The sequence below is a fragment of the Simochromis diagramma genome, unplaced genomic scaffold, assembly GCF_900408965.1.
Source record: "Simochromis diagramma unplaced genomic scaffold, fSimDia1.1 OVJJ01000545.1, whole genome shotgun sequence".
NCBI classification, from domain to species: domain Eukaryota; kingdom Metazoa; phylum Chordata; class Actinopteri; order Cichliformes; family Cichlidae; genus Simochromis; species Simochromis diagramma.
Window position 1 is genome coordinate 1,606,906 of NW_024387371.1, and position 248,823 is coordinate 1,855,728.

The 248,823-nt window shown below is 40.4% G+C and overlaps 9 protein-coding genes across 13 annotated transcripts; 5 read left to right on the top strand and 4 right to left on the bottom strand.

Annotated features, from left to right (window-relative positions):
• The first annotated feature begins 1,257 nt into the window (after positions 1-1,257).
• On the top strand, positions 1,258-2,466 carry bhlhe23 (basic helix-loop-helix family, member e23). The gene has a single exon (XM_040008365.1). The coding sequence runs from the start codon at positions 1,679-1,681 to the stop codon at positions 2,360-2,362; it is 684 nt and encodes a 227-aa protein (XP_039864299.1). The 5' UTR covers positions 1,258-1,678; the 3' UTR covers positions 2,363-2,466.
• A 26,279-nt stretch (positions 2,467-28,745) lies between these two features.
• On the bottom strand, positions 28,746-40,712 carry slc17a9b (solute carrier family 17 member 9b). The gene is made up of 13 exons (XM_040007830.1): positions 40,024-40,712; positions 39,287-39,484; positions 38,668-38,807; positions 37,327-37,426; positions 36,919-37,049; positions 36,703-36,799; positions 35,891-35,987; positions 34,342-34,429; positions 34,203-34,237; positions 33,917-34,032; positions 31,750-31,805; positions 31,642-31,671; positions 28,746-31,257 (listed from the first exon to the last, which is right to left on the bottom strand). Exons 1-13 carry the CDS (start codon positions 40,152-40,154, stop codon positions 31,079-31,081), a joined length of 1,398 nt encoding a protein of 465 aa, XP_039863764.1. The 5' UTR covers positions 40,155-40,712; the 3' UTR covers positions 28,746-31,078.
• A 1,639-nt stretch (positions 40,713-42,351) lies between these two features.
• On the bottom strand, positions 42,352-45,131 carry LOC120719015 (glucose-induced degradation protein 8-B homolog). The gene is made up of 5 exons (XM_040007832.1): positions 45,014-45,131; positions 44,517-44,646; positions 44,174-44,370; positions 43,877-44,074; positions 42,352-43,413 (listed from the first exon to the last, which is right to left on the bottom strand). Exons 2-5 carry the CDS (start codon positions 44,632-44,634, stop codon positions 43,240-43,242), a joined length of 687 nt encoding a protein of 228 aa, XP_039863766.1. The 5' UTR covers positions 44,635-44,646; positions 45,014-45,131; the 3' UTR covers positions 42,352-43,239.
• A 693-nt stretch (positions 45,132-45,824) lies between these two features.
• On the top strand, positions 45,825-71,776 carry dnah12 (dynein, axonemal, heavy chain 12). Its single transcript, XM_040007825.1, has 74 exons — positions 45,825-45,982; positions 46,111-46,335; positions 46,469-46,556; positions 46,656-46,682; positions 46,782-46,971; positions 48,052-48,121; positions 48,227-48,385; positions 48,482-48,677; positions 48,864-49,052; positions 49,160-49,313; positions 49,401-49,492; positions 49,589-49,767; positions 49,865-50,000; positions 50,099-50,224; positions 50,318-50,452; positions 51,428-51,621; positions 51,701-51,941; positions 52,032-52,217; positions 52,311-52,511; positions 52,638-52,832; positions 52,919-53,040; positions 53,129-53,264; positions 53,350-53,496; positions 53,648-53,767; positions 53,912-54,068; positions 54,181-54,353; positions 54,466-54,618; positions 54,704-54,943; positions 55,092-55,337; positions 55,436-55,555; positions 55,654-55,763; positions 55,908-56,091; positions 56,191-56,331; positions 56,430-56,513; positions 56,718-56,906; positions 57,001-57,120; positions 57,269-57,457; positions 57,536-57,687; positions 57,909-58,047; positions 58,345-58,511; positions 58,641-58,896; positions 59,014-59,310; positions 59,451-59,629; positions 59,799-59,991; positions 60,125-60,286; positions 60,373-60,567; positions 60,808-60,941; positions 61,024-61,186; positions 61,285-61,365; positions 61,473-61,649; positions 61,739-61,870; positions 62,047-62,136; positions 62,221-62,361; positions 62,451-62,692; positions 63,432-63,579; positions 63,702-63,847; positions 63,941-64,155; positions 64,252-64,444; positions 64,534-64,726; positions 64,828-65,000; positions 65,137-65,277; positions 65,396-65,554; positions 65,646-65,941; positions 66,056-66,309; positions 66,400-66,540; positions 66,634-66,771; positions 66,854-67,087; positions 67,206-67,394; positions 69,653-69,756; positions 69,850-70,054; positions 70,167-70,304; positions 70,410-70,501; positions 70,858-70,925; positions 71,106-71,776. Exons 2-74 carry the CDS (start codon positions 46,127-46,129, stop codon positions 71,297-71,299), a joined length of 11,919 nt encoding a protein of 3,972 aa, XP_039863759.1. The 5' UTR covers positions 45,825-45,982; positions 46,111-46,126; the 3' UTR covers positions 71,300-71,776.
• Positions 71,777-72,276: 500 nt separating this feature from the next.
• Positions 72,277-76,106, top strand: asb14b (ankyrin repeat and SOCS box containing 14b). Of its 2 annotated transcripts, none has more exons than XM_040007828.1 (10): positions 72,277-72,588; positions 73,088-73,265; positions 73,365-73,417; positions 73,505-73,636; positions 73,724-73,882; positions 73,990-74,235; positions 74,323-74,491; positions 74,592-75,126; positions 75,243-75,396; positions 75,473-76,106. In XM_040007828.1, the coding sequence occupies exons 2-10, from the start codon at positions 73,141-73,143 to the stop codon at positions 75,646-75,648; spliced, it is 1,749 nt and encodes a 582-aa protein (XP_039863762.1). In that variant the 5' UTR covers positions 72,277-72,588; positions 73,088-73,140; the 3' UTR covers positions 75,649-76,106. The 2 variants fall into 2 exon arrangements, with proteins under 2 accessions (XP_039863762.1, XP_039863763.1); XM_040007829.1 differs by having other exon boundaries at positions 73,141-73,265.
• An 884-nt stretch (positions 76,107-76,990) lies between these two features.
• On the top strand, positions 76,991-90,533 carry tasorb (transcription activation suppressor b). Of its 2 annotated transcripts, none has more exons than XM_040007826.1 (23): positions 76,991-77,437; positions 78,796-78,941; positions 79,064-79,156; positions 79,268-79,340; positions 79,636-79,727; positions 79,821-79,955; positions 80,182-80,306; positions 80,440-80,471; positions 80,836-80,941; positions 81,156-81,259; positions 81,506-81,615; positions 82,026-82,098; positions 82,219-82,293; positions 82,454-83,332; positions 83,702-84,012; positions 84,127-84,229; positions 84,328-85,280; positions 86,664-86,786; positions 87,588-87,747; positions 87,851-87,959; positions 88,074-88,252; positions 88,368-88,502; positions 88,769-90,533. In XM_040007826.1, the coding sequence occupies exons 1-23, from the start codon at positions 77,134-77,136 to the stop codon at positions 90,007-90,009; spliced, it is 5,661 nt and encodes a 1,886-aa protein (XP_039863760.1). In that variant the 5' UTR covers positions 76,991-77,133; the 3' UTR covers positions 90,010-90,533. The 2 variants fall into 2 exon arrangements, with proteins under 2 accessions (XP_039863760.1, XP_039863761.1); XM_040007827.1 differs by having other exon boundaries at positions 88,772-90,533.
• Positions 90,534-94,390: 3,857 nt separating this feature from the next.
• Positions 94,391-103,434, bottom strand: LOC120719271 (amphoterin-induced protein 3-like). Its single transcript, XM_040008364.1, has 2 exons — positions 102,518-103,434; positions 94,391-100,841 (listed from the first exon to the last, which is right to left on the bottom strand). The coding sequence occupies exon 2, from the start codon at positions 100,797-100,799 to the stop codon at positions 99,438-99,440; it is 1,362 nt and encodes a 453-aa protein (XP_039864298.1). The 5' UTR covers positions 100,800-100,841; positions 102,518-103,434; the 3' UTR covers positions 94,391-99,437.
• Positions 103,435-133,010: 29,576 nt separating this feature from the next.
• Positions 133,011-210,342, top strand: LOC120719099 (metabotropic glutamate receptor 7-like). Its single transcript, XM_040008008.1, has 11 exons — positions 133,011-137,184; positions 137,315-138,644; positions 166,820-167,036; positions 174,076-174,211; positions 174,790-174,944; positions 179,374-179,511; positions 181,287-181,487; positions 187,973-188,112; positions 192,822-193,757; positions 203,842-204,094; positions 209,518-210,342. The coding sequence occupies exons 2-11, from the start codon at positions 138,141-138,143 to the stop codon at positions 209,565-209,567; spliced, it is 2,730 nt and encodes a 909-aa protein (XP_039863942.1). The 5' UTR covers positions 133,011-137,184; positions 137,315-138,140; the 3' UTR covers positions 209,568-210,342.
• A 12,003-nt stretch (positions 210,343-222,345) lies between these two features.
• Positions 222,346-234,108, bottom strand: LOC120719157 (dystroglycan-like). Of its 3 annotated transcripts, none has more exons than XM_040008149.1 (3): positions 233,932-234,108; positions 226,895-227,461; positions 222,346-225,826 (listed from the first exon to the last, which is right to left on the bottom strand). In XM_040008149.1, exons 2-3 carry the CDS (start codon positions 227,315-227,317, stop codon positions 223,520-223,522), a joined length of 2,730 nt encoding a protein of 909 aa, XP_039864083.1. In that variant the 5' UTR covers positions 227,318-227,461; positions 233,932-234,108; the 3' UTR covers positions 222,346-223,519. The 3 variants fall into 3 exon arrangements, with proteins under 3 accessions (XP_039864083.1, XP_039864082.1, XP_039864081.1); XM_040008148.1 differs by having other exon boundaries at positions 233,649-234,108; XM_040008147.1 differs by having other exon boundaries at positions 233,773-234,107.
• Positions 234,109-248,823: the final 14,715 nt, after the last annotated feature.

Genomic DNA, 248,823 nt, shown 5'->3' on the forward strand with positions numbered 1-248,823 from the left:
CACTTTCTCTCCCCATGAAATGAAGGTGCAAACTGCTGTGATTGAGCTTTTCACATACAGTGAATCATTCTGCATCATGAAGGTCAAACATCTAAGTATCTAAGTGAAGTATGAGCCCTTGGAAGTATACACTACTCTTCAATGCAGGTATACTACGGGCATCTTCAAGAGTACTGCATATATAGATATATATATATATTTACACCTCGTCAAGCTGTCGCGCTAGAGCATTTTTAAGGCATCTCCACAAGGTGGCACCATCACCTAAACAAAAATATACACTAACATAGGGGGAGCTGAATGTACAGTGTATGGCTTTAGTGAGTTACGGAAGGCTTCACCGTGGTGTAATGCTCTACAGTGAACTCAGAGTGGCACCGTTATCTCAGCTATCAACTTAGTGACAGTCAGGACACCTGTTCCTCATCCTCAGGAAGTGTCTGACTTGCACTCTAACACCTACAGATATATTGACGTTTTAATTCTGGTGATCGTTTGGTATATAATTGTATTACAAATCTTTATTTAGCAGATTTAGCAGATATTTAGAGATCTCAAGTTGACGCTGAGCTATTTTCTTTAAATTCTATCAAAGCATCCTATTGTCTCTTCTTGCAAAGAAGAGTATTGGCCTTTAATATTATCGCAAATTGTGACGATTTTCATGACATTTGGTTACTGATTCTTTCACTAATCACTGACTGGATAGTGTAAGGGGCTATAACACCTGATGTCTGAGTGTATCTGCCCACGAGCTTTTGTTGGTGCTGATAGCAGAGTGCAGGTGAACGGCGGTCAGTAGGACTGTGGGTTCATTGTTAGGACTATCAATCAGAGAAGGCTGCACAATTGAAACTGATGCCCAAAACTGTCACTGCACTGTCAGCTTGTCTATCTATCACATTCACTTCAAAAAGCAAAACGCTCGAACCTGGAGGTCACATTCCCAAACCTCACAAAATGTCCTTTACCCTGATCCCTCACTATGTTTCTGATCTAGACTTCTTCAGATAGGTGAGTCCTTTTTCTCCAACGACCTACAAATACCTCCAACTTCAAGTTTATTTAAAGTATCGGAAAGAACAGTTTTGTTAAATTTGTATTTATTCGTGGAGAGTGCCGGCATACACGCGGCTGTGTCAGTTTGTGTTGCATTTATCGCTTTGTGATTGAAATTGGGAGCAGACCTGCGCTCTTCCTGAGTTAATTAAAACGCCCCCCTGATTGGACGGGCAGATAATCCCGACGGGCCTCGTGCTCCTACTAACTTGCAAGCAGGGCAGAGCGCCAGTCACAATCTGCCCAAGGCGAGGGAGGGCAAGAAAGACGCGCGAGAGGAAACCGACCGTACGAAAGGGACACGAGCGCTCCGGTCTCAACGAGCACAGTTAGAGAAGTGTTGTTGAACGTGGGCTATGCGCGCAACAAGGGGGGAGCGCAGTGTACAGAGGAGGTGAATGCATGTAGAAGCTTCAGATTCACAGCCTCCTTCTTGAAGAGTCACTGCACTGACAGAGGAAAGGAGTGAAGAAGGAGAGGAACTCCTTGGAAATAGCAACTCTTGGAGAGAACTACGCGAGAACACGCTACAGTTTCCAAAACAAAAGCTAGGATAAAGGATAAGGATAAAGGAAGCGCGGTAGACTTTTCCTGGTCAAAACCTGCTCTGGAAGAGAAAATGAATGTCAACGAAGAGAATCTGCTCAAGTCCATCAGCAACGACGCGCTCCTCGACCTGACGCAGCGCTACGGGCAGTCAGCCTTCGGGTTTGGCGCTGGCCATGGTGCTGGAAGCCCCGGCCGGTACCCGCTTACACCTGCCACTGATTTCCTCTCCGGGCAGACCGCGAAGTCCAACGAGAGCGGCGGGGAACACACGAGCGACGACGAGGATGGCTTCGACTCGCTGGAGTCCCGGAAAAGGGGCTCGTCATTTGGGGACGACAAGCCCGGAGGGGCCCTCGCTAAGAAGAGCAAGGAGCAACGGTCCCTGCGGCTCAGCATCAACGCCCGCGAGAGAAGGAGGATGCACGACCTGAACGACGCGCTGGACGGCCTGCGCGCCGTTATTCCCTACGCCCACAGCCCCTCGGTGAGAAAACTCTCCAAAATAGCCACTCTCCTCCTGGCCAAGAACTACATCCTCATGCAGGCGCAGGCTCTGGAGGAGATGAGGCGGCTGGTGGCTTATCTGAACCAAGGACAGACCATAACCTCACCGATCCCCACCGCCCTGGCACCCTTTGGACAGGCTGCCGTATACCCCTTCTCGGGTTCCGCACTCGCCACCTGTGCCGAGAAGTGCACTACTTACTCTGGGGCACCGTCGAGTCTCTTCAAACACTGTAACGACAAGCCTTGATTTGCTTTAACTCTCTTTCCTGAACTTTTAGCCTACCTATACTGCACCCGTGTCGGTCTCTCACCCACCCTAGTTATTTTAAAACCATTCTGTGGAAAAAAAAAAAGAAGAAAAAAAAGAAACGATTTTAGTCTAATGCATAATCTTAAGATATGGTTAAGTGAGCATATTGCAATGTTTCATCCAGATTTAACTGACGCTACATAGAAACTGAACTGCTTAGGCCTTCTTATAGGATGACGTCCCTGTTACTTTGTCGCTTGTACTTTACAAACACTTACAGGCCATGTCCAAATTTGGGTAAATTTGAGAAAGCTTTTGTTATCAGCTCATTTGTAATCTATGCAACATTCAGTAACAACAACACGAAACGAGGAAACGGGACCCAATGCTACAACATTTAGATTTGAAACCGCAATTAAGACTTCCCCCGACTGACTATATGATGCTATGTGGGAGATAAAAAAACACAACTTTATGTGATTCTGACTGATATTTTCTGATACCATGTGTTGACAGGTTTGTTTTTATTTTACGTTACTGCACATCTCTCATGATTGTATTGTACAACTTAAAAAAAAAATCACTTGCTTCAAGCCCGGTTATCTTAATGGTTATACGACTACAGCCTATCAACTGAAGAAGCGTTTTGGTTGTGTTGCAACATGGATTTCATATATTGTTTATATGTCTTTATAATTAAAACACATATCTATGCTCGGACTCGGTTTGCTTCATTTCAACAACAACGCCACAGCTTTAAAACAGTTTTACACGAGACACACCGCTGACATGATATTAAAACTTCAGGCAGTGTAAAAATACACACTTTACTTAATTTAAAATTTCAAAATTTTCAAATGCATTCTGTTTATATTTACGTTCCGGACACAATGCCGTGTTTTTTAGGAAACCCTGAAAAAACTGACACACTTTTAACGCAGCTATTTTTCAAGGCAAACAAATGGGAGAATAACGGTGCATTGTAGCCACAGACAAATTCTATATGTGAAAAAGAAAATAAAAACTATCACGCTGCTAAAATGATCTCTACTTCTTACCCTCTGAGTTGAACCCCCCCACTCACCCCACAAAAAAATGAGTTGGCATTTTTCTGTTCTTGCATTTCAAGCCTTTGACATGAAGAGATGACTCTAAACGAGCTCAGTGGGGCTGGTGAGGCCTGTTTGGCACGCAGTGGGGTCGGTGGCGCTGAAGGGAAGTACGCAAGAGCCGCCCGGGGCACCCAGGACCTGTCTCTGGTTATTTGGGTGATTGTATGCTTCCTTGGCGGGCTCTTAAAGCCTGGACAGCTATTAACACGATTTCTGCTCCTGTCTCTTTGGTAGACAATTCACTGAACGTTACAGGGCCAGCTCCCCTTTGCAGGTTGGGCACTGGATGAATTTAGAGCAAAGTATATACATATTTAAAAAGAAATATGCTTGGTATTTGTACTGGTCAGAGAGAAGTGATATTCACATTCCTGAAAACAAGCATTTGTCTTTGTTTTTGATCATCTCTAACTGTCTGATAGTATCTCTGTTTGGCACACTAATAACAAGTCCATGTTATCGCTAAGTGTACATATCAGTGCTTTATTATTTCTCTTTTTAGTTATAGTAGTGTACATATGTTAATGTAAATAGTCCGATTTCCATTTGTGGTTTTGGGGTGTAAATAAAAACATCTAACATCACAAAATATATTACATATTTAACGTATTGATCTGGAAATTAACACTGAACAAAGATCCACACAGTAGTAGTGGATTAAACAATGCTTCCATTAGACTGATTACAATTGTAAACCGTTAGGTAAATGTGCTCTTTTTCAATCACCACCAGCCTGAAAAGTACTTTGATTTGTAAGAAAGAACTTAGAAAAAATGAGTAACACCAGAATAAATGTTGCCTTTAATCTCACAGGTGCTTTTCCTACACTGACATATTCACACTCATTTGTGTTCTTTCTACTTGCTCCGATGAATACATTAAACCAGACATTTGTTCTTGAGCAGTCTGGTAAATCTAGTCAGAGACTAAGTGATCCACCACAGTGTGTCTCTCTTACAATTTAGATACATGTCACAACAACAGGCCACCCATGGCATCTTAAATGGGACCTTTGATGACACATGCCTTGTCTGAGGCCCCGTGAGACAGTTAGGACAGCGGAGATGAAATGTGACAAATGCTGCCAATGATGTGAGGACTGGCCCTGCGCTTCATCAGTCCCTGTGCAGCCTAATAGCCATAAATGAAACTGTTGCTTTTTGTGTACCGATGGTTGGGTGGTCACTCTTCCTCCCTATAGGCCTCAGATGTCGAGCTAAAGAAATATATGTTATATTTTGGCACCTTATTATCTTAATGGCCATCAGCGTGCGTAGTGGTAGTGTGTTATTTGACATGTTGGCTATACATTAAAACAGATTTGTGGTCTAATGTTGGTCACATGATGGTGTTCCCCGATGCTTTAGCCAGTCAGCAGTGAATGAAGTGTGTTTTAAATAATCATTTATCTTCATTTTTCTGTATAACGAGGGCAATTTTGTGTGTTTTACAATTTTTGTAAATGTAAATCAGAATCTGAAGATGTGGGAAGTGACAAACATTCCTTTTTCTTGTTGTGTAACATGTTGACTGCTCATTTAATTTGCTGATAAATGGACTCAAATTAAATAACTGTTCTTAATTATCCATGTAATAAATTTATAATTACATGGATAATTCATGTGACTTAAAGTAAGTGTCTAATGCAATATCAGAAAGTACAATTTGGTGTTTAAAAATATTAAAATTGAGAGAAATGTACATATCTTTTTTCACAACATACAGTAAAAAAAAAAAAAAGGAAAGAAGAAAGAATAAGACAAACACACGTAAAGAATTTTTATCCATACAACTACAATTATACAAACCCATTGATTTTGGATGCAACACAGAAAATAGATACATTTCTGGATATGCTCCGGGCAAGGTTAAAAACAAAATCTGCCACATGTTTGTGAAGGCTACAATTATAAAAACAAGATTTAAAGTCATCATTTAAAACTATGAATGAAGTACAGTGAAAGACAGTTATGTGTACTTATATTCCTCATCTGGACCTGTCTGATCTGTTCTACCATGACAGATTGTGGAGTCACCTCACACACAGAATTTAAAAATAGTCATATTAACCTGCGTCATCACTGTCCTCTCCTCACAAAACACACATTTTCAAACAGGTAGTGGGAGTACTGCAGTTGAACGTAGATTCATCTCTAAATATGATATAATCCAGGTATTTCAAAGTGTTGAAAGAAAATATTTTACTATAAATGCATTGTAGTATTGTATAGCATATATTAAGATTGCAAACTATTATTGCTGCCTTTTCTCACCTAGTTTCTCTTGTTGACAGTGTATTTATTCGGAGAAATCCTCGGTGCTTTACTACTCTCACAGCCCAGTGTGGTGCAGGAGTACGGACAGACTGTGTGATGTCTGTAAACATTTGTGTTTGCTCTCGGTGGGATAGAAAGGGAGTGATTTCATTACCATGGCTCAGAGCTTTGAGGTATGTTTGTGTGCTTTTCTCCAACCCGATGGTATAGTACTAAAACCATATGCCCTTAAGTGCGTACCTCTGCCTAATGCATCTGACAGCGCTGTTTTCTCTAATTAAGTTCTCTCCATGTGCAAGCTCATGTGTCTGATGCACATTGTAGCACTCCGTTTCACACACACATAGCCCAACACACAAACTGTACTTACAACAGGGGCCTTGAAGGAAAATGAACACCCTTCGACTCTGATTAAGCTTACTGCGGGGGGACCAAAGGGTTTATTAAACATTAGAGATTTTTTGTCTTCATTAAAATGCGCTCACAGAAGCATAGTTGAGGCTTTGTATGCAAAGTGGCATTGAAGGCTTGTTTTTATGCAGGTTCCTGAGAGGGGGAAGGGGCGAGGATGTGAGATAGAGAATAGACCTAGGCAAGTGGATGTGTGCACGGGGGGTTCATCAGTGTGTGGAGTAAAAAAGAGGGCACAGCACATGGAGGAAGAGATGAGGTGCTGAGGAGATGAGAATGCCAGAGGTTGCACTGTAAGGATGCCCCACATTCACCCACCCAGCCACCCGTGGACCTCCAACTTCTCTGCTTCACTATGACATCACACTTTGTCGTCCCTCCCAGCCCCGCCTTGTCGGAAGCGATAAGCGGGTGAGTCAGTTGGTTCCGAGGAGCCATGTGATTTGGGGCGACGTTCCTACAAGTGTAGCGGGGACGGGCCAGGGCCTTTCATTCGTTAATCAGATGTCTAAAGGGGGGTTGGAGAGGGGATGTCTGTTTGTATGTGTCTGTGTTTTTGTGCATCGTGTGAATGTGTGTGCACGGATGCCCGTGTTTTGTGCTCATATGGCTGAAAACCCTTGAAACATGGCAGCCATGCAAAGCGTTTTGCCTATCGCCACAAGGCACCTGACACGACGCATGGTAGACCCAGACAGTGTGGCAGGGGCCAAATTGGGCCTGGTAGGGGGGGGAGAGGAGCTGGGATAGGCAGCACTTGATGACAACAGTCTGAGCCATTGTTGAAAATGATATCCTAGGCCACAATTACCCTCGTTTTTTGTTGATCCCAGGACATTTTGATTCTCAAAGGCTCAATTTTCTTTCAAGACCTCTTTTGCACTTTACTAAAGCTTTTCTCACCCCTACATTCTCCTGCTAACTTGCCTCTGTTTCTCCTCCTCCTGCAGTCCCTCCCCCTTTTTCTATCCCTGTGCTCATCACACTCTTTCTCCTTTAGCTTGTTGTCTTGACAGAGGATATGAGCTGACAAACGGGGGCATCCGTTATTGTAGCATGGCCTAATCTCTGTAATGGTCCCAGACATACATAACTGGTGGTGGGCAAACACTAGACATACACAGACACATAGACACGCAAACACACCTCAACTTACTAGACAAATGTACATGAATGCCCTGGAGTCAGCAATCAGCAAACCCTCCATCACACCGTATCTCCTTCTAGTCCCAAAGACTTACCCTAACTTTAAACACTTCTTGCCTAGCACTAACCAGTACTCCAACTTTAAACCACATCTCAGCCATTGAATTTGAAGAATTATCGACAAGGCACGTAATGCAGAAGTAAAGTATACACCCATCTACACGCACACACACACACTTTCACACACAGGCCCCAGCACCCCTCTCGCTGCTCAGTACCAGCTGAGGAGCACCATGGTTTTGTGGGGAGCAGGGGGAGCTCGTTATCCTCATTAATTAATGACAAAAGCGATGTAATTGGCCATCCATAATCCTCCATGCGGAGACGGTGTGACAGGCAGGGCCGGGACCATCCTCTACAGCGAGTGCTACTCATAAACACACACACCGAGGGTAAATGAAGACACATTTCATCCTGTTTTTGTGTGTCAGTACTTATGTGTGGCTTCTGATGCACATTAACTGAAAGACATGCAAAGTGATACCAAAGGTTGCAAGAAGAGGGAAGCGTGACTCTGTGTGTTCCCACAGTTTCGGTGTCATTTTACACAAATGAAGAACATTTCAAAGTGTGTCACTTGGTTTTTAATTCTCATCTTATTGTACTGTTTAAGGCTCCACTGGGCCCAGGCTGGAGCACCACACTGCAACATGCTGTAACCCCCCCACTCAGGATGAAAAGACAAGATTAATGGCACTTCCTGTCGCTGACGATCTTGCACTAGCCTAATTAAAACCACTGGAACATGCGCGTAGCCAAGGATCAGTGGCTTTTAATGAGGAGCTTGTAGGCTGATTTGGGCCTCATTTTCTGCTTAATAAGGCCGGTTTAAAAAGTAATTTTGGAGGGATGTGACTCCTTTAAACCTGCTCATTATCAATGATAGCGCTTCACTTAAGTACTTCAGGAAACGCTGTGTTTAATTAATATTGTGTCGCGCACGTGGATTAGCTGACAGGCTGGAATGGTGGAGTGCAAGCAAGTGAGCAAGGGAGCTGGAATTGATGAAGAACTTTCAAGGGCACTGATTTCATTAAGCAGCTTCATTACAGCCCAAATAACTCTTCATGTCATTTCAGTGCTCCAGTCACTCTTACTGTGCACATACACACACATACACACACACACTCACACACACACAATAATCCTTTGCCGAACAAGGAAGGCACAGCAACAACTTTTACATTTTAAGTGAAAAGAAAGACAATGACAGTTTTGCTTCAGGTGATCTTGATGACACCCATTCTCAACCTGACAGTGTTTTTCTATTCTTTCTTTGTGCAGTGCTGCCAAACAGAATTAGCAACACTGCATTTTACCATGTTACGTGTTTTGTTTTGTTTTTTTCATTTTCTCCGCTTCCCACAGCTTTTTCTTTGAAAGCTCATAAACATTAAGGTCAAGCAGTTTAAGGGCTTGTGAGTGCTGTCACAACTTTCATTGTGCATTTCTAACCCACCCACAATACAGAGGCTACACAAAAGCTCTTACAGCCTCTTTATCCCATTGTGTTAATCTTCTTAGCCCCCTGACTTCACTGTTCAATATGTATAGAGCAGAAAAGAGCTGGACTTGAGGGGCTTTGAGTGTCATACAGCTCAGCCTCTGGGATTTTCTTCACTCTAGGACTAATAACCACAAACAATCAGTCGGAGGACCCTGCTCTGTTACAGTAGGCTGTTAAACTGAGACAAGTGTACATCAGTCATTCTAGATTCCAGCAGCTGATGGTGTTCATTTTGTTTCATTTGATGTGTAAAATTTGTTTTGGTGTGGGCAATGTGTGAAAATGTGCTTAGACAAAAAGACCCTGAATGACTTAGCGCAGTGGTTCTCAGTGATTTTCTGGCATGCCCCCCTCACTTCTCAGTTCACTTCTCACAACCCACAATTTTTGTCAATGATTAACAATAACAAAAGATCCAAGCTAGCTTCTAGTTGCATAAATCTCAATCTGATCACATTAGCAAACTTTTTTTGTTTAAAAAGGTAATTCATTCATATTTTTCCGCCGATCATCCATGCCCTTCATGCAGTGGCTTCGTGTCCTGCCAGTGTGGCCATCCCACAGTTTGAGAATCATGTAGTTTGTGATTTCAGGAGGGAAATAAACTCGCCAGCATCAAAGGAGTGACAACACCAACATCAAATGTTCAAAATTTCATAGCAATCACAAGCTGGTGAAATAGACCAAAGTCGTGGCCTAACTGACACAGTTAGAAATACTTCACTCATCACAGCTGAAAATCACAAATGTGTAAAATCCTCAAAGCTAACTGAAAAAGTGAACCCAAAATTATGTTTCCCTAATTAATCCTTTTATTGGAGATATAGTAAATAACTTCTGTTTCTTTAAGCTGCATGACAAAGAAAAAGAAACTGTTTATGACTCATTCTGGGCAAGGAGAGAGAACTTCAGCGAAAAAAACAAGCTTTACATTCTGGGGAAGAGAAAAATTGGAGAAGAGACATGCTCGGTTTAATCTCCAGAATGGGAAACTGCTTACATTATTTTTCGCCATGCCTTGTTGATAGTATTCACACTGTACAACATCCTATCAGGTAATATCACAGTCTTTGAGGGATTAGCGGGAATAAGAGGGCTTTTATTCTGTTTTGTGGAAGGGATAATTCCTCTGGAATTTTCGAACATTTTATTACTAATATGAAAATGGATTGAAGAGTATTTGTTTATTTTGTCCATGCTTAGGTTTCTCTGGGACAGTGTAGTGGACAAGCAGGGTGATTTTAGTGATTGACAGCGAGAGGAACAAACAAACAGACAGATGCTTTATTCTCAGAGAGGCTGGGTTTTAGCATCACTGTTATGCAATAAAGCCTCTCTCTTTCTCTCTTAGTAAGAAAGAGGGGTTTTCAAGGCTTTTGATTTTTGCCACCCTCTTGATGTAGCATCTTGAGCTACATAACCAAGTTAGCTTCTGGCTGCTAATGCTAATCCCACAGTGGTTAATACAGGAGCTCTAGATAAGCCATGGCCCCACTCTATTGTTATTCCCTTTTCATACAATACAAATAAGAGGATAATAATGCCAGATATGATCCCCGGAGACTGCTATTGTTTTTGATTCTGAGTCAAACAGCAGAAAAACACCTCTTGTTTGTTTCTCCAGTATCCCTTGTTGCTTTTGTTTTGCTATGGTGAATATCTGGAAGGAGATGAAATCATATGTGAGACCTACTAAGCACAGCACTGAAAACATCATCTTGTTAAAAGACAATATTGTTCTCAGCTAATGAATCAATCAACTTATCTAACTGCTAAGCTCCTGTATATAAATCATTCATTATCAATGCTCTGGTAACCTTCCGGTGTTATCTCGGAGGTCCAATTGTCATCCCTCAGGTCTCCTGTCTCAAGGTTGATCTGCACAGAGGATGGACAAGAGACAGCTGCCCATCAGTCTCCTGCTACAGCAGGTCATTAGAGCACAGCCTGTGTTTGTGTCTATGTGTTTGTCATTTACAGGTTTAATTAGACAGTGCTGTTAATGGAGGAGATGACTTTGGGGCCGTGGATGAATGACACTCCCTCATCTCAGGCTGCAGGGCTACAATATGTTTTGCTAAGAGTAGAGGAGGGGAGCTCAAGACGGAGAAATGTGTTAGAGGAGTGGCGATAAAGCAGAAGGAAGGAGGGACGAGTGGGTCATATTGATATTATTTATGAATGGATGACTCTGTGTGTGTGAGTATGTGTGTGTGTGTGTTTGGTAATGGAGCCCCATACTGTATCACCGTTGGTCCAGGTCACCTGCCGTTCACTCTGTTGTGTTAAGGATTATCCCAGGAAGTGAACTGGAGCAACAATAATGTGAAGTGTGCCTCTTACTGTAAGCTCGCCCAGGAGTTGCTGACACACACACACACACACACACACACACACACACACATTTTCTGGTTAGGACAGCCCTCCCCCTCTAACAAACACACAAAAATTACATAGTTCATCTGCAACTCATGATGGTGATTTGAATGTTCCATGTTAGGAGGCATTACATGATTTAGACTGTTGCCCGCAAATCATGTATACACAGTATTACTGGAGATCAATATTTTTAAATCTAACACATACAAAACTATCTACATATAAAATATACAAATAAAGACAAGGTTAAGCCACTCTATAATACAGTATGGACTTCAAAAAGTACAGAATAATAAAGATATCAAGATTTTATTTTCTGCAAATTAGCATGAACTTGAGTTGGATGTTGTAAAGACGGTTCTTTTCACCAAGGAACAGAATTATGCCATCATCCACTATAGTTAGTCTGGTGCTTCATACTTGATTTGGTGTTGTTTACTTAACAGTAAATTCCTTTCACCAATTACTGAACTTCCTGTGTTTTTTATGTTAGTGAAGAAAATGTCCTTCACTAACATCAACCTGGACTTCATGTTGACAACTGTCCATGAAGTTGCTTACCAATCAACAGTCTAAATATATTTGAGCCACGAAAATGGGATCTTTATTCCTAAATTATTTACCCGATACATTTGTTAAAGACCTTGAATTAAAGCTTGATGTCTGCAATTCAAGTATTTATTGCATCAGAAATCCTTTGTGCTGGTGGCAAAAATTTGAAAACTGCATAATTTTCAAAATACTCACGGAACTGAGAATATCCTACAGTATAATTCATTTAACGTATGAATAAATAAAGAGATAAATAAATAAGCAGATTAATTGAGCCAAATCTTTGTACCCAGTGGTTTATTTCATATTTTGCCATTTCATAAGAGTCATAATCCAAAATCCCACAGCACATTTGGAATATGTCCATACAGGTGACTCTATGTTGAATCACATTAAAAACATGTTTTTGCTTCAAACAAACTGCACATGAATAAATTAATTTATTACTACTAAGAATGAAAACAATAAATATCACCAATCCAATGCTATCAGTTAGAATTTATCTTCTGTTAATACTGCAGACAGTAAAACCCTTTTTTTTTTTTATAAAAAAACAAACAAACAGGAAATAACACGGGATACATTTATCTTATCTTCCTCTTTTATGCACACACACACACACACACACACACAAAGAGCGAGACAGAGAGCGAGACAGAGAGAGAGAGGGCGAGATAAAAAGTCCTGCTTCCTTCACTTCAGAGGACAGTACATTGATTTAATTCATTCACTTGTCGTCACCATAATCAGCAAATTCCTAGAAGACTTAACCTACACAGGGTAACGAGGTCCTCACATTGACTTAATAAACATGTGCGTCCTCACAGAGCCAGTAATACGAGTACACACACACACACACACACACATTTCTGATCTTCCTCATAAGGTGAACATGGGATTTCTGGTAATGTCCCAGCTCCATTTTCATTTTAATCACGACAATGGGATCAGACAAGCTAGTGGGACGGGCTTGGCCTGGCTTGGTTGATTGTTCTGATTGAGTTTTCTTTGTTTGGCAGATATGTAATGCAGCTTGCTTAAGAGGATTTGATAAGGGGAAGGAGGTTATTGTGTGATTTAATCATGTTCACTGAGGTGAACCTGCACTTATCTACTTCCTGACAGGCAGAAAGTGGTCTTAATATTTCAGCATAGACAGGGACAAGTTTGTTGGTATTATCAACATTCTGCCGCTATGCTACAGCGTGCAGCAGTGCATAGTTTATGATAGGATCTTTCAGCCATTTTTCATATGGTTGTACATTACTTTAGGACAGCATTCCTGATTGTGTAGGATTAGAGGTAGGTGACAGAAATAAAACAAAAGGGATTGATATTGATATAGGTTCAAAAGTATTTAAAATTGTAGGTTAGCAATATTCTATCATTTTCAGAGAAGAGACAAAATAAAACATATTTGATGCCCCAACCCTGTCTGACACAACAAGCCTGTTCATTACAGACAAAGATCTAAATAAATAAGCAAATAAATTTCCTGAAATACCTGGAAACTCTGTTTTTAGGAAATGTTAATTAAACAGAAGTAAATGGTACCTTTGTGTGAAATTATCTTCAGCTGTGTATGTGATGTTTAACTGAACATTTACACACACAGTGCATGTCCTACTGCTGTAAATATAATCTACCATACTCTCTTTCATCATCACCCAGTGTGGTCATGCAGTTCACTCTTAATTTCTTTTGATAATAATGCACGTTTATGACCTAGGCTGTGGTGACACAAGCAATATTTGTCAAGTCAGTACTTATTGTGTTGACACTAAGGAATTTTAAAAAAAAATCACTTGAGTTATGCTTTAAAGTTTTGCCAAAAGAAAAAAAAAGTTGAAAATGTAAGTGTAGGAATTTAGAAGACTGAAGGTCTGTTTGGTTTATGTTTTGTGTTTTTGGGGGTGGGGGCATCTTTAACATTTGACACAGCAAAGATGGATTACTTAGCAATCCCTAGACACATAATAGACAGATTATGGTTAAGCAAATGCTATGAGGATAAACTATGTCATGAACAATGTGCAAAAGATTAAAAGAAATGCAAAGAGTTAGTGTGTCACAAAGGATTTTTGAGGTAACTGGACTCATACATTCCTACATATTTCTTATTAAACTGCTTTTTGTGCAAGCTAAATTCAAATCCAGGGTAATTTATATATAAAATAAACATGTTTTAGTTTCTAGTCATACCTGTCAGATTCACATAAATTTCAAGTGTACATCAATATCAATGTGTTCATATAAAATCAGTGCTCTTAATATATCCATAGGGGTCCCCTGATATCTAAATGGTGTTCCCGTCTGCCACTGGGAGGATTAAAAAGGCTAAAATGGGGGGTGATCTTCTCCTCCTGATGTTCACTCTCCATCTTACATTTTCACCCTGTGCTCTTCATTACTATCTGCTAAAATAATCACCTGAGGATATTTTTTTTTTTACCAAAAGGCAGATTGAACTACACTAACTAATGTCTCTGCAGTATTACAAATGTAAAGACTTAAAATACAAGGCTGTCTGCTACTGTACTGCATGTGTGTGGGAGACAGAGGGGCAGAGAGATAGATAAGCCGAGCATTAGCTTTGCTCAGTTAGTGGGGTTTCCTCCATCAGCAGCAGTATTATTTACATGAGTCCCAGCAGGGTGCCTGCTCCTGATCCAACATTTTACTTGGTTAGTCTGTTGATATTTGACATGACAGTTTAATCTAGATTGAGAGAAACACGATACAGCATGCAAATTCATATATTTTTACTTTACTATGAATGACATAGATGTATCTTTTTTCAAACAAAATTATTGCAGGAGAGATCATCCAGTGCGTTTGGATTTCCTGGATATAAGCATTACAATATTAATATACATTTTTTAACAGTGTACACTTAATTACTTGATCCTCTTATGGCTTCTCCAATTCTCTGATAAACAAGGTCGTGTGAAAATATAGAGCATGTGTATGAGAAAATGATATGACCTAATGCAAAGAAATTGCCACACCCAAAAACACTGCGACACCATGACCTCAACAAACATTACCATTCAGCCCCTCCCTTCACCTCCTGCCACCCCCCTCACAAACACTCAGACAGGCCCATCTCATTATAACCTAATCAGGATTTACAATATGTAGGTGCACACGCACACTATTTATTAAAGCATCTTGAAACTCGGATATTATCCTGATTTCCTTTATAAACTCTTTATTCTGAGATTTAATTTAATTGTGTTTTTGTTTTTCCCCCTAATCTGGCACTTTTTTTTGTTATATTCTGCATTTGTGCAAAAATATTTTAAGCTTCCTCTAAAATGTCTCCACCGTCTCCTGTCTCACATCATTTTTAGGCCTATACTTGCACAGAGGCTTTGTGGCTGACTTGCTGGCTGGTTGAGTGTGACTGGCTGGCTTAGCGTCAGCTGTTGGCCCAGCCAGGCTCAACTCAGATTGCTCCAGATTAGGAGATGGGGCACTCTGAGAGCAACTATGATCCATATTAAAGCTGCATAAAATGAAAATTGCAAAGATTTAGAGGCGGATCATAGGCCACAGAGAATTTAATCACAACCTGGCAGTGTCTCTGTGTGTCTGTGTGTGCGTGCGTGTGCAACTCTGCATAATACAGAGTGCGCAGTGACATGAGGATTATTGATGTAGGCTGTATTTACTTATCAACCCAGTGTTTAAAGATGTATCACAAATGTTTTATCTGTGCTGTATTTTTTTCTCCTGTAAAGGCTCCCCGTGAGCATGGTGATGATGCATGAAAAGTGCAAGGCTTCTATGATTTAAACTTTGGACACAAATATAGTGCGTTCATGGACCAAAGAGAAAAAGCTAAGTCTTGTATTTGTTCTGTGTTGGTGTGTGAGTGGGCGAGAGAGTGTGTGTGTGCTTGAGCACAGCCGGGGATGATTCTGTTCCGGTGTCCTCAACACTTGTAATCTCCCTAAAGCTTTAAATACTGTATTCGAATTGTAGTCTGGTAATAGATAGCTGCACAAAGGTCCTAAATTTAGCCATGATATTTACCTGTATTGTGTAATATTTTCTCTTATCTGCCTACCATTTAAAACTAAAATTAAATATTTCAGTTACTTTATTCGTATGAAGTCATCACATAACATAAGATATTGTGAACAATACATATTAAATCCACAGTCCTTCGAGTCATTCAGAAGTCTGCCTGGTGTATCTGGACTAGTGGAAACATACAAATAACCTTTTTGGTTATCTTTTTGTTGTTTGAGTATTGTTATTATGTGCTGCTTGCATTTCAGAATTAAACATTATACAACAGATGGCTATCCAGATTCAAATAGACAAAACATTAAATCTGTTCAGAAGCCTAAAATGTTAAGCAATAGCTCTGATTCAGACAGCCCATAACCGTAGAAAACACTTTCTGATTTGGTTCATCAGCCAGCTGCATTTTCAACATTTTTGGGAAAGATTATATAACAAGTGCAATTCTGCACAAATATTTTATTTACTTTAAAACTAGCAGCCAATGTCATTGCTGTTGCTTACATATAATTTTATGCACTTTTTATGGATCATGTTGTTACTCCAGCAAATGTTCTGTAAACCTATTTTACTCCTGTATATTCATGGATGTATACATTGTTTTCAGCTTGGACAGTGTTAGTAATAAAACAACAAAAAAAGTATTTTTTTTTCCTTTACAGTTTTCTATTTTTTGCAAGTGTGCTTTTTTTGCATGTTTGCTTGCAACCACAGGCTAGATGCGCTGAGGAAACCTGACAGAATTTGTAATTTGTGCCCTATTTGTGCTCACCTGTATTTGTGTCTCTGCTGTATCTCAACACATATGATGTTACCTACATGAACATTTTTTCAGACTCTCTCCTTATATCACTTTCATTGTTTCTTTCTTCATGTTAGCACAGGTTTTTGTTGTTCGTATCTCCTCTGCTAGCTGTTTCATCCTCTCTTTCTTCCTCCCTCCTTTTTCCTCCATCCCATATTTCCAAATCCCTCTCCAAGAGCACATTGTGTGTGTGTGTGTCTGCATGATTGTCATACACACAAATGTGCACACACACATGCACAGAACGCAGACTTAGATCGAGCAGATGGTGACCGTATTCATTTTTTCCCCGACTAACATTAACCATTCATTATAGACAGCAGACTAAGCCAATCCCACATCCGCCCCCATGCAACACGTACACACACATCCACACACGCACACACATAATGTCCAATAATTTTGCCATTAGCTCAGTGATGGTCCCAAAATCTTGCATGCCCCTCCGTCAGTGTTGATACTCTCTCCTTCCAGACGGTCCCAGTTCTGCTCTGACTCAATCTGTTGACATTTCTGATTCCGTCTCTGTGACTCAAATTTCTTCTCCTTCACTTCAGCAACCCACAACAGGAATGAGGAGCATCTGACGATTCCCTCTGCCTCCCTTTCCATCCAATCCATCTATTTTTTTTTTCTTTGTTCTTTCCACTTTCACTGTCTGGCTTCTTCTGGCAAGTTCCCCACAAGTAGGAGACACAATCACACAGTCACTCTGCTTCCTTCCTTTGTTTCTCTTTCTGCCTCATTTACATCCTTTCTTCTTTTCTATCTCTCTGAAATTAAATAGAACGAAACTAAAACCTGTTAGGCAGTAAATCAGGTTTAATCTGTGGCTTGAAGAAAAGATGAACATTAATCCACATCTGTCCATACAAATGTTTACTGCTTATATTTCAGACGTGATTAGGTTCCGCTGTTAATCTGCATGCTCACGGTTATGTACAGTACACGCATGGCTGCAAAAGAAAAAAAGGAAGAAATACGTAGGAGTGCTATTATTTGCATACACAGTTTAGCTTAAAGACATGCACATTTGCTTCTGTGCATCCCTCCCTTTGTAGAGAAAGCCATCTGAGGAGATTTTGGCCCTTTGCTGCTTTGTGCAGTCAAAAGGCTGCAGAGGCAGAGAACTCTCACTCTCACACACTTAAACTAATGAGAGTTGTAGCTGCACCCAGAGAGCAGAGTGAGTTAGTGTTCCTCAGCTACCCGTTGGACATCAATTGCCCTGAAAGGCCTGAAGGCTTTACTCAGTTCCCTTTGCTAAACCACACCCATCGCTGCCCTTTGGACACAGCCACACAGACCTGCCCACACGGACAGTTGAGGTATTTTTCTTGAGTAGTCTAACTCTTTTGTGGTCTATACCAGAAAGGGGTGCATCATCACAGTGAGCTCCTCTGGAAAAGCAGGTATAAAGACAGATGACTCAGCTCTGAGCTCTGATTCCACACAAGCAGTTGGTACAACAACATAAAGTTTAAAGGTGCCCTGTGGAGATTTTGACTACCATGGTATACTGTTATATGGAGGGGATCCCTGTTGTTATACAGTGCATACAGGCCAGCATTTGAATGACGCAAACTACTGCTTCTAATTTCAGCTATCCTGCTGATATTTGACAGTGACACACAAAGAGTGCACTGGACCTATGAAATGGGAATTTTAAAACAAACAAACAAAAACAACAACAACAAGAACAACAGGATTTTATTAGGAAGAAAATACATTTAGCATCTTTTAAGCATCTTTTTAGTGCTTGATGATACACACAGTAGAAATCACTTTAGCATTGTTCTGAAACTGTACACATATTGTGTGTACTTTCATTAATCAACAAAATCACATGACTTTAAAGGAGCAAAACAGAGTTCACGGTGACAGTTTATGATATTACCTGTACAGCAGTTGTTTTAAATTGTATATTAAATTGCACTTAAGCTTACTATATTTGTGTAAAAAATACTCCTTTTTGCAACATGAAATGCAGTGGAAAACTTAAATATTTGCTTTTTTGTTCTGATTGCTTTATCGGACATTAATTTGCCGTATGTCACAAAGGCCACGAGTCCTTTATATTGCACGGTTTAACTGTGATTCCTTTTCATTCTTCAGTTGGATTTTTTCTATGTTGGTGGTTAACCTGAGTAAAGCAGTGCAAGTGTCTGCCTGCGTAACGCAGGTGTGTCAAAATACATTTGATTGTCCGGTGCAATTTATTTTGTCTGCTCTGTCCATATTCCTTGCAAATAGGACCCATCCCCCCAAAAAAACACACCACAAAACGCGTTGACAACACTCCTCTCCCTCCTTTTGTCTCCTCTCCGTCCAGCTCCCTTTCTGTCAGTCAGTCGGCTGCCCTAAAACTGTCCTAAATGACTTAATCTACAGGGCAATAGTACTCCAGAGAGGCTGGTGAGTGAGGACAGTCTCTGTGTGCTGTAAGGGGATTGCTGTAATTACTGGGATCTGTGCACCGTATTTATCTTTTCAAGGGATGGGTGATCCTGCCATAAAAAGCCCAACATTTGGCAGTTAACTAATGCACACCATTAGATTGATTGTGCTGGATTTGTGTCTGTGTGTGTGTGTCCCATATTTTCCTACTGCTGCCATGGTCTGTGATGTGTGTTAAATAATGCTTGGTTGTTCTCTGTAATCCTGATTAAATGAGGGTTAATGTGTGTCTGTTAAACTTTTTCACAGATCCCCCAACCGTGACCTTCTACAGCTAAATAGTTTGCATAAATGAACTGGCTTATGAGATATAATTAGATAGACGGAGACACAGGCAGACAAGGAAGAGGTACAAGGATCAGGTAATACCACAGGCTATGTCTGTTTTTCTGCCACGATGTCCACTATTCCATTTCAAAAAATAAATAAAAACCATTGTCTGATATGCTCCTTCCTTGAACATAAACCTCAGCAGCTTTCAAAATCTGACATTAGGAGTAAAATAAAAGAGAGAAAATAATGAAAGAAAATGAAATTATCACTCTTCTTGGATGTGGCAGAGAAACAAACAGATTGACCACGCTCCTCTTTCCAAAATCCTCCCCCGTGCAAGCAACATGTTCCTCACGTCCATCTTGGCTGTTTTTTTCTTTTCTTTTTTTTTTCAGATATTTGGTGTCAGTGTGTGTGTCTATCTGTGTGTGTGTAAATGTGTAAATGTGTGCATTGGTTTGTGTGTGCTGGTTGTGAAGACGGAGGCTGCACCAGGCTGTCCAGCCTACACACAAACCGTCCCGTCGTTAAATCACCTTACTGTTCCATCCACCATCCACTGCCCTGAGCATGTTTTTCATTTGATGTATGTTTTGGTCGAAATGAAAGACACACGGGGAGAGAAGAGAAAATAAAAATGCTGGGGTATCAAGACAAGATGCATAAACATTGGATGTCAAAGTGACTAAAGACTGTCTTCTCCTTGCATTAATAAAACTAACTTTTGCCATCTTTTAAACTCTCGCACACTCGCTCTCTCATTTAATCTCTCTTCTCTATCCCCTTTCTCCCACTTGTTCCTCATTAATTTTTATGTTTCTGACCTCAGAAACGGGCATGAGTACACAGATATATTACAGTAATTATCTAATTTTACAGTGCCATTAAATGTCACAGAAATCCAGAGTTATGACATTAATACAATAAAGAGGTTTTGGGCCAGAGGGATGATAACTTACTACTGCTCCAAAGTGTCTGCTGTGGATTTTTGCCAGTTTCATTCTACCAACATCAGCAGTGTCTTTCATAGTTAAACACACTGCATACATTAGACAATTCGTTTATTAATATCAGGTTAAATGTTAAATTGCATGTGTGGAAATCCGTTTTATCTTTAACTGAATATTCAGAGAACAACCATAGTGTGATATGATTGCCAAAGCATACATTCCACATCTTAATTTCTGTATTCTGAAGAATTTTCCAGTAGACATCAGATTCACAAAATATTATATTTAGATTCTCCTCATTTTCCCGGATTCTGGCCGGCAATAGTGTTATTTACTGTGGCTCTGACTGAGGCACATTTGGGAGCAGTTCAAATTCAAAGCTGTGCCAATCTACTCATTCCTTTTTTGTCTTTTTTTTCACCCCCTCAGTCTCCCTCTATTTCTCTCACTTACTCTCCACTCATTTCGGTGTACCTCTGTCCCAGTAGATGGAGATGTGAAATATTTAAACACACTTTGTTGTTTGGGGACAATGCACTTCAGCAGATGGGCCATCGCTGCACAGACCCCAATGTATGCAAATCTCCATACAAAGCAGCCCAGGATGTTTTCAATATAACACAAGTGCCTCAGGCCTTGTTTTAATCCCTCTTTACCCGCAGCCAATGCACTGTTTCATCCAGTCAAACGCCTTAAGCGCTGTGTCAACTTGGACATCTGGCCACATAACTGAACCCAACAAAAGTGTGCATGTGTGTTAGGAAGAGAACATGTTTATGCTGGTTTAGAAGTGGAGGAAAAGGTGATATAGTGCATGCTATTGAACTAAAATACCCAGAAATAAAATCATCAGTGGTGTTATTAGAGTCAGAGTACATCAAAGGACCAGTCATTGTAGTTTCTGTGGTGGATTCTTCGCCCTCAACACCAGGGGAAACAGGTGCCAGTGTTGCTTTCTTCATTGTCTCTTAACTTGTTTTGCTGTTTTTCTCACTTGTTTTTCTCACCCCCACCCTCTAGGAACAGGCAACCAGAAGTACACACATGCAAATGCGTGCGCAGATGCACCAACACACATGCACGCACGCTGGTGCTCATGTACACAAATGTGGCAAGGTAACACACGCATGCTGCCTGCAGACTTTCTGGTCAGAACACTGATTTCTGTCGTTGTGACATCTGAAGGGCGCTACAGCACAGCCAGACACCTGGATACACATGGCATCCTTCACTACTGTGTGTCAAAGTCCACGTGTGTGTGCGTGAGGGTTTGTGTGCTAGCTAGGTGTGCATTAGGTGTGGGGGGAAGGTTCCATAGAAGGCAGCATCTCCTGAGGGTAACTCATGAGCTTTTCCTGGATGGACCACAAGTTCAGACGCTTAGAGCAGTGCTGCATGTCCTCACTGACCTACATGATACACATGAACACGTATGTACTGCATATGTACAGTGTGCATACTGCAAGACTCGTGTAGGAGGAGGAAGCCATATTTACTCATACTGTCAATAACTAGGTTAGCACAATTCATTGAGCAAAATTTTTAAAAAAATTTAGCTAAACTTTCACTGAATGACAGTTTAGTGTTTGGCTTGGAAAGGTTGGAAAAATACACTTCAGTGTGAAATAATGAAGCATTGTGTGTTTAAAATGTTTTCTGATTTATTTGCATCAGATATAAATTTTCACTTAAGGAACACAATCGAAATATTCTATGTTTTTTTAATTATAAAATGTGCGGGATAAAATGTTCCATTTAATGGAATGAAGCTAACATTGCTACTGACAGCATAAAATCCTTGCACAATGAAACTACATGGATCAAAGTATAGAGCCATGGTTAGAAATACTGATTGAAAGTCAGAGTTTAATGGATACATCTCTTGGATTTTAACATCTCTGTTTGCAGATTTTTATCAAATTGTAAAAATGTGTTCAGTGAGCAGCCACTATAAATTGGAGCTCTGTAAGCATATTCCTTTTGCGCCGTGTTTGTAGCTGGCATGAGAGAGACTGCCTGCAGCTTGTGTGATGGTCTGTGGATATGTGTGGATGTGGGGGGGCTTATGTGTGCATGTGTACTTAAACCTCAGGCCATGAAAGTGTGTGCGTGTCTGTGTGTGTGTGTGTCTGTGCGCGCGTCTCATTATGTGTATGCGGTTGCATGTGTATGGATCAGTACGTGCGTGTTCAGGGGGAAGAAAGAGTGTAGGTGAGTGCAGGAGACAAACCTGTCAGTTTCACAGCTGGTTTCTCTGGCTGCAGGGCTCAGGCCGGAGCAGGGTGACACTCAGCATCACAGCACCACAGCACAGGGCCTGGGGTAAACACACCATCATATACTGTAGAGGCAAACACATACACACATACACATACCTTGGTTGGCTGCCCTCACCCATAAGACCAAGAGACCAGTGAAACACACCACCTGGGCAAGTCATCATATCTTGTCAAAGATTTTTTTTTTCCTTTTTGGCTCGTCGAAGGTGTGAACAACATCACAGACCAGATTGCCTGGCAATGGACTGACCATCATGTTGTAAGGAAGGGGCGGGGGAGGTTGAGAGGAACACAGAGTGAGAGAAATAACAAGAGAAAAGTATAACGTAAGATGAGAATGGATATGTCTTTAGTAGCTTTACCGAAAGACGGAGTCGCTTGTCTCCCCGCATTATGAGCCCCAGTTGCTCGTTTGCAACTATCACGCTCACTCTTGACGCCTTATTGATGATAGAAGTTGGCGTGGACTATTAGCTGGGTTGTCGCTTCCTACGTCAAAAAGAGATGGCGCTTCCATCCTTTGGTCTCATTTCAGGACTTGTTTTATAAGTGCGTTCCCGAGCGGAGTGGACTCTGCGGATGAAAGAGCCTAAGGCAGTCTCCCCCACACCCTCCCCACATCCTCCACCATCACACATTACCATCTCCGAGTAGATGGAAGTGATGGCAATTTCTTTAGGGTATTAGGAGGATGCTGGCCCTTTTTAAAAATATTTTTAGTTCTCATACCAAGTACAGTTTTGAAGAAAAATGATCATCAAGGTAAGAAATGTGTTACATGAGTTAAGGTGATAATTATAATTCTGTGCAAAGCAGCTGAGCAACAGAACGCAGGTATGTTCAGGAAAATAAACAGCCCCACTGTGAATTCTGTTGACATTTTGCAGAGAAAGAACCCAAAGTGAGTCAATTATAAAAATAAAGTAAACATGTTGACAGGAGAAACGAAACTGTGTTTTGACTGCTCCTGTCGAGGGAGGTTCCCCTGTCTAAAGTTTACATAGTAAATGATTATGCTTCACTGATTTTGCCCTGGATATGTGTGTGTGCGCGTCTCTCTCTGTTTGAATGTGTGCACTCGGCGATCAACTTCTGCTAAATACTAATTACTGAATACTTAGTACGGATGCCCTTTCTATTGGGTCCCTTTAGTATAAACATTCATTATAGTGCTTTTTCTCCTTTGTAGCTCCATCATCATTATTCCACCACATCCCCTGAGGAGTGAGACAGAGCCGAGGCCGGGGCCGGGGCCGGACCAGGCTGGGAGAGAAAACACTAGAACCAGAGCGCCAGGACCTGGGAATGCACACAAGTGATATTTGTGCGAGGAGATCAAAAAGCGTTTACCTTTAGATGTTTCCCTGATATGAATATTCAACATCCTTATTGAAATCTAATTTGGGTCTCCTTGTCTCAGGGGTCTTTTCATCAGTGCCTGTTGCCTGAGGCCACTGCTGATTGACAGCCAAACTTTAGTAAAGAGCAAGCAGGAAAAAAAGGGGAGATCTGGTGGTGTTGGAGATGTGAGCGGTGTGAAGCTGGGGAGAGCTGGAACAGATGAGTGGAGGGGTACTGAGGGGGGGGGGGGGTGGGCGAGAGGGCGGCGGGGGTGATTTATTTAACCTCCTGGTGTGCATGCACAAACAGAATGCAGCAAATTATTGGGAACATAACAAGCAAAACAGAACTATTTCACAATATTTTATGATTTCAGGCTTTTTGTTCTCTAACCATGCTGTCCACATGGACACAGCGGTATGTGAAAAAAGAATCACTATACTGGCATTTCTTTTCTGAAAAATAAGCAATTGGATTAACCACTTAATTGATGGTTAATCAGCAACTAGTTTGAAAAGTGACAATTTTAAACAATTTCATGAAACAGCTTCAAAATATCCCCTGAAGCCAGATTCTCCAGTCTGAGGAGTTGCTGCTTTTCTCTGATATGTATCAATGCAAATCAAATATCTTTAGGTTTTGGACTATTGCTCAGACATAACAGTCAATCTGACGATGCTGACCTGGACTCTGTCACTGATGAAATGAAAGTATGTTTATTCAAGCCTCATACTTTACATAAAAAACGTGGAAATTCTTGCTCATTTTGAACCTACTACAGTGATATTGGAGCTTTAGTTTAACCTTATATTTTAGGATTATAATTTTTATACCATTCCTGTCCATCTAAAGCCATGTATCTCTGAATATGATTATCTTAAATGTGACATTTTTTCTGATTAGATTAAGTAGAAACTGGAAGTTTGTTCATTTTAAAGAAAAAAGGTAAGCAATGTCACTAATCTGAATACATGGCTGCTTCTGCGGGCTCATGAAAACTTTAATTTTAAAAACACAAAGGCAATTACAGGAATGGAATAGGCATATGCGACATCGTAGCATATCATACACTACTGTACTGTGATTAAACAGTATTAAAATCAGCTCAGCCTTAAACATCTACTGCAACAAAAAAAAAAAAAATGCAACAAGAATATTAATCCAAAATGCCACACACTGTATCTGCGAGGGACTATTTTATATAATTACCTTTACTTTTCATACTTTAATTACATTCTGCTAAAAATTGTTAAATACTTTTGAATGCAGGTTTTTAACTTGTACTGGAGTAGTCTTAATGTGTGCTGTTATTCTTACTTCGGTAAAGGATCTAAAAGCCTCATTCACCCAATCACATACATCGCCTTGACCAACACTCCCACACACACCATCCAATCAACCCCACTCGGGCCAACTCTAGGTTCAGTAGCAACCGCTTCAGAATGCACAGTGGAGGAGCTGGGGATCAAATCCCTTACCCCCCCAATCAGTGCACAACCCGCTATTCCCTTCTGGGCCACAGCCACCCCCAGAAAGCTAAATCCAAATCCACCTTCCCCTGGTCTCCACTTCTGGACTTAATCGGGATAATAAATTTGAGATTAATTAATAACACAAATAAACCGCAACCCTAGATCTGCATACCTGCTACACATAGCAAAGGGGCTGTGTTTATTTGTAAAACCTCTGGACCATGAGTCAGTAATAATAAAAGACTGAATTTACTGCTCCAGTCACCTAATTTATTCACCCCAATATTCAAGTATTCAATTTTTTCAAGATCATATAGCAAGAGATGCACTGAATGTTGTAATTCAAATTTGCTTGTTTCAGGTGAGATGAGACGGTAAGATAATTCATCCTCAACTGTTTGATATTTCTGATTAATTGATGATTTTATGAGCAGTAGCAGAAAACATTTTGCGATAAGAGCCTCCCATTTTTGGTTAATGATTTTTCTATCTCTTGCATTAGTAAACAGATTTTCTTTGTGTTTTGAATTGTTTGAACAAAATGTACAAAACAGATTTTACTGGCAAATGATTTATGAAAAAATAATGAGAACACTGGGAGCTAACAGAAATACTTTTACTCGTCTTAATATTAAAAATATTAGGAGAAGTAAAGTCATTCTCATTAACAGCAACGCACAGACATTCATGTTTAATAAATATACTTTCATTTGTTATGGGTGAACTGAAAAGGCGTGCTATATTTACCCCATCAGTGTTTTATCTGTTCTGTTCTTGCCTTAAAACCAAGCATCTGACACTCCGTGCCAAAGGCGTAGCACCATATTGTTTTCTAAAATTATATTTCTAAACATTTGTTCAGATATTTGTCTCTGTTTCTGACTAAGGACCTGTGAACTCCATAACCATTCATTTGGCAAAAGAAGAAAAATCTGTACTCTCACTCTGACTGCAGGGGAGAGCTGGTTTGCAGTGATGGAGTGCATTTGTGTCTTTGCTTCTCAGGGTTATATAATAAATATTAGACTCTGAAAACAGCCTGAGCCTCTTTTCTGCTGTTGTGGCTCTGAAAACAGAAAACATATCGCTGCGAAGGATTCAAACCAAACATACCTGTGGGTTCTAGGAACAGACCAAACAATTGCAGGTGAGGCTGAAATGAGATACAGTAGAGCCATGTGCATGTATCCACACACACACACACACACACACACACACACACACACACACACACACACACACACACACACAAACCAACACTGTCCTCATCTGGCCAGTGGGCTGAGCATGGTTTAATGTTATTATCACGCAGGTGTGGGTCTTGTCCCTCAGGGTTCCATTAAAATGATGCCCCTCTCAATGGAGGCTCCATTTGCTCTTTAGATTTAACACGGGCCATATGTCTAGCAGGAGGCAAACAGCTGATGGGGTTTTAATTGACAGAAATCAACATATTTGGTTGTGCGCATGTGTGTGTGCGATGGTGTGCTAATGGTGGATGAGCTTGGGCATCAGGGGATCCCTTTAAAGGGTCAATTATCTATCAGAAGAAAGAAAGAAAGAAAGAAAGACAGAAAGAAAGGGATGGAGAAACGCTGCAGGTCTTGTTTAGCATTGTAGGACATAATCATGCACATCAGTGAGTGATTACATTTCCTTCATTTTGGAGCTGACATTCATTGTCCATCCCAGGAACACACTGGGTGTACAGAGCACTAACTTCATGTTTCATCCAGCTCCACAGAGATAATGCACCAGGCTGCAGTCAAATCATGTAAATTACCTCTGTCACAGAGCTGCTTTAGGCTCAGGAGGGGACCCAAAACCAAAGACTGTGTCTGCTGTTGTGTTCAAACTCAATCGCTGCTATAACAAGAGACTGAAATAACAAGACATAACATACAAAACCATTTTACACTCACTTAAATGGAAATATTTCTTGGATGATTGGTGAAAAATGGTTGAAAGTAGTTCGAAGTCCTGAAGGATAACAAAACGTTAGGCTAAAAGGCGCAATGCAATTAGCACATAAAGCCTGTCAATGGCCTTCAGTATCACGGCCCTCTAAGGAGTGGGAGACTTGTAAAGCCTCCTGATCTATTGCCACAAAGTGATTAATCCTCCCTAACAATGACCAGTCTTAAACTGGGCCTCTATATTATTAGGTAGTCCTATATAGCATTTTAGCGTTTCACTAATTAGCATTCAGATCAGGGACCCGAGAGACAACCCCTCCACCACAGAGGAAGGACATAGGATGAGATGGCGACACAGTGAAATGTCATTAACTTGATGTTAATTACTAATTAATGGGGCTATTTCATTTACATGTATCTCTGGCTCTCTGATGGGCCCTGCGTTTACTGGGTTACTCCTACCAGCCAACAAGTAGAGAGGAGGTGGGGAGGGTTTATCTCCCCCTCTCTCCTCTACTCTCCCCTCAGTGTTTCATCTCTGCTAATTAAATAGTGGGCCACTCATCATGATTATGTCTGCTTTTACAACACCATTTTGTGTCAGTGAGAGCACTCCAATAAGTGACTGGCCACCTCTTTAACACCGACGTGTTTTCTTTTTTTATATGAACTGTACATCAAAAAGCTAAATTCACTGCCAACCCGCTCCGCTCCTCTGACTTTTATCTGACTTGTTACTTTCACTCACTTGTGACCCCTCCTTTTTTTTTTCTTTTCATCGCCACGCGGCAGCCACAAGCCATCCGTCTCCATAGCAACCCGAGCCATTCGGTCCCATGAGGGGGAGTGACTAGCGTCTGGCCATTCGCACGTGGGTAGTGCCAGCTAGCCAACATGGCACACAGCATCCTGCCATATGGTGCCACCACATAAGTACTGCTGGCCTGGACTCGGGATCCGGGGCTGTAGTGTGGCCGGTAGTGTGAACACGACGAACCTGCGGTGGAACCTGCTTTGGACTGGTCTAAATAATGGAGTCCAAATAAAAGGTTCCCAGGACAAACCTTTATGGTTTTTGAAAAGCTTGAACGCTTTGTGTATGAAAAGGCTCTTTCGTGCAGAAGCTGGCGATATTTGCTGCAAATCGACATTCATGAAAACTTCATGGGTATGCTGTTAAACAGGAGGACCCCTTTATACATAACAGGAACTGTGGAGTATCTGGAGATTGGGAGGCACGCCGCGTGCTCGCCTCATTACTGATGCTGCACTGCCTCTCTGTGGAGATGCAGAGAAAATACACGCAGTATTTTCTCTGTGCAACATATTGAAGAAACTCAAAATAGTTGACAAAAATATATATTTTTTTATTCAAACTCAAGAGCTTTTAAATACAGTATATCTGAAACACATTAGAATACTGCATTTTATTTTATTTTATCTAACGTGTACATTACAGGTTATCAAAAACTATTTGACAGAAGGCTTTCAGCAACCTGTAGTAAGATATGTTGGCGAAAACTATTTATAATGTAAAAGGTTTACATTTTCAAGATGTGAACATAACAAAAAAAAAGAGGCATGCGGGCATTTGTAAATAATGCAGTGCAAGCAACTGTGAGATCCAGCATAAGAAAAAAAAAACTATTGAAGAGTGATTATTTTGTACAGTAGTCTTATGTAAGACACAAACACAAGCATGATCTGATGTCCCCGCATTTGTGTTGTTGCTGGATCATCAAAACCTATGTTGTGATGTCATCACAAGCTCATAACCATAACTATAGCCAGTAACACTAACCCTAGCCCAAAATCACACCCTAACGAACATTAATTATGATGATCCCGGAACAATACCAATACGTGGATATCGATACACCCAAGCAAAACACACTCTGTGTACGGCCACACTAAAAACATAGTGTTGGAACAGAATTTTAAGAGATTTGGGGAAAGATACTCGATTTTAGATAAGAATTTTTAAAACGGTAATCATAATTTATAGCTACTTAGGATTATGTTTTTCTACCAAACACAAAAATAAATAGGTAAAGAAAAGTTCATTTCATTTTACTCTGAAAGACGAAGAGCTGCGCTTTAAATAAATCCAATGACTTCATTCTTTTTTGTAACAAGTGACAATGCCAACATCAGAAATGCACTTCATGTTACACCTCCAAGTATACATGGAATAAAATCCTAGAAAATATAAGCCAATGTGGAGTTGTATGCCAATAACAGTAACAAAAGACAAAGAGGCAACAAAAATCCAACAAATAAGGCAACTATCAGCAATGTACAGCAATCAGCAATTGACACTTTGTTACCACGAAGGTGCATGTCTTGCAGTTTTCTTGTTGCTCAACTGAGGCACGAAACAATAAATGCATAGATTTAAGGTATCAAATAAGCATCTGGACCTAACATGAAAACAGAACTTGAAAAACTGTGAACGCCAAAGATAAACATTACATTTACCTAAACCTTCAGACGGAGTTATGCAGCTAGTTTTACGTTGCTACATAGGTTTCCAGTTCGATTGTACTGAATCCGATAATTTATCGTTATCTCGCCTGTCCCCTAACATTCATAACGTCACTGTGTAACTTGGAGACTATTTCAAACTGCCTTAGTGACAGCTAGCACTATCTATCATGAAAAGTTAATGGATGCCCTCCCAAATACTGATGTCACTTCCTGTCTAGTGCCTAAGTAACAAAGGTATTAAGTGCGATGATAATAATGCAACCTAAAAAAGTCTTCTTGAAGAATCGTGTTGTCTGCATGTGTTGTTTTTACATTATTATGATATCACACTGGTGATTATTTAGATATATTTGTTGTTTGTCATCTAACCTGTCTATTTAACACAATTTAAAAAAAAGTCTTTCAAACTCTATCCATATAAATATAAAATTACTCAAAGCAGTTAGGTGAGGTATTTCTATTACATGCAATTACAAATAATGAAAATACAATTATTTAAATTAATTAATAACCTTTGGTCTTTCAACTTAAAACAAACCCTTGGAGACAACGATCAGCGAGAGCGCCTAGGCAAAGCCTTGCTGCCATAAAGCTCTCGGTGATTCGAACCACAGAAGGTAAATTGTATAGGACATTAAACCGCCTTTAAAGTAATTAGTGTCTGGGTAATGAGGTGTCACTCAGATCTCTCAGTGACGGCTGAGTGAGGTGTACTAATAAAAGACTTCAGGTATGAGAGGCTGGACTCTCCCTGTGTCATCCACGCCGCCTAACCCATCCCTGCAGGGCAAAAACAAACCACCTCGGTCTGTCACAGCTCTCACTCTGGAGAGTGACACATCCATCACTCTCACAGCTCCTTCGGCACAAACACAGCAGAGCAGTGGGCTATGGCTTTCAGTTAACAATCTGTTTGATTTTCTTATTCCTAAGTAACACAGTCTGTACACATGTTAAGTGTAAACTATTTTCCATGGAGCCTGGAGGTAGCGTAGTCTTTCCTACTTCCACGTTCTTCCTTAACTAGCACAGCACCCTTTAACACAGTTGTCTTCTTTCCAGGATCCAAGGTTAAAGCCCGACAAGACTTTTCAGTAACATTGTGCAGGCTCTGCTGTGTGCTGCTGTTGCAGTCAAACAACCACAGAGCCAATCAAACTTTTCATAATTGATGTGTGCAGTTCCATCTATGCGCTGGATAATATCGCAGCTGCTGGTTGCCCGAGGTCACATTCAGGTCCCTCCAATAACTGACGATTTAGATGTGTATGTTGTGGTGGCGGAACTTAGTAGAGTCAATGTCAACCCGGCGTGCCTCAGCGAATGCCAGGAAGGTACAGAGGCCAAGCAGGTTGACCGTGGTGATGAGGGCAAACACAGAAGCCCATGAGCCTGTCGCCTCAATGAGATACCCCGAGAAGTACACCATTAAGACCCCTGCACAGGAACACAGAGTAGCTATAAATAGCAAAGCAGCACAAAGAGGGTAACAACATGTGCAGTGTCTTTTAAGTGGCAAAACTATTCAATTTGTCCCACATCTAAATTTCTACAGAGAAAATGTCAATCTTTTCTGTGTCCCTCACAGGACCACTAACTGTCATCCCCTCATCCCTGTATTATTCATCTGACACAAACTTCATCATGGTCCCTTGATGAAATATGCATGGGACAAAGAGACAAGCGGGACTGACATTCAGCACATCACCTCAAAGTTTGAATTTAGAGAAGTGAATCAATGATTTCACTTGAAAGCATGAAAGCAACTACTGGTAAAAGATTAATGACAAGTAGATATTTTTTTAATTAATACAAACTCACCTGAGAAAGCACCGCATGTATTCATAACGCCTGGAAAAGAAATGTACAGTAATTACTCGTAAGGTGTGACATTTTGCCATTGTTCTAAAACACATTTTTAGAACTTACCAAATAAAGCGCCAGCACAGGACGGAGCAAGATCTTGAACATTTACAGAAACACCACTGCAAAAGAAAAACATGTCATTGTCAATTTGAACTTCAGAAATGACTCTAAATACATCCCAAACCGCAACAGAGTATAAGCCTGACTCTGAATGGCATTCTTTCCCATAAAAAAACAGATGGAGAGAAAATCTGTGTCTGTACTGTGATACTGCTGAATGCATATTTACTGGTTTATTGTAAACATATCTATATCAATTCCACTCTCTTTTAGTCATCAAGGCTGGAACCAGAGTGAAGAATAGATTTTCTTTAGTGAGTTCGAAATATCATTAATGGAGCCACATAAAAACAAAATGAAATACATTTTTTGTCCACATCATAATCATTAAATTTACTGATTATTACTACGAGGTAATATATGTATATAACCTATACTTTTTATTTACACCATTCAAATATGTATCAAATGTAGTATTAGGGCCACAGTAAGAAAAAATCTATATTGATGATTGTTTTGAGAATAAAGTTAGAATTTCAAGAAAAAAGTCAAAATGTGGAGATTACAGTTGATTCAAGACCAACTGCCACGGTTGCTGTACCTTCTGAGTTAGTGAAATCATACTTCAGAATCAGCTTTAGTAACAAGGAAGGAAATTATTTTTTTCTTTAAGCACATAAACACTATTTTATCAAACAGAAAAACCACATGGCTGGTAAAAGGCTGCTAATGAACAGATGCAAAGTCATTGACGGTTACCATGGTCATTGTTCCTCAAGCTTCCCCTTTCAATATGCAACTGAATACACTAAAAGAAGTGCACTCACAATTTCATTTAAAGGATATCTGATTATTTTTAGATATATTTTTGATAGGGCAGCACGGTGGCACGGTGGTTAGCACTGTTGCCGCACAGCAAGAAGGTCCTGAGTTCAATTCCAACATCAGGCCGCGGTCTTTCTGTGTGGAGTTTGCATGTTCTCCCCGTGTTTGTGTGGGTTCCCTCCAGGTACTCCGGCTTCCTCCCACCGTCCAAAGACATGCAGCTTGTGGGGATAGGTTAATTGGAAAATCCAAATTGCCATTAGGTGTGAATGTGCGAGTGAATGTGAGCGCGAATGGTTGTCTGTCCCTGTGTGTTGGCCCTGCGACAGACTGGCGACCTGTCCAGGGTGTACCCCGCCTCTCGCCCTATGACAGCTGGGATAGGCTCCAGCGCCCCCCGCGACCCTGAAAAGGAGAAGCGGAAGCGAATGGATGGATGGATATTTTTGATATCTTATTGCTTTGAACAAATCCCTTAAAAACCCCAAAGAACTGATCATTGTTTTCTTATTCTTTTTTATCCTTTTCTTTAGTCACTCTTTTTTAAAATGTTCCTCTGTGCCAAAGAGCTCCAGTGTTGTTCACAAGTTTATTAAATACACATCAATGAATCATACCATTGTAGCGGCTGTACCTTCATTACCATAAACCCAAGTTGGCTTGCATACTTATTAGCACACCAAACATGCATTGATGCATTCTTTAAAAAAATGCAGTATTTACTTTGGAAGTTATTTTAACTTATTATAATTAAAGTCGATGTTTATGCCCTGTTAGTAGCTGGGATGACGAATTCCAAGACAAACCAAATGTAATAAGGCACTACTAGGTAAAGTGGTTAAAACATAAACGCTTACAGACACTGATCCGATACAATGACAACTAGACAAACTGCATGCATAATAAAAGCTGAGATCTGCCAAGTCTTCCTTGGTTATGCCTGAGCCAAGCAGCATGATTTAAGACTTTTTCAAATACAAAGTTGTACACTGGGGGGCGGAGTGGTGAAATATTTAACATTTAATTTCTAAGCAGCTATGCAAATAAGGGTAATATTCTGAAATTGTATCATCAAGTTTGAGTGAACAAAACACAAAACAATCTCTCGGGAAACACCACATTCACATGTAAAGCTAACCTCACATCTGCACAAATACCCACAATGGGGCAAAACATTTCTTACTAAGGAACAAGCAGGTTAAAGACCATTTAATATTTGATCCAGTCACGTGGGATCAATGTGTTCTCATAAGCACCTCTGTCGGGTAATGTTTAGAAAAGTTCAGGGCTGCAGCATAAGTGTGAATACAGCTACAGAGTGTGAGGAAACAATGGGTGGCAGTACCTGTGACTGAAGGTGGTGAGGCCCATGGTGGCAGACACAAATGCTACAGCCCAGGGGAAGGTAGTTGTGCCACACAGAAGAAGGGTAAACACACTGGACACACCCATGGAGAAAAACTAACACAGAGGGATGGACACATTAAAAAACCCCACATCAAACACAATTGTACATAATTCATTGCATAAGCAGTGTAAACAGGACAGTCATGCACTTTGTACTGGGAAGAAGAATCACACTAAACATGCAACATACAACAGAATAACTAAACAACTGAGAAATATCGTACCTGCATCAACTTCCTCACTGATGCTGTATCGAAGCCTGAGGGATTCAGAAGAGAGATTATGGAAGTCCAATGTAACGATATCAGTGCACTAAACATTTAAAATAATACTGATGTACAGTTTATTTCTCCTATTGTTTACCTTGACTAATGAGGTGGTCAGAGAGACAGCCACTAAAGAGGGATGACGGTATGGCCACTAACCAAGGAATGACATTGAACACCCAGCCCTGGAAAGATAAAATATTTTTGGGCTTTATTTGACCACATACAGCAGCCAGCTTCGTGTAGTGTATCAAGGACATGTGCTGTTTTAGTGACCTGTCTCAGTGATGATGATCCTAACAATTAATGACAAATAACTGTGACTTAATGTTGCTTTAAAAAGTCGACGAGTCTTAAAAATTATTTTTAGAAGATGGATGTAGAAACCCAGTGGTTTCTTGACTGCATTTTAAAGCCTAAGCAATAGCATTTTAGTCACTGTCATGCTTTTAAGGAACCAGAGGAACCCATGTTTAGGAAATATGGCAGGGTGCTAAATATACTTGTTCTTCAAGTATGTTAAATACAAATATACCTGACAAACCAGCTGCCTACATCACCAAATCTGGCAATCAAAGCGGCCACAGCTAAAAATCTTAGAAAAACCAAAACACATGAGTTAAAACAACAAGAAAACCCACCAATTGTAGAGCTGTTATGAATTTGGGCCATTTTTGTGCTAGGTTGTAAACATGCTTTGCAGTGGTGTTTGTTAATTTGGACATTTTAGCATGCAAATCTATGGAGATTGCCTCTGTTTTGCAGCCAGGCTCAAGTGGCCCCTTCAGGAACTATAGTTCTTGTAATTTTTCCAGCTGCTTGGTCAGACAGATTTTCAAGTTAAAATGCTCAACATTGTACCATAAGTAAACATGTTTGCAGCCTAGTACAAAAAAGGAGGTTTTGGCCAAAAAAAACACCTAATATCTACTTCCATAACAGTTCTGGGAGGTTGATTTTATTTTTCATCCTTTCTTGTAATCTCCTTCTTAAATTTCATTAAGTCTTAAAAGATGCAGAATAAGATGTCCAAAGCTAGTTCACCTCAGCTAATTTGAGTCACTGAACCAGATGACTCAATTGCACTTGTGTTACTTGTGCCTTTTGGAGCCTGTTTAATGCAACTACCTGACATATAATATTGCTGGCACCATTTTTGCTGGTTATTTTTTCCTACAGCCTATATGTGAATTCTAAAGAGTCAAACTGTAGTATTTTATTCGTATGTTATTCAGCAGATATCTGTGTCTGTGCAATGCAGCAATGCAGTCTATGAATCCTCCACCATGTCATTTAAGCGGTCACTTCTGGTTCCAAGAAACCAGGATGGTGATGGTCAAAATTCTAAAATCAAAGCTTCAAAACAGGAGTTTACAAAAGAGTGCATTTTTCCTTGACTTTTCCTCAAGCGCCACCATTTGGTCAAAATTTTAACCTATTCAGAGTTTTGATTTATATAACTGCAAAACTTAGAACATAGTTCAAAGCGCCTTTATATCTAATTCTACTTTCACAAAGTCACTCACATGGCTGTAGACTCTAAGTCTAGTAAATAAAGGTGCAGTATTTCATATTTTTATCCCTTAAGCCCTTTTTTTATTGATTGGTTTCTCTAATAATCAAAGGAGTCATGAGAAAATAGTTACCTTGGCATCGGGGAATGTGTCTTTAAAGAATGTTGGCAGCCATGACAAAAGAGTAAAGAAGGTGCTCGCCGTGCAGAGGTGCGTCACTATTACAGCACTGGTTATTGAATGAAGAAAAACAAGTCTCAGTGAGCCCATTATAATTACACAACTACTCGCTCTGGGTTTTTTAGCACACAATGACACATTGACTTAGATACTGTTTTTCCTATTAGACAAAGGTTTGTATCTGTGCTATTTGTTATTAACCGATACCTCTATGAAGGTATGATGCATTATGTTAAAGTGAGTCAACAGCATAGTAATACTTACAAGCCTAAACTATCATGTAATATGTGGAGGTGTCAACAGGGATCAGATCAATTAAGACCACACATGTACTCTGTGTCACTGAAAATGGAGCACATCAGGTGTATTACAGTGTATAAATATCTAGGTCATAGGGAGGGACTGGAAGGAAAAGACCTCAGAGACATGATTCAGACAGTTGAGGAACACCAACATAAATCCGATAATAAGATATTTTACATATTTCCACATTCCTCCACCTTTTTTTTTTTTCTTCTAGCTCAACACACATGCAATGGTTACAATTAGTATTCTGAAATTTTGAGGTTGCAGTAAATCAGCCGAAGCATTACATCAGAACCTGAAGGCACACAGGCAAGATTATTGCTGCTTATCCATCTGAATATGAAAACAAGCATGCAGTACTGCACATGTGCACAGAGCATAAAATATGTGTGCAAAAATTATAGGTGCAATTGCACATAAAGTCACACCCTCATAAATAAACACAGGCTTTATCTCACCAGACAGCAGGTTGTTTTAAGAGCCGTAACCAATGTCTTTTGGTCAGTTTGGACTGGGCTCCACTGCTGCCCAGGGACTCCAGGGTGATTATCGGCCCTACAAAACACAGATAAAATACAGGAACATGAGCACAGAAGAAGGTGCTGACTCCCGCTGAGCAGGTACAAGATAAGAGACAGCACAGAAACTACTGACACAGCTGAAGCATCACTTGCCTTCTCCTTTGAGTAGATATTTCCACATGCAGTAGGCCCACAGGACTGAAAGGAGTCCAGAAACATAAAAAACACTCTGCCAGCCGTAAAGATCCAACATGAGGGAGCCTGCCCCCCCAATTACCAGAGTGCTGGGAAATAAAACCACAACAACATGACAAGTTAAAACACAACCCTGTAAAAAGACATTTCCGCATGTGATTAGTATGACAGAATTTTATTGTGAAATTTCCTTATACATTTTTACAGAAACAATAAAATCACCATATTTAATAGTAACTGCTATTAACATCAATAAAAGCACAAAAAACCTTCTTGTTTTGCAATAAAAACACCCAATAATGAACTAAGAAGGAACACTCAGCCTTTTCTCACTACTACCCAGTTATTGCATAACACTTGACTCACCCCAGATAGGAGCCACTACCCACGGTGCTCATGAGGAAGCCTCTTTCACTTTCCACCACCTTTTGTGAGCACAGACTTGCAAGAGAGGGGTAATGAACTCCTGACATGAAAACACAAAGCATAGCCAAATTTTAGAAGGGCTTAAGGTTCAGCGGAAGAACGTTACACATTATTGTCTAATAAGACAAACATAAAAATGTGACAGAAAATAGAAACAGAGTAGCACATATGATACTGTGCTGGGTTATTTGAAATAAAACAATGCAGTCAAATCAATTTAAGGACACTTTTAAATGACTAAACTTAATCGCTGTTCTAAAGCCAAACAAAGCAAAGTACAAATGTCTGTTTGACAAATCGAACATCCCACCAGCAGAGGTAAATATGTCTTGATTGCTCAACAAATATGAGAATTATTATTTGTTTTCTATATATAAAGTAGCCATGATGAATGTAGGATACTCAAAGATCTTGGATTCCTGGGATCCCACATTTTTAACATTAAAAGACTAGCTAGTGCAAGGGTGTTTTTAGCATTTCTTTGTTGTCTCTGCAGTGGACACGTTCAAGTCACATTCCTTGTAAGTGTGACTGACAAATTGAATCATTAAACACAAGACAAACGTCCACAAACATGAACCAACAAGGACTTTAACAAGTGCCTGCACGAGTTCATGTGGGTCAGATAGATTATTTCGACTTCCCTGATGCAGACAGTAAGCAGATGCATTGCAAACAGAATTTTGTAAGAAATGCCACAAAAAATAAATGAAAGACCATTTACTGGCAAATGCTCTTGAGGCATTAAAGCCAGCAGCAGTTGTGGTCAGATAAATAATGTCTGATTGCCCATCCCTACTGTTCTTGTGCACAATATCTTTAGAGCACACTGAGAAAATCTCACCAAATCTGGGGCAAACATTCACTTGGACTCAAAGAAAGTCACTCTGACCTCACATCGCTTTGTTGTCTCTTCAGTTGTTGTGAAGATGATATCTCAAGTAACCCTAAAGGAAATTTTGTGTCTTCAGGTTTGGCACGAATGTCTTCTTGGGCTCAAAGAAAAGGTCTGAAAAATAATCAAAAAACTTCTGGCCCTCACTCAACACTGTATTTCAGAAGTCTTCACAATGTGAGTCCATTTAAACGGAAGCATGACTTTTTGGCAGGGACATACGACTGAAAAACAGCAATTACAGATGCAAATAAGTCTGGCAGTTATCGGGAACCCGAAACTGCGACCGATGGGAGTACTGTCCGAGACCTTTTTCATTACCTGGATCTTACACCTCACTAATGTAATCTCAAGTGATGATTCATCTTGCACACCGCTAATCTCACCTTGCAGTAGGCCCATGAGGAAGCGAGCTAGTGTCATAGAGAGGATCGGCTGGGAGCAGAAGTGGGCCAGGATTGGGGTGAAAGCTGTCATTGAACCCCAGGCTGCTGCAGACAGCAGGAGGACCTTCTCACCTCCCACCCTGTGAACAGAGCACAGATGGGTTGCATTAGCTTTAACTTTTGCCTACTAAGATATCAGCTTGGAAGAACACATTGAGAGGTTTTAATCTTTTGGATAACTTTGGCTGAAAATATAATCATAGAGAATATTTGATCTAAATAAGGTGAGCATTTAGATCAAGTATTTTGGACTGTTAACAGTTTCTAGAGTGGGAAAAAAAAAATACTGTGCAGACACCCATGCAGCTTATCTGTTAATGACACTGTGACTTAGCATGACATTACAGGGCAAACATCTCGCTCTGTAGACTGAGCAAACACCACTGGGCTGCTTACGTCAGTGCCAGCACGGTTCAACATAAAGCGACTTGATTTTAATTACAACTCTAAAACTAGAACAGATGCCAACTGAAGACCCGCTTCAGAGTTCTGTAGACTCAAGATGATTCTCAATCATAAACCCAGAGCCTACCAACATATAGAGCATGCGGTTTCTTACCGGTCACTCACGTAGCCTCCGAACACCTGAGTGAAGCAGTAGCCCCAAAAGAAGCTGCCCAGTACCATACCGGACTCCCTCTTGCTCCAGCTGAACTGCTCTGCCATGCTGACGGCACAGATGGGCATCGCCACACGGGCGCAGTACAGGAGGCACGTCCCCAGCAGCAGCACCACTGTCCATATCCTTGCCACAGGCCTGCACCGGAGGAGAGCAGAACAATTTGAATTTGGCTGCACATCCCCCAACAGCTGGGGACAAACTTTGACCTTGTTAGACCAGTTCGTAGGGGCTGTCTTATCTACAGTATGTGGCGGAAGCAAGTCCAACCTGTAGGGCATTCAACAGGGGTTAGTGGTGATGGGTTCTAACATGGTTTGGTTAGATTTATACATAAGATACTAGTATTCAAAATGTACATCATAACTTTATAATAGTTCATGGCAGTCTTTTCATAAAGGCAGCACTGTTATTTCCTTCTTTTTTAGCCAAAACAGCACTGCATAAAAACACTGAGCCATGAAAGGCCAGAAAAGATACGTGTCACCAGCAGATACAGCACTTCAGAAACCCTGAGAGGACCGGCAGGCATTAAGCGTCATTAACGATTTAAAAGTTAAAAACTCTCCCCCCTCCATATGGCCTCTGTGAGCCTTTTAGGCGGTGGGTTTGATTTAGTAGAGTTGTTAAAACATGGTTAAAACGAGCCCCGATGAGTTGGTGTTACCAACGGTTACCTTGACCAGCTGGTGTTGTGTTCAGGCCACTTCTTATGACACCCGGGGACGATCTTAGCGGGCGGGTGGTTGTCCTTGTGACAGACCAAATCTGGACTATAGGTCTTGCCATGTTTTTGAATAACTGCCATTCAACGTGAGGTGACGGACGGCAGCCTCTTCTCAACCGCTCCGGGTATACTGCACTTTCTTCCCTTTCCGGTCGATCAGTGAGAAAAGTAAGCGTTCGGGTGAAAAGGGGAAATCTTCTCGTAAAAGTATGCGCGAAATCACATCATAGGATCCTGACGGTGAATTCCATACCCTGTAAAACTGGACTAACAGAGAGAGAGGAGGTGATCGCCGTATTCGAAACAGAGCTAGAAGGGGGGGCAGTCTGTTTTTCCTGATGCCCTAGGAGGAGTAATCCACGTGTCAGTTTCTCTCCCCTGCCTCCTCCTCCAGCCAGCAGCCACGCAGCAGTTCTTCTTGTCGTCGCTAGGGTTAATCAGGAAGTGGTTTAGCCCGGCTGCTTCATCCGTTACCTTATCATCTGAAACGTCAGAGAGACGCCTGTGACTCCGGGCTCTCGGCGATGATGACGATGCAGTACTGCAAGTAGAAACAGAGCCTCCGCGGAGAACCAGGATGGGCTCTGTCGGTGAGCTGTCCTTGCCGGATGAAGATGTGATTCTCCCCGTGCTGAGATGCAGCTGTCGGGATGGGGCACCAAAATGCGCAGTACCTAGAAGGTTGCTGAAATGCTCCCCCGGCTATACTGAGTTAGCAGGAAATTGTTACATAACACGTCACAGCATGTATGCTGGTTGCCGGTGGGAATTAATGTACGGCAACAGTGTAAAGTAACAAACTTTTTGATAGTAAAATAAGAGGACAAATTAACAGCAGACTTCACCTACACACACACACACACACATATATATATATACACACACACACACAAATTTATGTGTGTGTGGGGGGGGGGGGGGCGAGAGGTCAAAATGGATTTGACCAGCTTTTTCCGAGGAGGAAGATGAAGATGGCTGTAGTGTTAGATGTAGCTATGAGTAATGGTAACATCAGGTAGAAGGAATTCTCAGAAGCTTGAGAAATACCAAGGGCTGAGAGAGGTACTCAAACAGATGTGAAGGGTGAAGCCAACAGTGACCCCCAGACTGGTAGAGTGGATAGACTGGTAGATCTCTGTTCAGAAGAGTGCAGTTCCAGGAACAGCAAAGACCCAAGCTTGAAGGATAAAGACTGCCCGCAGGGGCAAGTTAAGAATTTAAGATTTTTTAGTTGCATATTTAGTCACCGTTTAGATATCACCGCAGTGTGTTGTCTGTCTCTATCTCATCCAATCACTAGCTTACTCTTCTGTTACACCAATCCTTTGAATATCCTTTGAATTTGAATCCTTTGAATACATCAGTGAATTTTCTCTGTGTTCTTCCTCTTTTTTTCCTGTCTGGCATCTCCATATTCAACATCTTTGTCCGGCATATCCATTTTCCCTCCTCTGCACATGTCTAAACCATTACAACCTTGCCTCTTTATCTTTGTTTCCAAAGCACTTAACCTAAGCTGTCCCTTTGATATACTCATTTCTAATCCTGTCCATTCTTGTCACTCCCAATACAAATCTTAATAGCTTCAGCTCTGCCTCCTGTCTTTTTGTCTGTGCCACTGTCTCCAAACCATGGATCCATACAAACACGCAGAGGCCTCACTGTCACCTTATAAACCTTCCCTTTCACTCTTTCTGCTGTCCTTCTGTCACAAATTCCCCGACAACCATTTTCACCCAGTCTACCCTGCCTGCACTTTCTTCTTCATCTTTCTTGTGCACTGTTAGTTGCTAGGGATGACAGACCCCAGGTTTTCAAACTCATGTCATCTCACTAGATCTCCTCCCTGCATGTTCACCTTTCCACTTATCTTTTTCCTATTCATTCACATGTACTCCATCTGGCTTCTTATACTCCAGAACATACCTCCACCACTCCAGGCTCTCTTCCATCTCTCCCTACTCTCATTAGAGATCACCTATACATGAATGCATCAGTAATAAGTATGATTCACAGGCAGGACACTTTCTAGAGTTAATAAAGTGAACACTTGTTTCACAGCATGTCATTCATCATTGTGTCTCTTTCAGTGAATTCCTATAAGTGAAAGTATGATATTGTTTGTTTGGTAACAGTCAGTATAACATGGTAATGTTTAATGTAATTGGTAAGCTGTCATATACCAGAATTTTAATGGAATTAAATATACTTGATTGCTCTTTACCTCTACAGTTTGAAGTCTCTAGAATTGAAACACACCAAGTCTTTCAACACTTGCCCAGTTTAAAAATCCCACTTTTATTGCAAAATAATATCCCAGCAAAAAAAGAAAAGCACATTAAATTTTGCAAAACAGCGACTGGTTTCATAAATGTAAATAAATCCATCTGTAAAAGTGCCTCCATGTCTGCGGACACATTATCCATTCACATCTTTAAACATTATCAACAGTATTCAAAACACTGAAACTGAGGCTGCCTTTACACTTGATGGCATTCCGGTAATCTCCTAGATTTTCCCTCTATTGCTAATATTACATTTAGTCTGAAAGTCTTTGTGGGCATCTTTTTTGATAATGCCTCAAGCAACAATACAGCATAAAATCTGAAGCAGATTTTAACTTTAAAAGGTAACAGTAGCTTCAAACACCCCAAGTATCAAGTTGTGGCTACTGTCATCACACAAGAGTAGTAGCTGAAAGACCAACAGCTTAGCTGAGCAGACTTATTTTCTAGGGATGGAATATATGTTTATTTGAAGCAGTGCACACTAAGCCAACCATTTATCCTGATCAAACTTTTCCTCCTCTAAGTGGTTACACACAGAAAGTGATAGCCTAATTTAGGCTTTATTCACACATTCCAATGCCAACAACATTCCCTGCCAAAAGACAGAAAAACTAGTGTAACTTAAGTATACTAATTTTATATAAACAAATATGTAAATTAGAATACCAAGTGAAATACTTGCACGTCACTTTAGTGTGAGAGGTCATTTTAAAATGCCATCCAGTTTCCTGCACATTCTGAGTTAATAAAGTATCAAAAAGCAACCCTTACAAAAAGAAAAGGTTGTACTCTATATGAGTCAGTTTGTTGCGGGGTATGAATAGATAAAGGAAATGTGTCCATCTTGTGATGCTGTGGTACTTTTTTCACTTTGATCCTTATTTTGGGTCTTCAATGGTTCCCTTGCTGAGGTCAGTCATTTTAGGATACTTCACTTTCTTTTGGTCAAGTTCATTTTGAGCCCACAGCAGCAGCTTCAGGAGCTTGGCCAGCTTCGGGGTTGACTCTCTGTTTTCATAGTCTAGTACACACTGATTTACTTCACTCCACACCTAAAAAAACAGAAAGCAACATATAGAATAATGTCTTGTGTATGAAAATGAGATCACTTCATTTGATGTTCTCAGATTATAAAAATCCATCTTCAGAACTACAGCAGACGTCACAGGTCACTTCCTGTTGATGGGAGTTTTTATCTCACACCATCACTAGCTGCTGCTCATAAGGGACTGTCTGATTGTTGGAGTTATCTTTGTAATACTGTTGGGTTTAAACCTAATAATATAAAATTCCCTGAATTGACTGTTGTAAATTCGCACAACATAAAAAAAAAGCTGAATTGAACTGAACTTTACAAACGCTCACTGGGTGAGAGTAGTACTGATAATTTAAATTTGCTTCTTATGTAAAACTGCTAGAATGTTCCCTTCAATCAGTTAAAGGACACTTTGCCTATACAGTAAATCAGTTTAAAATTATAATGTGTGTATAATAATTATAATGTGCTGATTCTACCTTTTGCCTCTGCATCATGTTAAGGAGGTCTCCGAAAGGTGACTCTTCTGGGTTGTCAAATGCCAGCAAGGCCAGCGTCCTCTCCATCTCTGTCAGACATTCTCGGCTTTCTTCCCCCTGTTCTGCTAGCTGAGACTGAGCAAATTCAAGGGCAGCTTCAGTCTCCCTCAAACGAATCAGCTCAATAAGATGCTGCTGCTGCAAAAACCAGAAAGCCATGGATGCAATCAGGTGTTAAAATAGCAAGGCATACATAACAAGAAGCAGTTATTAAAGTACAAAGCTGAGATGTCTCACCTGGAGATGAAAGTAGAGGTAACGATTTGTGTCCAGCAGCTCTGGGTGCAGACTGTTGATTAGGGCGATAGCATCCTGGATCTGTCCTTTCAAGATCATTTCTCTGATCTTAATTCTTTCATCTAAGGAGTCCAAATCCACACTAGGCTCTATCCCAGACTCCATCCTGAACTTCTCTGCTGCCTCCTTAAAACCCTCTGTTGGACAGGGAAAAAAATATATACATAAGAAAAAATCTGCTCCCAAAATCCACACTCACAACTGTACTTGGCTTCAGATGTCTGTAAGAATAGACATCTGAAACCAAACTTTCTGTAACAAAAACCACAAAAAGATACCTCACCTGTCACCAGGTAGTTCATAATGAGTCTGTTCATATCAGCCCTCTGGATGTGGACATTGTTGAGTTTTTCCATCCACTCCTCCCTTGTTATATCCTCCGGCTTCTCTGCATAACTCATTATGATAAGATCCTGCAGGAGTGCATCGGGGTTATGTTTACAATTTAAAAAGATATAATTTTAGACACCGAGAATATTGGCTTATGTAGTATTAACGGTTTATGTAACTAACTGTAATTCCTTCAGTGTGACTGCAACATGACAACATGACAACATGACATATGAAATTCTACGTAACAATAGTTTGGGCCTTCTCTGAAAAACACAACACTGAAGCCTGACTTTCGTCAACACGAATCAAAACAAAGATAACCTGCACCTTTAAAAGCATATACTTCGGATAAATGCATCAAGGACGAGCCTTAATATATCTAATTATATTCTATTAGTATTTATATACTACATAATGTCCACATAATGGGTAGTTTTATCACAATACCTGAATATTTTGTCGCTACTTTCAAGCAGTAGCTAGGTAGCTAACGGAGATTAAGCCTCTTCTTCTTCCTTCGTCTTCCTTATTTCCGGTAGCAGAATGTGCCGCAGAGAAAATGCTGCCCCCTAGAATAAATCCGAAGCACAGCAAATGCACACTCTGTGACAAAGTCCATTGTGCATAAAACATACCGTTTTCAGTGCGGTTTGAAGAGGACCACAGCTGTTGAATAGGAGTTAGAACAATCTAAAAATGTCTGTATTCATGTCTCTTCTTCAAAAAAGAGTTTTCCTCAGTAATTACAGCGAAATTAAGTTAGTGTGAATATCCTGATAAATCCGAAACCTGATACTTTACTCTGAAATCTGTTCAAATTATCAACTGACCAGACTTCCCTTTGTATTGTATTACAGCTATTTAAACAATCATTTCACTGGTGAAGAAAATATATTATAAATGCATGAGCCACCCGTATTTCTTTCAATGTTGCTTCCAGGGAACCAGATTTTCTTGTAATTTTGTTAAACTGTTCTTGTATGCTTTTTTTTTTTGCAAAAAACCCCCAAAACATTCTTAGTCAAGTTCATAGCCATTTTCAGAGAAATATATATATTTTGTCTCTTAAGGCACTTAACAGTTACCAATTTATCATTCAAGCATAAAAAAATCACTTAGTTCGAGGGATGAACCAGTGCTGTGTTTACACATACCAAATAAATTGGCAAAAAAATAAAAAATAAAGATGTAAGTATCTTTATGCACTTTGTTACTAGCGATCTGCCATTTGTTTCACGGATGGGAACAATAAACTCCGCCTCTTCCTGTGGCCTGTTAACTGTTTCTATGGTAACGACGCCGTTAAAGCTTCACAAGTCGGTTCAGAGACTAAATTGTGATTATTTATGAGTAAACTAAGCAAAGCGTAAATGTATTGGAGGAACAAACAGGTGAATCGACAGATTTTCACTGCAGGTAAACACTGTAATAAATAATGCAACGTAACGTTTGCCTGTTCACGGTGAAATGTTAGCAGAACACTAAAGTTAGTTAACCAAATAGCTTGGAATCTTTCAGCTGGTTTTTCTTCTGGTTCTCTTCAGTTTCTTGCTGTCAGGAATGGCCACCTCTCCCGGAGTGTTCAAAAACACACAGAAAAGGATGTCCAACTTTCCAGTCCTGCCCCCTATTGAAGGGGCACAACAGCTTGGAGAAATTGAGCAAATCATAGCCAAGAAGGAGGAAATAGCGGAGAAGGTAGCGGTCTCCAAGAAGCTGCTGAGACACAAAAGGAGCAAAATGGAAGTAAAGCAACGCCTAAAGATACTGTATGTCCTTTCTTCAGCTATGATTTATTTAATTTTTTTCTGTGTTAAAATAGTCCATATGTCTGACATATGCAGGTATTTATATTGGTTTCTGTTTCCTGAAGTGTGGCAGTTTGTTGCTTGAATTTTTTAGGGTCTCTAAAGCAGCGGAGGATTTAAGACAGAGCAGAGAGAGGGGAGCTGTCCGCAGCTTGTCCCCAGAGCCACAGCTTCCACCTTCTGTATGGCATCTACTTATTTATGCATACATACATACAAGTACTAGCTAAATAAGAAAATATTCCCCAAAATAATGGTATATTTCAATCCTTACTTTAAAGATGCTTGGTGAGCAACGGAAACAAATGGTATGTGTACTTTTAAGTATTAAATTTGATATGTGAACAGACAACCCCATTAACATCTATGTTAATCCTTGACTATTTAATGTATTTCCACTTTTACAGATGAATTACAACTTCCTTAAGCAGTGTGTGGAGAGACGCGAATGTCCAGTTATTCAGCAGCAGTGGTTAGACTCGATTGTAGATCGAGTCCCAGCAAAACTAAGAGGCAGCCCCGAGTCAGAAAAACTGCTGCAGGAGCTCTGCAAGGAAGTCAGCGACAATTTCAATAGTGTAATTGTAAAGTACACAGGTATTTCCAGTTATTTATGTTGTATGAATGTAATGTTGATTCGATTGTGGTTTGTGTGTGTTTGTTAATGCACAACTGGGTCTTTGCAAATTTTTAATTGTTTTATTTTTGACCAAGTGTTAGCTGTTGGACAGATGGCCTCACATTTGGGTCTTGAATACTTTGGTATTCAATGGTGGACTCAGTAGCTCCAAAACAGTGTCAGATTATTCAGTGCTGTACTTCACAGCTGATGTGAGGTGTTTCTGATATGCTGTGTTTGGGTTTCATCCAACAAGACACTGTGTGCCATGGCCAAACATCTCCACTTTGGTCTTGTTTGTCCAAAGGACATTACTCCAGAAGTCTTGGGGTTTGATCAGATTCAACTTTGCAAACCTAAGCTGTGCTGCCATGTTCTTTTTAAAGAGGAGATGCTTTTCTCCTGGAAATCCTTCATAACAAGCCACACTTGTTTAGTTTTCATGGTTCTGGCTTTAAATAGTTAACAGGTTATAGTCTGAGCTGCACCTCTTACTTTTTTTTTGGAGCGTCTCTGAGCATTGCACAGTCAGACTTTGGCGTGGATTTGCTGGGATGTCTACTCCCTGGGAACAGTGTGGCATTGCATTAAAACACACCTGAATCCTCCGGACTAGCAAACTACCAAGATGTTTTCCTTTGATAGAGGTGGTCACACAATCAGTTGATTTGACTGCAAATCAGATCAGTCACTTATTAATTTCAATGGAAGCAGAAGGGGTGTGCAATTCAGTGAAAGTTTTCTTTTTCAAATCCATATAAATGTAAACATTTGCATGGTCTTCCAAGCAGCTTAGACACCATACCTTAGTTTTTCTGTGGCTTTATACTTCTCCAAAGTGATTTCTTGTTAAAACTGGGGCTCTGGGGTAGCAGGATTTTGCAGAACTTTTTGTTGCAGGTTTTTTCAACTCACTTTAAGTGTTTTATGGCTATTGTTATGTTGCACAATGACAATATCTGATGATCATATAGATTAGAGTCATCTAATCTAGACATAACATCTAGATTGTCTTAAACTAACCAGATATGTATCACTGGTATGTTGATCTCCTATAGTGGGCACAGTGTTAAAGAATCCACAGGCAGATGGATTGAACTCAGAAAAACAGAGCGCTACACAACCAAAGTGAGTCCTTAGTGTGCGTTTAGATTTGTGATTTAGACATAATGACTAATATTCATCAGTCTTTTTATGTTCCCATTTTTAAACTGTATTTTTGATCATTTGCAGAATTCTCAGTTTCTCCCGTCCATGGCATGATAGTTTTATCAGAAGCCGCAAGATGATAAAGGCAAACTTGCATATTCTTAATCCTGTAATGCAGACTCTGTTGGATCTTGGAAACACAACATTCTCTTCACTGGTCCTAATTGAGCTTTCATCATACAGGTGAGGGATGTGGACATAAAGGCAAACAGGCAAATTTGACCTGTCTCAGCAAATATAGACTTCTATTTGATTTTACTTTGGCTTCTGTTGATATAGAGCTTCAGGACCCGTGGATTCTAAGAGCCTACAGAACAAAATGGCTGTGGAGTGTAAGAGGACAGAAGATCGCATCATGAACACCTGGTTTCCCAAAGTCATCCACCTTTTAACAAATCAAGAAACTCTCAAGGGAGTTAAAGAGGAGAAAATTGATTCCTTTTACAATTGTGCTTCCACCCTGATTTCCAATCAGGTAAGATGATGCTCACTATATTGTAACCTGAAGAATGTCATAAAGACCATTTCATAATTGGCGGTTGACAGCTAGTGAAATCAGTATTTCACAGTGTTTCATTTAATGAAAAGCTTAAATATATGTAAAATGTGTTTCTTAATTGCACAGTTAGTCTCATGCATATGTTTTTCTGTAAATTCTTAGCTGAAATCTCTTCTTCATGGAAGTGTGGAGGAGTTTGTCAGTGTATTTGTTCCAAGCAATCACCACCGCTTGCCCATCTTTCGGATGGCTTTAACCTTTGACGATGAAAAGATGGAAATTTATCCCGCTTTACAAGATCTGGAAGCTGCTGTTCTTGACATTCTAAGTGCCATAACAAACACTTTTCAGGTGAAATTATCACTTTTTGCCAAATGTGTCAAATTTGCCAAATTTATGCTAAATTTGCCAAAAATGCATTTAGAGCTGGTAATGATATCTATGACATTGTTCTACAGAAAGTACAAACTGTTCAGTCGTGGCTGGCACAAAACACATCTTTATTTGTGGATGCCAAGGTGACTGATCAGATCCATGCTTGGGCTCAGGCCACCGTGAAGAGTGCTGTGCGCAGAAATCTAGAGGAGCCTGAGAAATATTTCCAGAACTATGGTAATGTGCCATAATATGGTCATTTGTAATCTGCACTCCAGTAATATTACTTCAGTTTATTGGTGAAATTTGTGGTTTATTTCGTAGTTGACAGTTACGACTGGCTGGTTAATGGAACTGCACAGGCTAAAGTAGAGACGTTTATGGAAGAGGAACACTCTTTTGATGAGTACACTAAGGTAGCAAATCATAAAGTTGAATTCAGATTCTTGCCTTATCTTGTTTTATCTTGTTTTCTGGTGACTGTCATTGTGTAATCTCACTGCTTATTAAAGCAAGTGGAGGAGTTTCGTGCTCTGTCAAAGGAGATTATGAGCCTCCCATCAAAAGCCCGCTTCACAATGGTCCATCTGGACTGTGAGGAGCTGAAACAAGGGCTTGCCAACAAAGCCAAAGCTTATGCCGAAGTACTTCTGAAGAAATTAGTCTCCAGGCACCATGAACAAAATCTAGAGTAAGTCAGTTCTTATAATACTACCAAACAAATCTGTCCTTCTATGCTTAAATTGGTCACATTTTAATTCTTGTTTGTGTGTGTGTGTCTGTAAAAGGATTTGCTCTGAGTTTGAAAACATCAGAATGAGAGCTTTGAAAGTTCCAGAGAATACAGAGGAAATGGCTCAGATGCTTGACTTTATACATGAAGCTAAGAGTAAAGGTCTTGCAGAACTTAATGAAAAAATTAAGGTAAATAAACCAGTAATTGCTTCCACGTGTTATAAAAGCATACAAATTTTTGATGTCTTGCATCAATTCTAACCTGGTTTGCTGTCTCGCTTTGACAGGAAGCATGCTGTAGACTAATCTACCTCTTGGAAGTCCACGTCATTGAAGCAGAGGATATGGAGCTTAATTCGACTGTTTTTCTCTGGCCACAAAACATCCTTCATATTTTTGAACTCAGTGATGAGGTAATGCGGTAGCGTGTGCTTAGTTCAATATAACATGAGTGTTTTGTTTTGTTATGAATAATCTTGATTCTGGACGGCTCTATTGTTTTCCAGTTAATGGAGAAGGCCAAGAAGAAAGGAGAGGATGAGTTGGTTGCTAAAAGAGAAAAATTAATGGTGCAGCTTGAAAAGTTGGGACGCAGGACTGAGGAGTTTTCATTTCTCTCTGAGCTGGAAATGATGCAGCAGGTAAAGCATGGTTTATGTTTCAGAATACCTTTAATGAAAGAGTTTTTTCTTCCTTTCTTTTTTTAGGAAATTCTGTATTTGTATTCTTGCCTGTCCCATCTGTACAGTAAATATGTTTGTTACATTCTTTGAAAGTCCAGTGGATATGGGGAAGCAACAAAGGAGAGTCTAGGTCAGGGGTCTCAAACTCCAGGCCTCGAGGGCTGGTGTTCTGCAGGTTTTAGATATCACCTTTTAGATATCACACACCTGAATCAAATGATTAGTTCATTACCAGGCCTCTGAAGAACTTCAAGACATGTTGAGGAGGTAATTTAGCCATTTAAATCAGCTGTCTTGGATCAAGGACACATCTAAAGCCTGCAGGACACCGGCCATCGAGGCCTGGAGTTCAAGACCCCTGGTCTAGGTTGAAAAAAGAGACAAGAAAGCAAACTTGGCAATTAAAGTATTTTAATTGATTAAACTGAAGAAGACAGTCAAAACACTGTCACCATTACTATCACCTTAAGTACTCTGGCCTATTGCTGAGTAGAGTCAGCTGCACAGAAGGGTAGCGCCTAAAGCTTGACAGAGAGCAAGACACACCCACATGTTCAAAATTCACAGTAGGCCATGCTAGGGATGTAGCTTAGCTTAAGAGACAGTCTGTCCAATATATGCCATCGCCAAGCTTCAGGACCTATGCCTGGCCGGGTTCGGTTTTTGCATAATAGTGATTTACTTCTGAACAGAGTAGATTATCCGTTGCTCCAGCCTAATGCTAAAAACTTCAATTCTGAAAGAACTGTAAAATTGAGCAAAAAGTGATACAACTTTATACTCCTGGCCTAAATTGCATGTTATTTTGACATATTTATTACACAGCAACAATAAGACCGTATTATTTGTTTTGTTATTTCCAGCTTAGACGCTAATCAATAGCAAAACATGTCAGCAGCATTGCTATAACTGGTATCTCTTTTTTTAAATCAGTATGTTGCAGATGTCCGAATAGTTCAGAAACTTCTCCACGAGGCTGAGGAGGCTATTACACTCATTAATAAGGAAGAGGCCTTCTACAAGTGGGACCTGACATGTTTCCCAGAAGTTGAGATCATCAAAGAGAATATCGAACCATATCAGAAGCTGTTTGGATTTGTCCTGAACTGGCAGCGCACAGAGAGCAGGTCAGATTCCTATTTGATGCATGCTGTTCCTTTTTTAAATTTTTAAATCCTGCTAACCTTTTGTCTCTTTTGTGCCTAGGTGGATGGATGGCTCCTTCCAGGACCTTAATGGTGAGACGATGGAGGTAAAAGTGGATGAATTCTATAGGGAAATCTTCAAGATGCTCAAGTTTTTCCAACAGAAAAAGATTAAGGCTGCGCAAGAGATGGAGAGGATCTCTGAGAGGAGGCGACACCCTACTGAGGATGATGTGACAAAGGAAGAAAGCCCAACTATCAGTTTGTGTTCGGCTGTAATGGAGCAGATTAAAAACTTTAAGGTATTCTACACAACTGATATTTAAAAAGAGTTCATTAACAAAGTGTTGCTTTTTATGGAATGCCATTAAAAGGAATGTGTTTGTGTTTAGAAACATATCCCCCTGGTGTCCATCTTGTGCAACCCTGGCCTCAGATCTCGCCACTGGACCCAGATGTCACAGATAGTTAGCTATGAAATCACCCCCAATGGTGGTACAACGCTACGGAAAGTTCTCAAGCAAAATCTGACTCCATACCTGGAAGACTTTGAGTCCATCAGTGCTGCTGCCAGCAAAGTGAGAAGATTTTGAAAGTCTGTGTGTGTTTATACAGGTTGCACTTTATTCTTTGTGTTAAATTATATATGTCCACTCTATTACTCACTACAGGAGTTTTCCCTTGAGAAGGCTATGAAAACCATGGTGGGCATTTGGGATAGTGTCTCCTTTCACCATCAACCTTACAGGGAGACTGGCGTTTCCATCTTGACCGCCTTAGATGACATTCAGACAATGTTAGATGACCAGATTGTGAAGACTCAGACTATGAGGGGCTCACCTTTCATAAAGCCCTTTGAAAATGAAATCAAGGTTAATATGAGTTTTATATTTGCATAACAAATAAATGCTGAATTTGCCTAATTTGGCACCTGGGAGTATTTTTTTTTAACCTCCTACATATAGAGAAAGCTTTAACCATTTGTTCTGTGATGTTAGCAATGGGAGGAGCGTCTGCTTCGTATCCAGGAATCCATAGATGAGTGGCTGAAAGTACAAGCCCAGTGGCTTTACCTGGAGCCCATCTTTTCATCCAAGGACATCATGCAGCAGATTCCAGAAGAGGGGCGACTTTTTCAATCTGTTGACAGGAACTATAAAGAGGTTATGAGGCATTGTGTTAAGAACCCTAAGGTAAGAAAAAATGCATTTACATTTACAGAAAGTAAATCTAAAACTATAATTTTTTGGTTGATTAACTGGATAATTTGTTAACATAGATTCTCCCAGCAACCTCGCTACCTGGTTTGCTAGAGAAACTGCAAGATTCCAACACCCTTCTTGATAGCATTATGAAGGGCTTGAATGCATATCTGGAGAAGAAACGTCTGTTTTTTCCTCGGTAAAAAGATTTTTTTGCAGATTTTATTTCTGTCCAGATCTTTCATATTATCACAGATTTTAATATTTAATGCTAACCCTGGTGATAGGTTCTTCTTCTTGTCCAATGATGAAATGCTGGAGATTCTGTCTGAGACCAAGGATCCACAGCGAGTGCAGCCACATCTGAAGAAGTGCTTTGAGGGTATTTCCAAACTAGACTTTCTGCCCAATTTGGATATCCAGGCAAGGCAGTCACACATGTTGTTTTCATTACATAATGGTGTGGATGATTAAGCCTTTGACTAAACTGCACAATGTTCTTGTTCAGGCCATGTATAGCAGTGAAGGGGAGCGCGTTCAGCTCATCCAGCACATCTCCACGTCCGAAGCCAAAGGAGCTGTGGAGAAGTGGCTGATTCAGGTGGAAGACGTGATGCTTCGGAGTGTTAGAGATGTAATAGCCCGGTCCAGGGTGGTGAGATCACTGTTCTTTGTACCTAATTTGAAATAGTATTATGGTTTACTTACAATGCTGTCATACTGTGTATGATCCTGTGCATCAATATACATATATATGCATGTGAGTCAGTGACAAATGAATGGATGTATATGGGTGTCTTTGGCAGGCATACGCTGAGACTCCACGGAGCCAGTGGGTCACGGAGTGGCCTGGGCAGGTGGTACTTTGCACCTCACAGATTTTCTGGACATTGGAGGTTCATGAGGCTATCAGAGCACACCCTAACGTGGGTCATTTTACATGTTTCTAATAAAGAAGTGATGTTTCTCACTCTTGATCAAGTGACCTGAGTATCTTTTACAATGAACTAGACACCTTAAAAATATCACCTTGGGAAGAAACTAAAATAGTAGCCGGCTGTTCTCTGCAGGGTTTAAAGAACTACTATCAGAAACTTCAGAGTCAGCTGAATGACATCGTAGAGCTGGTGAGAGGAAAACTGGCCAAGCAAACACGGATTACTTTGGGAGCTCTGGTCACAATTGATGTCCATGCCAGGGATGTAGTCATGGAGCTTATTGAGAAAGGTACTGCAAGAACAAAACAGGTTTATTAGTATTATGCATTATTATATAAAATACCTTTGAACAATAAAGAGAAAATGCACAGCGATTAAAATGTTTTCTGGATTTTTAATAGGTGTATCACAAGAAGCTGACTTTCAGTGGCTGGCCCAGCTTCGTTATTACTGGAGTAGTGATAATGTTCGTGTTCGCATAATCAACTGTGATGTTAAGTATGCCTATGAGTATCTGGGGAACTCGCCACGCCTGGTCATCACTCCTCTGACTGACAGATGCTATCGAACCCTGGTAAGAAAACATTTCTTAAAAATAGTTAATTAAATATGTTTCAGAACTTGCATACTTTTGCTTTTGCTGTAGGAGTGATAACTGACATCATATTTTAACTATTCTTTTTGAGATTGGAGCTTTCTACATGAATTTGGGTGGCGCACCAGAGGGTCCAGCTGGAACAGGAAAGACAGAGACGACTAAGGATCTGGCTAAAGCACTTGCTGTGCAGTGTGTCGTCTTTAACTGTTCAGATGGACTGGATTATCTGGCTATGGGAAAAGTAACATCCACAAGTTGAAAATTTTCCTTTCTAATGCTTTTTCAGACATTCAAAACATGGTTTACTAACTTGTAATTTCCTATAGTTTTTTAAAGGTCTTGCTTCATCTGGTGCGTGGGCCTGCTTTGACGAATTCAACCGTATTGAGCTGGAAGTGCTGTCTGTAGTGGCCCAGCAGGTTCTCTGTATTCAAAGGGCCATCGAGCAGAAGCTGGAATACTTTGACTTTGAAGGGACCATGCTCAAACTCAATCCCAACTGCTTTGTGTCCATAACAATGAACCCTGGCTACGCAGGACGATCAGAACTCCCAGACAACCTCAAGGTCTTTTACCAGTAAAATATTTTATCACACATAGCATACACATTGCTGTTCTGTTTCAAATCACACATGCTGGTGCTCTACACATCCTTAAGTATAATCTGAAAAATGTATGTTACTGTTCAACGTTTTTTATATTTTCTCTGTGCAGGTGTTGTTCCGAACAGTTGCCATGATGGTGCCCAACTATGCACTTATAGCAGAGATATCTCTGTATTCATATGGCTTCTTAAATGCCAAACCTCTCTCGGTGAAGATTGTGATGACCTACAGGCTTTGCTCAGAGCAGCTCTCCTCTCAGTTCCATTATGATTATGGCATGAGGGCTGTCAAAGCTGTCCTTGTGGCTGCAGGAAACCTCAAGCTCAAGTATCCCAAGGAGAATGAGGACATTCTGGTATTTACTAAACATCAATCTATACTTTGTGTCCTGATTGTGAACTTTATTGCCAGTTTTTGATCCTTTCAATTTCTTATTCATGTTGTAACATTCAGCTCCTGAGATCCATAAAGGATGTTAATGAGCCCAAGTTTCTCTCCCATGATATTCCGCTGTTCAATGGAATCACCAGTGATTTGTTCCCAGGCATTTGCCTTCCCGAGGCTGATTACCAGGTCAGTGTTGATTTGGGTCCATATTGTTTTGCCCAAAATCTAACAAAACCCTTTATTTGTGTGGTTATGTGTGTTAGAATCTGTTTTTTGTTTGTCAGCTGTTTCTAGAGGCTGCTAAAGAATGCTGCAAAAATCACAATGTACAGCCAACAGACGTTTTCATACAGAAGATGATCCAGACCTATGAGATGATGATTGTTAGGCACGGGTATGTTATGTGTTTCAGTTTCCATGCTGGTGTACTATATTATGATTTCCTTCTTGATATTCACATGATTGGAAAATGGCTTGGAGGAAATGATCTAAAATTCAATATGGATTTATAAATATTGTTATAAATACTGTTTTTAAGATTCATGCTGGTGGGAGAGCCTTTTGCTGGAAAGACCAAAGTGCTACATGTTTTAGCTGACACTCTGACTCTCATGAATGAGAGAGGACACGGCCAGGAGGAGAAAGTCATCTTCAGGACGTTAAACCCAAAGTCAATTACTATGGGACAGCTGTTTGGACAGTTTGACCTAGTTTCTCATGAGGTAAACCCGTGCCATCGATCTTTTGTTTTACAGATAAATAAAAGCGTGTTTACAGTATTAACATAGAGGTGGCTTTAATTTTTTTATCCTCGTTCTTAGTGGACAGATGGGATTGTGGCTAACACATTTCGGGAGTTTGCATCGGCTGACACTCCTGACCGTAAATGGGTGGTGTTTGATGGTCCAATAGATACACTATGGATTGAGAGCATGAACACGGTGCTGGATGACAACAAAAAGGTACATGTTGCACAGTAAAATAATGTTTCGTGTATAATATTTTAATTATATATATTTTTCTGTCTTTCATACCTTTTTATTTTTTGCTTCCTTGACAGTTGTGCCTGATGAGCGGTGAGATCATCCAGATGTCAAGTCAGATGAGTTTGATTTTTGAAGCTATGGATCTATCACAGGCCTCTGTGAGTTGGATGTTTGCAGTTAATAAAGTTATTTGCTAATCCTGTTTTAAAATGTCAAATAATTTCTAGTTAATTTGCTAAATGATAACTTTTCTTTTATGAAGAAAACTGTCTTTCTAAAAGGTGCTTGATAAGACTGTTACTGTAGCATTACTGTAGCTTGAATTGATAGGATGCTTTTTTCTGTATTTTCTCCAAATGAAGCCAGCCACAGTCAGTCGATGTGGTATGATCTACATGGAACCATCTCAGCTGGGCTGGAAGCCCTTGGTGCTCTCCTGGATGAACACTCTTCTTGATGATCTTCAGACTCCAGACAACCTTTCCTTGTTACTGGAGCTTTTCCACTGGCTCCTGCCACCCGCTCTCACAATGCTTCGAAAACATTGCAGAGTAAGTGGCCTCAGAATCCAGGGAGTGTATGTGTTATTCACATTATATCAGTACAATAATTATTTGACATGCTAAATTTTGGTTTGGTTTACAGGAAGTCGTTTCCAGGAGCAACAGCAACATTGCGGTGTCTTTGTGTCGACTGTTTGAGATGCTTCTCACTAAACCTGTGAAGACGGGTCAAAGTGATAAAAATATCCGCTGCTGGATAATGGTAAAAGGGCTTATATCTTTTAGAATTTGATATAATATTTGAACTTATTTATTCAAAATACTTGTTAGGATCTGCACCTTGCAAATGTTTTGCAAATATGTTTTTTGTATATGCACTTTGCACTGCTACTTTTTCTTTTTGCCCGCAGGCAGCATTTGCGTTCTCACTCGTGTGGTCTGTGGGTGGGAGCTGTGATGCAGACAGTAGAGAGAAGTTTAGTAGCTTCTTCAGGTTGATTGTTGCAGGACAAAAAAAAGAACATCCTATCCCTGAAACAGTGGGAAAATGGGAGTGTCCATTTGAGGAGAAGGGGCTAGTGTATGACTATTTCTATGAGGTATTGTGTAATTATGTCACTCAGAAGACTTTAGCTTGTGTTATACCAGAAAATCATAATATATTCTTTCATTTCCAGTTTAAAGGGAAAGGCAAATGGTTTCACTGGAATGAGGCCATTAAAAACATCAACCTGGGCGACAAAACCACCAAAGTGCAAGAGATCATTGTACCCACCATAGACACAGTTCGCTACAACTACTTGATGGATCTTTGCATCAACTACGAAGTGTCAGTATTCTCTGAGGGATTGGTCAAAACTGTTTTAGTTGTTCTTTGCATCTTTAGTACTATGATAATAGTGCATAGCCTGAATTTATATACATTTAATCCAATCCAATCCAATCCAACTTTATTTATATAGCACTTTAAAAACAAGAAAGTTGACCAAAGTGCTTTCCAATAATCAAACATAATACATTTAAAAATATATGTTTTGCTTTGCCTTTAAGTCCTTCCCTGTTTGTGGGTCCTACTGGAACTGGAAAATCTGTGTATGTGAAGGAAAAACTCATGAATAATCTGGACAAAGACCAGTACCTACCCTTCTTCATCAACTTTTCAGCCCGTACAAGTTCAAACCAAACTCAGGTCAGTGTGAGAGACATGAGACATACAGTTCTTAACAAATGTATTAGACCACCTGTCATACAAACGAGAAAATAAATATTAACAATTTTACAAGAACAAGAAACATTTTATACCCAAATTTGAGCTGATGCACTGGTCAAGAGCATAACTTTCAACCAATAAAAATATTTTTTATTTCTGTTCAGGAATGCAAGTAAATAACTGTAATTTGCCATCTTAATTCCAAAATAATAATGTGCTTCAGTAATTGGTTATAGTTATTTAAATTCTATTTATTCTGTTTATTTCATCATGTAGAATATCATCATGTCCAGGTTAGATAAGAGAAGGAAGGGCGTGTTTGGACCCCCCATGGGAAAAAAGTGTATCATCTTTGTAGATGACATGAACATGCCTGCACTGGAACAGTTTGGAGCACAGCCTCCTGTAGAGCTTCTTCGACAGTACATAGACCACGGAAACTGGTATGAACCACCTACTATTACAGGACAAATTCATATTCAAACGAGAGAAATATAAATATATGAACAGGACTGAATTCACTAGATTAGAGCACTGTTCTTCAAACAAACAGACCTCATCTACTCTTGCAGGTATGACCTGAAGGATACCTCCAAGATCACTCTTGTTGACCTCCAGATCATCTCAGCTATGGGCCCCCCTGGCGGGGGAAGGAATGCTGTGACTTCACGCTTCTTGCGGCATTTCAACATTTTTAGCATTAATCCCTTCAGTGATGACACCATGGTTCACATTTTCTCCAACATTGTGTCCTTCTATCTTAAAAACAATCAGTTCCCACCTGAATATTTCACTGTTGGCAACCAAATAGTGACAGCTACAATGGAAGTGAGTGCTGTAAAAATAGACATTGGGAACACAAAAACCAGAAAGCTGGATAAATTCATTTTGCAGTTGTATAAAAATCTAAATCATCTTTACGTTTACGTTTTTTATTTTCCATAGGTCTATAAGAAAGCCATGGAGAACCTGCTTCCAACTCCAGCCAAGTCTCACTATACCTTCAACCTGCGGGACTTTTCACGTGTTATCCAAGGTTGCCTGCTGATTAAGAAGGGATCTCTGGAGAGCAAACGCACTATGATACGGCTTTTTGTCCATGAGGTCTTCCGTGTCTATTATGACCGTTTGGTAGATGATGACGATCAAGTGTGGCTCTACACGCTGATGAGCAGCATTGTGAAAGATCACTTTAAGGAATCCTTTCACCAGGTCTTTGATCACCTGAAACAAGGCAGCAAAGTGAGCTGATAGTCCCTTATCCTTACTATTTCATGTGCTTTACTACTTTTAAAATTAAACAATACAGCAAAGAAGATGTGCTTGCAGAATTACATCTTGATGTGCCTGAATCTGTGGCATTTAAATTTGTGAATTTCTAGCTGGTTGAAGAAGACATGCGAAATCTTCTGTTTGGTGACTACATGAACCCTGACCTGGAGGATGATGAGCGTTTGTATGCTGAGGTGCCCTCAGTTGAAAACTTTGCCGTGGTGGTAAAGTCCTGTCTTGAAGAATACAACCAGATGCATAAGAATCGGATGAACCTTGTCATCTTCCGGTAAACAGCTTTCAAAGAGGATATAGTTTTCATAGATTTTCTTTCTTTCTTTAGCAATAACTTTACAAGTTGACTTGACTTTTGTGCAGTAAATGAATGAGATGTGTTTTTATCTGTAACTTGTAATTTGTGTTTAAACTTAATTAACTGAAAATAAAATCTTATCTAGCTATGTCCTGGAGCACTTGTCCCGCGTCAGTCGTGTGTTAAAGCAGCCAGGAGGAAATGCCCTCCTTGTGGGAGTGGGAGGAAGTGGACGCCAATCCATCACCCGTCTGGCCACATTCATGGCCCATATGACCATGTTTCAGCCAGAGATCTCCAAGAGCTACGGTATGACTGAGTGGAGAGATGACCTCAAGGTAAGCTGTAAAGGCTTCTGTTACTTCTGTTTAATACAAGTGTGTTTTGGTCGTATTATTCTCATTAGATTCTGTGGCTTTTTAACAGTCCTCGCTGCTGTACTCTGTCTCACTGCTTTCCTTTCAAATAAAGATGTTGCTAAAAAATGCTGGGGTGAAAGGACAGAAGACAGTGTTCTTGATAACTGATGCTCAGATCAAAGATGAAGCTTTTCTAGAAGACGTGGACAGTGTCTTGAATACAGGAGAGGTTCCCAATCTTTTTGCCATAGATGAGAAACAAGAAATCATAGAGGTAGGATATTATAAGCCTATAATCTTATATACATACCTTATGAAATCGTATGCAATAAAATTCTCATTTCATCTGTTTTTCCCCAGGCAGTACGTCCCATTGCCCAAGCTGGTAATAAAAACTTGGAGCTGAGCCCTTTGACTCTGTTTGCCTTCTTTGTGGCACGCTGTAAAGAGAACCTGCACGTTGTTGTGGCATTCAGTCCTATTGGAGATGCCTTTCGAAATCGGCTGCGCCAGTTCCCAGCTCTTATTAACTGCTGTACCATCGACTGGTATCAGGTAGGGCACTATAACATGCGTGCATTGTAATATACTACATATAAAAATGTCTGAATCACTGAAAACTATATAGGTATCTGTTAAGAGTCAGCTGTGCTCTTGGATCTGGAAATAAAACCAAAGAAAGAAAATAGGACATGTAATTTCATTAGCAGACCCTGTTCTGTGTCTTCACTCTTGTCTTTGTATGCCATCTTTGATCCTGCCCTTAGTATCGCTTTCCTCTCTGTACTTTGACAGTCATGGCCTGAGGAAGCTCTTGAGCGAGTAGCCAACTCCTTCCTGGAGTCACTGCAAATGAATGAAAATGAGAGGCAGGAGGTCATACCTATCTGCAAGACATTCCACACCTCTGCCAAAGAGCTTTCACAGAGGTATGAGGGCTTTATTCATACTTTTCATAATGAAAGGCAAAGTACATTTCTAATCCTTTAATTATGCTTTTTTCACTTGCAGATTCCTTTCTGAGCTTGGTCGCCATAATTATGTGACACCCACATCCTACCTGGAACTAATTGCAGCTTTTCGTCAACTTCTCACTCAGAAAAGAGACACTGTCATGAAGGCAAAACAGAGGTACACCAATGGCCTGGATAAGCTAGCCTTTGCTGAATCTCAGGTATATGAAATACTATTTTCACTGGAGCTGTTTTGTCTATTCTCTATTTCTTGTATTATTCCTATGCAGTAGTTTATTTGAGCAATATATTTCCATAGGTGGGTGAGATGAAGAAGGAACTTGTAGACCTACAGCCTAAACTGGAACAGGCAAAGATAGAGAACACCAAAATGATGAAGGTGAATACATTTCACACAATTGATCAACATCAGTATCCTCCCCAAAGTACATATGTATCAGAACATACATAAATCCGTACTAAATGTAAACATGTATTAATTTTCAGGTTATCGAGGTGGAGTCTGTGGAGGTGGAAGCCAAGAGCAAAGTTGTGCGGGTTGATGAGGAGGCAGCAACCATAAAAGCCAATGAGGCCCAGGCTTTGAAGGATGAGTGTGAGAGTGACTTAGCCGAAGCTATCCCTGCCCTGGAGGCTGCTCTATCTGCCTTGGACACTTTGAAGGTGAGCGCCCTTCAGCAAAATATCTTTTTTTCATTACATATCATTGCAGTTAGATAACTGAGCAAGTCAAGCTGTCCATTTCTTTTCAGCCCTCTGATGTCACAATTGTGAAGTCTATGAAAAATCCACCTTCAGGGGTGAAGCTGGTGATGGCAGCTGTGTGTGTGATGAAGGAGATAAAGCCAGATAAGATAGCTGATCCAGCTGGGACTGGAAAAAAGGTTAGACTGAGTACAAAAATTAAAAGAAAAATTAAATCATGTGAAATGATTAAAGTCTGGTACTTATTTTTAGTCTTTTAAAACACAGCTAAACCTCATTCGAATGATATAGTTTTTCATTCTGTTAGAAAATAGGGCATAAACACAGTGAGTGACATGTTTTCTTTATTATCTAGGTTTTTGACTACTGGGGTCCAAGCAAGAAGTTGCTGGGTGATATGAATTTTTTACGAGATCTTAGAGTATATGACAAGGACAACATTCCTGTGAGTGTCAAAATTATGTCACAGTTAAAAAAAACATTCAACTTGCACTTACCCCTAACTTACTCGTCTGTCTTTGGGTTGCAGGTCCATGTGATGCAAAAAATCCGAAGTGAGTACATGACTAATCCCGACTTTAACCCCAGTATAGTGGCAAAGGCGTCCTCTGCAGCAGAAGGCCTGTGCAAATGGATCCAAGCAATGGAAGTGTATGACAGGGTGGCAAAGGTGCAGTGTCTTTGGATATTCAAACCACTTGTAATCATACCTGCACACTTACTTTTTCACACATTTCTTGATTTCGTCTTTGGTTTCAGGTTGTGGCTCCTAAGAAGGCCAATCTTGGAGTGGCACAGGAGTCCCTGGCAGCTACCATGGCCCTTCTGGACCAGAAGAGGGCTGAGTTGAAAGAAGTTGAAGATCGCTTAGCAGCTCTTCAGAAAACTTTTCAAGAGAAGACAGAGGAGAAAGCCCAGCTGGAATTTCAGGTGGATTTGTGCGCCAGGAAGCTGGAAAGGGCGGAAAAACTCATCGGTGGTCTGGGTGGAGAGAAGACCAGGTCATGAAGACACTTATAAATATTTCAGTGCCAAGCAGTGAAGCTGAGGAGACTTGTTTATGCGTTTACTTACAGGTCTTCTTCTTCCTCTTTGTTTTATTATTATTCATTGGACTGTAGAGTAAAACATTTGAAAATTTTGTTCACTGACTGGGAGCAGTTTGCCAATTTCTCTAATTAAGACTCACGTCTGAAGTACTATAGCACCACCAATGGGTGGAAGTTGGAAGTATGTCCATGCATGCAGATTTTTAACTGTTAGCCTGATTCTTTTAAGGATGTAGCAATGGATTCCTTGAATCATTCAGAGTTCAAGCTATATTTCAAGAATTTAAGCTATACTTAACTTTCTGAAGCTTTTTTCAGCCTTCACCAAAATTGGCGCAGATGAAAGTTAAATACCAAGCTTGAAAGACCAAGTATCACAAAAGCAAGCAGTTGGCATTTACATTTTCAAAACTGTTAGAACCAATAAAAATTAGCAGTTAAACCACCAGACAGCAAGTCATTTCCTGTAATTATAACCACTTAAAAGTTTATCTGCGTCACTCGGGTAGCTTCAAAATGAAAATGTGTTTTTACATCTTATAGCTATGCTTTTATCATAGTTACATGAAGTTGCTATGACAACTATGCCCAGCTGACCTGCTTGGCCTCCTTATTGCCTTGTTCTGTTGCTTGTTTCCTGCAATTTGAAGAATAACTGCATACCAGTGACTGAATGTGACTATTTACTCAGATGGTCTAAAGCAGCAGACGACCTGCAGAACACGTATGACAATTTGACCGGAGATGTTCTTATCTCTGCCGGTGTCATCGCTTATCTGGGGGCTTTCACAGCTGGCTTCAGACAAGAATGCACCAAGTTGTGGACCAAACTGTGCAAAGTACAAGTTCTTCCTTCCCTCCTCTCATTTTTATGAATCTTTGTCATACATATGTATTTCTATGTCTATATCACTTACCTTAGTAAATAAATATCTGTATTTGCACCTCCCTCTATCTCTAGTCTAAGAACATTCCATCATCAGATGACTTCTCACTCAGTAAAACTCTGGGGGATCCCATTAAGATCAGGGCATGGAACATTGCAGGGCTTCCCAGTGACACTTTCTCTATTGACAACGGCGTCATTGTCAGTAATTCACGCAGATGGTGAGTTTGTATTTCTGAAAGTTGTGAAACTTATGTTGAAATATTTGTGAAAAGATCCTTTTCATTTATTACCTAATGTTAATGTTCTTGTAGGCCCTTGATGATTGACCCTCAGGGTCAAGCCAACAAGTGGGTCAAGAATTCAGAGAAAGATAACAGCCTGAGTGTAATAAAGCTAACAGATGGGGACTATATGAGAACTTTAGAAAACTGTATTCAGTTTGGAACGCCACTGCTGCTGGAAAATGTAGGAGAAGAACTGGACCCTTCTCTGGAGCCATTGCTGCTCAAACAAACCTTCAAACAAGGTGCTAGAAGTATAAAATGGATGCCAAAGAATAATTTTGAATTTAGAAAGAGTGACAGTTCTTAGCTCCCAATTATTATTTTTTTGTTTCTCTTAGGCGGTGTTGATTGCATCAGGCTCGGGGAGAGTGTGATTGAGTACTCCAATGATTTCCGTTTCTACATCACAACAAAGCTCAGAAACCCCCATTACCTACCAGAGCTGGCCACCAAAGTGTCCCTGCTCAATTTCATGATAACCCCTGAGGGCTTGGAGGACCAGCTGCTCGGGATTGTTGTTGCCAAGGAGAGGTAATACCTGCAAAATGGTTACTTATTTTATTGACTGAAACGTTTTTTTATAGCTCTTTTACTCATGTCATCTACTTGTATTTCCACAGGCCAGAACTGGAGGAGGAGAGAAATGCATTAATCCTGCAGTCAGCTGAAAATAAGAGGCAGCTAAAGGAAACTGAAGACAAGATCCTAGAGACACTGCAGTCCTCTGAGGGAAATATCCTGGAAGATGAGAGTGCCATTCAGATTTTAGACTCAGCAAAGATCATGTCCAACACAATTACCAAGAAACAGCAGGTGTGAATTACACATAAAATCAAAGCCGAATTGTGAATTTGATGTCTTTTAAGTTAATTTGATTGTCTCGTAGTCTAACCTAATGTTTACATCTTTCCAAGATTGCAGAGAAGACAGAGATCAAGATAGCAGAGTCCAGAGAGGGTTACAGAGCTATTGCAAAACACTCGTCCATCCTGTTCTTCAGTATTACTGATCTGACCAACATTGACCCGATGTACCAGTACTCTCTCAGCTGGTTTGTTAATCTCTACATTAACTCCATACAAGACAGGTAAGTGATCCAGGAGGAGTAAACCTGGTTAGTGGTATGGTGAAGTAATGAACTATGACACATCTGCCAGAACTAATAGCTTTTAGTTTGTCTGTGTTATTTGGAAACTTTATGTATTTTGCCTTTTGTTCATCAGTAACAAGTCCAAGATTCTGGAAAGAAGGCTTCAGTTTCTTATTGATCACTTCACCTATAACTTGTACTGCAACATATGTCGTTCTCTGTTTGAGAAAGATAAACTCCTCTTCTCCTTCCTTCTCTGCTGCAAATTACTACTGTAAGTTAAAGTTACAAGCAATTTTGACTCTTACTCTCATGCTTAGTGCAAATCTATGTGGATGTTTACTTTTATATTTGATGCTATTTTTTTTTTTTTATCAATGTTTTCTTCTAAGAGCAAAAGGGGAGATTAAACACACTGACTTTATGTTCCTGCTGACTGGGGGAGTGGGCCTCCAGAACACCACTGCTAATCCCGACCCCACCTGGCTACAGGACAAGAGCTGGGATGAAATCTGCAGAGCCAGTGAACTCCCTGGTTTACGAGGATTGAAGTAACAAGCTTTAATCACTAAAATAAAAATGGCCTCATCATCATCATCATCATCACTGTTTACCCAATGTGGATTGTTATTTATTTTGCAGAGAAGCTTTCATTAAAAATCCAGATGACTTCAAGTCCATTTATGACAGCAAAGATCCATGCACTATTGGTTTGCCTGCTCCGTGGTGTGAACAGCTCAATGATCTGCAAAAGATGATCATCGTTCGCTGTCTCAGGCCTGATAAGATACTGCCAGCTGTGACTAAATATGTGAAACGCAACCTAGGGAAGAAATTTGTCCAACCACCTCCCTTTGACCTGAGTAAGAGCTACCTGGACTCCAACTCTGCCATCCCACTCGTGTTTGTGCTGTCTACAGGTGCTGATCCCATGGCTAGTAAGTTCTATAAATCTGTTTTACTGATTTTCAAAGGGCCACATAAAGTTAGTGTCAAATCCTGAAACTAGGAAAACTAACTCTTTTAGAAAAACTAAAACTATCCTTCCACAGGCTTGCTGAAGTTTGCCAGTGACAAGAACATGGGTGGTGCCAAGTTCCAGTCTATCTCTCTGGGTCAGGGACAGGGGCCCATTGCTTCTAAAATGATATCCACAGCCATGCAGGATGGGACATGGGTGTGTTTACAAAATTGCCACTTGGCCGTTTCCTGGATGCCCATGCTAGAGAAAATCTGTGAGGACTTTAGTCTTGCAACATGCCACCAAGACTTCCGCCTCTGGCTCACAAGCTACCCTTCAGCCAAGGTAAAACCCATAAATGAACAACTTTAAGGACTAAATAGATATAACTGTCATCTGAAAGAGCCTTCAGTATAGTAAAAAAAAATTAATCAGTTTCCAGTGACCATCCTGCAGAATGGAGTGAAAATGACAAATGAGCCCCCAACAGGACTCCGTCTCAACCTGCTCCAGTCTTATTTGTCAGATCCTATTTCTGATCCAAACTTCTTCAGCAACTGTCCCAATAAAGAGCTGGTGAGTCAGGAGGAAACCTATTTAGAATTTTTTATGCATAATTATGTATTAATTCTATAGGTGTGTAACACAATAAATGAATTTCCTAACTAGATCTGGGAGAAGCTCCTGTATGGACTGTGCTTCTTCCATGCTCTCGTTCAGGAGAGGAAAAAGTTTGGTCCTTTGGGCTGGAATATTCCGTATGGCTTCAATGAGTCTGACCTGCGCATAAGCATCAGACAGCTACAGGTATTTACTCAAAACACTCAGTTGTTGTGTTTCTACCCTGAAAAAAACATCAAAAACTCATTTAATTTCTCTTCCTCTTTAGCTGTTTGTAAATGAATATGACAAGGTGCCCTTGGAGGCCATAACATATCTGACTGGAGAGTGCAATTACGGTGGCCGTGTGACAGATGATTGGGACAGGCGGCTCCTGATGACTATCTTGGCTGACTTCTACAACAAGGACATCATTGAGACTTTTCGCTATCCTTTCTCACCTAGTGGCGATTACTGTGCCCCACCAAAATCTAGCTATCAGGATTACATTCTGTTTATCAAGGTGCAGACACTCCAGAAGCAGTAGTATATATAATTTATATAAAATAACTGCATATAATCTTTAATTTCTTTCAATTTTATGGTATATTACTGACAGCAGTGTCTTTGTTGTACTCTAGGAACTTCCATTCAGCCAGCATCCAGAAGTGTTTGGGATGCACGAAAATGTAGACATTTCCAAAGATTTGCAGCAGACAAAACTACTGTTTGATTCACTGATACTCACCCAGGGTGGAGGCTCCGAGGGCGGAACCCATTCTGAGAGCGACAACATGCTGTACGACATAGCGAATGACATCCTCACCAAGGTACAACTTAATCAAACTTCCTCTTCATTTAGGAGTTTTTAGCCATACCAATGGCATGGTTGGTCCAAACAAAAACATTTCAAATACCAACAGTTGGATTTCCATAAGTTTTTATGCAGAATAATCCTATTAACCTTTGGCAATTACTCAATGTTCCCTTAAGCACCATCACACATCGAGATTTCACTCATTCTGTGAAATACAGCATCTCAGCGTCGGCTAAATTAATTGACACATTTGGGGTTTTTTTTTTAAATAACATTTTTCAGTTCCCAGACACTACTTTCAATTTTACCGACTTTGGTCTTACTTTGTCTCCTCTGTTTTGACTGAAGCCAAATTTCTCAACATCTGTTCAGTGGATTTCAGTAACTGCAGTGCAGGTGGACATATTCCTGCTTCTCCTGGATGAATTAATTTAGGTTGATAACCTCCCTTTTGATAGAGAATTATTTTTATTCTCTGTCATTAGTCAAATAGTTTGGTTAATGACTAGTTTATATACTGTGTAAAAGTCTTGAAGCACCCCTAGTTTCTTTATAATTGCTCCCAAGGAGCCACAATGTTTTGAAAATTGGTCTTCAGCAATAGTTTTTCAGGTTTTTGGAAAGTAAGTCAGTTTTTCTTTGAATGTTGACTGCTTTTTTGTTTTCGGTTATCTTTCGTTCAGTTCTTAAGCCCGACCATTTTCAGAAGAATGTTTTTTGTTTTTTTAAGCCACACTGACCTATGACTCATTCAAGCATAAAAAGACACCTAACTCAAGGGATAAACCAGTGTTGTGTCTACACAAAGCAGACAACTTAGCAAAGAGTCCTTTGGCCCTTTCACAAAAACACAGATTTATTTCCCATCACTTTAGTGGAATTTATAAAAAGTGCCAAAGTCAACAGAGTTTGAGTGCCATAAAATTGCATTTTTGCACCAACAAGGTGATTCCAAGTGAGCTATCCCATATGGAAAAGAAATAGAAAAGACTTGCATCAGATGTGGCCTACTTCATATAGTGAATCATATAAGGCTTATATGATTTACTCATGAAAGTGGCCACTTTCATAGATTGTTTTAGTAAGTATCCAAAACATACAATTTTTCTAGGGATCTTATATCTGTTTTCACTCTTGTATGCTTTTCATACAAGTTTCACACAAGACAGACACAAACTTTATAAGATTTATATATATCTTTTCCATATGGGATTATCCAAATTGTTTCACAACTTGGCATAGTGTGCAGTGTGTCCTTAAAACATGTGAGGAAACTGGAGAAGTGGAAGTCAAAAAAGAAGTATCAGACCTAAAGAAAAGCCCTACCAGACACCTGAGAGATACATCTGGCTCCATACATATTGGTTTGAACCAATATGTATGGCCAGTATGTATGGAGGAAATGAGTAGATAGGAGTAAGCATCTGCAACCATCTGAGAAACACAGTGGAGCCTCTGTCATGGGTTGGGGTTGCATTTCAGTCAGTAGTGTTGGGGATCTTGTCAAATTTCATGGCATTATGAATGCAGAAAAGTTCTGTCAGATTTTGATCAACCATGCAGTACCAATGGAAAATGTCTGATTGGCAACAGCCTCATTTTTCAGCATGACAATGATCCTACACACACCTTGCCAGTGCATTAAAAGCATACTTGGATAGAAAAACATACAGTAAAACACAATCAGTCATGGATTGCCTTTGCCTGAACTCAGAGGTCAACATTAGTAACAGAACACAAAGCAGCCAACATCCAAAGTGGAGCTCTGAAATGTTCTTTAAGAAGCCTGGAGAACCATTCCTAAAGACTGCGTGCTTATGTCATTTATTTCTATGTATGTTTTCATACTTCAGTATATTTCTGAACCTATATCACATTGTCCAAGCAAAAAATAAAGAAATGAGTGATGGCTCAAAACATTTGCACAGCACTGTAAAAAAATAGCATCCCTATTAAACATACATGTGCTTTGTGTTTACTGCTTTGCGTTTCCTCTGGGTATTCCAACTCCCTCTCAGAGACAGTGTAAGGAAGTCCTACTCTCCAGCCATATGGTTTTGGGGGCCAAGTGGTAAAGAAAGTTGATAGATGGATGTATTGTGAGCATGTTTACATATTGTTACTAGCGTATTACGTACATTTACTTTTTATTGTCCAGATAGCACCAGTATATCTATAACTCTCTACGTTGTACAAACGTTGAAAGTTGTCTGTGCTCTGTGTCCACTTCATCGTGTGTTTATAACTGCCACATTTGCTTATTTCCCTAAGCTCCCAGCTAACTTTGACACAGAAGCAGCTCTCTTGAAGTTTCCTGTGCTCTATGAAGAAAGCATGAACACAGTCCTTGTCCAAGAGATGGAGCGCTACAACACGTATGAACAGACAGCTCTCCACCCTGTTTTAAGCTATATAACCATTGCAACCATTTTTCTTTCATGACTTAACTGCTGTCTTTGCTCTCTCAGGTTGTGTAGTTTGATTCGTATCAGCCTGCAGAATTTGCTGAAGGCTATTAAGGGATTGGTGGTGATGGATGCAGAGCTGGAGGCAGTTGCAGGCAGTTTGGTAGTTGGAAAAGTGCCAGAGAAATGGGCCAAGCGCTCTTACCCCAGCCTCAAACCCTTGGGCAGTTACATTAATGACTTTCTGTCAAGGCTCAAGTTTTTGCAGGTAAGACTAGTGAGCAAAAGTGATTTGAATGAGCAGTTTCAACTCGGCATATCAAAGCTTTGTGCACCTTTTCAGTCTCATTATATTTTCACTTTATTTTGTGTGCCTGTAGGTTTGGTTTAACACCAGCAAGCCCAATGTGTTCTGGCTGTCTGGCTTCTTCTTCACCCAGGCCTTTCTAACTGGGGCCATGCAGAACTATGCCAGGAAATACCACATCCCCATTGACCTGCTGAGCTTTGAATTTGAGGTCTGGAGACTCACACTTTTGGATCTCTCTTCACATGTAAAGATCTTGTCATAGCCCTTAGACATTACTAATTAGTGGTTTGTCGTTTATGATTTTATCTTACAGGTCCTTCCTTTTGACGAGATACAAACAGCGCCTGAAGATGGTGTTTACATTAATGGACTGTTTCTTGATGGAGCTCGGTGGGACAAAGAATGGTACATGCTCACAGCAGCATTAGGAATACAATATTGACTATATGCTTACAGCAGTATAGCTTATAAGCTATTACTCTGCAGGAAAAAAGTCATTCACTGTACTTAAGCACACATTTGAGCATTTAATGAAAATATTCTACTTTATGTTGCTTTATATTACATTTCAAAATTAAATATTTATAATACTTTTTATTGGGCTAAATTTATATTTTTTAATATCGGCCCTTTACTTGTAATGGGGATTTTTTTTTATATATATACAGGATTTATATAGGATTTTTTTTACTTTGTTCATCACTAGTGAAATATAGGGAGACCTGATAAGGATGGGTTTGTTTGTCTCTCTCTATTATCAGTGGAGTTCTGGCTGAGCAGTACCCCAAAGTCCTCTTTGACTCAATGCCAATCATCTGGGTAAAACCCAGTAAGTATTGCCTGACTTTGTACACTTCTAGAGCTGGTGTTCCAGATCTGCAACAATCTGGATGCAATTAATGTTTTCAGATATCTCTTTCAAGTACATAATTGCTTGTTTCCTTGTATTATTTTATCACCATCTGTCTCCCATTTTCTGTGTTCCTTTGCTTTCATTTCTGCCCAACAGCTCAAAAGAACAGCGTCAGTCAGCCTCAGAAGATGTACATTTGTCCTCTATACAAGACCAGCGAAAGGAAAGGCACGCTGTCCACCACAGGCCACTCCACCAATTTTGTCATTTCCATGACGCTGCCCACCAACAAGCGCCCACAGCACTGGATCAAGCGTGGTGTTGCCATGCTCTGCCAGCTTGATGACTGAGATCAGTCAGCACATTGCTTTAAGAATCAAATGCTTTACTGCAGCTATTCTCAATCCTGCTTGGATTAGTTTAAACTCTGTGTTCCTTAATACAATAATAAACACAATGTCTATGGCTGATGTGGAGATCTTAATGTAATATAATGTTGGTATTTTCAATTCACAACTTTGTCCATTAACTACTTACAAAATAAAAAAGCTGCTGTGCTTTCACCAGAAATGTTACAGTGAAAGATTAAGCGCATCAGATGTGCTGTTTTCTTTTTTTGAACAGAAAGACATGGAAACAGGTACGCCTCAGTGCTCAGCTGGTGCTGTGTGAGTCCTGATGGAAAAACCTGTCAAAAATTAATTGCAAACACACTGGTTTCAAAATATTTGGCTCTCATTTTAAAAATATATTTCATGTAGGTTCTTATTTTACTTAATACAACGTTTGACTGCAGTACACAAGAATAAGCCAAGAACATCGCAAACATTCTTCGAACGCTTAAAGGATAGTTACACCTATACGGTATATCATTGCGGTTATACCTTTACAGTTTTTACAGTGGGCATTTAGCCATGTGTCTCCTTGGAGTGACTTTTTTCATGTGCTGTAATACTAAGGTGGACACAAGCCCAATAAAATGATCACTCTAAAGATAAAAAACATGGATTATACTTAGAAAACCTACTGACGGAGAGCCTCAGCTTCCAAACTAGTTTTGCTGTCTAGACTGATACCTTATTATAAACCTTTTGTCCTTTTTCTCGCTGCTCATTTGCCTTCTTAGTAACCTGTTTGCCTCCTTTTCCCTCAGTGTGAGCTGATACCATCTATAGACTATAAGCTATTAATGTGCAGCAGCAATAACAAATAGAAAATAAGTCTTTTAGGGTGAATCATACAAGATTAAATATAATTGAATTTAGCAGTGTGTTATGCACAAAAAAAACAATCTTGTTAAATCTGAAAAATTGTATTTTACATGTTTTATAGAGGGGATTAACTTCCAAAGTGAACCAACTGTTGGTTTGTGTTTGAATATTAGATTTTGCATTATGAATACGATTGCTTATGAGTTGAATGATGGCAGTTGTTGCAGTTGCTTAGTGGGTCAAACTAGAAACTGGCTGTGAAGACCTTGTGATCTGATATTTATAGTGTGTGTGTGTGTGTGTGTGAGAGAGAGAGAGAGAGAGAGAGAGAGGGCAGAATATAAATAGCCCCAGTATGTGTGGCTGCTAAGGAACCCCCTGGCTATACTGGTGTTAAAACTACACAGAGAGCAGCTTTTTGACTGAAGGTAAACACCACGCGATGAAAAACATTTTTATTTGGTTAAAAACTTGATTAGTGTGGAGCTTGAATGCCAGGCTGTCATATTATACAAACTGTTGCAATACATGTGGCATTTGAATTTCCATGCTATAACTTTGTGTCGTGTTGCAGTCTCTGCTCTCGTAACAGCATTTCCTCTGCTGCTTTATATATTCTTTTTAAGAAATGTCCACTGGAGTCATTTGTGAATCTCCATTTGTTTGTTTTGGCGATGCTGAAAGAAAAAAAAACCCTGCAGCTTCTCAACTGGAGATTTGCTTTTGACATTGAAAGTTATTAGACTAAAAATTGGGACAATAAGTCCAATTAAAGTCATTAGATCCAATATCCTGCATGTATTATGGTGTCAGTAAAGTAAAAACAATGAGACTGACTGCCACATTTCCTGCTTAGCTGCACTGTGTTGCAGTTGTTATTCAGGACTGTGAGTGGTGTGTGATTTAATGCTCTTGTTTACCTTATAGCTGTGCCTCCTCAGAGTAACCCCTTCTGCACTGGCTCTTTTTGCACTTGTCAGATGAGCATGGAAACAGAAGATGACTTTTATCAATCAGAGGAAGACTTGGACGAAGATGAGGCAACGCAATATATTATTGAACAAAGTCTAATTCAGTATAGAAAGCTAAAAGGATTAAATCCAAGGTTTCTATCTACTCACCCAGCATTCAAATATAAGTATCTATATTATGAATGTCTTGTTTGTTTAAGTGAATCCTTATTCTGTGCAATAACTTTAAATAGTGATCTGAAACCTTGCGAAGACCCTGATGAGATTTTTAAAGCAATTAAGGAGGGTAAGCTGATGACCTTTAACCTCAGCGCTGATTCAGACAATTCTGAATCTTTCTCAGAGATCTGATACGTCCCGTCTACATATTCAGGTGATGAGAATGCCCTGAACAGACTTGCAGCCCAACCGGAGACTCTGTCCAGAGTTGATACACGAGGATGGATCCCGCTGCACGAGGCTGCGGCACAGCAGAATAAGAAGGTGCTAGAGATTATCTTTTCAGGTAAATGTAGCTGTAACTTTTGACTGGCACAGGCTTGTTCATTTCAACCCTGAGGTGTTGATCGGTTCCTGGGTGTTTGGGTTCCAGCATCACCCCCGGGTGCAGCCCAGTGTCGCACTCTGAAGGGTGAGACGCCACTGTTTTTAGCTGTGGTCCACGGGCTCAGAGAGAATGCTACATTCCTGTTACAGAATGGTAGCAACCCAGATCTCCAGAATGACGAGCAGGATTCTCCATTAGTGGCAGGTATCTCGCGCTATGTTCGTCTCACTTCAAACACATTTTATTTTAGAGATACCTCAACATGTGTGACACTTTCTCATCCTTTTCTCTCCTGCTCCTTTTGCTCACAGCTCTTCTAAATGATCAGTATGATTTGGCCACGCTGTTGCTTCGTTACAATGCCAAAATAGACCAAACCGGACCACTGAACAGGACAGCTCTACATGAGTCCGCGTTTTTAGGCTTGGAGAATTTTGTGTATCTGCTCTTAGAGTCTGGTGCTAATCCAAATGCATGTGACGTTAAAAAGAAAACTCCACTGGCTCTGGCTGCACAGAATGGACATCTAAATGTGGTGGAGGTTCTGTTACAGAAAGGTAAATGCAGTGATTTAACCTCCTTTTGTTTTTACTTATGCATATAAGTAAATGCGTGTTCTCATAGTGCTTTAATTCATTTTTTAGGTGCACAGGTGTGGTGTGAGTCAGAGTCAGGTACGATTTTGTTTGATGCAGCGGCATCAGGAAATCCTGACATAATCTCCTTGCTGCTGGAACACGGTGCAGATCCAAACGTACCCCTTTATAGTGGGCACCTGCCAATTCATCGAGTGGCATACCATGGACACAGACTGTGAGCATTATCTATACTTATTTTCCTGAATTTTTAAATAGGGTTTCAACCAATATCATGTTCGCACATAAAGATTTTTTTTGGGTTGTTTTTTTTACAGAGCACTGGAACATCTCATCCCAGTGACGAAGCTGCATGCTGTAAAGGAAAGTGGGATGAGTCCTCTCCATTCTGCAGCTGCTGGGGGACACGCCCAGTGTGTGGAGATACTGCTCAAAGCTGGCTACGATCCAAACTTCATGCTGCACCCAAGGATCCGCCGCAACTATGATGATGACCGCAAGTCTGCCCTCTTTTTTGCTGTGTCCAACAATGACCTCCAGTGCACCCGCTTACTGTTAGAGGCTGGGGCTCTCGTGAACCAGGATCCCATCAACTGTCTACAGGTGGCTCTGAGACAGGGCAATTATGAACTGATCAACATCTTGCTGAAGTATGGGGCAAATGTCAACTACTACTCCCGTGTCAACACCACTCATTTCCCCTCAGCGCTGCAGTATGCCTTAAAAGATGAGGTTATGCTGAGAATGATCCTGAACCATGGTTATGACGTGAAGCGCTGCTTTGACTGTCCATATGGTGACAGTTCCCATGATTACACTGCTTGGACGACGACAGTCATTAAAGACATGGTGGTGAGACCATCTTTATGCTAAAAAAAATGATAAAGAGTGGAACATGTGAAGTGCAATGTAGTAATGCTATTCTACAAAGTTTCAGATTGACTGTCACATCTCTCTTTCCTTTCTAGTTCTGTGAGGTGATAACAGTGTCCTGGCTGAAGCACTTATCTGCCCAGGTGGTGCGCATCATGCTTGACTACACTGACCACGTCTCCTTCTGCACCAAACTAAAGGACACACTGCAGGAGCAGAAACAGTGGCCAGAAATCTGCCACATTCAAAGTATGAACTGCTCACTACCTGTTGTCAGCAAAAATGTGGGCTTCATCTGTAGTTGCTGACTTTTTTTGTCTGACAGGAAATGTGCGGAGCCTGAAGCACCTGTGTCGCCTGCGGATAAGGGAGCACCTTAGACGCCTGCGTTTGAGAGCACCAGCTTTTATCAACTTCCTTCCTCTTCCTCACAGGCTGAAAGATTATCTGCGTTACAAGGAGTTTGACATTTACAGCAGGGGCAGTATGATCATCCCCTGATGAAAACACATTTATAGATATCAAAGATGTCACTCTTTTATAGAAAGCTTCCTGCCTTAATATTATTATGTGTGATTAAAATTACATTACTTATACAGTCAAAAAATGTGAACATAAATTGTATTCACCTTTTAAATATCTATCAGAGACGTATATATGAGAGCAGCGGGACATTGGTGGGTAACAGTTTGTTTACAGATGACATGGCGATCTGTAGTGAGAGGAGGGAGCTGGTGGAAGAGAACCTGCAGAGGTGGAATATGCGCTGGACAGAGGATGAATGAAAGTCGGTAGAAGCAAGACGGAGTACATGCGTCTACATGAGAGGGAGATAGGTGAAATGATGACGATGCCAGAAGTAGAGGTAGTGAAGGTTAGATGAGTTTAAACACCTGAGGTCAACCATCCAAAGCAACAGACAGAGCACAAAAGAGGTGAAGAAGAGAGTGTAGGTAGGGTGGAGATGAGTGTCAGGGCTGATTTGTGACAGAAGGATAGCAGCATGAGTGCAAGATAAATGGTGGAGACAGTGACAAAAACACAGGCCAAATGGAGGAGGCAGAGTCTAAAATTTTTGATGGGAATGACCAGGATTAGTACAAGATTAGTAATTAGTATATCAGAGGGACAGCTCAGGTCGAGCGGTTTGGAGACAAATTTTCAAAGGCTGACATTGTTTGTACATGTGCAGAGGAAGGATAGTGGATACACTGGACAAAGGAATCTGAATATGTTAGCATCCAGCCAGAAGTCAAAGAGGAAGACTGCAGAGAAGGGTCATGGATGCAGTGAAGGAGGACAAGCAGAGGGTTGGTGTGATCCACTATGGCGACTCCAAAAAGGAGCAGCATAATAATAATAATAATAATAATAATAATAATACCCTTTAAATATCGATTTTACTTACTGTAGGGGTTTACGTTTATTGAGTCATGTATGAAGGCAAGTGTATTACCGATACACATATGAAAATCACAGCCTCTCTGCTACCATCTAGTGGTAGAATGGGGGTATTACAAGCGTGATTGCTCTGTATTTAGTTCTACACAAGATTTTAATACATTTTTAATACATAGCAGAGCCAGTACTAAAAAAAAGAAAAGAAAAAAAGAAAAGAAAAGAATCGGTTTGCATAAGTCACACTGTCAGGGCTTTCACAGCTCCAAAGCGGTGTTTCACATCCTCTTTCTTTTTCTCTTTTATTTAATGTGAGAAATAGTTTCACTTTTGCTACCCTGTTCCCTCCACACACAGCCAATCAGACGGACGGTCACCGCGTCATGTGTTGCAGTACGCCTATCGGTCGCTGGGTGGCGCGGATTCCCTCGTATGTAAACAGTGACGGCAGCGTTTTGCAGTGGTGGAGAAGACCGTGTACGTCATTTTCACAATGGCGGAGGCTGGGTGAGGAGGAGAGTGTGTGTGTACAGCGGCGTCGTAATCGTCAGAGCTACATTGTCTTTAATACGTGCACGGTGCCCGAAAATGGCCCTGAACCCCAGCGCGGTGGGAAAAAGGGACTCAGACTATACCGAGACGACGGATCTCCACCCGAAAGGTGGCGAACCCCAGAAGAATTCAGCCGCCACCTCGGCCACAGCCAACCAAAATGGCGATCAGCCTGGATGTGGAGACAGTGTAATGCCCGAACAAGAAGCCCCTGAGCGGCGGAGGAGCATGCAGGCGGACGCTCGGAGCTTCAGCAGTTCTCCTCTGCCTGCCCAGAGATCGACCGATGAGCTGCCACGGAGAAATTTCCAAATCCCGAGGAAGATACGCGAACGGAAAGGTGGTGCCATATCGCAGCTATTTTGAACAGAGCCTGTCCTGTCTTTCATAATTCTGCTGCTGCATGTTGCTAGCCTGCTAGCTAGCTACCTGCTTTCACCAGTTATATTGGTTTAGCTAAAGGTTTGCGAACATTTCGGCTTCGGGCTAGATTACCATGCTGCAGTTTGAGCAGGCGAATAATGTCGGTTGGCGTAGCGTTTGTTTGCAGGCATGCCGCTAGCTGTGGTAGTCCAAGTTAACCAGCGGGCAGCAACGGTGCAGCGAAGGCGCCACTTTGAAAGACTGGCCATCTGAAAGCACACCTTGTTCCGTTTCCTCATCCCTACCCGGCACCGTAGTACTGTTGAGTAATACAGCAGGAGTCATGAGTGGTTTGCAGTCATCACCTGACAACATGTGGGTGTCTCTTTGACCTCAGTGAAGGGCACGGATTTAACCACCCCACACGTCCATCCCGGAGTGTTTTCATAGCACCATGGTTCATTTGGTGGGGCTGCCCACCCCTTAACCCAGCTTGATGTCGCTGGCATTTCAGAGCATCAGTTTTGCACTTCACCTGAGTACCCCTGAGAGCATTACTCTGTGCATCCACCTACCTACGTTACACCCGCCCTTCCCCTTCCTTCTTGCAGAAAGGTGGATGGGCACTGTTGGTTACATTTTCCACAACTATGCTGTGGAGCATCTGTTATTTGGATATATGCAAAGTCCTGTTGAAGTGGAATTATTCTAGCACTATAGGTTGCATTAGTAATTTATAAAGTGTGTTAGTTTCCTAACAGCAATGAGGTACACTGGGCTGCCCCAGTGCCCCGTCTCCAGCCTTTTTGTCATTTTGACTTACAGTGGAGAGGTTTACTGTTATCACACAGGCTTGAGGCTGTTGACATTTCATTCAGGTTGTCTGCTAGTCATGGTTTCACTTCTTTGCATGAGTTTGGATTCACTTGATAAACCTTATGTAAATAAATGCAGGTACTAGACTTCATCCACTGTGTCAGTGTAGCTGCCAGGATTGTAAAAAAAAAAAAAAAAAAAGCACTGGTCACTGGTATTACGTGCACCATCGAATGCCCATGGTTATTTTGTATATTTAATATTTCAAATGATAACACGTGACATTCATATTCAGCTAAAGCCTAAGAAGGAACCGTATGCTTTAGACTTAAAGTCTTACGGCGAGGTTGTCTTTTAAATGAGGGAAATGGTTGGTTATCAGTCTGATGTGGCTGCCTCCTGCAGGTTAAATTTCAGTTTAAAATGTGACTTTTCGAAGGGATCGTCCTCTGCTCATTCGCTCAGTCCTGCAAACTGCAGATGGGAAATGCTAATCCGCTGATTCGCTTCTGTGTGCAGGCTTGTACCAGTTTCTCCCCCCCGAGAGCCGGGAGTTTGAGGACCTCGTGAAGATCATCTCCTCGTTTTACCTGGACGCATCATCGCGAGGAACCTTCACCTACTGCAAGGCCAGGCTAATTCACAATGAGCTGCTGGAGAAGGAGGTCAGTCGTCAAGTTTCTGGATAAAATGGCAGGCAATTTAAATAGCTGTGCTGAAGAAATGTTAAATGTTGCGAGGTTGCCCCCGTGTCTAATTTACTGTCTGCTCGCCTTTTCTTCGTCAGTTCATAGAAAAGCGGAGAGAGATGAAGCAAGAGGGGCGGACCGAACAAGAACTCGCTGAGTCGTACTGCTTCCTTTTCCCAGACAAATCCAAGGTTGGCCTGCTGGCAAAACCTCACTCATATATGCAGAAGGATATTGACAAATTGGGAAGGCGCGGCGGTTTTTGACTTGCTTCTGAGCTTTGCCTGTTCTGTGTTTTCCAGCTCCAGTGGATCTGTGAGAAGGGTTTATCAGTTGGACACTGTAAGATTAATACACTAGGAAATCCATCAGTGGGTAAGCTGGGTGCTCCCATGTTGCTGTTATATGAAAATGGGCTTTGCAGAATAATTAGTCGAATTCCTTTTTATTTTACTTATCTGCAAGTTTCACAAGCATTTTACAATTGCCTCTGAAGTCTAAGGTAATGGCTCTTACATATGCAATAATATATTAGTCCAATGTTTATTACATACTTTGTTTTCGGATACATCGTTTCTAAGTAATATTAACAAGCATCAGCAAGTAATTGACATAAACGTAGCCTATTAGAAATGTTTTCCCTTAATTTGTTTTTTTGTAATCCTTGTAGGTGTTTACCTCTCCAAATATTCCGATTTGTTACAAATCAATCCTTTTGAAGTGGGCGCGTTTGGAGACATGATCATTTTTAAAGTTATGAGGGTATGAATACCTTATCTGTTTTTTGCATTAGAGCTTTGACAGTTCTCTGTTTCCATTTGGACTTTGAGTCAGTAGTTGCATTTTGTCTCTCAGGGACGAATAAAGCACATCCACGAGAACACGCCGAAGAATGCAATCGAATCTTCACCCAAGTTTGACTGTCACTTGTCCAAAAGTGCCAACAGGGTTACATCTCTGCTGTCTTACAGGGCTTTTGAGCTCACGCAGGTAAGTGCTGGTTCCTCTTTATTACCCTGTTTATTTAATCTGGTGTTCTGTCGCGCATTAGCCAGGTTCTCTAAAAGGTCCCTTCCTGTTAAAAGAAAGTTCTTCCTCCCCACTCTCAGCAAATGCTTGCTCGTAGTGGGTAGCTGGGTTCTTCCTGTGTAATCTTGCGCAATTGTTGTTGGGATCTAGTGCTGTGTTTTAATCCATCTTCATTTGTGTGTTGCAGCAATATTTTTTTGAGTTTGCATTTGATGAGATCAAAGCGCGGCCCAGGCACGTGTGCCCCTACGCTGTGGTTTCCTTTCAGTACAAAGGCAAGGAAGCTGCAGCAATTCCTATGGCTGCACACAGGTACGTAATCCCGCAGGAAATGGTAAAACCCAGAAAGCATTTCTAGGCCGCTGAAGTTTTTAAAAAGAAAAAAACAAAAGTATTACATCTCCGCTGAGTTTGTAAACAGCCTCTATGTTTTGCTCTTTAACAGGTTTAACACTATTTCCTCTGAAGGGAGTAAAGGTAATGGTATTTAAGCTTTTCTTAAATGTAATCAAAGAAATTGGCTTCTTTTGTGTTGTGTTAAAATAGTGCCACGTGTGTGTAAACTTAATAATATATGAAGTGGGTCTGTGCTATAAGAGAAAAATCTATGATGTGCTATTACATGACTTAGGCTAAATAAACAAATACTGAAGTGGGGCTATAAGATATATGGTTCATGTGTCTTGCTGCTAGCTTTTAAGACACCAAGTGTGTCTTGAAATGAGGCAGCAGTTACAAAAAGTTATGAAGTATCATGCCTGATGTCTGTGTAGGTTCTCAGTTATCCAGCTCACGTTAGTCTCAGGAAGAATGACTGATGTTTGACCTCTGCCTGTTGCAGGGAAGAGCTGCTACACTGTGTGGAGTGGTCCACTAGTGAACAAGGGCCAGGAGTTGTTCCCCATCTGTTTACGATCCTCCCTGCGTCCTTACCTTCCTTTCAAACTGTGAGTAAACTTTTTCCCCTCTCATGCAAGTCTTAACAAAAGGTCCACAGAGCTACTGGACTTTTCTTTGTTAATCATTAAGGACACTCTTTGCTACACAAGGTTGTTTATGTGCTGAACTTCAAGTCTTTGCACAATTTGTAGGAGAGGAGAAAAAGCTACAATGTCCTGTTTTGTTGTTCTTGTTGTTGTATGTTTTTTAATAATGTAACAGGCCTGAGAAGTTGGAGGTGAATCGGGGCATGCAGCTAGAGCAGGTGAAGCGAAAGATTCCCTCAGTGCTCTTTTCATGGGACACCTACAGCGTCTCACGGGAAGGTTAGTCCAGAACACACATTTGTTTCTCCCTTTTTTTTTCTCTCATAATGATCATAATGGCCCCTGGCATGTGGGCGGTTGTGCATTACTTGAAATTCTGTAAAGCTTTTCTAAAAGCATTCATGCATCATGAAGCCCGGCTGTCTCAGTAAAGTAGCTTTTGTGTGTGTGTGTGTGTGTGTATCATAAATGATTACATGTTGAGTTCCGAGTAACGCATTCCCGCCTGCTTATTTCTGTCTGCAGTTATGAAGTGTGGGATGTCCTGCAGCCTGTTTGAGGTGGTGGACGGGAAAGGCAAACCAACCAGCGGCAGCTTGGCCGCTCTGGTCAACAAACTGGAGAGAGACCGGATGGTGAGTCACATACCTGCAGTTTATCCAGGTTCTCTCAGCAAAATAAACACAACATTCTCAGGTTGTACAATATTCAGGTAAATAAAATGCTCCTTTCTGTTTTGACAACTTTGCATTTCTGTGCATTTGTTTGATACAGTTAAGGAGGATCTCGTTTCATAAACAGTTCCATTTTCTCATTGCTTAGAAAACAGTGTAGGGATGTCATCTGTCAAGCTGCCGTGCTAATCCTGTTCTATTTTGTTCAGTAATTTTAAACAAATGGCATAAACCTGTCAGTTTAGCACTCATTTACACACTGAGCAAATGAAATCCTGTCCAGAAACAGACTGGTAATATGATTGCTCCCATTGTGCGATAATGATCTATTCCCTGATGTTCTGACTGCAGCTTTTGCTTTTCTTCTTCAGGTGCTGGTGAAGTCCTTATTTGATAAAGGCTTTCTCTTCCTGTTGTCCTCGGCTCAGATGGTTGAATCCAAAGGTGCCAGAAAGCTTTATCTGCCACTCTCCTCTTGTAATTCTCTGTTGTGTGAGTTGAACACCTACTTGTTGCCTCCGGTGAGAGTTTGGGTTTTAAAAAGGTTCTCTGTTTGTTTTCTAGAGCGGCGGGGGCGGGTAGAGAAGAACCTGCAAGCATTATTCATCTTTCAGGAGCCAAGGATGATCGTCAAGTACTGTAAGTCGTATTCATTGTCTCTACATGCATTTTCTGACTGATCCCAAGTGCCAGCATCTCCGTGCAACGCTAAAGAATATTTCATTTTTGTTTATCGCTGTTATCTTTGTCATGCCGGTTTTTACACGATTCTGATGCATTTTTTCCCCCTCATTCTTAGCATCGAGGCTGTTCGAGCCAGAGCCGCTGACGGTGGAGCCTCATCCGGCTTTCTTGTCATCCATGGAGTCTTTCATCCCCGCAGTGCACTACGGCCTGTTCAAGTTGCGCCCAAACCCAGGCAAGGACCTGAGCTCTGGGGTGGAGCGTCAGGCCACCGATTACCTAACTCGTATGGATTCGGGCACAGTGCGTCCATTCATCCTACCCGACTACAAATATAATGTAAATGAAAGGACGAACCCCGTCACAGCACCCAGACCCAAATGTAACATGGATGCTGTGCTGCGATCGTACGTTCACAACCCCGCAAACTATATTTTACCTCTGAACAAGGCAAAGGACATCATTGAACGAATACGGAACCCTGCACCCGTACCCGCACCCGCTCCAGCCCCAGTGGAATACAGCCCTGTTTCTGACTGGGGCGGCTCGGACAGGGGCTCGGACAGAGCAGAGAGACCCTCAGAAAGGCTGTCCCAGGAGAGGGCGCCTTCAGAAAGGCCAGTCCAGGAAAAACCGCCGACTGACAGCAGCAGCAGCGGCAGTAGTATTAGTGGCAGTAGCAGTAGTAGACGGAGGCCAGGGGTGGCCCATTCAAACGGAGCCCAGCTGCAACACAAGCCCCACGATGAGTCCCAGCCTCAGCCGCAGAGGTTGCGGCTGTCCCAGAACGAGTACGATAAAGACAAAATGAAACAGCTGCTTAAGCTGATTCAGCTTCATAAGAAGGCACTCGTGAAGGATCCCGGGAAGGATCGGGGGGAGGACGGCGCCTGGGATGCCAACAGTCTGAAAAGGAAATTTGAAGGGGACGAGAGAGGAAGCGCGAACAAACATCAACGCACAGATCAGCTGAGCAACGGGGAACCCAGCAGAGGTGAGGCGCGCTGCAATCACCTGTGGAGCCGGATTTCAGTCGTAGAATTTAAGTCACAGCCAATTGAATGAATGAATGAATAATTTATTCGTTTCACAACACAGTCTGATTAGTTCTCAGAAATTGAATAACTTAAATACATTTTTAAACAGGTTCATTTCAAGATGCATGTCTTTTTGTCGCTAACCCAGGGGGCTGTTTGAATATCTGTGCATACTGAGAAGAACATCCTAAAGCTGAAAAATAACCTATGTGATGAAATGATGAGAGGGTTTCTGAATAACCTCAAGTTTTATTTTGGCACATCTGTATTGCAGTTTCAAAACGTGCACTACTGTTAACTTATCTGCCTTACTTGTGCCCCACTAGGTGCACAAGGGGACGACCTTGTGGATGAGGGTGGGCAGAACGAAAATCTGACAGCAGTGATGGAGAGCATGGGGATCTATGACACCGACCTAAGGGCCCGTGGCAACACCAATACCTCAGCCGTCAGCGAGACCCAACGCCTTCTCAAGATTCTCCTGGCCACACTCAATAAAGCTGTGGCTCAGGGTTCAGTGTCTGCAGACTCGAACCACGGTGAACCATCAACAGGTTCAGGAAGGGTGGAACCCGTTTACCATGACCCGGACCATAGGAAACAAAACGAGCCTGCATCACAAACGAACTACGCCGAGGTGAGATGTAAACAGCTGATAGGGTTGTTATTTTGGAATATTTTTTCCTATCCAAAGATGAATAAGTATTTTATTGTACTTAAAAATATCTACTGGTGTGTTCTCTCTGTGCAGGAGGACATGGACTGTAGCCCAGGTAGTCCATTCAGCCCGGGCTCCCCACCAGAGCAAAAATGCACATCAGAAAACACAACCTGGGATATCCCCGCCAACGAAGGTACCTGAAAGCAATGAGTTCACACAGTCATCAATCTTTGAGGCATATTTGTGCTAACAAGGCATCACCGTGACTAATTTCATATCTGGCTTCCTCAGACAAAGCGCAGCCATTTAATGAGCAGAAGCCCGAGCCGAAGCCCGAGCCAAAACTAGAGCTGAAGTCCGAGACGAAGCCTGAGCTGAAGCCTGAATTGAAACCCGAACTGAAGTCCGAGCTGAAGCCTGAGCCAAAGCCTGTGCCAGTGGCTGCGCCAGCGGCAGACATTGACCCAGAGCCGAAAACGCCTGCCGTTGTGGAAGTAAAAAAGATGCCTAAACCCACGCTACCTGCTGTAGAGGAAGTTCCATTCAGGCCCTCCATCAGCTTGGACACAATACTAAATCAGGAAATCCATAGCCTATCTTCTGACATTAAAAATATCATGCACACACAACACATCAACTATACCTCGCAGCTGCCCCCGCGGTTGCCTCCTCGCCACTGCTGGGTGCCTAGCAGCTGCTTCTCACACTTCGTTGTGCCCTACGTCTCCCCTGTCCCCATTCAGGGGCACGTCAAAGCACTGTGCGAGAAGATGGACAAGTTGATCCCAGCCCCACCTGCTCCCTCCAAGGTCACTTCTCCACCTCCCCCATTGACACCATCTAATCTTACTACCCCACCCCCTGCCCCCATCCCGACCACCAAAACGAAAGCAGAGCCCTCCCTGTCAAAGAGCACCGCCTCCTCACAGAGCAGTAAAACAAGCGCCATCAAAGAGATGACATCCACTAAGATTAAATCGGAAGCCCCGTCAGCAGAGATGGGGGGAGAGGTCTACTCTCCTTCTCAAGTCACAGCGGAGTCTCCGGAGCAGAACTCACAAAACCCAGGCGCAGCTTCTGGCAGTGGGCCTGGGCTGCTAGCTGGCAGCCTGATTGGTCAATTGAAACCTGAAGTTTTCAGCAGCCTGGTGGAGATTTTTAAGGACGTTACCAAGAATACAGTTAAATTTTACATCTATTCTGGAGACGAGGGGGAGGAGAGCGCTGTCTGCAAGGAGATCAAGGTACAATGCATTATGTCATTATGTTTGTAAAGATTATTGATTAACCACAGGATTCTATAAATAATTCATTGCAGCTGAACCTGTTGCAGCTACAATACAGTCAGTCAGTAAAAAGCCAGACAGTAATAAAAATGACGCTGAGGAAATTGAGTTGAAAGATAAAAGCAGAAATAATCTTTTTTTTGTTTGTTTTTTGTTTTTGCATCTGTTTTGGGGGCATCTCAAAATATAAATAAGAGGTGGAAAGAGTCTGTAAATCTGCAAAGGTTTAAAAAACAAAACAAAAACAAAACAGTGGCATAGTTATTTTCTATACAAGTCTAGGATTTCCAATATTTCACTGCTTAAATGTCACAGCCATCATCATCAGTCATAGTATAAAAAGATGGATGTCATTTCCAGGTCAGCAAACATCAGCGCTTTAAACATGCATTTTCTCTAATGACCAGCAGAGGGCAATTCTTCTGACTGCTAAAAGATTACATGCTGTGTAGAAGTCAATGGGAAAATAGCTCTTGGCTACATTGCTCTGTGACCTCAGATGGGTTTATCTGTTCAGGCACGATTTCCAGGTCACGTCTAATAAACTGTGAAGTTCATTTTATAAATTATGGTCATTATTAGGGTCAGGAAGGAGGATATCCAGGGTTTGCTCATTGGCTAACGACTTGTGAGTAGTCATTAACTAATGAGTGCACACTGTCCTCAATCCTTAACACCCCTAGTTGACATCTAAAGTGCTACCATTTAGGAAGAACTACTTAACAATGTTACACAGAGCTCCAGCGGTTACGTGATGATTTGATAATGAACAAAAAGTTTAGTTTTTTTACTCAAAAATGCCAAATGTTTTCAGAAAAAGGCATCTGCTGTTTTCATTGTCGTGTGTAATAGTCTTCAGATATCATTAGCTGCTGGAGTGTGAATCAGACATATAACAAGCAAACTGCACGCAGTGTGGGCTCATTAAAAAAGATGGAAAAGCACTTTTTCAGGTTTTTATGGCTAAAACTAATATTTTGGAGAAAATTGTAAGAATTCAGCAATGAAAATCGTAATTGGTTGCGGCAGTAATGGTGTTGTTACTGCCCATTTTACATGTTTTCTTTCACTTTCTTCATTACTTTTTTTTTTTTTTTCCTTTTACTGGAACCAGAGAGCTCATGTTTATTCTTCAGAGGGGATGCATACCATGAGTGCAAATACAGGTCATTGTGGGAATGTGCAAGGCTGCAATAGCTTCTCTTTGTCACTGTGGGTTCATGTCTTAGTGCTCAGCTCTTTCTGTATCTGTCAGTCAGTCAGTACTCGTATGTGTAAAAGAAGAAGACACATTCATCTGTCTGTCTCTAACAATCTCATCCTCTCCTGTCTGTCACAAAGGAGTACTTGAAAAGTCTTGGCAACAGCGAGTGCAGCCCGCAGACATTTTTGGAAAACAGCAGCAGTTTGGATAAGCTCCTCATCATCATTCGGAACGAGGACATCGCAGCACATGTGCATAAGGTACAATCGCCGCCCGTTATCCTCCCTCCAGTCGCTCACATCCAGATTGTAGTTCGGATTAATCGGCACCCGCTGAGGCAGGTAGCGATAAAACATAAATAATGGGAAGTTTTACATCTCCCGCAGAGTGCTGTTTTTCGTCTTGTTGCCTGTTATTTACACGTTCTATTTAGTTATAGTGCTGCGGAAAGGTTTTAGCGCCAATAGCAAAGCGAGGATGCTTTTAAAATATTATCATGAATTATTTCTCTTTAATTTACTTCACACAGTGCAGTAAACAAAACTACCAAATAACTGAGGATCAGTATTCGCAGTGAGCACCCTTTTCCTTTAAAACAGCACCAGGTCTCCTACATATACATATCTATAAAAGAACTTTACCAATTTTTTAAGCATTTCATATATATATTTTTATTTTTTATTTTTTTTATTTAGGCTCTCAGGTGCTTCTGTTGCTTAACTCACTCAGCTTTTAAGTTTTGGGTGTTTTTTTTTTTTTTTTTTTTTTTTTTTTTTTTTTTTTTTTAGCTTGTTTATTGTTTATTTAGTAGTGTCCCTAAAATCTCAGGCCAGTTGCTAACAGATCAAAGTAAATAGTTCTTAATAACACTGGCTGTCTGTTGTTTTGGGTCTCAGTGATTCTGAAGAATCAGTTTGGGATTAGTCAGACACTTCCCTGATGCTAAACGATTTAAATGCTGGACCTTATATTTCAAATTAAAAGATGTTTAATCTGGAAACTATAAAAACAACTTAATGTTTGGGGAATTAAAAAAACTCACTCTTTCCTTTATTATGCAGATCCCGGCTCTGGTGTCTTTGAAAAAGTTGCCTTCAGTGAGCTTTGCTGGAGTGGACAGTCTGGACGATGTCAAGAACCACACTTACAATGAGCTCTTTGTGTCTGGCGGCTTCATGGTGTCTGATGAGTTTGTCCTCAACCCTGATCTTATCACGCAGGGTAAGTCGTGTTTTTCTTTGTGTGGACTGTACAAGGTCCAAACAAATATTACTCGACTAATGCTTGTATTGCGTGTTGAACTTGTATTGTGTGTTTTGTCCAGATCGTTTGCAGGGACTGCTGAAGTTCCTGGAGGAACAGAGCACCCCTGAACACCCCTGGCAGTGGAAGGTTCACTGTAAGTCCCAGAAGAAACTTAAAGAGCTTGGGAGGTCAGTATCTCAGTAAGAGATTAGCCATAATAGCTGTATCCACATCAAAATGTTTGCCCATACTGGTTTTAACTGACCTCTTTATGGATCTGCTTTTGCTGTTGTTTCTTAAAGGTTAAACACTAATGCCATGGGGCTGCTGAATCTTCTGACAGCCTATCAGAAAAAGCATTTAGTGGAGTTCCTCCCGTATCACGAGTGTGACACGCAGTCGCGGCAGGCTCCAGATCTGGACTGCCTCATCAAACTCCAAGCTCAGCACACACAACAGCGACACCTCATCTTCCTCACAGGTAATCTCACTTCACCCCCCCCAAAAAATCACCATTTCCACATGCCTCGTTAAGATTGTATTACTGTTGTGTTTAGCAAATGTCTTTTACTCACTGAAAACGCTCATTTTTACAGAGAGACCGTTTGAGATGTTCCTGCAGTACTCCAGAAACGGAATTGTGATAGCGAGCATCGACGATGTTATGAGCGGTTTCCACAGTCTCATCGGATCCATTAATCAGAACGAGCTTCCTACACCTCCTTCTACTGGTGGGTAGCATCAAAAAGGGCGCAGAACACAGAAACAGCAGAGTTCATGTTTTCTGTATAATCTCATTGTTTTTGCTAAATTGCCTTTTTCTCCAGCCATCTCACCAGTTAAAGATTTATGTTCTGCCAGACAGTTTTTTTAAAGCACTGTTGTTAATGCACCCATAACACATTTGTTGATTATATCTTCCTTTCCACTTTTCCATTACTCTCCCACTTTCTCTCTCTCTCTGTCTCTCTCTCTCTGCCCTCTCCTGGTCTCCCAGTAGTGAATGATGAGTGTGTGGAAGAGGAGGACATGTCATTAGACTCTGATGATGGCGAGCCACCAACCATATTAGATCCTCCAGAGCAAAAGCAGCAAGTTGCAAAGAAGCCTCCGCAGCCACCCCCGCCAGAGAACGAGTTTCGTCCTCCGCTCCCAGACCAGCAGACCACCCCTGAGACGACGCCTACACTGTCTAACTACAGTGCTTTCAAAACAGCTATCTCTCAGTTCAAAGCCACGAACCAGATAGGCATGGGCTCTTCAGACATTGGCAGCTTGTCACCGGGAGGTTTCCCTGTGAATCCCCACCAGAGCTTCCTGTGCCCTTCGGCCTCGTGGTCATCATATACGGGTTCCTCTAGCTACACGGCCTCCCCAGCCTATCCCGCCTCCCCCTGCAGCGGCACACAGGAACCTCCAACCACAGTTTCTTCCGGAGCCCCAACCCCGCCTGTCATGCCCCCAGCAGGACCTCTAGCTAACCTGGCCTCCCTCCCCTTGGAGGTCAAGCCTCCCCCTCCCCCTCACCTCATGATGCTGGGTCATGGATATAGCTCGGACGCTGGAGGAGCGGGAGCTGCTGGGACCTCTCCCCTCACCACCACAGTCCCCCCCTTCACAGACCATAATGACGCAGCTCAGCCAGGTTTCATTGCTGGGACTCCTAAGAATGCTAGTGGGACCCCCAATCAACCGGACAGGACACTCAGTGGACCTGGGGACGGGGTATGGGGGACTGCAGGGACCACAGCTTGTGACAATGCAAGCAACCCGGGGGTGGTCCCACCTGCCCCGGTGGATCCCAGTGGGCTCGCTAAGACTGGAGAAGCCGTTATAGGCAGCACCCCTTGTAGTCAAGGGGTCAGGACTCAGGTGAATTGCGCTGACGGCCTTGGTGCATCTGTGGGTATTCCCACAGTACCCACAAGGGGGGGCTCTGTACTCAGACCTAAGCTGCCTCCACATCCAATGTCTGGTGTGGGCTATGGCAGTATAGGTTGCATGCCTCCACATATGGATCACAGGCCAATGATGGGTGCTATGGGCCCGGGTTCTTTAGGAAGTTATCGAGGGAGAGGAGTCCCACCTGTAGGACTATGGCCTCGGCCTGGGCGAGGGCACGAACGAGGCGGTGGGACTGGAGGTGGACCCTGCTCTTGGGGTTACCCAGCAGGCAGGGGTGGGCCACCAAATTATTACACAGACTATTCATATTCTCACAATTATGCCCCTGAATAGACAATCAACATGATTCAAGAGGCAACACAAACACCATACACCAGAGACTATAAGTGCTGGCTGAATGTATATATTTCCTTGTCATAAATGCATTGATTTAAAGCAGAAAATAGGGATCCTGGTTTTCTACATTAATAAAAATTGATACAGGCAGGGTTGAGTGTCCTACTGTCGTGTAAACTGTCTGTACACTCTTTCCATGTGAGCTATTTGAGACCCTGTTCAAACCACTATATTTATATTTGCCAACAAATGTTAATGGCCTTCCAGCTTCTCCGAATTAATCATGTTCTGTTTGTCCCAGTTTGGAAACGGTTTGTGAACAAGGGGAAAGGCTGATATTTTTTTAAAGAAAAAAAAGAGTGAATGAAATTTCACTTTTGCTGTTGGTTTTCTTTTCTTTTTTTATTTTTATTTACACACTTGGTTGTCCAGAATTCTATGAAAAATAAAACATTTCAAATCTTGTGTGTGTGATGGGTTTGATGACGGTGTCAAACAAACCATTAAAAAGATAAATCCCAGTTGTCTTACTATTTTTTTTTTTCCTTGGAACTTCTCACCTCACCAACCAAACAGTTCAATTTTCAGCATGGAGGTGGATGATGGAGTTAAAGTGTAATATTGACAACATTAGTGTGTGTAGAGTACTGTAATGGAATTAAAATACTGACATCAAATGTTATTGCTTGTGCTGGTAGATTTAGAGGGTTTTTAAAAAAAAAAAAATGCAGTAAGAAACCATTTCCTGACATTGACATAACATCAAATAAATCTATATTCTCCAGCACTTACATCCTTTGAGGCTCCATACGGAGTGCGACCAGCTCTTCAACTCTGTCACAACCGAAAGACTCATTAAGAGGGTCGATGAGTGAGTTGTGTCATCAGCTATTGATAGAGGGGAACGCCAGGGGGCGCTGTTTGCTTTTAATGTAAGAAATGGGTTAGCAGCACCTTTTTCTACAGAACCTCATTCCAGTTGTGCAATGGAAGCTTAGGGAAATGTGAAAATAAGTTCTTCCTGCTAAATCAATTATGGTTAAGACCCGTCACACAAATGCTGAGCAAGATGTATTTTTATTATTTCTTTTAGCAACCTTCTCCACATGGTTATTTATACTTAAAATAACCACTATAAATGCAATATTGAGCGGAGTTCTGAGGCTTGTGTGCCTCATAGAGGTATGCTTGGTTCTGGAGCATGAAGCACAAACAACAGACTGACTTCTACTGATTTTTAAAGGGACATACACATTACGTAAAATAAAAAATTGACTATGCAAGTTATGGAAAAAATGCAATTGAATATGCTGCTGCTGCTAGCCTTTGTTAGTTGCTGCTAAGAGTTGTAACGAAAAAAAAAAAATCAAAGATGATAGCTGAGGTTTGTAAAAATGATCATTTCAAGCAACTCATAGAGGTTAAAAAATTAAAAGGTTTGAAGTTAGGTTTTTATTTTGAAAATAGGACATTTAAAGCACGGCCTAAAAAGTAGCTTGAGACTTTTATTTTGAAATCCCCACAGAAATAGTTTTTAAAAAATAAAAAAAAACATGACATTTTAAAGCATTAAATTGGATATTTTATTTTAAAACATTTTTCATAATTTTAAGCATCTACTTTTCTTAGAATTGGACACCGTAATAACAAATTTTAAACTGTGCTAAAGCTAACAGTAGCTGCTCGTTCCTGGCTAATCGATTCATGTAAGTCTTTACTCACGTTCCCTCGTTCCCCTTAGCTTGTTTGTTCGAGGAAAAAATATCTGACTCTTAAGTTATCTGCACAGAGAGCAAGTAGAGTAGGTCTTGGTGCATTTTCTTTCAAAGAATGTGGGCAAAACAATGAATAAACCTGAACAGGAAAAAAAGCTTTTGGCAAAAACAAAAATAACAGGTTAGTTTTAGCTGAAACGTGTTAAAATGCTCTCATCCACTCTGTTTGTCGTATTTTTCATGAGTTTGTCACCAAGAGGCATTTTGGAGCGCAACTATGTGCATTTAGTCCCTAAAGTAGAGCCTGTATGAGGTACTTGACTGAAGCACTTCCGTTTTATTCTTCTTTATACTTCCAGTCCCTCCACTACATTTGACAACTCTCATTGCTTTTCAGACGAAAACAAAGCCTGGTTTCTACACCCTGTCACATTCAGAAAATCTAGGAGTGAAGTCTCCACCACCCAGAAAAAAGATATTTCCACTCTCAAGCTGTCAGTTGGTTTCCATTTAGATAACTGTTTGAGAGGCAAAGATGTAAGAGGAGTCAAAAAAATGAACATAAACTTGGATAGCAGAACTTTGCTACCGCATTAATCATCTCTCAGCACTTCAGCTTTATCAGATAAAACTACCCAGCCTTGTATAATAAAGTAGCACACTGTAGCAGGTTCAAGAGTAAAATGTTTGGTAAAGCAGTGATGCATCAATATTAAAAGTCATAAATAATAATATTTCTGTCAGAGGAACCATTTTTTTCTGCAGAATCAGGACTTCTGCTTTTTCTACCTTTTGGTGCTTTCAGTATGTCGATTTAGGTACAATTCAGAACGGAAGAACTTTTACTTAGTATTTCTTAAACTGATATTTTATCACCCAGCGCAGGAAGAACATTTCAGATCTTTTATTTAAGCTAAAGTGCCTGTACTGTACTACACTTAATATTATTAATAAAATACTTTACAACTAAAAGTCCTGCATTGTCGTAGTTACAGAAATAAGAAAGTAAAAATAAAAATGGATGTTAAAGTGAGTTAATGATGCATTTTATAATATTGCTTAATATTTTAATTTGAATGTGAAGCCGTTCTGGTGTGTTTGACCATAAGAGAAACTTAACACCTGTATCTGGATAAGCAATAGATGGACCTAAGAATAAAGGAACTGCACCAAATCTATGCTAAAATGTAATATTTCTCTCTGAAATGTAGTTAATTTGAAAAATAAGTCATCTTAAATTTGTACATTCTTGAGGAAATGTGCATCCCACCTCTGTTGGTATTTCAGTTGAAAATTCTGATCTGAATAGATCTTTTACCACTAAAATGTGATCATTTTGAACATAATACACTTGATTCTTTAAAATAATTTTCATTGGATTATGGGACACTGTGGAAGAAAGAACCAGGTCAAAAGAAGTATGTATTTCCATTGCTTTAAAATTGGTCCTGTGGGTTCAGTGAGCAGCAGAGATCTCTGGGTTTAGGTGTTACCTTGTAGATGTGCCTTTGCAGGATGTAGGGATTTGGGCCAGAGTCAAACTTGCCTCTGTTCATGAGCAAGTGTAACACCAGTACCCCTTCTCTCATTACCTGACATTATGGAAGACCCATTCCTCCTTCCACTGCAGTTTTTCTTGTCTTTAGTTTGCAGCCTAAAGGCAACATTGCAAACATTACATTAGAATGCAGCTTGAGCAGAGAGAAGTAATGTTGCTTAAAGACAGCTTTTTTTATGAAGCCCTTTGAGGCGATGCACAAAACAATGTAAACAACACAGCAGAGGAAAAAAATGTAATCCAGTGCTCTTCTATGAGTCTCCGTCAATCACATATAGCTACATTAAGATTATAAATGTAGCCAACATGGCGATACCATAACGACAGCCTTGCAGGCAACACTATGAGGCTGCACTTGGACACAGCAGAAGTTCTAGCTACATTCATGTGAAAAAAAAAAAGTTTTCACACTATTTTGCGCAGTATTCTGAAAATCTAAACACACTCTCACTGCATCCTTAGGATCTAAGTGGGTAAATAGCAGAGAGGGGGCTGCCAGCCCTTTTTCTCACATGACTGTGCATGCTTACAAAGATAATGCTAGCTCGCTGACGTTAATCATTTCAAATTCAAACATCACTCTATTATTTGCTAATTAACAAAATTGAGTGTGACTGTCATTGGTTCTTTAGAAAATTGGTAAGAAACCAAATGAAACATACAGTCGTGCCTGATGAAAGATCAGGGGATCAGAAGAGTTATTCCTAAACAGACTTGGATGTGTGCAACATTTTTCTATGGCCATCCATTCAGTACTTGTTTCTTTCACTCAAAAATCGAATATCTTCAGATTTACTTCTTCGAGGTCTGTACAAAAAGTAATGGGAATCCATTAAATAATAGCTGAGATGTTTCAGAGTTTTAGACTGACCAACACTGCAATCCTCAGAGCCATTGTGTAAGTATGGTAGCAAATAGTATCATAAAGCACAGTTGTGAGTGTCTGCCACCAGTGACACTGTAATGTATTGCAGATTGGGTAGCGCTAGTGTCTCTGACAGTTAAGGTCTTTTTTTTAATAGAAATAATAAAGCCAGATTTCATCAAAGTTTATTGTTGTCTTTTAGTGGACAAGTATGACACGTTATAACAAAAGAAACGGTACAGCATGATACAGGTACAATAAAGCCAGTGGGAAAAAAATACAACTGAATGCCAAGGAAGAATAAATAGACAGGACAGTGTTGTAAAAAAGTAGTCATGGGCTGCGGTATAAAACTTGAAACATACTGGGTCATTTTGATTGTCAGATCCTATAATGTCCATCTAAATTCTACTTGGTGAGACACAGTGAGCCAGGAGACTGCTCCAAAATATGCTGCTTAAGAGCATATACTCATTTGTTTGCAATGAAATGTGACGGGCCTGTAGGTCTGATTAAGGAAGTATTCATATGCTATGTACTCCACAGTGCTCTGATTGAGACCAGATCCCTGCTGGAAATCCCGCTGCTTTTCACTGCTTTGAAAACACAGAACGTGGCTTGCATTCGCATTCAGCTCAGAGGTATGATGAACAGCCTGTTGTCTGGTGTAGCAGTGTGCATTTATTTTAGGCTTTTTTTGGAAGCAACTGACCTACCTCCTAAAAAAAGATAATGTAGCCTAGTCAGTAGCTTTTCACAAGCGCATATTCCAAGTTAGGTGCCCAGTTAGAATAAAATAAGGATTGTAGGTGACACAGGGAGTGTGTGTTTGTGGGTGTCACAGCATTTGAAAAATGAGTATGTATCTGACACAGCTGGATGCCTCCACTCTTGCCTGATGACTGTTTTGACAGTTCAGTAATAGCCTGTGTTGACAGTCAAGGCTGCCTTCCACGAATGAAAGCAATTCAACCCGTGCTATTCAGACTAAAACTCCTCTTTCACAGTAATTAGATTCTTGACTAAGATGATTTCGAATCCCTGGGAGCCCAGTCGAACTTGGGAAAACAATTAATCTGGAAAGGGGAAGTACATGCTTTAATTTGGGCCTGATGGAGTGTTTCGCTTTGGAGAAGGACATCTTTTCGAGCATTAAGGAGTTGCTTCCTTTACATCTGGGTGATTTGTCAGAATGCCTCGGGATGATTTGCAGGGAGCAAAAAGACTGAGCTGTACAGGGTTGCATTTTTTTTTGTATGCTGGAAATTAGCTATTTATTTTACAGTGTTATTATCAGGACTTTCCATCAGCGGTTAAATGTTAGTATAAACAAAACATGAAATGCTGGAAGGGTCCTGATTTCGGCAAACCAAATCTGCCTCTTGACTACCTCCTCATGTCTGAAATGAACTGGAAAAAGCACAATAATCATTCATTCCATTTTTGCAACGCAGTGTTGAGGCCTCCCATTATCAGTTAAGTACTTGTTGTCACAAGGTTAAAATAAAATGCTGGATTCCAAATAGCTTTAGGATACCAGCTTCGCTCATCCTGACTCTGACATCCTGCCTACACTGAGGTTGATTTCCTAAAGCTGGAGTGAGCTTGCATAACCAGGATCACCTGTGGACCCTCGGCGAAATGGAAAGCCCTCCATGAAAAGCTCACAACATGTCCTCTTTGTTTTAACCTGTTAATCTAATCTAATCATATGAGAAAAACAATAAATCCCAACCCAGCTGTGTTTGCTGTGTCAGAGAGCGGATTAGAAGGATTTAAAAACAGTGCAATTCACCAAGAACCTGGTTTTTTATCCTTGTGGTAATCTCCTGAAATCTCACTCCAACTCATCGCACCATTTAATGTTTCTAGTACACTGTGTCTGAAAAACAAGATACAAGACGTTACATCATACAGGCGCACAGCAGCGTCTTATGTAATCTTTGTTGAGAAATGATGCTTACCACACTGAAAACGTTTGATACTCGATCAGTGATGGTGTCATGAATAGAGTAGTGCATTATAGCACGGTGATCTATCACGGCTCATCGTTTCTGACTAAGGTCCACACAGCATCATCAATAAAGGACCCTTAAAATTCAAACTTCAGGAAACGCTACTGACTTTATTTTATAATTAGAAAAAAACCCCATAATTTTATAAAGTTCAGGTGCTACTTTGAGAATAAAGTGGTAATGTCAAAAATAAAGTCAGCTCTCATAGATCTAGTAGTTATTACCACACTTTATGTGCTAAAAGTGAAATAATATCCCCATTACTAAGTCTAAAGTATGATTTATCTTAATATATGCAAGGCATTTGGCAGGGGCAATCATGACAAAGTTAGTGAGGCAAGGCTGAGATGGTTTGGACATGCACAGAGGAAAGTTCATGGATATTTTGGGCACAGGATGGTTATTATGGAGCTGCCAGGCAGGATGAAAAGTGAAAGACCACAGATGAGGTCCATGGATGCAGTGAAGAGGGGCATGCAGAGGGTTGGTTGCTAAGGATAAGGTGAATTGGGGGCAGATGATCCACCATTGTGACCCCTAAGAGGAGCAGCTGAAAGAAGAAGACTATTTTGTAGATGTTGCCAATTACTAGCAGGTGTAGTTTGAATCTAAACAACTTTTTTCTAACTTGTTATACTTTATTCTTGAAATGTTACAAAATTTTGACTTTATCCTTATAATAAAAAACCACAAGATAAAAAAGTCCTTTAAATTTAATACTTGTATTATTTTGGCCCTAATTCTCCTAATCCCTCCTAATCCTTCGTAGGTATCTGGGCAGGCAGAAACTTTACGATTACTCTTATTGTAACCTTTTACTGCTTTGTCCATGAACACCATATGCTCGTGTATTACTTTCTACCTCATCATCCGTCAGTTAAAAAAACCTTTCCCTAACTTTTCCCCGCTGTTGTGCATCCTTTTCAGTATTCTTCTCCCAGCACCCAGTCCTCTCCTTCCTGTTTACGCTGATACACACACGCCCATGTTGTGAATGCACAATATTATGTCCATTTACAGCCGTGTTAGTATATTCAGAGATTATTTTGTAAGCTGTTCTAAAACCAAAGTTATTTTCATTGTTCTAAAATAAAACAAAAAAAGTGTTATTATGGATGCAGCCTTAGTCTCACGAATTTTTTTGGGTTAATCCCTGTGAGTTTAATACTGATGAAACTCATCGCTGTCAAAGAGCCAGTCTGTTCCACTTTCATGCACCGTTGGCCATTTGATATCAGATTTCCCACCTCCTTTTGAACTTGAATTTACATATAAGCTGCACAACAATATTAGTCGCCTCTATCTTAAAATGAGTCATGTTTTAATTAAGGATTTCAAAATAATCAAAGGCCCTAACTCCAATGACAAGCTCTGCTTTGTAAAACACGCAGTTACTGATGACTTGTTCCTGACATTATATGAAGGATTACATCTGATCCTTTTCAATCTTGATGCAATCCCTAGTCCCACCCAGTGTTTTTATTAAGATTAAGCTACAATCTTAAAACATTATGGATGCTTAGACTTGAAGAAAATTGATTTGTTTCTTTTGAGGCTGCTGTTTGTCTCGGCAGGGTTCCCTTCATCATCGACCAGCTATATGCTGTCTTAGCTCTTTTATGCAGTCAACCTCAGGGTTTTTTCTAGGCTCTGAAACGGCCTTTGTGGGGTGACTATACGCAGCAATAAAGCCTGATTGATCTACATACGGTAGAGGCCATAAGTCATAAGAAAAATGTGCATTTTCAGGCTTTTTTCCGACCATTTGATAAAATGCGGCCAATATGCTGATGCAGGGTTGAGTAAATGAAATCCAATGAACAAAATTGGTTTGAATGAGTTCTAAAAGATTGTAAAGCTGTGGACTAGAGGGGACCTGACCCCTGGAATTCAAAAGACACGTTGCTTGTTGAGTAGTTGTTTGATAAAGTGTTATTAAGCTCTTTTAGAGAGGATTTAAATTGCTACTTTTATTCTCAGTCCCTTAATCATTTGGTGCTGGTTGATTTTCCTTTGGGGGCTGGCTAAAAACCTCTGCGGGGGGTGTGCCAAAAATGTCTTTATGCAGGAAAAACCCTCTCACCCACGTACTTTATGTTCCTTCAGTGCGGCGCATGGGAATCTTTTCTTTAGCATCTTTCATCTCTGTTGTTGGAGTGTGTAATTCTGTCATTTGAAGCATGTTTTGCTGAATTAAAAAAAAGAACAAACAAACAATATTCAGTCACTTCAGTCGAAACAAAAAAAAAAAAAGCACGCACAAAAACACAAAACACCAAACAGTAAGAACAAAGCTATACAAAGTAATGCCACCTTCAGGGTTTGAGTCACAGCTGCTTGAAGAATTTGTCACTTCAGTCAAAATTTAGTGGTTGTGTTTATTCTGCAGTGTTCAAAGTGCTCTGCTGTGTTTGATCAAAAAAAGATGCTGTCTTTGAAGAGCAGGCCAGTTGCTGCTTTTTGTCTGGGTTGTTGACACTCCTGATTTCTACACTTTGCTCTTTGCCAGATAAGCAGCATGCAGATCTTTTTTTCCCCTGCCAGATTAATGCAACAGGTTTATATGAAACATGTATATTTATGATGGCTCACTGCAGGATGCACCTCTGTTTTGAGCTAGATAAGATTTTTAAATTTTTGCTGTAAGCTATGGCTTCTGAAAAAAAAAAAAGATTACTAAAATAATAAAAAAAATCAGACATAAGCAGTTTAGGAAAATGAGGATATGAAGTTTTCAGGAGCTGGTGCTACATGTTCAAGCTACACATTAGGGGATATAGGGTGTATATTGCATTTCATTTTTAAATTTATCTTTAGTTTATGCAGTGCTAGCACTTATCTGCTCTACACTATCTATAAAACCTCAATCCAGGTAAGGTGTGCAAACTGATCTTAGTTCCAGCAGTCAGTACAGTCATTCACTTGCATTTTTTTTTTTGGGAGTGGGGGGAACTAATCCATCTTCAAAACTTTGAAAGGGAAGCCAGATTCATTCTCAGATCCCATGAGAAATATTCCCCCTAGTGCTGTAGCTGAGCACGGAGAAATTATTAGCTGATTTTAAGGACTGATAATGGCTCCGCTGTGATTTGGTGGTGTCAGTACGTTGCGGGTATAAAGCAAAGTTGAAACTTTCATTCCGACTACCTGGCCACATGGCAGAAAGAGGAGAATTGAAACAGGAGATATTGCTTTTTTTCTCTTTCTTCTTTTTGTTCAGGATGCCTCTTAACTGCATCTGACAGATGGAAAGGAGATGTGGAAAAAAAACTTCAGCTTTCCAGAGACCAATCTGTTCCTTCTTCATTCATCACCGGGTCAATGAAGGCTACGTGTTTATTAGTTTGGCTTTTGGTCTGGTCTCTTGTAGAGTGGAAGAGGGTAGAAGATAGACTGCTTGACTCATACTGCTTTGACCGTTTGCAGTAGATGCAGCGACATGGAGTCAGATAAAGGTAGATGAAGATAATCGTTGTAGTCACCATACAGCCGAGCAGCGTTGTGTAGCCGGTGTTGAATAACTCTGCCGTGGGCAGCAGCACCGTCACGTTCACCTCCCGAGTTGCATTCAGTGCCTGTTTAATATCCACAGCTGTGCACACATACAGTCCCGAGTCATTGACCTTGGTTGCTCGGATCTCCAAAGTACCATTAGGAAGCAGGTTAATTAGATTGTCATCTATGTTGGCCTTGGTGATGTGCCCCTTGCTTGGGGAGAGCCACGTAAAGGAGAGATCTGTGCTCGTCAGGGATGTTTGGCAGTCTAGACGCATCCTTTCTCCCTCTGAAACCAACACGTTGGAAAGGAGAACTGTTACGGGCTGCAAAACAGGTTTTTCCACAGTGCAGTTGAGGAAGAATCGGTTCTGTTGTAGAAATTGGATAGACGATCGTAGGTCTCCGTTAATGAAGCAGATATGCTCCTCCTTAAAGTCCCTCACTGAGTCATAGCCCCTCAGGTCCCAGTGCCAAAACACGCTGTACATGGAGCAGTCACAGATCAGAGAGTTGTTGTAGAGATACAGGCCCCGCTGCACCAACCTGGGTAAAGCTTTCACATCCTCCCATTGCAGATGGGTCAGTCGGTTGGATGAGAGATCTAACATGCTCAGGAATGGATGAGTGTGATCTTGGATTGAGAAGAAAGGAAAGTCTGTGATTTGGTTGAGGCTGAAATAGACCTTTTTTAAGCTGCTCAGGCCACTCAGTGTGCCGGCCTCTACCCGTGCAATCTTATTATTGAAGAGAAGGAGCTCCTCCAGCCTCCAAAGCCCCTGAAAGTAGTGCTGCTCTACCGCACGAAACTTATTGGAGGACAGGTCAAGGTGCCTGAGACCAGAGACGTTTTGAAAAGTTCCAGGATTCAGGGCTTTGAGTTGATTGTGCGCCATCAGCAGGTTTTCCAGCCTGGACATCCCGTTGAAGCAGCCTGGACTCAGCCAGGAGACATGGTTGTGGCTGAGGTCGAGACTTATAGAGAAAGAGGGCAGGGAGTGAGGTAGCTTGGTAAGTCCGCTGGAGCTACAGCTTACTGCATCGGATATACAGAGGCACACGGAGGGGCAGGTCTCCTCAGTGCTGTGGAGAAAACAGAGCAGCGCCAAGAGAAGGCTTGGACTTAGTCCGCAGGTCATGGTTTTTGAATCCTTCAAGGTTTCTAATCCCTTTGGTTCTCCCTGAAAAGATAAGAATCAAATGAGAAACAGGGTGATATATGAGAAGGGTATCCTATTTTCAAGTGTTTCAGGCTTTGAGCTGTTCAGCCATACTGGAGCTCTCAGTATCTGTGGTACAGTAGAAGATGAAATGGTTCACTTTAGTGACCATGAATCCTTTTAACTCTATATAAAATATCTGGAATGCTTTGGAATAAGAAATCCTCATGCTGGGATATTTTCAAATGTTTCAACAGTCAGATTCATGCAGACTACTTATTCCTCTATTTAGTGATTATGCCTCTGTAGATCAGCAAAAGGGGATTTTAAATGACAAGAACTTCATCTTTTTATTCAAAGGCTCTAGCAAAGATATTGCAAATATGAAATCTTTTCCATAGTCATTCTATTTGCACAGACCCCTAAAGTCTTTGAATAATTAGACATTTTTAAATATGAAGACTGTTTTTGACTGCCTGAACTTGAAGACATCACCATGCATGTTTGTTCGGTCTTTATTTTGGATAGAAATCATGTTTAGGTGAGCTGAGATCAGGGACTTCTTTCTCAGTATATTATATTATTCAGTTGTGAAGTTCCATTCTGCAGCATTTCACTGATCTTGCGCAAAAAGTCCAACCAAGGTCGTTTTAGAAGCAAGTCTCGCCAGCCGTTATCTTAAAACCCCTCTGGGTACCTATTTTGGAATATTTTAAAAATTTATTTAACTTTCAAAATAGAATCAGTCAGTCAGAACAGATAAAAACACGTTTAAAATCAATGCTGAGTTTTCCCGAAAAGTATTTTTTCTTTAAAAAAAATACTTTTCACTTGTACCACAGTCTGTATTACTACAGAAATCGACTATAGTTTTCAGCTATTTTATAAAGTCTCTGTTACACCTCTATACACTTACAGTTATTTACTCTTATTGTCTTGATAATTTGTTTTGTTTCTGTTTTTCGAGTCTAATGATGACCTCTTATTTTCCATGTTCACATCTTTTCAATAAACGGCTACACAATAAAAATACTTAACCCAAACCAAACACTTAAAATCAGTTTCTTAATTTGTCATGAATAACGTGTAAACTGACCAACCATGAACTGCTCAGTTGGCTCGCTTAAACCTAATTCTTTGAAAAAGGAGGACTGTGTATAAAATTGGCTGTAATTTCTAAATGGTTAAGGCAATGTTTTTGCTTACACCCTTGAATTAAAGCTGAAAGTGCAGTGCAATCACATCTTGATTGCTTCATTTAAAATCCATTGAATGTGCACAGTCTAAATTGTGAAAACGGTGTTCTTGTCCAGCTACACGCGGACCTGTATACACAGTAATCACTGTCTCTAAATGACAATTATTTTTATTGTTTCTTGGCACGTCGATTGTTGTGTTTTATTAACTGAGCATTCAGCAGCTAACAAAGAGGCCAAAGCCAAAACTTTAAAAAAGGCAGACGTAAACTGAGATTATCTGCAATCACAGCAGAAAAGTGTCTTTCAGCCTGCGACATAAAGCTTTTTTCAGTTCAATACCTCTGAACTCTAACAACTCATCTATACCAAACTTACAGAAAATAAATGCCAACTAATTTCCCTTTAATCACCAAATTCATAAACTGACTAATCACCACAGCTCTATATAATTAAAAACTTTTCAGCACATTGTGAAAGCATAGTGTGGACATACTTTACCTTCAAAAATGTTTTTAAGTCTTTATGAAATTAAAAGCTCAAAAGGAGAAAAGTTCACACTACTCCCAGACAAGTGAGCAATTTTGTTCAGATAGTTAATCTCATTCTCCCTTCCAAAAAAATAAAATGAAGAAAGGAACACACGGCCAAACCACAAATCCAAAATAAACTGCTTAGCGACAATACGAGACTCCAACTTTCTTTCGTTTTCCCGCTTTCAGAGTTGTATCCCCATCAATGAATACCCACAACATAGCTGTCTAATCCTTATCTCCTTTCGGATCCTCCTCCCAAGGCGCTCAAGGAATAATTCACGGCTCCCGCCGTTCTCCTCAGCTAACTTTAAGGTCCCCCTAGCAGGCTTTTTCTCCTCTTCCCAAATGAGAGTGCCGCTCGAGAAACATCCTGCGGTGCTTTGCAGTGTATAACAAACAGCACAGAGCTCAGTTAATCTCCCACAATCCCCCCTCCTTCTCCGTGTCATTTAGAGACCAGTCTTGTGTCTCCCTCTCTCATCATTAAGTAATCATGCTGGTGGCTGCCCTCCTCGTTCTCTCTGTCTCTCTTTCTCCATTTTTAACCAATATCAGTTTTCCCACACTGATCTGTTAGTGTGCTAGTAGATTTGTATGATTTTGCTTACTAACATATTAGCAGAGCCCAGGAGCTTTACACATGAATATTGCATGTGTTATCCGGTAACCTTTCACCAGTAATCCCAGGGGCATGAAACTTGGCTGTGCTCGATGTGTTTTTGTTTTTTTGTTTTTCTTTGAGTATGTGTGACTGTGTCTTAGTGCTGGTTTTCTTAATGCTGTAAATACACCTGTTTTTTCTGTGAGCTTGGAAACCCTCTTCATCTTTTGGTGTATTTTGAAGGCTTTCAGGCTCATCGGGTCTTTTCCTCACCTGTGTGCTCTGCGTCTATTTGAGTGGTTTTAAGTCGATCGACATTAGCTTCCTCCTGCCCCCGAATATGCACACATTCACTCTTCCTCTAAGTGCCTTATGCAGTACATCCTCTGCTTTCTTTCTGAACTCCAACATCGCTCCGTTCCCATCTCTTGGCTGTGGGTTTGACTGGATATATGCTGTCCATGGTGCTTGGTCATGGTGGTCCTGACAGCTCTGGTTTCTGTCACAGTGAATTAGCTTTGCCTCCCAGCAGCCACCTCCTCTCTGCTAGCCCCAACCCACCACCTCCCTCTGTGCAAGTGCTCGGGGCTTTAACCGACTCCCACTCACTCACTCACTCACTTTGCAGAGGCACATAACCTGATTCCCCACGGATTCAAACTCGCTGGATGGGCTTCACTTCTCAGACGGTGGGGTAATGGAGAAAGATGTCGGTGTCCACAGAAATGTGGATGAGAACGACTAAGGAGGAATGTTAAGTTCAACAAGAGATCGATTTAAAAACCTGCTCCTTAGTTTGTTTGGGTTTTTTTTTTTTTGTTTTTATAAATGGGTTGAGCATGAAGAAAACACATTTGGCTGTGTTTGTGCTGAAATGAAAAAGCAATGACACAATCTTGTCCCAGGGCTAGTCATCAGCTTGGCTGCAACATGTAAGAAATACATACACCCACACGTGTACATTTGAGATATGTTAGGAATGGATTCTAAACAGGCCCTTCTTGTAGGTGTTATGTTTACGTGGGCTTGTAATGTGGCTCAAATGGCTCTCTTAGTAATTTGTCTATTTGCCTGCAAATTGAACCTTGTCCTACTATAAAGAAAGCCTTAATCTCGATAGCTTTTTAAATATTCACCTTTCATTGATTGTTTTAAGGTGTTATGTAACACTCCTAGCACCGTTTGTTGAATGGGCTGCTGAATGTATTGCTGTAGTGTTAGTCCCCAAGTCCCTGATTATAAGGGGATCACACATGACCTATAAACCAGAGTGTGCATAAGCTGATAATGATTCATGGTTTTGGCATATGAGGCTTTAAATTAGGTGCATGATTGTGCCAGTGTGATGTCACTGGCAGCATTTGGTTTTAGCTTCGGTGTAACTGTGTGGGGAACGTATTCTTTTGCTCAGGCAGGCCCTTGTTTTGCTGCTCTTGATGTGGTTTGAACAATTGTGGTACCTTATTATTTTTGATTTTGACTCCCAAGAAGTAAAACGACTTCATTGTTTGCACTCATTTATCACTGTCCTCCAAGATCAATTCAATCAAAGCATGACGAGGTAAACAAAAGAAAAAGAGTTGAGCGTCTAAGCAGCTTATTCTCCTAAATTGCAAAACAATTATTTTTGCCCTTTTCTGCTGATTGTCTCTCATCATACAGTAATAGTCTGTGTACTTTTAACAGAATGTCCCCTGGAATGTCACTTTTAGCACCTTCTTCATCTCTTCCACCTTTTTTCCACTTGACATTGCCTGCAGATCTTTTTGGGAGTCTTTATTTGTCTCTGCATGTTCCGGTGTGCGTCTGTTGTCAGGCTGGTGTCTGTTGCTTCAGCCCGCTGTTCTGTAAAATCCCTAATCTAATCAGTATCTTTGTATCCAGCTGCTTCGCAAATCCTGCCTCCCTCCTTCTCATATATGTGATTGGACTCAGCCAATGCAAAATACGCTTGTCAAGTCAGCCAGGTTCAGAGTGGACCTCAAAGCTTAAACTCTGACCCTGATGCATCCTGCCCCCAGCAGAAAGTGATTTTTTTTCTCTTTACCATCTGCTGCAGGGAAGGGGGAAAGGGGAAAAAAAAGAAACGCAGTGGTGCACAGCGAAACGTCTGCTCTTATCTTGCCCTTGAGAAACTGCAAAGCTCGCTAAGAGTCGATAATATAAAGCTTTAAATTCTCAGATGTAAGAAGAATATTTTTGTTGAACATTAAAGACATGCGGGGATGTAGAAAAGACTATTTCAGACTTCTTTTGTTATTATACTTCCTCTTACTTAAAAATAATACCTTGGTTCAGAAAAACCTCGCTGAGATTAAACATCTCTTTCAAGAAAAACCTGACAAAGATAGGCAAAAAGAAAGATGAACACAGGTAAACAACATTACACAAACAACACAAAAATAAAACATCTCTCCGAAGGATATGTCACACTGCAGAGCGAAAAACACTCCAGCGTGAGTCCTAAATGAAAAATATGTTAATATCACAAAACATTTGGTGATGTGATTTGAAAAACAAGCTAAAGTGAAGGAAAATCAGGTGAAATAAGTCATGTCAAACTGAGAGTCAATCGCTGAATAAATGACTGACATTGTGACAGGTTAGGTTGAGACACAAAAGCAGGTTTGACTCTCACATTATTGCGCAGGAAAGTCCGACATGACCTCCCAAGTCCCGCAGATGAAGTGTTTCCACTACCTCTGTGTGCCAGTTGTGAACCTTTGAACCTGAATAGGTGCACCCTTGTTCAGTGTCTTTCAACAGCTTTTTGTTAGCATGGCTGGCAGCCAGGTTCTCAAATATAAATGAGTCAGTGCCTGGGTAAAGATTTGGAGCGTTGTATTTTATTTCTTTTCTCTCCCCGGGCGAATTTGCAGTCTGGATGAGTTCTTTGCTGAAAAGGAGTTGCAGGCAGTATGAGACTGTTTGCTTGTCACGAGGAGCTGCTCAGATGCTCCATATGTTCTGTGTTCACTGTGATTGCAGTGCATTATTCAAGAATATCTTACTCAAAGCTCCCACAACCTGGTGAGTTTTCTTTTGTTTCACGTTGCATAATCTGAATCACAAACACAGCATACTTAGGCACAACATGACTATCTCCACTTTGAAATGTTCTTCATTCATCCAGTCTCTTGCATAAAGTGACTGTAACTGTGAAGAGACAAGCACCCCATCTAGTGGTTTAAGACTTTAACATTCCAGTTACAGTATTTTTGTTATGTTTTCTTATTAGAATTAACACTTCTACAAATTAAATAACATTGATTGAAAGCATTAATCTGTAGCATTTACATGATAACACTGAATAAAACTTGATAGAAGACACACAGTACTTTAATAATGATGCAGTCAAAGCAGCCTTTATGTATTGGTTCAGTTCTGGATAGTGACTGTCTTGTGTATATTTCGTGCATGTTGCCTGAATCAGCAACAGTTAGCTTAGTTTAATGGTGAAAAATTACTAGCCTTGCCTTGTGGAAACTCACTCATTTAATTCATTTAGCATATTGTTTACTTCATATCCAAGCTGCACATATTAAACACATGATGGATAACTTGATAAAACAAGGTGGTAATCTAGCCTTGCTGGCTCCCAGTGCTTCCAGCGCTTTTTTTATGCTAAGCTAAATTACTGTGTGCCTGCTTTGGCTCCGTATTTAACAGACAGTTATGAAATTAATATTGATCTTGTTTTAATAGTGCAATTTTGTTGATTGCATAAAAAAAAAACCACTGACAGTTCTGGACATCGTTCGATTTTTAAACCCGCTTGAATCTTGCAGAGTGTGAGGCGGGCGGAAAAGAGAACAAATTTAAATTTGAAAAATTATCCCTCACTGAGGTGAAATCTCACCTCACTGCTTTCATGCTCAGATGTTTGGTGTTTACACGACCGTCGAGTACAAGCGTAACTATCGATTATCATAATAACACGTCTTGATGCGTATCAGTATATGAAGAGCAGACAGAGGGCTCGGGGTGTGAACTGCCCATGTCTCCTCAGCCTCTATTATCTCTGTTGATTGTTAACGGATTTCAATTAGGATTCGCAGGAGTTAATATGATTGCTTGCTGTTTACCCTTTCTTGCTTCCTTCCATGAAAGCCAATTATGCATGAGTAGCAGCGGATGACTACTGGACACTGCTAATAGCTCTGCTTCTCCCTTTGTGTTCACATTACTGAAGGATATGGGTTGTGAAATGAGATCGCTACTGACTACTGTGCTATCAATGATTGTGCTATAAAACATTATGGGCCAGAACATAGTAAATTGTGTGACGTGACTGTGGGGTGGCTGGCTCTCTGCTCATCCCCTGCTCTTTTATCTGTTATCCTCTCATCCCCTTCTTTTTTCCTGTTTCTGTCATCTCTTGTTTCTCTCCTCAGTTTCCATATCTCCGCTTGCCCCCCCTCCTCCCCGCTCTCCTGGCAAACCTTCCTTCTGTTCCATTCCTTCACTTCTTGCCTCATCCCCTCTCATCGTTTATTTCTCGCCTTTCGTTTATCCTCTCAACTTTTATCTCCATACATCAGTTCTTTACACCTTTCCTCTCCGCCTTTCATCTCCAGCCCCTTGGTTATCAACCCAGACAGACAGGACATGAGTCAGGCCTCTAGCCTTTTACCCTTCAATATCACTTATGAGAGATTGACATATCTTAGAAAATCCATTATACCCAAATCAATGAGGATTAACCTACATAATATAGACCTCTCATATAAATCACAGCCATAGAATTAATCATTATCTCATTACTGAGGGAATCCGCTGCCCACTTATCTAAAATGTCTGATTGCATGTATGGGTGTGTTCTCATGCATGACCACTTCTGTTCTGTAATGAATGACTGAAGTTGAGAAACGCCGGGGCTTCATCAGACCGCAGCTTGTGTTCGCTTATTAAGAAAAGAGATGGCAAGTGGAGAAGTAGAATGTTGCTTCACGTCAGTGAAAGATGGAAACAGCAATGTTTATTTGGAGCAGATTTATCTGACTGCACTCCACAGTTGAGCTAGTGTGATGGATCCTGCGGCCAGCTGTCCGTGCCACCTGAGCCACGCTGCTGATGTCGCCATGTCGCTGCTCTCTGCTCAGACAGACACTGGAGGACATGAAGGGTGATGAGCAGTTAGCAGTTCCATCAAGGCTCTCCGGGGCCATCCGTGGAAAATGAAACCATCTCCGAACAGGTAACTCAATTTAACTCGTGGCCGCCTTCTCTGGAGCTACAAGCACAAATACTTTCCCAGCTGATGAGATGAGGTAACAGAGCATGGCCAGAGTCACTGAGTGCAACAGGAGAGGCCCTCTCTGACCAAATTGCCTGGACATGGTCAAGGTTTTCCACCACTTTTACAGATGGAGAAGTGGAGACTGAAATGTTGAAAGGTTCTGGGGTTTTTTTCTCCTTCCACTTCAATCGATAAAATGGACTGGCTTTAATCACAGAGCTATTGAGTGCTGAAGCTAGCAGAATAGATAGTTGGTCTTCTGGAACCATTTCCAACTTTGCCCTGGTTCAGAAGTATTTCCGTGCACAGGAGGGGGAAATACTGAATTTGGACTTAATTTGTAGCAAAGCAGATGAGGTGTCAAAACTTTAGAAAGGGTCTTTTATTCAGAGTTACTTTGTGCATTTTGCATGGAAATTAATTACTTTAAAAAAAAAAAGATGCAAAAAGACAATGAATATGTTATGTGAGTCTGTCTTGTTTTAGGGGTTTGTTTTCAAAAAATACTCACAGAAGGAGAAGTAAAAGCACTTATCATGCAGAAAATGGCTCTTAAAACCCACATAATATATGCATGTTAGATGATTATTAGACTGTTTATACAGGGTTTCAGGCTTCTGTAAAGAAATCTACACACCAGTGACAAAAGCACCTGACGGCACTTATTTCTACGGTTTTACAAGCCAAATAGTTTTTTGAACCCACTGGTTAATTTCTAGAAGCATAAACAAGAATTTTTTAAGCACTCACATATTTTAAAATCCAAGGTGTTAATCTGTAAAGAAATAAGCAATATAAAATGGCATTCAATGGAATTAAAAATGCTCTATTTTGGCTTAGTATAAATAAACAAAACTATAATTGAGTTGCTTTAGCAGTCTCAGTGTAGGTACCACAAACAGCTAAAGGGAGAGTAATCCTGAAATGGATGTTCACATTTTGACAATGAGATAGATTAGCTGCACCGAGGAAGGGGTGTCACTCTCACATTGCTCACATCGCTCATTAGAAATCACTCTTATTAGACCATTTCATAATTGTTCTCCAGCTAAATTATATAACGATCACATTGACCTTTCCACAGTCCTGCTTAGTAGTCTGAGTTGGTACATTCAGGGAAGTCAATTTAATGAGTGCAATTTAATGTGTGGCTCAATAATGGTATCTTCTACTCTATTATTAATCACAATAAGAAAGTTAGCTCTGTTAATTATTGCAAATGTGTTACAGTGAAAATGCCAATGTGGCCTGAAAGCCTTCAGGTATTCCAGAGGAAGTGATGCAGGCTTCGTGCTTCTGGAGGAACTGTTAATAAAACGTCTGCTGCGAAAGTGAGCCGGGGCAGCAGATAGATATGACTCTGGATGTAGCCTGCTGTCTTTCGGTAAAGTATGTATGACTCCATTAGAACGCATTTGATGAAAGTTTAATGTTGCCGGTGGGCAAATGGGTCATTACGCCTTCATGTTGGGTGGTGTTGGGTGGAGGGGAGTATATAACCTGTACTGGCATCATACATTTTCTATATTTCTTTCAAGCAGGTGCTACAACAACCAACCTTTCTGGCTGAAGTGACCTTGGGCTGGACAAAGAGCCCTTACCTGCTTCAGTTATGCTGTTCAGCAGCTGAATCAGAGGCACAGTGGAGCCACAGAATAGACATAACGAGAGGACAGACTGGCGTTGATCACCTGCAGTGATTCCCATTGATTATTCACTAAAGCAGACGCTAATTCAAGTTGAAAAACAAAATGCATGGGAAAAATGACGTGCTGCTGTGGGTTCTAAAATGGAGAGATGCAGCCATATATCATGCTTCTCTGTCAGCCGCACGCTGTGAAAGTGAGGCAGAAGATGAAAAAGAGAAGGGGGGATGGGGAGCGGTGGGTACGAAAACAGGATTGAGTGAGACTGATTGTCGCCTGCAGAGGGAAACCATTAAGCTCACCAAATATCATTATCAGATTTTCAATAAGGTTGCAGCCATCAGATAGTGAATACAGACAGTGCTGCTGCTTCTCTTTCCCATTCTTGCTGCACCAGGTGCAACGTGTTTTTGCAATTCAATCTGGCTACAAGGCCACGAGGAAGCTTTACTTATTGCTTAGATCCCAGAACAAATCACACGCCCAGCAACTATCAGGGGCTGGGCTGCCCGGGGAGTGGCTGGAGGCTCAGGGGCCTCAGTGTGTACTGTTGTTTGAGTGATTACACAATGATTACCACCTGCTGCGTACTGTTGTGCTGTGTATACTCTGCTGTACGGGGGCACTTGGGGGATTTACAGTGTTCTTCATTATAAACATTTAAATAGCTTTGCTGATAAAGTCTTTCCAAAATGAAACCATATTTCAATAGATAATCGCTCCCCTGTAAAGCCCCAAAATTCATCACAGGCCAAAGCTAATGAGAGATAAGAAACTGGAGATAAGGGAGTTTGGGCTTGCGGAGTGTTCTTTTGCTTTATTGTGGACTAAGCTCTAAAGTAGCTGAAAGGTTATAAAAGACAAAATATTCTGCAAAAGCCAGCAGATATCAAACACGCATTGGTTGGTTTGGATAAAATAAGAGAGGAGGGTAACCAAAGAATAAAAGTAGGAACCCATCTGTCAGTGCAGTCTGGCTGAAGTAGTCCCTCGCCTCTCTGTTTTGATTATTTCCTTATCTCTCTCTTTTACTGGCTGGCGGTGAGTAACAGTGACCCACTGGATTGCTTCCTAGACCATATTTCCTGGTCTGACTGTGGCATTGCAATTTATTCCTAATGTCAGTAGATTTTTTTTTTCTGAGGCATTTTCTGTAATTAATTCATGATAAAATAAACTTTATGTTGGGCATGTAGCTTACATGCTGCCATGAGGAGGCTGAATGTGACTTGGCGATTAATGGTCGGTGAAAGTGAAATGAAAACAAATAATAGACTATGGGTTAGCTCTAATGAAAAGTCAGACTTCAGATATATGTCTGCGTGGATTTAAAAGTTTTCTTGTTCTTTAAAGTCTTGAGAAAAGTTAGTTTACTTCAACTCTAAGACCAGTTAGGACAGTATTTTAAGCTAAAGAACATGGAAGACTTAGGAATCACATCATATTCCTTATCTCCAGACAATTGAATTTAAAAGTATAACAGTCACAAAAAAACTTGACTAGGAAAATTCATGAATAAGGTCAACAAACGTCCAATAACATAAAATTTCAGTGAATTGCAGAGATTCTGCCTATTTGTAATGTTCATGTGGCAAAAGAAACAACAGACAACATCCTTGTTGCTTTCTGAGGGGAGTTTTGCCATCTCTAATGATTTTATTGTTTCCAGGTCTCACTAATAGTTACCATAGAAACAGTCTTTCACAGGTGTGAGTGATTATTATTGTTGAAACACAGCTAGCGTCCCCCCGTGTCACAGAGAGCCTAAAAAACATGGAATTATGTCCATCTAGAAACAGATCTTATCACTCTGGAACCATTTAGGAAATACCTAAATGGCATTTATTTGGGCAATAATTAAAAAACCCAATTGGGGAGCAATCCATCCATCCATCCATCTTCTTCCGCTTTATCCGAGGCCGGGTTGCGGGGGCAGCAGCCTAAGCAAAAAAGCCCAGACCTCCCTCTCCCCAGCCACCTCCTCTAGCTTATACGGGGGAACACCAAGATGTTCCCAGGCCAGCCGAGAGATATAATCTCTCCAGTGTGTCCTGGGTCTGCCACGGGGCCTCTTCCCGGTGGGACGTGCCCGGAACACCAACCCCAGGAGGCGCCCAGGAGGCATCCTTGTCAGATGCCCGAACCACCTCAGCTGGCTCCTTTCGATGTGGAGGAGCAATGGCTCTACTCTGAGCCCCTCCTGGATGGCTGAACTTCTCACCCTATCTCTAAGGGAGAGGCCAGCCACCCTTCGGATAAGCTCATTTCCGCCGCTTGTATCCGTGATCTCGTTCTTTCGGTCACTACCCACAGCTCGTGACCATAGGTGAGGGTAGGGACGTAGATCGACCGGTAAATTGAGAGCTTCGCTTTTACACTCAGCTCTCTCTTCACCACGACGGACCGGTGCAGTGTCCGCATCACTGCAGCACCAATCCGTCTGTCGATCTCTGGCTACCTTCTCCCGTCACTCGCGAACAAGACCCCGAGATACTTGAACTCCTCCACTTGGGGCAAGAACTCATCCCCGACCCGGAGTGGGCACTCCACCCTTTTCCTTTATGGAGCAATCCATAAATTTTATTTCAGTGGTCAAAGACACATGAAAACTGCAGTTTTACAACATAGCAGCTTCATAAATGATGTGTCGACACAATAAACAACACTGAAAAATCCATGTGCATACAGGTAGTCCAGAAAAAAAAAGTACACTTACCTATATATTTACCTATATGATTCTTGGTCCAGCTTTTGGTTGGCTTTGGTAGCAGCTTCATATTCAGGATTCACTGACTGCCATGTTTTGTCCTGTCTTTGGTTTCATTAGTGGATGGGAATGAAAGGAAGTGTTTATGAATGGCCTCTCCACTGTGGCTTTTTGAGGTTTTGAATAGAGTAGAGATATTTGAGTTTTGAGAACATTTAGTTTCATTTAATTTCGATAACACACAACTTGTTTCAGGTACGATTCAACAAAATCTGTACTGTGATAGTCATCTTTAAAGTAGACCATTACTATTGATGCGTGAATACATATTTGTCAAAAAATATCATCAGGGAGGCATTTTTATAGATTTGCTTTGATGTGACATTGCTTTTTTTATTGCTTTGTTACAGTTATGTTGTTTATTGCATTTTATTGTTAGCATTATTGCTGTTATTTGTTTTATTTATTTTAAAACTTGTTGGCTGTGTTTTTTAAATCATTTTTATCTCTCCCTGTTGCTCTGCTTTGCCCTTAATTTCATGAATTTTGTCTTTATTTTTTTTTTGTTTATTGTTAAAGGTGATAAATATGTAAATAAGTAATTCGTTATTATTATTAATATACCAATTTTCTCTTCAAGGCAATCATTATAACCCAGAGTCATGAGAAATATCTTCAGGGACAAGGACAGCAATTAATCCTGCAACCGATGATATTGCTTCTGGCCACATGGACAAATAAAAACATTTTTTTTTAATATATTTATGTTTTATATGCATTGTTAAGTCTCACTAAACTGGTGTCTCCTACTCTGCCTATTATCCTTTGTTAATGTGTTGGGTGAGAAAAATAGGAATGCGGTCTACAAACTTCTAAATGCTCTAAAAGTTGTTTTGTGTAATTATGCGCCAGCTGTTCCAACCCCAAGATTTGGAAATGATTAAGAAAATTCTCTAACATAAGAGACATTTTCCCCAGAAAAATCACAATTTATAATTAATATATATTAAAGTTTTTCCTCAACTACTCCATTCAGGAATACTGTCAGCTGTGATGTACTGCATATGAGTTATGTGTAAATAGGTATACTGCACAGCAATGCACGGCACTTGCCATTTATCAAGCAATCCTTCTTTGCCTTGTTACTCTGCGGATGATATTTTCTTCACCTGGTTTGTGTCTTGTCCAAGTAAACAGCGTCTTTGAAGTATTCTCCCAATGTTAATAGCCATGGCACCTTTAATGATGAGGCAACAGACAAGGCCTGGGAGAAATATTAGCTCAGCAAGGTCATAGCAGACAAGGTCCCATCTGTCTCTTTGCAGCCTCGGTGGATCCCAGGCCCTTACATTACTGTGGCCCCGGGGCAGGAAAAATGGATCATCAATCTGATTTAGAGAGACTCTGGCCAATGCTGTCATTTCCAAGCTGAATAACACTACTTTCTTTTCCCATCACCTTTTGCAGGTAAATTCATAATGGCTAGAGATGTTAAATTGTCTCATATATGGCATCGTTGAGCCCTAGACCTTCAAAGAGCATCACATCACATTACATCACACCAACAAACCTCACCACAGCACGCTGCAGCAGACACGAGTATCTAAGTTTAGTGCAACACCACAGCCAGAGCAGCAAAAAGAAAAACGAAGTAGAAAAAACGGTAGCCTAAAAGCCTTTTCTTTTTAAATAACACTGAATATACTGCTGCAGTGGATTCACGGGTCATTCCCTACCGTGGTCCTGAAATTAAAGTCTGGGTGGTAAACTCAGTGGCTAGTCACTTTGCTCCAACTTTAGAAGTGAGACATGGTGTTAAACTGGATCAGCCATGCCTTTAGTGTAGCCACTTTGTTTAGACTGTGTTTTGTACACACTCACATACACAAAAAAAAAAAAAAAACGCACACCCTTTGATACTCCCCGGCCATGGAATTCCGTGTTGTAGCTGACACAGTGGAAATGTGATTTAAACGACAGGCCTGTGTGGCCACGCAGAGGCCTGTTGATAATGAGTCTGTAATCCATTTGACAGCCAATAAACAGGGTGAGAATCTTATGAACCTCAGCCAGGAAAAAAAAAACCTCAGCCAAACAGCACCCTGGGGTGGATATTACCATAAAGAAATAAGCTTGAAGAGGAGCATCAGTCTGTGGACTGGCAGGTTATGACTCCTAAAACCTCAGATGGTTTATGGATCTTTACATAAAGGATGTTTTGAAATGAAAAGGCCTGGAGAAATCCAACCTCTCGGCATCTCTTTTTCATGCTGGTTTTCCAGGCTTTCCAATCCCAGCTGTCGTCTTATCAGCTTTGCCCACCTATGATACCTCCTCTTAAGCGCTTCCTGCACCAGCAAAAAGTCACGTTTGTCTGCCAGTGTAAATTTGCTTATCTTATATAGAATGGAACCCTTGAGAGGGAAGAGGTTGTCTCCTCAATACGAGACCTTAGGGGATCTTTTGAAACCCAGTTCTTTTTTGCTCAGCATCCCTCTAATGTGACACAAATCCCTCTGATGGAGGAATGGCTCTCCTATCCGTAGGTTTGCTTCAGGTGTATTTACTTGCATATTTGTGCCCTGTGTGTGACGCGTTTCCTACAAGCACAGCTGAGAAGCAGCAGGGGAAGCCTGAATGTCACCCCTGGCTGTGCTCTGAAGAAAGGAGAAAAGAAAAAAAAAACCTTGGCCACATCCCAAGACGCAAGTGGGTGGCCTGGCTGTGCTAGCTGTAGTCCCACAGTCTTTGAACCTGATTCCTGCAAATCTAGACATTGTTATTCACCTGGAACTTACTGTTTGGTTGACTTCCAAACCCAAACAGCATTGTAGCACGTCTGCACTACTCTCTCTAGCATTCATCTCAGCATACCCCAGGTCTTTATTCTCTGCATCACATCATGCTTTCATACTGAGTCCAAACATCCCTGTAGTATCCCCTCCCTCTGCACACTGTGTGAGTGTGCTTTGTTCTCTCTGGCAAGGTGAATATCGTCAAGGGATCATTTAATAAGAGAAGGATTGCTTGGGAAGGACAAGAAAGGGCCTCAGGTGGAGAACCTCACTTTGATGAGGATTAGTTTTTATTCTAAATATGCAAATGACATCGATTAAGCCAAAGAGAGTGCATCCCCTGTTTTAGTGTAGCATTCCTCTCCTGCAGGTAATCTCTTGAGAAAGTACTGCAGTTCAGCCTTGGGAGACAATAGTAATAGCCAAAGATGAACTGCCATCATCGTCATCATCATTTGTGACTCACAGACAGAGAGGGGTAGTCGCAAATTACACAGACATGTAATTGAACAACTGGTGTTTGTTTTTCCTGATCTGCATGCTGATTAGCACGATAACATAGTTTTCTATTCCCTAAAATACACTGGATGACTCTCACAGTCCATGACTATACAGTCTTATCGTCTTTCCATGTTGGGACTTTTAACGTCTTAATCCCTCAGCATATTGCAGGAGATTATCTTTCTAAAATTAACTAGCCCCTTGAGACTGCAGAGATAGCAGCTGCTTTTTTGCCACTTGGCGAGTTTTCAACAAACAAAGTGGCTTATTGCATACGGGTGAGCATGCCCACATTAGCTTTTTAAAAGCTATAAGACTATTATGCTTGCTGCTTGAAGCATTCAAATAGAGGAAGTGTTTGAATCCAGGTTGGAGGATTCTTAAGATATTTCGTTGTTGTTGCAAAGGCTTCTTGGCAGCATATGTGCTCTGCATGTTGCTGCTGTGCAGGGAAATGAAAATGAAGGAATTCTAAAAGGCTGCCAATCCTACTTCAATCCCAGTGTGTCTGGCATTTATGAGAGGTAGTCAATCTAGGTTACTCAGAGGGAAACTTTAGCTGTATCCTGTGGATAAAAGCTCACTGGATATTCTCCGAAACAAAATATAGATTAATCATGTTTATGGCCCCAAGTAAACAAAGATTTAATTAACTCACATTGATCATAGCGCTACTTTATATTTTGCCAAAGAGCATCAGATAATCCTCTTTGAAGCCAGGTTTTCAAGAAAAAGAAGCGGCCTCTCAGCACGTCTTTGGTAAATTTCCACTCGTAAGTTTGTCATGAGCCGTAGCACTGAAGACTTGATGGCTTCTCTGAAAAGCAGTGAGTCATTAATACTGTACATTTTCATGAGTTTCTCACTTTATAATTCATCAGGTGTCTGAAGCTAAATGTCCTCTAGTGTACGTCATCCTATCTGGAATTATAAGTGTTTTTTGGTCGGTCATAAATTTTTGGACTTTGCAGGTAATTTAAAACAGAAAATGTTTTTGCAGCCTGTTAACTCAGAGACTGTTTCTTTATTCCTGTTAGGGTTATAATGTTCCCCTCAAAAGTTTAGTCAATCTAAAAAATCATTAATATTTCATATTCATATAAATGTAAGCCAAAGCTGTGCTGCTATGTTAAAGTGCCCAGATTAGTTGTGGGGTTTTTAATTTTACTTTTGCATATATATTGTTTAGATTTCATGCATTTACAAAGTGGAAAAAAAGGTAAAAACACCCACTTCTCTCCCCCAGAAACTGCCTTAAATGCCTTGATTGTAGTCCAGACTTTCTCCTGTTTTTTCTCTGTATCAACACATAACACATCTGTATCAAGCCTGATTAGCAGCTAGTTATTGGCACGCCTTCGAATGGAGAGCAGCTGCCTTACAATCCATCATTATTCCCTCGCTAGAGCTGCTTCTGCTCTTAAAATTTCTCAGCCATGAGCAAAGAGTGCCAAATATTCTGTTGTTGGTTGCCAATGCAAAGACAAGAGTCTACATGTACTCCAACCGTTTAAGTAACCAAAGTCCAAGTGGATTACTTTCTTTTTTTTATGTCAGTGCACCCCCAATAGTGTTTTAGTGTTAAGATTTTGCAACACTAAATATAGAATAGAATAGAATTCAACTTTATTGTCATTGCACATGTCACAGGTACAGGGCAACGAAATGCAGTTTGCATCCATCCAGAAGTGCTTTAGCCATGATATAGATATATTACAATATATATTAGCAATAATATAGATATGTGAATATATTACAGAAATGGGTCTATTATGGTATGTTATAATGTACACGGTATGAAGTATGTTATGAATATTCTATAACTATAAGTATGTACAGGCTATAGTGAGTACAAGCTATGTACAGGCTATGAACAAAATATAAATATGAAATAAAAAAACTTTACAGAAATCTGAGATATACAGTTATACAGAAATGGGAACTATGCAGGTTATAAATTCAAATTCAAATTCAAATTTTATTTGTCACGTACACAGTCATACACAGTACGATATGTAGTGAAATGCTTGGACAACTGCTCGTGACCTAAAGAAAACAAAAAAGGAAAAGGCTATGAATAAGATAGGAAATAAATATGAAAAATTAAAAAGGGTAAATTTAACTAGGAAGGAATAAAATATAAATTAAGGTTAAAAATGAAATAACTGTACAACACAAATTAGAATGAAGGGTAAATTTAACTGGGAGAATAAGATAAAATATATAAATTAAAGTTGAAAATAAAATAACTGTACAACAAAATACACAATATAGAACTATATAAGAATGTATGAAGAAATATAAATAAATATATACACAATAACAGCAGCGTGATTTAAGTAATGAAGTGAAACAGTTGTAGGATTAAAAATTATTGTGTGTATATATATATAAATATCATCTTTTGAATAAAATAAACAAAGGCTGGATGCACAGTCATAAAAACAGAGCTCTATTAAGTCATAAAAAATTATACTAATTATTCAGTAGCTTTTAGAACTACTTTTGGCAACAAAAGTGTAAAGTAGTTATTTTCTGTATGACATTATCAACCTCTCACATCATTGTGGACTAGTTATAGCTCACTTTCCTTTACAGTGTTGCTTTAGTTTATTAAAGGGTTTGCAGGTTTATGCACAGCTGTCTTCAGGTCCTGCCAAAGTATTTCAGTCAGGTTAAGGTCTGGCCTTTGGACCATTGCTACAATTAGATTTTTTTTTCTTTTTCAGCCATCCTGATGTGCTGACGTGCTAGGGATCATGGTTCTGTTGCAGATGAGTTGAATCTAAAATGCTCTCTATATATGGTTATATATAGTTCATGGTCAATTCCATGACTACAAGGTGCACACTGTGAGTCCTGTGGCTTTAAAACCAGCCTAAATCATCACCACTCCGCTACTGTGCATGATAGGCTGTATGTATATGTTTTTGTGCTGATATGCTGTGCTTGGTTTCTGCCAAATGTGGCGCTGTGCATCACGGGCACACATCTCCGCTTTGGTTTCAAATATCCAAAGGACTCTGGGTTTGTTCACATGCAACTTTGTAAACTAAGTAAACGAAGATTACAGAGAATCCCATTAACGCTTTCTTTTTCATGTGAATGTGTCTCAAAAGGAAACATTTTTATGTTGTTGGTTTTTTTTGTTTGTTTATCTCTTTAGCATTATCTGATGATATACATGTGAAATATGAATGGCACTACTATGGCATGAAAGCATTGCACACTGTGTACTGTAGTCATTTCTGCAGGAGTCCCTTCTTGTTCTGGGTCTGTTTCAAACATGTATGCTTGCTTGAACTCAATGGTTTTGTGTAAAGCTGACAGCTGCAGGGTTATGCCTAGTCATAATTTTCACATGATGTCACATCTTTATGGAGAGCCCCACCTGCAGGGCAAAACAAGGCTTTCCTTTGCTGCCTCTCAGTTAATTTTATCAGATTCATTTAGCACAAATTCCAGATAGTTTAGGTCTGATGTTTCAACAAGAAGCCACAAAGCACTGGCTCTTATCTAATCTTCTACTAGTGCACAGCCCAAATGGCACCTATGACTCTCTGCTGCAACTTAATTTGTGGGTTGTGTGAACTGCAGGGATTGTTTATCTTGCACTGAAAATACGTTTTTGTTACATTTGTCATGTTGATGCACTTACCTATGGCCACAAACTCGTGTGTAGTCAGCAAACGAATAAGACTGCAGACAAAAGTGGATTGTGACCTAAAGAACATATTAGTGCCTTATCACCACTGCCTTAGAGCACTGACTGCAGTGACCCTGAAGATTAACAACCCACGGATTGACATTAGGAAGCTAGCAAGAATTTCTTGTCCTTTGTGTCCCAAAAGACAGCATTATTGACTGATCTAGATTGAACAGAACTCATCCTGGCAGCAGTGAAAGAGGAAGAATTCATCACAAGATAGATGTAAGCATTGCCAAAGCGGAGCTCTGTAAGGGGCTTGGCTATTTTTAGTGATTAAAATACTGTGGTTTAAGCTGCATATGAATTAAGTGTAAATATATCATAATATATGCACTGTGATGTGAAACTACAGAAAATTAATTCAATTTCTCTAACTTGTCATTCTGTAGTCAGGGCCTGGGGAGTCTTTTACGCCATTCATTGGAGTAAAGGAAGAAAAACAACCTGGACAGATTTCAGAGTGATCACTGACTCATTTAATAAGCCACACTTAAATCTATGGGTAATTTAGAGTCATTAATCCCCCTGATTTCATTTGCATGTCTTTAGGCTGTGGGAGGAAAGGGACTGTCGGGTCATTTAGAAAAACACTTTTTTGAGATTATAAACTTGACATCCAGGCTTAATCTAACAAATGTTATCCTATCCTATAATTTGCCCACTCATTTTCCAAGTTATATTATTTTTCTTTTTGATTTACAAATGCAAATCTACTTAACTAAACACCGTGATCACTTCGTTAGTTACACCTTCACCGGATGCCCTTTTGGCTTCGGAAATGCCTTAATTGGCGTAGATAATCACACAGATTCAACAAGGTGCTGGAAACATTCGTCAGAGATTTTCGTCCATATTGATATGATAGCATCACACAGTTGCTGCAGATTTGCTGGCTGCACATTCATAATGACAGTCTCCCATTCCACCACATGCCAAGGAGGCTCTAGTGGATTGAGATCTGGTGACCGTGGAAGCTATTTGAGTAAAGGAAACTCATTGTCATGTTCAAGAAACCACTTTGAGCTGATTAGAGCTTGGGACATTATTCTGCTACAAGCAGTACACCATGATTCTAAAGTAATGGACTTGGCCAGCAACAAACTCAGATAGGCTATCGTGTTTAGAAATGCTCAGTTGGTTCTTAGGGGTCCACAGTGTGTCACAAAAATATCCCCACACCATTAAACCACCCACCAGCCTCGTGCTGGGGGGTGTAATGGATTCAGGCTTTCGTGTTGTTTAAGCCAAATTCTGGGACCATTCTCTGTAAATCCTAGTTGTTGGTTATTTGGGAAAATCCCAGTAGATCAGCAGTTAGTCAAATACTCAGGTCAACACTTTTGACATCATCAACTGTACCATGTTCAAATAATCTTAAGTCACCTTTCTTCCCCATTCTGATGCTCAGTTTGAACTTCAGCAGGTTATCTTGACCATATCTACATAACTAAAATCATGGAGTTCCTGAGATGTGATTAGCTGATTAGATATTTGTGTTAATGAAGATTTGCTCACAGAAAGTATATAGATATAATGACAGGCTGTGCAATGAATCTAATTTTCATTTCTAGTACAATTTTGCCTTTCCAACAATTATTACTCCAAGATAATAATGTTAAAAATGATTATTATGCTGTTCGAGTTTGCAAGTAACGCTCTCTTAATGCTTCCCCTCCTGTTCTGTAAAAATGTGTAGTTCCTGTGGCAGGTTTAGGTCAGCTTATATTTGCAGGTTTATTTATTTTGCTCATTTCTAAATAAATTCAAGGAAAACCACTCAATTAAAAAACAAAGCCACTCTTTCCCACATCTGATGTCATGTCAAATAATCCCGATTAACAATAGAAATAATAATAATATGATATTATGATTCTGATCTCTCCTGTTCTGAAATTAGCCATATTATAAACAGACCCCATATTACACCTACAGTCTCGCTGTGGACTAGACTTGTATCCTCCATCCACTTCAGTGAACTCCAAAATGAACCTCACCCTAGCTGGTGCACGGGCAGAACTGTGGTGAACACAGGGGAAGGAGAAAGCAACTGAAATTCACACAAAACGACACGTTCATAGGAAGAGTAATGAGGTCGTGTATGGCCTTTTACCTGTATCAATGTTTGTTTGTGATTTTGTAAAATTATGCTCATTATTCACTATTTGGTGCAGAACCGTGTTCCGCTTCAGCTCACTCTCTGGTAATATAAGCTATTTCATAGAGTGCATCTATTATCTGTAATCTGATAAAGATTTCACAGCAGTGTATGGTTGCTCTGCTCGTGCCTCCTTTGTGTGCAGTAAAGCTAAGAGTCAGACAAGTGAGTCATGTTGCAACTGACAGCAGATATTTATCACTGCCACTGTTTATGGTGCAGCCTTCATGAACACTTTTCTATTTTTTTATAATGTCAATCTGGAGCCCTAAGCAGGAAAGTTAAGCACTAATAAGACAGCTTCAGTGTCCATCTCACACACTCCCCTCCCTCCCTCTGTCAGATGAAGAAGGAGATCAGAGCGCATCCTGGAGAGCCTCCCCGGTGATCACTGAATGGAAATAAAGCTCTTTTCTTAAATAAGTAAGAACAACCACATCCAACTGACTGGCTAGTGGTATAGTTTTGCCCCAGGCTGTATTTTAATGTATGAAAATCAAAACCAGTTACAGGTTTTGCATCATGTACACAGAGCATAGGGAATTGGGTTGCTGCTGAATGCTGGCAAGTACTGCTTTTCAAAATTAGGGCTCGCTCCCATATCAGCATGCCGTTTCCCCCCTCAAAACATGATGAATAATTAAATAATAAATAGTGGAAGCAAGGAAAATGGCATCAATGCCTCAACTTGATTTATACGGTATCCCTGAAGTAAGAAAGGGGAAAAAAATAAATTCCACTATTGAGTTTGTACAATTTTTTTGTTCTTTTCGAACTTGAAATATCCCTCTCTAACCTGTTTTTCTTTTATCTACGTCCCCCTCCCAGCCCCTTCCTATTCGTAATTGGGTTTTATAAGCAAAATTTAATAAGGAATGATGATGAATGATGTTTACCTGAATTCCTCTCGGAGCAGCCTTCATGCCACGAATGTCCTTCCTGCATAATATGTGAGCAACTTGAAGAGGTTAATAAAAAAAACATTTACCGCAAAATGAACCGCACACAAATTCCCTGACCCTGAAGGGAATGAATTTTTTGTTTGCTTTTAGTCTCAGTCTGTGATCATGATATACACACATCCCTGCAGCGGCACTGTGCACTTGCTGAGGTTGTCTACTAATTATTGGCTATTGGCTTTCTACACACTTCCAAATCGCCTGTATCACTTTGTAAACTTCAACATGCTTTCTAAAAGCATCGAGGGAGAAGGCTGAAGATGTGGCTTCGCTCAACTCTGCCGGTCCCTTGTACACTGCCATGTCTCTGAGGCCTTTATCAATTATGTCCTTAAGGCTCAATCTAACAGCATATTTCCGCTTGCAAATGAGTGGGATTCTCTATTTGTTAGCTGCTAATATGGCTCCTGATGGCCCCTAAAGTCTGACTGGATGGTTTTGTGTTTGATGCCTTCCTGCACTCTAGATCAGTGCTGACGTAAAAAGAGGCCTACTCTGGCCACACTGGTCATTTTATCTGTTCTCCTCGTTTCCTGCTAGTTGCATTAGCTTGTCCATTGGGGTTTCTTTTGGCACATTAAAACAGATTTGGGTTAATAATTGATGCTGCGATTTATGGACTCCAGTGCCCGAGGTTCAATCGTAAGCCTCCACTTAAAAGGAAAGCGTGCCTTTCATTCCTGCCTTTACCTCCGAGTGCCATGATTTATAACGTTGGTTTGATGGTGTTCAATTTATTGTATGGGAGTCTATGAAAGAAAGAACTAGAGGTATCGTTTTTCATTTCAGCAGTCATTTTGATGTGATTATGTTTGAGTTTTGGATTTCTCATTCACACGTCAACTCAAGACAATGAAGAAAAAATATTGATCTATGCACCGCGAGCAGTAAATCTGTTTGTATTTGAGCAGAGCTGGACTGCTGGCCTTTCTTTGATTGAGAAAAGTTGCCTGAAATGAATGTTCAATAACACCAATTTTCTGAAAAGATTTTAAGGATGTTAATCAATAGTGTTACTTAGGTGATCACAGCGTGTGTGACGTGTGTGTAGGTATTAGGCTTAGCTTTAATTAAAATTCAGCAAAGAGGCTGTCAGGAATTACATGAGTCATCATGTTTGCTTGTGATAGCATTTCGTCTCCACAGAAGCGGGAGTTAGAGTCATGTTGACTGTGTCATTCTCAGTTTCTAGTAAATGTCTGAGTGTATACCATCTAATATCCTTTCTGGAGGAAAAGCAGAATTATATTTCTCTTAATTGGGCTGTTAAGGCTTCCTTGGATACATTTTTAAACTGCACATTTTATTCATGGCCATATGGCTCTAGGGATTCTAGTATGCAGTATTCAGTATTATTCATTCCAGTAGGCCTGAAATACCGCAACATCTTTAATCTGAATTGTTAGGAAGTTATGCCCAAATATTTACGTTCCCCAATGGTTGAACTTGAGTGAATATGACAATTTTCTTTTCCTGTAGCATCACTATGATGTCGACTTTTGTGCTAATAGTTGTCTCATAGTTATCTGAACATTAGAGTGCCTATAGAAGTGTCACCATCAGTTAGATAGACTCAAATATGATTCAGAAAAAACAATCTAGCCTAGCTTAATCTGTAATCGGCAGACAAACATAAGTAAATGGTGCTTTATTCCTTATGTTAAGTTTTTTTTTAGTTGTTTTTATTTGTTATTTTATTTTTGTTTAGTGGATGTAGCTTTGTGAAGAAAATAAGAAAAAAATCATCTCATCTGCTTATGCCCAGTGGGGGCTTAACCTACAGGCCAGGTGGACACTGGGCTTGTAAAATATTGGCAGAAACCTTTAATGTTAACTGAAATTTTCAGTGGTTTTCCATCCATTTATTTTATTCTGCTGATCTAATTCAGGGTTAGGGTAGGTGCCGGAGTCTATTCCAGCTGCCATAGGTCAGGAGGTGGGATACAGCCTGGACAGATTGCCAGTCTGTCGCAGGTCTAACACAAAGAGACGGACAACTATTCGCACTCCCGGCCAATTTAGAATCACCTGCTAACCTAACACACTGCTTCTGTGGTCTGTGGTAAGAAGCTGGAGTGCCTGGAGAGAATTCACACAGTTGTTAGGAGAGCATGTCAAGTCCCTAGAGAAGAGCCTCAGCCAGCTAGTAGATTCAAACCCAGGACCTATTTGCTGACAGTGCTAACCACTGCACCACGGTGCTGCATTTTCTGTGCTTATGTTCAGAGATGGTGTAATCCGATTACTTTTTTCAAGTAACGAGTAAAGTAAGAGATTACTATTGCAAAAACGGTAATTAGATTACCGTTACTTTCCCGTAGTAACGCTGCGTTACTGCGATACTAAAACCGTGATTTTTTTTGCGAGAATGTCTCATGACAGTGACGTAAGCAAGTGCGACGTTCGTGACAACAGCTGTCTGCAGATCAACAATGGATAATATATCGAGTGCGGGAGAGAGTATGAGCATGCAGTGTTTAAAGCGTGGAAGTACTGACCTTACTTTAAGTTTGATTCCATAAAAAGTGACAAAAACATTAGTGTCCGTTGTGCGTGGGAAGAAAACTTCTTTTTACAGCAAAAAAACCCCCTAAACTTCCAAGCAAACACTGAGTGCGCTACGACATAATGGGAAATTCACAGAGAAACTCGCAGAGTCTTCCACTGACCGCTGCGGCACACCTGCACCAGGGCAAACCTCCGCCTACCCTACTCCTGCTTTACAGGTGAAAATAGAGCAACAGGACTGCTAGTCTTTGACTTTATTTACTTTCTGCTGTGTTTTACTTGCATCTATTTGAAAGAGTGAGTGTAAACACACACAAAAAAAATTATTTTATGTGCTGGAATGTGCAGAAAATAGGTTTAAATATTAAACAAATTTCTTCCAGTCAGAGAATGTTGCATATAATTAAATTTTTGCTTGATGCATAAAGTTAAAAGATTAAAACTAATAAAACAAGTTTTAAAAAGGGACTTTTCCAATTTGATTACATTTTGTATGATGGATTATGTAGAAAAAGTGGAATCGGGCTGAAAGATCTATCGCTTTATCACCTCTTCAGGTTGTAAATCGTGTTTTTAAAAAGTAACTAAGTAACTAAGTAATTAATTACTTTTGAAAATAAGTAATCAGTAAAGTAACAGGATTACTTTTGGGGGGAAGTAATCAGTAATTAGTTACTGATTACTTTTTTCAAGTAACTTGACCAACACTGCTTATGTTTATGCCAAAATATCAGCTCCATTCTTATCTCATTATTGATTGTGTGGTGTGTAGCAAATGCTCGCATGCTAACCCGCTAAGCTAACATAGTAAACATGTAATCCTTATCTACTCTAGCATTTAACTCAAAGCACTGCTGTTCATAGTGCCACAGATCTTAACAGGCTTGACTGTGGACACCTGTTGGCACAAGTTTGGCCAACAGGTGGTAAATTATGGTCACCTGCTCTCTCAGTCATGAACACAGCCAGTGCTTGTCAAGTGTGAACAAATTTGTTTTTGCAGTGGTGGCTGCACCTTGTCTAATCACAAGCTTTTATGCAAATGAAGTTTGCTCTGAAGGTCAGCCAACAACTTTGTTCTGCAGCAATATTTCAATAAAACACACAGCCAGGTGAGCCGACATGGTTATAGGCTATGTTCAACCTGATAACTGACATGATGTAATTTAAGAGAACTTTGAAACTGGCAGCTTTTTTGCACATTAGGCGTGACAGCGTTTTTCGTGACCTCCTCAAATCTTTTTCAGCAAAAAGCATCAGTTATAATTTTTTGACGCGTCTGGCATTTCTCCGAGAATTTAATCATTTCTTTTTGTAATGAATTTAATAAGGGTTGGGAGGCTTCATTCCCAACAGTACTTAATATATACCAGAGAAATGCACCTGGTTTCAATCTCCTAAAAAGAGGGTTTTCTACCATTTCCAGCTTCATTTTAATTTCCTGTTTATTTCACTCTCTGAAGCTTTGGGAACTCTGAAAGGATTTAAATGCCCTTCAGTCCTGATGTCTTTCTCCCATTGCTTTTGATTTATAGATTTGATTTTCAGCTTGAAAGCAAGAAGGGAGAAATTCCAAAAGGAGAAAAAGCACCACCATGACATGTAGGAGCTTAAAACGAGCTGAAAGGTGGGGGAAATAGGAAGGATATAAAACGCCCTTTGCCAGCTGCACGGATGAAATATGAGGAATTGTCGGAAACCATGTAACAAAACGTGATATGCAGCAAATGAACTGGGCTTTATTCAATCCCCGAGCAACCATAAGAAGTCCCATTCTGCTCTGTCGGTATTGTGCTGTGCCCTGTGCCGACAGGACTCGCTTTCACTTGACACTGTCGGGCACCCATTAAATGCTACAATACACAATTATTCCTCCTTCCAAACTCTGTAAACACTGTGCTTGCTGATACTTTCTCTATGTTCGAGCACAGCAGTCACCTCCACATAGGGACCCTGACTTGACCGTGACTCTTCTTATCTCCATATTGTCACCAGTGCGTAGCTTTGTGTAAATATATGCATCTCTCCACCACTTTTCCTCTCATGTGAGACATCAGCTGTGATGGCTACAAAAAAAAAGCACCCAGTGTGCCAACAGTAGAACTGCCCTTGGGATGACGCAGCTTTTGTGACCCAAAGTTCCAGCCACAGTGCTCCAATGGGACCACTGGGCCATGGGGGACAGACCGAGCCTGAGAGACAGGAGGGATACTTGGGACCGTGAAGCACTGAGCTCACTGAACAGATAAACCCAGGGGATTACGGTCAGGCTGCACACTCCTCAGGCTTGCACATGGTCAAAATGGGGAATGGTTTAACTGGAACTTCTTTTAATTGTGTACAGTCTCCAACTAAAAGGAGGCGACAAAAAGTGTATGAGGCAGCAACCATTAGTGTCGACTGAAACGCGTGGCTTTTATACATATAGGCAGTGATTTATAGTTCCACCTTATGTGATATCCACATGCAGTAATTTGTTACACTGTTAATTTCCACCTAATGAGTGAGCGAGATTAATTCATGTGCATGATGAATAGCACAATAGCGAGCACTCTTGCAAACTCTTGTTGAAAATGTGTGTGTGTGTGTGTGTACCTTTTGTGTATGTGCTTCCAATTGCGGTAAAGACTGCAGGGGCACTTATCTGAAATAAGTAGGCCTGCCCTCCACCGCAGTCCTTGCTAGCAGCTCCATATGGTAATGAGCTGTGTAAGATGAAGGAAATATGTTTTTTGCAACACAAACAGCACTGCAGTTAATTCAAGAAGCATGGGCATATAATCCACTCACATGGTTTTAATGACAACAACAGTTTTTAAAATATAAAGTTTGTCTGAAAAATGGAACATTGAGCTCATTTGGGGAATATTCCAGTAAGCATTAAAAAATAACATAATTCAACATCAGACTTGTGCATTGCAAATATGTCAAATGCTAACTCGCTACAGTGACCAGATGCCAAAACATAAATTTAAAAGAATAACAAATTAGCATGCGTGCCTGCCAAAGTGAAAGGGTTGATGAGGGTATGATATCCATCTGCAGTGCAATATGTGCAGTGTCTCAGTATTGTCATCTTTATTAACATGAAGATAGTTTTAATCTGGAATATTTGGCCCATTTAGAAGCACTGCTGTTTAACACTTGTGCACTTCTGAGCCGAAAGAGGAGAAGGGAGAGAGAGAGGGCTTGTAGGTGTCGAGATTGGAAGCAGAGGTCTCCTTTGTGTCACATCACAAGTGCAGTGCTACAATTTATATGGAGCCACAGTCTGCACTTTGCAAAATGCCTTGTACTGCTGGACATTTACCTTGGGGACAGAAATCAATTCAAAACAAGAACAAGCCATTTTTGAATAAAAATGGTAATTGTAGATCAAAACAGTTCAGCCGTGCATTGTTTTGAGAAAATGTCCCGATTTTTATCACTGTATGTTTTATCTCTTGTTTTTTTTCCCAGCGCTCTTCACAGTTGTTATAAAGGAACAACTGTGAGTAATGGTAAGGTGATCAATATGTAAAGTGATCTGGTGTGAGTCACCGTTTAAGTGAGAGGGGCAAGAAAATATTGACATTTTTCTAATTAGAATTTATCAGCAGTTATTAGTTTTCAGTTACTCACCAGCCGACTCGGGGTTATTCGCTAAAAGGGCTGATAATATGTTCATTCACAGATATTAGGGAGGTAATCGTTATATAGACCCTCATTAAAGGAATAATTCAACATCTTACACTTAATTGCTTTCTTGCTGGGAGTGAGGGGAGAAGATCAATGTTAAACATTGATGCTTAATTCTGAAAACTAAATTAAAGCTTTTTCTCATACCCATCATTTTGTGTTCCTTTGAACAATCATACAGCAAAAAATCCTGATATAAATCGAGTGCAGTCTGAAACTGGAGATATTTTACCACAGACCTTAAGCCTTGGGGTTTGTTTTTTTTAATCTCTGGTACTTATATCGAGTAGATTAAGCAATCCGGTCGTTAAGTCTGACGTCACTAGCCGTGTCTGGACCTAAACTCCGCTGCAGGTCCATATATCAAACGATCACTATGGCATTACTGAGAGTTGAAAAACTGTCTAAAGTCTTCTATCTTTAATAAAATGATCAGCGTTCTGCTCTACCAGGTGTAACAATTGAGTTTAACATCCAGGCATCCGTGAAAACGGAATTTATGACATTTAACGGAATTAGAAGTTAGCAGGAAGTTAGCTCTCTAGCTTCTATCTAAATACAATATAGCATGTCCTGACTGCGGGGTTTAGGAAACAAATTAAAACGTACAGCTCTGTCATCACTTCCAACATAAATGAAGACAGAAAACTAAACAGCAGTGACGTTTGTAGGGTTACTGAAGTTTGGCTAGCTGGTATATAATGATGTGCTACGTGACCGCTAGCGACACAGCTATGTTAGCATAATATAAACAAGCTAAAATTTTTTCTACTCGATAAAAGTTGAGTGTTCTCGGTGGTCAGGAACAAATGTAATCGCATGGCAGGATGCTGTAAAAGGACCAAACTTCAGCCAGGAGCACAACTGAGATAATCCATCAACAATACGAGGTTAGTCATTCATATACTGCTGCATGGGCTGGGCTGTAGTTACATCCTAAGGTTTTAAAACTGAGCTTAAATAAATGATTAGCGGTAATAAAAGCAGAGGGAGGTCAACAGTGATCACTGACTGTTTTAGGAGCTTTTTGAGATTAAATAGAAGAAAATACATAACATTAAACATGTTAACAACACAAAAGCCATATTAAACGCAGACTACTTTAGGCCCGGAAGTAGGATTCGTCACGTCATCACTTAACGACCGGATATGATAAAATCACACGGCTCATAAATACTGTTTGTGAGCACACATACTCACAAACAGTGATTGTCGTATAATTGTGCTCAAAAGTGTTTTAGAGGCAGGCATGAGTGGACAGATGTGGCTGTGGTATTCTTGTGGGAGGCTGTTAGCTAAAGCCCTTCTGTTTCTGGAAAATCCAAAAACTTTCAGCTTGTGGCGTCTTTTCTTCAGCCATGTTCGCAAATGTCTGTTTTCTCTCCAGGTAAGCGCTCTTTGTGAGATCCTCTGCCTTCTCACGCTGGGATATCACAAAAAGAACAAACTGAGTGTTTGTAGCTGGAGGGTTTTAAATGTTCAGATCACCATTCTGTGCATGAGCGTCCTTATTCCAGTCAGAGTTTCAAAGTATTTGGAGAATTACACGATTTTCGCACAAATCATCGAATAAAGATGCAATTGAAGTGAGACTTTAAGCTTTAATTAATTAAATTAAACACTAATTAATTTAAAAACGACATTAACTGTTTAGCAATTACAGCCATCACTTTTTCGGAGGCTCAGAAGTAATTGGACATATTAACATAATTTTCAATTTAAGCATTGTTTTTCATACTTGGATGAAAATATTCCGCAGTGCTGTGCTAAGCCTTTACTGTAGCCACTGTCAGCTGCTGCTTGTTTGTGGGTTGCTCTGGATTCAGTTTTGTCTTCAGTTATTAAAAAGCATGTTCATTTGGGTTGTGATCAGAGGAATGACTTGGCCATTGAGGAATATCCTATTTCTATGCCTCGAAAAACTCTTTGTTTGCTTTTGCAGTTTGCTTTGAGTCATTATCCATCTATCCATCCAGTTTTGCAGCATTTACCTGAATCTGAGCAGGGATTCTTGCCCTGCACACTTCAGAGTTCTGATTCTGCTGCTTCTCTGAGCAGTCACATCATCAATAAACACCAGTGAACTGCTTGCATTTGCAGTCATACACACCCATGCCATAACATTACCTCTACCGTGTTTGACAGATGATGTGGCATACTGTGCATCATCTGTTTCTCTCCTTCTCCATATTTTTCTCTTCCCATCATTCTGGTACAGGTAAATCTTGGTTTTCTCTATATATTCTTTTCAGAACTGTACAGACTCTTTTAGATGTTTTTGAGCATAACCAGTTGTTTGCACCTTAAACCCTTTTCATGAAAGAATCGCTTAATTGTAGACCTTGATAATGATCATCTGACCTCCTCATGTGTTTACTTAACATGGCTAAATGTGATGAGAGGTTTGTTTTCTTAAGTAAAGAAAGAATTCTGAAAGAATTTAGTTTGTTGATTTTGCCACGTAATGTTTTTCATAGGTCTCTTTTCGTTTTTCAGCCTAAAGATGCTAAAGACGGGCCGCTTCACTTGTATTGATGCCTGGAAAGCTTGGAGTGGACTGCAAAACCTTTATTCACTTAATTTGTCATGGAATGACAAGGGAACCGACCTCACTTTGTAATGAAAATGCTGGATAATCAATTGTTCATTAACCTTTGAACCTCTGAAAATAAGGGACTGTGTATAAAATGTCTGTAATTCCTAAACGGTTAATGAAGTACTTGTGTTAAACTTCTTGAATTAAAGCTGAAAGTCAATCATATCTTGAGAGTTTGATGTGAAATCCACTGTGGTGGTATATAAAATGTGCCATTGCCCAAATACTGGACCTAAATGTTGTTTTACTGTGTTTCTTTTAGTCTTTGGATTAATAAAAACTCACAAGTGACAAACTAATTCTTCATCTGTAACCTTAGGCAAATGCATTAAAGAAATAGCTGCACTATGATAAATCTAAAATCCAGATGTTCTTACCATGATGTCTCTGTGATATTAACCAAATTTAAAGAGTTTCATTTTCATCAATGTGGTTGCCCAGCAACTATACAGCAACAACAAGACTTTACTAAGCATCGTCCTGACTTTATTATCAACACTAGTCTTTAGAACGCACGTCATCTGTCCGCATCATTTGTTTGCAGCAACAAAGCGAAAACCCAGTCTTAATTATGCCAGATCTTAGCGATGCATTCATGTGAATACCCATGTGACTACCGTGGTTGCCTTGCAGTATTAGTTGCTAGGGTGCATTAATAACAGCCTGTTGTTCTCTTGCTGATTTTTCACTTCTGATTTGCAGTAACTGTTGATAATAGAAGTAGAAAAGGCACTTTCACTGACATTGAAAGAAGAAAACAGCACACTCCCTAGCAGATCGTTACATGGAGAAACCTTTGGAATACAAGCATGCTGATCCACACAGGTATGCACACAGGTGTACACACGGGTGTTCACAGACGCGGACTACACCTTTCTTGGCTGCTGCCTCAAAGCACATTGTGCGCTGTCTATCTTACGTGCTGCACAATATCGTTTAATATTTAGTATCTACTGTTATCTACTGCTAGCTAGTTTATTGTGATGGTGCTGTTTTTATTATGTTGCTCTTTTTTTGTTTGCTTTCTCTTCTGTCTTTTTTTTCTCCATACAGGTGATCCAGGTGTTTTGTTTGTTTTTCTTTCTTTCTTCCCCCCTTTCTCACCGTCTCTTCTCCCCTTTGGTTTTCTTTCTCTCCCTCTCTTTCTTTCATTCTTTCTCCCTGTCCTATCCCCCAGTCATGTCTGTCCTGTTTGTAGCAACCGAAAATAAAATAAATTCATAATTATAATAAAGGTCAATCAAATGGACCAATATGGCAAGGCCATGATGATCCACTTGGTAAAATAAATCCACTTGGCATCTTTCTTGGCCTTAAGACAACAATTCTGATGGCTAAAGATCCAAACGGGACACAAAAAAAAAAAAAAAAAAAAAGAAAAAAAAAAGAAAGAAAGAATAAAACAGCTATAGTCAGCACAAGAACACACTGACAGTCTAGCAGTACTAGTTTGATAGCTTAACCAGAAAAAGCACTCAACTTGGAGTGTAGTGAGTCAGGCGCCCCGCTTTGAGAAGAAAGTGTAAGGTAAAAGTGGAAAGACCTCAGCAACACAAAGAAAAGCACAAAATTAATCAAACCTGATACGATTCTCCACTGAAAAGGTCAGTACATAGCGGTATAACCGTTAATGGTTTTTGGAGAGCTTCACCTGCTTTCACTGATTTGGTTGATGGGAAAACCGATCAGTGGTACAAACCAATCTTTGGATTGTGTCCAGCAAGAATTGCAACAGCTTCTCAGCAGGTTTAAATAAATCGCTTCTACGGAATCGAAACCTCTCTGTCAACTCCTCATCAAGTGCGCTGTATGTCCATCGCCAATAAGTATACATCATCTAAAATCCTGCAAGCTGTACAGTCGATACCTGGAGCTTGCTATTGTCTTTAGTGTTACAGTGTTACAAGCTGTGTAGTCTGAGTAGCAACTATAGGAAAACAAACTAGATTTTGACTTTAAGCCTGGCTATATCATGTTTCCACTGACTTTATTTTAACCCGTTTGTGTCTTTACCCTATAGGCTTTTTGTTTGTTGGGGGGTTTGGTTATTTTTGGACTAACCCAGCCTAAATTTTGTCCTTTATCCTTTGGTAAGATGAGCTAAACAAATGCCGGCTGTAGCTTTTTATATTCTTTCACAGGCCTGTCGTATCATCCCCATAAAACAGAAACACAGATGAAGAGGGGCTGTAATGACTCACTGACCGAGACTGAGGATAAAATCTCCTCTTTCACAAGGCCACGTAAAAACACTTGAGATGAAAAAAAAAGAAAAATGTCACAGAGCTGCTCAAAGCATTGGCTAATTAACGGACGTACGGCAATAGGCATTTGTTATCACAATCACATTTGTGGCTAAAGTCCTCCTGGCTAACTAACACAGCTGCACCCACTTACCATGTGAGTCCAGTGGAGCATGACGTTAGCCATCAAAACAAAGGCCCAGTTACCCACTAATAGGGTCTCTGGAAAATTCCTGGCCTCTGTGGGTGGAAGGTCAGCACCTTTGGATTCATTATTGTCACATATAACACCTATAGTCATTATCACAACCATGCTGGCTCACAATAAGGAGTAGACACTTGTCTTATATAAGAAAAACAGCTATAGTTTACATTAATATTATACTGGGTTTCCATTTTCTCACTTTATATTTTTGCCAATGTGCACTTATAATGTAAGCAAACTCAAACAGGAGAAAACCAGCTGTCACCAAGCTGCCCACTGCAGTTATGTATTCCAGTGGTCACTTGTGCATTATCTGTCTATCTTTCACATTTCAGAGTGTGAATGGGTACTGAGCTCACAGCAGCAGCTTTACAGAGACATAATTAGAAGGGAGAGGGTATGACAGATGGATTACAATCGTAATTGAGAGTGTGGAGAGTCTATCGTCCTAGCTGCACTGCACCTGCTTTGTCTTTGGCATAAACAGCAGAAGAGGTAAGAATTTGTCTTCTCGTGCAGCACGCCTGTAGGATTACAACATGTTTTTTTTTGTCTCCTTACAGGCACTATTTCTGGTTACAGTGGTACAGAAAAGCTTGGATAGCCCTGATTTTATTATTCCAAAGCAGATGGTACAAAATGAGACAAGGGGGCCCAGCAGCTCAGTGACCTTCATGTTGCTAATCTAACAATGTTCCTACATTGATCTAACATTAACACCTCACCCCTCGCAGAATATGCATGACTCCAAACAGGCTGGTGGCCTGTGTGCTTTCGAACAAATCACCTCGACGTGCAATTACCTCCTGCTCTGGAGTTATTTCTTTCCTGTGGATACCGTCGCCCTTTCATTCGAGTCTGGGAATTAAACAGGTTTCCAGGTTAATTAATTTGACAGACAGAGCCCATTGTGCCTAGTGTCTGCCCAAAAAGAAACCTTATTGCCTCTTGTCCTGGATGTTGACTTTTTATTGTTCTTGGATTCGTCGTTCTTTAGAGGAGCACACAGTGCCAGCCCCTGTAATTGACTTGAAAAAGACCGTATCGAGCAGACAAGTTATTGAATGCTTGAAACAAAAGCTCTGGCTTTTTCAAAGGAGACCATAATTTATCTGGCAGGATGCCTGTTAAATATTGTGCGCCCCTGCCATGTGAAAACTATGACTCTATTTGTTTTTTTGGTCAGCTGTGTATTAAACATAAACCTCTCATTCCTCTTTCTTGTTGCTTTCTACTTCATCCCATGATGAAAGTGAAATGGAATTTGTTTGAGTGCGCAGACACGTGACTCTTTGTCTGTATAAAAGCGAGGAAGGGGAGAGAAAGAAAGGATCCAAACCAAAGTGTAATCTCAGTCTAAATCACACTGCCTCCCCGGGGAAAAGGCCCCTCTTCCTGGGGTTAGTCAGTGAATTAAATCACGGTGAGGGCCCCATTTTTCAAAAGTAACCTTTCCATTGACAGTGTAAGTGGGAGTCTCACCGCCGAGTCCGAGCTGGGGAATTAGTGTCGTGCGTTGCGACACCAGTCTCTCCGGGTGTCATTTGTAAAGGCTGTTGCTGCATTTTTCCAGTCCTGCCTTCCTGTCTGTCTCAGTGTGCTCACTGTGGAGGTGGCCATCTGCCTCCCTCCCCTCTCACATCCCTGGTTTCTCTCCTCAGCAGTCTGTTCCCTGCAGTTCCCACACAGTTTCCTTAAATGTATTTTTAGTGCATCTCATGAATTTTGGCCCCAGTGTACAGTATGTACACCCAAAACTACATTGGACATGCACGAGTTGCCTGTTGAAAGATATTCATGTACTCAGCGTGGCTAATGAAGATAAATACACTACATGGCCGGATTAGGCTCGAATTAATCTCAACTTAATTAATTAGAAATTTGTCCATCCAAGCCTGTAATGTCAATAGGACATGTTTCAATTAGAACTACATCGCCTTTTCTAATCTTTTAATTGAACAGAAACTAATGGAATGAACACGTTCATAAAATGGGATTCCATGCCTCATAATCATTTTCACGATAAAGCAACTCTCTGAGGCTGCTTATTGTTCAATGATAAACCAACTTAAGGGACTTATCCTGTAATCCACTTCCTGTTTCCTGTTTCCCAGAGTGCCGCTGTACTTTGCTTTTCCACCAACAACGTGGATGCTGTTGCTGCATGTGTGTTGGCTGGCTCACGAGTGGTCAGTTTCTAAGGTTACTTGAAAATGAAGGCTTATGCATGAATTATGTATTAACAGAGTGCTCAGCGGGCACCTCTTCTCTCGCTCCCCTTCTCTCCGCGTAACCCACTGAACATGTACTCATTAGCAGAGACTACAATGATTATTGTTGTTATTTTGAATGTGCGATTTACTTTGAATGCAAAGCAGAAACTACCTTTTTAATTAATGCCTCAAATTGCCAAGTGAGTCCCTGGCTAATGCATGCCCACAAAAGCAAATTATCATAATCTGCTTGTTTGTAAAAGTACCATCTGTGCAATTAAATAGTTTGGTGATGATAGAGTTTTGTTAGGAAGATGTGAGGCCTCCGTTCTCCTAAAGGTGTGGGCAATTTTCACCAGTCTGTGGACCAGTATGTTTATCCAGGATGATGTTGATGATGTGTGTGTGTGTGGTGGGGGGGTGATGATGTGCGTGTATTTGTGGGGGCAGGAGGGTTGCACAGGATGAATCAGGAGTCTTCTGAAGAAGGGTTGCCTTGGAGACCAGCCTGGACCCCTCCAAACGTGTCTGCTATGCTCTCTCTCCCTCCCATACCTCCCTCTCTGCTCCGTTTTAAAGGTGCATCAGTAATGAATCCAAAACTATTTCAGGAAAGCCACTTTTTAGTCGGCGGGTGAAGCCCTTCATACCTGCAGCTCTTCTGTGTTTTCATAATGCCACAGATCTCTGTTCCATGCCTGCCACCGTCAACATCAAAAGAAAAGAGGGGGGGGGGACACTTTTGTGTCTATGTGTGTGTGTGTGTGTGTTTCAGGGGGATAACGGAGGGAGGGGAAGTAGGGAGACAGAGATTATAATGCTGAGATGCAGCCACTGAAAGGCACTCAGAGGAACAATTGTCTTATTATTCAAGTCTGTAAGTGCATTTGTTTGCCTTGTTTACCTTCTCTTCTGTCTGAAGATAGCGAGCGCTAACTTCCTGGAAACCTTTCCACAAAGTGATGCTAATCTTTTTTCTCCTTTTCCTTTTTCTTTTTTGCTGCCAGCTGAATGACGTCTCGCGTCGAAAGGGGGCTGAAAACTCGGCGCACACAGTGAATCCCTCGCTGTGACTCATTCATTTTGTATAAAGGCGACCGGTTGCGGAGACTGAGAAAGAGCCGAGGATTTAATTAGCTGGTTTTTCTTACTCCACTGCTTAATGAACGCACGTTTGCGTTCACACTAACCGTTTTTTTCCTTTTTCTTTTAACCCACCCCCCCTCATTCCCTCCCTCCGTCATTCCCTCCCCTCCTTTGGAGACTGTGGAGATGATATGCACCCCTGGGAGACAAACACCACAGCCGAGCGAGCCATTCCTGCGCTCCCGTGGAGTTGTTCTGGGGAAGGAGAATGTCACCCACTTCTGCCGGTCCTAAGAAGTATTGATTTAAAGCGATAATTCCTACTACACGATACTTAAATTCCGGGCTTTGGGTTGTGAAGATATGCCAGTTCCTCGCAGCGGTTTCATTATGTTTCTATTCGCTCTTTGGATTTAGCATAAATGGACAAAATTAGGCCAGATAATTTGCTGCGGGTTTTCGTCTCCTTTCAGTGATATTCTCTCTAACTAATGGATGTAGCCTCCCTTCCTGAGAGCGCTAAATTTCCGTTAGGGGCTTCACTATTCAACAAGCTTAACCGCTCACTCCTGGCTGTAAAACGATGGGCGCAGTTCGCCTGAGTCTTCTGCTGCCCCTTGGTTCCTCAGCCCAGCTTGTTGAATCTCCTCCCTGGTGACAAGAATGGGTTCGTTTTAGCAAACTTCTTAGCCTCTTCTGGTCTCATCATCGTCGGATCGCAGGCTTCTTCCTTCCTAAAAGTTGATCATGGCTTGTCCCGGTGTACGCGTGAAGCTGAGCTTTATATGGAGGGTGTTTTGGCTTATGAGGACTGTGATAGATTTCGCGCTGCCTCAGGAGACTTATGCACCCCATTCGATACGGACTGAGGGACACCTGACCCTCGGCGGACTCTTCCCGGTGCATGCCAGAGGAATCGATGGTGCGCCGTGCGGGGACCTCAAAAAAGAGAACGGCATCCAGCGGCTTGAGGCCATGATGTACGCTTTGGACCAAATTAACCAGGACGAGCAACTCTTACCCAACATCACCTTAGGCGCACGGGTGCTGGACACTTGTTCGAGGGATACTTATGCGCTGGAGCAATCGTTAACTTTCGTGCAAGCGCTGATCACGAAGGACACCTCCGACGTGCGGTGCACTAACGGGGACCCACCGGTGTTTGTCAAGCCTGAAAAAGTGGTGGGAGTCATCGGAGCCTCGGCGAGTTCAGTATCGATTATGGTTGCCAACATCCTACGCCTCTTCCAGGCAAGTCTGAGCGTGTGCACTAGTTTTGTGGCTTTAAGATAATCGCATTTTTTTCCCGCTATTGCAGCAGAAGTTTGTTGAATTTGGAGGTAATAATGCGCTTTAGAGAGGGGTAAACACACTTTTTTGTCGCCCAAAAGCAGCTTGAAAGGACAGCAAAAGTGAAACAGCTGAAAACTGTGTCTGAGAAAGGACACCAAAAAAAAAAAAAAAGAGAGAGAATCCATCATGAGCAAGAATCTATTTTCAGATGGTGGTATTGGATTCGATGTGTTCTCACTGATGCCTCTCTCCATCTTAAAACATGGGGCACAAAAGGAAGGTGAAGTGAGTTTGGGTGGTTTTTCAATCCACTAGACTGTGTGGATGAGACAGCTGAGAGTGCTGTTGCTTGTCCCCGGTGGTGCTGAAAGAACAGCTCCCGTCTGTTCCAGCCTCACTCCGGAGTCTGGATGAGTGGGCACTGACAGCCTGACACAATCACACCCAAACTCAACAACCCCCTCCTGAGAATAAAAGGCCTGTTTCATATGATTGCACATGATTATATGAACCTCTTGTACGTCAGACTGCAGGCGGTTTTATGAATTGTTTTGAACCTGAAAGCATTGAGTTATGCTTGAGTTTCCTTTAGCTTTTACCTACGGGGGAAGGGGGGGGGGGGGGGGGGCTTTCCTTCTGCAAAATAAGCTTGTTTCCATCGCTTTGCAGCCTGATTGAACTCGATGGCTGCAAGTAAATGAAAGGAATTCACAAGACTAATTTCCAAATGGCATAGCTTGAGCATATAGGAAAACGTCTCTATTTCTGTTGGCTGAGAGTCAACTGATGATGTTGGCCCACTGCTGGTGCTGCAGTGAAATGGGAAATGCAGCAAGGCACCAGTACAGAAAGATTAATTATTTAAAACACATCTACATAGCAAAGTATTTAATTACTCGAAAAAACATGTGCATGCTTTTGCATAATTCTGTACAGTTTTTCCTGTGCAAGTTTAAAGTGGCGTTTAAACTGGGGAGGAGCTGCATGCAGTGTTGGTGCTAATGATTTGTGGTTGCAGATTGTAACTCAGAGTCTTGTCAGTCATTGTTTTTGTTCCAGCTCAGTTCGACAAATTGTGTAAGTAGCTGGTTAATTGCATCTGTAAGACCGTCAGAGTACTTAACAAGCTTTTAACCCCCACCCCCACCCAGTCGTCTTCCCTTTCTACTCTACAGACACTTACACATGCCACACATTTGTGTACATATATATATATATATATATATATATATATATATATATATATATATATATATATATATATATATATATATTCATTTTTTATATCCAGGGTTTGTGGTTCCTTTTGCCGGACTGATCGTCCCCACCACAACACCACAATCTTCAGCCTAGCTTTAGTTCCTGTTCTCTCTTCGTAGGCTCACTTAATAAATTAAATTTTTATTATTACAAGATCTTCAAAACCCTGCAGTTACGCTTTGAAGCATAACTGCACTTGTTATTTTGTTGCACGGCGCGAGGGTTGCAAGAGTTCCTCAGTTTCGTGCAAGCTCTGTAACATGAAAACCTGTGCATTTGTGAAACTGAGAGGGTTTAAAGGGAAGCCAGATTAGTCCCTAATTCTCTTTATTCTCTCCTCCTCACACCAGGTGTACCAACACGTCTGCAAGTGTCAAGCTGTCAGAGTGTAGGCGTGGTGTTGCTGAAGCTCAGGTGTTGTAATCAAGCTTGTGGATTGACAGCAGTTGTCATGCAGACCCATCCATCACTTTGCATTTGTTCTCATTTCCTCAAAGTGCTGAAAAAAAGGCATATTTCTTCGGCGCACTTAAATCCAAATACCTTGAGAAGTTTGATTCAGTCCTCCTTTAAACCTTTTTGCCTCTGAGCACACTTATGTTTTCAGTGGAACCAGAAGCAATGGTATTATGGATAACAAATTAAATTTGAGGCCACATGATACAATATAATCAATACATACCCACTTACTTGCATTAGTCACACTGTGTTTGTTTGGTAGGTGGCAGCAACTTTAAGTTTCTGAGGCTGCTTTGAAATAAAATCTATATACTACTCAGTGAGTCTTGTGAAAAACATCAAATGCCTGAGAAACCCCCATTCAGATATAATTAAACCAGCAAATGGGGGGGGGGGATTCATATCAAAAAGATCAGACCTCAGTCAGACGGACTCTCTACAAAGCGTTCAGTTTCTTCTCTTAGTCAATTTCAATTAGACCTCATTATTGGTTGAGCTCCATAATCAAGAAATCCTAGTGTAATCTTTATGCTTCAAGACTGTGAATAGTGACAACCGATTCCCCGCATTGTTCTCAGTGAAAATCATCAGGTCATTTTGTATCTCACTCCTGCGATAAATGAATCATCAGGGAAGCTAAATAATGATTGTAGGTTTTATTACTAGATTCTAAATATCATGCCTGTCTATTCAAGACGTGAGTAGCTGCTGAACTGTTAGTGCTGGGAAATTGACATGAGGGATAGATTTTTCTGAGGACCCAGGAGAGGTGATCAATACTGTTGCCATGGTGAGGCCGATTTGCTGCTAAGATGTTTTTATTTCAGTGCCTTTCATGCTGTGTTGGAAATGAGAAGCAACAATGCCACAGGAGGAAAAAAAATCAATCAGCCAAACTTTTGAATTGTTTGCATGTGTGCGGAAAATCGTCGAGTCCTTACTCTGCGAACGCGAGCAGAGGTGGGAAGATGACGCTGTTATTAATTTAAAAAAATTAATAACAGGTAACTTTGTACGTTTTAAAGTTCTGGCCTCTTGAATGAATCATGAAATTGATTTTGATCCTGATGACATTTACATCAGGGATTGCAGCCTGCTATGCTCCGTCGCATCTCTTCTCCCAAAGGCGGTGGCAAAACTTTGTATTGAATGCAGGTGAACTCCGTCTTGTCCTCTTCGTCTGGGGAACCGGCCCCTTCAGACTGGCTGTCTAAGTGAGGCATTGACGTCCTCTGCTCTCATAGCCCTGACAGGCTCCGGTCGGCTTTTTATCTCCCCCCTTTTTTTCACAGAATCATCACTGTGACTGATTTGAAGGAGATTGAAGCCTTGCAGTGTGATCTATTTAGCTGACAATGGTAAAGACGGACACCAAAGGAATATGAAGGAGCTGTGTGTGTGTGTGTGTTTTGGAGAAAGCTCTAAAAGTGACATCGGACGGCACAGGTTTAATATATCTAGTTTTCTAAACATGGTAACGGTTGCCATTTGTACGTGGATGCTTGCAGCAGCTCAGGTCCATTAGTCACATCCCTAGTACTGCATTCAGCCATACGATAAAAGACACCGTTGGTATGTTAAGTAGCCAGCATATGAGTAGATATGCACATATATGCCCACAAATTGGCCTATTACCAATGCTGAAGGGATGGAAACACAACTGTCTTGTGGATATCTAATGATCCACACCAGTGGCTTCGGCTTTTGTATTTCCTCTCCATCACTTACTAATTGGCTTTTATTCAGAGTTTGACATAGAAAGCCAACTCAGTACATTTTAACTTTATAACAAGTGCTTGAAACGTGGATAAAAAAAAGAAAATTAATTTCCTAACTTGACAGTTCTTTCTCAATTAAGGTTCAGCATTTAACTCATAAGTAAACGTTTTTAAGATCACAAACAACAGAGTTGGATTTGTTACTGAAGAGGACGGTGAATGAAGTTTTAGTAGTGCACATTTGACTACTGACTATAAAAAGAAAGTCAGCTGTGCCAAAAATAAAATGAAAAATGTTTTTAACAGCATAAAAAACAAGCAGAATTTATACTGTATACGAGAGATGAGATAAATAGGTTAGATATTTCCAAATGTTCTCTTTTGAGAAATCAGTGGGATTTAGCATGCAGATGGAAATTGAAAACTCGACTGTATATGGATGACTTTAATAAGCCATCAAACCCATCCAATTATATCCACCCTTCTTTGCAGTCGTGACTTATCCACAAAAGAAAAAGGGAATTACTGAATATTAGATTATGAGATCACAAAATGTACCTGTGTGGTTTAGTGAACCTAAGCCACACAGGTACTCTCAAATAGAAAGAAAATCACCATGCGATGTTAATTTAATGCAGGCAGCATGCAAACATCAATTTTTCCTGATTATCCACCATGGTAGACTCTGGACAGGTCACCAGTCTATCGTGTAGAGGCTGATAGCGATTCACTTAGATACACAGCCAATTTATACTCACCAATAAGTCTAAGAAGCGTGACCGTGGGAGGAAATTCCACACAGAAAACCCTCAGCCTGCTGGTGGATTCAAACTCGGAAAATTTGTGCCGGGGGTGATAGTGCTAACCGCTGCACCACTGTGTGTGCAAAAGTAAACAAACAAAAGAAGCATATTTTAGGACAGAAAAGACATCTTATTCATTCTATTTGGGTACACGACCTTTAGATTAAAATAAGGATGTGAACATGCTTCTATGTATAGATGAGATGTGATGACACATCATCTGTGGATTTAGTCACATTTAAAATAGGGTGATGATCCTAAATTGCAGGTGGCTGTGGCTCAAGATGTAGAGCAGGCTTTCTGCTGAGCGGACAGCTGGGGGTTCGATCCCTGGCTGCTCCAGTCTGCATGCCGAATGATTACTTAGACACAGAATAAAGTGTGCGTGTGTGAAGTGGATTTGAGACGCGTTGTAGAAAAGCACTATCTGAGATCCAGGCCATTCTAAATATAAACATTGCTTTAACAAAGTGTAATACTTGAGAGAGAAACGTTGTAATAATGCTGCCATGCATGTGAAGACTGGGGTTAATAGCTTTACGTGATTAACTTAAAAACAAGTGACATGTTGCGGTGGTGGCTGATTTTACAAGTTCTATGGTTTTGTTGTTATGGCAACATTAGATAGTATACTTATTTTAGAGCTGTAAGAAGAAAAAATAGAAAAAAACAAAACAAAAAAACAAAATAAAATAAACATATGCAGAGAGATGCTGTTGAACTTGAAATGAATCTGTTGCACTTTTATTTATGATTCTGAATGCATTGTCTATAGTTCGGTGACATTCACTTCTAGTTGAGACTGAGAGCCCTGCTGGTTTCCATTCCAGTCGTTTAATCAAGTGCTGACTTATGGGCAGTTTAAACCCGAATTGGCAAGGTGAAATTTGCTCACACTCTGTGTTAAAACGCATGAAATCCAGGAAATAATACGGGCAGGGATACAAGCACAGGCTGCAGGTATTAACATCATTAATAGGCTAGCAAGAGTTTCCAGAATTTGACAAATATACACCATTTTTTATCAGTTTCTATATACCATAGTTTTTTGTACTTGCATCCCTGCACTCGTGTCAAGCCATCCAGGAAGAACCTTCCTAAGCATACAGTTATACAAACAAGGATTCAGACAATCAATACTTATTTAAGAAGAGGTCAATTCCACCGGCTCTTTTAAATTGGCTGGATATTGGCGGGACTTGCCATTTCCCAGGCCAGAGTTCAAACGTGTTGAACTCTGGACGAAGTGAGAAAGACAGGAAGATCAATATACGACGAGAAGCAAATGTATCTCACCTTTCTTGGTGCATCCTCAAACAATGTTATCTGTTCCGAGAGGATTTCAGCGGGACTGAGAACCGCTGATCTTGTTAAGCAATAAATGTGCATGGATTTGATGTGAAAATTGGATTTTTTTGCACACATATTGCCGTGTTTACAAAATGTTTTCAGATAATGAACTGTACTCAAGGAAAATGCATCAAAGAGTCCACCAAATCCTGGGTTCAGATCTACACAGACAACCGCCGAGACAGACGATGCCTAATGACGATGTCTTTTGAAATTTCCTTCCTTCCTCTCTTTTTAGTTCAAGCAATGTTGTGAAGGAGTGCCGTTGAGCAGACCAGGTATATATTCACACACCCAAACACAACACATGGCGAGCAAGTAATGCAATATTAATAAAATGAATAAAATATCCCTGTTAGACTAGTTGTCATTTCTGTTGACATAAGGCCATTAGGTCAGTAGACTGCCACGGGAAGAATATGAAAAACCATCCAAGCCCTTATATCAAGGTCTTGGTCATTCCCTGCAGGCCTGGGGGGGATGCTGTACCCTATTATTAAGCTACATAATAGCTTGCTACATGAATAAATGTTTCTCAATGAAAACGCAGCCAGTACATTTTTATTCCGTTCTTTGTTTTCAATCATAATGCAGCTTGTTTATTGCATTGTGGTTCCATTTATAGCTGGAAAATGTTGATATGGTGTCTTTAATGAGGCGCCATCCCTCATTTCTACATGGGTTTTTGGGTCTCTTCTTGACAATTGCTGCAGTTTGACTTCCCCAGAGGGGCTGTTTCCCCTATTTTATTCCACTGCCCTGGAGGGTGGGGACGAGGCCACCTGCTTAAAAGCTTAGCTCCGCTCACAATGAGGTCACAACCGTATTCCGTCAAAAGTTATTGTTGGAATGACTGTAAAATGTGACAAGAATAGCGCTAAGACTTTGTTGGAAGTTTGCTGCAGTTTATCTGGTGAGCAGAAGGAGCCATGGAAGAGGAAACCCCATTACGTCCAATCTCCTTACGGGGATGAGTGGAAAAGCATGAGGAGGTCTCCGCTGGCTGCAGGCCGGCCTCTCACTCATCCCTCCAAAAGGAAAAATTGTCCCCATTGCCTCAGCAGAAAATGATCCAGCACGGGCTGAAAAGACTTATCAGAGGCCTCATTGTAGTTTCGTTTGCACGCAGGAACAAACTACAGCAAACTACAACAGTACAGCTAAGAGGCTGGACCACTTAGCTACAGTGGACTTAAGTGCTGTAAGGCTAAGCACAGGATATCTGAATGAAATTTGCTTTTTAAATATGATCTGTATTTTATCCGGCACCTGTCTCAATCCTAGTAAATGAATTAAGTGGAACTGTTAAAAGGCTGCTTTTAGTGCTGTCTGTGAGAGCGTGTGCTTCTTCAAAAGGGTGTGCCGTGGGGTCCTCTCAGACCTGGATTGTGTTATTTGTTCTCTTATGTTCTTATCACTTGCTCTCAACACATAAAATATATCCTTTTTTCAGGAAAACGGTGAAAACAGGAGGAAAAAAGAGGAAGGCATTACTTTTGATGTCCTTATTAACATTTATGAGCAGTATAGAAACATTAGTAAATGGTCAGAACATGCTAAAATGTAAATATGCAGCTATGTGTATTAATGTATTTATTAGCACGTTCCTGTGGACATCCAAAAGTGAAGTAATGTCTGTCAATAGATGAAAATAATAGTAAAAGCCTCTTAAATCTACTTACAAACACATTATGCTCATAAGTAGTGTACGAAATGTTAGCAAATATTTCAGTATGCTAATGTTAGCATGTTCGCTAACAAATACACGTTGCCATTTAGAACTTAAATCTAGCTAAGGTTGATGGAAATGAACCTGAGTTCTGTATGTGTGTGTTTTATGTAAGAAATCATTCAACAGTGAGAACATTTTGCTTTTTCATTTTAATGGAGAGTAAAGTGAAGCGTTACAACAAATGGTTAAAAGGTCTGAAAACAAGGAGTGTTTGGCTAAGGGTGCAGCAGGAGGTAAACAAGTGTTGAGAACACCAGTCATCCTCTAGAGACCAAGATTTTCTGCACAAAATTTCCACCTGACAGATAAAAACAACAACAAAATTAAATAATTAGAGACCAAAATGGTGGCTCGGCCTGCTGACTGACAGATCTGATCGTCACTGTTGTTTTGAAGTCTCCATCACACACTTCATTTGGTTGAGGGTTAATAAAACAATACACTTAATACACTTCCTGCAGCGTGACTTAAACTTAAAAGTGACAGGAGATGCACTGTTCACATGTCTGTCTTGCCGTCCCTGGAGGCTGGTGGCACGAGGCTCTGCATAGACTGCACACCCGTGTGAGGGCTCTGATGTTGGCATGCCACTGAAGAGCGGCAAGAAGTAGAGGCATGCCACACGGCAGTTAGGACTGCGAGAGAGGAAAGAGAAAACACAATGGCCCTTCTGCTGCAGTGTTTATATTTTCTTAGTTTCCTCTTTAATTTAATGTGCCCCAGATTTGCATTTGCTTGTGAGAAGAGATGTTTGTTTTTGATGATTTTTAGTATATTTCAATGTTTAATGCAGTCACTACCATAATTAATATGTCTTCCGCTTTTATGTGTTAATTAGTCAGAACCTTTATTTTAGTTGAACTAATACAAAAAAAGAAAACTGCTGCAGTGCAACAAATGATTGTATAGTCCAGATTTCTTATTGAAGTAAAAGCATATAAGCATTATCAGCAAAATGTACTTGGACTGTGATTCGAAATACCCTCATAATTTACTAATCAGAATGAGTGCAGTTTGTATGATCCTTTTACTTATGACAAATATCGGATAATTATCCTGAGGCATTAATTTGTGATTAATTTAAGTAGAACAACTTTTAATTACTTTTTAAAAAATCTGGCATAATAACAAAAATGTACACAGTAAAGGGTTTAGTCTTTTTGTGTGTAAAGTGTAAATTTAAAGTGTAAACTTTTAACAATAAAGTTGTATGAAAAAGTTGAGTAAATAAATTGTATACATGAGTACTGCATGTATACAATTTTATTTGAATATGCCTGTTTTAATGTGTACATTCACCGGCCAATGTTGTTAGATACATTTGTTCAACTGCTCATTAACGCAAAACTCTAATCAGGCAATCGCATGGCAGCAATTTAGCAAATTTAGGCATGCAAGCGTGGTCAAGATGACATGCTGAAGTTTAAATTGAGCAACAAAATAGAAAAGAAAGGTGATTTAAATGACTTTGAACGTGGCATGATTGTTGGCGCCGGACAGATCTATCTGATTATTTTTGGAAACTGCTGATCTGCTGGGATTTTCTCACACAGAGAATGGTCCAAAGCAGAGAAAATATCCAGTGAGTGGCAGTTCTCTGGACGAAAATGTCTTGCTGATGCCAGAGGGCAGTGGAGAATGGCTACACTTCTTTGAGCTGACAGAAAGGCAACAGTAACTCAACCACTTGTTACAACTGAGGCATCTCTAAACACACATCAAACCTTGAAGGCAGCAGAAGACCACACCAAGTGCCACTCCTGTCACCTGAAAACAGGAAACTGGGGATATCATTTGAATGTGCTCACCAAACTTAGACGGTAGTAGATTGGAAAAATATTGTCCAGACTGATGGGTCTCGATTTCTGCTGCGATGATTGGATAGCAGGGTCAGAATATGGCATTAAAACGTGAAAGCACAGAGCTATCCTACCTTATATTTGGCAGATCAGGGTGTGGGTGGTGGTGTGCTGGTGTGTGGGATATTGTCTTGGCACACTTTGGGCCCCTTAGTACCAATTAAGCATTGTTTAAACAGCACAGCTTACCTGGGTATTGTTGCCGACCACAGTGTATCCATCTTGTGATGGCTACTTCCAGCAGAAAAACGTGCTGTGTCGCAAAACTCAAATGGCTTCCACAGTCAACAAGTCTCCTTTGGGATATGGTAAATTTACATTGTGGATGTGCACCCGACAAATCTGCAGCAACTGTGTGATGCTACACAGCAAATTCAAAAGTGTTAAATGTTTTGGTGTTAATAGTCTTCTTGCAAAAGTAGAGTTAATTTTACTCTAAGCAGAGTCACATTCTTTTAATGTAACTCTGAGGTGTAAAATGATAGTAGTTAAAATCGAGTGTTAAAAATGAGTGTTTCTCTGTCAAATCTGGAGGTGTTACAATGGAAACATTAACTCTTGACGTCTTAACTCTGAACTCCTAGAGGGGCTATGACACCAACAGAGTAAATTCACAGACTCCGCCCTCAGCACGGCTCCAATCGAAGCTGAAGTGAAGCCGTTTCAGAACATTTTGCTCTACATATTTGAGTTGTTTGCCATGCTTGGTAAGTCATTTTTTCAAAGATTGTTTCAATTATTATTATGAGCTTTTACTTCTGTGGCTCTTTGGAGTTGAGACAAAGCTGTGTGAAAGGCATTAGCCATGTTGCTCGCTGATAGCATAATATTCTGTTTTAGCTAGCTGAAAGGTATTGTTTGCGGGCAAATACCACAGCCTTGAAAAAAAGCTTGCATGTGAATTTTCAGTCAAACTTTTGGTCAAATACACCTAAAACAATGTCTAGAATGTGAAATGTTGGTATAATGGTGCTGCTTGAAGCCTGAAAACGATCGCCCATAAAAAAAAACAAAAAACGAGCAAACAGCAGTAGCAGACGTCCTGACTGGGTTCGACGTTAGCATAGATCCCTCCAGAGTTTTGTGCACACGGTTTAGGTAAAAATTAAAAAGGTTGAGGTTTTACATTTAGTTCAGTATTACCTGTTGCCTGTGTCTTTGTCTTTTGGGAAAATACTTTACACAAGTAATGGCTCAAAGAGGATTCCTTTTTTTTTTTTTTACTGTGCTGCAATTGTTTACTGGATTATTTGTGCCATTAATTAGTGTCAACTAATTTTTATTCAATCTCCGCACAGGATATGCTTGTGAAGATGGAATATGGGGGAGAGCAGAAGTGCGTTGAAGTTCCACAAAGGGATGAATGAAGGACATGCATATTGTATTGAAGAAATAAGTGTTGAGAATGCTGTTACTTGCATTTACCATGTCAGACCTTTTGATAAACACAATTCTAATGAAAGTGAGAACATGTATACTGTTACAGCTTTCAGAAAATGTTTTGAAATTGTGGTGCACAGTTCAGAATAAATGTTTTTCAAAAACCATTGCATCTTTTTAGTAAATGTTTATTTCCAAAAGAAATTTCTAGAAGTTCAGAACAGTAAAATTCCCGCTTTTTAGAATGAATTAGAAGATAACTCTTACGTAGTTAAACTAAAATACTCTTTGAGAGTTAATATATAAACTCTTAACACCAAGTGTTAAATTATCAACTCCAGACAGATTTGGTGTTTAACACTAAATCAGAGTTAACGTACCAACTCTCCAAAAAGAGTTAAATTAACACTCTCTGGTGTGGACCCATATAGACACTTTAATAGTGTTGAAATCAAATCTGACAGTGTTAATTTGGACATGCTGGATTTGCTGTGTATCAAGTCAGTATCTGAAAAAAATATCTGAGGAATGTATCCAGCACCTTGTTGCATCTGTGCCATGAAGAATTAAAGCAGTTCTGAAGGCAAAACACAGGGTCCAACTCAGTGCTAACAAAGGTGTACCTAATAAAGTGTCCAGTGAGTGTATGAGCATGTTTGCTCTTTGTATCAGAGATGTCGAGGTCCAGTATTCTCTTCTTCACAGCATACATAATAAACTGTCACTGGGATTCATTCCTTGTCCTTCAGTTGTGTTATTACAGCAGGGCCTCGGGGTGCATCAAAACATTCATTCAGACAACACGCTGTAATATACGGTATAGCCATTATATCAGCCAGCACGCTGTGGCCTTTATTGGGGGACTAAATTATTAGAGTGCAGCATGGGCCCCAGGTAGTTAAGCTAAAATACCTGTTGATTTTACATGTGAAAATAGAAGAGCGGAACTCCAGAGTTTCATTAGCTTCAATTTCATTTTGTGTGTATTTCCCTCGAGATAATGTTTGGTGAATGTTTGTTTCCCTCTTCCCTCTCTTTCTCTTTCTTTCCCTCTCTCTGCTGGCTATGCAGTGGAGTGTGAGTGCTGTTTGAACGTGTTTGTGTCCTCTGTTCTTTTGAGCTTGAAAAGTATACTGTGCCTCAGCAGCCAGCATACATAAAAAATCAGTTGACTGGATTACTGTTTTCACATGCAAATCCTGTGGGATTTCAAGGGCTCTCTGAAACGCCCGTTTTTGACAGGTACATTGATTTGGGGGAAGACCTCAATCACCATTGACATTTTACAAATTATGGAAGCTCTTTGCCTTCAAATAGAGGATGCTTAAACTGCAATTGTCTCCTGGACAGAAGCTATTGATGACCGAATATAGTGTTTTTTAACTGCCTTATCAGAGCTGAAGCACTTACATGTTACCCTTAATGAGGCTTGGTGGATCAATAGCAACAATGGATTATGCATAGAGGTGTCATGTGCTCACTACCTGGAAGTTTAAGTCCTATGAAATGCGATACATGCCAGCATAAATTTGCTCCAGCTTTTGTGTACGATGCATCATCTTGTCAAAGACTATTCTCGCCACTCTTTAGTTTATGAGGCTAATTATAAAAAATTTATTTAGTACCGAAGAAATCTAACCACACTGTATTTCAGAGTTAGTATTACAGCTTGTGCACTATGTGCCTGGCAGCTTATGTTTTAATATCTATGTCTGCTTGTATTAAGTGTGTTTGTTGCTACTGAAATGCCTATATTCATTCACATTAAAGGGACAGCTCACCTTAAAATCAATTTTTGACTTTTCTCTGGCCTGGAGTGCTATTCATCTATGTAAAATGTTTTGATATGAGATGCCCAGTTTTTGAGATATCCACTGTAAAAAGCTGTTTTTAAAAAAGCTGGATCTCCTTCCAGAAAACTTCCTAAACCTGATGTTAGCACTTTTATTTAGAAGCTGTACTTTTTGTGCTCTGCTTTCTAGACCTGCCATCTGAAGGAAGCATGCACCTAGCTACATGCTGTGCTGAGGGAGGGTGCCATTAATTTTTACATCCTTCCACACTGTCACTAACATGAGCTTCTCGTTAAAAGCTAGATGGGCGCTTTCTTTGGCAGATCGTTACGGTTTGTGGTTATCGGTAGCAGAGCTCATTTGAATTTTAATGACTTGCTGGCTGAGTCTTCACATAATTCTTGATGTGTGGTTTACCACGAGGTTAACCGCTGGTTGGGATGGGGGCTGAGTTTAGGCATGTTCTAGTTATGGCTAAGATTGAGGTACTGTATATCTGCAGGGAGTTCTTGTACTTTAATTTAATGAATTCCTAGATGACAAATACATGTGTGTGGGGGTTTTTTTGGGTGGCAGTAATCCTTCCCTCTCAATGCTCAATTTTCCAGCTCCTGTGCACAGTTGGAAACACATCACACCTTTTTTTATTTGGAGAAACCATCCAAAAAAAGGTTACGGAGCACCCAAGTTAACCACCGACGCTTTGAGGTGTCCTTCTACTATAATGTTAACACTTTACATTTAGGCCATGTGCAATTCACATAATCCTGTCTTTCTTCAATGCCGTATTCATATGTTTAGCTTCACTAATACCGCTATAGAGGAATTTTCTGTCTCTGAACCCTGTCATCATTTTTATATAGGGATTTGGATTAATGTCTGAGTCTTTAAAAGTTACTGAAAACACAAAAATATATATATATATAGAAAAATCCGTCTTTATGAAACGCATATGAAATTTGTACAAAAATACATCAAGACTTCATACATATTGTATTTTGAATGATCAATGAGCCAAAAAGCTCAATATTCAGCTTTTCAGATCTTTTATACGTTCAAGTTTTTTTGTTTGTGATATTTCAGCTCGTTTGACAGATTGTGTTATTAGCAGGCTTGAGATCCACATGAGCTGTTCTGGGAGAGATGCATGTTCGCGCTCGTGTTGAAAATAAAGATAACCTTTCAGTAGTGATGTGTGACAGTTTCATTGTATTTGGCAGGACTCGTTCCTGTTTCGGCTGGTTAACTTGTCTGGGGGTAATTGTCTGATCTGGCGTCTGTTGCGCATCTTTGATTTCGGCTCTGAACTACATGACAGCGTGTAGCCTTCTTACACTGCGAGTAGAAGTTGTGTGAAATGTTCATGTCACAAAAACACATCGCACATAAATTTTCTCGGTCCATTAGTTGAGACACTCGCTTTGATGAATCGTGATCTCACTTAGAATGGAGTCTGTTTACACAGAATAGCTTTGCGTGAAAGACCGTGTCCAGTTCTTCCACTATTGGCAGGTTTTCAATAGATCACTGGAAAAAGCTTCTTGGGCTCACTGAATGAACTATTGTCCATTGTTCTGCTTGTGCAGGGATTCTAGTGTGTTGCTGACATGACTGGCAGGTCAGATGTCCTCAGTGATGCATGACACCCGGAGCACAAAGCAGAACAGAGAGCCTCAGGGCCGTCTGGCCATGATTGAACAAAGGGTTGTTCTCATCAGAGTATACTGCAGAATCTACAGTGCTGTGAAAAACTATTTCCCCCATTCTGGATTTCTTTTTTTTTCTTTTTGCATAATTGTCAGACTTACATGTTTCTACCCCATGACTCTGACAAGGGTAAGCAGAAGAGAATGGTGGATGGGTGTACAAGTTTCAGATCATCAAAAAAAATCATATTAGACAAAGATAACCAAAATGAAATACAAAATGGAGTTCTGAAGTTATGATTTCATTTATTAAAGGAAAAAGCTATTCAAAACTAACACTATGTGAAAAATGATCTGGTTAAGGCTAAGGTTGAGGTACGTTAAATCTGCAGGGATTTCTTGTACTTTGATGGCGACCGTGGCTCAGGGGGTTGGGAATCGCATCTGTAACCGGAAGGTTGCCGGTTTGATCCCTGGGCTCTCTGTCCTGGTCGTTGTGTCCTTGGGCAAGACACTTTACCCTACTTGCCTACTGGTGTTGGCCAGAGGGGCCGATGGCGCGATATGGCAGCCTCGCTTCTGTCAGTCTGCCCCAGGGCAGCTGTGGCTACAACTGTAGCTTGCCTCCACCAGTGTATGAATGTGAGAGTGAATGAATAGTGGTATTGTAAAGCGCTTTGGGTGCCTTGAAAAGCGCTATATAAATCCAATCCATTATTATTATTATTTGATTTTCTAGATGACAAACACATATGTGTGAGTGGGGCAGTAGTAGCAGTATGGTTCCAAGGCGAAACCCACTGCTGACAAAAAAGAACACAAGGATGATGATCCTTAAGACTTTTGGAGAACATGTTCTGTGGATTTGAAGGTTTTTGGAGTGGCCTAGTCAAATCCAGGCTTAAATCCAGTTTAGATGCTTTGGCATGACCTTCAGGAGGTTGTTGATTCACAAAAACCCTCCAATGTGGCTCAATTAAAACAGTCTTGCAGTGAAATGTGGGCCAGAGACACATTGCAAATTTTCTCAAATGCTTGATTACAGTTCTTGCTGGCAAAGGTAGCACAACCAGTTAATAGATTTAGGGGGCAATTAAATTTTTCACACAGGGCCAGGTAGGTTTGGATATCTTTTTTCTATTAATAAATTAAATCAGTGTTTAAAAACTGTATTTTGTATTTCCTCTTGTTGTCTTTGTTGTTAAATGTGTTTGATGATCTGAAACATGTAAGAGTGACAAATAAATGCAGTGTAAAAAAAAAAAGAAGAAAGAAGTCAGTAATAGAGCAAATATTTTTCACACCATTGTTCAGCCAATATAAATTTCATGATCTTTCCTAATGATAAATATATACCAGTAATAGTGGCCTCGGTATTAGCAGTGGTGTAGTTATTTTAAAGACTCATTTATGTGGAATAGATGGGTCAAAACATTTCTTTTTATTAACATTTGATATCATAATAATTTAATCCACACGAGTGATTACAACATGTTCGTCATTGTTGTGGCAGCGATTAGCACTACAGAATGAAGGTTCCTGGTTTGAACCTTCTGGTTGACCGAGGGCCTTTCTGTATAGAGTTTTAATATTTGCATGTTTTCCCATGCCTGCATGACTTTCCTTGAATGATCTAGCTTCCTCCCTCAGTATTTCCTCCCTGCATAATTCTGATACTGTCAAATATCTGCATTTAAATTGGCCACAGGTCTAGATAGAGGGTTCACTCATCTTCTTCTCCAATACCAGCTAGCGCAACCCCAAACTGGATAAATGCTTTAGAAGATGGATGTGTTGATGTTGTTCACTGTGATGGATTACAAACAACTAGGGCAACTTTCAAGAGTATCCCAATGTCATGTTCAGAAATGATTGTGTACCTGTAATGGTAGAAAAATACATTTTTGAATTTTAAAACAAAACATGATTTAAAGTGTTGGGTGAAGGAACAGGGACTTTGTAAATGCTTACATTTAGTCAGGTGTAGTTAGCAAAATAAAATTTAAGATTAAGCAGAAAAACAGACAAATATACAACAAGACTTAGTGCCCAAAGCTGTGCTAGAGTCTCTGGAGCCTGTACTTACTATGTTAACCATCTCTTCAATTAGCATTAAAAACACAGAGTAAAGCTGTGGTTCATTCTGATGTAATTAGTAGTGGGTAAATTACAGTAAAATGTTAACTAGATGCCAGCGCTGGAGGAAAAAGTCATGGATCAACTAAGTGATTATAAATTGTCTTTAGAGGGCCATGAAGCATGTGTGCTGAATCTAATGACAATCCTGCCATTTGTTTTTGAGACATTTCATCAAAAATAGCAAAACTCAGTCTGCTGGTGGGCCTAGAAAAAAAAGTAACGCAATCACCAGAGGTATTGGATTCAACCTTTGGACGTGATGTGTGCAAGATATCACTGCAACCTATCTAATGGAAATCGACATATTTCAGTCTTGACCAGAGTGGTGGATTACCCGATCATTGGGTGGGTATAGATTTATAAAACCATGAGAGTAGCACCACAAAAACCAGCCTGAAAGGAGAAAATTTTAAAGCAAAAAACCCAGAAGGATATCAAAAGTAGTCCTCATTTTTTAGAATTTTGTATCTATTTGGTAACCTCTAATGGTGTTGTGTATTGTGTAGCATTTTTAGAATATGCATCCCTAACAATGGCATCAACTCACTTTCTTACAAGACTTAAAGATAGTAATTTATTGACAGCTCAGTCACATTGAAAGCATATTGCTGTTGTCTGCCTCCCAGCAGAGCTTTTATTTTCTCATGAGTCACGTAAGCTGAGATCTTGAGGCTATTCTGGCTGACCCCTGTCTAGACAGAAGAAGAAAGGTGAATGGGCTTTTGCCGTGAGGACCCAGAAACCGCTGGAGAGAAGAGACTTTATTGACCTGAACTGAACCTCCCGGGGCAGTGTACATCCACCAACAAGTTCTACCAATAAAATGCCTCGTGTGAAAGACAGTCAATGTGAGGCCCAGTTAGTCTGGAAATCCCTGTTACGATTTTGTACATAAAGGCCTGGGTGGAAGGTCTTGGTGTGCAGCTAAACCCAAAGTAATAAGGGCAGTAAAAACCTCTACAGTGAAGACTTAAAAAAGTGGGGGGGGAAACCTCAGTTGCCTTTTAAATCACTTTTATTATGGGCTTTATACTCCACAGTTTCTAGTTTTTGTTCACTTTTGTTTTCATGCAGCTCTATTTTAATTGTTTATCCGTTTCGGTATTTGTTTGTTCGTCTATCCCCTCATTTGTTTTTCATTTCAATTTAACTACAATTCTCGTGTTTGTACATTTTTATTGCCTTTTTATAGATTTGAATTTTCATTGTTGTTATGCAAATTTTATAAAGCCGTGGTCGATGACTGTGAATATCTTACTGAGTGGCAGTTTAAGCAGCTAAGTCTGCCTATTTCTTGTAACACGAGGATCTCAGCGCCGTAGAAATTACACTACACACTGTGACTGCAGACAGTCTGTAACCGCTACAGTTACCACAATGTGGACATTACCTCTGTTTTAACTCATGTGTGTGAGGAAAGTGCATTCGTCTCCATGCTCTTTCAACTACTCTCAACATGCAGATCCACGAGGGCTGACAGGGAATTTGGTGTGTGTGTGTTGTGAATGCAGGTGTTGCAGATAATATACTACAATCTCAACTCTGGGAGAGGTTCAAGGCAGCACTGCAGGCAGTGCCAAGCAAGCAGATAACTGCTTATGAAAATGTTCTGTGCGCCTTCCAAACCAGTACATATGTCTCAAGTGCATGGCATCAAATAAGAGCTCAGAAGCACTAACACAAGGAATAGGATAGCTGTGATATTTTCCATGCCTGGGATCAGTCTGTAATTATATGGCCCTGCTAAAAAATTCTTTGTGAGCAGACAGGGACGATAAGATCGAGGAGGCTCACCCGCATTGTCTGCACTATTAGGGGAGAAATGGGCCTGGTGATGATGCTCTGTCGAGTCTGAAGAGAGAGCTACATAGGGAGAGAAGGTGGGGGGGAGTACAGAGGGATTCATTGGGATGCAGGTCAGAGTGTTGCAGGTGCACGACTGACAATGAATGTGTCAGACCCAGCATGCTCCAGGTGGAGGTGGGAAAAACATGAACCTATGCTCGCTCTTTGGTGAAAAATATGTCAGAGCGATATTAGGACTGGACGAAGCAATGAGGCCGAGCAGCGGTGTCGACGTGTGCCGCACACTCATAATTCCCAAAGCACAAATATGGACATTTGTATTCAGATGTGTCACATGAGGAATAACGACATGTAGATTTCAGCATTATTGAGATTTCCTATTTTTCCAGCCGAAGAAATGTAGTCAGCATGCAGGCTATAAAGAACACAGAGGGAAAAAAATGAAACTGCGTCCAGTGCACTTTACAGCTGGGAAAAATCAATACAGCCAACTGTAATGTGAGATCCCGTGGATTTAGAGGAATACATTTGATAACACTTAGTCATAAACCTGCAGGCTGTGTTTTATTCTGTCACACCTGAAGAAAGCGCACAGCACAGCCTCGATGATCAAGGCTGTTCTGTTGAACCGCATTGTTCTCTGCAGGGCCTTGCTTTGTCTGAATCCTAAGTCAAAAGAAGCTTTACGGAATGACTTGAAGAGATACTGTATCTGTACAAAATAACTCTCATGAGTGACAGGATAAAAGCTCGACTGTCATGCCAGCATGAAAGGCAGGATCCTGAACTCACTAGGCTCTATTTGTGACATGTGTTTGTAGCAGCAACAAACACACTACACCTTTACGATGCACTGCATAGATGCTGAGCTTCTGCTCAATACACACTCTTCTCTGATGAGGCTTATAGGCAGCTATTTGGTGTTGGGAAATTATTATTTCTTTGAAATACCGATACAGTTGAAATAGCAGTCTGTTTACCAGATGGAAAGATGGAGGTCGGTCAGGTTCCCTTTGTGAGCTATCCACACTTTCCTCCCACGCCTCAGCTTTACTCTACTGTGTGGCTCTCCTGGTCAAATATCTGATTTGTGAGTCATACCTAGCCTCTATACCCATGGAGAAACATGCTGGTTGTCTTAAAATACACTCTGGCAGGGCAGCCATGCAAGAGCTCAGGCCCGGCACAGAGCACGGGAGCTGCCCAGGGGACTGGCATGGAGTGAGCGGGAGAGACAGAGGGTGAGGGAATCGACTGGGAGAAAGAAAAGTGGGCGGAAAGAAGGAGACGATGGAAGGTCGTGTTAGATAAAGGATTATAAAAGCCTAACTTTCTGTCATGTAACACCGGGGCTAGTTCAACGTGTGGGCAACTCTGAAGGGGTGTTGTGATTTCTCTACAAGATGAAGAAGGCAAAAAACCAGCTGCTGCAACAATAAACATCCCGACTGGTTAAATAGTGTTCAAGTAATGTCCTTGTTGAAAAGCTGCCGGGAAAATGGCAAAACGAGCGATATGAGGCTGGCCTTGGAGAGGAGAGAAAAATAAGAGTAAAGACATTAGTGGTGGAGGGATTAAAATAAGTAACCTGTCTCCCAACCGCTGTTAAAACCTAATTTTCTTTGCCAACTACAGTATCTTTTAATCCAAGACTTGAGACACACACCACACTTAGGAAGGATGTAAATGTGAATAGTTGGGTTTGTGACTGTAAACTGGAAATAACTGCAGGCTGCAAGATGGCTGGCTTCAGCCATGTAAGTCACAGGACCTGTGCTACTCATGCTTCATTTCACAGCTCCATCACCATGTTAGCGTGGCGCAACGTTAATTGTATTCGCATTTAATTTCAATTCAGTCTATGTATTGTAATTGTACTTAATTATAATAACCTACAATTACACACTTTACTTTCTGTTCAAGGTCAGACGCAGGCAGCAACTAGTAGATAGCGGCACACTTAAGTGTTACGGTGCAGTCACACTAGCGTAAACAGTGATTAGACACGGTCAAAATGATTTCTATTGTGCAACGCACTTGTGATCTCGCTGCGTTTGAAATAGTTGCTTTGGAGACAAGGATCAGGTCTGTGACCGCTCGCAGTCAGTTTCCGTCTTCTAAGTGGCTAAAAACAGATGGAGTCAGCAAATCTATTGACTCCATTCAACCTATTCATTTAAAACCCATTCAATTGCTATCAGTTTGCAATTGAATGGGTTCAAGTTTGAAATGACATCATGTTTGTGATAATAAAGCAATTATCTACAAAAAACAGGCAAAAATTGCAAATCTATTCCCGTCTGTTGCAAATCTTTTGACATCTATTTATCAAAATCAGAATCAGAATACTTCATTAATCCCCAGGGAAATTATGTTTCATTTTTTGTTTACACAAAAATTAACTACTTATACTTATAGTCCATCCATAAAATCAGAAATATGAATCAGAAATTCATAAATACTTCCACAAATAGTGACACAGTCGCAGCAGGACAGCAATTTAACTGCAAAATGACATAAATGCTCGGCAACCGTGCTAAGAATAAAGTCAGAATGCAATCAGTTCCAAACCAGTTAAATCTCTGTTGCAAAGAGACACAAGTGACTGATCGCAACGTCTTAGCAATCTGTCTCGTTTATAAATTAGACAGCGGTTTCCAGGCAGCAATTATCTTTGCCAGTCTGTTTGAGTGCGATAGCAGTCAGTCAGAGTTGGACTGAGACTGTCTGGAGTCCGGTTCACTTTCATCAGATGACTTGACCAGTTGCTTTGTGATCAAAAGTGGTCACCCAGAGGTTGTGGTTGTTGCCGTCTCAGTCTGAGCAACTATGAGCTTCAAATGTCCTATTTTAACTTTAGTGTGACTGAATCATTAAAGAGACTTTCTTTGGTCCGTAGCAGCATATTTGGTAGAGACCAAAACCAGAGCTAATGGGAGAGTGAATATCAGACTTTGAAACACAATTTCAAATATACACAAATTCTATTTTAATTGTCGATATTTGCTAAATGCATAAACAAACAAATGTTTAATGTGTCAACTTTAATGTCGACACTTGACGTTTCATAAACATTATCATTAAAATGTATGTAACTGTATGGAATGATTTTATGAAACGTTGGTGAATATATATGTTTGAAATAAAAAAAGAACTGAACTGAACTGAAAAGAATGATCTCTTTAAGTTGGCACAGCATTTGTTGTGAATGAAATGACCTCCCAGTGAACCTTCTACATTCTGCTTTTGCTTTGGTACTGACAAATTTGCAGATGCATTGTTGATAGAAATTGTAAAGATAAAATCCCAGCAGTTCTATTTGCTTTTGCAAATTAATTGTATGTGGGAGAATTTTGGAGCGAGGGTTAAAATGAAAAAATATGGAAAGAGGAGGACGAAGGACACCACGAAGGGCAAAGTTGGCTGGCATTCGAGCAAATGACTGAAGGCAGATTGTCTCGGGTTGGGGGGAAACTGGCAGCCTAAGGACCTCTCTGGGCAGGAAGTGTCTGCTGATCATCTGTATGGGCGTGTCTGCATGCGGACAGCCGACAGGGAGGAAGAGACGCACAGGAAGATGAAACTCACTCGTCTCCCTTCAGCTGGTTTGAAATACACCGAGGGGCGGAGAACAAGGGAGCGAGACTGAGAGTTACAGGTTGTATGGGGGCACATTGATGAGACAGAGCCTTCACAAAAGGAGAGTTTGAGTGAGAATGAGAGACACAGATGGGCAGGAAGAAAGAGGGGGAGAGGGTGACAGATAGAGGGAGGGAAAGCTGTCAGTTCCCCCCACCCTTCCTTCCCTGCCTCTTCGGCTGTGCTGGCAGTGCCACGCTCTGGTAAAGAGAGATTACCAAAGCCCAGCCTGAGGTTGCATGTATGGACACAGTCATTACCTCTGCCCTGCTTACAAATGGCACTGCTGTCTGAATACAAACCCGTGTCTGTGTGTTCCCCTCCCGACCCCACCCGCCATGCACCACAGCTTTCGAGACTTGATTTAGCGGGAAAGTTGTAAAACTTGATAACAGCTCAATATCTTTACAGGCCTGTTTATAGTGCTGCATTATTTTGTTTATAGAATATCGACCATCGTTGTTTTACAACGCCAGGCAGCGGAGCTACAAATAAATCTAGTGATGAGAGATTTTTTTTTTTTTCCTGGCAGCAATTATTTGCTCTATTACGGCCAGGGTGTGTAGCTTTTTGGTTGGCCAGTTTGGAGGATCACGCTCAGAGTTTGCATGTGATTGCGCTGGTGTCATGTGGACAATCTGTGTGTTGGCGCTCAGCCTCAGACAGCATGGGGTTAGAGTTCAGTCTGTCAGAACCCGCTGTCATTTCCGCCATCACTGTGGAGAATTGTTACCAACAGCCGAGTGGAGCTGACTGATGTCAAGATATACTTAGAAGCTAATCATGCAGCAAATAGAGGCACAGGGATTCCTGCAACAAGAATTGCCTGGATGCCCTTGCTCCAGTTAGAGCCATCCATGGGAAACATTTCAGCCGTGTCACTCACAGTTTATTTGGAGCTGTGTTTTTGAGAGTTGCTCTTGGATTAATGGATAGAAAGCCCAGCCTGGACAATATTCCAGTGTTCTGTGCCTAATTTTTGAGTGATGGAGTCAGAGTCTCGTTTTTGTTTTTTTTTAAGAGAAATTCTGACTTTGAAAGATGGCCCTTGTTTTTAGTTTAGAATCCATGGACTGTTATAGCCCTCTGTTTTGTACAGAAGGATATGTGTCCATTCATATCTTCAGGGATAGATGTTTGCCATTACCCCGCCTGAGAGTCGTGCCGTGCCATATGCTGCATATTTCTCTTCAAATAATCACACATTGTGGCACGAGAGAGAGACCATGCAGCCAGCAGCATCTGCAAGAATTGCTCTCAGCTCATTAGAATTATCACCTTCACATTAGCAGAGCAGGACAGTTTAAGCACAAACATTACAGTCTCTCACCTTTCTTTAGAGCTGCCCGTGGTGCTTGTGGGCTGCCGTATGTGAAAATTCAAGCGAAAGGCCACGGTGCTCTAATTAACTTCACCTGGCATTCCCACTAACTGTGAATGCGCCTAACCTTTACACAACCTCGCTTAGTCACCTCTCCACTTAAACACCCAGGTTGAAATTCTCATTTAATGTCAGTAAGCAGATTACCACCCTTCTCCCACCTCCCACCTTCAGTCTCTGCCGTCCTTTTCTTCTTTTTTCCCCCTCTACTTTCGTTAAGCTCCACCAACAGATTTTTATTCAGGGCGGCTACGGCACTTTGTGGTGGTAAATCAATAAAACAGTGTCCCCTATAACAGACCTCTGTGTTTTCCCTCCATCGATCCTGTCAGCCCAGATACATTCAAGAGCAAGCCAACGATTACCCTCAGCAATCCTTCCCTTGATCTATACTGCAGATGACAGGTGCCAGACATCAGCTTTGGGTAATTGTGATACTGAAGGGGGGCATCATTAATCATTCTTTCTTGGCCTGACTTTAGTTGCTCATGATCAGTTCATGGTTATTGTAGTTGTCATCGACACAGACTGCTTTCAGGCATCGGCGTCATCTTTTCACCTTGTTGGCACTGTAGCGTAAAAGACGTCGTTATGAATGTTGTCATCTTTCACATGTAATAGCGTCAAATGTCTTATTGAAACATGCGACTCACAAAAAGTATCAAGTGCAATATAGATAAAAGCAAATTAGATGGAAGGACTGAGGGAAAACAAATCTTTTACTCCAGATTGTCATTTGCGGAAAAACAATTCAAAAGTGTTGATGAAATATCTGTTCTCCTTGCCTGATTATGTCTGCATTATCAGCGTCTCTAAAGACATTCAAATCTGCTGCAATTTGTTGCAACGAGAGCTTATTTGTTTGACGGATTTGAGAATCGGTCACGTAACTGTGACCAAAGTGGAAACGTGAAACTCGGTTTCTTCTAATCTACTGAGAAAGATAATCAAGTTAAGATTTTAATTTAATCCACTTATTTCATACAGGGAGCTAAATTAATAACCGCCAGATAGGAAAATTGAAAGGTGTTACAATCTTGTCAGCATCAGTTTATACTTTTAGCAGGTTTAATCTCGGCAACCGAGCTTTTCCTCAATCGGGGTTTTGCACTTTTGTTACCTGGAGGTCAAAGTGCTAATTAAAAAAGGACCGACTGAATGTGCGAATGTTTGCGCTGCAATTCCTGTGACATAGGGAGTGGAGAAATTATATCAACAGGGTGCAAGCCTGAGACAAAGTAAAAAGACATTGCCATCTTAAATGTTTCCCTGCAGCGAAAAGCTCCTGAGAGCCAAATGTTCAAGAAGCTTTTGGTCCCAGCTGGAGCGGAGATAGGACGTGATTCAACAAACCTATAACACCTTTTGACTCCACGGTATTACTACAGCAGCACTGATAGATAGAACCCTATCAAATGTTCCAAATAGGTGCTTCACTTTCAGGAAGAAGAGCCTTTTTAAATTCAAATCACTGTTGTTTTTGCTTTTCCATTACTTTGTTGTACTTCATCTTTAACCCAGTACACTCAATTTAGGCAGATTTGGTAGTATCTAACTTGTGATGCAACAGCATTCCCTGCTCATACATTGACTTAAATTTGGCATTGGATTTGGATTTCTTCTTTTTATGTGTTTATTTGTTTATTGCTCGAAACACATTGAGCTACCTTGAGTCTAACTCCCACCTCTGGTCCTCCATTTGTCGGTTTTGTGCAACTGACCCTTTGTGAGTTGTGGGTCAAAGCTATAGCTCACACTGTGTGAATTGAAGCATTCTCATCAGCGAGCCGCAGTGTCCTCATTCTTGTGTTTCCCCAGTGTCCGACTGCTTTTGATCACGCTAACAGAAATGAATGCCATTCACACACTGCTTTTAATGGACTGTGTAATGGGCTACTTCACTGGGTTCAAGAGGACATGCTGTATGTCCCTGCTTGTGCACCCACCTGTCTAATGGAAGCGGAGGGGGAGGGGGGCTTTTTTAACCTAAAAGTGACAGCAGATGTGGTTATGGTGGCAAATCCCGAAACACACTGGCTAAACACTGGATCCCTTTGTTGTCTGAGGAGTTTGGATTTTTTAGTAGCTAATACAGCTCATGTGAATAGAAGAGAAGAGAAACACTGTTTTCAGACACAGAGAGCATAGCGTCGCCTCGTGTCATTTGTGCAAATTTAACAGCTGGATTATTTGTGTTTATTCACCCCAAACAGCCAGATGCACAGCTACAGCTAACACTGGGTGCACTGCATGTGTCTGTGAAAGTTTTTTCTGCTCTCCCATTCTGCCATTCTTTCCCACTCCATTTAAATCCCTAGGTTATGCACAGACTTCCATTATTACACACTGATGTGTCTTGGCATCAATTTGCACCTTTCCAGACAAATTCGTGCACACTCTTGTCCTTGCAGTGACTTTAAAAGTGACTTAATTTTCTGTCTGAACACACATAAAGTAGGGGTGGGTGATATAAACGATATACGATAGAAACGATATAAATTTAGCCGACGATAGAGATTTTGACTATACCGCTCTATCGCGATAGCACATGTTGATGATGTCATCAAGCTGCGCCTGTTTTGGTCGAAAGCATCGCAGCGGCTAAAACCATTATCATCTGCAAATTATGCCGACAGTCATAGCAAAGAAACTTTTGAAATATGGGGAAAGCCAAAAACTGCGCTTCCTCCACTTTCGTAACATTGATTCATTAATGTTGAATTCTCTCGCAGCTGCTCTATTCCCATGTTGTTGCAGTATATTAATAATTAATCTTGTATTGTGGATGAATGATCTCAGTTGTTCTCCTGACTGAAGTTTGGCCCGTGTATAGCATCCTGCTATACGATTGCATTTGTCCCTAACCACCAGAATCCCTCACGTTAACTTTTATACACAAGAAAAGAATATATCACGATATATATCGTTACCGCGCATGCTTCGAATTATATCGCGATATGAATTTTAGGCCATATCGCCCAGCCCTAACATAAAGTCTATTCCAGGAATACTGTCAGGATGAAAGTATTTGGTTATAATCAAAGTACTGGACAGTTGAAATGTTTGATGTGTGAACCATGCAGCCTTGTGAAAAGTTTCATGGCATAAAATTGTTTAGTTTTAATAGGTAATTCTGGACCAAAGTGGTGGACTGACAGAATGAGTTTCCATCAAAATCTGAACCACTCAAAGGGTACTCAGAGAACACCTGCAGACTATTAACCTTTTTCTAAACATTAGGAAAAATGACTATCTTGCATCTTTGTAAAGAGCTTGACCTTATTGAATCAGTTTTATGTTCTTCTGAGACACTCTTATTTATCTGCTCATTCACTAAATTGCACAGTAGCTGCGTAGATTGGGGTGATAATTAAGTGTGATTATGTTGCTTTCTTTAACCCATTAAGACCGGATGTAGCACGAGTGCAGAAGGCACCTCAAGTCTTAATGAGGCAGAATGAAAGCACTGTTTGCAAGTTTTAAATAACATGTTTCTTGTCCATTCAGCATAAAAACCTTAATAATGTGAATATTAAAGTCCATTCTTGAATTTGTAAACAGGGCTTTCACAATGAAGGATCCCCTAGACAACTGGAAAAGAAAAGAAAAGCACCTGATGGATTTATTTTAAAATGTTAAACTCCAGGTTTTTGAGTCATCTTTTTTATTTGTATTTTTTTCTTGGTGCATGCTACCTTACTTCCTTCACTGAGAAATGCCTTAGGATGTGATTGAAAGTCTAGAAGGTTCTAGAAATGAAATAAAACTTGTCTTTCTATATGCATAGATGAGGTCAGTAGCACAGTTATATTGAGTTCTTTAAGTTCTAAATTTGGCTATGCTAAAGGATGATGGAGACAGATTAAGGTCTTATTAAGGGGTAAGTGTTACAGAGTACAATCTGTGCTGCTGTTTTATAAAAAGTGCTGCAAAGGCATTTTCTGCAATAAGTCTTCATTGATATGCTATAAGAGTTGAAAGTGACAGCTCTGCATATGGCCTGGGTAATAGACCCAATATAGGCCTTGTAAAATATTGCATAATGTGAATATGTACTTGATCAGTTGATGAGGTAATATGAAATATAAGGAAAATAAAACGCTCATTTATTTTACACCCCAATTTGTCAAAAACATTGATCAACATCTGGCTATGACACAGTGAAAGGAGATGAACAGTGTTTACATTTTCTGCATTAGCCACTGTGTTAGCTAAAGGTTTGCTATTATGTTTTCCTTCATTTTCTATCATAGATATGCTGTTATAATGGTGGAACGTATTATTTAACATGACCAAAGTTACAGACAATGAGTTGAGTGTATGCACAAGTAAATCAAACGACCCAATAACTTCAGACTGCCCCAACCAATCAGTTTAAGGTTTTTCTACTCTTGTATGTAAGCCAGCAGTCCCACCCACCTACTCTTTAAACGTTCTGCTTGCAGAGTTAAACCAATCAGAAAACTTAACTTAAGCTGACAACTCAGGTGCTGCCCCAAGGCTCAGTTTAAGATATTTAAAGACAAGTTTGAACCGTTGGAACCAGATATTTTCAGTCCCATTGCTGCAGGTGTACAAAATTTAAGCGGCAGACTCTGCCTTTGCAAACATTTGTGACAGAATGGGTAGTGTTAAAGAACACTAAGAATAAAGATCCCCTTTGGCTTAAAGTAATATTTAAACAAAGTATGCTTTAAACAGATGATGTGTAGTAAGCCTTAGAGATGCTTGTCTTCTTATAGAGCTGTTTCTCCTCCAGTTTTCTTAGTAAGTGTTGCTGCTGGAAGTTGCTTTGTATTTAGTTTTCAAAGACATAAAAGTCTTCTCACCCATCTCGAGGCAGTTTAGCCTCAAAATATGGCTGACCTGGGTAAACACTCTATCAGTCTCTGAGAATGGTAGAAAAACATACTCTTACTGCGTTCTACTGCGGGATTTTTTTTTCAGAGCGCCGAGCCGAGGGTATATAGCGCATACATTTCACACTTTGAATACTAAATTGAGAGCACTTAAATAAAATGACAGAGAGCAAATGTAGTGCACCGTACAATAAATAGTGCGCAATTTCAAACACAGGCATTCAAAAAATGTGATTTGTCCAAGTAGTCACCACGGAAACTACCTTTTGCTGCTGCACCACAATAACAGCCGCACTTCTTCTCTTTAAGATCCCGCAGATCAGCTACGCGTCAACGGCCCCGGAGCTGAGTGATGACAGACGCTATGACTTTTTCTCTCGGGTGGTTCCGCCAGACTCGTTCCAGGCCCAGGCCATGGTGGACATTATCCTAGCGCTGAACTGGACTTACGTCTCCACCATCGCCTCGGAGGGCAGCTATGGAGAGAAGGGAGTGGAGGCTTTCACACAACTCTCCAAAGAAGCAGGTAAAGAAAGGTGACCCGTCCACAAAGTTAAGTTCCAATTATTTTCTGAAATGTGTATTTACAATTTTTAAAACGCACTTGCACTTGCACCCACCCAGAAGATGATTAGTTTTGCCTTTCCAATTCATTATAAAATCTGTTTTGGGTGGATGAATTATTGATCTGTTTGGCAACTTCTGCTTTCTCTCCCCAGCCAGTTGTGGAGTGTTACTAGAAATGTAGACAGAGAAACATCTTGTAGAGAAGATGCCGCGTCACAGTAATGAGGAAAGCCCGAACACATCTTACTCTTATTTAAATGCAATCATTGAGTATTTTGCTGAAGCAGAAAGGGTATTGTTTGTCTAACTATTCTATTTGTCTAACATGTTCACTTTATCCAAAGAGGAGAAAAGAGAATAGTCCGGAAACTGGTCATTTGGGAGAGTTTTGTTTTATATTCTGCCATTGTGGGTTTTTTCTTTTTTTGTTGTTTGTTTTTTACCACTGGAAGTGAGATTGCACGAGTCTGAGCAAAGATGGTCTCTCTGAGTAGTCAGCTCGAATCGCTCTGGTCTGTATGTAGCAGAGAGGTTTAAGATATTTAGTCTGCTTAGTAAATGAAGTCGAGCTTCTTGAATGTTTTTAGGCTGTTCTCACAAAAGCCATATAATTACAAAGAAAATTAATGGTCGATAAAGTTCCCTATTAGAAACAGCTTTGTTTGTTTTGTTCTGATTGTTTAAAGCCGCGGTGATCCTTTTGCTGGGTAAACAGGTGATTATGTTTAGACTTGTGTCCAGAGAGGTTAGGATCTTACAGCAGAGCTTTGCATTCACACAGGTGAGGTGGTTTCTGGCTGTAACTGGGCTGAAAATTGTGCACACGCGTGACTCACCAGCTTTTTCCACATTGCTGCTGTTGTTGGCACATAGCGGTCTGTGTGAAGCAGCGGTCGTTACTGTCGCCAGGAGATGCTCAGTTGGTATACAGTACAACGGGTCAACTAGCTTTATCAAAAAATTGAGTTTATTGTGCTGCGCTTTACAGGGTCTGCAGAGATTTTCTGCAGTTGCTGCTGCCGTTTGTGTGTGAAATTAGGACAAGGGTACATTACTCCACATTTTCAGTGCCCTGTGTATTCAAACAAACATGCTGAATGATTGCAGAAAGATCTTAATGCACAAGAGGTAACAACAGCTGGGCTTTTTGTAGCTTCTCTGCCTTTTTCTCCTTTGTGCAAAGAAGATGAATGTCATCCAGGTCTGGGAAAAATTATCCTTCATCCATGATAGGACACAGCCATGCCACAGAAGTACTTTGCTGCTTCTCACCTCTATAGATCCCAGTCCATTTCCTGTAATTTTGAAGGGAGTGATCTCTGTCTCTTCTTCTAATAGACTAATGCGCAGAAACCTCTAAAATGAGCGAAGCTAATGATGTCCCACAGGCACCGATCAGAAGTCCAGCATGCATGAATATTTTATCTGTGTGCATTCATGTCCAGTGTGATCACTCATTAAAACTTTAAGAAGCTGTTTGTGCCTGCGTAATATGCATCGACAGATAGACGGGGCAGAGGCAGAAGTAAGAGAGAGAAAGTAGCCTGAATAGGAACAAATAGGGAAAAGACCTGATTTAAGACTCATTTTGGATATTAAATTTATCCTAAACAGTATCCTGAGATAAACACAGCTTCTTCCCACTAGTTTTCTCATTTCCTACTGATGTCTCCTTTATTCTTATGCAAAGAGCAGTAAACACTGTGATATTATTATGACTCTCTAACAGCTACATAAGGGCTATGGAATTATAAGCCATTGTTGTTCAGTCACACTGTTGCAACTGAGCTCCAGTCGCTTTGCACTATTTTGTATTCATACACAAATGGGAATTATTCCCTATGACGGAAAGCTTCCAGTACCCAAGGCATCTTATCTTTAATAAACACATTAATTATGTAATAGCGTGAATGTACAGTCACAGAATTCATTCAGGGGCACCGGTTCTGCACCAGAACTAACCGCAAAGGTATTGAATTAAATAAGAATTATTCTAAATGGCTGACTATATTTCCTAAATAATCACCGGGTTCTTTATTTACCTCAACTTCAGGACGTAACAGGCTTTTGTTAGAGGCAGGCCTTAGTTGGAGGCAGGCCTTAGTTTGTAATATCCTCCATTTCATCTCTATAAGTAATCATGATTAGGTACTAAGCCTCGTTCCAATCTTCTCCCACTTGCCCTGTTAAAGTTACTGCATTACACTCTTAATACTGTGGCGAGCAGTGACTCAGTCTTAAATTAAATCAACAGGATTGCCTGAGTTTATCTGTTAAACTTTTTATTTTACTTTAACAACAAGTAGAGCATCACTCTGATGCACAGATCCATAAACAATGGGCTGCCATCTTGGTTTTTTTTAGAGCTAAAAGTGTTTATTTTTGGATGGTTAGAAAGCTTTATTTAAGGATGCATTGAACAGATACCTAGCATATAAAAAAACTACAATGCTTTAATTTTAACTTAGCAATAAAATTAACAAAATACTACATCACAGGCATCGTCAGTGGTCTTTTGGTACAATTAGCCACACAGCAAACAAGATTAGTCGGATAATTGTATTAAAAGTGCTCCAGACAACAGAGCTGAGCTGATGAGCAGCAGACAGCTAGCAGCTATAGCCGCCTGTTTCCCATCTGCCTGTCACTCAAAGCGGAAACGTCTCTAATAATGCATAACTTTGGGCTCTCATAAAATTTACTCTGGTGAGTTATTAAAAATGTACCCCCCGTACAGTTTTCATGAACAGGAAAATTAGCAGTGCCGACTAAAAGCATTTTTTGTAACTAGCTGTCGTGTGCACGTGGGAGTCTTTGGGGGCTGACTTGCATTTGGATCCAGCCTCAAGTGGCTATTTGAGGAACTATAGTCTCTGGCACTTCTGGGTTGGCTTCGCCTTTTAAGCCTGGAGGATCCCGCTTGCCCTCAACACATCGATGTGTGTCAAAACGAGGATGGTGATCAATCCAGCTACCAAATGCACTCGTGCTCTGCTAATTTCACAAGGTGTTTAATGAAGCACAGCATGAGCAAATGAACTGTAAATATAATAGAAGAAAAAAAAAACCTAACAATAGCAGAATATGCATAACATTGTAGCTTCCATGGAAAAACTTCATATTGCAAACCTGGATCCTCCCTGACGCACTCCCTGAGGACACTGAAACGTAACACTTCCTGCAATTGTTTAATTTCTTAGCAGCCGTGTTGCGAAACATTTTCAGGCAGAGGGGATTGTTTCATTTCCTGGCCTGTATTAAGGGGCTATATTTATTTGTTTCTGTGATCCACACCCCCCCGGCCTTGATCGGAGATAACAAGTGGGTTTTATTTGAGGAAATACAGTTAGGTTTTTTTTTGTTTTTAAGAGCTGCACAACAACAACAACAACAACAACATTGCTGGGTGGATATTGTTTCAGCATCCGTGCAAGTTGATCTTCGAGGCCTTGAGAAATTTCTTTGTGGCTGCCGTGTTTGGTTGCATTGAAATGTCAGATGCATTAGTAGGATTCTCGCTTCACCACTTCAAGGAGAACTATCTAGCGGACTAATGCAATATGGCTGCCCATTACCCCAAGCTGAGACTAGAGTGATGGCCAGCCTGTATTGATCTCTTCAATTTTTTCCTCTCCTTCTTTTTTTTTGTTTCTTTTTTTTTTTGTTCTACTTTCTCTCTCCTCTGCAGGCACTATCTTATTGTGCACCTTCATCCTGGCTTCAGGTGAAGTTGGCAGAGATAACTGTAGTTTGTACTTTCCTGTCTGTCTGGACTCAAGCCAGAGCGATGGGTTTTAGTTTCCCCATTTGATAAAACGACTTGGATTTCAGGAAAACCTCCCACAAAGTATCACTGTGGAATTGATCGCAGTAAGTTGCCAGCACAATGAGTTTTACATCTAGTCTGAGTTGCGAGGGAGGAGAAATTGGCCTGTTAAGGACAGGACTCATATTTAGCTATAGCAGGAGCCGGGGATGAAACCGGTCATAAAATAGACCACAGTACTTTCGCAGGACTCTCTGACTTTGCCAAGTCCCAGACCAGCAGTGAAAAGGCACGCTGGATTAAGAAGGACACAAAGATGTAGCACGTGAATGTCAGCTGTTTGTCAGTCCATAGTGATGTACTCCCAAGTGTTCAGCCAGAGAGACTGGGGGGAAGAGGGCCTTCCTTTTGACTATTGAGGTGATAAATATAATTGCAGCATTATAGATGCCCTGGGGGTTCAGGTTTGGAGGGTGTTGAGTAGTCACGCGGGGGGTCGAATCCATCAAGAGCCTCTAATTTAAAGGGATTTATATTTCACCAAGCAAAATGGCAATGCTGGATTCCTCACCCTGCCGTGCATTTCCAGAACCGAGGGCAGTGAGGATGAATAATTGAAGCAGTTAATGCAGTGCATGACCTATGGCACTCAGACAGATAAGTGCAGAACTTCCAAGGGCCTGATGAATTTAGCCATCATTATCATTAAGCTGACTTTAACATATTAATCATAGTTGGAGCAGAGGGTACAGGTTCATGGTGTATGTAGTCTTATTATGCTGTCGTTGGATCATAGGTAAACGAATAAGTGAATAAGGTAAAGCTTTCAATGTCACAAACCAATTCACCTCACTTTGACTTCAAGAAATTTCGAGTCTTTTGATATATTTTTGAAAAATCCACTTCCCGTCCTCATTCACCGACTGTAAACGACAGCTTAAAAGACCCCCATCTCTATCTCTAGTCCTTTTTCTTGAATTGACTTCAATTAGTTGTAATAAGACACTTTCTTCTCTCAGAACTTGACATTTATCTGTCTCACATCACACAGACACACGCTCTCCTCTCGCTTAAATCTTCTCTTTGAGTCGAGGACTCTTTCAAGTCCACACGGCTTCCTGTGACAGGTGAAAACGGCCCGACCCAACGCACAGTACTGTGGAACCACTGATACAACGCTTGCTGTTTCATTGCGCCCGCCTTCCAAACTAACTGACTGACCATCTCACTAACTGACAGATGAGGGTTTCTGCAGCCATTCAATAATTTAACCACTGTTGCACAACTACCAGCCTGCAGCCTTTAGGGTGGTTTCAAGCCTGCAGCACATTCACTTCTGGTGCTCTTTATTTCTGAAAATGGGATCTGCTCCAAATGCTTCTTTATCTTAATCAGTGGCTCCTGTGGTATCTGTCTGTATAATTGACTGTTGTGACCTATAGTACATTGCTGTTGAAGACTGTTAAACCATCATGACTCTTTACACAAGCCCCCAGGTTTCTTTTTTCTTTTTTTTATAATGGAGATAATGGATTTTCAGCAGATGTATGTTCTCTGTTTTCTTTTGTTTTTTTCCCCTCCCTGCAGTCACTATATGTATCCATGTACCTGCAGCCACACTGCAACTGGGAACTAAGAGCTGCAGCTAATATGAATTTAACCAAATCAGTCACTGCACAGAGCTAGAGGTTCCTGAGGAGAAAAAAAGGAAAGAAAGATAACAAATACAGTGTCATACTGTAGATTCAGGCTGAAATGATCTGAAATCTCTCCGTTGAAACAAAGCTTTAAATGCCGTTCCTTTGAGACCAACAGCGCTGGCTAGTCTGCACAAATGACATCAAGCACGTTTCACTTTAACAGGATACAACAAACCCTTAAGCAACAACCAGTACATTGGCAGTGTCTCCATGTTTAAGTTTAGTCCATGCAGGGAGGATAACAGCAGCTATCCCAGAGGTCTTTTGGCACATACTCGATTATTTCTTATATCAAGGAAAAAAATCCACAATTTTTTGCTTGCTGATACTAGAAAAATGGAGAGTAAAGAGGAGGTTTAGCTGTTGTCATTTTCTTATCTTCTGCCTTCAGAAATTGCCACAGTAAACCTTGACTGGAGACGTGTGATCTCCCAGCGAAAAGCTGTTTATATTAAAGTAATGAGGCTGAGGAGAGTGGCAATTAAGAGATTCCTTCCACCTCTCTAACTATGCAGAGAAACTCAAACTAAAAGGTTATTCGGACTATTAAAATGCTTGAGTGGGAATAATTTTAATTGTTTCGGTAGACGTTTGCTGTTCACCGGGGGACAAAAGCTGCTGCTTCAGTCTAGGGCCACAGTGGTTAAGATGTTCTCTGGCACAGGCGATCATATTATCTGTTTATCCAAAGTGCTTAAGAGGTTATCTTATCCTCCACACCTGTAATTACCACACCAGAGTAGGCCAAAAATCTTATTTATTTATTTTTAAAGCTATAGTTTTGCTTCTCTACTCAATAACTGGCTGATGAATAAAAGAAAGCAATATCTAGTCATGTGCTAAAAGGCAGTTCTGATGATATACTGTGCCAAATAAAGTATTTAGCAACTGCTGTATTTAGTTAGTCTCTAAAGCAATCAGCGCCCTCCATCCAGTACAAACTCATTAGTGATGACCCGTCGGAGAGTGATTTATTGTCTGTATTAATATGCTCTCTGTTTGTTATTGCCAGCTGTGCTATCTGATTGGTTCAGGTTCCAGTAAGAGTTGTTTGATAATGACTTTAAATGAAAATTCAATGACAAGCTGCTGGATTTTCCCAAATCCATAATATAAAATCTGTAGCTTTATGTCCCTGTTGGTGTGGATTATTGGATTTGTTATAGCTGATATGTTTATAATTCCCTCACTCTGAGACTGATGCTCGGTTAGAAGGCGCAGTGTGAGCTTCATATTGCATACTATTGTGGTTTGCAGATTATAGTGAAATGCTACTGTGGGCACAGTAAGAATATACATAATCTAGACTGTGTAGCACGCATGACAGCTTCATTAAAATCAGCAGAGTCTTCAGCTCTGTTTTCAATTTCCATGTAGGAGAGATTTTCATAGAGGATAAGAAAACAAAGCAAATATTTTGACCTTGGGCTTTTTCTGTGTGTTTGTGCGCATACATCTCTGTGTAAGAGCGGGTGAATGGGTGAGATCATCCCAGAGGCCTTATCATTTCTTACTCCTCTCCCATTAAAAAGGTGGAATCTGCATCGCCCAGTCTGTAAAAATTCCACACAACCCCAAGCTGGAAGATTACGACAAAACCATCCAACAACTGCTGGAAACGCAGCACTCGCGGGCAGTCATCATCTTTGCCAGCGAAGAAGACATACGGTGAGCAGCGCCGCACATTCTGGCTTCACCCATGTCTGTTCAGGCGTGCTGATGATTTGCCATGTCGAGGTCTTTAATCTCTAAGTAGCAGCTCCTGAAGAAAGGCTAGAGGCACAGATTTACCATGTGCACGGGCTGTGTCTGCAACACAAACATACCTGTAACAACACAAACACAAGCATGCCTCTGAGGAGAAGTGGGAATACAGATCACAACAAAGCAACAGAGATATTGTTTCATTTACAATGCCCCATGGGTAGAGTTTACGTAAAGAAACACAGAATCAAACATTTACTGTGGTAACTGCAAATTCAGCTCGAATGACTAAAAAGTGGATGTGCAAGTGAAGGAAAAAGGAAAACAGACAGGAAAAATGTCTGTTTTCTTTAAGTAACAGATAAACACGTACCCACAAAACAGCTGTCGTCTCAGGTTTAATGAGATAAACCGGAGAACTGTGCATGAGATGGCTGTAATGTCCAAACAGCTCCTTAAAGCTGGCTGACGCTCTGTGTAATAGATATTAGATTGCACATGCCTTTTTTGCTTTCTCCTAATAAACATGAATGTTCTTGCAGGGGAGTTCTCAATGCCACCAAGAGAGCCAATCAGGTGGGCCATTTCCTGTGGATTGGATCTGACAGTTGGGGGTCCAAAAGCAGCCCGATCAACCAGTTTGAGGATGTAGCAGTGGGAGCAATCACTATACTGCCGAAACGCTCGTCCATTAAAGGTGGGCACACAGATATTCACATTACAGTCTTCACCGGATCTTTTGTTACGTTGCTTCGCTCATTAAGGGTGTTTTCCCCCCCCGCTTGATTCATTTGTTCATCAGTTCAAAGTCAACAATGCTAAAAACAAGAAAGTAAGATATCAATCTAAATACTGTGAATACAATGCTGTCATTGTTGCCTGTTGAGTTTATGAGGCATAAATTTGCCAACAGTTGCTCATTTACACAGCAAGCCAATATAAGAAAACAATGGTGTTCACAGGAAGCCTTTATTTTTGGTTATCAAGTAAATTTCAATTCATTCATTAGTTTAGGATTGGAATAAGTACTTTCAGCTTCACCCTTATTTTAAAGTTCTCACCAGGAGACGGTGGATTCATGCATTTGATTTTAAACACTTAATCCTCAAATTTTTCAGTTTTATAATAAAAGGATGGATCCATTCTGAAATCTATAAACAAAGACGTTTATGTGAGTAAACCACAAACAGAACTCATCATCCTAGCTTCTCAAAAATGACAATAATCAGTCTTCATTTATCAGAACATTTAGAAAAGAAACTAGCAAACAAACTCTGCAGCCAGATGGTAGATACATTAGGTCTCGAGTAGTTCAAATAGGTTTTCCAAATTGGTCTGCTTTTGAATGTGATATGTTTGTGAGATATTCTAACGACACTCTATGCCAAACATTAATACTTGGTTCTTTCTCACTAATCTACTTCAGTAAGAGGTTCTTCCTTTCAGAATAATACAGTACAATCCTCTCTTTCTCATTGGGATGAATCTACCAGGGAGACCTAAAATAATAGACTTTGGTCCATCTCCATTTTCAGCCCAGTATATATTCTGTCTGATAATACATTAGAATGGTGTTTTTGCAGCTTATGACATGACCAAAGGCAATGAGTTAAGGTGCCAATTTCTCTCTTGCATTTCAGGCACATTGGTGAAAAATTGGGGAGGAAATTATGTCTACAGTTGGGAGATATATGCATTCTGTATAACATATTGAACTGTACTGCTCTGGCACTATTACACACTGAAATTGATTTAGCATGTCCATATATATATTCTCATTCACTATCATTGATTGTGACAGAAAGAGCCCCTTTCCCATTTATCCATAAGGTCTTGGAAAACTAAAGGTGGCGCAGCCTGCACATTTATCCTTGTAGCTGTTTGAAGCAATAGCTTCACAACAGGGCGTATTTCAGGATTTCCAGTTAAGGTTGTGCTGTGCAATATGTAATGTGTTATTTGTTGATGGTGAAAGAAATCCTTTCTGAGGTTACTGTTTGACAACCTCCCATTTTACAGGGGTTTACACTAGCTTGTCACCCTCCCCCCAGTTTGTGTCTGTTCTCAGTCTTGAATCTGGGATCTTTTACATGTGAGGCAAACATGTTGACTGCTATATTACGGAGTAAATGATTACGGTTTGGCAGATTAAAAATATGCATTAGTTACTGACTGAAACATTCTGAAACACATACAGCACATAACACATTTATTGGACCCCCTGTCGTAAAAACAAGAAAACACAAATATTTTAGAACTCTGTCAAAAACACTAAAAATTCTATTATTATATATTTGGCAAAAAATAAAGCCAAATTTGAGCCGGCACACTGGACTTCTCTGAGACATCAGAAATTAATCAAGCATAACATTCAAAACTAATTTTTCTATTCAGGAATGGAAGTAAATAACTGTAATTTGGCAACCTAATCAAAACATAATGTGATTTACAATTTTTTTACAGAGTTTTTGTTAAACAGGAAATTTGAAAATGAATGGATAACAACAATAATTATATTTCAGCTTTAAAAATATCATTTTGATTAAAGAGCTTGCACATGCTGCAAGATTAACCATCACAGAAACATGAAAAAATGATTTTGGTAATTACCAGTACTGTTAATTTAGGACAACTGTGGTGTAAATCTTACATTTAATGGTGGTCCAATAATTTTTTTTATTGTTTTAGCACAGTGTATTATACATATTCATATAACATATACATATTCCTTGTGCCATTTAACCAGGTCGTACATTTTTCCCCACTTTCCTGTCTCGTCTTTGCTGTTCTGTCACATAAAGGTGAAACCTTATTAAGTTCAGATGGTGCATATTGCCTTTTTCTAGGATCGTGGCTCTAACCAAAGGTTGGTTCAGTGTTCAATCACTAGTTGCTAACGGCTGCACGAGTACTCCTGGGTGCCTCACGGGTAGTGTATTGTTGTTTTTAATGAAAATGAATTCATCTTCAAAGGCAAAAGTCAATATTGAAAATAATAAAACCCAAGTAATGAGCTGAAAAGATCTTAAAATGCTCCAGAATCATAGTTCTTTGTTGTTTGATCAAAGTGAACGATCGCTTTTACGTTTAACAGTCGTGTCATCCAGCAGATTGGACTGCAGTGAAAAAAGTATGCTGTAGAAATCCTGTAACATCATTGAACATATACTGATCAAAAATCTGCAATCTTCAAAGACTATTAAGAACAAGGACATATTTTTATTTACTTTCTTTCTACCCACTTCACCTCCCTCTGCATCATGTATTTCTGCTTCAGCAAACAATTTCCTACATCTCTCTGAATGACTTTTGACATCCTGCAGAGAACCAGCGTGTCCTTGTTCCCATCTTTGGCTGTGGATTGCACAAGACCAAACTAAAGTCAGTTAGAATAAAATGACTTTTTTTTTCTTTTCTCAAACACAGAAATAAGTGACTGTAAACTTTTTCATCTCTGGAAGTCATCACAGGTATTAAAATTATTATAGAAGCACTGCCTCGTTATCAAAAGCGACGCTTAATGGTGGTTTGGAGAAAAACCTTAATAGTACACAATTCTTTTTTTGGACTATTTTAACATTTTATATCATTAATGTCTAAATGAAATGTCATTAACGACTCTGTTATTCTTTAAAACTGCAGTTTGAAGAAGTCTGCCCTGAAGAAAATGGAAGCGAACAAGGAAATTATATAGCTTCATTTGCCAGGACATGCAAAATTTACCACAGAAATATTCACAGCATGTGCCATCTATTTTAAGTTCTGTTCAGTGTCACAGGCCTAATAACCACTCATCATTACAATTGAGGAAATTTGAAAGGCTGGGTTTTATGAAGCTTTCCTTAATTAGGGGAGGTCTAGCCAGGACAAATGTACACTCTGGAGGCAGTGAGAAAATTATTAATCCACCATGCATTATTGATGGTCTTTGAAAGGAAAATCAGCTGAGTCATTCAGCTCTGATTAGCCATTATTACCTTTACCCACAACTCAGCCAATGGGACTGGATAACAAAGAGTGGATACACAGTGACATTAAAATGGGGAATTCAGACTCTCCTCCAGTCATTTGGGATGCTATAAAATATATCAGACGACATCAGCCTGTCGGCCAAATATGCTGACATTTAACAGTGGCAATGACTGATATTTATCTGTGGCTTTGCATCAATTTGATTTTAAATGTTCGAATGTGGCATTATGAAGAATTAAAAGACTCTGAAACAGTGAAAAGCAATATTTTTGGAATGACAATTTCTGGATTTTTCTGGCACAAAAGGGGAAATAACATCCATCCATCTATTTTCTTCCACTTATCCAATGCAGGGTCACAGTGGGGCTGTAGGTTATCGCAGCTGCGACTGAGCGACAGGCGAGGTACAGGTCACCAGTCTATCGCAGGGGAAATGACAACAAAAGCAAAACTAAGGACGTGACTATGCCCATTAGAGATTATCCATATTGTTATTTTAAACATAGATATCAGCTCAGAATTCCAGAACTGGTTCAACCCCATTGTAGATAGAGCTGTTTGCTCAGAAACAACAGTAAAAAATGACTGCACCATGGTGCTTGTGGGGGAGTTTTGTCCCAGCTCGCTTCGCTGACCCACATTGGGTGGTAAAGTTTCACAGAAAAGAGAAAAAAATCACCACACAGGCTTTCTTTTTTTGTTTGCAGCAGGTTATTTCTCATAAAGATGATTCTTCATACAGGCACCAAAGCCCTGCTGAAATATGTGTTAAGTTAATATATCACGCCTTCAATCCATCTCCGTTGTAATGGATTTTATGAAGTGAAGAAAACCTGCTCAGCACCTACAGCTCCTCGTAGCCCGAGGAAGCGGGCTTTGGCATCACTTACTATCCCTGCGTTATTTATTCCGCATCCTGGTTTTTAATTAGTGTAATTTCCTAGATGAAAGAAGTGATTAAAGTTCCACGGGGCTTGAGAGGAAGAGGAACCACTAAAGTCAAATTTTGATGAAGTAGTGTTGTTCCTACACCTAGCAACCAGCACTACTGCACCACCACCACCGAGCTAAAAGTTTCAGTACATTTCCTCTAGCCCTGAATTGGTTGGTAATTGGTCCGGAACTGAGGCATTCTCCTCTTTCCTCTCTTCCAGGGTTTGATGAATACTTTACTGCACTCACCCTCGAGAACAATCGCAGGAATGTCTGGTTTGCCGAGTTTTGGGAGGAAAACTTCAACTGCAAGCTGCTGAGCGCCTCAAAGAAAGAGGATACCAGCCGAAAATGCACAGGTATGCGCGCCAATTATGAGCATCTCTGCAGTACACTAAAAAGGTGATGCGTAGTTTCACTCTCCCACGTCAGCGCCCGGTTGATTCGAACTTGACCTTTTGCTTGCACTTGAAGCTGCAGGTAAACGATTAGGGTTTAGTTTTTGTTTTTTTTTGTCTGCTGTGTATCCAGAAAGTCTAACACCAGGTGTTTCTATCCAGCGGGTGCAGGACAGGCAGAGTTTATTATTAGAAAAATAATGCACCACGTGTCTTTCTACAGTTGCAGACTGTCTCCTCTTGTGGCTAATGTCCTGTAACTCTTTAATCCCATATTCCCTCAATTCCCCCCTTAACACAGTCACCTTGGCAGCTCAGCACAGTAACTAAGCCAGAGAGTAATTTATTTAGCTTGGAAAGTGACAGAAAACTATGTCTTCTGCTTTAGTACTAGTAGTATTAATGATAGGCTTGTTTCTTACAGTGATGCATGCTCGTTTTACCTAAACTTGCCTGCCAACGGCGTGACAGGCATTGCACTGCATCTATTATCTATGTGGATGATGCCTGTGATGTGGGATGCTCTATTAATCTTGCTTGCATACGTGATGATGGTAATAGCAGCGTGACACAAATTACTGTTTCCTGAAGGATTTTGTTCCCTTTATAATCGCCTGTTTGGTGTCTTTTATCATGTGTCAGAGACAATACTCTTCCACTTAGTGAGCCCCACAAAAGCTCTGTAAAATGACTGTAAATGCCTTTTATGTTTTCTTCAGTTCCCCTGAAAATGGCTGTACAAATGTCTATATATTGGCTCTTTTCAAACTGCAAGCTGAGTTGATATTTATGAATATTAAATACTAACAACAGGCTTTTTTTCCCTGCAAAGACTGTCCATTGAGCAGCTTGTACCGAGCGCAGAAAATCAAAAAGGTCATGTGTGGGCAGAAATGTATGTTCTTAGAAATGGGCTAGAATGTCAGCGCAGATCGCTTTTGAGCTTCGTTATTTTATTGAAATATTCTGCATTCTTTATATACTTATGCTGTATTGCCAATTATCATCACTCAGGTCTCCTGTGAGTAGCTATAACTGAGGAGGAAATTATCTTTCAGTCTCCTTTTTGATGGTGCAGGTTTTTTTTAATTTATTTTTTTGTTAAGTAGGAGTGTGAATATTTCGATTATGATGATAATGATGATGATGATTATCATCATTAAAAGGAGATGTAGTATTTTTGTTGTTATAATTTCCATAATTTCACCCTTTGAAATGCAATTGAGTTTGCAACAACAACAAAAATCCTGTCGAGCTTGTACGTTACATATTCAGTCGGTGTATCGGCAGCAGGACGAGGCAGAACCTTTACGGCAGCCTGCAGTGAAAGGGCAGTCCACCGGGGGAGGGGGGTATCAAAGGGCGGGGGCCCCTGTAGAAGAGTCTAAAGTTCATGATCTTCATCACCTTTCCAATGGGACAAATGAGGTCAATTATTAGGCGCTTATTACTTTCTAATGCACTGCAGTAATTAAATGTATTTGCTGTATTTGTCATAAACACTTTCTCATGATTCAGCTTCCACGTGGGAATTAAATGTGTTTTCTTATTTCCTGAGCCACATTGTCGCTTTAGGTGCAATTCCTTCAGAATCAAAACTGAAGTAAGAACAACAAACGGCAAATTGAGGAATGAAAAAAGGAACTGGAGATGACAGGGAGAGCTGCAGGAATGTAACGTCTAATGGTTCATAATGCATTTGGCTCTTAGTCTTCGTCTTCCTCTTCCTCCCTCAGGCCAGGAGCGCATCGGGATCGACTCCAAGTATGAGCAGGAAGGCAAAGTGCAGTTTGTGATTGACGCAGTGTACGCCATGGCCCACGCTCTCCACAAGATGCACCGGGACTTATGTCCTGATCATCCTGGCGTTTGTCCGCGGTTGGAGGCAGCAGAGGGAAAAACTCTGCTGAGCTACATACGCAACACCAGCTTCAACGGTGAGTGACACGCTGTAAAAGTTCGGATGTTTACAGGCGGCGCGGGTAAGACAAACAAACTTAATTATGGTATCGCTTAAGTGTTTAGAATTTTGGACTGCATTTAAAGCTTGTACGCCTCAGAGTAAACCATGTCAAAATTCAATTATCAGCTACTTATCAACATTGCAGCTGTTGTCTTACTTAACAGCACGAGCGGTTTCTGTCCAGCATCTTTCAAGCTCTCTTTTTGAGCGAGTGGATAATAGAATCAGCTGAAAGAGAAGCTGTGCAAACATTTATTCATTAATGGATTAATCATCTTTGAGCATATTGTGGTTTTAAAAAGCCAGGTTCCTCTCAGTGTGTGTCTTTTTTTTTTTGTTACGGTTTTGTGGATTACTGCTAGGCCATGAGGAGAGACTATAGAAAGTCTCTGGTAGATAACAAAGCAAAAGCAGGGTCTGCATTGTTCACTTTACAGGTGCTGGTAGGTTTTGGACAAAAACAAAGAAGCTTCCTCTTTTTTCACTCTATATTCCAACCAACTGTCCAGCTACATTCTCACTTTAAAAGTTGTGACACATGAATTTCAGGCAGTGTTGGGAGAATCAAGTCTGATTAGTTTTGGTTTGACGAGGGGACCTGCCCGGATAGAGAAGGCAGGAGACAAAACACATGGATTATTGCATATTTATCAGTACTGTTCGCACCAGAGTGCAATTAGATAGTTCACTGACTTTATCCAAGGAAACTCGAGACCATTTAGTATCCTATCTGACTCAGTTGGACATTTGCATTTCCAGCATACAGCCAGTATTGAGAAAGCAGTGCATGTGTTAAAGTGGTTATAAAGACAAAAAATAATGTTGGTATTTTATTAGAACTTTTAGCAATAAGAAGACTAATTATATTTAAAATATGAGTGTCAGATTGTTCCTTTAATTAACACTTAATTCCTGAGTATTTTAGTTGCTTTGTGTGCACATCATGTGAGTTAGAAAGAAAAAAACTAACTTAATGGCCATAAAAGCCATTTCAGGCTACCTCCTCTGTTTTTATGTGTCAGATATGTAACATTTTGCATCGATATGATACTTAATGGGCCTACCTGTGCTTGAATAACTACATTATTCATCCCTGTGCAGAAATCAGAGGATCCTTAACAATTAATGCCGAACGGCTTTTAATGACAGCTGTTCTAAAATGCAGAGAGCAAAGGAAGAAGAGAGACTGGGAGACGAATTTAAAACATAGAAACCTTTGTCATTACAAATCTGCTGGCATGCATGTCAGCCTGTGATCATTAAAGGCTCTTTTGAAGTACACAGTGTCTTCACAAAATGTTCTAGATAAGATTCGGCTAGCTTTTAGATCCTAGTGATTCAAGCACGGCTATAATCTTCTCTCAAAACTTTAGAAGTGGACCCAGATAAAAATGTCACTTTCCTTAAGTAGTATGACAAAATCCTGCAGTGTAGTATATGTAGGAATAGTGTACCCCTGGCTACGTTACTCAGAAGGCACATTGTACTAAGGATTTACCTGAGATTGCAGTATTTCCTTTCCTTTTCTTTTTTTTTTTAGGAAGGGCATATCCTCTCCTGTGGATTGTAGGTTCAAATCCACAGGCTATCTAGCTTGTGAGGGGGTTCTCTCAGGGTACTCAGGCTTCCTCCCCCAGCCCAGAGGCATGGTAGCTTATTTAGTGAATCGAAATTGGCCGGGTGTGAATAGGAGCTGGTAACCTGTTCAGGGTGTACCCCACCCTTCACCTCACGACAGGCACCAGCACCCCCACGACCCTAAACTGATAAGCATACGAAAATAGATAGATAGATGTATGGATGGATGAAGACCCAGTCTTTTAAACATGTATCTTATAACTGAAAATTAACAGGAACATTCGATTCATTTATTTAAAAGCATGACTCAAACAGTAATATGCGCATATTATTTTACTGCAACATTAAAGTAGATGAAAGTTTCACAAGTCTTTTTTCTTTCAGATGAATGCATTCATTACTCTAAAACAGAGATCAACCCTCTGATTTTCCTTGAACCTGCAGCGCATATTTACTGCTGTTATTAATTCACGTGCAGCTCCAGGAATTTGAACAATTAAATTTCTAGCGTGGTAATCAGACTAAATTTCCATTTCATTTCATTATTCGCTCAGAGATCCTGTTGTTCGTGTTAGTTCTATCTATTCAAATAAGGTTGTTTGTTCAGTCACATCCCATCCCCCCAATGTCATTTTCAGTCAAAACAGAAGGCGTGTGTTAGGGAAGAGTTAACAGTTTTCACAACAATCCCATAATTATGCAGTGTTTTGTTATTTAAGTAGTAATACACCGAGCAACACAGTTCTTTCTTTTTTTCTTTCCCACAGAGCTCTGATTTTCTTTGCTTTTTTATCCCGTGCATTTCAGTTCAATTCAGGTTTATTTATGTAGCCCCAAATCACATCAGCTGTCACGTCAGGGTGTGAGTTAAAGACTCTATCTTGTAGAAAACCATATCAATTAAGAAATATAAGAAAGCACTTATAGGTATATTGGGGATATCGGGAAGGAAAAACTACCTTTTAACAGGAAGAAGCCTCTGGCAGAACCAGGGTCAGGGAGGGGCAGCCATCTGCTGTGACCGGTTGAGGGGGGAGGGAAAGACAAGAGGAAAGAAAAAGAGAGCATAGAGAGAGAGAGGACAAAACACTAACTAAGGTAGAGCGAAGACAAACATTTAATGACACACTGCAATCATCCAGGCAACAACAGACCAAACTAAATTGCTTTAAAAATTTGTTATTGCAAATACGCATTCATCAAAACTTTGAGAACCAGTTTTAATGAATGAGTGCCAATTTTGGGAGGCAGCATTTGACTGAGGGCTGCACAGGAAAAAAGGGAATCGTCAAACAGTTTTTGTTAGCATTTGAAATGTGTCTATTCAGAGGATGGGTTTTTATTTTCTGCTTCTTTATAGTTTTTTAACCATCAGTGAAATGGCTATTGCAGTTTTCAATACCGGTTGTATTTGTCAGTGTTAGGACGATTGAGTGTGCTATAGCTGCTGTATCAGAAGAAATTAGTCCTGTCCTGCATTGCTGTGTAAAAGTATGACATAAACAGTGGGTGAATAAAGTAGTATGGTCACCAAAAGGACCAACTCTGACCTGTAGGCGTCACGTAAAGAATCTTTTCTGTAAATAATTTTTGCAAAACGATGAAATGCAAAAATTCAACTCGTAGGATATCACCAAGCTCACTGTTGTCACTGAAAACATGCGATTTTTACAAACTTTTAATGTTTTTAAGAAAATATCTATCTATTACATATATTTAAGGTACTAAAGGACTAGTATTAATTGCAGATGGATGTATGTTTGGTGCTATAGTGAGTATTTACAGCAGCAGGCTGGTGTATATAAGATCAAGGCTCATCATAATGAAGCAACATATTCAGTGCATTAAAAATAGGCTTTGGTAAACACTGAGGAACTGAAAAAAATGCAAGGCTCTGGCTGCAGAAGTTGATTTCAGTATGAAAGCTGTGATTTCAGATAATACTTTTTATTAAATCAGTGCTTTATTTTCTTCATATTTCTTAAATTATATCAGTAGAAATATTAAGGGTAATATGTGATATTATGCACTAAAATTATCCCGATGCATTAAAAGTATGTATATGTGAAACTTGGTTGACACTAAGCATTGCAGTGATGAAATTTAACAAGGTTAATTACACCATATAAATACTTCTATACTAAAAAAGTGTGAAAGCAAACTTGTGTTATTGAGCTAAAGGCTAAAGAGCCGCCTGCCTTTCTTTAACACTGTCGCTATGGCAGCAGTGCAGAGTTCCAGCAGGCAGGAAGCCCTCTGAGTTTAAGGTGGAACTAAAGCAGCAGACTATATGCAAACGACAGAGCAATATAAATATTTCAAGAAGGCCTTAACCAAGTGCAGATTCATGCACTGGATTGACAAGCTGTTGCCCAACCTCGATAACCATCTGGATTCATGCTGCTGACTTTTCTGTCATTTGGCCTTAGAAAACATTTCATTTTGGTAATGACGAATAAAGAAGTTCATGTGAACCAAAAATAAGATTTTCCATTTTCAGTCTCCACAGCCTCTTCCTGCCTTGTTGTATCTCACACCTTTTTATAACTGGTTGTTCTGTTGGTGCTCTGTCAGGCGTATCTCGCTGCCCCTTATTGCATTTAGACTGGAACCATGCACATTATCCTGTGTGTGTGTGTCGCTGCTAACGCGTGTTTGAGAGCCAAGGAGTGTAAACCTCCTTTGTTGATCTCCCCACCGTGCTGGAGTCACAGAGCTGAAGAATGAGAGGCAGAAGGGAAAAAAAAGAGGAGAGAATAATGATGCGAGAGAAACACAGCAGTGGATCCCTAGTCCACCCACACTGCTCTGCACCGCACAGCAGCAGTACACTTTTGTCATGTCTTAGTTCAGAGCCACATGCAAATGCATAAATCTTTCATCATAGACAGCATTCTCGCTTAGGATTCTACACAAAGCATTTTGTCCCCTTGAAAATATCAGGCAATAGAATATAAAAATGAATTTCTAATGTCCTTTTATCTGCGCACACAGAAACGCCACTTAATTATTTGCTCTGAAGCCGAAACTGAGCGCCAAGTGCCCAATCATGCGTGTGACTTTACTGAATGACTGTGTGTTTGCGCACGCTATATATTTTTGCTGGGGCGTGCAATAAGAATGTTAACCCTGTGACAGCTTTTGCTCACTGGTGTCAATACCTTGTCAACATCTTTATACACTGTGTCAACAAGTCTACTCTCTGTTTGGTGGAAGCCGAAGTGACAGGACGGTGACTGCCGCCCACCCGGTTTGGGTTTGGTTTTCATATCGACAGAGTTTTCAGTACGCCTTTGACAATACACTTGAATTAATTCTGAACACCCGTCCCACTTCATTTTCTGTGCTGACACACAGATGCCTATGAATTAGTGTTCTACTTTTAAATTGAAACATCAGTGGGTCAAATGGCTCCACTGCTGCTATTTCTGTAGTGGTAATGTGGAATATATGGTGCTGTCACTTTGCATAACCGCAAAATGGGAGAGATTCGTGTCTCTGCATCGACACTGTAAGGGCCACAAACTTTCATTTGTAATACACAATCGTGTCACAAAGTCAAAAAGAAAATTTGGGTGCTTGTTCACAGTATTTTGTTTAAAAAGCTGGTTATTTTGTTCTCTGAAATTGGATTTTCTCTCGCCTCGTCTGCCTTTCTTGTTTAACAAGAGACTTTTAGCCTGAAACTTTTGTAGAGTGTTCAATGACAAATGTCCTTGGAAAAAAAAATAAACTGGAGGGAGATGAAATTCCCTTCTGGCTGAAAACTAAGGAGAAGGTGCGGTGGCCTTCCATCCAAAAGCCACAAGCTCTGTTCTAGTTACAAAAACAACATGTTCCCAAAGTGTTGTGGACATATGCTCGTGGTCCATTCTCTTCACTTATTATAGCCAGAGCTATTAAAGTACTTAATTCCCATGCCAAGTGTCATCAGCCTCCCCCTGTCCCATTTCAAAAATGGTATCGCCATCCGTGCATGTGAACCACTGTATGCTTTGCCAAGGTGAACAGACTTGTGAAATACAGCAGTTTTTTTCATTCCCTCCTGCATTGTGAGGTGGTAGAAATGACCTCATCAACAATGCAGACCTCATGTATGAAATAAAGTACAACCTTTATTCTGCTAATGTCATTCAGTGCTCCCTGCTGTAAAGGAGAACTCACGTTGACTGGCATTTGCATTAAAATGTGCAAACATTAACACGTGTACCAGTGTTAAAATAACTGACAGGCTCGAGAGCCTGCAGAAGTTCAAATAAGGAAAACCTTAGATATTTAAATGTTTCAGATGTCCACAGTCATCCGGAAGGTAATTAGTGAAATCTTCAGGGCACCGCTTAAGCCTGGATGCTGCACACTGAGAGCGGATGGGGACTGGAAGATGCTTTGGCTGACCTGTTTGTCCTCCTTACGTCCCCAGTTGTTGACCAGAGTGTGACTGAAATGCAGCACTACTTTTAATCTGCGGAGGTGTGCGCTGTTTTTAAGGAGCAGCAGCCAGTTCTTGATATTAGAGTTGAGAGTCCACATGACTAACCATGTTTTAAATGTGAGAATATATTCTGCCAGTGGGCATTGTGCAGGCGTGATGATGAATAGGAAGCAGGTAAGAAAGTGTTATAGTGGTCAGTAGGGAGCTTAGTAGCTTTCTAGACTTTTTTTGTCTGTTATTATCACAAAGGTTCAAGATATGCGTCTTTGTTTTTGGAGGTTTATATTTGGAGAAAGGCACACAGACTCCTTTGCTTTGTCCTTGTAGGCCACCAAGGAGTCGGGAGAAACGAGGTAAAGGGTTTTTTGTTTTTTTGTTTTTCCACACCAACGTCTAACACTTTTTCTTTCTTTTTTTTTGCATCTTCTCTCTTGCTCTGCTCTGCACAGGCAGTGCCGGCACCTCTGTTGTGTTTAACAAGAATGGCGATGCTCCGGGACGCTATGACCTGTTCCAGTTCCAGATGACCAACTCCTCTACCCCAGAGTATAAAGTGGTAGGGCAGTGGGTGGAGAACCTCCAGCTCAGGGTATGATGATTTACAGCCACTGATAAAACAGACAAGAGGCATGCGTTTGCAAATGTTGGCATGCGTGATGATAAGGGATATGTAGGTGCTGATTCTACAGCACGAGGACTTTGTGTTTTCCAAAATTGAAATCTCTCAAGGTGTGCATTTTTTTGCATCTCAACTATGGAAACAAATCAGGTGCAGACATTTTTACTTCCACTCTGATTGATGTATTTCAGGTGGAGAAAATGAGCGTTTGCAATTTAACATGCAAAATAAAGTGTTTGCTTTACCCAGCAGACAATATTTCATCATTTTCAGGTCTTATATTTTCCTCCAGCAACAAATAGAGAAACGCACACACATTTCAACTGATGTGTTGCTCTCCAATGTAAGCCAAATGTTAAACATATTCCAAAGTCCTACACAAAGTTACTTTAGACTTAATAAAAAAATGTTTATAACCATAATTGAAACTTGGTTCTGTTAAAAGTTATCAAATATCCTGAAAGCTGCTTTTTTAATAGGAAAGAAAAAATATGCAGGGAAACCAGACTATTTTAAATCTAGTGCATGAAAAGGGATAAAAGGATTTTAGTTGGTCACATTTAGTATGTTATTAAAAAGATCTGATATGTTTCCACCAGTGAAAGAATGTTTGGGCAAGACTAATACATCAGAAGCAACACGATTTGGGAGTTCAATATTAAAAAAGAAGGAAGGAAATAAAAAGAAAACCAGCTAGCTGAGCTCTCACTGATGTTGCATATCATTATTCTTTCACTGCATCTTCTGGAGGACTGAGGGTGTACAGTGGAAGCTAACTTATGTCAGTCCGTATACTCTGTGTTGTGGCAGCAGAGAGCTACCAAAGATGTCGCTGGAAGGTGACACCTGAAATACACACCTTCCGTGTTCCCACTGCAGCTCGCTAGCTTTCCTGCACTACACGATGAAAGTCTATGATCACATTTTATCAGATGAAATGAAAGTACAAGTTAAACCGTATGACGGCTCTGGGTGCGTTACAGGGAAAGGGAAGGATATTAATCTAAAAATATGTGGATGTGTGAGTTGTTTGACATTTTTGGCACATCCAAATGAAAGCTGAACCCATGGAATAGCAACATGGATTTTGCATTTGGAACTTAAATTCACCTACTGTCTAATATAGGGTTTAGGTGCAAAGCTGGAGGCTGCAGCTGCTTTTTTAAGTGCAGGGAGTTGGTTTCATGCCACTGTAATAGATCTCACTGTCACAACACGAGAAATGGGCTCAGGTGATTCATGTGGGCAATAAAGAAACTGATGAGTTCTTATTTTTTCAAGGCAAACATGGCTCGACATTTACCATATGATAGGATGAAACCTGAGCTGAAATTTCTTTGTAACTCAGATTAGGAAAAAAAAAAAAAAAAAAAAAAAAGCATGACATTTACATACCGATGAGTCAACATTTGCATAATGGTTCTCGGGATGACAAGAATTAAACTAAACCAAATGCATTTGATAGAACAGGTGGAACAACGTCTGCTGCTGGAGATTTCTCCTTCGTTCTGTTTTAGTGTGATTACAAACCAAATGCTGTTACAATACAATTATATCCTAATGCAGAAAAAAAAGAAAAGAAGGTGTTACTGCGTTCTGTAAGCGCCGTCTAATTTAAAGGTTTCGTTGGAATGAGCACCCTGATACACTCTGCGATGATCAATAAAGAAATTCAATGCGATGCTGTTCCAGCTCACAGAAACTCAAATTAACTGTAAAATTAACAAATAAAACAAAACCCAAATAGCAGCCTCCATAGCAAGTCCAAGGTGTCAAAAATCTTGTTTCTGGTCTCCATGGCAACAGAGCTGTTGGTCTCATTACTGTTTCCACACTGTGTGTAATCGGGAGGTTTTCCAGAGAGCACCATTCATTGTCCAAATAACAAGTGGCACCTTCATGCCCTCAGATAAATGGCAGATGATAATCTACCCAGACAGCACAGAAACAACACATTCGTCATACAGGTGCACACATCGCAAACACACTGCAGCTGTGTGAGAGTGCAAGTGGGGTGCATATCTGCATGTGCAATTAATGGCAGTTGCCACATGTGGAGGAGGTGATGCTATCACCTGAGGTGATGCCAGACTCATGTCATATGTGATGGTATTTGCACCTGGTGCAATTTTTTAAAACCAATCCATGTTAATCTTAAAGAGTCTGACTGTAAAGCCATAAGTGTTTGAAGTTTGTAACAAGTGTTTTTTGTTTTGTTGATATGTTAAAGCCCATTTGAGTCTACAGAAAGACTGCAACAAATAGTGTATTTTCAAAAATGTCAAAATATTTCCTTAGAAATGTTTGAGCTGCAGGAAGCAAAGACAAAAAAAAAAAGATTTCACTAACTGTCTCATTATATCTTGTTTCTCTAAACCTTACAAAAAAAGAAAAGTAATGGTACATTTGATAAATTGATGTTTGCGGATGATGAAGGATTTCTTGTGTTTTCCTTAAGTCTGGCAGTCACATAAGTATTAGATGTGATATCTCTGGTTTAAGTTAAGATAACAGGCTGCAGGCTCGATCTTCATATTTATTGAGCAGGTGAGGCAAAAATAAATATGTAAATAAGAAAAAAACAGATCATATTTTCCTAAATGTTGCTGGTCTTTCATGCTGCCTTGTAGAGATTTTCTGTAAAAACAAACATTCAGTCCGACGGACTAAAACGCACTGTGCGTATCACTGAAGTCTAATAAATGGCATGTCAGTGATAATCACCCTCATTGTAATGCAGATATTATTATCTTATTAAGTCAAGCATCAAACGCATTCTTGTTGATCAAATGGTTTAAAAAACAAACCACAAAAAAAGGAAAATATGTTGAGAGAATTAATTTGACAGCGAGGTGTCGCAAAATTATGGGAAATGACAACGGCAGCATTTAACTATGACTGTCTCGATAGCGCTCACAAGTTGAACATTTAACCAAACATAGTACTAACTTCTTCTACAGTGAAGAAAACCATTTTAACACCATCAATACCACAACACCAGCAAAGTCAATGCCTAAAAAAAAGTAAATCTAGTAAATCTTTCATTGTTAGCTCGCGCTGCACTGGCATCAGTACTCACGAGCTTTCTCGGTAAAAGCTATTGGATGGCCAAGCTGACAGCCATTGAGTGTGAGATGTGTGCAGTTCTACACACTCAAATTTTGACAGTTATGATTGCACGAGCCAGGAAAATGTGATGCACTGCATTTAGCCTTACTTCTCAGTGCGAAAGCACTTAAGCAGTCAAAATTGTGACTCTGGAAGTAATCGCATGATTTCTGGCACAGTTATGGCCAACCCTGAAGCCCCGTAATGGGCCAGGAGAAAAAAGTCTGTAATGTATGTGCATCTCCCTTAAACAACCAATTGTCTTCTTTGCCATCATCTGCACCGGATAAGCGAAACAGTGGGAACACGTCGGCTAAACTACACATACATATTGGTGTGCGTCTTTATGAGTACACTTGAGACAAACAAAATGAGGACACGCAACAACAAGGAAGTCAGAAACTCGACAGGGAGTCTTTAAGTCATGAATACACTTAACATCAAAGCACGCTACAAAAAAAATCACTAAATTCAATCCCTCTTCATTTTCATGTGATTGTTATGTTGCTCTATACACCTCGACACATTGATGTATTTCAGGCTTAAAACTTGCGCCCCAGAATACGAATGCCTTTTGTTTTTGTTGGACTCGGTTTAGTTCTGTGATACTGCTGATGACTGATATTGCCGCGAAACCGTGTTGGTGTATCTTTTATCTTCTGCTTCTTTTAAAGTCACGGATCAGTACACTTTCATAATAAATAAAAAGATCAGCTCAGAGTACTTTGAAAGTTTTTCTTTTTTTTAACTCCCTAGCAAAATATGTAAGAGTCTTAAAATTCTATTTCTTCTTGGATTTTTTTTTTTAAAGGGCTGGCTTGTACATCGAAGCTATAGTTTGAGCTTGAATCATGAAACACCTTTGGGCCTCTTTGGTTTAGACCTTCAGATAGTGTGTCTGTATACTGCACTTTTCAATCATAACTAGAAATGGCTGTGCAAAGTCTAACCGAAGCATTTTGCAATTCCAAATCCCATTCTCCTTCCTTCTCATCACGTATTTCATACCTCACTGGCTCCTGTATTAAAACATAATGTCTTTTGCATTTCACATCACTTTATTTTTATTTCACTGAACAAAGGTAGGCTCTGTTGCCATGGTGATTTCAATTACTTTCAAGTATTAGAAAAGGCAATCCCTCCAAGAAATTGGCAGGAAAGATGTTGTGCTGTATTAGGTTCATCGTTTTTTTTTTCCTACACATTTTCCCCCCCTACCGTTTAGACTGCATTGAACTTTGTTTTTGCGATGCAACTTCATAAGCTTGAGAATATAGCAACAAGTGAGAAGTTAATATGATGCGATAAGACACCTTATTAACTGTTTCAATACATCAAGGGGGCTTTTAGTTCAGGGGATTACTTGAACAAAAGCTTTCAAACACTTTGGCCGTGTTTATTATGAGTATCCACCCTTGTAGCAGTGTATATGTATGGCAGAAAATAAGGAAAATCATAATTTAATGTTATGTTGCCTCAAAATACAGCTGCTTACCAATACCCACATGGTATCACTTGCTTATCTCACTGTTGCTAACCCCTTATCCTGTGGTGTCTCACATTTTTCCCAGCTGGAGGAGCTTCAGTGGCCAGATGGGGAGCAGGAGGTGCCTATCTCTGTGTGCAGTCTGCCCTGCAAAACTGGAGAGAGGAAGAAGAAAGTAAAGGGCATGCCGTGCTGTTGGCACTGTGAGCTCTGCGATGGCTACCAGTACCAGTACGATGAAACTTCCTGCAGACTGTGTGCCTACGACATGAGGCCGGACTCCAACAGAACAAGCTGCCAACCTATCCCCATTGTCAAGCTGGAGTGGCATTCCCCTTGGGCAATTATCCCCGTCTTCCTGGCCATGCTTGGCATCATCGCCACCATCTTTGTCATGGCAACTTTCATCCGCTACAATGACACGCCTATCGTGCGGGCATCGGGCAGAGAACTGAGCTACGTCTTGCTAACTGGCATCTTCCTGTGTTACATCATTACGTTCCTCATGATTGCCAAGCCTGACGTAGCCGTGTGTGCCTTCAGGAGGATCTTTCTGGGCCTGGGCATGTGCATCAGCTACGCCGCACTGCTTACTAAGACCAACCGTATTTATCGGATCTTCGAGCAGGGGAAGCAGACAGTGACAGCCCCTCGCTTCATCAGCCCCACCTCCCAGATTGCTATCACTTCCAGTCTAATCTGCGTGCAGCTGCTGGGGGTGCTGGTGTGGTTTGCTGTTGACCCTCCAAACACTATCATCGACTACGATGAACAGAAAACCATAAACCCCAGGCTGGCCCGCGGAGTGCTCAAGTGTGACATCACAGACCTACAGATAATCTGCTCACTGGGTTACAGCATCCTGCTGATGGTGACCTGCACTATCTACGCTATCAAGACAAGGGATGTACCAGAAGACTTCAATGAAGCCAAACCCATTGGTTTTACTATGTACACAACTTGCATCGTCTGGCTGGCCTTCATCCCGATTTTCTTTGGCACAGCACAGTCAGCGGAGAAGGTGAGTCATTTCTCTCTCTCTCTTTGTCACCAGACTTCTCTTTTGTCTGTCTCTTTCTCCCTCCTCACACATTTCACTTTCATTTCTTTGGCCCCGCTATCCCCAGTAGTGGAGTTAGGTTAATTGGTGAATCTGAATTACCCATAGATGTGAATGCGAGTGAAAATGGTTATCTGTCTCTCTGTGTTAGCCCTGGCGACCTGTCCAGGATGTACCTTGCCTGTCGCCGTATGATAGCTGGGATAGGCTCCAGCCCCCTGCGTCCCTGATAATGATAAGCAGAAGAGGATGGATGGATGGTTGGATTTCTTTGGCCCCGTTTTTATCTTGTTCAAACATATTCATGTATGTGCATATTCGTGCAAACACACATACATTTAGTGACTACGTGATTTATGGATTTCTTTTCTTCTTGAGTTCATATTTACATAGCTCAGACATTCAGGGAATAGACATGTAAAGACAAAGGAAGGGCTGATGGTAAACACCAGAATCCTTGAATGCCTGAGAGGGATACACAAGGGGATGCTGGCAGCTCCAGATGCTATTTTGGCTCTCATGCCTGGGGCCCAACATATACTATTATGCTTTATTCTGGAGAGGGAGACAAGCAGTTTGGGCAGGTGGAAAGGTGGAAGACGAGAACGATGAGGACCAAGAGGAGAAGGAATGCAGAGAGAAATGAGGGGGTAAATAGAAATTTGATTCAACACATTCCATCTCTTGACAGCTGCACTCTACTCAACAAAGCAGTTGACATTGTGTGCTACTGGAGTTGATTGAGAATATGACACTCCGACCTTCTCTGCTAGTCATTGCTTATCTGGCCAGCGCTGCGCAGAATACAAATACATTCATCCGCTGGACGCGCGTGCTTCTCAGCAGGCCCGTGAGTACGAGACGAAGCCAAGGAGAAGTTTTCCACTGACAGAATATCGATGCTGACAGGAAAGTGTTGCTCCTAACCTTTTGAGAGGCACGCCGTTCAATATCCTTCCTGCTAAGCTACCACATGAGATGGATCAGAAGCTGATTTTCCTCATCTCAATTTGCTGCTGATTTCATAGATGAATTACACCCTCAGCAGCGATTAGGAGTTCATTATGTTACTTGCGGCGACTAGCGAAGCAGTAATGTGTTTATCTTTCCCCCTTATGCAGTTAACTCTTTCCTCGCACTGGATCATTGCCTCGCACACACCTCCGGTTCACACTGCAGCAGCTTGGCGTAATGGCCTTTGAGGGTGCATTTCTGCTTACTCCCCAGCCACTGCTAGTGAGAAGTGCCCGAGCATGTCTTGATAAAATCCCTTGCAAAAGCTGCAGTGAAGTCAAGTTGAAGGGATGCTAACTTTTCTGTCTTTTCAGCCGACTTATGCTTAAGTTTTCAGCCCGCTTTCCTCACATCTGTTACTGCTTAAACTGTACTTACTGGCTCAAAGGATGCCTATATGATTATCTCCCTGTAAGTAATGTCAAAATACAGAAATAGTGTAATTAGGGGATTGGATTAGATCGGTGCCATGTGTGTAATTGCTTGTGTTTAGATATGCATGGAAATATACAATTGGCGGCTAAATGAGTCTCAGCGTGACTCATTTGAGCGCATCCTCACTTTCTAATACCTTGCCCTGTTGTCTTTTCATGTGCAGATGTGGCCACGCAACCAGTCATATATGACTAATCTCTCTTTCAAATATCAAATGCTTTCTAATAATACCAGGCTGACATGACACCAGCTGATAGTGCCTTTGACTCTTTGACCTAATGTTGTTTTGCAGCAGGAGTGGAATTTCTTAAAGCCCACACCATTTAGATACCCTCATTTCCCACACCTGTGACACCCCCTCCCCGTGTTTGCCCATTCAGGCATCGTAGAGAAAAACCACGCAAAAACACTAAAGATCACTGAGCATCTACTGTGCACCTGCATGTGCTCAGATGGATACTCACCGCTCTCAAGTTAATTACTATGAAAGTCACCTGCATCCAGATCAAATCAGCATGAAACCTCTCCAGTTTATTATTTCAAAAAAGTGTATTGCAAATAAGGGTTTAAATATGTAAACGATGCATTATCTATTTACATATCTGTTAATCTGCGGATATTACCATTACAGCTACATGAATATTGGATAAAACCTACTTATTCTTGTGACATTTTGTTGACATATTAGAGTCAAAGGTTTTTACTGAGGGAAAATTAAGTTCATTTTTTATCACAGCATAAATTAGAAAATATGCTTTCATGTTAAAGCAACATTTTTCCAATCTTCTCATGTCCAGTTTTGGTGAGCTTGTGAAAATTGTAGCCTCACTTTACCTGTATTTAACGAACAGGAGCAGCACTCATGTGGTCGTCTGCTGCTGTAGCCCATCTGCTTCAAGGTTTGATATGTTGTGCATTCAGAGATGCCCTTCTGCATACTCTGGTTGCAACGAATGGTTATTTGAGTTATGGTTCTCTTCCTATCCATTTAAAGCAGTCCGACCGGTCTCCTCTGCACCAACAAAGCATTTTATCCCTGAGAACTAACGCTCACTGGATATTTTCTCTTTTTCAGACCATTCCCTGTACACCCTAGAGATGGTTGTGTGGGAAAATCACAGTAAATCAGCAGTTTCTGAAATACTCAGACCTGCCTCCCTGGGAACAACAACCTTCCCACATTCAAAGTCACTTAAATCGATTTCTTCCCCCATTCTGGTGTTCTTCAGCAGGTTGTCTTTACCGTGTCTAAATGTCTAAATGCATTTGGTTGTTGTTGTTGGGTTCACTAATTAGATGTTTGCATCATCAAGCTGTTGAACACGTCTAACTAATATAGTGGCTGGTGATTTTATATACATTTTTATTTGAAACTGTTACATAGGTATAAACAGTTCAGGTAATAGATATGATCGGACTGATTCTTAAATGGCGCTTTTCTACTCTGCCGCAGTGCCCAAAGCACTTTGTACAATATGCCTCATTCACCCATTCACACAAGCTCTATTTTATATGCTTAAGTGCTTCTATCTACCATTCAAATGCATTCATACTCCAGTGAATGCATCGGAGAGCAACTTATGATCTTGCCTAAGGATATTTGGCATGCAGACTGGAGGAGCCAAGGATTGAACCACAAACCTTCAAATAAGTAGATGATCTGCTTTACTTCCTGAGCTACAGACACCAAAAAAAGAAAAAAAAAACACTTTTTGCCTGAAGTGCCTCACCGTAAATGTTTGCTCTGAGCAAAGGACTGATAAATAGATTTAATCTATTCTGCCAATAAACACGAGGGCTGGTGTTTAAACATAGAACATTTCTTGCAGTTCAGAAGAGTAGGACGGTGATATAATGAAACATTTATCCCGAGGCACTGAAACACTCTAATAAAACACCTACAAGACTCAGTCACGCTTAAAAGTGAACTCCATGTACTGGAAGCTTATATGCCTCAGTACATGTGTGGAAACCTCTTAGGCTCTTGTAAGATGTCCCCTGTAATACATAAACTTCATGGGGACGGTTCGTCCTGACAAGCATCATTAACAATGACTAACTATGCTGCGGAAAACTTTTTCACTTCAGCTTTCAGCAGGTAAAATTGCATCTTCTAAAACTCCTGTCTCTCTGCAAACAGCGGCGTTTGACAGGAGTTGGATGTGACACTTAGTGCGGAGATGTGGAGTCTTTTGAAAATAATATGTGAAATTCCCCTGCCTATCACTTGTTTTATGCATGAAACCTTGAGTAGATTGCACCAGAGGCGGACTGCAGGCGAAAAGCTAAATGTGGTCAAGTATAATGGAAAGAAAGAAAGGTTGTAGTTGTGATTTTAACTTTAGTCCATTATTTTTTATCAGGGAGAAGGGAGTGTGACATCAGTTTCACACTCTGTGCACAGTTAAGATGTGGAGTATTGCCATTACATATTGAAATGGGAAGACACAGAGGTGTGACCGAAGATGAAAGAATCTGCGAACATTACGAGCTAAATGAGACGGAGAGCGGAATTCACTTCATTTTATCTTGTCCTTCATATCATGATTTATGACAACCGTTGTATAAAAAATGTTAATCTTTCAGTTTTAGATGTGAGGCAGAATGAGAATGGAGCTTTAATTAAACGCCTTCTTCATAATGTTTTTGCATTTTCTTAATGCATTTCTAAAGCATGAGAACGCAGGGCAAAAGTGGCATATGGCTATATCAGAGAGTGCGTTATATGGGTTACAGACTGCTAGATATGAACTTGGTCACATTTAAAACATTTGGCACTAATGGATGATGATTTGTCTGGATTTATTTATGCCTTGGGTTTTAATGGGCTGTGCTCATGTGTTTTTATGTTTCCATAGTGAAATATCTCCTTGGGCGTTATATTCGAGGAGCCTTATGCGTACGTTTGTTTGAGCACTTACGTCTAAGTCTGGTTGATCCGGATGTTAGGTGACATTTGGCTTGTTGTGTCTGATAATCCCATGAAAGATGGGTCATATAAATGTCCAAACACAGAAATTAAAAATTCATATATTTATTCATTCATGCAACACCGGGAGCTACAAAGCAGAAGCTGCTCGTAGCTTTCCTGACTGTTGTGATACAAAGAAAAAATCACAAATGGAGAAAATAATGTAGGTTTTATGTATATTACCTTTTACACTTTTAAGGCTGGGCTACTGATTGATTGAAATCTTTGCAAGACTTTGCTTGAAAAAACATGCATGCAAATTCCAATTGAATATAATCTAGAAGAACAGTCTGCCACTACTGCCTTGATATCATCTATATTGTAGGTGGGGAATAATTTATTTTGGTAATGTCAACCAGTCTCAGAGAAGTATCCAAACAATATGAACACATCGTTTATTATTTGTAGTTCCGCTATCATTTGGAATAAATATATATAACGCTATATTAGATTTTACCTGTTGTAATTCAGTTGAGATACTGTTCATGACAGATGCCATCCAGCCAGAGGCACTTGACTGCATTGCATTGTCACTGAGGAACTGTGTAATGCGCATTATCTCAGAGTATGTGATTAAAGTTTGATTGAATGTTGTCAAAACTGTTGTTGCTGACAGAATCATCGCTCTCAATGTCGAATTTTCTTCATTGTGAGGGAGCATCAGGCCGCGAGGAGCTGTGGAGGATCCTCAGCTTCTCCGCAGGCAGTGTGTGTTCTCCTCTAGTATCTTTTAATAGGCTTGTGATCATCAAACTTTACCAAAACCTGTCTCTCTCACAGATTATCTCTTTCTTTGGAACTCCTCTAAATATTGGCCAAGGTTGAAATGATTTCCCAAATTCAAAAGTTTAAAAGAGACCTAATACTCTCATTTCCAGCACCATGTTTTTTATTCTTAGACTGCACTAGGGTAGCTTTGCATAATTCACAGTAAAAAGTTTCTTATTGATTTTATCCCGTGCCATTGTGCAGCCTCTTATTTTAAAGCCTCTTTTTGAAACAAGGCATTTTAGCTGTCCTCCATTTAGGGCCATCCTCCCCTTAAGCCATCTTTATTCCAATTGGTTGCCCCAGACAAACAGAAGGTTGGGTGGAATAGCTGTGGCTGAGGTGACCATATTAAGGATAGCTGCCGCTACTCAAAAAAAAGTAAATTATTACACATTACTAGTACATGCCTATGCTACAATATTGCTATGCCTTTGCTTGCAAAGCAATAGACTTACATATACTTACTTACCCGCATGGAGAAAATTGAGGGAAATAAAGTGGGTCACTTTAGCCAGTTGCTCTGTGGTTGCTAGGCATGTATAATTCATCATTTGTGGATATAAATAAGATGTTATTGTCACGAAATTAAAATGATAGGATGCTTTCATAAGGTTTTGTAGGTGTACAAAGACTTTAACTTTATTGCTAGACGGTTGCCAGGCAACATGATGGCATTTTAATATATTGTACATATTTCAGCTTTTAGGGGTATAAATTCGATATCACTGTCATGAAAGAAAAATGATGCGATGTTTTCATAAGGTTTTATGGGTGCATAAATGCTATAAACTGGTGATGTTAGCCTATTGTGTGGTGGTTGCTAGGAAACGTGATGATCTTTAATCTCTGACATGGATAAGAACCTTCAAAACCTACCTGCGTGGCAAGTTTGGTCACTCAAACTCCTGATCATGTAGGAGGAGTTTGCAAACTAACAAACACCTAGACAGACTTAAATTTTGGGTACTGCATTACATTAATTACTTAATTACTACCTGGAGAAAGTAAGGCACTACACTACTTGTTAGATTAATTTGTCGTTACTTTGTAACATGGCCTGACGTGAATTGTCACATAATGAATAGTAACAATATAAACTTTAGGCTACAGGTTCATACACTGACACAAATCCCTGTCCTAATCACAACACACAAGAGCAGTCCAAATGTAAATAACTACAGGTAGAAATGGAGGCTACGATGCTTCAAGCCTGTCAGCTCATCACTTTTTGGTTCCATGCTGAAGATCGTCTCTTGCTGCTGGGCTGGGGTAGGCATTCACTCAGCTTTAGCATCACTTTCAGTTCTTCAATACAGGCTTTGTGTTAGCGTGATGTCTATGCAGATTCTTGCAAAGATCAAGTGCTATGTGAGCAGAAGCTGATCATTCCTACTGTCCTGGACACAGTTGTAGCTTTATCATATTTTTGTCCTTTCATGCAATAAAAAGTTATAGACTATCCCACCTTTTTCCTCCTCCATTCATATGAAGAGAAGTCAGCTAATTGCAGCAAGTACCTTCTTAATATCCATCCATTGTGCAGAGCACTGAAGAACCTTTGTAATGAAAGTAACAACATGACAAAAACATGGTGGTAACACTTTGTAAAGTGTTAGACACAGTCTCACTGAGAACTGTCTGAAACAGAGCAATTACAGCAGTTTGAAGCATGAGCTTCTGGTTCACAGGGATCACTTGCACATAGACGTTATTGTTTGAAACGTTGCCCTTGTTAAATATATATGTGACAGAAAATAGTCAAAACACAATAACTCTGTTTTTTTCAAAGAGTTTTATTCTTAGTCGTGTAGGACTTAAATTATGTCACTTTTTCACAATTTTCCTGCCGACACACATGATGGATCCTGAACTGTATTTTGACAAATCATGTCAAGGAAACATCAAAAATGATTTCCTCTAATTGTTGTGACAATTACCACATGCAGAGTGCATTATCGGTCACAGAGTTGAAAAGAAGCAAAGGCCATCAACATACAGAGCTACAATACAGAATCAGGCTTTGGAGCACAAAGCCAGACAGAGTTATTCATGACATGAGCCAGGATAGAAAGTAGGCCACCCCAAACAACAAGAGACATCCAGGTAGTTGAGGGGAGACTGCAAATCCCCTGGATTCATTATTGAAGGCATTCTCTAACGGGGCAGAGAGCATCCTAATTGTCACTTACTGAATCAAGTTCTTATCACTGTGTGCATTTATAGTACTCATCCATACACAATTAAATTGCCTTTGCAGTAAGTATATCCCTGGTGGGTATAATTATGAGAATTACGCTCAACAGCTTTTTGTCTAAATAGTAGAAACATCGTCTGTTGTGACTGAATGTTGGCATTTGGCTTGTCAGTGAGATGTAAAATTCAAAAGCAACCGTTTGATTCCTGATGAGCGCGTTAATAAATCATTACGGTGGTTATAAATAGTAAGTTGCCAAGCAGTTGTGAAAATGCCTTCATGTATTTATTTATGTTAAAGCAACAGAAGCTAATTATGACTGTTCTGCGACAAGCAAAGCATTTGAGTGGCGGGTACGAATTTGGGTCAAGCTCACAGAGATGCACAATGGAAAAACCCTGTCTCTGCGGTTAGAGATGGTTAGAAAAAGGATTTGTTTTGGTGTGCTTATGTGCCTGTGTGTGTGTGTGTGTGTGCGTGCATGTGTATTAGAAAGCATGAAAGCCCACATACCTACACATGCTTTGTGTGTGCGTATGAGCGCACAAAGTGCCTATTACAGCTTATTGTGAGCCTGCTCCCGAATCAGCTCTCCTGCATGGTCAATAAATCAGTTGTGATAGGGTCAGCATTGCAGACTCTTTGGTATCAGAATCTCATTAAAAGCTTATTCCAGGCATCTTTAGTTGCTTGCACCAAACTCTGTAGTGTTGCTATGGATACCAGACAGGTTACCATCTACCAAACATGGAAGCGCAGCAGCACAGGCTGAAGATTCTCTGGCGATTATGTTTGATGCCACGTGCGCTGCCCCACAACGCTTTGACTCGTGGCCCCAAAAAAATCTAGTCATCAGCCCTGCAAATTTGCAGCTGAAACGACATTCCCCCAGCCCAGAGTGACAGGGAACAGAGTGCGCTGAGAGTACTGTGATATTCATACAGTTATTAATGCATGGTGTACCAGCCAGATCGCTGCTTCTGATGCTGCTTCACAGAAAAACTGGAGGGTATGGAGGCAATTGAGTGCATTGGTGTGTTGATGATATCAGGCATCTGAATGATTTTTGGAGATTAGAAGACAAAGGCATGACTAGCATGGAAATGAGTGAAAGAAATTACCGTTTCCGAATATTTACCGAGAAAGATTGTATGCAAATGGTGACATTTCCTCCTCTCACTGATTCACTGAGCATTTTGCTTCTCCACAGACACGCTGTGGTGGATAATGTGTTTACAATGGTACCCTCTCCTAGTGCACATTACCAGTGACTGACTGAATGGCAGTATGTAAGTGACATCTGATGCTTTCAAGTGCAGTAGATTAGAGAGGAGGCTATGGTGATCGGCTCTTCAAACAATAATGTCCCCTCTTGAAGTGATTATTTCTCCTCCAAGACCCTTAAATGAAACAAAGAGCTCTTAAATGTCCTCTGATTTACTGACTTCACCACCTCTTAGAAAAATCACTAGATTCTAATGAAGTCAGTGTTTAAAATTTGCAATCCCTACATGATCTGGGTTATGCAAGCTCACAATTACAGGCTGACAGTGTGAAAGGTGTTATGCAACGACTGAAAGGGAATGTCATGTTGGATGCATTTGAGAGAATGTACCTGTGTTCATGTCACGGGAGTCCAATGAATGATCCTAGCACTTACCGCACTGACAGCCTTTCTCGGGCTGCATTCTGCTGTGTGCAGAGCTGCAGAAAGATAAATGTAGACTTTCTGTATGCTGAAAATGTAGTGTTCTTAGTGCATACATGTTCTTTTATTGTACTCTCAGAGGAATATACATTAAAGTGGGCCTGGTAATAGAATTTGCTAGTGGGAGAAGTAGGGCTCGGATTGCTTGAGCGGTGAAATAAAACAGCTCGTATAAAAGGAAAAGAAAGGTGGCTTCAATATGTCATGGACAGCTTCTCATCTGACAGTGTGGTCCATCAATCTAGAGTGAAAAAAGTCAACAGGCTGGCAGGAAGGAGGGCAAGTAAGGATATTTGTTGGTGATTCTTCTGCTGTTGTCATTAATACGCTTGAACCGTCTTTGACTTGAGTGAGTAGCTGCAGGTCAAGCTTTAATAAATGCTTCTAGATCATGTACTAAACGCATGAGTGCTCTTTTGCTCATAGCAACATATAGGAAATGCCGGGATCACCTACTTATCTCTTAATAATAGTAGGTTATCAAACCAAGAATTGTATAATTGAATAATCCATTAAATTATGTGGGAATTCAGTATTAAAAATATGTTCCTATAAAACTATAAAAGTTTTTAATGACTAACATCATGGCTCCTTCTGCAGAAAGGTTAACCACATTGCAAGACTCAGAAAATGGCAACAAACAATGTAATGTATTTTCCGGATACTGAGATTTTGTTATTGGGCCGTGGCTATTATTAGGTTTTGCCTCATCACTTCGCTCAGCAGTGTGACTGCTCTTTAATTGGCAACAGACGTTTAGCCATCATCGCTGTCTTGTTTCTAATTTTTCTTTATAAGTGTTTAAATGCTACTCCTAACATATTTATCTGCCTCATAGAGCAGCCAAATCAAAGCTGATACCACACACAAAGGAGCTACCCATTTTGATTATGTCTGCTGCTATTCTAGTCTTTATTAAAATCACTCTTCACCTGTCTCTGCTTACTTACAGCTGTACATTCAGACAACCACCCTGACCATCTCTATGAACCTCAGTGCCTCAGTAGCACTGGGCATGCTCTACATGCCCAAGGTGTACATCATTATCTTCCACCCTGAGATGAACGTCCAGAAGAGGAAGCGCAGCTTCAAGGCTGTAGTCACAGCTGCCACAATGTCATCACGTCTGTCCCAGAAGCCCAACGAGAGGCCCAATGGAGAGGCAAAGACTGAGCTGTGTGAGAACCCCGCTGCTGACCCCATGAGTAAGTAATCTGGAGTGGCGTTTTTAGCCAACATGCAATAAAACAGAGAAGCTTGCACAGTTTTTAACATTTGTAAGCAGGATGCAGACTATTAATAAACAGTTTACTGCACTCTATAATCATGAATACGTACACAAACCTTTTTTAAGTGTTAATGTCCAGGACTTACTCTGTGGACATCCTGCAAAACTCAGACTCTCTGAGATTAAAATTTTTAATTCATGACTAAAGTCATGTGATATTCTCTGAGGCTAAACTTGTAAAACTTTAAAACATTACATGAGAAAAAAAATATATATATAAAAAAACAGCCCTCACTTTCACTAGGTTGAACCAACTGCATCACACCTCAGAGGCCAGCACAGAGGGAATGCCAAAAGTGCAGAGTAGTAAGAGACACGCAGCAGTAACTCTTTCACAAAAACGTGTGTGGTGTTCTCCTGGCAGTGTCTCCTCAAAGCATAGATGCTTCCAATCATGTAGCAATTCTGTCCTGACCTAAGTATTTCCTGATTGCAGAGTATAATTTGATAAGGTCTACCACTGCAGGCACAATGCATGGCAACCAGTAATTGCAATTTCTTTTTTCTTGCTCATATATGACTTTAATCTGGAAAAAAATAAGATTTTATCTTTGAATATAAAACCCTTGCCTAAGCTCTGTTTTGTACTTTTGTAAGCTACAATAATGCTAATATTGTTTTTCTATACAGGCTGAATGTGGACGTAGAGTATTACCAAAGGACTGCTAGAAATACACATTTGAATTTTTATTTTCACACTTTTAAAGACCAATACATTGTAAAAAAAATGCTTGTACTTTAGTACAACACTTTAGTTAGACATAAGCTTAACCTATGAACGATCCAATCTACAAACACATCCATTTGTGTCCACAGTGAGCCTTTAATATTAAAAATAGTCCCTTTATAGCCATGAGAAATGATACAGACCATAAAGATAACCCAGGAGCTGAGATCTACATCTGTATAATAGATGTAAATTTTCCCAAGACACATAAATGAGATCTTTTTAGTCTTTTTTCGATCTTTTTTCCTTTCTTGTACTAGAAAGCCCATTCCACTGGTTTAATAGGATGGTGACTTGGTTAAAATGATGTATAATGTCCCTTAAAAAGGACCCAGTTATCTTGTAGCCTGATTAATAGTTCGACCTTTAGGCCAGCTGCATGGCAGGGAACATGAGAGATGGGGGCACTTGCTCTCTGAAGAGATTTCAAGCAGCAGGGCTTTGTCGACGGGAATGGAAGGAGATTATCTGTCCCTGTTGCTGTGTGTTACTCATACCACCCTTCATCTAAAACAGTAAGCGTGATCCTGTTAGCAGAGAGAAAGCTGGGTATTAGTACGTGAGTGGGGAGGCCTACATATTTCCGTAGTTAGGTGATATGGTGTTTGTTGTGGGTGAGAAACATCAACATGAGAAAGAGTTTTTTAAGCCCTTTAAAGAAGAAAGACTGCAAAGGCAGAATTCTAGGCCAGCGTTGCCATGGAAGCTTTATGCTCATCTCTAGTTGTCAGGACAAAGACAGTGAAGATTGACAGCTCATGCAAATCACACATCACAGCTTCCAAAGACCTCTTCTCCCACAACACTTCTAATCACACAGAGTGATCATGGCACCCACAGGTGCACCAGCCCCACAACCCCTCTCTGGATTATGCCTCTGAGATCACAGATTTTCCTGGGAATTTCTCCAAACAGCCAACAGTTGTCACACTCATCTGTCATGAGCAGAATGAGCGTGTGGATCTGTGACTGAGTGTGCTTCTCAATGTGTGTATCATTGTGTGAGTCGAAAGTGTGAGTTATGCGCATAAGTCAGAGTGCTGATGCAAGCGTATCAGGGGATGGGGAGCACATCTTTGCCTGTCACACATGTGGCTCTTTGAGTAAATAGGGGTGAAACCTTGGCATCTGTTGCAGCAGCACATCAAAAGTCCCCAAGCAGGGCATGCGGTCTCTGTAAGACCCTCCCAAAAGTGCCCCCTATCTTCTGCTCTGTGTGTCTCTCACCTTCTGTCTCTCCAACATGAATATCTTCTCGCCTTTTCTCCCCTCGCTGCATGCACTCTCCTCCTCTTGCCCTTCTTTTTTTAGCAACATTGGAACTGACATTTATTAATGGCGAATTTATGTGCATGACCGCCCTGAAACCTGAACTGCGCCTCGAACATCCCGGGAGAATGTCCGTCAATTCCTGTAACCATCGGAGTGCCAAATTCCTTCTTTTCAGGGGCCCCCTTATGGAATGACTCAAACTGATTTATAGGATTAAGAGCATTAGCAGTTCTGCAGATTTACATTGATATTGATACGGTGTAATATCATCATGATTACACCTCTCGGAGAAGAGGCTTCGCCCTGAGATGTCGCATTGATTCACTGTCCCGTTACCTTTTTCCCAACAGGCATGTGCGCGACTGCCTTAATGCTTCTCTGACTGATTTCATTTAATTAACGATGAAATCTGTAGTCGGAAAACACAACTTAACAAATGGAAGAACCAAAAGGAAGAAGAGTTATGGGAGGCTTTAATATTAAAAATTAGGATGATAGAGAGGATTTGTCTGAGCCAATTTCTATTACAACTAACTAGAATCACAGACGTTAGAAGATTCATGCTCTGGATTTTTTTTAAATACTTCTTTATATGGAAATAAAATGTATATTAGTTCATCAATTTAGCTCTCTTTTCCATTAAGCCAACTTTCTTCTGATTGGCTGCCGCTCACAAACAGAAAGTTTGAATAGCAGGCGAATGTGACTTTTACCATATCTCATAGAAGACTTTATTAATTGAAACTCTGGCCATATCTAATATGAGAATTCAGCATTTTAACTGTATATATGTGACAGCAATTAAGGAAAAGCATAATACTTTAGGTCCCCTTAAAGAAAAATGAGCTTTGAGGATATGGCAGCCACAGATGGATGACTTGCTCACATAACTAATGTTACTGTCACACTACAATGCAACCAAAATTACTGCAGTGAACTTGCGATCTTGTTTACTTTAAACTGGTTGCTTCAAGGATGGGAACCAGGTCTGCAACCATTTGGAGTCAGCTGTAGTCTTCAAAACAACTTTGGTGCATCAAGATAAAACACAATCGATCAGCTTTCAGTTTGCAAATGAATGTGGTCAGGTTGGTAATTACATGCAATCTGTTTTATGGAAAAAACTGTGATAAATCATTCAATTCTGTTGCCATCTGTATAGACAGAAATTCACATTAACTACTTACTTCAGGTCCAGACATAACCTAACAGAACTGCGATTTAACTGCAAGATGATACAACCAGTTGAGTCTTTACTGCAGAGGGACACATCGCATGCAAGTTGTACAGACTAGCTCAGATTGTTTGTGCTAGCTAGATGTGATGGTCTAATAAGTCTACATTTATAAATTAGACGGCAGTAGTTTGCAACACTTCACCAGTCCGTCTGAGAGTGACAGGAATCAGTCCGAGGCAGGTTGACAGGTTGCTTTCACCCCGAGGCGGCCTGTGCAGTCGAAAACGGTCACAAAGAGGCTGACGCCGTTGCACGCTTAATCTTTGGGGTACCAGCTGCACCGGGCAACCACCAGTTTTTCCTAGTCACATGGAGGTCGCTGTCCTATTTTTACTCTAGTGTGACTGAACCAAAAACAATGTCATCAAGAAGTGGAAAGGCAGCTTGGATTTGAAAGCTCCAGGGTCAGTTGCTTGTACACAGCAGAAACCAAAATACAAGCCTTTAAAAGAGTTACATAATTTTTCTTCATCTATAAATTTGCATACATTTGTACTGATCTGATTTTAATTCAGCTTTTTGGTTTAGTTTTTAGCTTACTGCAGTTGCTGTGTGTGTGTGTGTGTGGGGGGGGGGTACGGGTTGGTGGAAGTAAAACTTCTATTTTTTAATCAGATTTGAACAGTTATTCTACACATGCAGTTTTTTTCTGTCCCAGTGACCAGTGAAATTAAAGTTAATTTACATAATCCTTCAAACGGCCCACTTAAATGAGGCGTTTCAGGAGGACTGCAGAATGGCGAGACTTGCTTCTGGAAGGGCTTTGTTAGAGTTAGGTGCCTAAACCCTGAGCTGACCGCTCCCATAAATATGATACATAGAAATTGGGAAGTGATTAGTTATTATCCCCGGCGGAACCTTCCCAGGGATGCTGGGGTCGCGGAGGGGTTAGGCAACAGGCGGTGATGGAGGGCAGCGGCGGTGGCACTGATGTGTAAGAGGCAGAGGGAGCGAGGGGGAATTTGCAGCTTAAATAGACTATCAAATTGGGAGGGTGTGACTGGTACTGTATGAGCTATGTGTTGGATGTTTAAAGATGTTACATGTGAATGATGCAGCGCAGCTTGAGCTGCCTCCATTTATGTTAACTCCTTAGATCAGGTCATGATTAATGCACACAATGTATGCGCTACTCTGGCGCAGATCATAAACAGAGAAGTCGGATTCTTAAAAAATGCATGCGGTTCAAAATGTTTTAGTATCAAACCTGAAAACGCACACAAAAACATCTTACTTAAAAAATAAATAAATAAATAAATAAATAAAAATCTTCCTGACTATGTTTACCAGCAAGATTCTGTTGTACATTTACTAATGTTTTATTCATCATACTTCCCGGCCAAGACTACAAAATGCAGCTGTAAAGAAATGGTGCGACTTTAATTGCATAGCCCATGGGAGATGGTCGCCATAGCAACATTAAAGTAGTAGAATAGCAATGACTGTGATTAAGAAATGCACAAACAGGACAACAAGCCTGCAGATACACATATCCTCCTACTTGTCATTGCTCTACGGACTACATTCACATTACCCTAGCCCATTCTTCACAGTATGACACCCTGCTTAAATGTCACTGCAAGCCAAAGACTAACCACAACTCCACATTTTATTCCTACCATAAAACAGACAAGCCAGAATGACCTCAGTTTGCAAAAAAACTTTCACTTTGAAGGTCTGAAGCTCAAAGTGGTTCTCGATATACAGCAGGACACACAAACAGAAACTGCACACAGGCACGCAGCCACATTCTGATACGTTTCCATGGCAATCCAGACTGGGATCGCGTTGCATGCCCCAGCATTTGTTCGGTGCCCACTTGTGTGGTGTTTGTGTTTTTTATCACTAGTTAACATCTGAAAATAGAATCTAAGGCTTTGCATGGGGGCATTGTGAGTTGAAATGATACACGAGGCCTGGAATTTGTTTCTACTGATTGCACACAGCTGGCGATAAGAATGCACAGCACAGCAGGAAGGAGGATGACGATGTGTATTTACCTTTGAAAAGATGCTTTCTTTTCCATTCTTCTGTTTATGTTTTAGCTGTGCTTAAAGTAAATCTTTATCTTTTTTTCTCTCTTCATATTTCACTTTGATTTCAGGTCAAGCAACAAAGAAAACATATGTGAGTTACAACAACCTCAGGATCTGATCTGCTTGGAAACGAATACTGTATGTCCTTTTTTCTGTGATTGAAAAGAGAGCTGTAGAGAAGCAGAGAAAGACAGACAGAGGCATCCCAGCACCACCTGCAGTACCTATGCACTCCAGGACTATGGATTGCATCCAACTTTCATCCAGACATGATGCATGAGTCCTGACAGAGACTAGCACGGCTTTAGGCCTGTGTGGCTGGGTCAAGCCTCCAGAACCAAACTGTAGGTTTTTGGGGTTTTTTAAACTTGTGTCATGGCCCCACCCCCACCCCTTCTCTCGCTGACGGAGATCAACATGCCTGCTAAACAGGGGGCCACCGTGAATAAGGACAAATGCAGAAAAAGACACTGGATCTGCTTTCAAGATATTTTCTTTTAAAATGTCATTAAAGCCATATTCTCTTGGGGTTCCCATTATTGGATTTCTGTTTGTATTGTTTCTAAGTGATTTCTTTTTCTCCTGTGCCTCTTATTTCTTGAAATTGATTTAATAACCTTAAACAGCAAGCTCTGCCACATACAGTAATTTATTTTAATTAATTCAAAACAGTTCCAGATGATTCTTATGTTAGAGTGATGGGCATTGTAAGTATATATTATTTTTCTTTTGTAAATATCTGAGAGTATTTTCATGTTTGGAGTAAAACAATAGATATCCAGTCTTTGTTCTGTTGGATTTGAATGGTTATGAAAAGCACCACAAAGTGTTCACTTTGCATGTGCCAATGTATGTTTGTTCTATTTGATGTAAACTTGAAGAAAAAAAAGGGGAAAAAAAATAAAAAATAAAGATAAATTCTGAAAATGATAATAAGCTTCAGCATCCTTCTGCTGCTCGTTTTCTTTACCAGAAGTGGACTTCACTGAGGGACAGAATATGGCTTTAATCTGTTGTTGAACTGACCTTCCCTGTATCTGCAAAAGCATGTTTGTTTTATTTAGTTTCACACTGGGTATATTATGCCTAATTATGGTGTGGGAAACATTAATATCAGAGCAATCTTGCAAGTATGTTGTGATGTCTGTCAAATTATGGACGTGTAATAAAATCATTTTGTTATCTTTTATACAACGAAACCAGACGGCATATCATAGTTTTTTCTGTGCGTGCGGAAATGTGTGAGTTTGCACGAGAGACTAGGAGAGACTAAAGTCCAAAAGTGGCGTACAAGTGCAATCAGGCGTCGTGTTGTTTATACTGTAGGCTTGCGTAGCTGATGGAAATGTTTGGTGCTCGTACACCGAGGAGCTGTGACCTCTGCGAGAGAAAACGATGTCCACTTGCTGACTTCCTTACTCGCCCGTTTGCTCCTCTTCCCGTACCAACACCCCTCCCGAGTCTCACCGCCAATCCCCTACATGAATAATGTAACATGTCAGATCAATTTGTCCTGCTGATGACCAAGTCTTTACGAGCTAACCGCTCTTTATTCCCGTGCCTGCCTACAAGCATAATGTTACTATTTTCAATATTGATTATTGCATCAAAACATGAATAGGCCACGCATGAGAGACTTCTGCTTCTTCACCCTCTAGGCTGTTACTTGGCAAATGATATATGACCAAGAAATGCCGATTCCTCTTGTCTGTGCGTGTGTGTGTGTTTGTGCGAGAGGGGGAATGATACACACAGGTTTTCAGTTGTTTCTCTTTCCATTTGTCTGGCTTCTCGCTCCACTCCTGTGGGACCAGATGGTCTTTACTTCTCATACGCACAGTCTGTCATTTTCTGTTGCACACAGCCAAGAAAAATCCCACTTATACCCAATTAAGACTAGCCTCTCCCCCACCAAATTAATTGCCTGCGTCAGTGCCTATGTGCAAGCAATCAGTAGGGGCTGTACAGAGTTTAGATTTGCAGCTCAGCAAAAAAAAAAGAACCGAAACAATAAATAACTCAAGCAATATCTTTTTGGATCGTGATGCAAAGAAAAGAAAAACTTTAAAATGCAAAAATGTGTAAAAAAAACAAAGCAGGTCCTGGAATCTCTTTTATAAACCTGCCTGAAATAGTATGGGATATGAACTACTCCATCACGAGGCTCTCGGGGCTCCTACGTAAGGACCCACCTGCTTAGTATGCACCTGTTCTGTAGGCAGCACATTCCAGGGAGACTCAAATGGGAGAAAGAAACATCAAAGGAAGGAAACTAATCATGGTGGACTAAGAGCAAGGCACATTCCACCAGGAGGGCTTAAATGTTTGAAACTTTTAAGGGATGCCAGTCACAGATTATAAGACATGGAGTATTTGATGCAGAACAATAGGTTTTATGGGCTTTTTAAAAATGTACACCAGCTTGAAAAGAGTTCTGGCTCTTAAGAGCTGTCTAGTTACAAAAATTGTCAAAACTGTCTTCTCTGTCTACGAATTACAAGCCTGTGCGACCCAATTTGGATGACAAGGTGATGCCGCTGCGCTGTGAAATGTGCGTTTTAGCACGCACGTCATGTGACTTGTAAAAGTCCCGGCACCGAAGGCTCAGGCTTTCTTCTATCTGAGTTTTCATGTCAGTTTGGTCCAGCTCCGCCTTTGAGGAAAGCCTTCTTTATCTTGTCAGAACTCCTGATGCGCTCTTTCACAGACAATTTACTGATGCTGGGTCTAGATTAGCTCTGTTTCATGGCTCCTGGGCTCTGGGCTCTCCTATCTCTCCATAAATGTCCAATTATCCAACTCCAGCCAGACTGAAACCTTATCTGCTTCCCATCAGTGACCAACTGAAGCCTGATATAACAGGGGGTGGATAAAGACACTCTTCACTCCACTTATTTCTTCCCCGCTGCATCTTGTACTGGAAACCTCATTCTGCTGCTTTTGTTTACCAGCATCTTTTCCTTCCACTGCATTCCTTCTGTTCTCCAGAAACCAGGCCAGTTACCATTACCAGTACACAGTGACTTCATAGATTTAATAAGTACAGTAAGCTAGCCACTGGCTAGGCATGAGTCATAACATCCACCATCTTCTCATTGACTCTAATTATCATATGAAGAAAGATCACTTGTAAATTTTGTTGCTCCACCAGTGAAATGCTGTTCATTCATTCGCTCCTTTGTTTGTTTTTCTTGAAGTGATACATGAAAATATACAATGCCTTTCACTCCAAGTGAATAATTAGTCCGGGGTGCCATTCCTTATCTGTCAGTCCACAGAGCAACACCTTGGCCATGCTTTGGCTGCACATCGTGTGTATGCATGTGTGTGTTTGTCACTGTGTTATTGCATTTTTAATCAGCGGAAGAGACTAGGCCTCATTCTCATCACATTAGTGTCTCCTGGTATTTATTTCTCTCTCTCTCTCTCTCTCTCTCTCTCTCTCTCAGTGCCTTCACCCCTTGGGGGGGGGGGGGGGGGGGGGGGGGGGGGGGGGGGGGTCGGTGGGTGGAGAGAATACATTTGAAATTTGCTCGTTTGACAGTCGTTAGAGATATGGATTCTGACAGTACACAATTAGCTCAGTCACCTCCTTTATCTTCACTCATCTTCGGCTGAGGGATTTAGTATATGTCGCTTCTAATGTAATGATGGTTATACATCTCTCACCGCCTCTCTCTCCGTCTTCCTTTCCCATCTCTCCAATAGCCACCAAACTTCTAATTCTAGTTAATGATTATTCGAAAATTACATATCTGACTTCATGGATTTAATTGACTGCTATGTTATTAGCATGGCTGAGTGAGACGAATGCTCTTCAGAATTTGCAGCTGAGTAGGTGCGCTAATCTGCCACTTTCCCCCAATTTCCCCTGTCACAAAAATGCATTCATGGAGAAAAGACGTACGCGAGCTGGCATAGATCTTATGAATATGTTGCATATTTGTTTCCCGCCTTGGCTGCGTGGAAGATGTACCACACTCTCAGGAGCGTGTACTTGTATAGAATAAAGTAGTACATTTCTACCACTGAATCACAGCTCAGGTTCAGGACACAAACAAAAGCCAACAGCATTTAAAACAAGGCAGATCATCTGTGGCTCAAACGGGAGCTGACAGAGATAAGTGCTGGCTGAGTGTGAAATTTAACTAGAGAGCTAAGCCCTTGATTTCAGGGAGCATGGCATAAACAATGCATTTCCACATCCCACACAGATCACTGTTATTTCAAAGAAAAGTAAACGCCTAAAGAGAATCAAAATACCAAGATGGAAATGAATAGTTGGGGAAGAGTGATAGAAAATCCACATCAAACAAAAATGAAATGAAAGTGAAAACCAAAACGGTGCCCCTTTTTGTTTGGGAGTAGATTAGTAAAATCAGCTGTCTGGCTGTTATACTTTCATTTTTATACACTTTCTGCTGATCCTGTCTCGGGCGCATAAATTCTTCACACGAATCCAACTTTAAAAGCTTATACCCACATGTTTTGCTTTGGGCATTGTGCAGGACGTGTACAGTGCAATGATTATAAATCAATTCAAAGTGTGACTTATACTCTTACCTCACGCACTACATCACTGAGGATCGTGTGTCTCATTTTTCAGTTGGCGGTGGAGTGCGGAGAACTCTCCATTTGATTAAACTCTACCCAAAGGCTGCATCAATTATGTATCTTCACAATGGAGTTAATGGACTGCAATAGCAGTTGAAGATGACTTGACTAAATTTCCACATGACATGACCAGAAAAATATCACTTTGGCAATCTAACCCTCCTGAACAGCTTGCCTTGAATGATAAAAGATCAGGTCTGCTTCTGGCTTATTAAATAAAATCACATTTTCTTTAGCTAATTTTTCTGTTTCTCTGGGTAAAACATTCTGTCCTCTGACAGATCTGTCTCATCGTGGGAGATCCTTATACACGCCATACACGTGTAAGCATATGTTCACGTAGCCGCTCTGCTACTCAGGAGACAGTGCATATTCCTTATTGTAACTGTGTGGGGGTATGTGTGTGCACTGCATGTCTCAGCTCAGCTTGCAATCCATTTACCTTGTGATCCAGTTTCTAGAATTCTGGTCTCGGGGGTTTTGATCCCATGAGTGGACCCTCACAGCGAACAGAAGGGGCCCGCCAAGCTCCGACCACACTGTCACTGACCCATCTGGCCATCAAGCCAGCAGGGAGTAAGACCAAAGCTGTGCACAAACATCCTGTGCTTACATGAGCCTTACAGACTGCACAATGCCTGTAAAAGGTAGAAATGGTGTACAGCAGCAACCACACACTGAGAAACCCTCATGTTTTATTTTGATGTGCTGTGTGTTGTCCGGACCATGTATAATGACACAGGGCAGAGAGTTTCCAGCTAAATGCATACCACAAAGAGCAATATGCGCACGGTGCATAAACTGACAGTGATCCTGCTGCTGTGTTGTGTATAATTTAGAGCCGAAACAACATGTTGCTTCAGCTGTGATCTTTTCAAGTGAAGCGGAGGTTGGCTCGACATGACATTACAGAGCAAAGGGTTATTTAACCTGACCTCAATGCTGTTGTTTCTCCTTTACTTTGGAATGCAACGCCGCATAAATGGTTCAAGTGACCTCTCACACGACAAGTGTCTGCCGCGCGCCCTCAGCTGCCGCAGTAAGCCTCAGCTTAAAAGGCTGCGCTCACCATTAACGCCGGTGCAAGGCGAATTCTGTCATGTTTCATCCCCGAGTCGATTGTGAAACTCTCCCAACTTCTTAGCTTTGTCATGCCTCTGAAAATCCACAGCCTCGACGCAAATGGGCTCCTTCCATGACTGAAGACGAGGATTTCCATCCCCAGCTCTGGAATGGATCCAATTTATGAGATAAGGAGCAAAATGCAATTACTCTACACTTTCTAAATCTGTGACTGAATGATGGAGTCTCACAGTTGTCTCAACTTATCTCACTTTCTAATTATAAGTGTGACTCAAGAGAGAGCCGGCACGTTTTATTATCACCGGGAACTGACCGAGGATCACTTCTTTGCTGATGCACTGTTTAATACATAGCATCACATGCATCAATGATACCTTCATTGTTGAGCATGTGATGCCATGGTAACCCTTCTGGAAGGTAATGAATTGAAATAAACACAAATATCTTGTAATAGGATTTTGCTGTCTATACATGCAGAAACTGATTAATGATAATTGCACTTTTGTGTTTAGTTGGCCACAGCTTGAGGCTACCTTTTATTACTCTACAAAAGATGTGATGATCTCATGCAAAGGGCATTAATCAGTATCTTTGCCATGATGTGATGCTACTGCCATCTATTGATACTGCAGCATCTAGCTTTGCTTTCCCCCCGTGCCTTAAAAGCCTTCAGATATCTCACATCACATCTCTAAATGTAAGACCTGTGCAACCAGTACTGACAAATGACAAAATGCAGTAGTTCTGAACAGACTTCCTGTTCAGTGCTAAGGGCAAGGAAGCTCATTGTGTCTCTGTTAAAAAGCATTTAAATTGACTTACCTAATTCTTTCACAAGATGGCGCTGGAGTCATTGCTGATGGGAGAGCAAGCTGTGGTCTGAGATGAAGAATTCATCACGATCATTTTCAGTGCCATACTTACGTGCATATTTCGTTTTCAATTTTATTACGAATATACAATCTGTCTAACCCCAGTCTTCCTCCTCATTACTTTAATGTGGCGCTAAAAGAGAAAAAATTGCTAGAAAATGTGATGCAAAATACCAAAAACAATATACAAAAACCTAAAAATACCACAGTGGTATACAGCAATGCTCATTTATGAGAGCAAAATGAAAAACAGTCCTTTTATGTGCAGTTAACCAATTCATAGGCCTATGTGCAATTTAGTTAAGGCTTAAAAACAAAGGAAAGTAAAAATATGCTTCTCTGGGTGATTGGGTCCTGGCAATATACTATGATATATGTATACAATAATACATTATGTGTATAAAGTAGAAAATGGTGTTGAACTACCCAAATGCATGCTCTGTTAGACTTATTTGTAGCACAGATTCAACAAGGTGCTGGAAACATTGCTCAGAGGTTTGGGGGCATATTGGCACGATAGCATCGCACAGTTTCTGCAGATTTGTTGGTTGCACATCAATGAAGAAAATTTCTTGTTCCGCCACATTCCAAAGGTGCTCCATTGGATTGAGATCTGGTTGCTGTGGAGGCCATTTGAGTACAGGGAACTCATTCAAGTTCAAGAAACTGCTTTTCTGATGACTGCTTCCAGCAAGATACTGCACCATATCAGCTCAGATCATTACAGATGGGTACACTGTGGTCACTGTGGTCGTAAAGGGATGAACATGGTCAGCAACGATGCTCAGTAAAAATGCTCAGTCTGTACTAAGGGGCCCATAGTGTGCCAAGAAAACATATGGGATTAACCTTGTTAAATAAAGGTTAACGAAAAGGAAGATGTTTGGTTTGAACTTCAGAAGGTCAGCTTGTCCATGTCTACGACACGAGTTCCTACCATGTAAATAACTGATTAGAGATCTCCATTAAGAAGAAGTTGAGAAGAAGTATGTTTTATTCATATTTACCATAAAAGCTCCCATCTATGATGAAAAAGAAAAAAGAAAAAAATGCTCAGATGAGGAGATAATAACCAAAGTGACCTACTAGCAGTAAAAAAAAGCCAGTGTTGACATGAGTTAGCAAATTAGCACTCAGGCTAGCAGGATGCCTGTGTATTAACACCACAAAACCAAAGGTAAAAAGAAGTCTCTTCTTCTGTTGTACAAAGTTTATAGTGAATTATTTTATCAAATAAACTTCCTAGTTACTCGTGTACTTACAAGTTTCTGTAAAAATGTGTTTATTTTGCTAATGATGCTACACAATTTAAGCTAGCAGTATCATTTAAAATTTAAATGCATTTAATGTTTTATTTTTATTTCTAGCAGTGATTTTGTTTTTATGTCCTTTGAATGATAAACACATTCTGGCTTTAGCAGATCTGGCTTTGGTTCAGTTTAGTTTTGCTTGGCAGCATTTTTAATATTTTAGTACCTTGAATGCTGAGGTTAAAGTCTACCTCTCCTTATAGATACTCTCCAACCGCAGCACATTCTGCATGATCTAATATGGCCATATGCAAGACATTTTTATGGATTGCTAATAATAACATTTGAAATATATACCCTGTGTTTCGCTGACAATTATCCTTCATCGTTATTATGTTTTTTATTGTGGTGCTTTCTTCTTAATGGGAAACAGAGTGCCACATTTCTTGGGCTTTGGGCATCTAATGAGGCCTATTACTAAGCCGTCCATATCACATGGTGCTGCCCACCATCATACCCTCTCTGCTACTTCCAGTGCTTAGTAGCAGATCGCCTTACCGCCCCCTCAACACTAAGGTACATACAATGACTGATTAGTTTTTCCTTTTTAATCAAGAGAAAAGTTTGTGTCAATAATACAGGGCAATGGAAATAATTACCCTCCTGAGCATAATAACAGCCTGGCTTGGCATGGCTACCGGTGTAATTAGAAATTGTTATGACGGTAGGAATTATAAACACACTTACAAAACAGTATTTCTGATTAGCGGATACAGCTTGAGTTGCATAAACATCTAATGTGGGTACGTCGATACCCGTGAAAGAATTTCAATAACTAAACGCATAAAGTCAAGTATTTGTATCGATCTGTATCTACAGCTGCAGGCTCTCTCATTTTAGAAATGAAAAGTTCAGAAATAAATGAGATTAGTGGCTTTGTGTGAAGAGCTGCAAAGCAACCGCAACAGCAGGTTTTCGAGTAAAGTGCATCAGACACAACAACTGAAAGGTCAGTTCAGTTTTCACGAGCTTATACATTTTTCATCACATACATTAACTTTCATTCCAGGTACATTATTAATGAGTGCAGTGGGGGAGGCTGATGAAGTGAGAGATTGGCAGGGTATAAAATAGCCTCAACTCCACATTCTGATGTACCCTACTATTACATCTATTTATTGATCAGCTCAGCTCCATTTCTAGAATCAAATCACTCAGCTGTAGCAATTAGGTAAGTCTTCACCTGGAGTATAAATAGAAAGCAAACGTGCTATCCCTTTGTTTCAAGTCCTTCACCATGTTGAGCAAATTTGTTCATTTTACCAAACAAGGTCCAGTTTGAGTTCTTTCTTTTTAAGAAAAAGAAAAGATACAAACAACTGTTCTTGTCCTCTGTGCCTTTCCTCGACTCCAGAGCTGCTGATATTAGAAACTGTGACTCTTACTGCTCAGCAACACAGTGGTGTGTTATCATAACGGCATATCTAGACGCGTCATATCTTTGGTCGTGTTGAACAAAGCAAGCCAGAGGAGATCCTGCAGGTGTTAATGGTTTGGTAAACAGTTTTTAAAATTCCCATCATTAGAAAGTCATTAAAAATATCCGAGCAATCTTTAAGGCATAATGCCAAAATGAATAAAAGGGGAAAATTCACCCAAGTGAATTTTCTTAATACATTCAGATAAAACTAAATACTACAAAGTGAAGAAGATTAGTGTCACTGAATATATATATATATATATATTGGGGTCATGACTTTCTTCTCAAAACTATTAGAAAAAAAAAGTCAGACAAATTAAAGTGTACTGAAGACCTTCTGGTGACACTTGACGGCCTAAAACCTCTTTTTTTTTTGGTCAATCTAATGATCCATACGGTGTACAAATGCTCTTAAGTTAATAAAAATCTGGCTAATATTACTGCAAGAGGAGGTGCCATGTCTTCATATTTAAACAAGACACCCCCGACATTAAAAATCACCTGCCTAATACTGTGTAGGTCTCCCCTCATCCACGAAAACGTCGGGCTTGCTGAGGTGCACGCTGTAGGAGCTTGTTTCGATTAGAATCTGGGGATTTTGGACTTCTTGGGCTCTCTGTCATGATCCTTCAGCAGTTTTCGATTTAGCGCTGTGAGGTGCAGTGTCTGGCCATCAGGCAGTGGTTTTGCCTTGAAGGAGAGCTCTTGGCAAGCAACAGTATTTAGGTGGGTGGTAGGTAAGTAGCTTCCACTGTGCTAGTGCCAGAAGCCAAGTTTCTAACATAACATTGCATTGAAATAAGTTAATCAGTGTTACACATTTCACCTGTCAGGGGTTTTAATGCTGTGGTTAATCTGTGCAGTGTTCAATCACACAGTTAGTGCTTGGAGGAAACAGAGCTTTTAAGTGCTGGCCACTAATATCTCCTGTAAATGAATCAGTCGCCCACAGTTAGATGGTTGTTGGCTAACTGATAAATGATTATTACCTTCAATTTGTAACATAATTCACCTCATAATGATCAATTATGTGTAATAGAGACTGGTGAGACTGAGCAAATGAGAGCATAATTACAGAACTGCCAAAGAAATTTATAATGTAGTTTTTGAAATTCATGGACATTTTCTGCGTAAACCTTCACCTGCTACAGATACATGACTTACGTATAACAAGTTATGGGAATAAGTCCTTTCTAAAAAAAAAATAAAAGCGGTCTTTCTTTCTATGTAATGTTATCTAAAGAAATAGAAGAATATAAAGTACATCAAATAGGTCCTGAAGTGTACACCACTGCCATGATGTTTCACAGCAATTCACAGTTAAATGATTTTTCTCGGACTACGCAAAAACCAATCAAAATGTCATGTATTGTAATTTGAAAATATACGTTTTCCAAAGCAGCATGGGTCGGCAGCATGTCAACTGTTTTTGACCTTTTTTGAATAAGCCATTGTAACAACAACTCTATACTAAAAGAATTTGAAAGCAGATATTAGTCATTGTTATTGATATTTCTCCAAGAGACGTAGGAGCATGGAGCCTAAAAAAAGAAAAACTGCCCACCGAAATGCCACAGAAAGGGAGCCCTTTTCTTAAAATATCACACCGTCTCGCAGGGGCTGCTTGCTGTGTGCTTGGTTTATTACAACAAAGAGAGCATAGCTCATGCTGCAAACCCAGCCAACTACAGGAGCCAAATGTAGCATGCTTGTGTAAATGCTGTCAAGAATGTGGCAACATTTTAAGACTGTACCGTTATCTACTCCGCTGACTCAAATTCAAACTCGACTTTAAATCAAAATTTGCACAGATGACCGATTTGCAGAAAAGTTGTCACTGATTACGTGCAAATCAATGACGGTTGATTTGCTCATTAGCATAACTGATCAACTGATCATGACAGCAACTCAATGCATTCAGTCATGTAGACATATTCAGAACAACCTGAAGTTTAACCACTTCTTCAGCTGTTGTTGTAAGACAGAATAATAGCTGGACACTATGGCCTGCTGAAGTTCAGACTGAGCATCAGAATGGGTAAGAAAAAGGTGATTGAAGTGACTCTGAATGTGGGATGGTTGTTGGTGCCAGATGGGATGGTTGGAGTATTTTAGAAATTGCTGATCTACTATGATTTTCCTGCACAAACACCTCTGGGGTTTACAGAAAATGCCTTGTTGATGCCAGAGGTCAGGGGAGAATGCCCAGACTGTGTTGAGCTGACAGGAAGGCAAACCATTTGTTGCAAGGTACGCAGAAGAGTATCTCTGAACACAGGAGATGGGCTAAACACTGGGCGCCACTCCTGTCAGCTAAGAACAGGAAACTGAAGGAACATTTTAAAGTAAGCTGGACAATAAAAGATTGGAAAAATGTCGCCTGGTCTAATGAGTCCCAATTTATGCCGAGACATTTGGATGGTGGGTCAGAATTTGGCATAAACAACATAGAAGCATGGATCCATCACACCTTGTATGAACGATTCAGGCTGCAGTTGGTGTAATGATGTGAGGGTTTTCGTCGCATACTGTGGGCCCCTTAGCACCAATTGAGCATTGTTTAAATGCCTACCTGAGTATTGTTGCTGAGCATCTCCATCCCTTTATGGCCACAGTGTACCCATCTTTTGATTGCTGCTTCTAGCAGCATAACACACTATGTCACAAAGCTCAATCATCATCAGACAGTGAGTTCTCTGTACTCAAAAGGTCTCCAGAGCCATCAGATCGCAATCCAATAGTGTAGCTTTGGAATGCGGTGGAAAGGGAAATTTAACATCATGGATGTGCAGCTGACAAAACTGCAGTAACTGTTTTATGCCATTATGTCAATAACAAAATAATGCTGAATACCTAGTAGAGAGGTGTAATAATAAAGTACATATAAACAATTGATCTACTAATCGGAAAGTTGGTGCATTCTAAATATCCTTGGTCAAGATCCTAATCCTGAGTTGCTCTCTGTGAATCCATTGGAGTATGAATATTCGACAGAAAGCACTTAAGCATGGAAAGAAAAAAAGTGCTTGTATGAATAGGGGTGAACAAGGCATATTGTATCATGCTCTCCGAGTACTCAGATATAGAAAGCACTATATAAGAACTAGTCTTTAGTTTCTGTCACGAGTTGTGTTTATCTCCCCTGTAATACACACAGACACATCATCATTGAAAACATGTTTAATGCTGCACCATGTTCTCAAATAAATGGGACTTTACACCATCTTTGAGGCTTTACAAATAGTATTACATTTTATTAATATATTTTCATAAAACAAGTTTAAGACTGTATCAAAAACTCAGTAAAAACATTAGATTTTTAACCATTTTTTCTTATGGTGATATCAGATATGAAATGTACATAATTCACATATTATAGTGGTTTCTTTGATCCCCCATCATATTGAGAATTTCTTTTGTGATGGGCAGGTAAACATTTTATACCCTCACAAACTATAAAGTCTTTTTTTATGATTGTGATCATAAATCTAGACATACAATTAAAAAATAAAATAATTTCCCAATCTGCCCCCCCCCCCCCCCCGACTAGGTTTACTGATAAAACACTGACATTATGGAGTGGTTTAATTTCACAGGCACACAATTATGTACATCCCCTTGTCCCCATGCCTCATCTGAACTGACAACAGGCAGTGCACTAAGCATAACAGTGCAACACCTAGAGGCAGAGCAGTGATAATACAGTACTCTTACACCCACCCACCCCCACACCAACAAAACCAACTGAATATAAGACAGTGGATCCAACTCATCGGGTACGTCTCCATTTCTCATCCTGTTCTAAAGCACAGCATTCCTATGGCCCCTTTGTTATCTTTCCAGCATCCCTACAAGGTTTGCCTCGTGACCGCAGACATCTCACAGGCAGATTCAGTGGCACAGATGAACAAAAATAAAATAAAATCATTTGTTTTGTAACTTAATTAGGCTACAGCTACAACAGGCGTGATCAGTGTAATGTTCTTTTGTGATCTAGTACCAGAGGAATTTCAGTCATGTAATGAGTTCAAGGATATTTTTTTTCCCCTCTCCTCCTCATTCGACCACCACGTAATGCTTTCGGTTCTGCGCAAGACACATAGTGCAAGGTTTAACAAGAATTTGCATAAGTGCAACATTTGCATGTTATTGTCGAGAGGGAGGCAAAAAGCATAGAAGAGAACAGGGAAAGACTCATGTCTAAGAAACAAACTAATTTTTTGTGTAAATAAAATGTTTCATGCTTTCAGTTTGGCATTATGAATTTCATTCCCCTCTAGAAATAACAGGTGCAAAATCTTAGTAAACCTAGCCGAAAAGACAGATAAGAGTGATATAGAACTCATAAAGATTAACATTGTGAGGAAGAGCCTCAAGTCTGTTGTCATGGTGACATCTGCTCAACGGCCCTGTGGGCTTCATTTTTTCCTGCTTCTTTATTATTTTCTATACAATAGAAATAGTACATCATTGAAGATAAAATTGACTCCTCTTGGCAAGAACAGACAAAAAAAAAAAAAAATGCAAGAAGTCAAAAGCAGATCTGAAGGACAAAGAAAAATTAAACAGTTTTTCATCCATTCGCCCTGTGCCTGTAGTTGAATTGTATGATGTATTGTCTTATCCATGTTGGTGAGATATATGATTATGGTTGCCTGCTTCTCTATAAAGTCAAAGCCATTTCATTAAACATGTAAAATTACTCCTGTAGTAATTCGACAAGCATCCCTAGATTGCACCTGCTTTCAAAACTCAAAGCCCCTGGTGTGCGTTAGGGAGGCACATAGGGAGGAGGTGACCTGTACGCGGTCATGTTCTTAGGGCGGGAGCCTTTGCCCTCTATGGGCACAGTAAATGGTGGGGGAGGCTGGTAAGGTGGGGCATTAGGATCATCATCTTGATAAACTGAATATTCCTCCAACAGATCCTGGTTTAGCAGGGTGCTGTGAGGGCCAGACATGTTTGGGTATTCTGGAGGAGGAAGTGGGGGCTTTTCCTCCTGGAGGATAAGAGGAATGCTGGAGGACGGTGGTGACTTTGAATCATCCAACTCATCTGCAAATATTATTGGAACGCCCTTCTTGATGAAAGTTGCTTGCTCCTCTATGGTCATCTTCCCCTTACGCTTCTTGCGATAACAAACCATAGCAATGATTCCAGCGATGAGCAGCAGGGCAGCTACTACTACAGCAGGAATGACAGTGTGCAGGTAAACGTCATCAGTGCCCTTAATTGGATCAGGTGAAGGCGTAGCTGTAGGAAGCTCAGGCATTGGCACCTCTCCTGGTGGAATGAATGTGTAATGTTGGCATTTATTGGTGCCACGAACTGAGATGTTAATGGGTTTGAATTCAGGCTCCATGGCTTTGATAAAGACAGCTTTAGGGGTTCCTTGGGGATCAGCAATCCTGTTGCTGAGAATTGTGATCTGGTCCTTTGGACAAGGACTCTGCTGGAGACTGTTATTGGTCCATTCCACAACAATTGAGCCCCTAGTGATGCTTCTTAAGGTCACTGTGCTGCTGTTCCGATCTCCCAGGGCATAAGCCAACTTCTTAGTCAAAAGAATCTTTTTATGTACATCATTGCTTAAAGTGTTGGGGTCACCATGAAAACGAGCAGCAAACATTACTGAAGGTTTGTTATTATTAGACCAGCGATGGACTCTAACCTCAAACGCATCCATGATACTCTTTCCCCCTTTGTCAGTGGCTAACATGAAATACTCATGATTCCCCTCATGTTGCTCCTCTGGAAGGCCATACAAAAGCTGGATAGTGCTGTTGAACTGGATCCAAGATGTTTCAGTTACTGGTTCTTTGGGTGTCTTCTTTAAAGTCAAACGCAGCTTATCAGTAGTACCATCCTCTCGGTCATAAAATGCATCAGCAGCAATCTTAACCTCGAAGTATGTTCCCACCCATGCAGTCACCTGATCAATGGGGTTGCGGATCTCTGGAGTTGTATTAGAGTCCGGAGCAAGAGAGAGAGCTGTTGTGCGCCTAGGTGGTTTAGGAGTTGTGGATTTCGGTTCTCGGGGAGGTGGAGTCGAGGTTTTGGGTTTCTTAGGTTTTTTTGTGGAAGAGGGCTTGGGTTTTTTAGTGGTGCTTGGTGGTGTTGGCACTGCAGTAGCTTCCACAAAAGTAGGCCGGGTCATGGTAGGTTGAATGGGGATAGTGCTTGTAGTTCCTAGTATTCTGGTGGGTTGGGGAGGTCCAAAGACAGGTGTGTGAGCTATCTGATCCCTGACCCTCATGGTAGGCTTGACTGGAAGGGGCAAAGGGCCTCTGACAGGTGGAGCAGAATTATCAGTTGCTGGGGCAATAGAGGGTGATGTTGGAGTGGGAATTACACGTGAATATGGCTCTTGGTTAATAGTTGGAGGAAGCAGGGAGGGCACTGGAGTAGGAGTATTGTACAACTGCCGCCTGACCCGTCTGACTCCCTGGGGCTTTTTATTAACAATGTGCCAGCCAACCACTGGATAGCCCAGCCTAGCTGACATAGTCCCATCCTTTGCTGAGGATTGGACACTACTAATGTCAGGAACGCTGCCCTGGTCAAGAGCACATCCAACTTTCCATGACAGTAGGGCGCCGTTTTCCACCACTTTCTTTGCATTTCCTGGTCCAGCCATGAAAGCAGACATGTCAAATAAGCGGTTGTTGACAACAGGGACCACCCTCATGTGTTCCAGTGGCACATGAGAGAATTTCCTCATATTGCCCAGTAAGCTGGCCCTCTGTTCAGCAACCATCTTTGTCAAGTCAGCATCCAAGATGACAGTAAGGACAGTGACAGGCTCCTCAGAACCACAGGTGAAAGGCTGCAGGCCACCAATATCAGACTGAAGTGTGATTAGGGGTGGCTCAGTATCAGCTCGTTCTTCTGGGTATACTTCAATAGAGAAGACTGTACTGGGGAATACTTGGCTACTAGTCTTCTGACTTTGCTCCTCACCTGACACCATGATATGATATACACCTTTATCTTGCTCCAGAGCCAAACCTCTGAGAATGCAGCTCTCTCTGTCCCAGTATAGCCAGGAGGGTAAAGTCTCCCTTCCCATCTCGGTGAGCTTCAAGAGGGAAACAGGAAAAAACAAAACACGTCATTACCATTTTTTTTTACTACAAAGATAATTTTGAGATAAAAATTGGGCACATTCATTGACTGCTCCATATCAGAAGTAGCTGCAAATGACTTTGAAAATGTACAAGGATTCAAGTAATATCAAAATTACCTGGTCTGACTAGCAGATTAAATTCTATGACACAGAACAAAGACAGACAAGTATATTTGAAGTAGTAATTAGAAGATTCATAGTCTTGTCTGAAAACATATTTCACATTGAACAAGCTGCCAGTAAACGGGACCGTCATTCAGTTCAGTTTAGTTTATCAAATCCTTCCAAACATGAACAGGAAGCCGAGTGAGCGTCTATTCATAATAAGAACTGTGAGTCATCACTCATCATTTTGAGTTATTACTGTATGACAGGATATCATTCTGCATCACCACTTGGGCCAATAATAATCTCATCTCATTCGTAAGTCTGACTTGAACAAATTGCAACAAAGTCAGCTTCAATCAGCAGTGATACAGTGATCAAATCTGAAGGGTAAATGGGATAAGACAAATCTTCACACCAACTGAAATTCAAGGCGAAAAAAAGAGAGACAAGACTCAGAACAACAAAAAAAATAGGTAATGTGTTTAATTTTTTTTCCTCAACCACACTTAAGTTCAGTTATACTTTCATTAGAGGCCCAGAAAAAACAAAAATTTAACACACTTTTCTATATAGCTTTCATTTAGTTTAGTATAAGAATGAATTTTAACCTTACAGGGGGAAGGAAAAAAAAAAAAAAAAAAAAAAAACCCCTTAACATTCAGTTGTCTTTTTTTCTCCTACACTACATCCACTCTGAAGAGGAATATGGTTGTATTTTCCAACAAATAAAAAGGAACTCAAATCTACTATGCAAACTTTATTAGTATAGACTATTTTTGTTACCATTTGTACAGCAACATTGTTTTTTTCTTCACAGAGAAAGATTTTTTTTAAAATGTTAATTTATAATTAATAGCATGCCACATATATCACCATTAGATTAATCTCAATGATTTTGTTGGGTTTTTTTACCTGCACACTGCAGCCTGCATGGGCATGTCCTGGTGGTACCTTCAACTGGAACACCTGGCCCACAGTTGCTGAGGAGTCAGGGATACTGGTGTGCACTCCCTCATTCTTTGCAGAGGAATCTGGGACAGCTGTGGGCGGCCCTTCACCAACTAAGGATGCTGCAGCGTTGAGCTCAGAGAGCACAGAGGACTGCATGGATGCCTCTAGTTCCACAGATATCATCTCCACAAGTGTCTCTTGCTGTTCTGGTACTGTGCCCTGAGTCAGGGTCGCCAGAAGCCCCATTATCAGAGGGATAGTCCTGCACGAAATAAGCCTGCTCCCCCCAGCATCCCCGCAGCTCATGTCTCTCCGTTTATAGTGCATAGCAATAGGCCTTTGGGCTGCCCAACAGATGTCTATGAACAACTGAAGAGGCCACATGCACTGAAGTCAAACTGATGATATGCTTGACAGTCAGATTCCTTAGTGATTGGCTATGCTTGAAAATGCAGCGGTTTCTCTTTGTTGTCCTCTGTGATCCATGAAGAGATCTTTGGCAGCCTGCTAGACAGCCATGACATCTGGCTATATAGAAAAGAAAAGAAAAAAAAAAAAAAAAAAATGAGGGCAACAAAGTGGAAACATACATAAAAACATCAGTGTAAACATACATCTATTATTATAGGTTGCGTGGTAGTTTCTGCAGACATCTATTATGGTGGGGGTTTTTTGGCACTTGTTTACCAATTAATATTAATGTCCATAATTCTTGGTGTAAATATATGTACTACACAGTAGAGGGTCCTAAAAATTGCTCAGTGGAAAATAAAAAGGATCTGCTATGACACTTCATTTTTCCATTTATTTATAATGCTAAATCAGCAACAGAAAAAAACCCCTCAATGTCTCACTCTGTCACTGGTCCATAGCCCAGCTTTTAAGAAGGAACCCAGAATTAATACATAATGACATATAATGACAAACCACCACAAATGCCCATTACATTACACATCTGCCAATCCAAAAAATTCACTTTCTGCCAAGAACCCCCAAAACACTATTTGTCTTATTTTATTGATATGCAAATTACAGCTATGCAACTTTAAATCTGTGGTTTATGGTGTAAAATGGCAACAATTTTTAAGTTATTAAATTGTTTTTTGATATATTAAATGTCTGACATCTTAATTTACAGCTCACCATGGAGTCAAGTACTGTCAAGTATTATGCATGGCCTAGTGAATGAAAAGGATTTGAAACGGTATTAAGCTTTCTCACTGTAATCTAGAGCCACAACATTATTCAGGTAAGTTCCCAAATGCATTCTTCTTTTTTTCTTTCTTTAAAAAAAAAAAAAAAAAAAAAAAAAAAAAAGTTCAATAACAATGTAAAATAATGTTAATACATTTTAAATACATTATTAGAAAAAAAAAGTTGATCACCTAATGATCTTTACTTCTATGCCACGCCATTTTGAGTTATAGTGAGTCTCATGAGATGATGGAGTGTCAAAGGTTGTTTGTCTTTGTTGTAAATTTTAATTAGATGCCCTGGGGTTGGAATTAGAGTCTCCATTGTGCTGACCTAGCCAACCCCAATCCTGTAACACTCAAATGGGCACAGGAGGGTCAGCCGTTTGCCCAGAATCCTAATGCTTAACTCGCACAACGTATGACGTCAGCAGACACACTCCAATATATTGTCAAATAGTGGCTACACTTGTCCCTCACTAGAATCCCTTTATGTATAATCTAAGCCATAGAAAAACAAAACAACAGTTAATACATAAATTGCTCATTTATCAATGCTTTATGCTGTCTGGAAAAAAAAACTAACAATAAAAACAATATTACCGGGATGATTCATACAAGAAAGCGCATAAAAACTAAAAAGGGCAGCCGTGCAATGAAAGGAAATGAATGAAAGGAAACTCACAGGAAGCAACACATCACAAAATATATACACAAGTATTTACTTTACATTGGTGGGAGCACAGGCTGTGCATTATTGTTTTGCAATAAGCCATTAAATTTAATGAACATAATGAAAAGTAATCATTACTGAAATCATCCATGCATGAAACTCTGGTGTACCTGTAAACTGAAATGCAGCAGCAATAACTCTAATGTTCAGATTTGATTGTGTCCCTTACTCGCTCTCCTTTAAAAAGCATTAAGACAATCTATAACATATTTAAACTTGAATCTCTTTGGAAAAAAAAGAAAAGAAAAAGAAATTATAGTTGCATGGTGGTTAGCACTGTTGCCTCACAGCAAGAAGGTCCTGAGTTCAATTCCACCATCAGGCCGGCGTCTTTCAGTGTGGAGTTTGCATGTTCTCCCCGTGTTTGCGTGGGTTCTCTCCGGCTACCTCCCACAGTTCAAAGGCATGCAGTTAGTGGGGTTAGTTTAATCGGTAATTCTAAATTGCCCATAGGTGTGAATGAGTGCGAATTGTTGTCTGTGGCTGTGTGTTAGACAGATTGGCGACCTGCCCAGGTGTACCCTGCCTCTCGCCCTAAGAAAGCTAGGATAGGCTCACCCCCCACCCTGAAAAGGATAAGTGGAAGAGAATGGATGGATGGATAGTTCCTAAGAATAACTGTTACTTGCTACTACATCACTGACACTCAAACACCTGGTTGATCAATTTTATGCAAATAAGACAACCTATAAAATTTGTACCCATTCTTAGTTCCTACTGTTATCCCCCCCCAAACTCCTTACACCCATTTATTAAGCCTTATTTGCAATTTGTGTATTCTAACTCAGCTGATTAAACAGCTGAATGGATGCATTTTCTCTACTGGAAGGTTTTCAATAGAAAGCAATGTTGCAGGTGGGAGTGATCAGAATCTCAGAGGGAACTGAAACAGCAAATCCTGCACATTATTTGCAGACCTCTATCAATTTGCTCATTTCACTGCTTAAAAAAAAAAAAAAAAAGAGAGGAAATTGGAACATCCCTAAGCCAACACCTCTTTTTAAGGTGTTAATAACATTTATAATATATATATACATATATAATAACCTTTATAATATCACCCTGCAACTAAGAAGGCATTTGGATGGGATATTTACTTGACTAAAGATACCATGTTGCCTTTGTGATCTAAATTATTCTAAACACATTAAATGTTTAATTTTAGTGATTTGCTTTAAGTAACTAAAACATGTTCTTCAGAAAAGCCAATTACGAAAATAACAGTTTACATTACTGTAAAATTTGTAGCTCGAAATATTGTCATTACTTTTGTGGCAAATTAATACCCTTTTCCTGTTAACCCGTCAAAATGTTACAACCAACAACTACTGTTCCACGTTTTAAATATAGATCGTTCAAGTTCTTTTTACAACAAGTGCACATTACAGTAGTTTTCAAGTCAACCAATGCCCCAATGAGACTAAGAGAGGACAACCCTCAATTTATACAGATATATAGATACATTATATATAAGACTATTTTTGTTTGCTTGTTTTGAGCTAATACCATGTGACAACTAATCAGGACACTAAACAGCCACACATGAACAACTCCAAGTATACTACAATTACCAGAAAGCTTTAGGTTTATATATGGAACAAAAAACAACACAACAAAACTCCAAACCTAAATGTAATAAATTTACTGACATGTAAATTTGGTCACATTTGAGGTTGCTGAACTTTCATGTCTAGACTGTTACAAGCATCACTACCCTGTCTCCCAAATGCGGTTGGATGAATGTCTAAGATAAGATAACACAGTATTTAGAGTGAGAGAGTTTGAGTTACCCCATTTCACTCTAATCAACAAAAGGAAACTTTAAAACAACCTTCCCTGTGCTATAAAGTACAACAAGAACAGTGAGATTACATCCAACACTAGCACAACTTTATTTCCTCTTTTGTTTATCCAATTTAGGGTTGCTGGAGACTATCCCAGCTTTTACTGTAAAAAACAAAAAAAACAAAAAAACAAAAACACAGATCAAAATCCACTGCAGGTATGTTGTATCTCACTCTGATTTGGACTGTTACGACTACACTGCCAAATGGGCAAATGATAATATACAAGAAAAATTCACATTCTGTATCCCCCACCAGCTTGCTGAAGAGACATATCAGAGGAGGAGCATTTTATATACAAAATATATTTACACAAAGGCACTTTAAAACACTAGTTTAAAAAAAAAAAAAGAAAAAAAAAGAAAAAAAAAAAAAAGAACACAATGGATTTGTTCTTCAAATATGAAGTTTGACGCCTACTCCGCAAAAGAGTACTGAGTCACACCACACCTAACACATAAACCAGGTTGAAACATGTTGCTTATCTGGGATTTTTATCTGAGTCACTTCAGTGGGATTTCAATCCCCTGTCCCTCTCCCCCAGTTCTCGTCTGACTCCAAACCCAGGCAGTCTCTTTAACACACATACATCTTGAATTGACTGCAACATGCAGGCTGAGTGTAAAGACAAAAGGTACTGCTTGAGCTGTGTATCCATCTGTGTTCAAAATGTAAAACACAAACATTACCATGAAAACAGTTTACAGCCATAAGCCTTATTTAGACTGAGCACCACACCTCACCTCAGGCTGCTGCCACACACAAATGGGGGGGGGGGGGGGGAGGCAACATCTGAGCATCAAAGTAAGCTCTCCACAGTGTGACCTAGATTTTAATCACGTTCAGTATGTAGGAAGTTTTAAATAAAAGTCAAACGACATCTCATTAAGAAACATTAAACGTTTCAAATCAATGTGCATTTGTAGTGTTCCAACACGCTGTTCAAATGAACAACTAAACGGCTTTAAAATTCAAACGTCTGCATAACAGGGTGTGTTTAAGATGAATAATCCTCAGGACTAATTAGGATGTGTCATTTCAGGAAAAGCCCAGCAATCTAAACATTGTTTTATAAAGAGATTACTCATGAAGTCTGGGTCTCTGGTGTTCAAATCATTAAATATATCAAAAATAAACTAAAGTGTTCTTCATCAAAGCGCTCATTCAAAAAGAAAATAAAACCTATTCTGGCTTAATTACCTTTCCCATTGCACATAAAAGAGTATAATTATGCACCATTGTTACTGTCATATTTTCTTTGTAGCAGCACTGAGGCCGAGTTACATAGCACTCCTTAAAATATTTAAAGGATACTTTAAAAACCCCAGCATTAACCCAAACCTCATTAAATTGTTCTGTTTTATACACATAGTGGAGCCAAATACATATGCTACAACAAATCATGTTCCTATGACAACTGTATAAATGCTTGAAAACATCAAAACCTCCCCATTTCTATGATAAAGCCTTTTTTTTTTTTTTTTTACATCTATGGTAAACAAAGCAATGACACAGACTTGAGCGTGGGTGATTTCTGCCCATTTCACATTGAGGCCCACACTAGTGGGGCGACGACACCGTTTAACAGCCGTGGTATCCATGCAGTCTGCAGTTCAACAGTAGTTAAAACTTGAAAACCATCAAAAATAATTAGGGCTCCGATGCACAGTGGCACTCTGGGCCAATTGAATTGACGTACCACATCCAGCAGCCTCTAGATAGTGCATGAGCTGAATAACAAACATATCCACAAGACAAGCTTGCTTTGCAGTTGGATGTTTCCCTTGTGTTGCCCTCCACTCTGTTCAACAAAGTAATGAAATAATGTGGAAAGAAAACACAAAATCGGCCTTGACTGAGTCAAAGTGTAACCTGCCGTGGTGACCTGCGAGCAGCTCGTTTAACGCTACAGGAAAAACTACTGTATGCTGTCAAACGCAGGAAGTCAAATCACACTTCTTTTTTTTCTGTAAATGAATTCACAGCTCTGTAATGCACAAAGACGCAGTGGAGTTTCAGGAGGAAAACAGCAACTAGCCAAATATATTTTAATCTGGAAATTGGTCCTTGTTCAGATCTAGGTTACTGATTAATTTTCCTTCAGCCGTGAGAATTCATTTATGGCCGAGACTACTGATGTTTGTGAGGTTACAACCCGCAAAGCAAGGTTAAAGCGAAGCTAACGAGCTGGTATAACGTCAAAATTCGATATTCACCCAGCTTTAATAGAAAGAAAAAGAAGAGGGGAAAAAAAAAAACCACTCAGGCTAAAAGGAAATTAGCGATGTAACAGATGCATATACTGCGGTCGTTTATTTTTTATTTGTGTGTGTGTGTGTTTAGTTAAAACACCTAATTTACATGTTTATAGGATTGTTAGTAATTTTGGGTAGCCAGTTATTGCCCTGGAGGTAGTGAGTAAGTAACTAAACGTTGGCTACCGGGCCCCGTTTCCTTTGCCCCGTTTCCGTCGGGCTCGGTAGACGAGGCCTTTGTAAATGACAACGCCGCCTACGACGTTCAACCTTGATAAACCATTTGGCAACCCGCAGTAAATAAACGCCACCTTGACTGCAATACAAGCCTCTAAAACTGCAGTAAACGTATAATCGAGGAGCCGCGATGCGTGCCATCCCGAGCCCGTCCATCGCTAGCTCAGGGATGCACCTGTTCTATTCTAGGCGGACCAGAGCAGCGAGCTGCTGCTGGGGCATTCACCACAGATGCCCGACTCTCGCTCTCGGAAAAATAAACGCCGCTAATCTCAAACTCATACACGACAAAACCTAGGCTGCATGGCAGCACGCTCCATAAGCCACCGTCCGAATACATCAACTCACAAACACTAAAATCGAAGAACCGGACCGAGGTTTGGTAGCCACCGAACGGGCTAACTAACAAGCTAACAGCAGTAGAGTATAGTGGTGACAAATATAGCTCTTTACCTGCCTCGTCGGCCGAGCAGAGTTCGTGCCACAAAATGCGCCCATTTAAGTAAAGACGAAGAGGCAGACGTTTTTCTTAGTGCCACTCGTGAAAAAGCAACGGAACCCCAAAATTCAAACTGACCTTGTTAGCGAGCTAACGTTAGCTAACTCGCGCCGTAATGTCTCCTCTTCTACCCTGAGAGCGCAGCGAAGACTTCTCAAATGCCATAAAACATGCGCTTCCCTTTGAGCGCCACGGGAGGAAAAAATAAAAAAGTCTAGTATCGTGTGAATAGGGTACCTGGGCACAGTCAAGGTAACATATGTCTCCCCTCTGGGTTGGTAAGTCTACAGACACTTCACAGCTCTGTGTTGTAATTATGTCGGTTACTACCCCTCCCCGGCTGCCTCGCTCTATCCTTCTCTTACACAGGTCTACAGGTTGAGGCCGATCGTGTGTACCAGCGTGACTCCACCTCCCTTTTATTTGGAGACGTGCAGGTGAACACAGAATAAAGTGATGCAGGACAGTATGCAGCAAAACACAAGTTCCCCAGTAACCTAACCTCACAGTGTTGCTTGCGATGCAAACTTCAGTGAGGGCAAGTATTTCCCTGCAGAGCTTTGTTTTATTTTTATGACAATGTGCCTCTCTGATGATGATTAAAAAGGCAAGTGCAGGTATTCCCACTTGTACTTTTGTTCTGCCGTGAATGTACCCTTTTAACTAACACTCTTGAAGTGATATATTTGACTTTCTTTCTGTGCTTTATAGCAAATATTATGGGGTCACTGCAACGAGTTGGCAAAGATATCTAAGCTGCTGCGGCAACAGTTTAGATTGTGCTTGTTTTTCGCTGGAAACTGGTCAGATATTTTAAGGGTCACTCGTGGTCTGGAGGTTATATTTGTTCAAAGAAGGGTTTTGAAATGATTAACAGCTGAACTGATTTTCTGTTTGTGCTGGTAGAAATACAGTCCGTGTTTGCACATTCTTATCGTCAAAACAAACTAAAAGCTGGAAGTGGGGTATTGTGTGTGCGTGCACGGTTTTCACCAATGTGCATTTGCAAGAGTGATTTTTTTGTTCTCAGACTCCTGAGTGAGGGCAGCTGTAATATTAGTCACAAGGTGCACGCATGTGGTTGTTTATGAGTCCAAGGTTTAAAGGAATTAGGTGTTTCTAGGTTAACATTTCATTCCTAAAGCATCCTTGGTAAGTTTCTGATACATTCTGTAACGTGTGACATTTTCAAATGTCAAATATATAAAATCCTGTACCAGTTAGAGCTGTGAGGAAAAGGGTCAGTATTGGTTCGTGGATTTGTTTAGCAATGGTTTGAGCTGCTGCCTGATTGCATTGCATAAAATTCCTTAAAATCCCCTTTCTTCACCTTGACAACTTCTTACCTTTCCTCTTATAGGTGGAACACAAAGATGGTGGCAATCCTTTGTGAAGATCTTTGAGCCTGTACGAATGACTGGTTGCATTAAGCCTGCATTATTATGGTTTTAAATAGGGCATGAGCTCTTTTGGGAAAAATACTTAAAAGACGAAAGGAAAGTTTAAAGAAAATGGAACATTTTCCAGACTGACAGTCGGTGTTGAAAAAGAGGCAAGCAGCACAGTAAAAACCTTCAAATGAAACAACAATTATAGATGTCATTATACTGCCAAATAAAGCTGCCAAATAAAACTGCCAGATAAAATGGTAAAAATGGGCATTCTTACTCACTTTGCCAACAAATGATTAGATGTCTTTTACCCTGCAGAAAATATTTGCCTGAAATATGTGGTTCCATTTACATGATGTCATCATCATAAATAATCATAAACAATAAATTGCACAAATATCTTGGAGCAAAAAAATTGACTCTGTGTTTATGGCAACAAAGAAAGGACTTTCATATACTAATAAAACCCTTGGCAGCCATGAGGAGAATTTTAAGATGGAAAAACAGTAGCTGTCTGTAATAGTTCACAGACATGTCAGTCATCCGAATCGCTTTGACTCTTTGTTCACCCCTGAAAGGCAACATGTATATACAGCTGCAAAAACATGTTAAAAAAAAAACCATTTAGCATTAACATGATTTATTAGATATATTCACAAATACAGGCGAAAAACAAAATGCGATGAAGCACTTTTCACATCTTTAGTAAACCTGCTACCAGCTGTGCAGGCTGCAGAAAAAAATGCACTTTTCAGTTAAGTAACTTATAGAATCTCCTTTACCAGGAAAAACCTCACATGTTTACTGATTCCTCCTTTACCTCATCAGATGAGACTTTTGGATCATTGCTCAATATAGACATATTTCAGTTCCTCAGCATTTTTGTGATTTTGTTTTTTAATTGTGCAGCTATCTTTTAATGACACTGCATCACCAGTGGGTTGCATTTCCTGTTTTTTCCAACCACTCTTGTTTAATTTTTCTTTCTGTGGTTTCGGATATCGCAATGTCACTTCTCCTGAGCGTCACGGACTGCTTGCCCCGTGATTCTATGTTAAAATTAGTTTAAACAAGTTTTGAATACATACGTTTTTTCACTGATCTCATGGCGTTTTGGCCCTGAGGTAGCAAAGCAGCTCCCAACTATGACGCTTCCTCCTCCGTGCTTCACCTTTGAGATTTCTGTAGTCCTTTCCGCCTGAGCTGTTTTGTTTTTACCACTGGTTTCTTTTTTTACCTCTTTAATGCAATCGTTGCAAGGTGTCAACTCCTAGGTAAATTTTCTCAGTTTGCGGACAGATTTATTATTATACCATTTTATATATAGACCTTTCATAACCACTTCCAGCTTCATGGATCTCTACAGTGCTAAGTCTTAGGTTGTGGTGACTGAGACTTGCTCTGCACTAACCAATCTTTCTTGAGAATAGCATACTTTGTCAGAAGAATATGCTAAATGAATGCCTAACTCTGAGTAGCCTTTGGAAAAGTTGTTGAAGCTCAGATGACATTTTATGAGTAATCGATACAATAAAACATTATCATACTATATAAAGTGCTCTGACGTGGCCATTGTATATTAGCAGAATAGATAACACTGCAAGAAACTGAACTGAATTGAAACGAATTGAAAATGTGATGGATTTAATTAAAGGCTTTCTCTTGCAGCTGCCTAGCTGCATATCTAATTGAGAGTACATGTAGCATATTGAGTATTTTAAAACAATATTTTATCTAATGCACATTGTAATGAATGTGCATCTGTGCTTTAATTCTTTCGGAGTTAGCACTGAAATATGTGCATAAAGAATTCATCATCACGTAGCAGATTTGTGGGACAATTTGCTTAAATCACAGATTACAATTTGCACATCACACCACATACTACAGTCATTGTAATCAGAATCTATTTTTTATAGGCATGTTGCACCTAATTGTCTCAAAATTGAATTAATACGCCATCTGCACAGACAATAATTATAAAATTATATCATTTTCAGGTGAGAGGAATGCAAGCGTTTACTAATAGTTGCTGTTCTCTCATCTTATTGTTTACACTCAAGACAGAAGAGGGATTTTCACTGCAAATGCATCGCCCGGCTCTCATTTTGTCTCAACTCACATACACAACAATACTTGCAAGTCTACTAGACCATGATAGGCCCACCGCAGAGGGGCTTTCATGTGATTGCACATATCAGTCTGACTCTTGATGTGTGAGCACAGAGAAAGAGAGAGGATTAAGAATCAGCTGACTCCCCACATTTTCTTCCAAGTGACTTATTAGAAGGGTTATTCTGAGCGGTCTGCTGGACCGCTGAGGGGGTTGGCTGAGTAGTGAGACCCTCAATGAAGCCAATTTCTCTCACAATGGTAGATTACTTTAGACAACCTTCTCGGCTTTACCCAAAAACAAACGGAAGGAGCCTTTTGTACTTTTTCTCTGTTGTGCTCACAGATCTCTCTCGTTCGCCCACAATTTTTTCTCACACATCATAATTTAGTGTATCTGCAAAAGTGTTTTGGACTCACATGATGAGGCACAGGGCTACAGTAATTTGCTGGGCCATTTCATCAGGGTCAGCAGTGAAACACTTTTAAAAATGTTCTGGGAACATGTCATTTACCTGTAACAAGCTTTTGTTTCTGGTCTACTGTGGACACTTGTTTACTCTGTCACTTGTCATGTCGTTCCAGCAATAAAACAGGAAGAAAGATGATTTCCTTTCACTGCGGCATCTAGACCAGACTACCATTTCCTTTTCCATCCACGTGCCCCTGGCTATCTGTTCTTGCTGCTCAGCACAAATAAGATTTCCAAAGAGGTACCATTATCACTTGTGCATGTTTACGCTGAAACACGCTGCTAACAAGCTAACACACTGTGAAAACCTCCTATTGATGTAAAAGAAAAACTAATTATTTGCCAAATACTTTGTCTTGTTGAAAAGTAATTTGGGACTTGTGATTTCAGCTTGTCATATTTACATGCATCTCAGAGCAAATTAATCCCTTTTTGGTCTTGCTGCGGTGAGTTAGCTGATAATTTGCAAATTAGATGCATAATTAATCCACAATCAGACACCCTAAAGGCAATTAGAGGCGATGGGACGCTTCTGTACTTCGACCAGTGGCAGGTCAGGCTGCTCCATTACAGGGTAAACACAAAGCTCTTAAGGAGACTTCATGCTAAATGGAAGTGTGAGGAAAAGCCCCTAATGACCGTTGTGACTGGGGCAATATTTTGGTTATCAGAGACACACACGCCTAATGACTTTGAAACACATCAAGAAGACATCAGCAAATACAGAAATCATCAAAGGGAATGGCCACAGGATGACCCCAATGAAAAGCTGTAATCAAATCCCAACCTGGCGACTGAACAGGCCCTCAATGGCCCCTTAATGTGTTGTGTAACTTTAGCAGTTACCTGAAATACCCTAAACACAATCCAACACTGCACGATTACACAGCCATAAACAAGAGTCCAAATGAACCTGAACTTAATTATGATAGTAGCCTTCCACAAGTTCTCATCAATACCTTATTTTCCATTATAAAGAAGTCTCTGACCGAGCGATGACCTTAGAAATGTCTTATTTTAGCTCCCCCCCCCCCCCCCCCCCCTCTTTTTTTAATGGTAGCATTATTTTTTCAGTGGAATTGTTTGCCAAGGTATTGGCTGAGTGATTTGCCCATCTCTTTTGGACTAGATTAAAAAAAATCACAGCACCTTCTTGAAAATTCCCATAAAATTTATTGATTCACAATAAAGCAGACATGTGTCACTCTGCTTGTTAACATTTGGATGAATCACATTGATTTTACTTGAAAATCAGTTGTTTTTTGGATAAATTCTCCCCAAACTAATGACTTTCTTCAGCCTCAACAGTACTTAGTGTTTTGGAGCAAATAGCAAACGTTCACATGTAAACATCCAGTGTGTATAATTAAAGTGGTGAGGATGGTAAAAGCTTGTACAGTACTTTGTATAAACAGTCTGTATTGCTCATAGCACAACTGTGCCAAGCAGAGTTTCACAGAGCTATCAGCGTGGCCATAGACCCTTAGTCTTGTTATTTCATGTAGACCTTCCAGGTAACCTTAGATGTCAAACCTACCTGCAGAGTATGACTTATATATCTGGGAGAGTCCAATCCCTGTGAGAGTGACAAGCCTGTTCAGTGTAACCTGACTCCGTGTCCTCTGCTGTTACCTCTCTGGTCTAGATAATCATCACCATCCTGTGTTTTCTGTCCTAGGCAGGATTAGAGATTTATTAACTAGCAAGACTGTGTCTCAGGAATGTGCTCCAGTTTTGTCCATTGGACCTGACGGTGACTGGCATTCACGCCTAACGTGGCAGGCAGCTCAGTCTCAGTAAGTCTATGCGGGCTGCCAAGTGTGTGGCGCACCACTCCTGCTTAATATCTGTCTGAGGCCCTGGGCATAGGGAGGATGAAAATGGGGAGAAAGCGAAAAGACCCAACTCTGGGTCCCAGGTGTGCACTTAACGCTACCTATCAATTCCGGCCTGGGGTGAGGCAGACTGCAAGCCAGATCAAATCATGAGTCAGAGTTGGGGGATGCATTTCAGCCTGCCTTATTGCCTGGTCAGTCACATGGTAACGGTTCAGACTGAGATGGAATGAGTCAACTGTCACAAGAATTCATCCAGGTGATACGGTATGTACAAGAGTGTGAACTGAATATAGACTCAGTCATGAAGTATTACTCTAAATCTTACACTGAATGTATGCATACAGTTGTTGCACCTCGGAGCAAGTGACACATTTTGATGTTATTTAAAGTGAAAAGAAGTCAAAACAAGCCCTGCAGCTGCAGTGAACGCTCATTAAAAGCACTTTTTCTACAAACGTCTTTGAATTTTTACTTCTTGTTTCATAAACTTAAACAAAAATGAAAGCTAATACAGACATTTGGAGAAGTTTTCGTATTCTAAGTCAGAACTTAGTAAGTCCCCCTTAGCAAATATCACAGCTTCACAGGATTTCTGTTCTGGCTTTATTTAATTTTCACCTACTCTTCTATGCACAGCGCTTCAGCAGATATATTAAGGCTGTCTCACTGGATGTTTAAGATCCACCCACAGCTTTTCAGTGATTTTAAAGTCAGGTGACTATTCCAAAAGCTTCGGATTTTGTTTCTCCAGTTAATTACCTTGTGGGAAAAGCTAGCTTTTTTCTCAGTAGCAAATTCTTCACCGACTGCATGATATTTGAACACATCTGCTGATTTTTAAATGAATCTATTTTTTCTCTCTTCTTGTGCAATTCTTTCCTGTGTCACTGGCTGTAAAATAAATAAAAAGCCAAATATCACCATCACGTTATGATTTAAACGCAGTAGTAGTGGTGGTAGTGCTAGCTTGACATGTCTATAGCATGTCCTAAATCACTCCATCCTAGCTACATGTTGCTTTGCGTGCATCGTGTGTTGACCTTTGTACTGAGAATTCAAACCGTGCTGTATGTACTGTATAGTGTTGCACCACCGCTCTTATAATGTAGGTGTATTGCAGTGTTTCTGAAGCAGAGGTTTAGTTTTTTCTTTCCAGCAGACATTTGGTTCCATTTAGCTTTTTGATCATGTTAAAAAGTGGATATTACAGCCTAAAGAGAGCATTGATGTCCTTTTCATAGCATCCCCCTACATCGAGGCTTTCATTTTTAGAACCTCACAGGTTATTCAGTCAACCCCATGGATTTTATTTTTCTTTTTTTTGGTCTTGAACCATCACCGGCTCAGAATCAGCTCCCAGTTTTTAATGACTAGTTTTAATGAGTCAATTAAAAGCCCAACAAGTTAATAGTGAAGGGTGTATTTGCACCTGCCCCAGTTATAGTTTTATTATCTTTAATTCATTTTTTAATATCGATGAAATAAGAATAAATCATGAAGCTACATATGAAGATTTTATGAATTTTTTTTATTAATTTGTTGCACTGCTTTTATTATCTTCTTTTCACATATAAATCAGCAAAGTATGTAATTTGCCCAGGGGTGGCCAAAAATTTGCTGTATCTATGATAAGAGCCGACAGGACAAAAAAAAAAAAAGAAAGCACCAGCAGTGTTCAAGGAGCAGGAATGCCAGCATCTGAAGCTGCCTATTATATGTCTCCCCATATCCACCCACTGCTTGGTCCAAGGCTGTCTCTGCTGCTTAACTCTTGCACAGGGACTCTCTGTGATCCAGCAGAGCTCTCAGTGCAGGGAGCATGGTGCTGATGCCAAATTCCTGTTATCCAAATCCGTCGGCACTGTCTCATTTAAGAGATAAGAGGCTAATCTACAGGGTGGGCAGGAGATAGACCTAGAAATACAAGGCCCCTCTTGTCGCTTGCTCGCCATTCACCACATAACTGGAATGTGTATAGGCACGTGCAGACAAACAAAACCTTGAGGATCTTTTCTCTTTATCCCCTTAGGCTTAGATGTGATTTTAAAGGATATAAATCACAATGTGTTTGTTCTATTTATCCACCTGAATTGCTCTTATTTTCTTTTTCAGATGTGAATCATAGCCAGCAATGTACTTCTTTTTTTGTTTCCAATATATTACTGAATAAAGAATCATAGCTCCGAGCAGTCAAACAAATCTGCTGCAAAGATTAAACTTAATATGACCCACATATGAGTAAAGACTTCAGAACTCAGTTGCTGATGAAAAAATAATCTGTGTTTCAGTGGACTAGTCAACCGGTCTTTCACAGTCAGTGTGCTTTTGAGCAAGGTTTTTAAATCCTAACTAGTACTGATTTTTAGAACTGTTTTGTGCTTTTAATGAGAAAGATGATTTAATCAATAAACAACAAAACATTTTACCAACTTTAAGTTAATAAAAAAGATTTATCTTCTTGATAGATTCTTGTTAGAGCTGAAAAAAAGTTGCCAAAGTTTTCAAGCTTTAAAACATAAACCATTGCACAAGAAAACTGTCTAGAATGGTGCCTGGTAGACAAGTAAGTAATTACCTTGGCCTTACGTGAGGTTGAGATTTAATATTTAGCCCTAACATCAGTTAAGCCTTTCAGTTGCCAAACCCCGAACACTGCTTGCATTGCTAGAAAGTAATGCAAGCAATTGGAAGTGTGCCTGGAAAAATAGTGAATGGAAGAGCAAAGGGTTAAAGCTGGTGAATAAACAATTGTTTCAATAATTAAATCCCAAGGGGACAAAAACAGGCACAAAGTGCCACACAAACCCACTCTCTATAATAGTGTTTCTTGTGGATTGTATTTTCCCCCTTGTTAGGTACCTATTACAAACATTTTGGCCTTTATCCTTTTTGTCACTGCTGTAAGCCCAGCGTGGGGCAAAGTTTGTCCCTATTTGACGGTAAGTGTTACACAAACAGGCAGGAGATTGCTATTCAGGATCACACATTAACTGAGCCACATTTGCTTCTATGCATATTTCTTGTGTCAGCAAACACAGGCTATTTAACGGTTCAACTGCCAACTTTGAGTACCTGTCAAAGTTACAAAAAACAACCAAACTTCACAATAACTGATGTTGCCACACTGTTGTGGTGTTGTGTACAGTAAGGTATTGTGTCCTAGCACTGATCTCATTACCTGTTTCCCTAACGCAGTCTCTCACTATCAAGATCAAAAGCTGTTTGAAGGTTCACTTCATACCTGACGCAACACAGTCAGCATATAGCTCTCTCTCTGAAGTTATAATCAAGCGCCTGGAGGTGTCCTGAGATAGGAAAAATGCAAAGTAAAGTTTCAAGATTTAATAAATGTAATCTGCTTCATCTTTTGTTTACAGTAATTAGAGAGTTTCAGAATTCATAAGATTTGTTATTTCTTTTCTACTTATGCAGTTTTGAGTGTTGCTCCCTCTTTTACACATCTTTGAAATGAATGCTAGAACTCCCTCCCCCTTCGACATGCTTATAAGATTGAGTTCCTGCCTACAGGCTGTTTCCAGCCACAACACTTGAAACTATCCCGTCATAATAATGCCTACATTGCACATTTGTGCACCTGCGGATGATACATTATCTTTTGCACTGTTCAAGACATAGCCTGAAGGAACACTTCCTCTCACAGCTGCCATGATGTCATCTCCATTTGGGGTTTTTTTTTTCACCTCCTTGAGACCTACAACCCACAGCCTTGACTGTGGTCTTGTTTTTGAGACATTAAAAGCAGAAAAGACGACCTGCATGAAATCTTCCTTTTAAAAAATGGTTTTTATTAAAATCAGAACACAGCTTTGGATAAAGCTTCATTTATCTTGGTGCAAGAGGAGACTCATTATTATTAAATGAAAGGAAATATGGTAATGACCTCACTCTTTTGTAAAACTGCGGAGGGATAGTCTTGCATCCACAAAGCTCAAAAACAGTGCTTTTAAAGTTCTGCTTTTGGGTTCAGATAAAAGACGTTTTAGCGCTAAGTGGTGTCGTAGTGTGTCACACTGTTTTACATCTAAGGATAAACGTTTCTTCTGCCATTACATCTAAAACAATGCCATCTCAGAACTTTAAGCTGTAATTAAGCAGGAAATACTTTGAGATATGTCCCTTGTAATACTGATAAGGAGAAATGTCCCTTTGAAATACTCTTGTATCTTGAAAACGTCACTTTTCCCCTGGTAAATATGTACACGTAACTTTCTGAACGCTTACCATGGAAAATGTGGTATTTGAGGCGTTCCCTCTGTCAAGCCGCACCGCTTTGGTTTCTTGTTACCTTGTGATTCGAGCCGATAATATGTTTGCAATGATTTCACAATGCTGAGAGTTGTACATACACCTTTAAGCTGTGTTTATGCAGTTTTGTGCAGTGATGGGAAAGCAAGCTTTGTAAGCTTTGCTCAAGGACAGCTTCGACCGCGCTGTCTGTGAAACCACCGAGCCATCAGTGTTGCTTAGAAATGAGATGATTCAAAGACTTACGTAAAATAAATTATGCTGATTTATTTGTTTATTTAATTTTTTTTACATTTATCACATTATTGAATCTTTTATTTTTTTAATTGCATGACTGTTATCAGATGGACATAAAGGGAATGCATCAGGGAACTAAACATATTGGTGTGATCACTTAGTAGTGATCAAGTGTTTTAGGAATGCGTCATCAATTCAATATTGCACCAGTCAGAAGACCATTGCACCGATAAACAACAGCTTAAATCATGGCACTTGCAGTATGCTTGACTAACTCTCATGATGGAGAATTTAAACCTGCAATGACTGATTTCTTTGGCAGCCGTGACAGCTTTTAAACAGAACATTGACGTATTCTCACCTTTTTAAATAGCACAGTTGCTTATTTAACCTCCTCCACAGTTACAGTGCATTGGGTATTATCATTCATTTGGAGATATGTTTCTTTCCACCTGACAATGTACTGTAAGCTCAAAATCAATTCTCTTTCACCCTATTCTTTCCTTTAAGAAACAAAAAACTAGCATCTCATGAGGAAAATAATTAGCTCTTTATCTCTGTGGTGCCAGGCAGATAGTCTACTATGGATTTCTAGAGGACAATGAAGTTGTTGGCCTGACAACGAAACAATGAGCTGAAACTTGGAGCTACAAAGCTCTTATTTTAAAAAAAAGGAGCTACAGATTTGAGTGATAATTCTCCGTAGGTTCATCTTTATCAGCAACCCCTTTCACTTGTCACATTGTGTTTATGTTGTTGTTTAATATAAATATTTATTAGAGCCGTAACTGGCCAAGCGGAGAACTTCATTACAAATGACAGATCGAAAACACTGAGAGCTGTGAGGCATGTGTGATGCTCCCCTTCAATCTTAGCTTTGATAGAAATGTTTAAAAAAAGGGCTGAAAAGTCTCTTTAATAAGTTGGAACAGCTTTCTGTGGATCTGAGGGAAACTCATCCAGTGGATTTCTTTAAATGCTGCTCAGAAATGTTCCTGGTTTGACCTTTTTTTTGTTTTGTTACTTCGCCTAGAAAAAAAAGGTTATTTTTTAAAACACATTTTCCCTCTTTGAAGTATGCATGTATATTTTTGTGCACTTGTGTTTATATTTGTTATATATTTATATTTATGCTAGACTTGTCTTCATGAGACTTCAAGGTAATTGATGAAATGGATTATCTCACGCCTCGTGACATGAATATAAAGTGAATCACAATATGAAAATGATCCCTGTTCTCTTACAGGGATGAGATTTTTTTTATTGTGTATTGACAAGCAAAACAGAAAGCACTTATGGGTCAAAGACAGTTATAACTATTGTGATATGTTTTTGTAAATAAGCATTAAACATTTAAATACAAACAGGATTTAATTGTGCATGTCGAAGTTGTGTTTTCTCATTTCCCCGTGTTTACTGGAAATTTAAAACCTGTTGTTTCTGTAGTCTTAGAACATAAATTATAAAAGAAGTTGGTTTTTCAAGCTTCTACAAAAAAAAAAATTCCTCATGTTTTATAAGTAAACATTAAAAAAAAAAAAGATATGTCAAAGCATTGCTCCTTGCTTGAGAGAGAATCAAAGATGAATTTGGCTTTCAAGAAGATCAAACTACTGCAGAAGTAACTTTAATGAAAGGAAAACCTACTGTGAGCTCTGGCATGTGGAAGCACACAAAAGCCGACTATGTTCAGTCCTCCCTCCCGTACATTTTCACTCACCATTAGTCAGGACAAAGTAAGAAATGGCCCAAAGATTCAATGGCAAGAATGTTAAACCATGTTTGTTTGTGCATGAGAGGAGCAAAGAAAAAGAAGAAAGATGTTCCACAGCTGAGTAATTATAGTTGTTGTGCTGGTGTCATCTCTTGATGTTTCAATGCCATTAAGTATGAGGGGCGTTTGTTGAGCTTGAATGGTCCCAGACAAGCAGGGATGATATACATTTTGTTTGGCAAAGCAAATGGGGGTCCATATAGCACGGCTGATTAAAGCAGGAGCAGAGCTTTTGTGAATTTTGATCTCATTTCTAACTCTATTTGATCAAAGAAATTATTATGTAACAAAGAAATCAAATGGAAGCATCACAGGCTTAACTAAAGCGAATTTCGAAGTTGAAGTTGAATCACTAAAAATAAATCCAAATTCATGTTATACTGCAGCAGCAATGCAGCATCCAAACACATATAACAGGGAGGGAATGTGATTAATTTCTAGGAAAACCCAAATCTAGATAAATGAATTTGTTCATCATCATCATCATTATTCACCACCCAGGTTGGCTCCATCATGTCAAAAGACTGGCACTTGTAGGACCCACGCACCCTAGTGGTGGAGGTATCAATTTTGTCTGCAAGATAGATTTAAAATCACACAGCTCCTCCTGCTGTTTGAAACACAGCATTTCACTCTGCCACCGGGCTGCATGGATCACGGTAAGTTATTCAGTAAAGCTTTATGGTTGAGTGCCTGGTTCATGCGGTGACAGACCCAACAACAGTAGGAAAGCAATAGTAATGCTTGCTTTAAAGCCTAAACTTAAAGAAACACTATAATGTGTCTCTCCTCCCCTTTCTACTGTAATGTGTCAGGTATAAAATGACTTTGTTCACCAATCAAACCTGATAATTCTCACAATTTTCCTCTTAGTCCTGTTCATTTTTAAATTTGTATCTCTGTTTTCACACAACTCATCCTGATTCCTTTGTTTAATTCCCTCACTTTGTTGCATAAAGATGCTGGAAACATTCCTCAGAGATTTTGGATGATGAGGACATAATACACTGTGAAGACCATTTGAGTACAGTGAACTCATTGTCATGTTCCAGAAACATGTTTGAGTTGATTTGAGCTTTGGGACATGGTGCGTTGTCCTGCTGGAAGCAGTCATCATTAGATGGGCACACTGTGGTCATAAAGGGATGAATGCGGTCAGCAACAACACTCGGGTAAGTTGTGGAGTTTACACAATGAGGTGGTACTACGAGGCCCAAAGTGTGCCGGTAAAATGTCTCTCACTCTATTACACCGCCAGCAGCCTGAACCTTTGATAAAAGGCAGACTGTATCCTTGCTTTCATGTTGTTTATGCCAAATTGTGACCCTAACATCCGAATGTCACAGCAGAACTCGAGACTCATCAGACCAGGCAATGTTTTTCCAGTCCTCTGCTCCCCAATTTTGGTGACCCTGCGTGAACTGCAGCCTGTTCTTCGCTGACAGGAGAGGCACCTGGTGTGTTTTTGTTGTTTGTTTGTTTTTACTGCTGTAGCCCATCTAGCTCAGTGTGTTTTGTGTTGAGAGGTACTTTACTGCATATCTTGGTCGTAACAAGAGGTTACTGTAGTTACTATTGTCTATTGTTCCTGTCAGCTTAAAGCAGTCCGGCCATTCTCCTTTGACCTCTGGCATTAAAAACATGCATTTTCAGCTAGAGAATTGCTGCTTACTGGATATTTTTTCTTTTTCGTACCATTGTCTGTAAACCCTAGAGACGGTTGTGTGGGAAAATCCCAGTAGTTTAGCAGTTTCAGAAATAATCGGACGAGTCTGTCTGGCACCAACAAATATATTATGTTCAACGCCACTTAAAGCTCCTTTCTTTCCCATTTTAATGCTCAGTTTGAATTTCAGCAGGTCGCCTTGCCATGTTTGCGGCCACAGATTTGCTGCCATGTGATTGGCTGATTAAATATTTGCGTTCATGATCAGTTAAACAGATGTATCCAAATAAGTGGCAAGATCATGAATGGCATACACAAATAACAGCTGTCTTTCCAAAGGTTTCTCCCTGAATGACATTCTTGTTTCTCATTGTCATTCAGTCTGATTGTGAAAGCCATACCATACTTTATTTTTACCACAGTTTTGATAAAAACATTGGGCAGTTCCTGTCTGCCTAGCTTGCGCATGCATTTGGATCCTTGTTAACATTTTTAGACCACTCGGTAAATCATGTGACACTGTAAGGGTTTAAAATGTGCTCAAGCCCAGCAGTTCCCTAGGACATAATTGCCATCATACCTTAGGGAAATAAATTCTTAATAACCTTAAAAGCTGTTTGAATGTATCTGCTGGAAATATCTTTTCCCACAAGTCTTATTTACTTTCTGAACCATAGCTGCTCTGTTCCTTTTTGACTCCCAGCCAGGACGAAATGTCACCATCAAACGATGAAACAAAATGTAACAGCGTGCAGAGACATTGGTTTAAAAAAAAAATTCAAGCAGTAATGAATAACAGTCTGTTATTTAGAAATAAAAATACAAGTTCACATCCATCCTGTTCTCATTCTTTGGCATGAATGAGAGCCACCTGAGATAATTTGTGAAATAGATGGAGATGTCATGCTCAAATTACCCAGACGGTTCCTCCTTCATTCAGGAGCGGTGGGAGCTGTCTAGATGTCTTGCTCTAGTGTTTTTAAATTAATGAGCTGTTTTTCGTGAAGTGAAATTCGCTGTAGGTGTCTTTTGCTTGGTGTGAAACAGACAAATTTTCTTCCTTCTGCCACTTTAATGTTGTTAATTTCACATTTCTTAGAAGGGAATGCCAAGACTTATGAAAAATCAGCGTAATTTAAAGTCATCACAGTCCCAGCCCTTCACAGGGTAAGTGACTTCAGAAAGAGTATATACTGCGAATTATTTAAAATGATACACAGTTTATTATTGTGCCCCTCCCCTTTGCAGAAACGCTTAAAACAACAGCAATATCAAGACATAGACACTAGATGGCGCCATGTGAGAGAAAGTTACTGGTTTAAAACTTCAAAAGAAAGCTTAAATTTAAGCCCTGCGCCACCAACTTTGCTGGA

What these genes read in the sequence shown, in the direction of transcription:
- bhlhe23 (XM_040008365.1), top strand. Translation starts at nt 1,679, where the DNA reads ATGAATGTCAACGAAGAGAATCTGCTCAAGTCCATCAGCAACGACGCG.
- slc17a9b (XM_040007830.1), bottom strand. Translation starts at nt 40,154, where the DNA reads ATGGCAGTTATTCAAAAACATGGCAAGACCTATAGTCCAGATTTGGTC. An exon ending in ACACATTCCCCGATGCCAAG is followed by an intron (nt 34,430 to 35,890) that starts GTAACTATTTTC and finishes TTATCTTTCCAG; the next exon opens with GGCTGGGTGTTCAATGTCAT. An exon ending in TACATGCGGTGCTTTCTCAG is followed by an intron (nt 31,258 to 31,641) that starts GTGAGTTTGTAT and finishes GTTCCTGTGCAG; the next exon opens with GGGTCTTAATGGTGTACTTC.
- LOC120719015 (XM_040007832.1), bottom strand. Translation starts at nt 44,634, where the DNA reads ATGAGTTATGCAGAGAAGCCGGAGGATATAACAAGGGAGGAGTGGATG. An exon ending in TATGAACTACCTGGTGACAG is followed by an intron (nt 44,371 to 44,516) that starts GTGAGGTATCTT and finishes CCTGTCCAACAG; the next exon opens with AGGGTTTTAAGGAGGCAGCA. An exon ending in ACATGATGCAGAGGCAAAAG is followed by an intron (nt 43,414 to 43,876) that starts GTAGAATCAGCA and finishes CTGTTTTTTTAG; the next exon opens with GTGTGGAGTGAAGTAAATCA.
- dnah12 (XM_040007825.1), top strand. Translation starts at nt 46,127, where the DNA reads ATGGCCACCTCTCCCGGAGTGTTCAAAAACACACAGAAAAGGATGTCC. An exon ending in ACCTGAAACAAGGCAGCAAA is followed by an intron (nt 59,311 to 59,450) that starts GTGAGCTGATAG and finishes GTGAATTTCTAG; the next exon opens with CTGGTTGAAGAAGACATGCG. An exon ending in GAGATGGAGCGCTACAACAC is followed by an intron (nt 69,757 to 69,849) that starts GTATGAACAGAC and finishes TTGCTCTCTCAG; the next exon opens with GTTGTGTAGTTTGATTCGTA.
- asb14b (XM_040007828.1), top strand. Translation starts at nt 73,141, where the DNA reads ATGAGCATGGAAACAGAAGATGACTTTTATCAATCAGAGGAAGACTTG. An exon ending in GCATACCATGGACACAGACT is followed by an intron (nt 74,492 to 74,591) that starts GTGAGCATTATC and finishes TTTTTTTTACAG; the next exon opens with AGCACTGGAACATCTCATCC. An exon ending in AGAAATCTGCCACATTCAAA is followed by an intron (nt 75,397 to 75,472) that starts GTATGAACTGCT and finishes TTTGTCTGACAG; the next exon opens with GAAATGTGCGGAGCCTGAAG.
- tasorb (XM_040007826.1), top strand. Translation starts at nt 77,134, where the DNA reads ATGGCCCTGAACCCCAGCGCGGTGGGAAAAAGGGACTCAGACTATACC. An exon ending in AAGGATGATCGTCAAGTACT is followed by an intron (nt 82,294 to 82,453) that starts GTAAGTCGTATT and finishes CCTCATTCTTAG; the next exon opens with CATCGAGGCTGTTCGAGCCA. An exon ending in CACAAACGAACTACGCCGAG is followed by an intron (nt 84,013 to 84,126) that starts GTGAGATGTAAA and finishes CTCTCTGTGCAG; the next exon opens with GAGGACATGGACTGTAGCCC.
- LOC120719271 (XM_040008364.1), bottom strand. Translation starts at nt 100,799, where the DNA reads ATGACCTGCGGACTAAGTCCAAGCCTTCTCTTGGCGCTGCTCTGTTTT.
- LOC120719099 (XM_040008008.1), top strand. Translation starts at nt 138,141, where the DNA reads ATGGCTTGTCCCGGTGTACGCGTGAAGCTGAGCTTTATATGGAGGGTG. An exon ending in ACATCCTACGCCTCTTCCAG is followed by an intron (nt 138,645 to 166,819) that starts GCAAGTCTGAGC and finishes CTTCTCTTTAAG; the next exon opens with ATCCCGCAGATCAGCTACGC. An exon ending in TGGAGAACCTCCAGCTCAGG is followed by an intron (nt 188,113 to 192,821) that starts GTATGATGATTT and finishes CATTTTTCCCAG; the next exon opens with CTGGAGGAGCTTCAGTGGCC.
- LOC120719157 (XM_040008149.1), bottom strand. Translation starts at nt 227,317, where the DNA reads ATGTGGCCTCTTCAGTTGTTCATAGACATCTGTTGGGCAGCCCAAAGG. An exon ending in ATGCAGGCTGCAGTGTGCAG is followed by an intron (nt 225,827 to 226,894) that starts GTAAAAAAACCC and finishes TCCCTCTTGAAG; the next exon opens with CTCACCGAGATGGGAAGGGA.